This window comes from Muntiacus reevesi, chromosome 3 (genome assembly GCF_963930625.1).
Source record: "Muntiacus reevesi chromosome 3, mMunRee1.1, whole genome shotgun sequence".
NCBI lineage: Eukaryota > Metazoa > Chordata > Mammalia > Artiodactyla > Cervidae > Muntiacus > Muntiacus reevesi.
Window position 1 is genome coordinate 243,674,122 of NC_089251.1, and position 277,502 is coordinate 243,951,623.

General features: G+C 36.7%; 3 protein-coding genes, 1 long non-coding RNA gene and 1 other non-coding gene across 14 annotated transcripts; 2 read left to right on the top strand and 3 right to left on the bottom strand.

Annotated features, from left to right (window-relative positions):
* Nucleotides 1-6,644: 6,644 nt before the first annotated feature.
* Nucleotides 6,645-11,648, bottom strand: LOC136165369 (uncharacterized). Its single transcript, XR_010662497.1, has 3 exons — nucleotides 11,611-11,648; nucleotides 10,142-10,201; nucleotides 6,645-6,752 (listed from the first exon to the last, which is right to left on the bottom strand). It is a non-coding gene; the product is annotated as an uncharacterized lncRNA (long non-coding RNA).
* Nucleotides 11,649-11,716: 68 nt separating this feature from the next.
* SSB (small RNA binding exonuclease protection factor La) lies at nucleotides 11,717-21,907 on the top strand. 2 transcript variants are annotated; one of them, XM_065931726.1, is made up of 13 exons: nucleotides 11,717-11,834; nucleotides 12,535-12,768; nucleotides 13,896-13,970; nucleotides 16,469-16,572; nucleotides 16,656-16,830; nucleotides 17,483-17,590; nucleotides 17,678-17,778; nucleotides 18,567-18,638; nucleotides 19,045-19,087; nucleotides 19,449-19,589; nucleotides 19,840-20,026; nucleotides 20,153-20,284; nucleotides 20,577-21,907. In XM_065931726.1, the coding sequence occupies exons 3-13, from the start codon at nucleotides 13,905-13,907 to the stop codon at nucleotides 20,663-20,665; spliced, it is 1,218 nt and encodes a 405-aa protein (XP_065787798.1). In that variant the 5' UTR covers nucleotides 11,717-11,834; nucleotides 12,535-12,768; nucleotides 13,896-13,904; the 3' UTR covers nucleotides 20,666-21,907. The 2 variants fall into 2 exon arrangements, with proteins under 2 accessions (XP_065787798.1, XP_065787797.1); XM_065931725.1 differs by lacking the exon at nucleotides 12,535-12,768 and having other exon boundaries at nucleotides 11,721-11,834.
* Nucleotides 20,666-29,644, bottom strand: METTL5 (methyltransferase 5, N6-adenosine). 4 transcript variants are annotated; one of them, XM_065931728.1, is made up of 7 exons: nucleotides 29,236-29,644; nucleotides 27,572-27,686; nucleotides 27,019-27,200; nucleotides 26,191-26,273; nucleotides 22,228-22,279; nucleotides 21,181-21,230; nucleotides 20,666-20,768 (listed from the first exon to the last, which is right to left on the bottom strand). In XM_065931728.1, the coding sequence occupies exons 1-7, from the start codon at nucleotides 29,342-29,344 to the stop codon at nucleotides 20,730-20,732; spliced, it is 630 nt and encodes a 209-aa protein (XP_065787800.1). In that variant the 5' UTR covers nucleotides 29,345-29,644; the 3' UTR covers nucleotides 20,666-20,729. The 4 variants fall into 4 exon arrangements, with proteins under 4 accessions (XP_065787800.1, XP_065787801.1, XP_065787799.1 ...); XM_065931729.1 differs by lacking the exon at nucleotides 21,181-21,230; XM_065931727.1 differs by having other exon boundaries at nucleotides 20,666-21,230.
* A 14,951-nt stretch (nucleotides 29,645-44,595) lies between these two features.
* Nucleotides 44,596-234,729, top strand: UBR3 (ubiquitin protein ligase E3 component n-recognin 3). 6 transcript variants are annotated; one of them, XM_065931732.1, is made up of 40 exons: nucleotides 44,596-45,174; nucleotides 80,723-80,862; nucleotides 83,823-83,981; nucleotides 88,239-88,382; nucleotides 88,928-88,977; nucleotides 101,346-101,412; nucleotides 106,846-106,976; nucleotides 108,098-108,326; nucleotides 114,537-114,716; nucleotides 115,298-115,431; nucleotides 121,596-121,682; nucleotides 126,211-126,276; nucleotides 126,369-126,458; nucleotides 126,801-126,929; nucleotides 127,677-127,729; nucleotides 127,832-127,965; nucleotides 128,297-128,382; nucleotides 132,872-133,013; nucleotides 134,961-135,057; nucleotides 142,003-142,144; nucleotides 145,447-145,551; nucleotides 146,952-147,125; nucleotides 147,510-147,542; nucleotides 149,364-149,824; nucleotides 158,444-158,532; nucleotides 171,780-171,929; nucleotides 179,061-179,194; nucleotides 184,074-184,184; nucleotides 188,405-188,617; nucleotides 190,492-190,628; nucleotides 196,971-197,056; nucleotides 208,585-208,690; nucleotides 210,696-210,799; nucleotides 219,309-219,433; nucleotides 225,735-225,842; nucleotides 225,973-226,098; nucleotides 228,918-229,097; nucleotides 231,053-231,262; nucleotides 231,876-232,015; nucleotides 232,327-234,729. In XM_065931732.1, the coding sequence occupies exons 1-40, from the start codon at nucleotides 44,630-44,632 to the stop codon at nucleotides 232,442-232,444; spliced, it is 5,715 nt and encodes a 1,904-aa protein (XP_065787804.1). In that variant the 5' UTR covers nucleotides 44,596-44,629; the 3' UTR covers nucleotides 232,445-234,729. The 6 variants fall into 6 exon arrangements, with proteins under 6 accessions (XP_065787804.1, XP_065787806.1, XP_065787805.1 ...); XM_065931734.1 differs by having other exon boundaries at nucleotides 188,405-188,605; XM_065931733.1 differs by having other exon boundaries at nucleotides 83,826-83,981.
* Nucleotides 234,730-267,373: 32,644 nt separating this feature from the next.
* On the bottom strand, nucleotides 267,374-267,481 carry LOC136165747 (U6 spliceosomal RNA). Its single transcript, XR_010662733.1, has one exon. It is a non-coding gene; the product is annotated as a U6 spliceosomal RNA (small nuclear RNA).
* Between the last annotated feature and the right edge of the window lie 10,021 nt (nucleotides 267,482-277,502).

Consider the following 277,502-nt stretch of genomic DNA (forward strand, 5'->3'; position numbering starts at 1 on the left):
CACTGCAGTGACTTCTCTTGTTGCAGAGCATCGGCTCTCGGCGCATGGGCTTCAGCAGTTGCAGCACAAGGGCTTAGTTGCTCTGTGGCATGTGGAATCTTCCTGGACCAGGGATCAAACCTGTGTCCCCTGAACTGGCAGGCAGATTCTCATCCACTGAGCCACCAGGGAAGTCCTCCAGCACCACTTATTGAAGAGACTGTCTTTTCTTTTTTGTATATTCTTCCCTTCTTTGTCATAGATTAATTGAGCTTAAGTGTGTGGGTTTATTTCTGGGTTTTCTATCCTGTTTCACTGATCTATAACATACATGCAAATCCTTTTGAATCAGAAGAGTTCTTTGTTAGGGTGGGAACACTTCTTCCCCCTCTCCTGATGGCCCTTCGATGTGGAAGTAGCTCTACTAGTTTAACACCCCCACCTTGCTGCTTCCTACAGAAGGAGGAATGACTATCATTTTGCTGTTGTTCGTTTTTTAATTCCTGTTTTTTTTGAGATATGTGACATGGGACATACAGCACTGTGTAACATTAAGATCTACATCACAGAATGATCATGACAATAAGTTTAGTGACCATCCATCATCTCATACAGACAAAAATTTAGAGAAATATATAAAACCTTTTCTTTGTGATGAGAACTCTTAGAATTACTCTCCTAAAAACTCTCATATCTAACATACAGCAGTGTTAATTATATTTATCATGTTGCACATTGCACATTACATTCCTAATACTTATTTACCTTGTAAATTGAAGTTTGTATCTTTTAACTGTCTTCATCCAATTCCCCCACCCAACCCCCTCTCTCTAGTAATTACAAATTTGACCTCTTTTTCTATGAGTTTGTTTTTGAAGTAAATTGACACACAACACTTTTTTACTTCCTGATAGACAACATAGTGATTCCATATTTCAAAATAATCACCACAATAAGTCTAGTTATGATATATCGCCATACAAAGTATTACATTTATTGACTATATTCCCTACACTGTATTTCTTATATCTGTGACTCATTTATTTTGCAACTGGAAGTTTGTACCTCTTAATATCCTTCATCTATTTCTTTCCTCCCCTCACTTCCCCACCCTCTGGCAACCACCTGTTTGTTCTCTATATTTACAACCATGTCTGTTTTGTTACATTTATTCATTTGTTTCTTAGATTCCACATATAAGTGAAATCATACAGTATTTGTCTTTCCATGACATTTCACTTAGCATAACACCCTCAAGGTCCATTCATGTTGTCACAAATGGCAAGATTTCATTCTTTTGGCTGAGTAATATTCCATTATATTAATATATACAAAATCTTCTTTATCCATTCATCTATTGATTGGCATTTAGATTGCTTCCATATCTTGGCTGTTGTAAATAATGCTTGTGTCCTTTCTAATTGATGTTTTCATTTTCTTCAGATGAATACCTGCAAGTGAAATTTCTAGGTCTTATGATGGTCATTCTGTTTTTAATTTCTTGAGGTATCTCCATACTGTTTCCATAATGACTGCACCAGGGATGACTTTTCTATTATAATTATTATATTTGTAAAGAATAAACAGGGAAGGGTCCACTCAGCCCTTTCTCTCTCCAAAACCTGTTCTGAGAGGCCTGTAGGTGACCAACATTACCTATGATTAAATGGAGAGATTCAGAATTAGGAAGCCCTCTTATGTAAGTAAATATAAGTCACATTCTTTAGCATCGGATCTTATCAGTAATAAAGGTCATACTTTTGATCACCTATCTGCCTAATGCTTTTGATTTGTGTCTCAATTGGCTCAGAAACCTGGATGAAGATGAAGAGTGTTATTTTTCACTCTAATATCTAAAGGCATATCTAGGGATTTATCTTACAGATGTATTTACATATGTATGAAATAACACGTATACAAGTTTATCCATTGCAAGATTATTTGGAGCAGGAAAAGACTGAGAACAATCTACATATCTATGTAAAATTATTTAAATTAAGACACTACTGCACAATGGAATATTATACAGCCATAATACTTGAGTAAGCTCCAAGATAAAGTTAAAAAAGTGTATTGTGGTAATCATTTCATGATATAGGTAAGTCAAATCATTATGCTGTATATCTTAAACTTATACAGTGCTGTATGTCAATTATATCTCAGTAAAACTGAAAAAGAAGTTGGTGATAAATGTTATGAAAAAATTAAAACTGGGTGAAGAAGATGGAATGGCAAAATTGTGAGAGAGATTCTATTTATATATGGTGGTCAGCAAAGTTCTCTCTGATATGACATCTGTGCTCAGGTCTAAAGGAAGAAAGACTAGAATTTTAAAAACAAATAGTTCAAAGGCCCTGAGGTATGTATACTCTGAGATCTTTTGTATACTTACTATGTAAAAGGATTTTCCCTAGGCTTAGTTAATTCTTTTAGAATATTTTGCATCTACAAAATCCAGGAACAATTATAGAAAGAAGTATATGTACTCATTAAGCAATAAATTCATAAGAAATACAAAGGGTGAATTTTCATGAAAACAAGTTCATTTTCTTCAGATTAACCTGGAATTTGAGATTGTACAAAGACTACTCCTGGCTGACTCACATGTCCACATTTGATCTTCCACAATGCACTAATGATGAAGTTCTGTCTGTCTCTGTCAGTGGTCCTTTCTAGCACTCTAAGAACTAGAATAAATCTCTGCATATTCTTGTGAGTCTCCCAGAGGTTGCTTTAGCCAGACACAAAAGAGGAAGAACCTTTCAAGTTGATAACCCTCAGCTCTGTTTTCAGGACTTCCCAGGTGGTTTAGTGGTAAAGAATCTGCCTGCCAGTGCAGGAGCCTCAGGTTTGATCCCTGGGTCAGGAAGATCTCCTGGAGAAGAAAACAGCAACACACTCCAATATTCTTGCTTGGGAATTCCATGGACAGAGGAGCCCTGCAAGCTATAGTCCACTGGGTCTCAAAGAGTTGGACTCGACTTAGCGACTGAACATGCACACAGCTTTGTTTTCAGAGTAAACATATCCAGTTAATGAAAACAGACACTGAGTATTATTTTAGGGGAAGTAGCAGAGGACAGAGGGATAGGGGAAATCCAAAAGAGATCAAAAGGTTATTAAACAACCTGGTATTAATGATAATAAACTTAAAAAAAAAAGTTTCAAACCAGTGTATCCTGTTTTTTTCCTGTCCACCCTCAGTAAAGTAAGGGGCTTAGAGAAAGGCACAATGAATTTAACAAGACTCCAAGCTTTCCTAATACAGGAGGCAGGGGCTGTTTCATTTACTTTTGTATCTTCAAACACATGGTAGGCAGGCCATGTATATTTGTGGAATTAACAATTCATGTTAAAACTAAGCAATAGCGAGCATAATTGTCTATATATTAATACATTGCTTGATGATGAAAGTGAAAGTGAAGTCGCTCAGTCATGTCTGACTCTTTGCGACCCCACGGACTGTAGCCTACTGGGCTCCTCCCTCCATGGGATTTTCGAGGCAAGAGTACTAGAGTGGGCTGCTGTTTCCTTCTCCAGGGGATCGTCCCAACCCAGGGATTGAACTTGGGTCTCCTGCACTGCAGACAGATGAGTTACCATCTGAGTCATCAGGGAAGCCCTTGCTTGATGATACTTGGGTTCAATTTCATGTATGGGTTTCCTATTGTTTTTCAAAAGGCCTGCCCACGAAAAACCCAAAAAGATGCAATGGCGCACTCCCACATCCTCCCTTGTACTCAGAGGAAACGGGAGACTGCCTGACTGTGGGCATAAGAATTTCAAGGTCCAGAATGTGGCAGTTAGGCCTGGCCACATGGCTCGCTGAGTCTCAAGGTAATCACCTTCTATGATAGTCTAAGTTGTTTCTGAGGCTTTGACTTGAGGGGTATCCCACCTGCAGAATTGCTAAGAAATGCAAACTTTGGGTGCCTTCTGAAAGACACAAGAAAGGCTATGGGAAGACACATTCACTCTCTGGCATGTACATGTTGTTTGTATCTTTCACTCTGCTTGTTAGCTTATTCAGAACAAAATCAGAGTAACAGCAACTTGAGTGGAGGCCAAGTCTTTAGTCTCTATTCCCTGAACCCAGGCCAGATTCAGTGGTCCAGTTTTCAGCTTACTAAATTATATCATCCACCACTGTTTTTACAGTAGACATATTTAATGTGTGTGTGGGGTGTGTGTGTGCTCAGTCATGTCTGACTCTTTGCAATCCCCTGGACTGTAACCCATCAGGCTCCTCCGTCCGTGGGATTTTCTGGGCAAGAATACTGGAAAGTATATTTAATAAAGGAAGAAAATTTATGCACAGTGAGTATTACCTTAATAGAAGATTGAGGAATATGCTCGTGTCCTCAAAGAGCTGACTTTCCAATGAGAAAGACAAAAAGTATAAAAAGCTTTACTACTGAAAGCCGTGTCAAATTTATGGGAACTGAGAACCCATATGATGAATCAGGAGGCATTCACTCCACTGAATGTAATAATATATAAACCTGCCTTTTCAAGTTACTTATTTTTTAATAGAATTTTAAAACATAAAAGATTATCCAGTATAGAATTATTGAATCTATCTGAACCAGACCTTCTGAATAAGTATACCATAGTATGACACCCTTCTGCCTCTGATGCCAATCTTTCTTTGGGGTCAGGACAGAGGGCCACAACTACCCAAGCTTGCCGTGGCACCTGCAGTGGTTCATTTGTCACCTTGTTATGGTGGATTCTTTCTCCGGCAGCAGCCTAAGCTGTCCCCACGGCCTGGATGTGGTAGGAGGGGTCTCATGGAAATAAGCCCTGTGTTAGACCAAACTCAAGGAGATTTATCTTGTTTTTAGCTGCTTATTACCTGGCTTCTTTAAAAATTTATAATGTGGCAATATACATATGACTTTATCATCTTAACCATTTTCTTTACTCTTTAAAATTGAGGTGTACTTGATATGTAACATTGTATTTGTTTCAGGTGTAGAACCTCATGATTTGATACATGTATATATATTGCAAAATGTTTACCACAATAAATCTGGTTATCATTAGTCACCATACATAGTTACAATTTTTCCCTTGTGATAAGGACTTTTAAGATTTGCTTTCTCAGGAACTTTCAACATGCAATACAGTATTAATGCTCTCCAATCAGGTTCATTTGTCAGACTGCAGCAAGCCAAACGTGGGGTTTGCAGCAGAGAAAGGGTTTATTCACAAAGCAGGCAAGCAAGGAAGAGGTAGAAGAACAAACCTAAAATTTGCCTACTCCAAGGCGAGAAACTCGGGATACTTATGGGATAAGGAAGCAGGGTGGTCTGGGGTATGAGAGACCATCAGAGTCAAGAAAGAAGTGAAGTAATCAATGTTCTGTGCAGGTGTATCTGGATGACAAGCTTCTTCAGAGGATGTACACTCAGAAAATAGGAATGTAGCATAATCTGAAGGTGGAGTTTTAACCCTTTGACATCAAAATGTCATTCACTGGCCACTTATGCAGGACTAGTTAAATGGTCAGTGGTCTAAACCGGCTTGAACTGGGCAATATAGGTCCATTTTACCTGAGAAACAACTTATGCAGCCACTACTATAGCAACCTATGCGTCTGGTGGTGGTTTAGTCGCTAAGTTCTGTCTGACTGTCATGATCCTATGGACTGTAGCCCATTAGGCTTCTCTGTCCGTGAGATTCTCTAGGCAAGAATACTGGAGTGGGTTGCCATTTCCTTCTCCACGGGATCTTCCCGACCCAGGGATCAAGCCCAGGTCTCCTGCACTGCAGGCAGATTCTTTAGCAACTGAACCACCAGAGAAACCAATCTATGTCAGAGATGTTAGATAACATAGGGGATGGTTAAAGGAATCTTCAAAAATGTTATATAACCATGTGAGGCTTGGAAAGTACACAATTTGTAGAAAAAATCAAGGCAAGTTTAATCAGTGAAGGCAGGTTACAGGATACTATTTATTAAGTGTAATAGATCTAACTGATGATTCCCCTTGGTTTCATTACTCAGTATAGTCACTATGCTGTATGTTGTCTTCCCGTGATTTATTTATTTTATAATTGAAAATTTGTACCTTTGACTCCGTTCACCCATTTCACCTATCTTGCACCCTGCCTCTGGCAACCTTCAGTCTGTTCTCTGTACCATGAACTGGGTTTTTAAAAAGTTATTTGTTTTGTTTTTTTAGATTCCACATTATTGAGATAATACATATCTGTCTATCTCTATCTGACTTATTTCACTTAGCATAATGTTCTCAAGGTCCATCCATGTTCTCACCAATGTTAAGATTTCTTTTATTGTGTGTGGCTGAGTAATATTCCATCTGTGTGTGTGTGTGTGTGTGTGTGTGTGTGTGTGTGTGTGCGCGTGCGCGCGTGAGTGTGTGTATACAGTTGTTCCTTGGTACCTGCAGGGCAAACTGGTTCCAGGACCCTCTGTGGATGCCAAAATCTATAGATGCTCAAGTCTGTTATAAAACATCATAGTATTTGTATATAATCTACACACATCCTTTTATATACTTTAAGTCATGTCTAGATTACTTATAATACCTAATACAATGTAAATACTATGTAAATAGTTTAATAGTTTAAATACAATGTACTTGCCTATGTGGGGCTTCCCTGGTGGCTCAGTGGTAAAGAATCCACCTGTCAATGCAGGAGCCACGAGTTTGATCCCTGAGTTGGGAAGATCCTCTGGAGAAGGAAATGGTAACCATTCCAGTATTCTTGCCTGGCAAATCCCATGGACAGAGGAGCCTGGCGGGCTACAGTCAGAAATCATCAAGGAAATGCAAATTAAAGGCACAATGAGAAACCACCATCATTAGAATGGCCAAAATTAAAAAGAATGATAGGGTGTTGTCTAGGATACTTAGCAGATATATTGCTGGTACAAGTGGAAAATGATCTGAGCACTTTAGTAAGCCATTTGGCAGTGCATAGTAAAGCTAAACATATGCCTGCCCGGTGACTCAGTAATTTCACTCTTAGCTATAAATCACAGAAATAAGCACACACATCTACCCAAAGACATGCACTGTTCAGACCAGCTTATTTATAACACCCAAATATCCACCAACAGAAGAATAGGTAAATCAATTGTGGTACATTCATATACCACATATATATTTACTACATGATTCCAGTTACATGACTTTCTGGAACAGGGAAAGCTAATCTGTGCTGGTTACTTTTAAGGAGGTATTGACTGGAAAAGAACTTTCTGGAGTGCTGAAAATGTTCTCTTGGTTTGGGTGGTGTTTACAAGGTAGTGTTCATTTGTGAAACTTCATCAAGCTATACCCTTGAAATTCACGCACTTCACTGTTTGTATAATTTTTGTTTTTAAAGTTTAAAAAAAAATTTACAGCTACCTGTCCCCTACCCACAAAAGCTCCTTTTTTTCCCCTTTATGTGTCACAAATATTTTATTTTAAACGAAGTCTTAGTACAGAACCTGTGCTGTTTTATGAATTTCCATATGTTCGATCCCTGGGTCAGGAAGACCCCCTGGAGGAGAGCAGGGCAACCCACTCCAGTATTCTTGCCTGGGAGATCCCACGGATAGAGGAGCCTGGTCGGATATAGTCCGTAGCGTTGCAAAGAGTTGCACAGGCGTAGTGAATTCCTGTGTGTCTCTCTCTGTTGCCTATATAAGGTCTACTTACAATTTACATATATATCAACATGTGCATTGGGTCAAATGTAACAAATGACTCAAGAAAATTTGGTTACTCACAATGAGTAGATAATTGAGGGGATATTAGCGGCCTCCAATTATCAGACATAGGGTCAGGCTCTAAGTCTCCCTCCAAGAATCTCATGCTCAGGTGATCTATTATATATATGTTATATAATGGCAGGTCTCAGACAAGATTCTGTCATATATTAAAAAACTCTATTAGAAGGAAGACAAAAAAACCCCACAGTCCTACAACCTATTCCCAAAGCTCAGAGAGACACTGGATTTCTGGCTTTTAGGCATTCTGACATGCATCTTACACACACACACAAACATAAAGGTCTAGCACAAGGCAAGCAGCCTCAGAGTGGGGCTCTTGGCCTGGAGCTTTGATTTTTTAGCATATTCTGCCACTTAGTGACAGATCTGTTGCCTAACTCAGATCTAAAATCTAGCAATCTACATTTTTGTGTCAATCTAGCAAAGACATATCTGCTTTTTTAAAAAATTTGATTAAATGGTAAATCCATTCTAGGAGGCCACCAGGGTTGATTTGGCACTCTGTGCTCTTAGGGACTTCAATTCAGTTCAGTTCAGTCACTCAGTCATGTTCGACTTTGTGACCCCATGAACCACAGCACGCCAGGCCTCCCTGTCCATCACCAACTCCCAGAGTTCACCCAAACTCATGTCCATTGAGTCGGTGATGCCATCCAACCATCTCATCCTCTGTCGTCCCCTTCTCCTCCCACCCTAAACCTTTCCCAGCATCAGGGTCTTTTCAAATGAGTCAGCTCTTCGCGTCACATGGCCAAAGGATTGGAGTTTCAGCTTCAACATCAGTCCTTCCAGTGAACACCCAGGACTGATCTCCTTTAGGATGGACTGGTTGGATCTCCTTGCATTCCAAGGGACTCTCAAGAGTCTTCTTTCTCCAACATCACAGTTCAAAAGCATCAATTCTTTGGTGCTCAGCTTTCTTTGTAGTCCAACTCTCACATCCATATATGACTACTGGAAAAACCATAGCCTTGACTAGACGGACCTTTTTTTGACAAAGTAATGTCTCTGCTTTTTAATATGCTGTCTAGGTTGGTCATAACTTTCCTTCCAAGGAGTAAGCGTCTTAATTTCATGGCTGCAATAACCCTCTGCAGTAATTTTGGAGCCCCCAAAAATAAAGTCAGCCACTGTTTCCACTGTTTCTGCATCTATTTGCCATGAAGTGATGGGACTGGATGCCTTGATCTTAGTTTTCTGAATGCTGTGCTTATTCTAGTTCCTGTGCATGCTTCTCTTTATCTAATATCCCAAAAGTGGCAATACTAGAAGGTTCAGTCTTGGGCTCTTATGTTCACTGTCTATACTCTCTCTAGGAGAGCTCATCTAATGTCATGACTTTAAATGTTTTCTTTACGTTAATAACTCCAAAATTTGTATCTCCAACCTTGCCTTCTCTCCTAAGTTGCAAACTCATCTATCAGCTGTCCACTTGACACCTCTACCTGGATGGCTAACAAATATTTCAAACTAAATGCCTAACTAAGCAAAAATAATGCCATTATCCTAGACTAATTGTTCTCAGTATTGGAGAAAAGGAAGGGGAAAAGCAATAACCATTTCTTAGTGTTTAGAACAGAGACGGCAATGGCAACCCACTCCAGTACTCTTGCCTGGCAAATCCCATGGATGGAGGAGCCTTGTACGCTGCAGTCCATGGGGTCGCTAAGAGTCGGACACGACTGAGCAATTTCACTTTCTTTTCACTTTCATGCATTGGAGAAGGAAATGGCAACCCACTCCAGTGTTCTTGCCTGGAGAACCCCAGGGACGAGGGAGCCTGGTGGGCTGCCGTCTATGGGGTCGCACAGAGTTGGACACGACTGAAGCGACTTAGCAGCAGCAGCAGCAGTGTTTAGAAATGTAGAGGGATTTTTCATTGCCACAATGGCTAGGGGTGCTACTTAAATTTCTTCTAAAATTTTTTTTCCATTCAGCATCATGTTTGTGAATTTCATCAGTGTTAATGCATGTAGTTTAGTTTATGTCTTTTCATTACTGTGTAGTTTATTAGTTCATTGTTTAATTACACCTCAATTTAGTTGCCCATTCTTTTTTTGGTGGACCTTTAGTATATTTCCAATTCTTTGCATTTATATACCATGCACCTATGAATATTCTTGAACATACCTTCTTAAGCACATATGTAAAAATTTCCCTAGAATACACTTTGGGGGCATCAACTATGCATATCATAAACTTTAGCGCATATTATTACCAAGTAACTGTCTAGAATATTTTTATTAAGTCTACTTAGTAAAACTCAAAAAGATGCTCTTTAATATATTATCCTATACAGTTATGGTATGAGAGAAATGGATATCAGTATGAGAGAAATGGATATCAGCATGAGAGAAATGGATATCAGCATGAGAGAGTCTTTTTGGTGCTTCATCTGAAAAAAGAACTTACCCCATGTGCAGTCAGGAATCCATTTTCCCTGAAGGGTGATAGCTGCATAGAGCTTGGCCCCTAGAAGAAAGAGACAAGGAAGAAGAAAGGGAAGAAGTAAAGGACCAGGGGCCTGATGGGAGCAATAAATATATCTTCTGTAATAAGTGTGGTTTCTGGTAGTAGACTGTATCTGTAGTTTACCCAGACATTGTGGGGGCATAAAGGAGCAGGGACATTTGTTCAGGTGTCACTGTCTCTAGGCAGAGTCTGGGTCTTCTTTTTATTCCCATTGCCAAGCTCCATACCAGGACATTAGTAGGCATGGAGTAAATAATATTCAGAATCACTGAGTGAGGCTACCCTGACATGCATATAATTTGTCCTATTAAATACTAATATTCTCACTAACTTGATCATAAAGTGAATTGTTTTTATTTTGTCTGGCACAAAGTAGAGACTTGATAAATATTTGTTGAGTGGATAAAAGTGAACATGATTAATTTGAATTTAAATTACCTCAGCATAACTCAGTTTTTTCTCATTGGCTTGATGTAATGTCTGGATTCAATCTATAACTGAAATTTTTTTTTTCCCAGATAAATTCATTTGATCTGTTTTGGAACTGCCAAAATACTCTGAACTCACTTAAAAGACTATTTCACCAGATGTTTTAAATTTTCAAGAAAACGCTAGAAAGATTTGCTTCACCAAAAGAAACAACTCCCTTAAGTGACTAAAATTATTGTGCAAAAAGTATACTAATAGAAATGGGCTCTTGGGAATTCCCTGGCAGTCCATTGGTTAGGGTGCCGGACTTTCACCACTGAGGGACGAGTTCAATCCCTGGTGGGGGAACTAAGATCCCACAGTCTTTGCAGCTGGTTCAAAAAAGAGGCGCTCTAATAGAGCAGTAGGTTTCTGCACTATTATGGATGGCATTTCGGTCTCTTTAAACGACGTGTTTTGTTTTAGATTAATACATGCTGCTCCTATTATTATATGCCAGGCACAGTTCCCGACAAAAGGTATATATTGTACCATGTTTTATACTCACGACAGCTATATAAAGTGTAAGATAGTTATCACTGGCCCCATTTTATATATGAAGGATAGAGAGGTTGAGTAACTTTCCTAAAGTCACACAACCTGTAAACTGGAGAGCTGCTATTTGACCGCAGGCAGTCTGATCTCAAGAGTTCCAGCTCCTAAACTCGCTACTGTATTTCTTTTCTCAAATTTAAGATTCCATGAATTTTTCATTTAAAATATGAAATTTTTTACTTGTCATTTTTAAAAAACGGGTTAACTATTACGGATAATCAAAACAATTTTTTTTTAATGTATAGTCAGAAAAAAGTCAACCACTTCATGTGAATAGAGAGCCCAAGGAAGGACTGGAAATACAAATGCTCTCCAGAAATACTTAAAAATAAACATTTAATCCTAACACTTCCAAAGTGCTACTGAACATTGTAACCCAACCTCACCGAAATAAGGCGCAGGACATCTCAGACCTTGAGAGCTTGCAGCCGAGGCGCATGCTCACAGGGCGGAGCCGGCTCTGGTGCGCCGGAAGCCCCGCCCACTTTGACCGCGAGGGTTGCCGGGACGGCCCCCATCTTCTTTACGCGCGGTGGGCAAGCCGGCGACTCAGAGTGTAGACGCTGCTAGGGACCGTGTGGCGCGTCTCTGTGGGGCCAGGAACTGCAAGGTGAGCAACTCTAGGTGGCTAAAGAGAAGAAAGTACAAAAGGGTCTGTTTTGCGTGGTGCGCGACGGCGCGTCCCTTTCATTGCTGCCTCACGCTGGGTGCGTCCGCTCCTCGCCTTCCTCGCATTCCGGGAGAGCGCCGCGTGGGCCGCAGCCGTATGTGGCAAGCTGCGCTGGGGGCTAAGGGGCGCGGGCCGCTGCGAGGTGGGGAGCCGATCCTGCGTTCTTCGGGGGAGTGAGGATTTCCTTGCACGTGGCTGGGGCCCAGGCGACCAATTGGTTGCTTTGGGACGGACTGTGGCGGATTATTTGGACTCAGGCTCTCTGCCATCCTCACTGCGTCTTTAAGGTTTCGTACCGTCACCGTTTTGCAGTGTCGCCGAAAGCGAATGTTTCGGTTGGGCTGTGTAAGATTCTGGGGAGGTTGACGTGGGTTAAACGCAGAAGGGTTTCTTGGATCATACGAGACAGACTGGGGTGAGGGAATCGGGGCCGCAGGTTTTCTCCTGGCGTCACTCTCTTGGGTTTTAACGGTCATTATTCACTCACATCAGGTCTTCTGAGCGAAATTGAAAAACGTGGGTAATATTTCAGTTGTACATTCTAAGAGTGTATCTCATGAAAAGAAGTTCCAGTTTTGAGTAGGCCAAAGAAGTGTTACAGGGACTAAATAGTTCTTTTATTTCACCCTTTTCTTTATAGAAGGCTCTGGAGTACAGTAGGGCTTCCCTGTGTCTCAGTGGTAAAGAACTCGCCTGCCAGTGCAGGAGACGCTGGTTCGATCCCTGAGTCTGGAAGATCCCCTGGACAAGGAAATAGAAACCCACTCCAGTATTCTTGCCTGGGAATTTCCGTGGACAGAGGATCTTAGTAGGCTGCAGTCCGTGGGATCGCAAAAGAGTCGGACAGGACTAAGCGACTAAACAACAGATCACGGTAATAACTTAGGAATCGTGGTGAAAAAACCATTGCGTAAGATTGACCAAATTTTGTTAGTAAGGTGTTGCACCATAGGAGAGCTTCCAGTGTGCATCCATGTTATTGCATAGTAATTACAAGTTATAAAGGGTTGCCTCCAAGAAGTGTATCACTAGAGTCAACTAATGGCAGATAGCCTTGATGAATTCTTATAAATATACAGTGTGTTTTGATGGCTTAATGGAGAACTAGAAGCAAATAATTTGAAGTCAGGAGACTGTTAGTCCTAGCAAACCAACTTCACAGACTTATGATTTTCTTGCAGTGTTACTGTGAGGGATGTGAAACAGGAATGTGGCTGTAAGGTTAACCAGTGTTAGTAGGCATGTGTATGTGCATGCTTAGTAAACTTCAGTCATGTCCGACTTCTGCGACAGAGCCCAGAAAGCTGCTCTGTCCATGGGATTCTCTAGGCAAGAATACTGGAGTGGGTTGCCATGCCCTGCAGGGCTTCTTCCCGACCCAGGGATGGAACCCTTCGCTATGTCTTCTGCATTGGTAGGCGGGTTCTTTACCACTAGCGCCGCCTGAAAAGCCCAAATAGTAGGCATACTCCAGTTTAATGTTGTTTTAGTGTTCTCAGGTTCTCAAATGATCATTTTCATATATTCCTTAATATTAGCATTTATTTATTTAACACTGTGTAATATTTTTAAAACTTTCACACAGAAGTTTTGATAACATAATCTTGTTTTTGGTAAATCAACTGTGGCTGATTTTAAGAAATTCAGTTCACACCAAACAAGACTGAGATCCATGATATTAACAACTGATATGCTTAAATGCATGGAGTTTTTTCCCTCAGAGCTTTCTGGATCAGCTAAATGAAGATGACCCACTCACTTTGTTATAGATTTGGAACAATGATTTACTGAAAGAAGTGAGGATCGTTGATAGTTTTTCATCACTTAGTTCAAAATTTTTCTTTTGTTGAAATTAGAAAATTGAGTAGAGAAATTGAACCTGTGAAATTGTTTTTTATTTAGGAAAATAGTGGGATATTGATAATTAAAACATTCTTTTAAATGTCTTGAGTTCTATGTAAAAGGTAAATAACTTTTATCCCAATTTGGAAAATTTTGCAGATAGCCAGAATGGCTGAAAATGGTGATAATGAAAAAATGGCTGCTCTGGAGGCCAAAATCTGTCATCAAATTGAGGTATGATTCTTGTGGTATTACAGTGTGAAAACAGACTCTTTGAGAGGAGATTTAGGACCTTAAAACAAAGAGCATTTAATTTTGATGTATTGACCTGTCTAACATTTTGGTTTGGTTTTGATTCTTGGAGTTAAGATAGATGTACAGTAGTATACAGTTTTATATTGGTGGAGCCAGTTTCTAAAACCCAAGGACAAAGACATTTCAAAAGGTAACACTATAGACCAGTATAACTTTACTTCTTTACTGCTTTTGTTTCCTGGTCTATAAAATGAGGATAGAATTAGTACCCCACAAGATGGTTGTGAGGTTTACAGTAGTTCATAAAATGTCAAACATTTTGGAATAATGCATAGCACATAGAAGGATAATTTAAAAATTCTTTGTAAAATACCTTCCCTGTTAAATAGAACTTTATTCTTGAAGGTCCTGATAGTTTTTGTACTCAATTAGGTCTTCTCAGTCATCGTAACTTTTAAGTGTCTGTTCTCAAAGTTCTCTTAAACTTTTTTTTAATTTAGGTATTGTAAAAAGTTGCACTTCTCTGTTATTTTAAATTTCCTGTGTTACAACTTTTTTTTTTTTTTTTTTTTACTAATTTCTTTATAATTGTGAAGAAAAATTATAAATTATTCTATGATCAGTATTTGGAATAATACAAAAATATATGTGGAAAAAGTCAATAATGTCCCTTCCACAACCTACCCCTTCTCAAATCTCATGCTCTTGAGGTAGTCAAGGTTAAAAGACTGATGAATATCCTTTCACACATTGATTAGTACTCATGATAACATAATTTTTTTCCCTTTCCCTCCCACCAAAAATAAGATGCATTTTGGGGTAGTAGTTTCATATCACCAATAATTTATACCATTTACTATTTGATATGTAGGGCATTTCCAATTTTTTAACTGTAATAGTTCTGTGATGAGTATCTTTATAACAAATACTACTAAACATGTTTACTGATTTCTGCCTCAAGGGTATGCATGATTTTTCTTAAGAACCTTAGATATTTGATATTTACTGGTGGTTAATATCTCTACCTGCATGACCATTTCTGTGTTCAAGCCAGTACTAGATATTCTTGTTTTTAGAAGTTTTGGCGAACTTGCTAGGTGAAAATGTTTTTCATTGCTTTCAATTATAAGTTTTGATAAACTTTTTATATCCTCTAAATATTGAACACAGAATAATTTGTAATTTTTCTTCACAATTGTAAAGAAATTAGTAAAGTTGTAACATAGGAAATTTAAAATAACACAGGAAATTTAATAAACTTTTAGATTTTTCTTTTTTTTTTTTTCTTTTTAAAAATATTTTATTTATTTTTGGCTGTGCTGGTCTTCATTCCTGCACAGGCTTTTCTCTAGCTGTGGAGAGCAGGAGCTACTCTCTGGTTGTGGTGTGCAGGCTTCTTATTGTGGTGGTTTCTCTTGTTGCAGAACACAGCTCTAGGGTGCTTGGGTTCCAGTAGTTGTGGCACATGGACTCAACAGTTGCAGCTCCCAGGCTCTAGAGCACAAGCTCAATAGTTGGGACTCAATGGGCTCAGTTACCCTGCAGCATGTGGGGTATTCCCGGATTAGGGATCGAACCTGTGTCTCCTGCATTGACAGGTGGATTCTTTACACTGAGCCACCAGGGAAGCCTGCGGTAGAGGCTCTTAATTGCACGTTTCAGAAGATGCACCTGGTTACCTCTTCTGTTTACAGTCTGTTGGCCACACTAGTCACATGTTTCCAACGTATTGTTTGAAAATTGAATTATGTGTAAAATATTTGAACCATTTGTTTCATATATAAGAATACTCTTAATTTATTATACAAGCCTACAGATTTTGTATTTCAGTGTGAATTTTTCCTTTTCACAAGTACAAAAGTGTTTTGAAAGTAAGTTTGATTTTTTTTTTGTAAGATAATTTATTTGATGATTCAAATTCCCTGTTATATAATCATAAGCTTTTCCTTTACATTTTTACACATAAGTTAGTTATTTTTCTTTTGGTTGGCAAAGAAGGTTAAGAAGGTTTCATTAGGTTAAAAAGATGTGCTGGAATATAGTTGCCTTGTCCAGCAACTGAAACAAAATAAAAAGCTAAAGTAATTTTTTTAAAAGCTGTTTCACATGATGTAGAGAACAGTAGATTTTTCTAATTTAAAAAAAATTAAAATTAGAGTGATTAACAAGTTTATTCCAGTTTTTATAATAGTCTCGTCTTTCCACACTGAAATGAGGTTTTTCATCTATTAAATCCTTAAATTTGTTTTAAGGCTTTCTATTATCATGTCTGCTAATTACATTCTTTCAATAGTCGTTTTTAGTTTTATATTAAGTTGCATTATAAGTATTTTATTAAAGTGTATTTAAGTTAACTTTTGACACATATTGCTACTTTTAAAGCCTAGACCTTGGTGATGTAATGGTAATTTTTAAAAACTCCAGGATTAGTGTCGATATTCTACAGTGCTCTGCAGTATATTGTACTTATCTTGCAGTATTATTTTGGAGACTTCAATTTGCCACGGGACAAATTTTTAAAGGAACAGATCAAACTGGATGAAGGCTGGGTTCCTTTGGAGATAATGATAAAGTTTAATAGGTAAAAACATTTTTAAGTTATTAGATTTTCTGTTAACAGCAAGGGCTTTTTCTAAATCTTACAATGCTTTTATATTTTTTTAGGTTAAACCGTTTAACGACAGACTTTAATGTAATAGTAGAGGCCCTGAGCAAATCAAAGGCAGAACTCATGGAAATAAGTGAAGATAAAACTAAAATTAGAAGATCTCCCAGCAAACCCCTCCCTGAAGTGACTGATGAGTATAAAAATGATGTAAAAAACAGATCTGTTTATATTGTAAGTGGGCCTTTAATTGTATCTTAAAAGTTATGTAGAAATAACAGATTCTTATTGGATCAGAATAAGGACTCAGGAATCATAGCTTCACCATTTGCTGTATATTCCTGGGCAATGTTCTTAACCTTTCTAAGCCTTATCTTCCTACGTGGGGATGATATTTTTTACCTTATAGAACTGTTGTTAGAATTAAATGAAAAAAAAACCCATATAACATGGGACAGAATCTTTGACATACTGTAAGCACCAAGTGCATGTCGGCTGTTATTTATCAACAGTTAAACTTGATAGCTATTTTCTTCAACATTAATTTTTTTATGACATTAATTTTTAAGTAGATTTTTTATACTGCAAAAATTCAGACATACAAAAGTAGATTGAATACATAATGTACCATTATGTTCTTCAACAGTTATTAGCATGATTAATATTGCTTTATCTTTGCCCTACCTGGATTATTTTGAAGTGGATCCCAGATAAATGGGTCACTTCTATTGCACTGGTCAACAACAGCTTTTAACTAGAGCTATTAAACATTTAAGAGACAGAAAGATAATATGTATATCCTGGCTTCATTTCAAGACACAGTAAATCAGAATTTCTGAGACATTGTTTACTTGAGATGCCATTTGTGTGTTTCTTCTTTTCATAGAAAGGCTTCCCAACTGATGCAGCTCTTGATGACATAAAAGAATGGTTGGAAGATAAAGGTCAAGTACTAAATATTCAGATGAGAAGAACGTTGCACAAAGCATTTAAGGTATGCTTGTATGTTGTTACTTTTTCTGGTTGAAAATTACCTGGGATGTAACTTAAAAAAAAAGTTTTTTTCTTTCCTTTTTCAAAGGGTTCAATATTTGCTGTATTTGATAGTATTGAATCAGCTAAAAAGTTTGTTGAGACCCCTGGCCAGAAGTACAAAGACACAGACCTGCTAATACTTTTCAAGTAAGTCTGTTTGCTGACTTTTTTGAGAGGCAGGCACTTAGTTATCTAGAATTAAAACGCTGGGGTTAAGTAAGACCAGTATTTTTAGTATTCTTAGGCATTCTTTGAGAAATACTTAAAGCTCTTTTAGTGGTACTATTAGTCCTTTGACTGTAAGGAAGAGTTTATTAGGACCTTTTCACTGCTAGCAATGAATAAAGAAGGTTAAGTTTCACTACTTGTTTTGTATGTGAAACTTATAATTAGGCTTGATGGTAAAATCTGAGCTTTTGGTGTGGTTAGAGAATAGATCACTGTACAATCATTATCTATTTGTATTTCTCATAGTCTATATGCCTGTGTTTTCATATAGTACAGAGGACTAATAAATAGAGATTTGAATCATATTCTTGTGTATCTCCCTTTGTGTCTAAAAACTAGCACAGACTGGACATTTTCATGTTAAAGTGAATTGCAGGTCCATAATCTACTTCGGCATTGTACAGTCTTCTAAATACTAAATACTTAAACCTAGAGATGCCTAGTGATAAATCATGCTATCAGTGTTGTACTGAAAGTCATTGAATTATGTACTTTAAAAGGGTGAATTTTATGGCCTGTGAATTACTTCTTAGTAAAGCTGTTATTTTAAAAATAAGAGTAACTTCCTTAGTGTATTTTGAATTTATAGGTAATTATGTTGATAGAAAATGTAACATTTATTCTTATGTGATATCTTAAATCATTCAATTTAACTTTCAGTCTTCAAAAGTTCTCATGAACTTAGCCTTTACATTTTGTGTCCTTAGGGAAGATTACTTCACCAAAAAAAATGAAGAAAGAAAGCAAAATAAAATGGAAGCTAAATTACGAGCTAAACAGTAAGTACGTTGAGCTAATCACATTCTAGTTCCTTAAAGCTTTGACAGAGGTAAAGTTATTGGTTCTGGGAGGTGAAGCTGATGATGAGCTCTGAAATATGAGTAGCAATAGACCTTTCTTCTGCTTATGAAATATTGAGGTCCTAAGCTGCCTTGATAATCCTAGGGCCACATTCTGTTGCACTCTAGCATCAGAGAGTCAGAAAACGCAAGGACTGGCTTTTGTTTTGTATGTGAAACTTAAAATTAGGCTTGATGGTAAAATCTGAGCTTTTGGTGTGGTTAGAGAATAGATCACTGTACTATTTAGTAGTTTAGTAATCATGATTAAGGTTAACTTTATCAGGGTTTAATTTTCTTATGCATAAAGTAGATGGAAATGTTCTAATGATATTTTTATTTGTAGAGAGCAAGAAGAAAAACAAAAGCTAGCAGAAAATGCTGAAATGGTAAGTATATATTACTAGTCTCTTAAGAAATCTGTAATTCAAAGTTAGAACAAAAAGCTCTGGGGACTTTTTAAAGAAAATATGTAAGCAGGTCTGCAGTTGTCAATGCACTGAAGTACTAGCCAAATATTGCCTAAAATTACTACTTATCCAGAGCAATAAGATTTATATATAACTAATGATTACTTGCTGGAGAAGTTAAGTTAAAATCAGAAGCCATGTAGAATAAAGGATGATATAGGAAAATACACCAACTACTTAAACTACTTCAAAACATTTTAGCTTCTAGTTATACCTTATATATGTAGAGTGGTTTGTGATTGCTTTAAGAAACTTTGTATTGCCTTGTATATTTTTACAGAAATCTCTAGAAGAAAAGATTGGCTGCTTGCTGAAATTTTCAGGAGACTTAGATGATCAGACATGTAGAGAAGATTTGCACACCCTTTTCTCAAATCATGGTGAAATAAAATGGATACACTTTGTCAGAGGAGCCAAAGAGGTTTGGGAATATTCATATGCTTTTTACCAATCAATTAAAAAACCCATAGAAACTTATCTTAAGATGATAATAAAGAAGAAAGCAGTTGTTTTATTACTGTTATAACTAGACATGATGTCTGATTGATATTTTTGAGATTGTGCTGTGAATAACTATTGGAAATTAGTGACTGCAAGCTTTTTAATAACTTCCTTCCTGATGTCTGATGTTCAGTAGAATTCCCTGGTTTTGTTTTCTGTCTTTGGTGTAGGGAATAATTCTATTTAAAGAAAAAGCTAAGGAAGCACTGGATAAAGCAAAAGAGGCCAATAATGGTAACCTACAACTAAGGAACAAAGAAGTCACCTGGGAAGTATTAGAAGGAGATGTGGAAAAAGAAGCACTGAAAAAAATAATAGAAGATCAACAAGAATCTCTAAACAAATGGAAGTCAAAAGGTCATTAGTTCTGATTTTCTTTTACAATTTAACTCATTTACTTGGTTAAAAAAATTTATAATTGGTGTTAAAAGACATCGACAAGAGATTTAAAAGAGTGATGATTTCTTAATTATGTCTCTACAGGTCGCAGATTTAAAGGAAAAGGAAAGGGAAATAAAGCTGCCCAGGCTGGGTCTGCTAAAGGAAGAGTACAGTTTCAGGGCAAGAAAACTAAATTTGATAGTGATGATGAACGTGATGCAAATGGTGCATCTGGTAAGTTTTTCTAAGTCCTTTGGTACTTTGATGAAAAATTATTTGGGCGAGAACAGCAGTGTGGTTTTGTGTAAGTGATATTCTCAGATTGTGATTGACCCTGGTTATGGTGGTATTATATGTGGCAAACAAAAATATTTGGAAGCTAAATTTAGAGAGTAGGTCTGTACTAAAGGAAAAGCCTTTCCTCATTAGGGAAGTTATTGCTAATCTTTTTAAACAAAATTATTTTTGATAATTATGCTCAAGAGTAATGCTTTCAGTGCCCTTAATGAAAGTTCTTATTGTATAGGAGCAGTAAAAAGAGCACGAGAAGAAAGAGACGAAGAAGAACCTCCATCAAAACAACAGAAAACAGAAAATGGTGCCGAAGACCAGTAGTTTAATAAACAAATTTTTTATTCATTTTAATTAGATTTTAAGCTGCTTTTGTCTTTGGAGGCTGTTATAAAGAAAACCGAATTAAATCCACTTCGATGTCTACCTGTAAGAAAGGAAGATTTTTTGTTGTTGTTGTTGAACTTGTCTTCTGTTATCGAAATGAGTTTTTTAATGTGCAGTTCTGTTTGTGTTCTTTCAGATTATTCAAATATCAAAAGAAACATTAAGTTGCCTTTGTAATATGAATGCATTAGTACAAAGTAATAAAATGTATACTGCATAAAAATAAACTTAGTTTATTTTTTTTTAATTTTTGTGCCCAAAGTATTGGAGAAAGAATTCATGTTAAACCAGCATATTGGCTGTTGTGATCATAGACCCATTCTGTAGTTAAATATTTATCTTCTAGGCTGGCTTTCTGTATTTACTCAAGCAATTTGATAACATTAGAAATAATTACTTATTGTGAAGTTTTTCAGTACTGAATGTGGATAAACCAGAATCAAGAGACTTACTGATTTTTTTTTATGAAATTTGTATGATGCTGGCAGGTCGTATCGCAGCTCTATAAAACAAAAGCCACCTAAGCATGAAAATTGTACTTCCAAACATTTACCACCCTTGACTTAAATATGGTAGTACCTTCCTATTTGTAATTTCCTAAATAATCAATTATCTTAAAAATTTCTGGTTTGGATTTTAGTAACAGTAGTAAGTAGCTAATTATTTTCCTACTAAGCATTCTCTCTAAATCACAGCTCTCAAATTTTAATGTGCAAACAAATCACCTTCAAATCAAATCCTGTTTAAATGCAGATTGTAATTCAGTATGTCTGGGTGGAGCCTGAATTCTGCAAGTCTGACAAGCTCCCAAGGGACGTCAATGCTGATGGTCCACACTTGACAACCACACTTGGAGTAGCAAGTCTCTGACTTGGTATACTACTATTGGAACTGTTCTGAGGTCTCCATGTTGCATATTATATCTTTAAGTAAGGAAGGACAGTACTGAATAGGAATACAGACTTGTACACATTACTAATTATTATGAAGGTGACATTTCTAGTTATGTTGTTAAATCCAGTCCAAAAAAAAAACCACAAAAATTCCCCCTCATTGTATACTCTTATTTCAGACTTCTCAAAATTACTTGGGTTATAGTCAGCTTCTAGTTATATGCTTTTCCCATTTTGATGTCTGTGAGTATTATGCAATTTACTAATAAAAATGTATCAAACATGATTTACATAGTGTGGATGATTATATTCTGTCCCCCACTAAAAGAAAGCTTCATGTTATTTGACTTCAGGAACAATTAGAAAATTGAAACGTAATCTAAGCATAGTCTGGTGGTATGTTTCAGGAATGGATTTCAAATGAAGACCTGACAAACTCTTAAGCCCAAGCTCTTAGATCACTTAAAAGTTCTCAGTAAAATGCATAAATTGGGATAATCTTGAGCAAACACTGATACCCTGCCTTTACTCCATTTCCAACCCATTACCAAACATAGATAATTATAGTTGAAATTTGTTTTGTGAGAAACTTAAAAATTGTCTTACCTGCAATAATATCTATCTTGACCTTCCACTCTGCAGCTTTCTTTTGAATATGCTGAACATAAACATGTTAATGTGAGTTGGTCTTAAAACAGTTTTCAAAAAATTGCTTTTTACTACTACTTGATTGTAAGTTTTCAAGCTTTTAAAATTTCATTAGAATTTAGACCTTTAAAATTTTTTTCAACTGGATGGATAATATTTTAGTAAGAAGCCAAGCCATTTAATAATCTGAACTAAACTATATAATTCAAGTAATAAGCTGTTATTTCAGAAGTCGTTTGCTGGACTTTGATGTGCATAAAAATATTAAAGATAAATACACAGCTCTCCCAGAAACCAGCAGAGATCTGTGTCCAAGGGCAATTCAGTGGCAGTATGGTATAGAGGTTAAGGACATAGTTTCTGGAATCAGACACCCTGCATTTGAACTGAAGCTCTATTAGCTATGTAACCCTGAGCAAATTGTGCTTTCTGTGCCTCAGTTCCCTCATCTGTTAAATGAAGATAGTAATGGTATCCCATCAAATTGTTATAGACTGGTGAAAAGTGTTTTGAACTGTGGTGGCACAAAAAACAAGTACCAAATGCTGGTTTTAGCTATTTAAATCTCCCTAAATTTGAGGTTCACATATTTAACTATGAGCCAAGAACTTAAGTTCTCATAATGCCTAATGAAAGAAGATAAGGCAACAACTTTTAGAGTCGTCTAGCTTATTGGAGAATCCCAGGGACAGAGGAGCCTAGTGGGCTGCCGTCTATGGGGTCGCACAGAGTCAGACACGACTGAAGCAACTTGGCAGCAGCAGCATATTGGAGTCACTGTGATGATATGTAAGGTTCTGTCTGAGCCTGCAAAGAACAAATAACACGGGTGCCAGTAGAAGTTTTCAGTAAATTGTATAAGTCTGCCAGGACATGCTTTATATCAAATTTTCTATCAAAAAGTTGTGTCAAATGCACCTATATTATGAATAGAGTGCCGAGTACTTAAAAGAGACAAGGGTCTATAGTTAAGGGGTCTGTCTGAAATAAGTGTCAATGATAATGTTACTAGTTACAATAGAATGCTTAAGCAAAATTATCACAAGGCTTATAGCAGATGTATCTACAGCATAATCTAAGGATTGTTTAATATTAGAAGTTCATCACATCTCCTTCACAATATGCACAACACACACCAGATTAATTTCTCAAACTAGTTACTCTGCTAATGGAAATACTTCTGCATTGCTAAAATAGAAAACTCTATTTAAGGAAATATTTGCTTCAGTTCAGTTCAGTCACTCAGTCATGTCCAACTCTTTGCGGCCTGATGGACTGCATGCAGCACGCCAGGCTTCCCTGTCCATCACCAACTCCAAGAGAGATTTGCTTAAAATTCTATTAGGCCAGCCAAGACAATGCTGATACTGCTGCCTCCTGGTGGTGGGACATGGCAATACCAAACAAAGAAGACAGGCATTCCCTGGTAATGTGACTATAGGAATTGATTCAAGTTATTAGACTTTGCTGCTTAATTGCACTCTATATTGGCATATTTTACTTGGTTTGCATGAACTATGTATGAGTAATATAAGACCTATGCCAGGCTGTGCAGAAGAATTCACAGCAGTCCTGACTGCTTATCCTTGGAAAGATCTACATATTAGTCTGGCCTTTGGCTGGAGTATGGAAAGTTAGATTTTTGAGAGAGTTTTCACTCCCCATTCTTTAATAAGACTGGGTTACTGTACTTAAGACTGTTTATGCTGAATACCTCTTTTGCTGCTGGGAGTCTGGAATTTGGGTATGTGCCAGGCAAGGGGGTGAATATGTGATCAGTCCCCAGTAAAAACCCTTGGCATCAGGTCTCTATTGACCTTCCTTGGTTACCATTTCACATGCCTTGTCACAAAAATTCTTCGCTGGAAAAAATAAGTGCATCCCATATGACTCCACTGTGGGAGAACTCTGGAAGCTTACACCTGGTTTCTCCTGGACTGTGACCTATACACCTTTCCTTTTTGCTGATTTTACTCTGTAACTTTTAGCTGTAGTAAATCACAGTCATGAGTATGACTATATGCTCAGTCCTGTTAGACTTCCCTGTGAATCATCAAACCTGAGGATGGTCTTGGGGACCTCCTCAACACAGGCTTTTTAGATATCAATAATTACTGGTGTTTGGTCTCACTTAAGTGAATGGGGATTTACTTACCAATAAAGTTATATTGTGTTCTGCTGCTTACCTACATGTATCACTACTAATTGTTTAGCAGTATTCAGGCATACCTCAGAGAGATTACAGGCTTGGTAACAGACCAAAATAATAAAGTGAATATCACAAAGAGTAACCTGAATAATTTTTGTTTTCTGTGCATATAAAAGTTCTGTTTCCACTATACTGTAGTCTTTTAAGTGTGCAATAGCATTATGTCTTTAAAAAGTACTTTTTTGGGGGCTGGAACTCACAGCATGTGGGACCTTAGTTACCCGACTATGGATCAAACCATGCCCCCTGAAGTGGAAGCACAGATTCTTAACCACTGGACCACCAGGGAAGTCCCCCGAAAGTATATATTTTAATTAAAAATTACTTTATTGCTAAACAATGCCAAAAACAACTGTAACAGTAATATCAAAGAGCACCAACACCCATAACAAATACAATAAAAAGCTTGAAATATTGCAAGAATTACCAAAATGAGACAGAGACAAAGTGAGTAAATGCTGTTAGGAAAATGGTGCTGACAGACTTGTTTGATGCAAGGTTGTCACAAACCTTAAACTTGCAAAAATGCATTATCTGCACAGTGCAATCCTGTGCTATGCTTAGTGGCTCAGTCATGTCTGACTCTTTGCGACCCCATGGACTGTAGCCCACCAGGCTCCTCTGATGGAGATTCTCCAGGCAAGAATACTGGGCTGGGTTGCCATGCCCTCCTCCAGGGTATCTTCCCCACCCAGGGATCGAACCCAGGTCTCCCGCATTGCAGGTGGATTCTTTACCATCTGAGCCATCAGGGGAAGCCCCACACAATAAAGGGCAAGTATGCCTATATATATTTTTAGCTATGTAGTTTTATATATTTTAAAGGTTATTAGATTACCATATAGTCATAATTTGTTTCCAACCGAATTCCAGTACACTGTATTTATATATTTTCCTACAAAACCTTAAAATCTCTTAATATATATATCACTTAAAAATAACTGCTAACATAGCAATTGCTATACACTATTATAAATGCTTTGTAAACATTAACTAATTTAATCATCACATCAACCCTACAAAGTATAAAGTACTTTTAGTTCCTTATGCTATAAGAGTATAGGTGAGTACAGGGTAAGTGATGAAAGTGAACTTGAATGAACTCAAAATGAACCTTGACCAAGAGAAGACAGCTGTGAAGCAGATTTGAACCTAGGTAGTCTGGCTCTACAGTCTGTTCTTGATCACTATGTTAAACGGACACTAAAAAAATGTGCCACCCCACCCCCAATTTTCTAGAATATGTCTTATGCACCTTCAAGTATCATGTGCTCACAATAAAAAATAATGGAAGAAATAGGTTCTGAACTCAGATTAGTTTAGCTTCCCAGGCTCAGTGTTCTTAAAAACCAGGCTGTCCTTGCCTCTCTCAAGTACACTAGGCCATACAGAGACACTGGGATTACAGGCATCAACCAGGACTTACCCAAGCAAACCAGGACATACTGTAACCACAGTTACACCATGCTTCTCTATTCCTGAATTATATAATCTCTTTCCTGTTAACAATTCCTGCCTGGACAAATCTTTGACAAATAAAGCTACTCATAAATGCTAGTTAGGTAAGGAGAAAATTTAGTTTCTAAGTGCCAGATGTTTAAAAATTTCAGGAGAATTAGATACCTTGGTATTTAGTACTGAGAGTAAATCCTTCAACACTGTCATGAATTTAAAAATAAATAACACAGAATATTATGATGATTTGAACTTACTTCTCTAGTTGAGGATTTGTGTAGAGAATATACTGCTGTTCTTGCCATTTCCAAAGCAGTCTTCAGAAATGCCATATCTGTCCCTGTTAAAAATAGAAAAAACTGTTATCAAAATAGAAGGTTAAAGGAATACTGGGGATTTGGAAACATTTTTTTTCAAACTCCAAAATAGCTGTTTCAAATTCTTTCTGTAACAAGACAGGGTACAAATACCTAAGATGTCTAAATATCTTTTAAGGTTGATGGAATAAAATCAGAATTATACTGTCTCATTTAAATGAGGCTAAAGTAAAAATTTTAATATATTCCAAATTAACAACTTTCAAAGAAGGCAGAAGAGAACAGGTAAAGTAGTAATCAGAATGGTGGGGGCAGGTGGAGGGAGGGCTTTTTAAACTATGCATGTCTTTTCCTCTTGTTACTCACTCCTTACCCTCCTTGCCCACAAAACAGATAAAATAAATAGCCACAGTAAGTCATTGTTACTGAAATCTTTGAATGTTGAGGCATTAAAAAGAGGTTTTAAAGGTATAAAACACTTTATGAGAAATTTTCAAAAGAGGTAAATCATTCTAGGAATCAGATGAAGAATAAATAAGTGAATAAATTTGTTCACTTAGCACAAATTTATGAAAACAAAGATTGAAAAATTCAGTTCTCTAGTCATGCATTAAACAGAGATTGAAACTGTAATAATCACACAGGTAAGAGACTGGTTTATTTAATGAACAGTGATAAAGTCACTTAACCAAACAATCCAATGAAAAAATGGTTTTTAAAACTTGCTTTTTTACAAAGATACCAGCACAGCTGATTCTTATTACTAACCTTTATTATTTTTGGTCCCAAAAGGAGGATTCATAATTACTGTATCAAATGATTTGGGCATTCTGTCAGATAATGAGCATACATCACATTGAACCATATCTACATTTGTTAACTCAAACTCTTCTACATTCCTATTAAATATTTCCAATGCATCTTCATCTATGTCAAATCCAACACATAACCTATAAATATAAAACACAAAGTAAATACTTATAGATCCTAAATCAAAACAACAAAACCAAAACCATGTACCATTTTAACCCAACTGGCCAAGTGACAGTGAGTGATGCCTTTCAACAGCATGATTTCCTAAACTGTCAGGGGTTGGAAACTCAGGTTCATCTAAAACATAGGCTTCTAATTGCTGCTGTTACCGTTTTTTGGGTTTTTTTAAAGTTTGTTTTGATGTTCTGCCCATTCAAAATGTACTCAGTATTGGATTCTTGTTCCTCTCATCATGTACTGTAGAGTCTCATAAATATAATTCAGTTGATTTTATTTACTCTTATTAAAACTACCCCATACTAAAATAGAAATATAGTGGATCACATACCCTGCTCCTAGCATTGCAGTTCCAATGCTAAGCACTCCACAGCCACATCCTAGATCTGCAACCATTTTATTTTCAATGTCATCATATGTATTATGGATTGTATAGAGCATACATGCTGAAAGATCAAAAAATATATTAAGGAGTAAGTAGGCAAGTGGATGACCAAAAATCCAATTTGTGCAAATGACCCTTTATAAAACAATTTCTCCTCTTGCATTATTAAGTTCTCCCCCAAATTCATGTTCCAGGTTTAAAAATAATAACATATAATTAAATTTTCTTTACACAAATCCTCAACTGGAGAAGAAAGTTCAAGTCATCATAATATTCTGTGTTATTAAGCTAGAATAGGAAAGGAAAAGACCTACATCCACAATATAGCCTTTAGACACAAATATTCACACACATATGATCTACAGAAACAATATCTACTAATGAAACTTGGTAAGAGAACTATTGAGGAGCAGAACAGAGGCTGCTGAGATGGGAAAGGGATCTTTTAAATACACGAAGGTGGGGAATATATGGAGGTTAAGCATGAGTAATATCCACTGACACCTCCCTGCCTATCTCTGAATCTACCAAAGGTTGCTGGCCATCACTGATGCCCCAGGATCCAGAGGTTTTATCAAAACACACAATAACCGGGATGTTTCAGACTGACTGTGCTGTTGATTACTGCTGCAGTGTTAATGTCTTTAGAGATAGTATCTCAAAGAACTAGCACAACTATGTGTATGTTTACACAGTGGGTTTCAAACAACTGATTCTTATTTGGGGGGAAAAAACGATTTCACTACAGCCAGAAGACATTAAAGAAATCATTATCTACACTGGGAAAACTGGTCTTACCCCAGATACAATTTTGTGCAACTTTTGATTGGAATTATGACAAATATGTTGGAGTGAAGTGCGGGTACACGCTTTTCCCCCTGACTTTCTTTAGCAGCTTAGAAACAGAACTATGTTGAAGTTAAGGGGATTCCTCCCAGCTGGTGTTCCTGACAACTTAATCTTCCAAAGACTCTCTCAATGACTTTGGTAATATGTTTATTAATATAATGGTTTTTCCTGTGTTCTTTTACTTCCAGTACCAATCTTTATTAAGCAACATTACTGATTCTCAGATCATTTGTTAAAACTTAAATGCATCCTCATTTTTAATATTGCGCCTATTTTGAATTTGTTAAAACTCAAGTCTTTCTATTACCAACTTTAGTATTCATTTCTAGGGCAGAGTATAGCGCGCAGGAATTCTTGCCCTGGCAAATTCGTTGCACTAGGAAACTGATCCTAATTTAGCAAATATTTACTGAGCTCCTAAGTAGTATAAGGAACTCTAAATACTGGGAATTGTGTGAACAAAACCAGCACATTTTTGCCTTCAGGGAGTTAATTGTGAAATGAGATTAATAAACACATTAAAAAGATGTCTAACAGTATTAAGGGGTATGCAGAAAACCAAACAGTAAAACGACAGCGTGTCCTGTGTGTGGGATGTTTTCAGCTGCAGTGTTAAGGAAGTTCTCTCCCACGTACCGTGAAATCTTAGAGCGAAACTACTCTAGACATTCTTGTATCCAAATAATTGTCTTATTTTCGTTATAAGAAAGAGTAGACAGCCCTAACCCACAACACAAGGGCGTGATCAGCAGCCGCCCTACCTGCAATGTGCGGCCTGGTTGGATACTGTTCTAGAAGGAGCTTGGGCTTTTCGAATCCATCCACTTGTTGCAGGCGACTCTCTAGTTCCTTAAGCCTTAATTTCTTCATTTTTAAAAAAGTGTGCGCAGGGTTTAAAGGCGCTGGATCTGTAGAGAAACCTACTTCGCCTGCATCTCCCCACCAACCCCTATCCCCCGTATCTTTTTCAGCGGCGCTGGCTGAGGGCCAAGCTGAGGACACCCAGCCCAGGGGGTTCCCGCTCTCCTCCTAGCGCCAGCGGCGGGTGGAGGCCGAGGCCAGGCTTCAACCCGCCTACAAGGTATCCCGCACGGCTACACGACTGGAGTCGCCGCGGGATCCACACGTCACGTTCCCGCACATCCAGAAGCTGCTTCGCCTCTGCCCGGGCCGGAAGGGCCGCCACGCACGCGCACACGCGTCCGCCCCCCAGCGGCCCCGCGCCGACCTGCAACAGCGGCCTCGCGCACGGGTTCCGCCGACACCCGAGCGCCGCCGCCGCCGCCAACTTGGTGGAGGCCGCGCCACAGGGAGTGCCCACCCTTGTCGAAGCCTCAGGGCCGGCTCCCGCCGTCTCTCGAGTGGCCATTACCCTGTAGTTTTTCCTTGAGTACCATCAGGCCCTTAAAAGAAGAAGGGAGAAAGAGGATGAAGGTGATGGTGAATATCTCACTTTGTTTTAGCGCCCACGGTGGCCCTTTCTGCGTTCTGTGTCCCAAGTCCCCGTTCAGAAATTAGCAACCTCCACTCACCTTTTCTTTCTTTGCTAGTCTCTTGTCCTACTTTGTTTCCCTCTTTTTAGGTCAATTGTGTCACTTACTTCAGCTCTCACAGAGCGGTGATGTCAGAGAAGCCCAAACAAGAAAGGGCTTAGATTAAGGAATGGGAAGTGGTGTCAACTGCTGAAAGAAATTAGGCTTTCATGGGGTGGGAGCAGAAGCCAGTTTGTACGGGATTAGGGACTAAAGTTAAGGAAGTAGGAAGAATAAATAGAAACAGTTTTTACGAAAAGTGGCTGCAAGAAGAGTGAGAATGGTTGATGTTTAGTAAGGTTGCGGGAAGCTTTTTATTTTTAAATTGATGGGAATATTCGTGAACATATCTAAATTCAGACAGAGTAGGAGTAGTTGTAATCCACACAGTCAAAGGCTTTGGCATAGTCAATAAAGCAGAAATAGATGTTTTTCTGGAACTCTCTTGCTTTTTGGATGATCCAACGGATGTTGGCAATTTGATCTCTGGTTCCTCTGCCTTTTCTAAAACCAGCTTGAACATCCGGAAGTTCACGGTTCACATATTGCTGAAGCCAGGTTTGGAGAATTTTGAGCATTACTTTACTAGCGTGTGAGATGAGTCTAATTGTGCAGTAGCTTGAGCATTCTTTGGGAATCTCCTTTCTTTGGGATTGGAATGAAAACTGACCTTTTCCAGTCCTGTGGCCACTGCTGAGGTTTCCAAATTTGCTGGCATATTGAGTGCGGCACTTTCACAGCATCATCTTTCAAGATTTGAAATAGCTCAACTGGAACTCCATAAACTGTGGAAAATTCTGAAAGAGATGGGAATACCAGACCACCTGACCTGCCTCTTTAGAAACCTGTAGGCAGGTCAGGAAGCAACAGTTAGAACTGGACATGGAACAACAGACTGGTTCCAAATAGGAAAAGGAGTATGTCAAGGCTGTATATTGTAACCCTGCTTGTTTAACTTATATGCAGAATAAATCATGAGAAATGCTGGGCTGGAAGAAGCACAAGCTGAATCAAGATTGCCCGGAGAAATATCAATGACCTCAGATATGCAGATGACACCACCTTTATGGCAGAAAGTGAAGAGGAATTAAAAAGCCCCTTGATGAAAGTGAAAGAGAAGAGTGAAAAAGTTGGCTTAAAGCTCAACATTCAGAAAACTAAGATCATGGCATCTGGTCCCATCACTTCATGGGAAATAGATGGGGAAACAGTGGAAACAGTGTCAGACATTATTTTTGGGGGCTCCAAAATCACTGCAGATGGTGATTGCAGCCATGAAATTAAAAGATGCTTACTCCTTGGAAGGAAAGTTATGACCAAGCTAGATAGCATATTAAAAAGCAGAGACATTACTTTGCCAACAAAGGTCTGTTTAGTCAAGGCTATGGTTTTTCCAGTGATCAAGTATGGACATGAGAGTTGGCCTGTGAAGAAAGCTGAGCACCAAAAAATTGATGCTTTTGAACTGTGGTGTTGCAGAAGACTCTTGAGATTCCCTTGGACTGCAAGGAGATCCAACCAGTCCATCCTGAAGGAGATCAGTCCTGGGTGTTCATTAGAAGGACTGATGTTGAAGCTGAAACTCCAGTACTTTGGCCTCCTCATGCGGAGAGTTGACCCATTGGAAAAGACCCTGATGCTGAGAGGGATTGGGGGCAGGAGGAGAAGGGGACGACAGAGGATGAGATGGTTGGATGGCATCACCGACTCAATGGGCATGAGTTTGAGTAAACTCCAGGAGTTGGTGATGGACAGGGAGGCCTGGCGTGCTGCGATTCATGGGGTCGCAAAGAGTTGGACACGACTGAGTGACTGAACTAACTAACTGAACTGACTGAGGAGTAGTTGAAAGGCAGGGGTTCAAAATGCAAAAACAAGGATATTGGATGGAGTCACGATCCTGAGAGGGAAGGATACAGTAATTACGTGAAAAGTTTGCCCTTAGTTTGGGGAGTGAACCCTTCTTTTTATTATCAATGGAAGAGAAAAAAGGTTGTGGAGGCATGCAGATGAAGTAGAGAGGGCAGTGTCTGAGGTTGCTACTTAATATGAAAAATAGAATTCAAAGTTATCTGTTATGAGGATTAAATGAGTAAAGTTCTTAGCAGGTAAAGGTAGTGCATAAAGTTCCTGTCACATAACAAATGCCTAATAAATATTTGTTGATGGTGGTATCTTTTGAGAGAGAGTAGATAGAGTAAGCAATTTGAGCTAAATAGATTACCCAGACTAGCCAGATACCTAGAACAGTCGTGTCTGAATCTTTTACGACCCCATGGACTGTAGCCGGCCAGGTTCCTCTGTCCATGGGATTCTCCAGGCAAGAATACTGGAGTGGGTTGCCATTTCCTTCTCCAGGAGATCTCTGGACCCAGAGATTGAACCAGAGTCTCTTGTTTCCTGCATTGGCAGGTCGGTTTTTTACCTCTAGTGCCAGTTGAGGTACTTTTTGTGTTGTTCTATTTTTAAAAACTGAATTTAAAATTTTATTTTGAGATAATTGTAGATTCATATGTAATCATGAAAAACAGCACATGGAGATACTGTGTATCTTTTACCCAGTTGCCCCTTACAGTAACAGTTTGCACAACTGGAGTACAGTATCACACCCAGGATTGACAGATAGAGTCAAGACAGCATTTCCATGATCTCCAAGGTCCTTCACACGTGTTACTCGTTTTTAGCCATACCTACTTCATTCCAGTCCTCACTAGTTTTTAACCCCTAGCAACTACTAATCTGTTTTCCATTTCTAGAATCTTGTCATTTCAAGAATTTTATGTAAATGGAAGTATAGGTATACAAACTTTTGAGAATGGCTTTTTTAAATTTAACATAATTTTCTGGAGATCTTTCTAAGTTGTTGTGTGTATCAGTAGCTTGTACCTTTTTGCTGCTATGGTATGGATATACCAAATGTTCGTTCACTGGAGAACATCTAGGTTGCTTTAAGTTTTCATTTATTGCAAGTAAAATTGTGGAAACTTGTATACAGAATCTCATGAACAGAGGAGCCTGGTCGCGTTGCAAAGAGTTGGATGTGACTGAAGAGACCGAACGCACACACATCATGTTTAGTTAGAGGCTTTAACCCCCTTCCCTATGACTGTCCATTTGCTTCTGCACCATTTGTTTAAAAGGCTGTAATTTCTCCAATGTTATTTTTGCACCTTTGTGAAAATTCAATGTGTTTGTGTGGGTCAATTTCTGGATTTTCTAATCTGTTCCATTGTTTTATGTGTCCATACATCCTCTAGTACCATGTAGTCCTGATTACTGAAGCTGTACAGTGCATCTTGAAATTGGGTAGGCCGGTTCCTCCCACTTTATTCTTTTTATAAGTTATTTTAGCTATTCCAATTCCTTTGCCATTTCATATAGATTTTAGAGTAATATTGTCTATATTACAGAAAATGTTGGCTATTAAGCATAATATTAGCTATGTATATTCTTTTCCCCATAGATTGTTATGTAATATTGAGTATAATTCCCTGTGCTCCACAGTAGGCCCTTGTTGGTTATTTATTTCGTAAATAGTAGTGTGTATATATATATGTTAATCTCAACCTCCTAGTTTATCCTTCCCCCTGCCCCCCTTCCCGCTTTGGTAACTGTAAGTTTGTTTTCTGTGTCTGGGGGTGTCTTTCTGTTTTGGAAATAAGTTCATTTGTTGTTATGTATAGTTTGCCACAATTTTTTTTTTTTTCAAGTTGCTAGTTTAGCTTACGACATTGCACATATGCTCTTTCCTGGAGACTACAAATATTTCAGTATACAATAAAAATACTTTATGTGAAATCACTGAGTCATTGAGAATTTTAAGGTGTATGCTCATGGATCAAAATGTAATAAAATTAATGCTTTTTGCTGCTTTATTGATGCCATTTTAGAGGGAATTGAGGCTATGGTTTTTCCAGTAGTCATGTATGGATGTGAGAGTTGGGCTATAAAGAATGCTGAGTGCTGAAGAATTGTTGCTTTTAAATTGTAGTGTTGGAGAAGACTCTTGAGAGTCCCTTGGACTGCAAGGAGATCCAACCAGTCCATCCTAAAGGAGATCAGTCCTGGGTGTTCATTGGAAGGACTGATGTTGAAGCTGAAACTCCAATACTTAGGCCACCTGGTAGGGATTAACATATATATACTACTATGTATGAAATAGATAACCAACAAGGACCTACTGTAGAGCTCAGGAAATTATACTCAATATTATATAACAATCTGTAGGTGATGCGAAGAGCTGACTCATTTGAAAAGACCCTGATGCTGGGAGAGATTGAGGGTGGGAGGAGAAGGGAACGACAGAGGATGAGATGGTTGGATGGCATCACCGACTCAATGGACATGGGTTTGGGTAGGCTCCGGGAGTTGATGATGGACAGGGAGGCCTGGCGTGCTGCGGTTCATGGGGTCACAAAGAGTTGAACACAACTGGATAACTGAACTGGAACTCGAGGCTATTTTAGAGGGAAGCTGACTTGTTTTTCTGCAAGTATTTAAGAGAGACAAATACATGTGAACTAGATAGTTCAGTGCTATTTCCTTGATTTATATTAAGTTACAAACAGTTTTATTCATTGTTAGCTTTTGCAACATCAGTGCATATGTCAGTGCAGTTGTTGGAGGGTAAATCATGAGATTCAGGAAAGTTACTCAATACTCTTGAGTGTTTTACATGAAATGTGTTTACTGCCTAACATTCACATTGAAGATCCTGTTTGATGATTATATGGCCGAAATACAAGGAAAACAGCAAGTCTCGCCACTTGTAGATTTCATCTCCCCTCTTTTAAGCCAGAGTCATTCTTAAATGTAAATCTTCTATTTTAGAAAAAAAAAATTATTAACTTCTTAAAAGCAACAGTTCTGCATAAAATTAAAAATTTAGAAATGTTTTCAAATTAAAATTGTTGAAAACTGAGACAGAAAATAGTACTATTTTTTGTTTGCATGGGTATGATAACTTCATAATTTCAAAATAACAATTTTGTCCAGGATAATGAGGTTGCAGAGACCATAGCAGAAATAACTGAATATAGCTAGTGAGAATATGGTAGAAGTACTGAGGAAAAACTTAGTTAATCTCTGAAAATATACATATTTAAATTTTAATCCTACCATTGTACTTCAGAACATTCTAAAAAACATAAGAATACAAAAGGACACATTTCATGGCCAGAATGATGACCTCATCATATATCCTGTAGCATTTGGAAAATTTCACTCTATTCTCCTGAAATAATGAGAATTTGAAAAGCAAATAATGTATTATTATTATTACAAAAATAATCTTGACTTCCTGCAAGGGTCATGGTCCCCTTAAAAGTGTGCAGACTATACTTTGAGAATTGATTACTGACTAAAATTTAAGTGTGAATTATTCTAATATTTCTAATATTAGAAAGTATATTTCCTAGTATTTCAATTTAAGTGAATTCATAATCACATTTAACCTTCAAATCTGGAATGTTTCTTTTTCAGTGCTGAAGATCCATTTACTTATTCATAAATTATTAAGTGCAAAATATATATCTTCCTTCCAAGTGGTACTAATTTTAAAAACTTTGTTGGCATGTAACATATCTAGGCACAAATTATAAATGAATAGCTCACTGAACAAGAGAATACAGTGAACAAATCTGTTTAACCACCATCAAGATTAGAAAGGAAGAGATAGAATACTATTGACACCTGGAAAGCATCCTCCTTAGGCTCCCCTCCAATCACTCCTCTGCTCCCCTCTCCAAAAGTAATAATTCTCCTGACTTTTAAAGCCATAGATTAATTTCACTATTTTTGTTTTACTTTATGCAAGTGTAATCATGTCCGCTATGTCACATTTCTTCTGCTCAACAGCATATATGCAAAATTCATCCATGTCTGCTCATTTTCATTATTGCATGCATGCTGAGGGCTAAGTCCCTTCAGTTGTGTCCGACTCTTTGCGACTCTATGGGTCATAGCCCACGAGGCTCCTCTGTCCGTTGGATTCTCCAGGAAAGAATACTGGCGTGGGTTGCCATGCCCTCCTCCAGGGGATCTTCCCAACCCTGGGATTGAACCCGAGTTTTTTTATGTCTCTTGCGTTGGCAGATGGGTTCTTTACCACTAGCACCATCTGGGAAGCCCTCATTATTGCTTAGTGGTTCATTATATGAATTTTTGTTCTTTAGTTGCTAAGTCCTATTTGACTGTTTTGTGACCTTATGTACTGTAGCCCACCAGGCTCCTCTGTCCATGGGATTTCCCAGGCTAGAATACTGGTATGGGTTGCCATTTCCTTCTCCAGGGAATCTTCCTGATCCAGGCATCCAACGCAAGTCTCCTGCATTGGCAGGCAGATTCTTTACTGCTGAGCCATCTGGGAAGCCATTAGACGAATATACTACATTTATTTTACTTTAAAGAGTATTTAGTTTGTTTCCATTTTTATTTTTTTCCCATTTTTAAAATTAAGATATAGTTTACACAAAATGCACAAATCTTGTTTATAGTTTGATGAAATGTGAATAATATACAACATAAACTACACCCCAATTAAGATATAGTTCCATTCATCCCAGCAATTTCCCTTCTGATCCTATCAGTCAATTACTGCCAGTCCACAGGCAACCACTGTTTTGGTTTTGATCATCATAGTTTACTTTTGCTTGTTGTAAGGCTTCATATAAATCGAATCATGCAAGCATACTTTTTTTATTTCACTTAGCATTAAGTTTTTGAGTTTCATACCTGATGTACATCATTCATTTGTTTTTATCATTGAGTACTATTGTACTGCATGAAATATACCACAATTTGTTTATGCATTTATTTATTTATTTTAGCCACTGTCTGTAGCATACGGATCTTAGTTCCCTGACCAGAGATCAAACCCACATCCCTGAATTGGGAGTGAACCACCAGGGGAGTCCAGTATTTATACATTCATTGTTGATGTACATTTGAATTGTTTCTAGCTTTTGGCTACTATGAATAACATTACTATGAATATTCTTGCATAGGTTTCTTCTGGATGTGTATGTTTTTGTTTCTCTTAACTGTAGTTTTTGGATCATAGAATAGATGTTTGTTCAACTTTATAAGAAACTGTGGAACTTTTTCCCAAAGTCGCTGAACCATTTTGTACTCCTGCTGATGCTAGTTGATAGTTCTAGGTGCTCCACATCCTCACCCTTATTTGATATTATTATTAGTCTTTTAAATTGTAGCCATCCTGTTGAATGTATAGTAGTACACTCAATATGGTTTTAATTAGCAGTTTTCTGATTATTAGTTTCACATGTTTATATGCCATTTGGGTATCTTCCTTTATGAAATGTCTATTGAAGTCTCTTGTTCAGTTTTCTATTGGGATGATTCATTTCCTTTTTAATTGGTAGAAATTCAATATATATTCTAGAGGCACATCCTTTTTGGGTCAGACATGTTGCAAATATTGTCTCTACTCTTTAGTTTGCCTTGTTACTCTTTAGTAGTCTCTTTTTATTAACAGCCTTCTTGAGATGTAATTCACATTCCATATAATTCACCAATTTAAAGTGTACAATTCAGTGGGTTTTGTTATATTATGCTATTACTTTTTAAAAATTATGGTAAGATATACATATAACAATTTGCCATTTTAACCATTTTTTAGGGTAACATTCAGTGGCAATAATTATGTTCATAATGTTGTTTAACCATCCATTTCCTTTTTTTTTTTTTATCATCCCAAACAGAAACTCTAACTCTTAATGGTACCTTTAAAGAACAGAAAGTTAAAATTTTGTAACCCATTTTTTCAGTCTTCTCTTTTGCTGTTAATACTTTCTGTGTCCATTAAAAATGTTTTCTCATGTCAAGATCAGAAATAATAATAATTATAGCAACAGTAATAATGTATTTGTAGATTAGATAACAATACATAATATGCTTCCATCAGTCTGTAAACTCTGTGTCAGGAGTGTTGTATTCTGTGTGAATGGTGCCCCCTGGAATTGTGTCATGCCAGGCCGTGCCATGGACCATGTCTGTTTTGTTCACAGTGCTGTCCTCAACTCTTGCATAGAGCAACTGGTAGTGTCTCAACAGATATGTGTTGAATTATTTTGTTGCATGCATAATGCAATGAATTTGTTGCATGGGTGAAAATCGTACAGTATTTATTAGAGGTGCATGGAAGGAAACTTTCCTTTGTTTAAAAAAAGAGGAGTAGGGAATTAGGACAACTTGTAATGGTACTAAGTGAAGTGAAGTCGCTCAGTCATGTCTGACTCTTTGTGACCCCATGGACTGTAGCCTACCAGGCTTCTCCGTCCATGGGATTTTCCAGGCAAGAGTGCTGGAGTGAGTTGCCATTTCCTTCTCCAGGAGAATTGAACCCAGGTCTGTAATGGTACTAAATGATAATTAAAAAGATCGCAGAGAGTCGATAAGCATTTATAACCTTGGAAAAGACCAGTCTGTAGAGGAGCTAATATAGGTCAAACCCTTTATGTACTGTCATGCTTTTTTCCCCAAAATATTTCTAAAGCATGAGTTGAGAAACTTGTTAAAAATGGCCTTGTTTCAATATTAAGCAAATGAGAGAATCACAGTTACGTACAGTTGCAAAGTCTTCAAGGACTCAGTTTTGAAAGAAGGAAGGGAGGGAGGGAGAGAGGAGGGGAAGGGGGATAGAGTGGGTGAAAGAGGAGGAGGGAGAGGCAGGCACATGTAGGAATGATGAACAGATGCTCTCCCAGGGTTCTTTTTTATGTTTTGAAGGCTATGAAATGAAGGGTATCATTGCTATTGGTAAAATGGGGATAATGATAATTACTTCTCAGGGTTGTCATGAATCTTAAACGTGATCATCTGGCAGAATTCCTGGTATATGGTTGGCTCAGTGTTTCTTATGGTGTGAATTTCAACAATTGCCATTAAAGCTGGTGAACTTGCTGTGCATATAGAGAAGGTTTGGTGTGTATTAGGACGCTAGGCAGAAATTTAGAAGTTAAATTTAGAAGTTTAGAAGTTGTAGGTATCTTGTATGTTTTATGTTCCCAGCAGGTATCTCCTCCCCTTACTTCTGGTGGTAAGGGTGGCTTCGGCCTTGAGTGGGCCATGCATTCTTTCGCAGGGTTTTAAGTGGATCTGGCAAAGAAGAGACCCTTTTCCTCTGTTGTGAGGTTGTGGAGATGTGACCTAGAGCTGGGGACAATGAAGCTAATGATCACTAAAAGCAAATGTGGAGATACATCCAAATTCACTTTTCCCTTCCCTCCATTGTTTATATGATCTAATATGATGCTCTTTTTGGCTTAAGCTAATTCAAGTTTTTGTCTCTTGAAACCAAGAGAGTCTGGATAAATACGAAAATAACTTTGGAGGGCATTCCCTGGCAGTCCTGTGGTTAGGAGCCTGTGCTTCTACTGCAGGCAATATGGGTTCCATCCCTGATCAGGGAACTAAGATCTCACATGTAGTGAGGCCAACAAACAAACAACAACAGCAACAAAAACCAACTTTGGAGCGCTTACATTGATTTATAAATTCTCTTTTAAGGGTCCCTAATTTTGGAAGCAACTATGTTATTTATTATTTATAGCCTTTACCTTATGTGTGTGTGGTTTAATTAGATTTGAAAAGTCAGTTTAGAAATAACATAAGATTCTTATTCGCACAAATAAGATGGGATATATAAATACACATAGTTTTTAAGATATTACTTTGTGGCTTTTTGTGTTGCAGTATGTTGCATTGTTATTTATTCAGTTTCTTCTGTAGAGTAACAGCATGATTCAATGTAATCTCCTAAGGTATAGTCTTTAAATGTATTTAAATGAGCACAGAGTTTTCAGCTGAATTTCAATCTGGCTTTCCCTCAAGGAAATATGATAGTTGTAGGAATTTCTCATGACACAGCCCAGTGACTCAAGAGATAATTTAGAAGAAGAGTTTTTATTTTACAGTAATGAGTTGAAACAGAAAAATGGCAAACTTTCTGGATCCAAACAATCCAAACCCCAGACATCCTAGGAGAAGCAAAGATTTGAGAGCCTGTCACATTGATTTTGAAAGCTAAAGCAGTAATATAGTTTCCACCTGGACAGAAATTTGATTGTATCATTCATCTCAAATAAGAAGTAATATTAATTGTATTATTAACTGTTTTATTGCAGTATGATTTCATACCATAAAATCTACCTACTTTTAGAGTAGAAATAAATGATTTTTAGTTCACATAGCTGTGCAACCATCACCATAATCCATCTTTAAAACAATCCTGTCATCCTAAAAAGGTATCTTGTGTTAACTTGTAATCACTCCCGTTCTTAACTCCCAGCTTAAGACAACTGTTAAGTCTGTCTTGTGTCTCTATAAATGTACCTTTCTGCACAGTTCAAATAAATGGGACGATACAATACATATTTTTTGTGTATCTGATTTCTTTCATCGACATAAGATTTTTGAAATTCATCTGTATTGTAGCATGCACCAGTACTTCATTTCTTTGTATTGTTAAATAGTAACCATTATATGAAAATGTCACATTTGGTTTATCCATTTACAAATTGATAGAGCCTTGGATCTCTTCCAGGTTTTTTTTTTTTCTTTCCAACTGTGAATAATACTGCTGTGGGTATTCATCTGCAAGTTTTTGTTTGGATATATATTTTAAATTCTCTTGGATAGATCCCTAGAAGTGGAATTGTAGAGTTCTGTGGTAAAGTTGTGTTTAACACTGTAAGTACATAACTGCCAAACTGTTTTCCCCAGGAGCTGTACCGTTTACACTCCCATCAGTGTTGTATGAGGAGTCCTATTTTTCTATATCCTTGTCAACATTTGTTATTGTCTCTCTTTCTGATTATTGCCAATTAGTGAGTGTGTGTAGTAATATCTCGTAATTTTGACTTGCATTTTCTTAATGAATAATGATGCTAAGAATCTTTTATATGTCTATTTTTAGTGTCTATATATTTTTACATGTTACATATATTTTTATATATCTGTAATCCCATGACAAATAAATTCAAGGGATTAGATCTGATTGTCCACTTATATATTTTCTTTGGTAAAATGTCTATTCACCTTTTTAGCCCATTTGTCACTTGGGTTATTTCTATTTTTGTTACTATTGGTTATTCTTAATGGTTTTCTGATGTTGAGCATATCTGATATCCTCACAAAGTAGGTGGGAAATCTGGCAAATGTCCAGGTTTCTGTATATGCATGGCAATGTCTATGTAACTAAAATAGGGGGTGATATTTAATGGTTTTTTTGTTTTTTGTTACAGAAAAGAAGGAGGCACTGGTGACAAGTGGTGGAATTTTGTAGAAATTTCACAGAGTGTGTGGAGACCACTGAGACATGCTGAAAAGGCTTCATTTGCCAGCATGCATCATCATGGTCAAGCAGAACAGATGCCCTTGTTATTCTCCACAGGCAAACCATCCTGGAGAGATACCAGCACACTTCCTCTACTGCCGGAAACCAAAGACACTGATTGGTAAATCCACACTAGTTCTACCGTCATTTGAAATGTTCTTGGATTTTATTTGGTTTACAATTTGGTGATTCATAAAGGGCATTATTGAATTATTTGCACTGTTAAATGATTATGAAATGCTTTATTAATGTAGAGTCTGGTCAAGATGTGTGAAATAGTATGTTTTTGTTATGTTAGAAGAACCAGATATGCAGTAGTCTCCCAATTTTGAGACCATAGAGGCTAAGCCTCTGCCACCAGGTACTTCAGCCCAAGTAGCTGAGCTCATAGCCCTGACTTGAGCCTTAGAGCTGGGAAAAAAAAAAAGAATAGCCATTTACACTGACTCCAAATATGCCTTTCTGGTGCTACATGCACATGCAGCTATTTGGAAAGAAAGGGGCCACTTGACCACCCGAGGGTCCCCAATCAAATATGATGATCAAATCCTTAGACTCTTGGAGGCAGTCCATCTGCCCACTGAGGTTTCAGTCTCCCACTGTAAAGGACACCAAAATGGGAGCACAGAGGTGGCACAAGGGAGCCAAGCAGCTGATCAGGCAGCTAAGAGAGCAGCATTACAGAGCAATGACCTAATAGGGATTGCCACCTTAGTTCCACAAACTAATTTGCCAGAAACCCCTTCACATACTGAAGGTGAACGACTCTTAAAGCTAAGAGTGAGGGCTTTCAAGAAGATCATATGGGGTGGTTCCAAAAGGAGGGACTCCTTTTTCTGCCTGGGAACCTCCAATGGAAGTTGGTTAACTCCTTACATGCCACCACTCATTCAGGGGAAAAGGCCCTCCAAAGATTACTAGAAAGTTCCTTCAGAGGAACAGGTTTCCAAACAACTGTAAGACAAGTGGTCTCCTCTTGTCCCACTTGCCAAATTAAACAACCCCCAAGGAGCTCGAAGACCCCAGCTGGCCCAGCCCGTCCAACGACATGGGGCCTATCCACTATCAGATAGACTTCACTCAGAGTCTAAGGATTTGATCACCGTATTTGATTGGGGACCCTCTAGATGTCAGGTGAGTGTATGCACCTCGGTTTTTGTCTTGTCACAACAAGGATTTGGAGTGAAAGACAATAAAGCCCCCCTTGGCGTGTCACAGCTGTTGGGTCTTGGACAGACCATGTTATAGCTCTTAGATAAATCAGTGTTACAGCTCTATTTTATTCAGATAATAGCAGCAGGAAAATCCATCTTCGAGGCATGAGGGCATGTCAACCCAAAGACGCAAAGAGAAGAGTGCCCCATCGCACGGGGTGGGGGAGGGGGGGGAGAGAGAGAGAGAAAGAGAGAGAGCCCTTTGGCTCCTCTTTTTATATGTTCCCCCCCCGCCCGGGCCTGTCCTATATAAATTGGGCCAGCCAGGAGTGCTGTTTGTTTTACCCCTTGGACCTTCCTTTGTTCTATTTTCATGGGCTTTTTCCCTTTCAGGTCTTTTAGCCACCGCCATTCTGGACTTCTTTTCCCTATTCTAACTACCTAACAGTTTACAATTTGATGATTTATAAAGGGAATTGAATTATTTGCACTGTTAAATGATTGTGAAATGCTTTATTAATGTAGAGTCTGGTCAAGATGTGTGAAATAGTATGTTTTGTTATGTTAGATGCATTTATATCACTGTCTATGAATTGGAAATACTCATTCTACTTCTTTGGATTGCTTCTCCTAGAGTTTTTTTCATTCTTGGTTGTTCTTTGTTATATATTCCTAAATTACTTTTAATAATACATCCAGTTCTCTGGAGATGAGCTGTAGACACTTAATAAGCCGTGGTTTTTAGTTCTGGAAGGACTGTTAATGACAATCTCTTTTAAGATTCAGATTTTGCTTGATAGGACAGTGTAACTTTTAGAGATTTTGATATCTTGGGTCTGGGGTAGAGCCTGGGAATATATTTTGTGGGTAAGAACTTCGGTGAGTCTTAGGATCAGGAAAGTTTGGGAAGCATTGATGTGATAGAAAAAGGACTTTGGATTCAGATGAACTTGGTTTCTAGTCGTATTTAATTGCCAGTTGTGTGTTTTTGGGACACATAAACCACCTCTGTAAGTTTAATTTCTTTATAGGATTACTGAGATAGTTAAATAACATACATAAAGAATGGGGCACAATAAATATGCAACAAATTACCTATTCTAATTATATTCCATTTAATGACAATAATCAGCCAAATATTTGAACACTTATGTACAATGATGAAGACTCATTCTTTACCCTCAAAAAACTTACCAATTAATAGTGCAGTGAGGATGAGGTTTTTTACAGTGAAAGGCAATGTTATATCATCAAATAAGTTCAAAACCATTTTCTTTGGAAGAAGGGAAATGAAACAGGCAGACATTGCTAGGAGTGTAGGGTGACTTTATGGGGTGGAGTATGGGTGGCACTAGGAGCAATAAAGACCAGGGGCAGGAAATAAGAAAGCATCTTTCAGAAAACACCGAAGGGTCCCGTTGGTTTCTTTCAAATAGCAAAATTAGAGTAGCACCAGGAGATAATGATAGAAAGACAAGTTGGTGGTGAACTTTAATAGAAGATTCAATTAGTGTTTGACTTTTGCTTCCAATAAAGATTTTGAACAGGAGAGATAGTAAGAATATACTCTAGTCTTCTAAAAAACGTATTAGAAGTTTAAATTGATAATAGTGTGAAGGTAGGAATTGATTCGGGGGGGAGAGGGGAATTAGCTTTTTTTCCCCAGTAATAATAGTAATTCAATAGTAATTAAGGGTTTGATAACAGTGGAAATCTGTATCTCAAAACGAAATGGAGATGCCTAAATACATCGGAAAGATGCTGTCTTTTATAGTTCAGGTAAATAAAGGGAAAAAAGGTCGAAATTAAAGGTTTTCCATACTACCCATATCAAATTTTTTAAAAAGTCGAGTCCCTTCTTTTAGTGACTTTCAACTACAAGAGAGCCAAAAGGTCGAAGAAAGAAACAAGAGAACTGTCCCAGACTAGAGGGTCGGGAAGCCTGCACCCCAGCAGGAGGGGGCGTGTGCATGGGCGGGGACGCAGGCGGAGGTGCGCGGCAGCCCCGGGGTATCGCGAGAGTTGGGCGGGCCGAGCAATCGCAGCAGTCAATTCCCCCACCCTCCCGGGAGGAGCCGCCGGCCCTGGACTCTCCAAATTCTGAGCTCTCATCATGGCGGCGGCGGCCGCTGCGGCCGTCGGGGGGCCGCAGCCACCCCAAGCCGAGGTGCCTGCTCCCGGGCTGGCCCTGGACAAAGCGGCCACCGCCGCGCACCTGAAGGCGGCCCTCAGCCGGCCGGACAACCGGGCAGGTGCTGAGGAGCTGCAGGCGCTGCTGGAGCGGGTGCTGAGCGCCGAGCGGCCGCTGGCAGCGGCTGCGGACGGCGAGGAGGCGGCGGCGGCCGGCGGCGGGGGCGGTCCGGGGGCGGCCGAGGAGGAGGCTCTGGAGTGGTGTAAGTGCCTTCTGGCTGGCGGCGGAGGCTACGACGAGTTCTGCGCGGCGGTGCGGGCCTACGACCCCGCGGCGCTATGCGGCCTGGTCTGGACAGCCAACTTCGTGGCCTACCGCTGCCGGACGTGCGGCATCTCCCCCTGCATGTCGCTTTGCGCCGAGTGCTTCCACCAGGGTGACCACACCGGACACGACTTCAACATGTTCCGCAGCCAGGCCGGGGGTGCCTGCGACTGCGGAGACAGCAACGTGATGCGGGAGAGTGGGTGAGTGGAGCCTTTCCCCGGGGCGGGGGACACCGCGGGATTGCCCAGGCCGAGTCTGGAGAGGCCTCGGGGAGGGGAAGCTCGGAGCCGACCCCGAGCTGTCAAGAGAAAGAAGTGGGGGAAGGTGCAGCCACATGGGGATGGAAGTGACTGAGCTGTCAGCGGTGGAAAGGGGATGGGGAGGAGGGGAGAGCGAAGAGCGTATTTAGAGAACGAAGCTGGGAATTTCGGAGAAGCCGGGGCGAACGAGTGATTGCGAGAAAAGAGCCAGTGCCTAGTGTAGGAGCGGAGAGGAGAGGAAAGGATACTTGGGGAATCTGGTGTCGAGCTGTCAATTGTGTACTTGCTGGGGAAGGCTTTAAAGCCGTCCGTTTCTTGGGAAGAAACTGATGATGTGATTTGGATTATTTGGGAGAGCAATGATACTGGGGACTAAATTGGGTCGCGGGATGATGGGAGTCGGGGAAGTGGTCTTGCAGCTGCAGAGGAGGACGGCTTGTGGAAGGGGACTTCTGAACTGTCAGTGTGAGGGAAGGAGCTCCTGAGCCGATGGGGGTTGAGGGAGGAGGGAAGGGGAGGGGCCTGAATGAAAAGTGACTGTTGAGCTGTCAGTGGAGTATCTGGTGTGCTGGAATGACAGCTAGAATTGAGCTACTGAGCGAGCAGTCAGTTATGGAATACCCTCCATACCAGAACAGACAAAACACTGAGCGAATTAGGAATCAAGTGCTAGGTCTTCTCCAGTTAAAAGGGCACTTTATTCACGGACTAACACGCGAACCTCTATCTAAAAGGAAACGCTCAACAGATGCTGTTTTCGATAGGAGTGTTGTACCAGGATGTCGGGATTTGCCAAAAGACATTTCAGAGATTGCAGGGAGTTAAAGAGTTAGTACATGTTGTGTCTTGGCTTGGGACATGATGTCTGAGGAAGTCCTGTGAGAAGAAAAAAGCTTAGTCAAAGAGAGCTTTTTGGTTGGGTAGTATCTGAAAGAATGTTAGCAAATCCAGTTATTCAGGTTTTTCGATTTTCAAGTCTTATAATTAATGATAGAGTATAATCCCTTTAGAAATGGTCTCTATTTTCCTTGGAGTAGGGTACTGTTACTGCAAAATGTTTGTATCTATTAGGTAGATACATGACCTGTGTCTTAAGCAGCTTATGCAAGAGTAGAAAATGATAAGTTCCTTAAATAGTCTGGGAGTTAGAGGAGGCTTCTGTGCAGAGGGAGTAAGAAAAAGCATCAGAAAGGAGCTTTTTTGAACTTGCTAATAATGATAATACTTGTAATTCTGCTGCTGCTGACAAGGACAATAGTAATAATTGCAGCTAACATTTGCTAACTTTAGAGTGTATGCCTGACACTTAAAAAATACTTTCAAAATTGATAATTGAATAGGTAAGATTTTTTTAGCTAAAACAAAAAAATAAAAATAGACACAGTTTAAAGTTTCCCTCCCATCCTATCTCCTGTCTGTCCAGTTTCTTTCCACCGTTTTTAGTTTCTCTTAGTGTGAAAACAAGCAAGGGTGAATATGTATTTTGATTTTTCAGTCTCTTTATACCATATACATTATTCTATGCATCTTGCATTTTTCACTTAAGAGGTCTATGTCAGTAAATCAGTGTACTCTGTTAAAAAAAATCTGCATAGTGTTTCATGTCATAAGTTTGCCATTCTTAGTCATCACTTTTGATGGGCGTTTTGGTTCCAGTATGAAATTACAAACTGATATACCTTCTTTCCACACCTGTGCAAGAATATCAGTGGGATAAATAAAGTGAAATTTCCAGATTGCCCCCCATAAAGTTTAGTAGTAAGCAGAGCACGTGAGTGTTTCACAACAGCCTCGTCAACAGAGTGCTATTAAAATTTTGTATTTTTATCCATCTGTTTGGAAAATAATGATCAAATATTAAAACCCGCTTTACATGATTAGCTCATTTAATCAGTAACTCCAAGACTGTTACTCATCATCCCATTGTACAGAAGAGGAAAGTAGGACTCAGGGTTTAAGACACTTGCTCAGGATCACCCAAGTAGTTGGCTATGCATCTTGAGGCCAGAACCTGACAGCTTCACCATTCTCTCTATTGCCTTTACAAAATAGCATTCTCATTGGTACTTCCATTCGTTCCTGTGTCCTTGTTTTTTTAATATGCCATTCTTATTTAGGCCTTTTTATTTTCTTTTTAAAATCTTACCTGTTAAAAACATTTAAGAGGGATTTCAAAACGGAGGAATTGGAACCGTACTTTATTGATACTTAGACATTTTTACTTCTTAGTCAAGGTTAACATTTAAGAAACCGGCAAAGTACATGAAAGTAGGAGATAATATTGATTCTTTCCTGAATTTTAGAACCAAGTGGTATAATTAATTATCAGGTTCATTTGGATGAGATGCATATCTGATCTCTCATTGTGATGCTTCATTGTGGGAGCAGAAATATCTCAGTGACTTTCTTTCAAGGTGCTTGTACAGTTTTAGGGCATCTGGGCTCTAGCCGGTCCACATCTTAATCTGTAGCATTTGCCTTTACTGACATCTTGTAGATTCTTATTTTTCCCCTAATCAGGCAAGCCTCTCTTTATGAGATGATATATGTGCGTGCTCAGTTGCTTCAGACTCTTTGTGACCCTGTGGACTGTAGCCCACCAGGCTCCTCTGTCCATGGGGTTCTCCAGCCAAGAATATTGGATTGGGTTGTCCTATCCTTCTCCAGGGGATCTATAATACTTAAATAATTATTGTCTATCTAAAATGCATAGCTATTGTCTGTACATGCCAGCATTTGCCATGCCGTTTCATGACGGGCAAGAGTGAACAATAAACAATATTATGGCCATGTGATTATTCTGAAATTTTTACAACTCTTTGGGTTGGAAAGGACAAATCTTCTGGGCTACACACCTGGTTACTGCCTTGAGAGACACAGGATGTTGCCAGTGTTGCAGGTTGAAAGGCTGCCTCAGGGAACTTTTTAGAACTGGTAATCATTAAAAATTTCCTGGTGGGCAAAGCTGGAGTACCCTCACATGGATGGAATGTAACTTTTCTCAGTTTTTGATATTTCTTAAAATTTTTTTGGTTGCTAAAGATCGAAGATGTGTTGATTTTGGTGGTGTTTGTTATTTTAATTGTCATAGAAGTTTGTATATCCTATTCAGTAAATTTTTAAGGAAGGATTCTATTGTTCTCTGTATCTTGTTCTTAGTAAAAGAGAAGAAGCCCTGCTGTGCCTTAATCCTTTCCCCAAGTGTCTGACTATTTTGGGTAGGATGTTGTATGATTGGAGATGAGAAGAATATTTGGTCCATCAAATATTTGGTCCATCACAACCTATTTAATTACTATTTAATTTTCAGATTGATAATTACAGAAATATGCAAAGAGGATTCCTTTTTCTTTGATTAGTAGTAATAAATGTGGCATATTAACAGGTATACAAATCAAACAAAGAAAACAGCTGAGAATTCATTTGTGGGAAGAGATTACAAAGCCTATAGAAACTGTGTGTTAGTAATTGTGTGTTAGGACTTCCCTGGTGGTCCAGTGGTTAAGACTCAATGCTTCCAATGCTAGGGGTGTGAGTTTGATCCCTGGTCAGGTAACTGAGATTCCGAGCTTTGCAGCATGTCCAAAAAATAAGTAAATAAAAATAAATTTAAGTAAAAATTTAAAAGATAAATAAATTTTAAGAATAGTAATGGAAAATATAAAATAATATTTGACTGATTTGGGGTTCTGATGTTACAAACCGGAAATTGGAATTTTAAACATTTAGTTTTCAAATTTTGATGCAGAGGATGACCGTTTTCATATTCTATTCTGCAGATTTTTTTTGCCACCTTCCTTATTCTTCCTCACAGATTCTAAACTCCTTAAAAATTAGAAAGTTCATCTTGCTGTTATTAATCAAAGGCTCTTGGGCTTGCTTACTAGGTAGATAGCATGTGTTGAATTAAATTGGATAAACTAGTAACTGTTTTACCTTAAAGTTTGCCCTGAGGTCACTTTGCTTTAGTTATTCAGGAAGTGGCATAGATTATTAAATCCACAGCATCTTTTTTTTTTTTTTAGGAGAAGAAATTTTATTTTCAAGGATTTGTGCAGACAGTGCTGAATAAAAAATTTTATTTCCACTATAAAAAGCTGACTTCATTCCACCCTGGCATACAGGTTTTATGGTGTGCCAGTTTGAATCTGAGGCAGTACTGCTATCCCCATTCTTCTACTCCTAAGACTCTCTTAAAGGAACAACTTCCTACGATTTTCAGTCAAAAATGTGACATACCAACCAAAGCATCTTTTTTCAGTGTACTTCAGGAATTGTTATTATTTTTTAATTTCAAAAGTAATAGTGGTTATAACAAAAATAGGTGGATAAAGTAAAAATTAGTTTCCTTTTTCCTCCTTCCCTTTCTCAGTGAGAGATTTCCCTTTCTTTTGAGCTTAATTACACATTTAAAAGATTTTAGGTATAATTTATTCAGCATTTCTAGATGTTTTGTTGTGGGAAGTTTTTAGGTTCTTTGGTGTGTGGCAGTGCTAGAAATACTTTGGCCACCCGATGCAAAGAGCTGACTCATTTGAAAAGACCCTGATGCTGGGAAAGATTGAGGGCAGGAGGAGAAGGGGACGACAGAGGATAAGATGGTTGGATGGCATCACCGACTCAATGGACATGGGTTTGGGTGGACTCCGGCAGTTGGTGATGGACAGGAAGGCCTGGCATGCAGTTCATGGGGTCGCAAAGAGTCGGACACGACTGAGCGACTGAACTGAACTGAACGGAACTGAGTGCTAGAAATTGAAGCTGTGGATGTCTGGTTGAATAGTGTTAAACTCTCTGTACCTTGCTTTTTCCCCTGAACATACTTATTGAACACTGTCTCTTATTAGTACATGGAGAACAATTTGATTTTCTTCTTAAATTGTCTTCTATTGCATTTTGATATTTTTGTATTTTACTGTGATTTATTCAGTCAGTTCACTACTGATAGACATATAAATTAAGTCTTGGGCTTAATATAAGCATAACTGTAGTCAGTATCTTGTATACACTTCTTTGTGTATGTGTGTGAGTATATGTGTGAAGATAAACTCCCTGAAATAATATCTTGGTTAATGGAAATGTGCATTTTAAACTTTGATAGTGCCATCCAAAGAAATTAATTTACACTCTCACCAATAATGTATGAAAGAGCATGTTTCTCAACTACTTGGCCAGTTTATATGGTGTTACCAGTTTTTCTGATCTTAGTTAATCTGATAAGTGAGAAATGATATCTTTTTCATCTGTTCTCCCTTCCCCCACTCCGCTTTCCTCCCAGACTGGAGTATTTTGAAGCAAATCTCAGGTATCTTACAATTCAACTTATAAATATTTATGTATTTCAGTAAAGAGATATGATCCCTTAAAAATAAAATAGAACCCAAATGTCCATTGATAGATGAATGGATAAACAAAATGTGGTATAGTCATAAGATGGAATATCATTCAGCCTTTACAAGGAATGACATTCAGATACGTGCTACAATATGGATGAACCTTGAAAATCTTATGGTAAATGAATAAAGCTGACATAAAAAGACAAATATTGTATGATCCTGTTTATATGAAGTACTTGCAATCGTTTAATTACCAAGAGAGAAAGTAGAATGGTGGTTGCCACACTACAATATTGTAAAGTAATTAGCCTCCAACTAATAAAAATAAATGAAAAAAAAAAAAAAAGAATGGTGGTTGCCAGGGGCTTGGCAAGATGGAAGTGAGGAGTTGTTTAATGGGTTGAGTTTCAGTTTGGGAAGATAAAAATGTTCTTAAGTTGTATGGTGGTGATAGTTGCATAACAATGTGAATATCCTTAATATAACCACTTAAAATGGTTAAAATGGTAAATTTTTTGTGGATTTTATCACAGAGGATTATAGTACTGTTACCACAATTGTAGTACCTAAAATATTCATAGTTATTTTTTAATATCTTCAACTATCCAGTGAGTGTTCAGATTTTTCCACTTGTCTCATAAATGATTTCTTAGGGTTGACTTAGGATTAGGATGCAGAGTTCTACTATTGTACTTGGTTTTTATTTCTCTGAAGAATCTTTTTTATAGTTTTCTCCACCCCTCCTCTTTTTCCTTCTTTCAGTTTATTAGTTGAAAAAATCAACGTTCTGGGATTTAATGATTGCAGTTCTGTGATATTTAACTTGTTCCTCTGCCCATTATTTCCTGTAAACTGGTGGTTGGATCTAGAGTCTTGATCAAATTTAAGTTCTGTTTTTGGGGAGGTGGTGCAAGAAAACTTTATAATGGTGTCTTATATTTCCTGTTGAATTGTAGCAGGAGTCATAGAATATCTCCTTGTCCCTTCTTTAGTATATGTTAGGTTGATCAGTGTGTTCAGGTTTGTCAGCCTAATCCATACGTCATAAAGTTCCATATCATGTCAGAGATTTTTGCAGCTATTGATTATCACTGTCTAGATCCATTATTTCGTTAGGGGCTACAAAATGGTGATACTCTTAATTGTAGTATCCTTTCATATATCTTTCTAGAATACTCAAAGTTTCAAGGATCAGTTATACTTACTTATATCTATATCTCTAGACATGTTTTACAGAGATTACTGAGCAGTGTACTATGGTCAAACAAACTTGGGAAATACTACATGTTGTATATTCTTGGCTATCTGCAATGTATAACATTTTTAAGAAATCCTGTAGTAAAAAAATCTGTAAATTTGAACAATCTAAGTTTCATTGATTAAATCTAGGAAGCTATTATTTTTGAGTCATACCAGTTTGGAAAATTTTGTCCACTTGACTACCCCTCCATTACGTTAATGTCAGCATGTCTAAAACTGAATCAGCTATCTCTCTCTCCAAAAAAGATTTTCCTTTTCTTTCTTTCTGTTTAAATTAGTTTAATTTCCCCTCCTCATCAGAAATCCCAGCTATTAGCGGCTTCAACTTTGAAGCATTTACTGTTTTGCATCTCAGGACTTGTTCAGCAGCCTGTTAGTGTTACAGAGACACAGGCTTTTTATAAACTTTTGTTTCATCACTCAAGTTTGTTTATATTTTGTCTTTGTTGTCTTGTGGCTGGGGAAAAACAGAGGAATGGATTTTGGGTAGGTGTCTAACAGTGTCTGCTTGTATCATTATTGATTCTTTCCTTTTCCTCTCCTCACATGCTTGATACTAAGACCTGTTCTTTTGTTTTCTCTTAGATTTGTTCTTTTCGTTCTCTGCTGTTTCCTTAGGCCAAGCTTTCATGACATAATAATCTATTCCATGATAATTACCATTTTCCTGCCTGTAATAATTTAACAGTTCAGTCTGACCTTCACTCATATAAAATTCTGCTTCACATATGTCACAGCTTTGCTTAAAATAGCGTCTCATATTTTATAGGCTAATGTCTGAAGCCTTTAGCCTGGTGTCAGTGTTTGCCACAACACGGCCTCTACGTACGTTGCCAACTTTATTGTCTCCATTGCAGTAGGATCCTCTCTGTTACTTTTTTAAAAATTTTAGTTCACTGTTTATATCCCTGTCCTTGAAGTCTCAGTTGTATCCTGTGCTGCAGAGTCCGGTTGCAAGTTTTATTTTTACTGTCAAGCTCATGTGTAAGGGCAGCACTCCTATAGCATATGTACAGTGTGAAACCATACTGCAGGATTTGATTTTCTGAATTAACCATTTTTTTTTTTCATTTTTAGTTTCTATCCCTACAAATAGCAAACTTTCAATAAAGATTTTATAATGAGGACCTTGCCATATATATCTCTTTTATTTATGTTTTGTTTGCTTATATTCAGAGTTTTATTTATGTATTTACATGGATTTCTTGTGAAATTTTCTTCTCTGTGAATCTGGAATTTTCTCCATAGCAGTATCCATCTAACTCAAGTTACAAATTCAAACAAAGGAGCACAACACTGCTCCTGTACTGAGAGCTTGGAGGAAGAAGAGTTAAAGAAATCTTTGTTCTCTGTTCTGTGTTCATTGTACTTTTTGTCATTGCTAGTTTACTAGAAATATGTAGACAGATTCTGCTTAGGGGAGAAGATTCTACTTGAGCTGAGTGTAATTTCTAGTCATCTTTATTGTTATGAGGTTTAACTACAACAGCAGTGTTAAAGTCTGGTTAAATTGTAATTTTTTTTCTAATTTTTATTTCATATTAAAGTCTAAAACTATTTTCAACTATGAAACATTTTCAATATACATAAAAAGTATAAAAATATAACAAAACTTTTGTATTCACCATTAAGATTAATAGAGATCAGCTTTGTTATATTTGCCTTAGAGCTTTTTTCAGTCAAAAAACTAAAGGTCATCCTCTTCTCCTTATATCTTTTCCTCCCTAAGAATTACCATTATCCTGAAATTCCTGTTATATGCCTGCATGTTTTACTTTTATATTTATTCAATATGTTTTACATTTGCTTAAATGTACTACATTTAAACTATATATGTGTGTATAGTTCTTTTAGTATGGTAAATTTACATAAATTATTTTATGTTATATTAATCCTTCTGCATCTTGCCTTTTTAATTTACCATGTTGCTAAAATAGACTAGTTTATTAATTTCTAATTACTGTTAAACATTCTATAGTATGATTAAACCATAGCTTGTTTATCTGTTTCTTTGCCGAGGGGACAGTTAGGTGCTTTACGTTTTTCATTGTTTCCAAAAGGGCTTCAGTGAACATCTTTGTATGTGTCTCCTTGTGTAGATATACCAGAGTTTTTAGGCTAGATTCTGAGGAGAGGGATTGCTGGATCATAGGGTGTGCATTCTTCAGCTCACCTTACTAGATAGCTGAAAATTGATTTCCATTGTTTTATCCAGTTTACTTCCAATTACTCTTCCATCAGGAATTTGAGTTCCTGTTTTTCTATTTATCAAGAGTTGCTGATACATTAAAAAAATAAAGAATATATTTGAAAAATTTTGCCAATCTGTTGGATATAAACAAGCATGTTTTCACATGTTTTTAGATCATTTAATTTCTTCTGTAAACTGCAGGCTTTTCTCTAGCTGTGGAGAGCGGGGACCACTCTAGTTACAGTGTGTGAGCTTCTCGTTGTGGTGGCTTCTCTTGCTGTTGAGCATGGATGGGTCCACACAGCGGCAAGGACCCAGCACAGCCAAAAATAAATAAATAAGATAAAGTAAAATACAGTTACCCTCAATTAGATTAAAAAAAAAAGAAAATCTATAAGCATTTTTTAAAAGAAAGGTAGAGAGGATTGCTTTAGAAAGACACAAATAATACAGACTAGAGTGAACATTTGTGTGGTTTTCTATTTTAAATATGACAATGTGTTCCTGTCCCAAACTCCCAAAATGTCCCTCTGCACCCACCCCCGCCCTGCCCCCCAGTCTGGTAACCACAAGTTCATTCTCTAAGTCTATGAATTTATTTTTCTTTTGTTAATAAGTTCATCTGTATTATTTTTTGTTTTTAGTTTCCACAAATAAGTGATATCATATGATATTTGTTTTTCCTTGTCTGACTGACTTCACTTAGTGTGATAATGTCCAGGTCCATCTGTGTTGCTGCTAATGGCATTATTTCCCTGGTTTTAGTGGCCGAGTAATACTTCATTGTGTGTACCACATCTTTTCTATCTGTTCATTTGTCAGTGGACATTTAGGTTACTTTCATTTCTTGACCACTGTAAATATCTGGCACCATTTATTAAACAATCACTTTTTTCTTCATTGATCTTACTGACTCTATAATGACAGATCTCGTATCAATTTTCTGTATATGTCTTAAATTCTTGTATTGCTATCTATGTCTTGTAACAGTATCATACTGCTTTAATTATTATAACATCAGAATATGTTATATATTATATACATATTAGAATATATATAACATCTCAATATATATGTTATGTATTTTTATATATATATATATATATATATATATATATATATATATAAGAATATATATAACATCTCAATATGGCAAGATTTCCCTTACTGTTTTTCAAAAGAACAGACTATACTTGGTCCCAACTTTTTCATTTCAATTTCAGGGTCATCTTGTCAAGTTCTGTGGAAAATTCTGTTAGTTATTTATTGGAATCACATTACATTTTAGGGCACTGCAGAAGGAGGCTCTACAAGGATATACATTATACTATTTCTAATAGGAAAAAAAATAGAAGCAATGAGATTAGTAAACTGTGGTTTAATCATGCAGTGGAATTCTTTTCAGTAGAAAACACACTTTGTTAAGAGTAGTATTAAATCTGCCTAACCATGAGAGTAATCCAAATTGTTTTTTCTGTCAATAAAGTAATTTCCTCCATAAATTGTGTAGCTTTTGTTATATTTATTCCTGGATAATTTATTTTTGTTTCTACTATGGATGATATCATTTTAAAAATTGCTTTTTCTAATTTCTTTTTTATTGCTTTTTCCTAATATTTTGTATTACAAAAGTATTCAAATGCTATTAATTTTTTAATATTGATCAAGCAATCTTTGAAGTCTCTTCTAATGGCTAATCTGTGTATTTTCTTATTAATGCCTTCTATTGTATGTCAGAAATTTACATATGTCTAATTCAGCATTCTTAACAAGCCTTAGGGGTTGATATTATCATCTACATAAATAAAACATAGTCTCAGGGAAGCAATAGGACCAAAGTCACACAACTGTTATTCAAACTTATTTCTGCCGTTTCTGAATCCTGTGTTCTTAGGCTCTGTGCCTCAGTTGATCCTGCATACTAGGTAGGTAGGTAGGTTTAGTGGCTCAGTTGCATCTGACTCTTGCTACCCCATGGACTGTATGTAGCCCACCAGGCTCCTCTGTGCATGAGATTCCCCAGGCAAGAGTGGAAGTTAAAGGAAACTTTGCAAAGAATTTGTAATTCTTTGATCTGGAAGGGTATTGGGAGTTGAAGGAGGATGTTGTGGATAGAGGGAACAAAAAAACATAAAGCTTCATAGGCTTGAAAGAACATTATATAATCAGGTACTAGAGTAGGTTTCACCCTCACTCTTGAATTATATATATGTATATTATATGTATATATACTATATATAAATATATTTAAGATTTATTTATTTTTTGGGTGTGGCGGGTCTTCATTGCTGCACTAGGCTTTCTCCGGTTGCAGTGAGTGGGGGCCACTCTTCTTTGCAGCGCGTGGGCTTCTGACTGCAGTGGCTTCTCTTGTGGAGCACGGGCTCTAGGTGTGCGCGGGTTTCAGTACTTGCAGCTCCTGGACTCTAGAGTGTGGGGTCAGTAGATGTGGCACACAGGCTTAGTTGCTCCGTGGCACGTGGGATCTTCCTAGACCAGGGATTGAACAGGTGTCTTTGCATTGTGAAATGGATTCTTAACCACTGGACCACTAGGAAAACCCCTCGAGTAATATTTTAACGGGGTTGAAATAGTTGACCTTTGTTTTCCCGTACACTTTGAATATACTTTTCTGTTGTCTTCTGGTCTCTGTTGCTGAGAGGTTATATTCCGTCCAATTGTTCTTTTGTAATTAATCTGCCTTTTTAATTGGTTGCTTTTAAGATTTAGTTTTTCGTAATCTGTAGTTTCACTGTGATGTGTCTATTTGTTGGGCTGATTCTAGATGTGGATTTGTGTATCTCATCAGTTCTGAAAATTCTCAGCCATCATCTCCTTGAATTTTGAGTCTCAACTATCTTTATTTTCCGTTTTGGATACCATGTTATTATATTTGTTGGATCTTCTCATTCTGTCTCCTAAAGAGAGCTCACTCACTTTCTATCCATTTATCTTTCTTTTTTTTCCTGAATTGAGGGTAATTTCCTCAAATCTATCTTCTTGGTAATTCCTTCTTCAGTTCTATCTGATTTGCTGTCCAGTGTGTCTATTAAGTTTTTAATTTGAATGAATGTAAATTTCATTTCTAGAAAAATCTTTAAGGAAAATTTTACAAAGAATTTGAGTTTTATCATTGGTCCAGTGTAAATTTTAAATATTAATTTTTAGTTTGGGGTTCCAAAGTCACAAAAATAATATAAATCCAGATTTGCATGAAGCCTAAATTTGTGGTTTTGACTTCTTAAGGGAATTTTAAATCTTACCCATTGCTCAGGTAGAGATAATTCTGCTTGTAGGTGATTTTATTGGGAGAGTGGGGACAATTTTATGTATTCTTTAAAGAATCTCAGGAAATCTAACCTGTAATAATGGAAAGAATTCCTGGAATGCTGGTTGGCATGAATATATTATTATAGTTCTGATTTATTCACTATGATATTTTCATTATCACAAAACTCCAGTTAGCTTAGTGATCTCTGAAGAACCCTCATATTTTGACAGGGGACCTTTGATGTTGGTCTTGCTAATTTTCACTGTAGAATTTGTGAGAACATATCTGTCTGTAAGGACATGTTTCGGTTGCACTTCCCAACATTTGTTGTCTTTTTCTCCTTTGGTAAATCACTTAATTTTCGTAGGCTGTAGTTTTTCTCACATGTAAAATAGGGATGGTAGGCAGATCAAAATCTGCCTACATCAATTTTTTTCTTTTAAGCTAAATGTGACACTAAACACATAAAATAGAATGGTATTATTCCAACTGATTGCCCAGGACTATGAAACAGTGGCATGCTGTAATAATATTCTATTATGCTAGTGCTCTTATAGATAGAACTGAAGAGTGTTGGATTGGAATGCTTGACCAGGCAATTGCATATGATTTTGAAGGCATGTTTTTGGAATAGCTTGAATAAGAAAGAATTAGCTCCGTGGTAAAGAATCTGCCTACCAGTGCAGGAGACTCAAAAATCATGGATGGGTTCTATCCCTGCGTTGGTAAGAGTCCCTGGAGAATGAAATGGCAATCCACTCCAGTATTCTTGCCTGGGAATTCCCGTGGACAGAGAGGAGCTTGGTGGGCTACAGTCCATGGGGTCCCGAAAAGTCAGACACGACTTAATGACTAAACAACAACAATAGCAATAAGTTGCACAATTGAAAGTACAATAAGTTTTCACATGTGTGTGTATATATATATACACACACACACACCTGTAAAACTGTGACCTCAATCAGGATAGTAAACATAATAACTACCTGCATGGTAATACTTACCTTCTGCCTTTTTCTGTGCCCCTTCCCTCAGCAACCATTGATCTACATTCTGTTGCTATAGATTAATTTCCTTTTCTAGAGCTTTATATAAGCAGAATGTGTGTGTCTGTGTGTGTGTGTATATCTTGTGATGTTAAACCACATTTATAGGTATTAAAAATCATTTACCAGTAACACTCATATGGTGGCTTTAAAAATTTTTTTCACAAAACCTAATTCAGGGCACCATTTTTATTTAAAAATTTTAAAAAAGTTATTTCATTTCATTTTTTTGACACCATCAAATAGCTTTATTCATACAAACATCATTTAATTCACAAAGCCTCAGCACGGCACCATTTCTAGATAGTCATTAAGAAAACAGCAATGCATAGAAATTGTAGCCTTTCTCAATGATAACTTCACCTTTTTATTTTTACCTTTTAACCTTGAATTATTCAAAAATTGATACATTATTGCTTCAGTTATAGGAGAAAAACAGCTATTCTTTCCCCATTTTCATTTTTTTCTTACTTTGATTTCATGTTTATCAGAGCATCCAAAACACTCATTTTCTCTATTGTTAATTCAACTTCTTATAAGGCATCCATAAAGACAGGACAGATTAAGTCATCCTGGCATGGAAATATATATGTGTGTGTGTGTGTGTGTGTGTGTGTGTGTGTGTGTGTATATATATATATATATATATATTTGATCTGGTGTTCTTCACTCAGCATAATCATTTCAGGTTCATTCATGTTGTTGTATGTCAATAGTTCATTCCTTTATTGCTCAGTATTATTTGACCATCAGGGTATAACACAGTTTGTCTATCTGTTAATCTGTCAATGAACATTTGAGTAGTTTCCAGTTTTTCACTGTTACAAATATAGCTGTTATGAAATACTCATATTCAAGTCTTTATGTGGATATTAACCAGTTTTTATATGGATACTTTACTTTAGTAAATACCTAGGTGTGTAATGAGTGGATCATATGATAGATGTGTGTTTAACTTAAAAAAAATTTTTTAACATGGTTTTTATTGTGGTTTTATATATATATATGTGTGTCATAAACTTTGACATCTCAGTTATTTAAAGCGTGTAACTCAGTGCATTAATTACATGATGTGTAGCTTTTAAAGAAACTTTCAAAATGTTTTCCTATGTGGGTATTCCATTCTGCATTCCCACCAGCAGTGTGCAAGTTCCAAATCTTCTGCATCCTTGCAAATGATTGCTGTGGTCAGTCTTTTTAATTTTAGCTGTTCTAATAGGTGTGCATCACTATGAACAAAGCTAGTGGAGGTGATGGAATTCCAGTTGAGCTATTTTAAATCCTAAAAGATGATGCTGTGAAAGTGCTGCACTCAATATGTTAGCAAATTTGGAAAACTCAGCAGTGGCCACAGGACTGGAAAAGGTCAGTTTTCTTTCCAATCCCTAAGAAAGGCAATGCCAAAGAATGCTCAAACTACCACACAGTTGCACTCATCTCACCTGTCAACCCACTCCAGTATCCTTGCCTGGAGAATTCCATGGACGGAGGAGCCTGATAGGCTATAGTCCATGGGGTGTCAAAGAGTTGGACACGACTGAGTGACTTCTCTCACTTACTCACTCACACGCTAGTAAAGTAACGCTCTTCTTCAAACCAGGCTTCAGCAATATGTGAACCGTGAACTTCCAGATGTTCAAACTGGTTTTAGAAAAGGCAGAGGAGCCAGAGATCAAATTGCCAACATCTGCTGGATCATCAAAAAAGCAAGAGAGTTCCAGAAAAACATCTATTTCTGCTTTATTGACTATGCCAAAGCCTTTGCCTGTGTGGATCACAGTAAACTGTGGAAAATTCTGAAGGTAATGGGAATACCAGACCACCTGACCTGCCTCTTGAGAAACCTGTATGCAGGTCAGGAAGCAACAGTTAGAATCGGACATGGAACAACAGACTGGTTCCATATCGGGAAAGGAGTACGTCAGGCTGTATATTGTCACCCTGCTTATTTAACTTATATGCAGAGTACATCATGAGAAATGCTGGGCTGGAGGAATCACAAGCTGGAATCAAGATTGCTGGGAGAAATATCACTAACCTCAGATATGCAGATGACACCACCCTTATGGCAGAAAGTGAAGAAGAACTAAAGAGCCTCTTGATAAAAGTGGAAAAGGAGAGTGAAAAGTTGGCTTAAAACTCAACGTTCAGAAAACTAAGATCATGGCATCTGGTCCTATCACTTCATGGCAAATAGATGGGGAAACAGTGGAAACAGTGGCTGACTTTATTTTTGGGGGCTCCAAAATCACTTCAGGTGGTGATTGCAGCCATGAAATTAAAAGACGCTCTCTCCTTGGAAGGAAAGTTATGACCAACCTCGACAGCATATTAAAAAGCAGAGACATTACTTCGCCAACAAAGGTCCATCTAGTCAAGGCTATGGTTTTTCCAGTGCTCACATGTACGGATGTGAGAGTTGGACTGTGAAGAAAACTGAGCGCCGAAGAATTAATGCTTTTGAACTGTGGTGTTGGAGAAGACTCTTGAGAGTCCCTTGGACTGCAAGGAGATCCAACCAGTCCATCCTAAAGGAGATCAGTCCTAGGTGTTCGCTGGAAGGGCTGATGCTGAAGCTGAAACTCCAATACTTTGGCCACCTGATGCGAAGAGCTGACTCATTTGAAAAGACCCTGATGCTGGGAAAGATTGAGGGCAGGAGGAGAAGGGAACGACGGAAGATGAGATGGCTGGATGGCATCACCAACTCAATGGACATGAATTTGGGTGGACTCCGGGAGTTGGTGATGGACAGGGAGGCCTGGCGTGCTGCGGTTCATGGAGTCACTAAGAGACACGACTGAGCGATTGAACTGTACTGAATAGGTGTGCAGTGGGATCTCATTATAGCATTAATTTGCATTTCCTTCATGGCGGATGATATTGAACATATTTTCTTGTGCTTATTTGCCATTCATTTCTCTTCTTTGGTAAAGTATTGATTCAAATATGTTGACTATTTTTTCCTTGTTAGTTTTCTTTGTTTGTTTCTAATTACTAAGTTTTGGTAGTTCCTTATCTATTGTGGATATAAGCCCTTTATCAGATATATGATTTAAAAATATTTTCTCCTGGTTTGTGGTTTTGTTGTTTAGTCACTAAGTCATGTCTTACTCTTATATCTATATTTATTTATGAGTCTCCTAAGTGGACTTTCCCCCCCTTTATAAAGGGACTTAGTTTCTTTGAAATCTGCATGAATTTATGTGTTGTTTGTGTATATATATGTATATATACACAGATATATGTGTGTGTGTGTGTGTGTGGAGGAGAGTGTAAGGAAGAAAGAGAAAGAGAAATCTATTAAATAATTCTGGTCAGAAGATCCCCTGAGATATAGTTTATTTTTTAAACAATAATAGAAAACCTATAAGATAGGTGTTCTTTATCTCTGAAGTTATTAACTTAATGTGTTATAGTTTTGTTAATTATATTTCTCATCAGGTACTCAATTTGCAATTTGGTACTCTAAGAGAAAAGAAGTTTATTTTGATTTCTATAAAACTGAAATTTAACATTGGCAATTAAGGTTAACTCTTGTCATTGAGAAAGAAGGAAGTGATGCCCTGGCTTAGATTTATTTGAAGTAATACTGAGTATTACTCACTATTATGAGTATCTGTATCAGTAAGTCTTAGATTTTTTTATGTTATCAAATTTACATACATAGGAACTTATGTATAAAGTGTATATATACAATATAAATAATTTTAATGGGAGCATTCATGTGCCACTGTCTACATTAAGTCATAGATCTTTAAGTATTGATAAATATTTTATATTACTTTAATTTTAATAGAAAATGAATTCAAGTTAATATGAAACTTAAAGCTGATGAATTTTTTTTTTAAAGACTAAAACAGGCTATAGAGGGTTATTAGAGGATTAGGCATTGAGATTAGGAAGAGGTTAGAGAGGATTAGCCTTAATGCTGATATTAAAATGCTACATATAATTGATTCTTAAATCAATATAATTTCTTATTGTTATTTGATTAGAAGGACCATGAAGCCTAGTTTTTCCTGTATAACTTTACTGAGGTATAATTGACAAATAAAATTATATAAATTTAAAGTATATAATATGACAATTTGATATATATATATATTACAAAATGATTATCACAATAAGGTTAGTTAACACATTCGTCACCTCATATCCTTTTTTTGTGTGTTAAGAACTTTTAAGATCTACTTTCTTAACACATTTCAAATATATAGTACAGTATTGTTAACTGTAGTCACCATGCTATACATTAGATCCCCAGAACTTATTTATCTTATAAGTGGAAGTTTGTACTCCATGACCAACAATCCATTTCCCCCATACCAAACCCCTGACAACTACCATTCTACTGTCTGTTTCTCTGAGTTCAGCTTTTTTAGATTCTACTTATAAGTGAGATCATAAAGTATTTGTCTTTTTCTGACTTATCTCCCTTAGCATAAAGTCCTCTAAGTTCATCCATATTTTCACAAATGGCAGGACTTCCCTCTTTTTATGGCAGAATAACTTTTCCCATTATATATGTATGTATCTATCTGTTTATCTCACATTGTCTTTGTCCATCATCTGTTGGCTGACACTTGTTTCCATGTCTTTGCTATTGTGATAATGCTAACATTATCACATGGGGTAATAAACATGGGGTAGGTAAACATGGGGGTGCAGATATCTCTTTGAGATAGTGACTTAATCTCCTTCAGATATATCCAGAAGTGAGGATTGCTGGATCATATGCTAGTTCTATTTTTAATTTTTTGAGAAACCTCATACTGTTTTCCATAATGCTGTACCAGTTTACATTCCCGCCAGTGAAGGAGTCCTCTTTTCTTACCACATCTTTTTTAACACTAGTTCTCTCTTGTCTTTTTGATAAAGTCATCCTATCAGATGTGAGGTGATAACCTCATTTTGGTTTTGATTTACAGTTCCCTCATGATTAGTGTCAAACCAATTAATCCTAAGGGAAATCAGTCCTGAATATTCATTGGAAGGACTGATGCTGAAGCCGAAGCTCCAATACTTTGGACCCCTGATGCGAAGAGCTGATTTATTGGAAAAGATCCTGATGCTGGGAAAGATTGAGGGCAGGAGAAGGGGACAACAGAGGATGAGATGGTTGGATGGCATCACTGACTCAATGGACATGAGTTTGAGCAAGTTCCGGGCATTGGTGATAGAAAGGGAAGCCTGGTGTGCTGCAGTCCATGGGGTTGCAGAGTTGGACAGGACTGAGCAACTGAACTGAACTGAATAATTAATGATGTTTAGCACCTTTTAATGTACCTGTTAGTTTGTGTGCCATCTTTGGAAAAACATGTATTCAAGTCTTCTGCTCATTTTAAAGTCAGAATTTTTTTTTTTTGCTATTTAGTTGTATGAGTTCTTTATATATTTTGAATATTTTAATTTGGTTTGCAAGTGTTTTCTTCCGTTCCTTATGTTGCCTTTTCGTTTTGTTGATTACTTTCTTTGCTGTGCAGAAGAAACTTTTTCCTTTGAGATAGTTCCACTTGTTTGTTTTTGTTGCTTATATTTTTGGTTTCATATATAAAACTATCATTTCCAAAGCCAGTGTCAAGAAGTTTTTTCTTTTTTTTCCCCTCAAAGTTTATGATGGCTTACATTTAAGAGTAAATAATCCCTCTTGAATTACTTTTTGTGAGTATCTGAGATAGGCATCCAGTTTTATTCCTTTGCATGTGAATATCCAGTTTTCCCAACACCATTTATTGAAGAGATTATCCTTTACCCCTGTGTGTTCTTGGCTCCTGTGTCAAACTTTAGTTGGCCAATATGCATGAGTTTATTTCTGGAGTTTCTATTCTGTTTTATTGATCCATGTGTCTGTTTCTTTGTCAGTATCATTCTGTTTTGATTACTATAACTGTATAGCACAGTTTGAAATCAGGAAGTGTGATGCCTCCACCTGCCTTTTTTTCTCAAGGTTACTTTGGCTCTTTGGAATCTTTTGTTGTTCCAAATGAATTTTAGGATTGTATTTCTGTGAAAAATACCTTTGGAATTTTGATGGGGATTGCATTGAATCTATAGATTGCTTTGGGTAGTATGGCTGTTTTACTATTAATTTTCATCCATGAACGTGGAATATCTTTCTATTTATTTGAATTTTCTTCAGTTTCTTTCATTAGTATTTTGTAGTTTTTAGCACACAGCTCTTTCATGTCCTTTGTTAAATTTATTCCTATGTATTTTTTAAATTGTTTTTGGTGCTATTGTAAATGGGATTTCTTTCTTCATTTCTCTTTCAGGTAGTTTACTGTTAGTGGATAAAAATGCAGTTGATTTTTGTATGTCGATTTGTATCCAGTAACTAATAGTATTAGTTTTAACAGTTTTTTTTGGTGTAGTCTTTAGAGTTTTCTATATATAATGGCGTATCATCTGGGTACAGAGTTTATTTTATATCTTTCTTAATGATTTAGACACCTTTCATTTCTTTCTGTTGTGCAGTTGCTCTAGCTAAGACTTCCAGTGCTATGTTGAATAGAAGTAATGAGACTGAATATTCTTGTTTTTGGTCTCAGAGGAGAAACTTTCAGCTTTTCACTATTCAATATTATGTTTCTGGACTTGTCATTTATGGCCTTATTTATGTTGAGGTGCATTCTAACTGTACCCAGTTTGTTGAGAATTTTTATCAATGTTTGTTGAATTTCGTCAGATGCTGTTTTTAAATCTGTTGAGATTATCATGAATTTAATCCTTCATTTGTTAATGTGGTATATCACATTGACTGTTTTGTGTATATTGAATCATCCTTACATCCCAAGGATAAATCTCACTTGATTCTGGTGTCTAATTTTGTGGTGTACTGTTGAATTTGGTTTGCTAGCATTTTTTTTGAGAATTTTTACATTGCTGTTAGGGTAATGCTGCCTCATAAAATGAATTTGGAAGTGTTCTTTCCTTAAATACTTAGAAGAATTTGAGAAGGATTGGTATTAATTCTTCTTGAACTGGTTGGTAGAATTTGGTAAGAGAATCTTAATTTCTTCTGCTTTTGTTAGGTCCTTGCCATTTCTGTCCTTTATTGTGCCCATCTTTGCTTGAAATGTTCCTTGGTATCTCCAGTTTTCTTGAAGAGATCTCATCTTTCTCATTTTATTGTTTTCCTCTATTTCTTTGCTCTGTTCACTTAATGCTTTCTTATCTCTCCTTTCTATTCTCTGGAACTCTATATTCAGTTGGGCATATCTTTCTCTTTCTCCCTTGCCTTTTGCTTCTCTTCTATTCTCAGCTATGTGTAAAGCCTCCTGAGACAACCATTTTGCCTTCTTGCATTTCTTTTTCTTTGGGATGGTTTTGGTCACTGCCTCCTGTACAGTGTTACAAACCTCCATCCATAGTTATTCAGGCACTCTGTTTACCAGATCCAATCCCTTGAATCTGTTCATCTCCTCCTCTGTATAATCATAAGGGATTCAATTTAGATCATACCTGAATGGTCTAGTGGTTTTCCCTACTTTGTTCAATTTAAGCCTGAAGTTTGTAATAAGGAGCTGATGATCTGAGCCATAGTCAGCTCCAGGTCTTGTTTTTGCTGACTATATAGATCTTCCCCATCTTTGGCTGCAAAGAATATAATCAATCTGATTTTGATATTTTCCATCTGGTTAACAGTTACTAAAATTATGGTTATTTTTAATACACTCATTTTTTTAACCTTCATATGAGTTGAAAGTGATTTACACACCACTTTTGCAATGTTAGAGAATATGACTTTGACTATATATTTACCTTAACTGGTGAATTTTACACATTTATATGTTTTTTAGGTTATTAATTAGCATCTTTTCATTCCAGTTTAAGAATTCCTCTTAGCATTTTTTTGTAAGTTACATCTACTGATGATCTCCTTCAGGTTTTGTCTATTTGTTTGGGAATATCTTTATCTCTCTTTCAGTTCTGAAGGCAGTTTTGCTGGGCATAGTTTCTTGGTTGGCAGTTTTTTCTCTCAGTATTTTGAGTATCTCACTCTACTTTTTCCTGGCTTGTGAGATTTCTGTTGAGAAAGCCCCTTGCAGATATGGGGGCTCCCTTATGTGATGATTCACTTTTCTATTTCAGATTTCAATTTTCTCTCTTCATCTTTGAGTAACTTAATTATAATGTGTCTCAGTGTAGCCCTTTTTGGGCTTAACCTATTTAGGAGCTTTAGGGTTTCATGAATGTGAATGCCCATCTATTTCCCTAACTTGGAAAGTTTTCAGCCATTATATCTTTAAGTAAACTTTTGATCCCCTTCTCTCTCTTCTCTTTTTGTGATTCCCATAATCCATATATTTGTTCTTTGAATGTTGTCCAATTAGTCCTTTCTACTTTCTTCATTAGTTTTCATTTCTTTTTGCACCTCTGGGTAATTTCAGGTGACTTTTCTTCAAGTTTACTGATTCTTTCTGCTTCATTGAAGTCTTCTGTTGAAATTTTGTCTTAATTTTTTTTAGTGCAGTTATATTGTTTAGCTCTAGGATTTCTGTTTATTTTAAAAAGTGGTTTCCACGTGTTTATTTATTTGATTGTGTCAGGTATTAGTTGCAGCACATGGGATCTGCATTGCATCATGCAGGATCTTTCATTGCAGCACACAGACTCTCTAGTGGCACATGGGTGTAGTAAGTGTCGCCTGTCTGGGCTCTGTTTGTGGTGCATGGGCACTGGAGCGTGTGGGTTTAGTAGTTACAGCACACAGGCTTAGTTGCTCTGTGGCCTGTGGGATCTTGGTTTCTGGACCAGGGATCACACTTACGTTCTCTGCATTGCAAGGAAGATTCTTCACCATTGGACCATCAGTTATGGTTTCCATATCTTTTTTTTTTTTTTTTTTAAGACTTCTTTATTTCTTTATTTTTATTTTTGGTTGTACTGAGTTTGCTGTGCATAGACTTTCTGTAGTTGTAGTGAGTGGGGGCTACTCTTTCTTGGGGTGCACCGGCTCCTCATTGCTATGACTTCTCTTGTGGCAGAACATGGGCTCTAGGCATGTGGGCTTCAGTAGTTGTGGCTCATGGGCTCCTGAGTGCTGGCTCAGTAGTTGTACACAGACTTAGTTGTCCTGTGGCATGTGGGGTCTTCCTGGACCAGAGATTGAACCCATGACCCCTGCGTTGGCAGGTAGATTCTTTACCTTTGGTCTACAGGGATGCTTTCCATGTCTTTTTGAACTCATTTTATTCATGTATTTCTCCCCTGTTTTCACTTACTTGTTTATTTGTATTTTCTATAGTTCACAGAACTTCTTTAAGAGCATTATTTTGAATTTTTTATCATTCAGTTCATAGATCTCCATTTCTTCAGGGTCCATTATTAGAGCTTTATTAATTTCCTTCAGTGGTATCAGATTTATTTGATTTCTTTGTGATCCTTATGTCCTTGCGTTGGCATCTGTGTATTTGAGGAGGTGGTCTTCCTTAGGTTCACTTTCACAAGAACAGACCTCTAGTCAACCCAGTTTGGGATTCTGGATGGGCCAATTGGTAGTGTATACTATCATGCAGCATTTGCTTTCAGCATGTCTAGTGAGGTACCACTAGTAAGGACCACTGTCCTTACTTTGAGGTTGGAAGGGGCCTGCTGGCTAGGTCCTGTGGTTGGATGAATCTACTAGCTAGGCTCGCTGGGTGGGTGGGGCTGCTGGCTGGGATTCATGGTCAAGCAGGACCACTGTCTGGGCTCCATAATTGCTTCTGGTTGGGCAGGGTCACAGACTGTGTTCCCTGGCTGGATGGGGCACCTGTTTGGTTACTGATTAGGTAGGGTCACAGGCTGGATTCTTAATCACCCCTGATTAAGTGGGTCCCAAGGCTGTGCTTCCTGGCCAGTTGCCAGTATAGACCTTTTGAATTGGCCCTGATTTTGATAGTCTCTTGGTTTCTTAAAACCATTGAAAGCTAAGGGAATTACAGTATTTTATTATTTTGGCTGGCCTACATCTTCCAGTTTATCTCTTTTACTTGGACAGCATATGAGAATTCTTTCTTATAACTGTGGTTTGAGAAAATGTCTTCACAGGTATGGTGGATAAGAGCTCCAGCTTAGAAATTAGACTGTCCTGACTCTAACCTGTGGATTACTGGGTCAAATGGTTGTGTGTTTATAGCTTTAATAGTCCTCATATATGGTGTGTTAATTTACACCTTTCCCAGCAGTACAATGAGGATGTCTGTCACTTTACTACCTGACCAGGGCAGTATATCATCAAATTTTTGGTCTTCGCAAATGCTGTAGGTTTGAAAAAATTGTCCCAGTGTAGTTTTATTTCTTTTTTGGTCCATGTGTTATTTAATTTCCAAATTTGGGGGATTTTTTAGATATGTCTGTTACTGATTTCTAGTTTAACATGTGGCCCAAGAGCATACTTTATGTGATGTAAGTTTAAAATGCTTCAATTCCACAAAGTTGATAAGACCCATATATCCTTTTTTGATATTTTCTGCTTGTCAGTATTGGCATGAGTCTTTGGTCTGGACTAATAGCAGCGCTGGCAATAACCCTGGCTCCATCGTGTGTTTAGGGAGTCATGTCTTACTGAGGGTGTATAGTAGTCTCACTTCTGTAACATGTTACCACAGACTAGGGGGCTTAAATAACAGAAATTGATTTCTTGAGACTGGATCAAGATGCTGGCAAGTTTGGGTTTGATTTCACCTGAAGCCTCTCTCTTAGGCTTGCAGATGCCCGCTTTCCCTCTGTGTCTTCATGTGGTCTTTCTTCTGTGTACCTGTATTTCTGTATATGTGCTGCCGAAGCGAGCACTTGTGTACCTGTATTTCTGGTGTCTCTTTTTCTTCTTATAAGTACAATAAGTCTTATTGGACTAGGGCCCCACCCTATGACTTCATTTAACTTTAATTACCTAGTCAAATGTCCTATTTCTAAGTACAGTCACAGTGGAAATTAAGCCTTCAATGTGTGAATGTTAGGTGGCCTCATTTCAGTTCATAACAGAATGGGCATGAAGAGTGGGTATATGCATTAGAAATATATTCCTTGTGCCAATTCTGTGCAATGTAGTCAATGTATATGTTGATAAATGTACACGATGATTATGTAAAAATACTATCTGATGTTTAAGTTGGTTTCTATGATCTATTGGATCATAGGAAAAACAAGAGAGTTCCAGAAAAACATCTATTTCTGCTTTATTGACTACGCCAAAGCCTTTGACTGTGTGGATCACAACAAACTGTGGAAAATTCTTAAAGAGATGGGAATACCAGACCACCTTACCTTCCTCCTGAGAAATCTGTATGCAGGTCAAGAAGCAACAGTTAGAACCGGACATGGAACAACAAACTGGTTCCAAATTGGGAAAGGGGTATGTCAGGGCTGTCTGTTGTCACCCTGCTTATTTAACTTTTATGCAGAGAGCATCATGTGAAATGCCTGGCTGGATGAAGCATAAGCTGGAATCAAGATTGCCGGGAGAAATATCAATAACCTTAGATATGCAGATGACACCACCCTTGTGGCAGAAAGCAAAGAAGAACTAAAGAGCATCTTGATGAAAGTGAAAGAGGAGAGTGAAAAAACTGGCTTAAAAGTCAACATTCAGAAAACTAAGATCACAGCATCCGGTCCCATCACTTCATGGCAAATAGATGGGGAGGCAATGGAAAACAGTGAGAGACTATTTCCTTGGTCTCCAAAATCATTGTGGACGGTGACTGAAGGAATGAAATTAAAAAATGCTTGCTTCTTGGGAGAAAAGTTAGGACCAACTTAGACAGCATATTAAAAAGCAGGGACATTACTTTGCCAAGAAAGGTCCGTCTAGTCAAAGCTATGGTTTTTCCAGGAGTTATTCATGTATAAATGTGAGAATTGAACCTCAAAGAAGACTGAGTGCTGAAGAATGGATGCTTTTGAACTGTGGTGTTGGAGAAGACTCTTGAGAGTCCCTTGGACAGCAAGGAGATCAAGTCAGTTCATCCTAAAGGAAATCAGTCCTGAATATTCATTGGAAGGACTGATGCTGAAGCTGAAACTCCAATACTTGGGCCACCTGATGCAAGCAGCTGACTCACTGGAAAAGACCCTGATGCTGGGAAAGATTGAAGGCAGGAGGAAAAGGGGACAACAGAGGACGAAATGGTTGGATGGCATCACTGACTTGGTGGACATGAGTTGAGCAAGCTCCGGGAGTTGGTGAAGGACAGGGAAGCCTGGCATGCTGCAGTCTATGGGGTCGCAAAGAGTTGGACACGGCTGAGTGACTGAACTGAACTGAAGTTGGTTATATAATTCTGTGAGTTAATAATATCCCTTTGCTTCTTAAAAATCTAAAAAGAAATTGAGACATATTTTATGAGCAGTGAAATGAGTGTCCAGCTGCTGTAGGGTATAGTGTTCTGTTAGGTGTAATTGATTGATAGTATTTTAGTAGTTATCTATTACTGTGTAACACATCACTTCTAAACTGAGCAACTTAAAATGACAGACATTTATTATCTTATACTTTTTGTATACCAAGGATTCTGAAGTGGCTTAGGTGTGTGGTTATGGCATTGTACACATAGTATCTCTCAAGAGGTTTTTGTGGCTGGGGTTATTATAGGTTTCTGAAGGCTTCTTGGGACTGAAGGGTCTATTTCCAAGATGAGTCACTCACATACCTGTTAATGGGAGGGTAAGTTTTTCAAAATGTGGGCTTATTATAGGGCTGTTTGTAAAATTTATTTTAATATTTTTTATAATGACAATGAATTCTCCTAGACTTTGTCTGAAAAATTTTATTTCTCAGTTTTGAAAGTTATTTTATGTTAAGAATTCTGGATTTGCAGGGCTATTTTGTTTTAGCATTTTAAATATGTCTCTCCATTGTGTTCTGGATTCTGTGATTTCCGATGAGAAATCTGCTTTTATACATTGGTTGCTTTGTGAGTTCTTAGATCTGTAATTTTATGATCTTCAATACATTTGGAGAAAATATGACCATACTTCACATATTTGTTCTGTTTCTCTCCTCTTTTTGGGATTCCAGCGTAAGGCAGTATTGCTTGTTTTTACCCCACTCCTCATTGAGACGCTCTTTCTTCTCAGTCTTCATGCATTATTTTGCATAGTTGCTTATTGCTTAGTCAGTAAATTACTAATCTTCTCTTTCTAGTGTCTAATATACTGTTATCCCATCAGGTGTATTTTTTTGTTTCTAGCGTATTTTTCATCTATAGAAGTTTGATATGGGTCTTATTTATTATCATGGTGTAAAATGTGAGGAGATTCTCTTTCCTGCCCCTAAAACTGTTTGGTTATTCAATTATCTCAATACCATTTCTCTGAATGAGCCAAGTTTATCTCATAGATTTGAATCTACCTATGTCATGGATTAAATTCCACATATATTTGATTCTATTTTGGGATTCACAGTAATTAACATGCCCGTTGATAATATCTTTTCACGTACCAGTGCCACATTGTTTTCTTTCTGCATTCAATTTATAATTTATTTGCTATCTTAAAAGTTAAATGTGTGTACATCTTTAATTTTACCTTCAAATCTTCTAATCTTATATGCCTTCTTTAAGTAAATTTAGAACTTTTTTTTTGCTTAGCCACTCAGTCGTGTCCGATTCTGTGACCCCATGGAATGCAGCATGCCAGGCTTCCCTGTCCTTCACTATCTCCTGGAGCTTGTTCAAACTCATGTCCATTGAGTCGGTGATGCCATCCAACCATCTCATCCTCTGTCATCCCCTTCTCCTCCTGCCTTCAATCTTTCCCAGCCTCAGGGTCTTTTCCACTGAGTCAGCTTTTTGAATCAGGTGGCCAGAGTATTGGAGCTTCAGCTTGCATCAGTCCTTCCAATGAATATTTAGGGTTGATTTCCTTTAGGATTGACTGATTTGATCTCCTTTCAGTACAAGGGGCTGTCAAGAGTCTTCTCTAGCACCACAGGACAAAGGCATCAGTTCTTTGGTGCTCAGCGTTTTTTATTGTCCAGCTCTCACATCTGTACATGACTACCGGAAAAACCATAGCTTTCACTAGACGGACCTTTCTCGGCAAAGTAATATCTCTGCTTTTTAATATGCTGTCTTGGTTGGTCATAACTTTTTTTCCAAGGAGCAAGTGTCTTTTAATTTCATGCCTTCAGTCACTGTCCACAGTGATTTTGGAGTCCAAGGAAATAAAGTGTCTCGCTGTTTTCCATTGTTTCCCCATCTATTTCCCATGAAGTAACCTAGCACCACAGGACAGGGACTGGATGCCATAATGTTAGTTTTTTGAATGTTGAGTTTTAAGTCAGCTTTTTCACTCTCCTCTTTACCTTTTTTAAAGGACTCTTTAGTTCTTTGCTTTCTGCCATCAGGGTGGTGTCATCAGCATATCTGAGGTTGTTGATATTTCTCCCAGTAATTTTTTTTTAATTTAATTTTTAATTTTTTAAAAATTATTTTTTATTGAAGGATAATTGCTTTACTGATACCAGTAATCTTGATTCCGGCTTATACTTCATCCAACCAAGCATTTCACATGATGTACTCTGCTTTTTTATAAATTAAATAAGCAGGGTGACAATATACAACCTTGATGTACTCCTTTCCCAAGTAGAACTTTTAATTTTCATTAATCTTTTGCTTTTCTAGTACTTTAGGTCCCAGTAAATAATATTAAACCTATCTCAATGGAATTTAAAGTGTTTCCTTTTATTTCTTAACTATTCATGTAATATAACAGTTTTAGACATGAGGTTAATCTGTCCTTTACTCAAGCCATGCATGTGAAAGATGTAAAAATATAGAGATACAAGGTAAGAACACATATAGGTGAGTTTCTGTCCAAACTTCCTCTTTGTTTATTTTATAGTTTACTTAATTGCATTTATCATTAATGTCTAATCTCTAGAATGTAAACTCCCTAAAGGCTGGATAGCAACACTGTTTTGATTATTCTAACCTTAAAATAAATTAGTACCTGATAAAACTACTCCCATTACATTTATTTTACAGAAGATTCTTAGCTTTTAATTTTCCATTGGAACTTTAGAATCACCTTGTTTATTCTTTATTGATATTTTTACTGAGGTCAAATTATGTACATAGATTTGTTGCATACCATATATATCTTTATGATATGCCTTTTGTGATCTTCAGGAATCTTTTAGCAGTTTTATTAGATAGGTCGATTAGTGTTTCTGATATTTCCCTATCTGTAAAATGAAGAGATTATTTCAGGGGCTTTTAATTTGGGATGCATGATTTTCTAGGGATCTCTATAAATTGTCATTGTTGTTGAGTTGCTTAGTTTAGTTGTTAAGTTGTGTCTGACTCTTTTGTGACCCCATTTATTGTAGCCCGCCAGGCTACTCTGTCCATGTGATTTTCCAGGCAAGAATACTGGAGTGGGTTCCCATTTCCTTCTCCAGGACATCTTCCCGGTCCAGGAATTGAACCCGGCATCTCCTCCATTGTCAGGCGGATTCTTTACCATTGAGCTAACAAGAAAGCCCTCTCTATGAATTACCTTAGATTGTATGTGAAATTATTCTTTGCATGTAATTTGTGCTAAATTAGGAATGTAATGTACATGCCACAGTCTCATTTTTAGGGGAGCTTATCTCAGATGCTTTTCTGATTTTTGAAATATGTGGTTGAGTTATTTGAGCTGGCTTCTCCTTGCCCTTCTTCCCCGCAGCCTAGTCTTAGTGATTTGCAAATGGATGATCAGAATTCTTTGGTTCTTTTTCTTTCTTGCCATCCTATCCCTTTCCCTCCTGTCCTGTTCTGCCCTCTCTCTTTTTTTCAGCATATAGGAACTCTGTTTTTAGTCATTTAAATTTAGTATTAGTGGAATCACATGGAGGGTTTGTGGGATGCTGATAATATTTTGTTGCTTGACCTGATTGCTGCTAGTATGGATGTGTTCAGTTTGTGATACTTCATTGAGCTGAACACTTTGCTTTTGGGCAATTTTCTTTCAGTTCAGTGAAGATTTTTTTAAAAGTTGAGGTAAAATAAAATTTGGAGATGCTGTTTTATCAACTGTTTCTATAGTTCTATTTGACCATCCTATTTATTGCCATAACATCCTGCTTCACTAAGAAATATTTAACCTTCTTACTCATTCAGAACTGATGGGTTCCTTGAAGAAAAATTCTGTGACCTGTGAATTGCAAATGCAAACGCATTACTTCCTACCATTTTTCCTTTGGAGCCATACCTGTCTAAAAGCCCTGTCTCTATTCACCTGGGGAGAGATCTTTAGAACCTGATTGTATGTAGTCGCATTTGTCATACCTCTTGATAATATGCTCAATCCACAGAGCTTTGCATGCGTAGCCTAGCTCCTTCATTTCATTTGGTCTGTAGCCCAGATGTCAAGTCTTCAGAAAGGCCTTCCCTGACAAACCCAATTTAAAGGTGCCTGTTGACCCGTTCTCTAAATCAGGCTGTGGTATTATTTTGTAGAGCTTATTTTTCGTATTAATTTGTTTCTCTGTCCTCTGCCTCAGCCCACCTCTCCCCTCGATACGAAGTCAGCTGCATGAGAGCAAGGCCTAAGTGCCAGGCATATAGTGGTTCTTAAAAACATTTGAAAATTGGGATTATTAAATGAGTTCTGTTTTTTCTTTAATTGGATGCCCGTGAAATCATTTTTGGAATTCTACTATCAGATTAAGTCTTTGTTTCACCAAACCTTTATTGAGCACTTGCTGTGTAATAAGATGCTTTAGTTACCTGTATTATTTCTCAGACTAAAATGCAAAAACCAATTTTGTTTGTCAGTCTCATAGTGTCTTATTGGAGAAGGAAATGGAAGCCCACTCCAGTATTCTTGCCTGGAGAATTCCATGGACAGAGGGGCCTGGAGGGCTATACAGTCCATGGGGTCGCAAAGAGTCGGACACTACTGAAGTGACCTAGCACACACGCATAGTATCTTATAGTTATTTTGTAACCTCAGTTTCTTTTTTTTTTCTTTTTTTATTTTTCAGTGGGTTTTGTCATACATTGATGTGAATCAGCCATAGAGTTACACGAATTCCCCATCCCGGTCCCCCATCCCACCTCCCTCTCCACCCGATTCCTCTGGGTCTTCCCAGCCCAACAGGCCCGAGCACTTGACTCATGCCTCCCACCTGGGCTGGTGGTCTGTTTCACCACAGAAAATATACATGCTGTTCTTTCGAAACATCCCACCCTCCCCTTCTCCCACAGAGTTCAAAAGTCTGTTCTGTACTTCTGCGTCTCTTCTTCTGCCCTGCGTATAGGGCCATCGTTACCATCTTTCTAAATTCCATATATATGGGTTAGTATACTGTAATGTTCTTTATCTTTCTGGCTCACCTCACTCTGTATAATGGGCTCCAGTTTCATCCATCTCATTAGAACTGATTCAAATGAATTCTTTTTAACGGCTGAGTAATATTCCATGGTGTATATGTACCACAGCTTCCTTATCCATTCATCTGCTGATGGGCATCTAGGTTGCTTCCATGTCCTGGCTATTATAAACAGTGCTGCGATGAAGCAATAAATGCTGGAGAGGGTGTGGAGAAAAGGGAACCCTCTTACACTGTTGGTGGGAATGCAAACTAGTACAGCCATTATGGAAAACAGTGTGGAGATTTCTTAAAAAACTGGAAATAGAACTACCATATGACCCAGCAATACCACTTCTGGGCATACACACTGAGGAATCCAGATCTGAAAGAGACACGTAACCTCAGTTTCTAAGTTGCTTAGACCATTCTTGCTGTTCTTTCACCTTTGTTCCAGGTTGAAATGTTATTCCTCAAAGCCATTTGACACTGTTCAAATGTTCTTCACTGTCCGTTCAGTAGCTGTTTTGAATTCATTTCTTTCGTACACAGAAAGCGTCTAAGAAAGTTTTCTGTTTCTATATTCATGTTTATAAGCACTTCAGTTATATTAGATTTAGAGGAGAATTTTAAAAGTTTCTTTGACTTTACTTAGATTTTGTGTACCCCATCTGAAAGAAGTTCTTAAGTTCCTATTTTCCTTTAAATAAAGATTTGGACTTCTAGGTGTAATGAAAAGTGAAAGTTGCTCAGTTCTGTCTGACTCTGCGACCCCATGGACTATCTGGTCCGTGAAATTCTTCAGGCCAGAATACTGGACCGAGTAACCATTCCCTTCTCCAGGGGATCTTCCCAACCCAGAGATTGAACCCAGGTCTCCCACATTACAGGTGGATTCTTTACCAGCCGAGCCACCAGTGAAGACCTTAGGGTGTGACTTTTTTTTTCCCTAACTTTTTCCATTCTGTGATAAATATGGAAATGATATTTGGATGGGACACAGAAGCAGCTGCGGAGGCTGCTCAGACCCCTGCCCGTCTATCTGTGTGAGGACTGAGGCAGTCTACCTGTTTCTACACTATAATATGTTGACCTGATGTTTGGAAGCTCTGCTTTAAGGGTAGATAGGCTTAAGTAGTATGTGAACATTCTGTTTTATTTTTTTGTGTTTGTGTATATTTTTCTTAAGAAAGAGTTATAACTTTCATTAGATTCCGAAAAGGATCTATTAGCCAAAAAAGGTTAAGAATGAACATTCAAATTGTCAAACTAAAGCCAAATGAATGGCATAACTTACTGTTCATTTTGGGGGTAGGTTTTTTTCCTTTTGATTACACAGTTATACATATATTTATCTTACAAAATTTAAACATTGTAGGCACAATTAATGTAGACAGTAAAAGTATGCTGTATCCCATTTTCAGTTAATTTCTACAAAATTTGGTGTACATTTCTCTAAATATTTTTATTCTTACAGATGTTATTTTTTCTATTCTTTGTCCAAAATTTTATTTATAAAAGATTATTTTATATATATGTACATTTATATGTATGGTATGCAATTCTTTTCTCATTTATTTTAGATATAATTCCACTTCAGTACTTGTGAATCTACCTCATTCTTTATAACAAATTCAGTGTTTTTTACTGATCTACAAAATTTTGGTTAATCTTTTTTACTGAACACATGAGTAATTCCTAACTTTCTTGCATTGCAAACTGTGGTACAGGGACTATATCTGTAGATATATTCTTGCAAATTTAGAATTATTTCTGTCTAATTACAAGAAATAGAAATGCTCAGGTAAGGTTATGAATACCTAAAGTGTTAATGCTGTTCTGTGCTTAGTTGCTCATTTGTGTCTGACTCTTTGCCACCCACAGAATGTAGCCCTCCAGGCTCCTCTGTCCATGGGATTCTCCAGGCAAGAATACTGGAGTGGGTTGTCATGCCCTCCTCCAGGGGATCATCCCAACCCAGGGCTTGAACCCAGGTCTTCCACATTGCAGGCAGATTCTTTACCGTCTGAGCCACCAGGGAAGCCCAAAGTATTAATAGATATTGTTAGAATGTCATCCAGAACTCGATCTATTTATCCTTCCATGTGTATGATAACAAATTTCTGAACATGCTTTCCAGCAAGTTAATAAAGTGAATTTTCCCTAATCTGCAAGATGAAAAAAACATTTTTATGTTATCAGAAATTTCAACCATACACAAAGGTAAAGATTGAACCTCCATACACCTATCATCGAACTCAATATTTATCAAGATTTTTGACATGTTTCCCTCATTTGCTTCTTTTTTCTCTTTTGCCAAAATGTTTTGAAATAAATCCCAAACATGTTTGATCACCGCCTTATATGTTTCAGTATATTTTCTTTCTTTAAAAAAATTTTTAGCCTTTTAGTGGAGAAAATTTCATACAGGTATAAAAGCAATGAGTGTAACTTAATTGATACAACATTTTATTAGGAAAAAACTCCTTTGGTGATGTTTTGTTAAGGACCAATTAAAACTGCATTCTTTTGTCTTGATGTCTTAAAAATCTGAAAGTGGTGGTACTTTATTGGCTTTGACGTTGGTCCACACTCTGCTTAATGAGTGTAAAAAAAACCCCTTATCAGTCTCCCAGTTTCTACAGTTATCAACTCAAGCTGGGCTTGGTATACTTCTACTTATTTTCCTTTACACAACCAAATTATTTTGAAGCTAGTCTCATACATTGTAGCATTTTATTCATAAACATTTATATAGAGATATCTAAAAGACAAGACTGTCCTATTCAGTGATAAGCACAATGCTGTTGTCATACCTCAACAAAGTTAATTCTTTATTACTGTTAAATATCCATGAACATTTTCTTACATAACCACAATGCCATTATCTTACCTAGTAAAATTATTTAACAAACTAGTACTCAGTTCTTATTTGGACTTGTGTTTTCTAAAGAATGCCTTTTCCAAGTTGGTTTAGGTTAGAATCCGTTCACATGTTATGTTTGGCTACTGGGTGTCTCAGGCCCTTTAACCCGTTCTCCTTCTGCCTTCTTTTTCTGTCGGCCACTGGCAGGTTGCAGTGATCAGTTGCAGTGATCAGTGGAGTCAGTTGTCCTAAATAATGTTCTACTTTGGTGATTTTTCTATTTGCTTTCTTATGGTGTCATTTAACTTGTTTCTTTATCTCTTAGCTCTAGAGACTTCACTACTTAGCTCTAGTGTCATTTCGGTTCAACTTGTTTGGTAAAAGCTCTTTGTAAATGGCACTGTGTACTTCAGAAGCATCGTAGCATCTGATTTTTTTTCCCCCTCTTCTGGTGATACTAAGATTGATATGGATGTCACAGTCTGCTCTCTAAGTGGAAAATTTCTCTTTAAGCCTTTCTTTAATGACTCCATTGCATGGGACAGTTATTTTATAGGTGTCACAAAATGGTGATTTTCTGATTGCTCATTTTTTATTTTAATAGCTTCATTCATTTGATTATTGCGGAACTTGAACATCTTTTCATATGTTTGCTGGTCATTCACTTCTTTTGTGAATTGCCCATGACCTTGGCTGTTTTTTTAATGAATTATTTTCTTTTTAACCCTTTTTTCGAGAGTTTAAAGATCATAGATATTAATATTTTATATGTTATAAATGTTTTTTTCCAGTTTGTAGTTGTTTTCTGCATAGAAACTTTTAATTTGTGTAGCCAATTTTTATCTTTCTTCTATGACTTTTGGTTTTAAATCTTACTTTGACTTATGTTCTTTGAGATAATATGAGTAATAGTTTATTTTCTTCCTGGTAAATTTTTTCCTGCTTGATTTTTCATCTGTGTGGAATATAGTTTGTATATGGTATAAGATAAGGATCAAATTTATTTCCTGCATGTAACCAATTCGTCCTTTAGCAATTTATTTAAAATTTTCTACCCACTCCCCCCACACATTAATTGACTTAGGTATTACATAGTCTGTTTCTAGAATCCATTGTGGTTTATTGATATCATATTATCACAGATTTTATTTTGTTTTTATTAAAAAATTTTTTTATTGGCATATAGTTTACAGCAAAGTGAATCAGTTATATATATATGCATATATCCACTCTTTTTTTGATTCTTTTCCCATATGGGTCATTATGGAGACATTACTGCATATTTTAAATTATATTGGATTTGTCTTATGTTTTAAAGTGTAGATCACTATCATTAATAATTTTGTAAGACGTTTTACTTATTTTCTTTCACACATATGATTTTTCATTTGAACTTTAGAATTAGTTTGTGACTAGTCCCATTGAAATTTAAATCTAATGTTACTGCATTTGGTGGAAGAGACTTTTTTTTTTTAAGTTTTTTTTCCATTTGGGAATGTGGTTTTTCTCTATTCAGATTTTTTATGTTTTTCAGCTAAAATAGTTTCTCCATCTGTTGTAATAAGTTTCTTTCTAGGTCTGTTTTATGTTTAGTGTGTTTATTTTGTGTTTGGTCACAAAATACCTTATTTATGACCATTCAGATTATAAATATAAAATAGTTTACTTCTATTTTGCTCAAATATACCAGTCATACTTTAAAATTAGTATAAATAAGATCAGAAGAAATGTGCATACTTAAGTGTATATACTTTTCAAATAAACTCTTAAGTATTTATATCACTTATCTATTCATTAATGCAATAAGTTTAAAATAGTTAAGGAATGGAAAATGCAAGTTTTTGAAATAATCCCAGTTTATAATTCCCAAGTTTGGGAAATAATCAGTTTTTGCTTAATGATTTATAAAGAGTAAAAGTAATAAATTAATCCTTGAAACTAATAAATTGCAGTTAAAAAGTAAAGTTGGTAACGAGATTTCTTTTTGTATTCTAGTTGAAATGTAACTGGTATGATGTTTTATTAGGAGGAAATCTTCCTCAGTGCCAATTTTTATTTAAAGACCAGTTAAAACTACATACTTTTAACTTGGTGCCTTAAAATCATAAAAAGAGTAAGACATTCCTTTTGATATTGGCCCACATTCTGTTTATGGATATTGTAAATAGAAATAATATATTCTTAGCAGATTTGACAGCACCATTAATTTTTTTTTCTTTTTCCTATTACAGGTTTTGCAAAAGGCATCAAATTAAATCAAGTTCAAATATTCCCTGTGTCCCCAAAGACTTACTGATGATGTCTGAATTTGTTCTTCCAAGATTTATTTTTTGTCTTATTCAGTATTTAAGAGAAGGCTATAATGAACCAGGTATGTTTAATCCATTTTTTGTTAGTACTGTTTTTAAGTTCTCAATTAACAAAGTTTAGCACTAACAATGAGGTGAATTTTTTCAGATACCTTTTTTTTTTTTTTTGGCTTAACGTTTTTTATGTGATGACTATGATTTACTAAATAAAAGCACACTAAATATCAATTATATAACCTCATGGATACCTTGTAGTAGGCACAGTGTGGCAGTCTCTTTTGCTGGGTCGTAAATGCCTCTGATCAAACTTATTTGGCCTTCTGCAGAAGAGGAAACAATTATTTTGTGGGGTTGAAGTGATCTGATTTGTGATTGTATTGTGATAGAGCAGAATTAAGAAGTCCTGAAAGTGTTTGACTTTAACTTAGATCTTTAGGAGATAATCTATTTCACCAATCTCTCTCCCTCCTCCTTTTTTGTAGAGGTCTATATATATTTATTCCTCTCTTTATATAACAACTTAGGTAACAAATTGCTTATTCCCGTATTGTTGGTAGAATGTATCTCTGTGAGCATCCTGATTGTATTGAAAAGAGAAAAGAAACATGCAAATTATCATTATTATTCTTACTTTTTAAGATTTAGTCACAATCTTGATTAATATGCTTTAGTTAAATGTCTTGATTTAGATATCATTTATTAAAGTTCTCAGTCTCACGTTGTGACTTACAGATATCAATTAGTGGTATGAACCAAACATTAACTTTTTGTGATGTCTTTTGCCTTTCTAGAGATACTTGCATTTTTATCATTTAAGGGCCTACATTTGCATTACTTTTAGAGCTTTTAAGTTATTTAATACTGTAAGTAATCTTAAATCCAATTTGAAGCTATGGCACACATGTTTATCTTCTCACTTGCATCGAGAAGTGTGAAGAATTATAGTATCGTCATCATTTCTAAAACTATTATGTTATTTGCATAGTAAACAAATACTTATAGTTTCTCACTTCTACATTTTAAGCAGAATATAGTCTTTTGTATTTGACAAATACTTCTGGTATGCATTAAAATAGAGAAAGGAATATTATTTTGATTTAGTCCCAAACTGCTTTCTCTTTGGCATGAAGGAACTGGAGACCAGCAGGGTTATTGAAATTTCCTTACATTTTATTTCGTGTATGTTAGTTAACAGATTTTTTGGATATTCACATTTTATGCTACAAGTGTCCTATTTTAGAAAAATAATAGGTAGAAATCACTTATTATGCAAATCTTAAAGCTTACCATTAGTTAATCAAAGAGTAATTAATATAAGAGTATATTTTATATTTATATTTTCCTTGGTGACACTTAACAGTTATAAGAGGTGGATGACATAGGTACATAGTTTTGATAATTATGTTACCATTATCCAAAAACATAAAGGAATGAATGGAAGCACTTTTTTTGTTTTAAGATAAATTTTGTGAACTTAGGTTCATGAACTTTTTCTCTCTGTATTACTGCTTGTACTCAGCATTAATTTCTTATGTCTATGCAAAAGTAAACTACTACATTCATTTGTGCATAGATCACTGTTTGAAATTAAAGAGAAAAAAAAAGATTAGAATGTTTGAAATCATCTAATCTGAGATAATGGAAGCTGAGGTAACCTTAATGGTTTGACAGTTACCTGGAATTCTATTTTCCATTTTACCCTACCATCCTTTCTGTCAGAGCTTGTGTTAGAGCTCCTAGAAATCAAAAACAAATGTTAATTAAATTTCTACTATGTTGTGACATAAGTCACTGGGGAGAATAGAAAGAAGAAGAATACACAGTATTGGTTTTCCAATGAGAAAGTAAGATTTTTGGCTTGGATTCCATGACTCAGGGTTATCTGTAATTTTATTCACAGATTATCTTTGAACTAGATTGGGGGTTCCTTGGGGATAGGAACTATGTCTTACTTAGTTTTGCTTCTCAGTGCTTGTCATATAGTAGATACTCAATGAATGTTTAAAGAACTTGATGTCTCCTTTTTTGGGCACACAGGCCCCCTGTTAGCTCCCTTATATGCATTGTTCTTTTAACCAGTTATAATTAAGCTGTAAATCTCTCTCTTCACTTCTTTCTTTTAGACCTCAGTTTTTCTAAAACATCTTTTTTTCTTCTCCTCTTATTAAATTGCTGTCCAGATTTCTAGATTTCTTCTCTTCCCCTCTACCAGCATATCTTGCCTGGTATTTTAAAATTGTTTTAGTAAAAACATCCATATTTTTCTAATTAGTTGCTTTGACTTTTAGCTAATAGAGTCTGTATTTTTGGAATATGATAAAGGATGGGTTATTTGCTACACAAATTTTAATTTAGAACTGATATAATTTTGTCCTAATATTCTTATACTATCTGAATATATTTGATTTCTGTCTTGTTTTGTTTTAGAGAGTAATCTTAACTTTTTCTTAAACTCTGTTCATCTAATTTTGAGATGATCTTTTGATTACATGTATATATCTGTAAGCATAGAACCCTAAGTTGAATGCATTTTACACATATTAAGTGATTAATACTTTACGAGTGAGTGAGTGAATGAGTGAGTGAAAGTCGCTCAGTCATTTCTAACTCTTTGAGACCCCATATACTGTGGTCCAGCAGACTCCTGTCTCCATGGAGTTCTTTAGGCAAGAATACTGGAGTAGGTTGTCATTTCCTTCTCCAGGGGATCTTCCTGACCCAGGGATTGAACCCAGGTCTCCTGCATTGTAGACAGATTCTCTACTGTCTGAGCCACTTGGGACACCCAGTACCTTATGAAGTCATCTCTTTTCTCCATCAGTCTTTTCTCAGAGGACTGAATTCCTAAACAACTCTACACTAGCTGGGTGCTGAGTAGGTGCCTGCTTTCTGGAAAGAGTTCTTATATTAACTTTTTGATTATAAAATGCTGTCATCTAAGTTACTGTGTTTTTAAGGGAATAAAACATTATTCTTAGCAAAATATTTTAAAGAAAATTGATTTTATTTTATTTGTTTTTAGCAGCTGATGTTCCATCAGAGAAAGACCTTAATAAAGTCCTTCAGCTTTTGGAACCTCAAATTTCCTTTTTAGAAGATCTAACTAAAATGGGAGGAGCAATGCGGTCTGTTCTTACTCAGGTTTTAACAAACCAACAAAACTACAAAGATCTGACTTCTGGTGAGTAAAATTTCAAAGAGAAGAAAGTTAAAATTTACTTATATTACTAACTAATGAAAAATAAAACTTAAAAGTAAAATGTAGGTTTTTTAGTAGAATGCTAAAGCTAAAAGTTATTAAGAATACTTCCTATATAATGGATAAAGAAACTGAACCCCAGAAATTAAATGACCAGTTCAAGACATCACAATTAACTGATTTTGGAGTTGGGGTTAGAACCCAGACTTACCAAGTTTGGTGTGACATATTTGTAATTATACTCTGCCTCCCTTTTTCCAAACACTAACAGCCATTATTCTTGTGTCTTCATGTTTGGTATCCTAAACTTTTATGTGTATGACCTCAGATTTTATACTGATGTAGAATTTAAGTTATGAAACTTAAAGTTGTTAAATATGTTTGTACTGTAATATAAAATAGTTTTTACACCTTTCAGTCAGTTCAGTTCAGTTGCTCAGTCGTGTCCGACTCTTTGCGACCCCATGAATCACAGTGCGCCAGGCCTCCCTGTCCATCACCAACTCCCGGAGTCCACTCAAACTCATGCCCATCGAGTTGGTGATGCCATCCAGCCATCTCATCCTCTGTCGTCCCCTTCTCCTCCTGCCCCCAGTCCCTCCCAGAATCAGGGTCTTTTCCAGTGAGTCAACTCTTTTCGTGAGGTGGCCAAAGTATTGGAGTTTCAGCTTCAGCATCAGTGCTTCCAATAAATATTCAGGACTGATTTCCATTAGGATGGGCGGATTGGATCTCCTTGCAGTCCAAGGGACTTTCAAGAGTCTTCTCCAACACCACAGTTCAAAAGCATCAATTCCTCGGTGCTCAGTATTCTTTATAGTCCAACTCTCATATCCATACATGACTACTGGAAAAATCATAGGTTTGACTAGATGGACCTTTGTTGGTAAAGTAATGTCTCTGCTTTTTAATATGCTGTCCAGGTTGGTCATAGCTTTTCTTCCAAGGAGCAAAGCATCTTTTAAATTCATGGCTATGGTCACCATCTACAGTGATTTTGGAGCCCCCCAAAATAAAGTCTGTCACTGTTTCCATTGTTTCTCCATCTATTTGCCATGAATTGATGGGACTGGATGCCATGATCTTAGTTTTCTGAACATTGAGTTTTAAGCCAACTTTTTCACTCTCTTCTCTTTCACTTTCATCAAGAGGCTCTTTAGTTCTTTGCTTTCTGCCATAAGGGTGGTGTCATCTGCATATCTGAGGTTATTGATATTTCTCATTGCAATCTTGATTCCAGCTTGTGCTTCATCCAGGCTGGCATCTTGCATGATATACTCAGCACATAAGTTAAATAAGTAGGATGACAATATACAGCCTTGATGTATTCCTTTCCCGATTTGAAACCAATCTGTTGTTCTGTGTCCAGTTCTAACTATTGGCTTCTTGATCTGCATACAGATTTCTCAGGAGGCAGGTCAGGTGGTCTGGTATTCCCATCTCTTTAAGAATTTTCCACAGTTTATTGTGATCCACACAGTCAAAGGCATTGGCGTAATCAATAAAGCAAGAGTAGATGTTTTTTTGGAACTCTCTTGCTTTTTCGATGATCCAGTGGATGTTGGCAATTTGATCTCTGGTTCCTCTGCCTTTTCTAAAACCAGCTTGAACATCTGGAAGTTCTCGGTTCATGTACTGTTGAAGCCTGACATGGAGGATTTTGAGTATTACTTTGCTAGCGTGTGAGATGAGTGTGATTGTGTGGTAGTTTGAGCATTCTTTGGCATTGCCTTTCTTAGGGATTGGAATGAAAACTGACCATTTTCAGTCCTGTGGCCACTGCTGAGTCTTCCATATTTGCTGGCATATTGAGTGCAGCACTTTCACAGCATCATCTTTTAGGATTTGAAATAGCTTAGCTGTAATTCCATCACCTCCACTAGCTTTGTTTGTAGTGATGCTTCCTAAGGCCCACTTGACTTCACATTACATGATGTCTGACTCTGTGGGAGTGATCACACCATTGTGGTTATCTGGGTCATGAACATCTTTTTTGTATAGTTCTTCTGTATATTCTTGCCACCTCTTAATCTCTTCTGCTTCTATTAGGTCCATACCATTTCTGTCCTTTATTGTGCTCTTCTTTGCATGAAATTTCCCCTTGGTATTTCTAATTTTCTTGAAGAGATCTCTAGTTTTTTCCATTCTATTGTTTTCCTCTATTTCTTTGCATTGATCACTGAGGAAGGCTTTCTTATTTCTCCTTGCTATTGTTTGGAACTCTGCATTCAAATGCGTATATCTTTCCTTTTTTACTTTGCCTTTCTCTTGTCTTCTTTTATCAGCTCTTTGTAAAGCCTTGTCAGACAGCCATTTTGCCTTTTTGCCTTTCTTTTTTTGGGGATGGTCTTGACTGCTGCCTCCTGTACAATGTCATGAACCTCCGTCCATAGTTCTTCAGGCACTCTGTCTCTCAGATCTAATGTGTTGAATCTGTTTGTCACTTTCACTGTATAATAGTAAGGGATTTGTCTCTTACAAACTATAAAACCGAGTCTTGAGAAATTCTATGTGATCAGGCTGTAAGTCTTGCAGAATTAAAATTTACACTCTTCAAAGGAAGATAGCAGAATCCAGATTCTAAGATAATGTGTCATCAGAATATCCAGTATATAATAAATACTGCCAGACATACATAAAAATAAGAAATTGTGCAGTGTAACCGAGAAAAAGGACACCAATAGAAATTGACCTTGAAATGGCCTAGATGTTAGATTTAGCAGATAAAGAGATTAAAAAACTATTATAGATATGTTCAAGAAGTTAAAGGAAGGTATGTTCAACTAAATTAAGAAATAATTATAGGAAAGTTTTGTGTTCTTTTGGTCACACTGCCTGGGATGCCGGATCTCAGTTCCATGACCAGAGAGTGAACCTGCACCCCTTGCAGTGGAAGCAGGGATTCTTAACCACTGGACCACCAGGGAAGTCCCTGAAATATATTTTGTTAATTAAAAGTATTGCAAAAATTTCATTTATTGTTACTAAGATAAACACATGATTTTTATTATTCAGAAGATATTTAGTCATTTCTTACATAGGACCCTTGAAGTCCTTTATTTTTTATAAACTGTGGTTGTTTAATTTTGGACTTGAATTGAAGGATAGATGTATTCCTGTTTAATATGTGCTGAAGGTTTTCTTTTCTTTTTTTTTTTTTAATTAGCCCAGAGATTGGACAGAGATTTAAAAAAACAAAGCTATTCTATTCTAATTATTGAGACTAGCAAAGAGAGGAAATTGAGGAAAGCTCAGCAACTATTAAAGAAACTCATTTACTATGTACTTTTATAATCAGAGAGATTGAAACCTTAATTAAAGATGTATAGTCTCCTTGTGTGTGTGTGTCTGTTTGCTTAGTCACTCAATTGCGTCTTGACTCTTTGTGACCCCATAGACAGTAGGCTGCCAGGCTTCTCATCTTAAGAGGTGGCAAATGACATGGTAACTTGGCTTTCAGAGAATAATTTTTCTTTTAAAGAACTTTCAAATGTCAGTATTTTCTTTTATTATTATTCTATTCTCCATAATATACTAGAAACCAAAATAGAAGACAAACTTCACATTAATATGATCAAATACTAAGTGAAATGTCTAGGATTGTTTAATTCTAGAACCTAAACTTCTCAAAATTTTGGAATAAATTTGTTTTAAGTGATACTTCTGTACAAGTTATGCTTTTAATTACCTCAGTGTCATTATAAAAACATTTTATGCTTGGCAAAACAGAAATTAAGAATAGTCTCAGTTATAATATTTGAAAATTCCACTCAAGTATTATCTTCCTTAGGAACCCTTTCCAAAAACTTTGCTTTGGGTAAGTCTGGTTGCATGGTATTATAAGAGCACAGATTGTGAATCCAAATGGTGAAGTCTGCTGCAGGTTTGTCACTTACCATATTATCTGCCTTTCTTTACAATAAAAGTTCCTTGAAGATAGGAATCGTGTTTTATTAATCTTTGAACCCCCTGTGTTTTGTATGTAATCTCTAGCATCTTTAAGATGACCAGTTACTTGTTGAATTTCATTATTTACTATAAACATGCTGTACATTACTAATGCCAAACATGAGCACAGAAATGTCTGATAGCTATTTTATATTATTCATTCTAGGGTTTCCCCTCCAATTAGAATAGTCATCTATTTTATATGTGTATACATTATTTATTGAGGTGGCGGTACTTATGTTTTGAATGGAAAATTTTTTTTCTGATTTTTAAATGTACTTTAAATATTAGGTCTTGGAGAAAATGCTTGTGCAAGGAAAAGTCATGAAAAATACCTTATAGCTTTGAAGAGCTCTGGACTTACATATCCTGAGGATAAACTTGTATACGGTATACAAGAGCCATCTGCTGGCGCTAGCACTCTGGCAGTTCAAGGTTTGTTTAAATATTTAATTTGAACAATGGTAACTTTTCTGTATTTAAACAAGAAACCCCTCAAGCTTTACTCATTATTGAAGAAATTTAAGTGCTGTGTCATTCTTTGTAAGGAAAGTAATAAAAATAGTAAAAATTTGTAAGCAAGAAAGGATAGATTAGTCAAAGAAGATACTCTGTTTTTCTTCAAAGGGATTCAGTTAGTTTATCAAAGGTTCTAGTTTGAACTCATGAAAAATGTAGCAGTTGCTATTTAATAGTAGCCCAAAGCTTTAGTAGTTCAATATTTTAGTAAACCAAGCAATCCTTCTGAAACATTATTTGTGATGATTAAATCTGGGTTTTCACTGGAGGTTTCCTATTGAAGTATAAACTGATTGGGCCCAGATTTATTAAAGATAACTGTTGAATTCTGCCAAGATAACTGTTAGAATGAGTTATCTTAACAAAACTTTAGCTTTTGATATTGTTATGTTTTAAAATAATTTTAAGTTTAAAGCAATATATAACAGTTATGAAGGGCAACGTTTTTCTCCTTTCCAAAGGTTTTGCAAGTGCAGCAGGAACATTGGGACAACTAGATTCTTCAGATGAGGTGAGTTAACATTTGAAACATTTAAAAAGTAGAATTTAAAAGTTTTAGAAATAACATACAAATCTGTGGATGTTTTGTAGTTGAAATTCTTCATTTTGTAGACATGAATACTGAAGCCCAGAGTGGAATAACTTAGTCAAGGTCACAGAATTACTTAGTGACAGGACGAGGACTGCAACTAGATTTTTACTTCTTATTTGTAAATTCATTTCTCTTTTCATAGTTTAGAAACAAGAGCTAGGAAGTCATAGATATTTCTCCTGTGAAAATATCCCCAAATTTATCCAAGTGGTGGTCATATGTACAATGAAATTATTTTTTAAAAAATTAGCTAAGTCTAGAATAATTTGCTAGAAGAATATGAAATGTGCTTCTTTTCTAATCTCATAATAAAGTTATATCTTATATCTCAAGAGTTATTAAAAGCAAAGTACTGAGAAAGAGGCTGTCAGGTTGAAATGTCAGTTTTTATAGTTTATTAATAATATTTCTAATAAATTACATATAACGTTCCTATAGCTTGTTAGTATACAATTTATAAGGAAAAATTTCTTTTTGATCTCTATTTGTTTATAATCTTGGTTTTTATAAAACTTAAATTCCATATTTTTATTGATTTAGACATTTAATGTTGGACATTCTAAAAACTAAATTGTTTTTAAGCATTTACATTTTTTTCCTTTGAAAAAACCCATTTTGATGTGATAATGTCATATGAACTAAGCCAAATAGCCTTCTTTTGAAAGCATGATTTCTTTTATGGATATGTTACAATTGATCTCATGCCTTATAATTTAAAGTTTGTAGTAGCATGTTTCCCCTGTAAGAAGGCTCATTTAATTAACGATTAACAGGAACTTGTTAATTTTCAACAAATTGAATAGTCAGTTTAGTATACTACTTTTGAATAGCCAGTGGTGACTTTAATTGTACGTAAGTACATTGTAGCGACACCGTATTTTATGGTAGGGTACTGGAAGGAGGTCCTTCTGTGTGAGTGCACGCCCAGGGTGGGGGTGTAGTGCTTCTGAATTTCTTCTAGAAGTAACTTTGTGAGGGATATCAGAGGATTTGAAATAGGGCCTTTCTTTGTTCATTACCATTGCTCTTACTCTGTTCTTCTTTAGGTCCTCTCTGTGTTCCTTCTGTTCATTTCTCTTGGACTCTTTGTTTCAGCAACTTCTATGTGTAATATAATTTATATAATCATTTGCTCCTTAATTATGATTATGTTTCAGTAAATACTTGTTGATGGTGACTTCAAAATACTTAATTTCAATTTGCATCCTCATAAAATGCTATTTTTGTGATAGTAGCTGAGACCACCTAGAGTTTGTGAAGCATACTTAATATTTATATTTAAAGACAGTAAGATTTTTTTGATCTTTAAATTGTTTTTTATAACTAAACTTTTAGTTTATTTAAAAGTGCTTTTTAACTAACAATAAAACCTATGAGCCAGCAGTCCCACTACTGGGCATATATCCTGAGAAAACCATAATTCAGAAAGACACATGCACCTCAATATTCATAGCAGCACTATTTACAATTGCCAGTACATGGAAATGACCTAAATGCTCATCGATTGATCAATGGATAAAGAAGTCGTGGTACATGTATACAGTGGAATATTACTTAGCCATAAAAAGGGATGAATGTGAGTCAGTTGAACTGAGGGGTATGAACATGGAGCCTGTTATACAAAGTGAAGTAAGTCAGAAAGAGAAAAACAAATATAGTATATTAATACATATACATGGAATTTAGATGCTTTTGAACTGTGGTGTTGGAGAAGACTCTTGAGAGTCCCTTGGACTGCAAGGAGATCCAACCAGTCCATCCTAAAGGAGATCAGTCCATCCTAAAGGAGATCAGTTCATTGAAAGGATTGATGCTGAAGCTGCAACTCCAGTACTTTGGCCACCTCATGCGAAGAGTTGACTAATTGGAAAAGACCCTGGTTTGGGGAGGGATTGGGAGCAGGAGGAGAAGGGGACGACAGAGGATGAGATGGCTGGATGGCATCACCGACTCAATGGGCATGAGTTTGAGTGGACTCCGGGAGTTGGTGATGGACAGGGATGCCTGGCGTGCTGCAATTCATGGGGTCGCAAAGAGTTGGACACAACTGAGCGACTGAACAGTCTGACTGACTGCCTGATGAAATTTAGAAAAATGGTACTGATGATCCTGTTTGCAGGACAGGAATAGAGATGCAGACATAGAGAGTGGACTTGTGGACCCAGCAGGGGAAGGAGAGGGTGGGATGAATTGAGAGAGTAGCATTGACATATATACACTACCACGTAGTAAAACAGATAACTAGTGGGAGGCGGCTCTATAACACAGGGAGCCCAGCCTGGTCTCTGTGATGCCCTAGAGGGGTGGCATGGCAGTGGGGTGGGAGGGAAGCTCAAGAGGAAGGGCATATGTGTATATACACTTACGGCTGATTCACTTTGTATGGCAGAGACCAACGCAACATTGTAAAGCAGTTATCCTCGAATTTAAAAAAAGTACTTTTTATACTTTATGTATTTATCGTATTCTTTAATTGGGATGAAAATAGGGTCATTCAAGCATCTGAAAACTTAAGAATTTGAAGTAGAGTTGTTCAGCTGGATGTAAATTGAAGGGATACCCACTTTGGTTTTTCTTTAAAAGGAACTTGAGCTTTTGTTAGGCAGATCTGAGTTTGAATATTGCCTCATAGTATCGCAATGCTTTCTGCCAGGTGTTAAGTTTCTTAATATGACTTTTCTCATGAAAAAATGGTGATTATTATAGTGTTAGGATTAAAGGGAATAATGTATGTATTACCTCTCATGAACCAGATACAAATTAGACTCTTGATAAATGTTTTTTGTCCTAGTGCTTTGTATGTAGAAGGGATTCAAATACTGAAATTTTCAGCTACCATGGTTCATATGATAGACATTTTTGCTTGTCTTTCCAGAGAAAATAAGTTTATTAAAGCATGGATTAAGAGTAATGAAGTTTATTTTTAAAATTTTAAATTGAAAGTTTACTCAAATTTTATACATTGTAGTTGTTTTACCAGTATTCTGAAATATGAATAAGCTACAGTTTATCCAGTCTTTTTATAATTTCCAATTTTTTATTATAAGATACAGTGCTTGTATTTCTTTTCAAGCAGATAACTCTCTAAGGTATGGAATTGCTTGACTACAGGGTGAAAAGTGAAAGTGTTAGTTGTTCAGTTGTGTCTGACTCTTTGGAACTCCATGGAGTGTAGCCCGCCAGGTTTCTCTGTTCATGGGATTTTCCAGGCAAGAATACTGGAGTCGGTAGCCATTCCTTTCTCCAGGGATCTTCCTGACCCGGGGATCAAACCGGGGTCTCTTCTGTCTCCTGCATTGGGAGGCATGTTCTTTACCACTAGTGGCATCTAGAAAGCCCCAAACTAAAGGGTAGGCATATCTTAAATTTTATTAGATTGTATGTTTCTGTTTAAAAAAGGCACACACACATATTTAAGATGACAAGTATGGAAAAGTACAAAGACCAGACCATTACCCAGGGCCAGTCATAGAAGGATTTTAGTGATAGGAAAATTTCTATTTTAAGATTGCAGTCATAATTTTTTTAATCAAAAATTTCATATATGTTTTATTGACCTACATACTAACAAAGTCAAATCTTGAGCTAGAAATAGAAAAGTTGTGTAATATAGCAAAACAAAAATGAAGATCAGAAGGAGGCAATTTGAAGGTTTAAAAAATTATGAATTCTAGAGCATTCCTCTTGCCTAACTTGCTTGTAGATGAGGAAGCTGAATTTCAAATAATTAACTGATCCACTCGACAAGTGAATTCCATCTCGTTAGTAGTAGAGTTGCAAATGGATGCTAGGTCTCCTCTCTGCTGGTCTAGAGTTTTTAATGTAAGTTAGTTAAACCCAACCGTTCTTATTATTTCTGTGCAGCAAATTTGTCCTAAACTTTGTTGCTTACAATTAGCATTTTTTGTTTTGTTAACAATTTTATGACTCAGAAATTTGGGAATGGCAGCTGGGCAGTTCTCACTTAGGTTATCTCATGAGACTCCTGTGATTTGTTGGCTGAGAAACTGCAGTCATCTGACGGGTCAGCTGAACTGGAGATATAAGATGCTTGGACAGGGCTACCTCTTGGTGCTGGTTGTGCCCAGGGAGCTCCGCCTGCATGGGGCTTCTCCAACATGAGGTCTCAAGTTGTTGGACTTCTCATGTAGTTGTGGCTTTTCCTAATGTGAGTAACTCAAGAGCAGCAGCTGTGGAGCCTTTTCTGTGTTAGCCTTGGAATTTTACATGCTATCACTGCCACTGCATTCTGTTCCTTATGAGTTGGCTAAGATGGGTTCAATGCAGAAGGAGGCAAATTCCAACTCTCAGAAGATAGGAATGTCAAAGAGTTTGTAAACATGTTTCAAAATTTCCACAACCAGGATGTGAAATTTGCCATTCTTTTTCCTGGATTCTCTTGGTAGCCTAGAAATGACTGGTGATTATAGCTAAATACAATACCAGTAGTTTATTATGTATTTTCCTGTCTATTTAAGTGATACTTGTCTGTTTGGGAAAACTATAAGATGATAATGAAATACCACTTTAGCCATAAATGGCAACTATAGGGTTTTAAAGAAGATCAAAGTTTTTCTTAGTAGAATAGTTATATTATTATATCTCAAGAGAATGAAAGCTTATATTTAAAGTTAAAAGAGAGTTTTTAAAAAATTGATCTTTGCCTTTGTAGAATGAAAAGGGACATATTAAAATTTTACTAGGATTCATTGCAGCTTAAGGAACAGAATATAGTTTTGAATTTGATTAAAACGGAAACTAAAATTATCATAACTTTTCTGCTAATCTTGGAGTCTCTTGTGCTTTTATTTCTTAATGAGAAACTTTATTTTATTAGGACCAGTGATTTGGATGGAAAAAGCTTCCTTTTGTGCCTAGGTAATCATAAATAGAAGTTAATTGAGCTTTAATGTGATATATTTAGAGGGAAAATATAAGAATTTCCATCCTCTTAAAAGCTTTATTGTGGTATATCGCTTTACAACTTTATGTTATTTTCTGCTGTACAGCGAGGTGAGCCAGCCACGTGTATATGTGTGCCCTCCTGTGGGGAGTTACTACCACCTCAGGCATCACGGGGCAACAGGCAGAGTTCCCTGTGCTGACAGCGTGTGCTCAGTTGCCCAGTCATCTCTGACTCTTTGCACCCCCATGGAATGCAGCTTTCCAGGCTTTTGGAAATTTCCAGGCCATGAAATTCTCCAGGCAAGAATCCTGGAGTGGGTTGCCATTTCCTACTCCAGGGGATCTTCCCAACCTAGGGATCAAATCCATGTCTCTTGCATTGTAGGCAGATTCTTTTCCTATTGTGCCACCTGCAGAGCCTAATGATGTTTGAAAAAACTGATGACTTCAGTATTTTAAATTTGTATTATAGTTCTTTTTGAAGCATTTTTGCATATACAAATGATGAAAATGCAAGCAGTAATTTAATAAAGAATGGAATAATTAAAGGAGAAAGTAGATGAAAGGATAAGGAGATGGAAAATGTTAATAGAAAATGTACCAGAATTGATGCTTTTTAACTGTGGTGTTGGACAAGACTCTTGAGAGTCCCTTGAACTGCAAGGAGATCCAACCAGTCAAAGGAAATCAATCCTGAATATTCTTTGGAAGAACTGATGCTGAAGCTGAAGCTCCAGTACTTTGGCCACCTGATGTGAAGAACTGACTCATTAGAAAAGACCCTGATGCTGGGGAAAATTGAAGGCAAACGGAAAAGGGGACGATGGAGGATAAAGATGTTTGGATGGCATCACCAAATCAATGGACATGAGTTTGAGCAAGTTCTGGGAGTTGGTGATGGACAGGGAAGCCTGATGTGCTTCAGTCCGTGGAATCACAGAGTCAGACATGACTGAGTGACTGAAGTGAACTGAGATACAGATGTTCTTGAACAAATATCTATTTTATGCCATTAAAAAAATTCATTAAAGCTTTTAAAGCCATATTGCATTTTATTTTGCAACTGTGGTCACAAATTATATGTTTGCTCTTAGCATTTATATTTGATATTTAGTGAAGAGCTGAATATGGCTTAAGGATTGGAATTTCTACACGCTTACTCTACAGACCCTTAGGGTTATTGAACAAACCCCTTTTGTGATTTCATTCTTATAGTTTAGCAAAGTATATGAAAAGGGAGACAGGATGAGAAGAGGGCAATGACATCTCAAAAACTGCTGTAGAGAGGGAGTTATAACAATTAGAAAATGTTGTAAGTTAGAATTGGAAGAGATCCTAGGCATAGTCTAATTCTGCCAATTTGAAAAATGAAGAAACAGGTTTGAAACTCTTAACAGCAGCAAGATTTCTCCTGTTTAAAGTTTTACTTGAATGAGCATACTGCTGTCTACTTAATTTTATTCTTACAAGTTGTGTCAGATATTTGTCCCTGCTGTCCCTAGAGTAACAGAACATTATGTACTCAGTAGGGCTATTTATACACATGACACTCTTTATACTACTACTTCTTACTGTTTTTTTTTTGTGTGTGTGTGTGTATAGCTAATGTGTAATAAGAGTTGAAAATGTTCTTTGTGTTGAATGAAGCTGAAATAAAACAGAAACACATTTTAACTTTATGAAGTATTTTAAAATGTGAATTTATGTTTATTCATTTTTTGTTTAGATTTGTTCAGTCATCAGATAATTCAGTTCAAAAGAAAATTATCTCCAATATTATATGTACGTGGGTGTAATAGAGAGTTTCTTAGAGAAAATAGAACCGTTTAAATCAAGATAACTTTTCAAGGAAAGATTATTTTCACTGTGGCTATTACCATAAGCAGTGTATGTCTATTTATCTATGTGTATTGACCAGATCATTAATCTTTGTGACTTTGATACATTTAGCTGTTAATACAAATTAAATAAATAAATAAACACAGGTTTTTTTCCCCCAGTGTAACCATAAAATTTGAATGTCCATTGTGGAAAAATTGACAAATAGAAAAAAGAAAACATTTACCTCCAGCTGTGCTCTCCAGAGATTATCACTGTTTATTAATTTGCTTTTTTGCCTGTAGTCTTCTGTATTTCATGCTCTTACATAAGAGAAATAATCACTTAACAAAATAAGTTACTATGTAAATGTGCTCTCAATATTCTTGCTTTTATTCAAGAAAGAATCCAGTGAAGAGTTAAAACTAATTTGATCAGAACTTGTAGCAAAAGCAGGATTATTGCAATTGAAAGCTAAAGTAACTTTTCATAAATGAATCAGTTCAGTTCAGTTCAGTCGCTCAGTTGTGTCTGACTCTTTGCGACCCCATGAATCGCAGCACACGAGGCCTCCCTGTCCATCACCAACTCCTGGAGTTTACTCACACTCATGTCCATTGAGTCGGTGATGCGATCCAGCCATCTCATCCTCTGTCGTCTCCTTCTCCTCCTGCCCCCAATCCCTCCCAGCATCACGGTCTTTTCCAGTGAGTCAGCTCTTCACATTAGGTGGCCAAGTATTGGAGTTTCAGCTTCAGCATCAGTCCTTCTCCTTTAGGATGGACTGGCTGGATCTCCTTGCAGTCCAAGGGAATCTCAAGAGTCTTCACCAACACCACAGTTCAAAAGCATCAATTCTTTGTCGATCAGCTTTCTTCGCAGTCCAACTCTCATATCTATACATGACCACTGGAAAAATCATAGCCTTGACTAGATGGACCTTTGTTGGCAAAATAATGTCTCTGCTTTTTAATATGCTATCTAGGTTGGTCATAACTTTCCTTCCAAGGAGTAAGCGTCTTTCAATTTCATGGCTGCAATCACCATCTGCAGTGATTTTGGAGTCCAAAAAATAAAAAAGAAAAATATGACTTTACTTTTAGAGGTACAAGGTTTGAATTTTAATTAGTTATAAATTACATTAATGGTAAAAGATAAGAGTGGGGAATCACAGAAATTTTGGTGAGGAGGCCTTGGAAATAGTTAAGACATTTCTTTGCCAGTTTAGCGTTTGATTTTATGACATTCCTCACAAATGATCAGCCTCTCCATAAACACTTCCAGTGGTTGAGAGCTGACCTAGCTTATGAGGCAACCCGTTCCTTTGTTTGATAGCTCTAATTATTAGGAATCTCTTCTCAATACTGTTAAATATTATAATTTTCCCACCTTTCTTCTTGTTTTCCCCTATAGAAACATTTTAATTTTACTTCCCTTAGACACCCCTTTAACTTTTTAGCTTTAGTTATACAGTATTCTCTGCTGTTGTTCATAGCTCTTTCACCTCTTCATTCCCTTTTAAAATTATGATCTGATTTGGTATAGAGTCACAAGGATAGCTTATCATGAAGCATGTTGTGGCTTCCTTTAGCCTAAGGTTTTTTGTTAGCATTTTAGCAGCAGTACTAAACTGTGGCAGAAGCTCCAATGAAATACTCAGGTCCCTCACTCACTCACCCCTTCAGATTTACAGCTGACAAGTTTGAGAGCTCCCTCTCTGCTTTGTTTTGTAAAATTGATTTAAAGCAAACAATCTCGTGTTTCAGTGGCTTACATAAATGTTTTCATTTTATTCTAGTTTCTCAAGATCTCCTTTGGATTTTATTTTTATAATCTGCTATGTTAAATGTTCATTTAAGCCTTGTGTATTTTGTATTAACATTCTTTGAGTATTGTTTTAACCAACTGTGAACTTGACTTCTTTTTATGGAGCTCATATTTTTTCATCTGTCCAGTAAATCCATCAAAGAAAGAAAGGTTAATTTGGGTTGAAAAACCACCTGTAAATTTTTCAGTCTAGGAGTTTGAATCTGTTTTCTGGGGGAATGGGGGGCAAGGTAGGGGTAAGGGTCTTCTCTGATATTGGACATAGATATCAAACTCAGCTAGGAAGGGAGTCTACCTGTGCCTGAAACACACATAGCAGTGTTGTCTACTTCTCTACTCAGGAACCTAGGTAACATTTTGAGTGTTTCTGAGAGCTGTATGAATGCTGTCTCAGTTGAGGTTGTTTATTTCCTCTTGTTCATGGGACCCGTTATTTTCCCCCAGGGTTCTATACTGTTTTCTCGTGGATAAAAGGGGAAGAACTCTTAACTCTCCATCTTGAGTTTGGGGTGGGGTCTTGTTGTCATGATAACTAAATTGTTTTCATCTTCCTTAATGCCTGAATATCCCACCACTGGAAGTTATTCCTGTTCGTTGAAACTGTTGTTTTTTCTTGGTATTTGCCTAGTGGCCCAGTAGTTAAGACTGCATGCTTCCACCGCAGGGGCGGGTATTACATCGCTGGTTGGCGAACTAAGATCCTACATGCTGCGAGGTGCGGCCAAAAAAAATAGAACTTGAAATAGATAATACACTAATCCACTATCTTGAGTAGATTGTTGTATTTAGGATTGGAAATCATAATTAGTATTAAAAACATTCATTAGCTTAAAGCTATAATTCATTGTTATTGAATTAGTAGAAAATTAATATTAACAAAAAGATGATGAAATTACCTATTACTCTATCACTTAGAGGTGACTTACTCTAATCATATATATTCTAACAGATTTTATATATGGTATATTTTAGAGGCTCCATGCTATATATGCTATTCTGTAACCTGCTTTTCTTACTAATGATAGTTTTAAACACCTGTAACAGAGAGTATATTTTAACAGATTTTATTTGTGTGTGGTATCACTACTTAAATGGTTTCATACTCCATATGCTATCTTTCATGGTATGCTTTTTTTTTTTTCTATTTATAGTAATAGTTCTGAACATTTACCTGGTCATAATGAATATGGAACTCTAGTGTTGTTTTTCTTTAAAGAGTATATTTGTGCTATAATTTACTTCCCTAATTCTCTGCTTTGCTGTTGGAAACCAAAGTTGTTTTTTTTTTTGCCATTGTAAATAATATTGTGATGAGTGTTATGCAGATAGTTCCTATTCACTTGTCTGATTATTTCTTTAAGATAAATTCTTAGAACTGGAATTTCTGTTCCAGTGATAGATATAGTTTAACAACTTTTCATATGTGTATTGACAAATTGCCATTCAGGAAAATTGTTCTGTTATATACTCTCTCAAGTGTAGTATAAGACTACCCATTATCCCACCTTTTTAAATGGAGGTAGACTCCCTTCCTAGCTGAGTTCGATATCTCTGATGATGTCAGGCTAATCTTTGTTTCTAGACTTTTGTCTTTGTGCCTTCTTGGAATGACTTTCCTCTCCCTAGCTGGACTAATTTTACTTGTCCTTTAAAGCATGAGTTTGGGAAATTTTTAAAACTTTGTATTGTCATGGCCATTGCTTGACCAAAGATGCACTTTTCACAGGAAGTTTTTATTTGAAATTATGAAATAATCCTAACCTGGAATATAATATTGAAAGTTTTTTTTTTCTTTTTCTCTGGTCAGGAGAACAGTTTAATAAATGATTATTAGCTAAAATCTCAAATTTTAAAATCTTCGGGGTCTTGTGGCATGGTTTACATTCGTGTATCTGTCTTTTATGGCTCAAAATTTCATACTGACTGAGTTTCTCTTTGCACAAGGTGAGGGTGGCAAAAGAAGAGGGAGTGGAGTTTGACTGTCATTATTGCTGCCAAGTAGATGACCATAGAGGCCTGGCTTTGGTGGGGGTTAACAGAGGGCATATGGAAGTGCTTAGTAAATGCTGGATGACTGAGCTGTGAGGTATCTTTGGGAACCCCCAGACTGGTCCTGAGGGCTGATGCTGGACTTGTCAGAAACTTGCAGTTAAGTCTTGGTATGTAGGCCAAGAATACTACACCAGTGGGTTGAACCACAGCATAAAGCTGAGGCTTTTCTGCTTTGGAGGTTTGATTTAATTGAGAAAGTGTCTGGGAATTTGTACCATGGTTCTATCCTGCCATCAGCATAATTGGTTAGCACAACAGACAGTATGCCAAAATACTACCACACATGTCTTTATAATACCAGTTGGCTCATATATGTTTGGAAAATAGGAAAAGGATGTCAGTATAACATGGGAGTTTTGGATTCCTATGCAATCTTTCCTGAACTGTTCAATAGTTCAGGAGATCTGGGATAATGGGGTACAGTCATATCCTTTATCTGGAGAGAAACAGACCCTCATCTGCGAAGGGAGCAGGAACCTTTTCAGCAACATTTGAAGAAAATAGAACTGAGCACCTGCACCCATGGCTTCCTGCTTTAGAGGCACATTCCTGGCTTCACTGTTGGTTTTACTACTGGCAGGCTACTTCCTTTGGTCCTCTTCCGTTTATGTTGTCTCAGCCAGCTAGCTTCCCACTCTGTTGTGGTGGTATGTTGTTAACATCCCGTGAGACACACTCAAACCACTCCAAGATGTTTGCCTGGGCATTCAAATGATCTCCCCAGGTACCAATTATTGCTTTTGTTATTTATTTGGTTATACACTTTCTTGGTTACAGAATAGGTTGTGAATGGTCTGTCCCTCACTCTTCTTTTGTTTTTTTTGTCCCTTACTCTTCTATTCCCCATAAGCCTTGTTATTTTTAATGTGAGGTATTTTTTCAGGAATGGATATATCACATGTGAGCAGAAATACATATATTTTCTTCTTGGATTTCTTTCCTAGTGAAAGTGAAGTTGCTCAGTCATGTCCAACTCTTTGCGACCCCATGGACTGTAGCCTACCAGGCTCCTCAGTCCATGGAATTTTCCAGGCAGGAGTACTGGAGTGGGTTGCCATTGTCTTCTCCAGGGATCTTCCCGGCCCAGGGATCGAACCTGGGTCTCCTGCATTGCGGGCAGATGTTTTACCATCTGAGCCACATAATAATTTGTTTTTATTAATATGTTTTTTGACCATCAACTCCAGCTTCTAACATACTGTGTTTATTTTTCAGAACTTGATCTCTTGAACTCATTTGTTTGTATTAGACTCTTCAAAACTTTTCCTCTATTCATTGTTTTAATCTCCTTCTTCTTCTCTTCCCTCCTATGCTAATCTTTTCCCTCCTCCCCTTTAGCTTCTTTGTGCATTTAATATTTTGTTTATAAGCTTAGGAAGATTTTTATTTGGGGATTTTGGGGCATTTGAGAGTCTTTCATTAGAGACACAGATTAAGTTTAAGAACTCTTGCATTTTAATCCTAAGAATTTTCATGATATATTTAATTATAATGCTAATTTTAAATTAAAAGTTATCAGTATTAAAATATATTTTATTATAGCAGATACATAAGAGTAAAATTGATAATATGTAAACACACCTATATTTTATATTTAATATAATTTTTAAGCATACTTAAATATACATAAAATATATAAATTCATGACTAGGACTACAAATAACACTAATTTTGTTTTTCTCCAGGAGGATCAAGATGGGAGTCAAGGTCTGGGCAAGAGAAAGAGGGTCAAACTAAGCAGTAACACCAAAGGTATTTTTTGTTTTTTTTCTTGTGTTAAAAAATGCTTAATCACTAAGAGCACTTGGTTGGCTGGCCATCAAAGCTGTTTGAAGAGAGAGTTATGTTATTAGATGTGTTCAATTTGGAGAAAGTGTTGTTAGGGGATGATTGTGGGGGACCTCAAAAGCAAGTGAAACCCTTACTGTTGGGACTTTTGTTCATTGTTTTCTTCATAAAATGAGCAATATTATATTTCAGCCAGAAAAATAGTCTTTTCATTGAATCTTTTGATTTGGATCTAGAGTTTTTGCTATAAAGCTTTAATTCGATTTGTATCTTTTTTTAATTCAGGGTATGCAATTTCTAGAATGAAAAAGGATGAGCAGCAGGGAAGTAGTGTGGGTATGTGTCAGAAGAAGTAACAAGAGTGAAAGAAAATGAGAATGAATGGCACTTAACACATATTAAGGGCTCAGTAAGGACTCAATATATATTGATGCAAAGGAGAAAGTAAATATGCCTATAGTGAGGGAATAGGTTGGTAGTAAGTAATATGTATTAAACTTTTGTATATGCTAGACATAGTGCTAATCCCAGCATGTGCATTCTGTCATTTAATTCTCACAGTAGTCATATAAATAGGTTTTATTGTTACTACTGTTTTATGAATGAGGAATGAAGGCGTGGTAGGCATAACAGCTAATGAGAGGTAGGTCCTTAATTCAAATCCCAGAGTTTAAATGCTTTATCAGTATTTTTTCTTACCCTCCCTAAAAGCTTTTTGAGAGTACTTGTTATTGGTTGGTAGCCTGTGCTCCATTTTTGAAATGGATTTCTGAATCTTGGCGTAGTCTTATTTTCTGGGTTGTCTGTTAGAAAGTCTCCAGAGGTTAAAATGTTTTCATGAAATGATTATGTTTTCTACTGCCAAGTGTGTCTTTTGGAACGTTTAAGACTGCTTGGAAAGGTGGAGCAAGCAGACAGTTTCAGTTGAGGCTCATTTTGTACGTCTGTTCTTAGTTTCTCATGTTGCTGCATTCAACTGATGGACTGTTAGCAGAGGGCATGAAATTTGATTTGCTGTCCAGGACGCACGCCTGCAACGTGTTCCCCTTTTTCTTGGCACTGCAGAAAACCTATAATGCCTGAAAGAAATTAGAAACCCATTTGGTTACCTGGCTCTTTGACTTAACCAGAATTATGCATGTGCTTACCTGAGTCCTTGAGACACATTTGAGTTGGAGGAGATTGTTAGGCATATACTTGAGTTTAAGCTTCAAGGATATTCAGAAAATACCTCTTGTGGTGTTAAGAGGTCATTGTTTTCCTTCAGCCTGGTCAAACTCTGGCTTAAGATACATTTTATGCAGACTTGATGTTGAAATTTGTTTTCTTTATATCTGGATTTTTTGCATTTGAGATGGACTGTTGTCCCTTCCTTCCTTTACTGATAAGAAGGAGTAAAGATGTAAAACTTGATTAGCTATGTTTGGTTTGAGTATGTACATTGAAGAAATGGCTTTTTCAGTCAGTAGAAACTCTTTCCAAGAAGTGATTGTTGCTTTTGAAAATGTCTGAAGTCCAGAGTGGTTTAGTTTTTGTAAGAATTTGATTCAACAGTTTGAAAGCGAGCTGAAAATAAAATATGTAATGATGGACAAGAGGAGAGGCACTGTGCTAACAAACACATCACTGCCTATTTTCAAAAGTTCAATTTTAAGGATGAAAAACTTAGCCCTAGAGGACTTCAGCTAATATGGCCAAGATGAGCTGGTGAGTTGCAGAGCCTGGACTCTATTGTCTAAATTAAAAGCTTTCATTCATTTACACCACATATTGATTCTTCAGAAATTTCATTTTACAATTTCGCTTGAAGTGGTTTTAGGTGTTGTGAAGGTCATGACAGTTTAATCAAGATTTTAAAGGTAATAATCATACATAAGTAATGAAAGCATTTCTAACCAGATTTCTATAACATAACGTATAAAACACATAACACATGCTTTAAATATCTTGGGAAACTGGTATCTTTTAAGAATGACAGTGAAGACATTGTGGTTCACCGCCCCCCCCTTTTATGTCTGAAGATAGAAAAATTGGATTGTACATAACAGCAGCTATTTTCAATATAATAGAAGGCGCAGCTTTTCTGGTGTATTCGATTATTTATTTAAAACAAAGTTAAAATTTTTAATGCTTGATACACAATTATAGTAGCTTCAGGCTTTTCTTTGGCTAATACAAACTTGCAGAGAGTTATAACTATGAATTTAAGAAAAATTACTACTAGTTTAAAAAAAAAGAATAAATACTACTAGTTTTGTTCAGGTTTGTAATTATTTTCAGAAGCACTTATCTGGCAGGGATTTTTTTTTTGTTAGTCAGTGAAATTCTCAATCATGTTAGTACCAAGTGAATTTTGAGAATTAAATTGACTTCAACAATGTGTGCTGTAGGTTATATTCTTTTTTTTTATTTTTCAGTGGGTTTTGTCATACATTGATATGAATCAGCCATATGTAGGTTATATTCTAATTTTTAATTATAATCTTTTTATTCCTGTCACCTAATTCATTTGACCCCTAATTTTATTACTTTTTGACTTTGAATCTTGTCAGTGTGACCTTTGAGTATATTTTACCTCATTTCTTGTAAAACTGGTCATTTCTCTTTTAAATCATTGCCATGTCCTGCAAGTGGCAGGAGGAAGAGATTTCTGTTTTACAAGTAGAAAATTGTGAGATTTGAAAAATAAATAATTTTTATTTCCAAGTAAGAGCTGTGTAGTATAATTGTATTTCTATTTTTAGTCCTGCATATGGCTTATTTTGAAGGCTCCATTGAAAGGGAGTTAGATGGGGGATTAGCAGATATTTTTGTCTCTGTGTAGTTTAAATCATAGTGTTTCTAAATTAATGAATTTGTTATTCTGAAAATAGTGGCTGTTAATTATTAATGGGAAATTGGGTTAAAGTTGTATCTGATTTAAGTCTTATTAAGCTTAGTGTTTTACGAAAAAATCAAGAGAGTGATTAAATACTGAGTTGTTACTCTTTTAGACTCATTACCTGAGGAGATCATGATGTTATTGTTTAGTCACTAAGTTGTGTCTGGCTCTTTTGCCAGCCCATGGACTGTAGCCCGTCAGGCTCCTCTGTCCATGGGGTTTTCCAGGTAAGAATCCTGGAGTGGGTTGCCATTTCCTCCTCCAGGGGATCTTCCTGACCCAGGGATCAAACTTGCCTCTCTTGAGTCTGCTGTATTGGCAGGCAGATTCTTTACCACTGAGCCACCTATGATATGGACACATTACTCAATAATAGAAGAACTGTAACATGGGGATAGGATTGGGGTAGGGTTAATTAAAAAATTCTGCAAGGTTACCCTGGAAGACTACTTGACATGTAATTAGTTAGGACTGTACCTGAGTATTTTGATTCATGTGATACTGGTTTTTCAGATCTCTTATCTGACTCTAGTTCTTGCTTAAGCACTGAACCAGTCCATAGTTGACACTTGATGCCCTTATATAGAGTTGATGATTCAGAGCAGTATCCCAAGATAGTTTGCTTTAGTAAAGGTTAATAGAATTTTCTAGTTAATTTTGAAGGGTAAAAGAGAACTGAAGTATTAAAAACATTCAATTCACACTTTGCTGTACACCTTGAAACTAACACAGCATTGGTAATCAAATATATTCCAGTGTAAAATTTAAAAAAATTCAGTTCCTCATGTACCAGTTGAGACCTTTCTGTTGATTCAGCAAGGTAAGGAGTCAGAGATAAGCAGGAGAGAGCCTAAGGTGTGTACTCCTTAAGGAGTGGCACTTGGCTTTAGAAATAGGCTTTCCAGGAGTTAATTTATTCCCCCTTCGAATACCTTTTAATTCAAAAGGGACATCCATTTCCTGTTTGCTCTATGTATGAAGAGGGCGTCTTGAGTCCAGTGCAAGTAAACATAGCTAACATTCTTTGTGTTTCCTGGTATGTTCCTACCAGAAGAGAGTAAATGCCTTTGTGTATTAGAGTAAGCAGTGCAATAATGATTATTTTCTCTAGTGAAGTTAGCATTTCATTTATGAAGGATAATTTTAAAGAAATAGATAAGTTATCCTATAAAGATTTTTCAGAACAAAATTGGAGTTTGTCCTTAATAGTATGTTTTTAGTTTAAAATTATTACTATTTAAATTATGTGCCATGAATATTGTTCTTGTAAGATAATTGTTTTAAATCATAGTAGAAATTTTAGATAAAGGGCTTATGCTTTAGTTCAGTCACTCAGTTGTCACTCTTTGTGATCCCATGGACTGCAGCACTCCAGGCTTCCCTGTCCATCACCAACTCCCGGACCTTGTTCAAACTCATGTCCATTGAGTCGGTGATGCCATCCAACCATCTCATCCTCTGTCATCCCCTTCTCCTCGTGTCTTCAATCTTTCCCAGCATCAGGGTCTTTTCAAATGAGTCATCTCTTCGCATCAGGTGGCCAAAGTATTGAAGTTTCAGCATCATTTCTTCCAATGCATATTCTAAAGGACTGATCTCCTTTAGGATGGACTGGTTGGATCTCCTTGCAGTCCAAGGAACTCTCAAGAGTTTTTTCCAACACCACAGATCAAAAGCATCAGTTCTTCAGCGCTCAGCTTTCTTTATGGTCCAACTCTCATATCCATCCGTGACCACTGGAAAAACCATAGCTTTGACTAGACAAACCTTTGTTGGCAAAGTAATGTCTCTGCTTTTTAATATGCTGTCTAGGTTGGTCATAGCTTTTCTTCCAAGGAGTAAGTGTCTTTTAATTTTATGGCTGCAGTCACCATCTGCAGTCATTTTGGAGCCCAAGGGAAAAAAGTCTGTCACTGTTTTCCATTGTTTCCCCATCTATTTGCCATGACGTAATGGGGCTTGATGCCATGATCTTAGTTTTTGGAATGTTGATTTTTAAGCCAGCTTTTTCTCTCTCTTCTCTTTCACTTTCATCAAGAGGCTCTTGTTCCTGTCTGTTTTCTGCCATAAGGGTGGTGTCATCTGTGTATCTGAGGTTATTGATATTTCTCCCAGCAGTCTTTGGTTCCAGCTTGTGCTTCATCCAGCCTGGCATTTTGCATGATGTACTCTGCATATAAGTAAAATAGCGGGGTGACAATATGCAGCCTTGACATACTCCTTTCCCAATTTGGAACCACTTCATTGTTTCAGGTCTGGTTCTTACGTTTAAGGACAAGTAATTATTTTTCTAGTAACTACTTTATATTGAATTATAAGGACTAAGTATTTTATTGTACTGTGGACATTATAGAAACAACTTGATATTGTTAGTATTATTATTTGAATTATTGAAAGGATAGCCTTGATTTTTAGGCATAGTCAGATGTTTGAGGTTGCTGGGTTGTTATAATAAGGTTTAAATGAGATGAGCAACTTAAATCATCAGGGTGATAAATATTATTTTTCTTATGTAGATCAATCCATAATGGATGTTTTGAAACATAAAAGTTTCTTAGAAGAGCTGTTGTTTTGGACAATAAAGTATGAATTTCCCCAGAAGATGGTGACTTTCTTACTCAACATGCTTCCAGATCAAGAGTATAAGGTATCTACATTTTTTCCTTCTTTTCTGAACTTTGGTCACCTTTCTTTGCCTTTTCAATTTTAAATCTTTTTGATATATTTCTCAGCTCGGTTGCCAAAAGAGGGCCTACACAAAAAGCACAGTATTTTAGATCTGAGTCAAAGCATTTTTACAGAGCAGGATTCTTAGGGTTACCTTTCTGCGTGAGTCTTGGTCCAGAGAAGTTGCTGGGGGACAAACAAAAGCACAATTACCCAAATAAATATGTAGTTAAAAATTGTAGTAAATTCTCTAAAGGAGAAAGATGCAACATGCTTTGAGAAAATGTTTAATGGGGACAACTGAATTTAGATTGTGAGATCCAGCATGGGAAAAGCACAGAGTTAGTAGCTTCTGGCCATAACTGTTAAAGACACAGTGGTATTGACTCATGTACACATGTAGATGAGTGAAGTCTCTAGTCTCAGAGGGTGTGGACCCACCAGTTACTCTTGTATGGTTATGGCAAAGTTATACAGCCTCGTGTCTGAAAAGACAGTGAATCATGGTTTAGCTCTTCTTATGGTTTAAGAAGCAAAGCCTCTTTAGGAGTGACATTTTAATAATGCTGTTTTTTGTGTTTATGTCTACTTAAGAAAACAATAGACGAAATGTATATGGTACACAAAAAAGAAAACTTAAATATTGGTTGGCTTGCAGATCAAATAGAAAAAATATCATTTCTTTTGGAGTAGTCACATTGACTCACTTATTGTTCAGTTGTGTAAACAGCTTAATGATTTTCAAATGAGACTTTAGATTTTATTGCTAAAGTAGTTAGCACAGGACGAAGACATACTTTGACATTAGTGAATTGATACCTTTGTGCATAGTGAAGATTTGTGTTTTTAAACCATCTTTGTAATTGCTTTACAACTTTAATAATGTAAAATGCATATTGAATATTTTTTTAACTATCAAACTATTTTGCTAATTTTCAAAAAAGGGACAAATGTAAGACTACCATCATTGAAAATACTTTTACAATTGTCTTGGACATTGTCATAAGCTAATCATAGCTTTAAAATGCTGGTATAATATGTTGAAAATGTGTTATCTAACTTAAACTTTGTTTTTTTCTTTCTGTTTAAAACATTTTACAGGTTGCTTTTACAAAAACTTTTGTTCAGCATTATGCTTTCATTATGAAGACACTGAAGAAAAGTCATGAATCAGATACTATGTCTAACAGAATTGTGCATATTAGTGTTCAGTTGTTCAGCAATGAAGAGCTAGCCAGACAGGTAACAGAAGAATGTCAGCTGCTGGATATTATGGTCACTGTGCTGTTATACATGATGGAAAGTTGCCTTATTAAAAGTGAGCTACAAGGTAAACTCAGAATTACTTTCACTGGTATTATAAGTACACTTTGCATAACTAGCCTTAAAAATTCTTTTTAATGCTTAAAAGTAGCTTTTAAAAATATTACAAAATAATACATGTTTGTTAAAGCTTGAAAAATTTTAGCAAAATTTAAAGAAAAAACTTTAAATACGGTTTTGTTATTCACAAACAGCTTGTTAACATCTTGGGATGTTTCATTTCTTTTTGTGAGCTGAGTATTTTTGTAGATAAGAATATGTACTTTAAAATATTCTGTCAAGTATACACATTAAGAACATGTTTTTAATGATTGCAAATAGTAATATCATATGACTTTACTGTAACTTATTTAACCATTTTCTTATTAGATATATTTCTATTTCTGCAGTCATGAATTTGTTATTGTCAGCTTTAGACATTTTATATGTGTATACTTTTATAATTTAAAAGTTGAAATAAATCTTGCCTTTTATATGTTCCTTTAATGTGATCTTTAATTTTCTTCTTTAATGCCTTTTCATATTGTCGTAACATTTCTAGGAATTCCTCTCATTCTTATTTCTTTGTGGTCTTTCTTTCATCTTGACTTTACCTCCTCATAATAATTTATAATATTTGAGTATTTGCTATGTACTAGGCACTGTGTTAATATTATCTATACATTGTTTCAATTAAACTTCTGAACAACTCTCTGTGTATGCTCAGTCGTTCAGTCGTGTCCGACTCTGCAACCCCATGGGCTGCATTCTGCCAGGCTCCTTTGTCCATGGGATTTTTCAGGCAACATACTGGAGTGGGATGCCATTTCCTACTCCAGGAACAGCTCTCTAGATTGGTGTTATTATTATTTCCACTTTAAAGATGAGTAAATTGAGGCTTAGAGAAATTGAGTCATTTGCTGTAGAGTATATAAGTTAGTAGATGACAGAACCAAAAAGGACTTTGTATCTCCTGATGTCAGAATCTTTGTTCTTAACCACAATACAGCCAGGTCAATTTTAATAGGACTTTGTCTTCACTTGTTGGCACTTGGAGCTAAATATAAAAAATAATAACAAACAATGCCTCAAGTTTAATCTTAGGACCTTTCCATTCTCTGTGAATGGGAGACCTTATGCTTGAGACGTGCCTTCTGCTGTTGTCTCCTTTTGCATACGAGCTCCTGTTTTCTCTTTATACTGATAGTCTGCCTATTCTCAGGTGCAGTACCATGGCCTGAAAATTTATATAGGGGTCAGTGCAGGCATGATGCCTTCTATGTAATAATAGCTCACTAATAATGATGAGAGCTGCCATCTTCTGAGCACTCACTGTATACCATGGTTTCTTTCCCAGTGCTTTAATATGTTTTATCTAATGTAACCATCAGTAATTCTGGGGAGTAGATGCTGTTTTTTCCATTTTATAGGTGAGGCAACTGTGGCTCAGGGAGTTGAGAAGTCAGTGATCTATGGTTTTATAGCTGTGAGTGTAAGTCTAGGTGTCTGACTTCAAAACTCATACTCTGCCTCACTATGTACAATAACTCTGACTTCCCATTGTAAGTATAGTGGGAGAATATATTATTTACATAAAGCAGTATACTTCTTTACCTTTTAAATGGAAATATTAAAAACTGCTTTGCATTATTTTTCTATCTTTGTGTAGGATGCCCTTTTCTTTATTAGATACTTGGCTGTGTATATTCAGTTCTGTTCAGTCACTCAGTCGTGTCCAACTCTTTGCAACCCCATGGACTGCAGCACGCCAGCTCCCTGTCCATCAGCTGTGTATATTACTCTTTTTCTTTTTTGAAATAGTATCTGTCATTGTTGAACTGTATCAATGATAAACTGGCAAACTTGAAAAAATGAAAAGTATCTACTCTTCTCAAAAGAGCTGAATCTTTTTTCTTGACTAGGTGGTTTAGCTGTGCTTATTATGTATGGCTTGTGTTTTAGAGAATGTTTGGGAAGAAGATGTATATGAGTCTGCCTCCCATTTTTTTTTCCTAGCCAGCTTTCCTGCGAGAGTTTTTGTGTTTGCTTCCTTAACTTCCAGTCACTCACTAACCCACCTCCATCTAGTGTTTGTTGCCATCGTTCTGTTGCTTCTCCAGAATTGTCCAGGACTCTCCATTAGCCACATGTCCTACTTTTCCTAGAACTGCTCCAGGTTATGCCTATTATTTTGACATCAATTTTAATACAGTCTGTTTTACTCTCAAAAGTGTTCCAGTTTATGTGATTAATTATATGGTCACCCTTTCTATGACTACATGATAAGGCAGCTGATGATAAAACTTTGGACCTTATCTTGCTTGATTTTCATTAGCATTTCACACTGTTGATTCTCTGTTCTTTGTGTGGTGTGAAATTATTTTCTGCTTTTTCTGTCAGTGTTGGTGTTTCTTGGCACTTGGCCTTGCTATCTCTGCCTTTCTTACTTTTCCAGTGTTTTCTGAAATTGTATTACATAGTCTTCATTGCTTTCTACATATGCTTTCTTCTAATGCAGTTAGTCTGTCCTGGAAATTCTTACACAGATTGAATATTCCAAAAGCTAAATAGCTATAAGTAGCATTGCTAAGATCTTAAAATATAAATGTATTTTTTCTAGCGATAAATTACATTATTTCTAACAGGTCTAACACTATCTTTAGCTCCAGTGCTGTTTTTGTTTCCTCTTTCAAAAGTATGTAACATTTCATGGTACATATTTACTGGTTTTCTAAAAACACCATGTGTTTTCCTTGTTTTTACATGAAGAGTATTGGAATGAGCTTCAAATATATTGAATTAGCTACAGATATTACCCAGGTTTTCTATGCTTTTTAGTTTGTAACAGCCTCTGTCTAGCCTTTGTATGCATTGTCATTAGTGTTTGAAAATTTTGTCTATACTGTTAGTAAATATAGGAGCTGATATAAGGAGTATTCACATGGCCACAGCAATAACTGAAAATTAAAAGGAAAAAGCCTCTAGTAGTACGTGACCCCTTCCTTATACTTTTTCTTTCTTATACTTTTCCATATCCCTGAAATTTTATAGTTCTGTGAAATTTTCTGTGTAGAATGGAACTTTAAACCATGTGTTGCATAACTATAGGAATGTCTGTAGTTGCTTATAATGCCAGATTGATCATCTGTCCTGAATATCATATTATTTATTGAATTATATTCTTTGGATGTCTGCAAGCACCTCACACACACAATGTCAACACCAAAAATGAAGTTCTGCTTCTTTCCTATTACATGTATGTGTGTGTCTATAAGTTTGTGTGTGTTAGTGCTCAAGTTGGTGTTTTCCCACCACCCTAACCATCTACAGAGCTGCCCAACCTAAAACCTAGGAGTCAGTTTTGACTTCTTACCCTTTGTAGATATAGTGACCATCACCAGGTCTGTCATTTAAATCCTTCTAAATATATTAGAATAACCAGTTCTTTTCATCTTTGCTCTTTATGCCAGCACTGTAGTTCAAGCCATTGCCATCTCTAGGCCTTCTGTTACTAGTCATCAGCACTCTTCTATAATCACTTTCCACACTAAGCATCTATTCATGTCCTCTCTTGCTTAAAACCCCCTCTGTGGCTTGCCATTCTCGTCTCATGAACTGCAAACTCCTAAAGCTGACTTATAAGGCCATCTAGACTCACTGGTGCCACTTAACCTTTGCATTCTTTGTCCAGTAGTTCCAATATTTTTTATACCGCTTCCTCTACCTAGAATACCATTTGCTCCTCATGTCTAGTTTATTTGGCTAATCCCAATTTCTACATCATTCTATAAATAACAGTATAAACATCACTTCCTCAGGAAACTCTTTTTCCTTAATTGTAGACCAGCTTTATTTGTTCTTATGATTTCTTGTACTCTTTCTATTACAGCCCTACCATGCTGTGTCTTCTTATATTAATCTCAGCAGAGAAAGAGACTGTATAAAATCTTGACTTACTTTCCACTTTATTTTCAGAGCTTACTAGAATGCTGGACTCTCCGTAGGAGCTCAGTAAATATTTGTTGCTGAGTGAATATCATCTAACACTGAATCACTGCTCTCTCTGTATCTATATTTGGAAAAGTATCAGTTGGATAAAAATAGAAGTTCTAGTCATTTTGTTTCATTATAGATTCCAAAGTATTTTTCACAAGAACAGTAGTATTTAAAGCAGTGTCAGGAAAATAGTGATTTTGATTAATTGTATTCCACTTATTCATCCTCTGATTTCAATTAAACAGTGATTCTCAGTGTTTATAAAAGTTAAAAAAAATCTCAGCATCCCTAAGCACTGTCCCATCAAAATCAACTGCTCACTGACTCATAATGGCTGTAGTTGTCAGAGAACATTTCCAAATCTTCAGTTCAGTTCAGTCACTCAGTCGTGTCTGACTCTTTGCGACCCCATGAACCGCAGTGCGCCAGGCCTCCCTGTCCATCACCAGCTCCCAGCGTTTACTCAAACTCATGTCCATTGAGTCGGTGATGCCATCCAACCATCTCATCCTTCTGCCCTCAGTCTTTCCCAGCATCAGGGTCTTTTCTAATGAGTCAGCTTTTCGCATGAGGTGGCCGAAGTATTGGAGTTTCAGCTTCAGCATCAATACTTCCAGTGGACACCCAGGACTGATCTCCTTTAGGATGGACTGGTTGGATCTCCTTGCAGTCCAACGGACTCTCAAGAGTCTTCTCCAACACCACAGATCAAAAGCATCAATTCTTCAGTGCTCAGCTTTCTTTACAGTCCAACTCTCACATCCATACATGACCACTGGAAAAACCATAGCCTTGACTAGACAGACCTTTGTTGGCAAAGTAATGTCTCTGCTTTTTAATATGCTGTCTAGGTTGGTCATAACTTTCCTTCCAAGGAGTAAGTGTCTTTTAATTTCATTGCTGCAGTCACCATCTGCAGTGATTTTGGAGCCCAGAAAAATAAAGTCTGTCACTCTTTCCAAATCTTAGGTGTGGGTAATTTGTAAAAGTTCCCTTATCTCCATTTCCTCATTCAGCTGTACCCTTTCTCATTCTGTTGTGGGTCCTGTTTCATATGTTGTTAAGTTTGAATTGGGTGAAATAATTTCATGAACTGAAACCTAAATTTAATTTATGGAAATATGAAGTACAGTAGAAGCCCTCTTCACCGATGAGTTTGACAATAAGGTGGTTAGTTAGAAAGTTGATTAGAGTGAGGAATTGTTAAAAAATGATACATAGATATCTTAAACAGAGGATTTTAACTTACATCACAGGGATGCTTGTTTGTTCTCCAGTCTTTTCATTTTGGGCAAAGCATTTGTAAGTTATTGTATTCTTTACTGGAATTCTCTCTTATCCTTCTTGTATATACTACATTTGTTTTTCTTTTTTTTTTTTTATTAGTTTGAGGCTAATTACCTCACATATATACTACATTTGTAAAGCAGCACCTGTGATTTCCATTTTCAGTTTCTTTAAAGTAGAATCAGAACATAAGAATTTTTATGAAACAGTCTGAGTTTTGAAAATCTTCTGTACTCTTACGATTTTTTTCCTCCAATATTTTCTTAGGCACTTTTATTGTCTTTCAAAAGCTTATGATCCCGTTTTTATAATAGCTCTATTTATGCATTCATGTTTTATCAGATTATATACTTGTGATTTAAATTTTATAATACAAGGAGCAATTAGTATGAACAGAAACAAAAACAGACTCTGGATAAGCATATACCTTGGGGCTTGTGTAGTCTGGAATAGGCTTGATTTTGAGCATTCTGTGTATTATGGGTATTAATGTGTTTTACAGTGGGAATGGGGGACTTGTTTGTCCAGTGAATCAGTTAAGCTGGAATAGGGAAATAAGTCAAGAGAGCTAATACATACATGTTATAACTTCTAATAGTAAAGATTTTCTACAAGTCTAATCCTCCCCGTCTCTTTCTTCCAATGACGTGTTTAAACTTTGAGGCTTTTTTTTTTTAAGGCTTAAGAAGTTTATGTATTTTTTTATAGTTTCATAACTCAATATCATGTAATATGTTTTACAGGTAGTAATAATAATTATAATGATGTGCTAAGTGTTATGTTAACATTTAATTCCCAGAGCTATGTAATATACCTGAAGCCATATAGGTATTAAATGTCAGGTTCGGTTTGAATTTAGGTGACTCTGATTCTAAAATATATAATCTTTATCATTGGTAAGGCTATTTTTTTTAAGCTAATTTTTTCTGGGTGTATGTGTCTGTGTTTGTTTTAGATGAAGAAAATAGTTTACATGTTGTAGTGAATTGTGGAGAAGCATTGCTGAAGAATAACACTTATTGGCCTCTTGTCAGTGATTTTATTAATATCCTTTCTCATCAAAGTGTGGCTAAGAGATTTTTGGAGGACCATGGTTTGTTAGTGACATGGATGAACTTTGTCTCTTTCTTTCAAGGTATGAATTTCAGTTTTTTTCTTTTTTATTTAGTTTTAGTTTGCAAAATTACTAATAGTAAACTATCAGACACTAATTAAAAGATAATAGCACATCATTCATTTATATGACAAATGTCTCATTTTAATTGATATTTGTAAGTATTTAATAAAGTGCTCATGAAACATATCAGAGTTATGAAAAAAGTCAAACTATTATATAGGAAATAGGAGTGTAATTTTAAAAAGCATTTTAAAGCATTAATCTAGAAATTTTCTTGTAAGAAAGATTGTTAACATTTCCATAAAAATTTCAACCAGTGCCAATTAAAATAGTTTTGAGTTTATTTAGTATATTCATTTATGTTATATAAGAAAGAGATAATTCACAAAATGTTTTTAAGAAAGTCTAGTTTATAAAGAATTCTGAAAGGACCAGACTATTTTATTTTTAATAATTTATTAATTTCTAAACATATTTTGTCATTTATGCCATTTGTGAACATTAAAATCTGTTTGGTATGAGGAAGTATTTTATTTGATTTTGAGTATGGGTGTTTGTTTCCATTTGGCATGGTTTATACCTGTTTTAATTTTTGTAAGGTATGAATTTAAATAAGCGAGAACTAAATGAGCATGTGGAGTTTGAATCTCAAACCTACTACGCTGCCTTTGCTGCTGAACTTGAAGCCTGTGCACAGCCAATGTGGGGACTCTTATCACACTGTAAAGTTAGGGTATGTTGAAAATATTTTTGTTAACTTCTGTATTTACCTTTAAAATAATTTAAAGAAAAATATTTGTGGAAACATTGACTTCTTTACTTGTATGTAATAATATGCAGTGTTTAATTTTGAATTTAGCTCTGTGAAAGTTGACCTAAGACAATAATTATTATTCTTAGGTAGATTGGACTTGATTTATGTAAATGAATTATCAGATCTTTCTAGCCTTCCCTTATTGTAAATAGTCTTTGTAGCTTCACATTCATCTTTATTATTTCATTTTATTCATTATCAGTTAGTTACCTAATGTTTCTTATCTTTCAGGGGATGAGGATAAACTTCAATAAAGTTTACACTTTTAGGATTCCAAGAACAAAATCAATATACATTTCATATAATTCCCGTTTGTTTGTGAAAAGAACCTAAGAGTATATAGTAACAACATAAATTCTTATAATTGGTTAAGAATGTGAAGTTTCTCAATCGTGCCCGACTCTTTGCAACCCCATGGACTGTAGCCTACCAGACTCCTCAGTCCGTGGAATATTCCAGGCAAGAGTACTGGAGTGGGTTGCCATTTCCTTCTCCAGGGGGTCTTCCCGACCCAGGGATCGAGCCTGGGTCTCCCGCACTGTAGGCAGACGCTTTACCGTCTGCGCCACCAGGGAAGCCCAGCTCACTTAAAATTGCATATGTTTTTGTCTTTCTAAAAAAATACATATATTTACCTATGCATTTTAAAGTATTGGTTTGATGGGTCTCCAGAATCCTTGGATAGTTCAGAAAAATGTTATCTCCTGACCCTACAAAACTAAGGACTTAATTTTTTGTTGTATGGATCCCATGAAGTCCTACCTGTTAGCCTGTACCAGTAAGCATACTGCAAAAGATTGTATAGTGCTTTTGGTTCTGCCTCTTTCAACTTAGGTGACTTGGTCAACTCATGTAAAACTATTTGAACTTCTCAGACTTTTTCTTTTAAAAACCTAAAAGGAACAAAACAGAAATGGGACAGTAAAGCCTGCTGTTACAGAGTTATTATGAGACTCTTCTACATATATTCTTTAAATGTATGTGTTTCTTTAAGTGGCTTTCTATTTTCTCTTATGACTCCAGCTTTCTCTTAATGCAGATGACTCACGACTTTGTTACAGGCTAGCCAGGTTCAAATTTCCAACAGCTCTGGTTATTCAGTGTAGAATGTCAGAATATTCTGGTATTCTCCTGAGAGGTACATGAGTTTTCTCAGGTTCCTAACTAGCTTTTTAAAAACATGTGTCTATAGTGTGTCCTTTATGTCATTTTATGTATGGTGTTATAAATGATGCAGTTTTCCAATATAGAAACCTCCCCAGCTGTGTTCAGACTATAATCAGATACCGTGAATTCTCTCTTTTGTCCAGAAATGTCTCTCTACCACTTCTTTTCTCTGTTTTACTTCTTTATCTCAGTATTTTTAAAAATCTGCATTGTTAGGTAACTTCTTAACTGATTTTTCTGCCTCTAGATTCTTCCTACTCTAGTCTCTCCTAATATCTAAATTACTTCTGAGCTCTGTGCTTATTCCTCCTTTGCTTAAAAATCATTCACATTCCTTTCTGTCCACAGGATAATGTCCATATTTCCTGTAGAGGCATTTAAGAACTTCCACAATCTGTCTTCAATGTATTTGTCATAATTTGCCTTCATGTACCCCACTACCTCCATGCCTTCGTTGGTTTAATTACTATTCCTCAGCTTGCAGTTCCTTTCTTAATTTCAGTTCTTTTGTTCAAATTAGTCCTTTTTTTTTTTGTTTTGACATATGTGCTCATTCTTTCTGCTTAGTTCAGTGCTTCTCTTACAAGAGAATCATCTGGGAAGCTTAAAAAATATATGTGCTTAAGTGTCACTGTTAGAGCTTTTGATTTGTGTGGTGTACAGTAGGATCTTGGCAGCAGTTCTAACTGGAATGAAAAGCCATTAGTATTAGCTTTTCAAAGGTTGTATTCAGAGACTCAGCTGACATGTAATCTGCTCATTTTCACTTCTTTCAGATTTATGATTCTAGTCTCTGTTTATATAGTACCTCCTTTAATCTCCATTGTAGCATTTATTTTAAAAAAAACCTGTCATCTAGTATGAGATTTGTTTGTTCATTTATTAAGAAAAAAGTCTATTGAATGCTGTTCTACGCTAGATGCTATCTAGATGTTTGGGTTTTGGGTGTCAGACAAATCAAATAGATGTGGTTCTTGCTCTATGGAGCAGTCTAATAGTGGAGATAGACATTAAGTAAGTAAGCACGTAGACTTGTTTTGTAAGTGTTTGTAAATATTCTACAGGAAAATATCAGGTTTCTATGAGAATGATGAGTGGGGAAACTGATGGATTTGAGGATCAGGGAAGGCCTTTTTGAAGAAAGAATATGAAGATGCCAGCTATATGAAGAATAAAAGTGGGATTAGGGCTGGTAGTAGGGCAGATGGTATGGAATAACGTACCCCCAATAAGAAATGATTGGTCTTTTTAAGGAGTTTGTGGCTGGAGCCAGAGAATGAGATGGAATTGGAGAGATAGGCAGAGAGTAGATTATTAATGCAGGTTCTTATAGACCATGTTAATGAGCCTTGGATTTAATTTTAAGGAGAAGCCAGTGAATATTTTAAAGTAGGGGTTTGATGTGATCAGACTTACATTTAAAAGTTCCTTCTGTTTGTTTGGAAAGACTGGATTGAGGAGAATATGGGGAGCATCAGTACTAGTAGCAAATAGACCAGTTAAGATGCTGTGGTAATATTCTAGGAATTTCAGGTTTGAAATTCAAGATGTATTAAAGGTGCATTTTTAATGTTAAAAACGTATTTTGAAGGTAGAACCAAAAGGGTTGGTGATGGATTATATGTTATTGATGAGTTAGATAAATTTTTGAGTAGCTATATATGGAGATAATTTTACAGAGGTGAAAAAGATAATAGAAAAGCAGGTTTAAAGTTTTCAGAGTTAGATATGTTAAGTTTGAGATGCCTCTGAAACATCCAAGTGGAAATAGTGAATAAGTAGTTGGATATATGAGTTTTGTACTTAAAGAAGTCTGGGCTAGGGTGTAAATTTTAGACCCTTGGGAATAAAAATAGCATTTATTGCCAGGGGATGGAATGCAGTCAAGTTGGGAGAAAAGAGAAATGGACTTTGAAGAAAAAGTTAACATTTAAATATCAGAAAGGGAGAGGAGAGAAAAACAGAGGAATGCAGCATCATATAAGCCAACAGAAAAGATGCTGCCTTTGGAGAGAGGATTGATCTGATGTTGATATGAAAAGATCAGTATTTTAGGAGGATTATTCTGATGACTGTTTAGGATGAATTTGGATTATAAGACTGAAGCTTTATTTCTCTCTGTGATGAAGAGAAATCATTGTTTTCAGGCAGTAGTTATTTTTCATTTTTGAAGGCCAGGATTTCATTGTATTTGGGGTCCCTTAATCTAAGAAGTGAAGATGACAGACAGAAAAATGAGCTTATGTTATCTTGTAATACTTAAGAGAGGAGTTTGTCAGCTAAAGGGACATCTGGTTCCTAGATAAGATGTTCTCTTGTTGAGAGCCTAGACTATGCCAGACTTTGTTCTTATGCTATATTCCTTATGTCATGTTCTTATCTAATCTTCATACCATCTCTTATAAAGTAGATAGTATCATCCCTTTTTTTCCAGAGGTTGAACAACTCGCCCACATTTACACAACTACAAGTAGAAGCTTGAGTTTGAAAACAAATCCATCTGATTTCAGAACCAGTGCTTTTTATCACTTTGCTGTAATTGTCTCTTAAAGAGGAATGTCTAGAGTTTTTTAACAGCAGTGTTGTAAGGTTTTAGAAATGTAAACTAGAAAAAAAGAATATTATTTTTAAAAAGCTGTTTCTTTATGTTTTTTAATTATAAAATGTAAAACTAAAGGATTAGCAATAAAAAAGGGAACTTCACCTGATAGCTTACTTACTTTGTATGATTGCCTTATATGCTATTTGGTTCTTAAAAATGCTAAGGGATCATTGAACAAGTTATACTTGATTAATAATGGATAGCTTGGATAAAGGGATGGCACATTTCTAGAGTGTCACTAATTTTTGCTTTCTAAATGGGAACAAATAAGCTGTGAAATTTCCTTCTAGTGGCAAGCTTTAGAGTACTGCAAGCTAGACACAAGTTGAGTCTGGCCATGACTCTTTGGCGCACTTAACTAGCACTTGTCAGATATAGTGCTAGAGTGTGACAGAGAGCTTTGTATGTGCATTGTTTTCATTTGCTTCTTCATAACAGTAACCTGTTTGACAGTGATCTTACCTTTTGTTGACATTGATGCCCCAAAATGTTTTTCTAAAAAACTTTTTATTGAGATAAAATTCACATAACATTTATTGAGATAAAATTCACATAAAATGAAATTCACCATTTTAACCTTTTTAAACTATACAATTAAGGAGTTTATAGTATATTCACAAAGTTCTGCTGCTATCACCACTGATTCCAGAACATTTTTAACACTGTGCCCGTACCCCCTGCCAAAAAAGAAAACTCAGCCTCTCAGTTCCAACCTCGTCTCATTCCCTGGAAGCCACTAATTTCCTAAATAATATTCCATAGCATAGGTATATCACACTTATTTGTCTGTTCATGGGTTGACTTCAGTTTTTGACTGCTGTGGGTTGTGCTACTGTGAACACTTGTGTAGGCTTTTGTGTGAGTATATGTTTTCAGCTCTCTTGGGTCCATGAGAGTAGAATTGCTTGGTCATGTGTGAGTCTGTGGCCTTCCCTGGTGGCTCAGCTGGTAAAGAATCCACCTGCAGTGTGAGAGACCTGGGTTCTGTCCCTGGGTTGGGAAGATGCGCTGGAGAAGGGAACAGCTCCCTACTCCAGTATTCTGACCTGGAGAATTCCATGGACCATATAGTCCATGGGGTCTCAAAGAGTTGGACACGACTGAGCACCTTTCATTTTCACTTTCATGGTAACTCTGTGTTTAAGTTAAAAACGGCTGCACCATTTTATATTTCTACCAGCTATGTATGAGAGTTTGTTTCTCTATATTCTTGCCAACACTTATTTTACATTTAAAAAATTACAACCATCCAAGTATGTATAAAGTGGTATCTCATTGTGACTTTGATTTGCATTTTCCTAATGACTGATAATGTTGGCATCTTTTCTTGTGCTTATTCGTCATTTGTAGATCCTCTTTGGAGAAATGTCTTTTCAAATCCTTTGCCTAATTTTTTAAAGAGAGGCTATCATGATTTATTTTTCCATGTAACTTAATACTTTCCCATTTCACTGAATCAGTTTCTCCATAAAACATTACAACATACTTTCATGTGTGTGTGCTAAGTTAACTTCAGTCGTGTCCGACTCTTTGCGACCCTAAGAACTGTAGCCTGCCAGCCTCCTTTGTCCAAGGGATTCTCTAGGGAAGAATACTGGAGTGGGTTGCCATGACCTCCCCCAAGGGATTTTCCCAACCCAGGGTCTAACTTGAGTCTCTTTACATTTCCTGCACTGGCAGGCAGGTTCTTTATCACTAGCGCCACCCGGGAAGCCCACAATACTCTTTCACAGTACCCTTATTTCAAGGGGAACATAGTCATTTGCAAGCTAAGATATTCACAGGCTGTTTATAGTACTCATACGTTCTGCCCTCTTTTTTTTATTGTGGCAAAATATGCATAACATAATTTTTCTTTTTTTACTGCTGTAACCCATTTTTAGGTATGCAATTCAGTGACATTAAATACATACATTCTCAATGTTGTGCAACCATCCATTTCTGGAACTTTTATTTTTATCATTCCAAAAGAAAGTCTACCCAATAATAACAGTAGGGAACTTACATTTTTAGAATCTCTTGAAATGGAATCCAATTTACATCACTTAAATTTACTTCAGCTTTGGTTCATTTTCAGGAATATATTATATAAAGGGTGATATATTGTATTCTTTAATTTTTATGACTATCACTAATTGTTACTATTTGTGAAATGATTTCTTGAAATGGCAAATGTGGTTATTTTGAAAATGTGTATATTTATTATTTTACATATATATATAATACACATAACTATGTTTATACATTGCATATACTTTGAAGTTGAGCATATATATATTTATATACTATAAATTTATAAAGCTTATTATTTTAGGAAACTCAAGAATATACCCGAAATGTTGTTAGATATTGCCTTGAAGCTCTTCAAGACTGGTTTGATGCCATTAACTTCGTAGATGAGGTATGTATATTTTTGATATATGTAGAAGCATTTAAGAAAAGAAGTGTTAGATCTCATTTAACCTTGAAAAGAATGAATGTCTTTTCATGGGATAAGGGAAAGATTTCAGAATAAGCATAAAATCACTAGGTTTTAAAAAAGGAGGAAGTAAGAGACCAATTGTTTGTTATTTAGGAGATTCTACAGTACATTAACTGTATTTGCTTATCTCCTAGAGAAGGATATATTTTTTATGTTATTAAATGTATATTTCTCAGGAGTGAATATCAGTTTCTTTCAGGGAGGAAAAAGTGACAGTGCAAATTTGAATAGAATAGAGGAGATTGATGGAAAAGGTACCACAACTTTATTAATTGGTCAGTGTTCTGTGGGCATGAATAAAAGTAATTGTTATTGATAATAAACTGAGAAGAATTAAATAAAGAATTAAAGAAAAAATAATAAAAGATTAAATAGAATTTGACAGTCAAACAATATATCTTTTATGATGTTTAAAAGTTTCTTGTTTCTTAAAGTGCTTTGACATATTTGTTTCTGAAAACAACCCTGGTTAAGTAGGGAAGATTACTATTATCCTTTCCTTTTTTATAGATGTAAAATGGAGATACAGAGATATTAAATGACTTGCCTGTAGTTCTATGGCAAACTACTAATTCTGGGTCCAGAGCCTGCATCTCTCAACTGCTTGTCTGGTAGTATTCCAACCATACTAGCTGTTGGCAATGGAAAGAGCTTTAGAGTTAGGCATACCTGAGGAAAAATTGTTGCTCTGCCACAAATCAAGTAGCTGTAGACACAGTGTTGTCTTGACAGTGTTTTTGTTTGTTTTAAAGCATTACCAAGTCTCTTTAAGATAATACTATTAGCCAATGAGGATTGAGTAAGAGGCATGTATTTCATATGTGATAAATATTTGTTCTGTCAGCCTGAGAATGGAGGTCAGAAGCTATTGCAGTAATCCAGCATAGATGAAGTAAATAATAATTTTTGAACTGAATTAAGACAATCAATCACTTAGAACACAGGATGGAATAAATTTTTCCAAAAGTGTAGGCCATTTAAGAATCCTGAAATTCTAAGTATCATTTCTGAGTGTATAGCAGAGCAACATTTATGAGTATATAGCAGAGTAGTTAGAGTCTTCTCTCCTAAGAGGAAAGTAGAACATGTGTTCACCCAGCAAATATTTATTGAATGTTTACTGTGTTCTAAACACTGCAGATACAGTGATGAAATGGTTCCTAATTTGAGGAAATGGAAGACAAGTAAATGGCTAATTTGATCAGAATGCTTCTGTATAAAATTGTGACCAGGGTGCTATAGGGAAGAAGAGAGTGGAGCATCTGATTTACCCTGAGGGACTCCGGAAAAACTTCCTAGTAGAAATGTCGTTTCAGCAAAGTCTTATGGTGTGTTAATCCAGTGGGAGCAAGTATATATAGCATTTGAGTCAAAGGAAAAAGCATATACAAAGGCACTACTTATAGTGTATGAGTTTATATGACAATAGATGAGGCCGGAGAGTCCTCTCTCTCAAGAGTTGGACAGTTAAAGGAGGTTAAAACTATAGTGGGCCATTAAAAGATGATAAATGGAGAAGTACAGGGTTAAAGTAATGTTTCAGTAAGACTGCCACCTGGCAGTATGAAGATTTAATATGCATTTAAAAACAGATTTAAGTAGATGTATTAATTAAGCTTCTTTTTAAAACACTTTTGAGGCAGCCTGATTTAAAGGAGGGATACTTTATTATGAGTGCAGAAAGATCGTTCAGGAATCTTATGGCATTCTGGACTTCAGGAACGGAGTGGAAAACTGAACAGGAGCTCTTGTCTCTTGCTTTTCCTTGCTCTTTCTGCCTCATTCTTTTCTTCCCTTTCTGTAAATTGGTTTTTCTGTGCTTTTTTTTTTTCCTTTTTTAAACATTATCTTCCTATAATTGCCTTATATTGGAGTTTCAGCCATACTCCAAGAATCTCCACAGTCTTTAAATCGCAGTTCAGTTTTCAAGTGAGAGAGAACCTCATTGCCCATGATAGGAAAGGGATTCCCTGCCCTGATCTAATCAGATGTGACTACTCTAAACTTGACTGGCAGGCTCCAATTCCTGTGTTTATGTATTTGGAAAGTGGGGAGGAAGGGACATTCTGAGAAGAAAAGGGAGGGTTGTGAGCTAGGCGAATACCACAAAAAGTTTCTTATAGAGGGTAAGAATAGAAGCAAAGGCTGGCACTGAAATCTGGGCACTAAATGTTGAGAGCCTGAGCTAAGGTTGGTTAGAGGCAATATGGAAAGAGAGGAAAAAGTAGAGTTAAGAGGTACTTAGAAAATCAAACACACTTTGACACCTTATCAAGTGGAGGAGATTTGAGAGAAGGAAAGAGGCTACATTTCAGATTTGTATTACTGGGAATTCGCAGAAGAAACATTGAGAAAGATTGAGTTTTAGGGCAAAGATGCTGAGTTTTGTCTGAACACAGTGTATTTGTGGTTCCCATGGGATGTTAATTAAGTGTTGATGTTCAGTAGATACTTGAATGTAGGTTTTGGAGTTCAGGAGTGAGATTTCTGCTGAGATTTAGTAGTCATCTTGTGTTGGCAGCTGAAGCTATCAACTGAATAAAGTGTCTCAAATGAGAAGAGTAGAAAGCTGAGAATGGAATCTGAGGAACACCTCAGTATATTTGGAAGAAGGGATAAAAGAGTTTTTCAAGTAGCTTATTTGTGGCATTGGACAAACGGAGATTATGGAATGTAAAACTGCAGAACAATGCATGTTTAGCATATGCTCAAGGCTTAAAAGACAAGATAGAGCCTGTGGCTTAGCAGTTAATAGAAATGTGTGTTGGGTACTGTGTTCTTTTACTTGATCCTCACAGTTGTCCATCTTCACTTTATTATCTTCACTTCATGGATGAGGCAGCTTAGGCGCAGAGAAGTAACTTACTCTGTTTTATAGCTATAGGTGGTAGAGTCAGGATTTGAATGCATGCAAACCCAGCTTTTAAGAGCCTGCTCTTCACCACTGTTCTTGATGCCTTCAAAGGAAATTGAAGAAGATTCTGATTTAGCTAGTTAGTATATGTTATGTTACTCAAATGATGATAGTAACATAGGGCAAACTTGTTTGATTTTTATTTTCGATTATGGTGAAATGCACATAAAATTTACCACCTTTTAAACCTTTTTTAAAGTATGCAGTTATTCACATTGTTGGTGCAACCAACCTCTAGAACTTTGTTTAGTAAAACTGAAACTCTGTTCCCAAAAAAACCAGTAATCTCATTTTCCCTTATGCCTAGGCTCTGGCAGCCATCATTATACTTTGCGTCTCTATGATATTGATTGCTTGGCATACCTAAGTGAAATCATACAGTATATGTATTTTTGTGGCTGGTTTGTTTCACTTAGCATAATGTCTTGAAGGTTCATCCACATGCAGCATGTGTCAGGAATTCCTTCCTTTTTCTGGAAGCCAAACATTTATCAGAACAACTTTCTATAGATGTTTATTCACATGTTAAGGAGGATCTTATTCTCATACTGGTTTTGGAAAAAACTCTTTCAGGGATGGTGACATATTTCAAATTTTTATAACTCAATATGATACTATATTAGCATAATTATGAGAATGTTTTGGCTAGATTTTTTTCAACAGGAGAAAACTTTACTAATAATTTATAGAAGCATTAAAAACAAGTGATACCTTTTAATGTTTCATTTTTCTTGTTTGTTTAAGAAAGACAACTATTTGTGTTTGCCCTTTAGCAATAGTGTGACCCATGGGAGTCACAGATTTAAAATACACTTTTTGTAATATCCACAAGGATATCAAAGATCTTTGACATGTACTGTACTAAGCTTTCCTATAGAGACTGTGTGTTCACCACTGATACGGGGAGCATCTCATCCAGCTAGGTAAGCCCATTAACTGCACTTCAGAATAGGGCTGTAGTCAGACCCTCAGATCATTCTGAATATAGCAGACTAGCTTCTCAGTTCACTACCTTTTAGCTTTAGGAAGTTACTTAAGTTTTTTAAAATTGAATTTCCTTATTCATAAAATTGGAACATTGAGTTTCTACCCCAAAGGGTTCTCCTAGGATTAAATTAAATAGGAATAAAGTGCTTATCAGCACAGTGACCGGCACATAGTAAGTGCTCAGTGAATGTTAGCTGTGATTATTGTTTTTGTTATTATCATCACATTTGTTGTGCATGCATTTGAAGATTCTGAAATGACTGACTGTAAAGGGAAACGTCTTCCATCCCTTGTTCTGTACGAGATGTGTCAGAGGATTAAAAGTTGAGTATATAGTCTGTGCCTTTAAGCAACTTGCATCTCTGTCTTTAAATTGGAATAATTTTTTCTACAGTGGGTTTTTAAACTATAACTTCTAAAATCTTACTTTTTGATAAAAAAAAGTATAGGCCAGTAAATCAAGGTGGAAGTGTTGTTTTAGCATTTTAAAACCTTCTTTGAATTCGGTAAAGTATTATTTGACTTCTGGATTTTCTTCCTTTCCAGCCAGCACCTAACCAAGTCACTTTTCATCTGCCACTACATCGTTATTATGCTATGTTTTTGAGTAAGGTAAAAGTTTTCATTAAATACTCTGTTCATCTGTTTTACGAACATTGGGAAATATGTATTGAGTTAGTAACTTTTTTTATAACAATTTTTAGGCTGTGAAATGTCAAGAACTAGATTTGGATTCTGTTTTGCCAGATCAGGAAATGTTAATGAAACTAATGATTCACCCACTCCAAATCCAGGTATGTATTTAGGCTTTGGGCTGGCTGGAGTCCCTGGGGGCTCAGATGGTAAAGAATCTGTCTGCAATGCAGGAGACCTCATTTACGGTTTCAGTGAATATTACTATAAATGTGCCCAGTAGTCATCATAGAAACTTAACTTCCAAAAGAAGGAGTATATAAAATATAGTGATTATTTTAAAATCATATATTTGAAATGAATATCCTAAGTACTGGACAGAATATCAGGCTTATGCTATGATTAAGCTGTAAAATATTTTGAAATGATTGTTTATCATAACATGATTTTATAAAGGTTGACTTTAGATGACTTCTTTGTTCAATTAATTTTTGTTTTACTAGGCAAGTCTTGCTGAAATACACAGCAATATGTGGGTAAGAAATGGTCTGCAGATCAAAGGACAAGCCATGACCTATGTCCAGTCTCATTTCTGTAATTCCATGATTGATCCTGACATTTACCTGTTACAGGTAAGCTAACTTAGTGATGCAGATGTTGAACTTCAGAAGTATCTGATTTGTACCTGTGGGATTTTAATTTATAGAGGTGACTAAATGAGGACACAGAGAGGTCAGTGCTATTGAAAGAAGAATTTTATTACTTAAACATTTTCCAAAGGAAAAGGGGCATGCCATGCCATGCAGGACCAAAGGGGAAGCATTAGATTATTGTCAGGAGGCAGAAGGAATGAGGGGAAATCCTAGATCAGAAGCTTTATTGGGGTTTCCATAGGAAAGGCAAGGCAGGGCTGGGGAAGTAGTTTAGCACTGGCTAGTTTGAATCATCTTGGTGAGCTTTGGGGCATAAAGGCTATCCCCAGCTATCTGGTACCTGCCCTGGCTAAAGGGCCTGGGGGTTTATTAGCTTGGTCTGTGAGTTAAATAAAGGACAAGAGTGACTGGCATATAAAAAACTTACTTCCAGGTAAGCTGTTTGAACAAATATGATGCAGAAAATATGAGGAATGATAAACACAAGAAATAAAACTGGGGAATTCCCTCGTGGTCCAGTACTTAGGACTCAGTGCTTTCACTGTCAGGGCCCCAGGTTCAGTCCCTAGTTGGGGAACTAAGATCCTGCAAGCCATGTGGCATACCCAGAGGGGGAAAAAAGGAAAAAAGAAAAAGAAAAAGAATACTGAATAAATAAATACTGATTACTGAGAAATAAACTTTGTGGGTTTTATTTTTATTTATTTATTTATTGATCTTTTAAAGGTTTGTGCATCTAGACTTGATCCAGATTATTTTATTTCATCTGTCTTTGAAAGGTAAGCATAGTTTTATTTATACAGGTATTAGGAAGTATTTGGAATTTAAGTTAATTTTGTCTTAACTTTAAAAAAAATCTGTCTCAAATATTTTTTTAATAGATTTAAGGTAGTGGATTTGTTGACAATGGCTTCACAACATCAAAACACAGTACTTGATGCAGAGCATGAGAGATCCATGTTAGAAGGCGCTCTTACATTTCTTGTGATTCTTTTGAGTCTTCGTTTACATTTAGGTAAAAAGCACTAATACAAATACTTGGGTACCTCCCTTTCCTCCCCTTACCCTGTGGTAGTAGCTGGTTTATAAAAAAAAAAGGAAAGGATGCATTTCAAACTCTTGACATGATATGTTTTACCATTAGTACTCCTTTTAGAATATTATTTGAACCCTTACTTAAGGGACTGAAAATAGCAGGGTAAACTGCAGTTATATTGGGGCATTGTTTTCTTTGTCCTATGATTTTTGAAGCATCTCATTTTTGGTAAAATAACTTAATTGTGTGGTAAGTTGTTTCTTTATAATATATAAATATTCAGATATATTAATTCTATTTTTAATTTTAGGAATGTCTGATGATGAGATTCTCAGAGCAGAGATGGTAGCCCAGCTGTGTATGAATGACAGAACACATAGTTCATTGCTGGACCTCATATCCTTTTAAGAGTTTAATTTTCTTTTAGTTGTAGGATCTAAATTGCAAGTAATATTTGTGGATTAAAGATATATCACTTTCTGATTAAAACTTTTTTTTTGAGATTGGAAAGTAATATGGAAAAAAACTCCCAATTTTTTGATCAATTCTGTGTTCAAGACCAGTGGCAGATTTGCCTCTAATCGTCACCTCCCAGAGTGCTCTTGTTAGACCTTGTTTAAGCATCAGAACTGTTTGCTCTGGGCATCCCGGAATCTGACCTTTTAGGACAGCAGTAGTAAAAGGGAGCTGGACATTTGGTGAAAGGCAGCTAGGTCTACTGTATTTGTATAACCAGGCTGGAATTCATCATTAAAATTTAGAGTTATGTCTTATAATTATCAGTTTTAAACGTTCTGAGTATTTTTTTCTGAGAATTCAGTGTTAAACCAAGAGACTTTGAAGGGCAAAGACTATTGTCTACAAACTTTATTGTCTACAAACTCTGTATAGTACTGAGGATTCAGTGGACACTTTATTATTTTTTTTAGGTATTGTTAATAAAATTTTAGACAAAGATTATCATGTTATTTAGTGGTAATATTTGCTTTGTGAATTTTTGACTAAATTTATTTTGTACATTATGATTTGTTTGAAATAATTGACTAAAGTTTTATGAACTGGCTCCTATTAGAAAGTCTATTTGATAACCTTGAAGATTTTCTTAAGCAGACAACAACTTGATACTGTTTGATGATTTCATTCAGCCTTTATGTACTGTGTATCAGTGCTGTAAAAGAGCAGAAGAATTATCCGTAACTTTGAATTTAGAAAAAATTATATAGCTTTAATGTGAAACCAATAGGAAAGAATCTAGGGTTTTCTGGTTTTCTTCTTTTTGAAAAATTTGCTTAGTATCTTTTCATTATTTTGAGGAGGATATTTTGTGTCTTTTTTGTGTCTTTGCTCATAAAAATCTGGGCTGAAAAAAAAATCTGGGCTGATATTTAGTATACTGTCTTTGATTTTCTAAGACAAAGTATATAACATTGTTTGCAAGCTGATGAAAATGGAGATTAATTTTAAAAGGTTTTTTTTTCATTTCCTGAAACTATTCATTTGTTTTGGGGGAAATATACATCAAAACTACTTCAGCATATAATTTATTAGTAGGATATTAATTAAGCTGTCTTAGAAATAAGCTGTTTTTTTTTTTTTTTTGAAATAAGCTGTTTTAAAAGTTAATCTGCATTAAGCTATTTTAAAAATTCACAATTAATAAAAAGTTATTATTGAACTGTTGTATTATGTAGCCCTCTTGTGGCCAGCTTTATATATTACAGCTGATTCAATTCAGTTCAGTTCAGTCTCAAGTCATGTCAGACTCTTTGCGACCCTATGGACTGCAGCACACTAGTCTTCTCTGTCCATCACCAACTCACAGAGCTTGCTCAAAGCTCATGTCCATTGAGTTGGTGATGCCATCCAACCATCTCATCCTCTGTCATCCCCTTCTCCTCCTGCCTTCCATCTTTCCTGGCATCAGGGTCTTTTCCAGTGAGTCAGTTCTTCGCATCAGGTGGCCAAAGTATTGGAGCTTCAGCTTCAGCATCAGTTCTTCTAGTGAATATTCAGGACTAATTTTCTTTAGGATTGACTTTTTTGATCTCCTTGCAGTCCAAGGGACTCTCAAGAGTCTTCTCCAACACCACAGTTCAAAAGCATCAATTTTTTGGTGCTCAGCTTTCTTTATGGTCCAACTCTCATATCCATACATGACTATTGGGAAAACCATATTTTTGACTAGATGGACCTTTGTTGGCAAAGTAATGTCTCTGTTTTTTAATATGCTGTCTAGGTTGGTCATAGCTTTCCTTCCAAGGAGTAAGCATCTTTTAATTTCATGGCTGCAGTCACCATCTGCAGTCCTTTCAGAGCCCCCAAAAATAAAGTCTGTCACGGTTTCCTTTATTTTCCTATCTGTTTGCCATGAAGAGATGGGATCAGATGCCATGATCTTAGTTTTCTGAATGTTGAATTTTAAGCCAACTTTTTCACTCTCCTGTTTCACTTTCATCAAGAGGCTCTTCAGTTCTTCTTTGCTTTCTGCCATAAGGATGGTGTCATCTGCATATCTGAGGTTATTGAAATTTCTCCCAGCAATCTTGATTCCAGCTTATGCTTCATCCAGCCTGACATTTCGCATGAGGTACTCTGCATATAAGTTAAATAAGCAGGGTGATAATATACAGCCTCGACATACTCCTTTCCCTATTTGGAAACAGTCTGTTGTTCCATGTACTGTTCTGACTGTTGCTTCTTTACCTGCATACAGATTTTTCAGGAGGCAGGTAATGTGGTCTGGTATTCCCATCTCTTTAAGAACTTTCCACAGTTTATTGTGATCCACACAGTCAAAAGCTTTGGTGTAGTCAGTAAAACAGAAGTAGATGTTTTTCTGGAGCTCTCTTGCTTTTCTGATGATCCAAAGGATGTTGGCAATTTGATCTGTGGTTCCTCTGCCTTTTCTAAATCCGGCTTGACCATCTGGAAGTTCATTGTTCACATACTGTTGAAGCCTGGCTTGGAGAATTTTGAGCATTACTTGGCTAGCATGTGAGATGAATGCAATTGTGTGGTAGTTTGAACATTCTTTGGCATTGTCTTTCTTTGGGGTTGGTTGGAAAGAAAACTGACCTGTTCCAGTCCTGTGGCCACTGCTGAGTTTTCCAAATTTGCTGGCATATTGAGTGCAACACTTTCACAGCATCATCATTTAGGATTTAGGATTTGAAATAGCTCAACTGGAATTCCGTCACCTCCACTAGCTTTGTTCATAGTGATGCTTCCTAAGGCCCACTTGACTTTGCTTTCCAGGGTGTCTGGTCCTAGTCCAGTGATCATACCATCGTGGTTATCTGGGTCATGAACATCTCTTTTGTATAGTTCTGTATATTCTTGCCACCTCTTAATATCTTCTGCTCCTGTTAGGTCCATACCATTTCTGTACTTTATTGATCCCATCTTTGCATGAAATGTTCCCTTGGTATCTCTAAGGTTCTTGAAGAGATCTCTAGTCTTTCCCATTCTGTTGTTTTCCTCTATATCTTTGCACCTCTATATCTTTGCATTGATCAATGAGGAAGGCTTTGTTATCTCTCCTTGCTATTCTTTGGAACTCTGCATTCTAATGGATATATCTTTCCTTTTCTCCTTTGCCTTTAGCTTCTCTTCTTTTCTCAGCTATTGGTAATGCCTCGTCAGACCACCATTTTGCCTTTTTTTATTTCTTTTTCTTGGGGATGGACTTGATCACTGCCTCCTGTACAGTGTCACGAGCCTCCATCCATAGGTCTTCAGGTCTTCATAGACTTTATCAGGTCTAATTCCTTGAATCTGTTTGTCACTTTCACTGTATAATCATAAGGGATTTGATTTAGGTCATACCTGATTGCTCTAGTGGTTTCCCCCTCTTTCTTCAGTTTAAGTCTGAATTTGGCAATAAGGAGTTCATGATCTGAGCCACAGTCAGCTCCAGGTCTTGTTTTTGCTGGCTTTATAGAACTTCTCCATCTTTGACTGCAAAGAATATAGTCAGTCTGATTTTGGTATTGACCATCTGGTGATGTCCTTGTGTAGAGTCTTCTCTTGTGTTGTAGGAAGAGGGTGTTTGCTGTGACCAGTGCGTTCTCTTGGCAAAACTCTATTAGCCTTTGCCCTGCTTCATTTTTTACTCCAAGGCCAAACTTGCGTGTTACTCCAGCTATCTCTTGACTTCCTACTTTTGGATTCCAAGTCCCCTGTGATGAAAAGGACATCTTTTTTGGGTGTTAGTTCTAGAAGGCCTTGTAGGTCTTTTTAGAACTGTTCAACTTCAGCTTCTTCAGCATTACTGGTTGGGGCATAGACTTGGATTACCGCCATATTGAATGGTTTGCCTTGGAGATGAACAGAGGTCATTCTGTCATTTTTGAGATTGCACCCAAGTACTTCATTACAGACTCTTTTGTTGACTATGAGGGCTACTACATTTCTTCTCAGGGATTCTTACAATGGTCATTTGAGTTAAATTCGCCCATTCCAGTCCTTTTAAGTTCATTGATTCCTGAGATGTTGATGTTCAGTCTTGCCATGTCCTGTTTCACCACTTGCAATTTACCTTGATTCATGGGCCTAACATTTCAGGTTCCTAGGCATTACTGTTCTTTACAACATCAGACTTTACTGCCATCCCCAGTCACATCCACAGTTGAGCGTTGTTTTTGCTCTGGCTCCGTCTCTTCATTCTCTCTGGAGTTATTTCCCCACTGACCTCCAGTAGCATGTTCGGCACCTACTGACCTGGGGTGTTCATCTTTCAGTGTGCTATCTTTTTGCCTTTTCATAGTGTTCATGGGGTTCTCGAGACAAGAATATTTTAGCAAAGAAATTTGGAAACTAGAATACCTTATTAAGATTATAAGTCTGACTTTTAGTTATTAATTTTTTTTCTTGACACATGCATCATATTCCAGAAAATCCAAATCCTAAAAGTGGTATTATTCCAGGAAGTTATAGCTTTGAATCAGTTTTATCAGCGGTAGCTGATTTTAAGGCTCCTGTTTTTGAACCTGGAGGTTCTATGCAACAAGGCATGTATACTCCTAAAGGTACGTTTATATCTATGAATGTATTTTGTCAAATATCAGGTTTCTTTGAAGGTTTGTTGTATATACCGAAACAAAATGTTTGCCTTTTATTTCCTTAGCTTTGGTTTTCCCCCCTCAACTTTCTTATACATGTATGTTTGTCTTTTTCAGTATACCATGATATTGGTTCCTTTTATTTAAAAATCTATGGTTTATGTCATAGTAAGACTTCTGAGATGAGTCTAAATTATAAAAGGAACTTTATATATGAAGACCAGTGTATGTTTGTAAGTGAATGAACTTGAAATTATGACTTAAAATATATACTTAAAAACACTCTGAGTGTATTTGCCCTTTAAATTTGATTTTGAAATAGTTGTCACTATCCTAAGTTTAACTTGAAACAGTTAAAAATCTATATGGAATACTGATAGTGTTCTCAGATGTTTTGAACCTTTGTAAATACATAGAAACCTTTTCCTTAAATGATTGGTTTTCTAAGGTTTACCCCCTGGATTTGTAGAGACATGCTTGACAAAAGCCAGAAGTAGGTGAAATTTTGATCCATGATCTTTTCTTCTTCACTTTCACATATTCATTAAATTAAAATTTTGAAGAAAGTAGAGGTTATACATTTCTTGCACCTCTGACCTGTGACACTTGTTGTATAAGTGAAAAAATGATGCCCAGTTTGAAGTTGTAAATAACATGTACTGTGTTTGATAAAAGGCACCAGAATAAGCCGTATCATGTGGGAATTTTCAGAGTTCGCAAAGGTAGCAAGAACAATCCAGAGTCTCTGGTTGGAATGTATTCCATTAAAGGAAAAGCACAGTATTTCTTCATTGTAGAGAATGCTTTGTAAGATGAACTTAGAAGAAGAATGATGTTCTTGTATAGTGCTATGCTTATTAACAACGTGTGATGTGAGCATTACCTTTGTCAGACTTATTCGTGTTGGTGTCCTTATTAAAATATAATTTTCTATGCCTAAACCCCAATCTGCTCTCATCTAGATTTCTGGGGATAGATTCTGGAAATCTGCTTTTTTTAAACCAATCTCTATAGGATGATTGACACACAGAGTAAATTTTGAGACACCGAGGCAGAGCACTGGATATTTGAAGATTAGAATCAAGAAATTGAGTGTCATATTCACATATAGGACTGAATTATATCAGCTAGTAGTGCGATGTTGAGAAAGTCAGTTTTTTATCTTTGCATTTGACTTCTTTGTAAAATAAGAGTTGGAATGGATGAGTTGTTTTTAACCTTTTCTTTAAAGAGTGTTTAAATTTGTAGTTTTGGGGAATTAAGCCTTAAATGAATTTATTATACAAAAGCAATAAAAGCAGACCTACTCTTGTTAAAATGAGTATGGGTAGTGGACATAGCTTCTCATCTGTTTTACCTTTTCCTTGCTCCTAAAGTTGTTGTTTGGTTGCTAAATTGTGTCCTACTCCATTGTGATCCCATGAACTGTAACCTGCCAAACTCCTCTGTTCATGGAATTTCCAAGGCAAGAATACTGGAGTGGGTTACAGTTTCCTTCTATAAGAGCTCTTCTCAACCCAGGGATTGAACCTGCGTCTCCTGCGTTGTCAGGCAGAGACACCAGGGAAGTCCAGTCAAATTAAACTTTACCATCTTTTAAATTTAAGATATACTGAAGTGTAATTAGTCATTAGAGTCAAAGTGGTAAAGAAGCACCTGCCAGTGCAGGAGACGCAGGAGACCTGGGTTCGATCTCTGGGAAGATCCCCTGGAGGAGGAAATGGCAACCCACTCCAGTATTCTTGCCTGGACAATTCCATGGACAAAGGAGCCTGGTGGGCTACAGTCCATGGGGCTGCAGAAAAGTCAGATACGACTGAGCGACTGAACATGCACGCACAGTTAGTCATTGGCGATTGACTTGATTCCTAAGAAATCATCAGTGTTTTGTTTCTACTCTCTTTTGAATGATAGCTGAAGTCTGGGATCACGAATTTGACCCCGTCATGGTCATTCTTCGAACAGTTTACCGTAGAGACGTGCAGTCTGCAATGGACAGATACACAGCATTGTAAGTCTGTTATATTGATTAGTATAATAATGGATATCTTCTGTTTATTAAAAAAAAAATTCAGTTATAACGCAAATGTGATAATGCTCTCATTAAAGTATACTTAAGATCTTTAGAGGAAAGAAATATTTTAAGATTAAAAAAGAATGTGGCTGAGATTTATGTTCTCTAGAATCCAAAATCTGACATTAATCTGATAAAAATAAATTATAGAAAACACTAATAAGCATAAAAAATAACAAACTTATTTAGTTGCTATTTGACCAGTGGAATTCAAAGCTTGATTTTGTGGTGTTCTACTTTTAAACCAGTAGAGGAGGCACAAGTTAAAAGAATAAAATGGTCTCCTATCAGAGATGATGGGTAACTACAAAAAATGTGGTAATATTGCTGTGTTCTTAACGACTGGGAAAATAGACAAAATAAAATTAGTTTTCTATGTAAATATTTACCAAAATAGTTAAAATGTTGACAATTGCAGAAAAGTTTTGAAGATATCTTTTTAATGGAGAATTCAGTTTTATATATTATTGTTGTAGATTGCTTTTTAATGTATTATTGTATTGGCCAAAAAGTTCATACGGGGCTTTGCCGCTGGCTTGCTAGTTGAGAATCTGTCTCCAGTGCAGGAGATGTGGAGACGTGGGTTCGATCCCTAGGTCAGGAAGATCCCCTGGAGGAGGAAATGGCATCCCCCTATAGTATTCTTGCTTGGGTAATCCCATGGACAGAGGAGCCTGGTAGGCTACAGTCCGTGGGTTGGCACAGAGTTGGACACGACTGAGCAACTGAACAACAACAACAAAAAGCTTGTAAGGTTCTTCCATAAGAGTTTACAGAAAGACCCAAAGCAGTGTTTTGGCCAGCCCAATATTTTCTCCTGTTTTTAAACATTAAATGGTTAGTGTATTGCTGAGCATTATAGAATATCATCTTTCATGTGTGCTCAGTTTATTTGTGCTCAAACATTTTGAAAACAAGTTTAAAATGATTTAAATGTATTTGATCTTGAGAAGATATTTGTTCATATAACTATCAAAGTGTAAATACAGATATTGGGTATAATTGAAACTTCTCTTTGCCAAGACTTTGCAGTAATAGATATATGTTGAATTTAAGAACCACCATCATAGATACATCTGAAGAAAGTTTATAGTGTAGAATTTTAGCATGCTCTCCACTCCCCTACCCCCACCCCAAGAAAGACAAAAACAGAAAACAAAACTTAGTTCGGCATTTCTCTCTACTTTTCTCTAGAACTCTTGGGGAGATAGCCTTAGATTCTCCTTTCTTAGCAACCTCTTTATATAGTTTTTGTATAGTTGTGTAACTGTTTGTTTGCTTTTTACAACTATTTTTTTTACTTTTTTTGTTATTACTTGAAGGAAGTTATTTTTGTCTTTCTCTCTCTTTTATACCTTCAGAATCTATCTCAGTGCTGGCACATAATAGACATTCACAATATTGTTCATTGAGTAAATAAATTTGAAATTGTTCATGCTGAAAATGAAAGATGGATGGGAGGAAGCATTTCCATGGAAAACCTAGTCTGGCCTTCATAAATACTATTTGTTGTCTTAAGTGGCTCTGCCTTTTTTAAGGGGGAGTGCGTGGTAGCTTGTCATTGAATATATAAGAATTAAATATTTAGTTAATTTTATTATTCTGCTTTACTTTGTAATACATAGCAGTTTGGACTAGGATTGGCCTGAAGCTTTCCAGGCCTTGAAAGAGTCGTTAAATACTTTATGTAATCAGTTTTAAAAGTGAAATTCAATTTGACAATGTACATTTATTGAGTAAAGGCTTCCCAGGTGGCTCTGTGGTAAGGAATACATATGCCAGTGCAGGAGACGCAGGGCATGTGGGTTTGATCCTGGGGTTGGGACGATCCTGTGAAGGAAGAAATGGCTACCCATTCTAGTACTCTTGCCTAGAAAATTCCATGGACACCGGAGCCTGGCAAACTACAGCCATGGGGTCTCAAAGAGTCAGACACGACTGAGCACACACACATGCATTTACTGAGTGCATTATTATATACCAGGCACTCTGTAAAGCAAAGAGAACTGTGGTCTTTATTTTTCAAATAGAAGATTTTTACTTGAGCTTTGAGAAATTAATTTCCTTCATTTAGACCAGTGGTTCCCAATCAGGATGAATTTTGTCCTCCAGGGGACATTTGCTATTGTCTACAGACTTCAGAGGGCTAAAACTGACATGTAGCATAGGCTAAGTCTGGTCCCCACAACTAAGAATTTCTGGCCTCGAATGTCATTAGTGTCAAGGTTGAGAAAGCTGGTTTAAACCTATACTGACATATAGGTAACCTTTTCTGTTTGTAGGTACCTTGTATTTTCTGACTTATTTTGTGTTATTAGTTGTTTAGAACCTTGTCATATTTTGACTTGCAACTGCTTTGCATAAAGAAAACCATATTTTTAGAACTGTTTTTGTTAAATTTCCTCTCTCCTATTTTGCTTTATATTTTTTTCCCATTCTCTCATTCTCCTCATTTTGCTTTTGAATTCCTGTCCAATAGCTTTATAGTTTTTTAGAAATATTTCTGAAATGTGTGATGTTTCTTGGCAGTTTGAAAATCTTTGTTTTAAAGAAGTGTGTATTTAAAATGAAAAAATAATAACATAAACATACATTAGCTTCATATTAAAATTATTTTCATGTAAATCTGTGAAATTTTATGCACAAACTATAGTAACCCAATAATATTTTGTATATTTAAAATAAGTATGGATATGAAGAATATGTTTGTTTCTATGTAAAACTTAATTGCTTTGAAATTTATTTTGTATATGAAATATAACATCTCTTTCTTTTGTTGATATGTCTTGTATGATGGCATAATTGACTGGTTCAGTTCTTATTATAACACAGCTGGGAAATAACCCTAAAGTGTGGGGCTTATTGGCTGTTGGTCATTTTCATCTTCTTTTAGTTTTAAGGAACAAAAGTGGTGAAACTGATTTTACTTAGTGTGATCTTTTTTCTTTTAAGAAGGTGATAGAAAGGTGTTTTGAAGAATTATAGAGAAAATGAATAGGTAAATTAAAGCTGTTTTGTCTCCAGAATCTACCTGGATACTAGGCACTTTGTAGATAATCAGTAATTGCTAAATGAATGAAAAGTGAGTTTCTTAAATTTTTTTTGTGCTGAGAGTTTAAGTGAAAATAAGTCATTTTCTTTGTGTGATGCTTAGATCTTTGCTGGAAAATTGCTGGAAAAAGCCCTTCAAGATCTTCTCTCCAGCTTCTGTAGACATGTCTTGGGGGCCGTCACTGAAAGAAGGAGCCGGGCAATAGCGAGAGGAGGTCTAAAACAGTGACGGTGGCTCCTCTCACCTTCCTTACTCCCTTCCAAAATACCCTTTAATGGACAATTCAGCGTTTAAAGTGAAGGATAAAACAAAACCCAACAAGAACAAAGCAAATCAACACTTGGAAAACCATGTATTCAATTTAGTATTATATTTTATATACAAGGACATTGTTATCCAGAGAAGTTCAGTGAGATATGTTTGTTAATGGCAGTGTTGGAACTATTATCTAGGCCATTTCCGAAAGACAGATGTGGTTTTTTTATAGTGGTTATTTTAAATTCAGCTGGAAAGCAAATTTTTTTGAACTCTAATTTCTGATACTTCTGTTGCTTCCCATCTTAAAGGTTAATGGTTGTTGGCCCATGTTTTAAAGTATATCGTATGAGTTTATATGTGTCACTTTTGTCTCAAACTAGTCAGTAATTAGGTGTTGGTTTGAGCACTTAAATTTTTTTTTTCTGTCATGTAGCTTTTTGTTTACACATTATTCCATTAATGATTTTGAAAAGAGCAGTCAAATGATGTTACCTGCTGCCTTGGAGAAATATATAACCTTTATGTCAGAACACTTTATTAATCTAGGTATTGCATATTTAGGGGCCTAGTGCTTAAATCAAATGAAATAAAAGCTAAAAGTTGCTTTTCTATGCTAAATGAAATATAATAATTAAAACATTTTATTATACACTATTGGAATTGTTTTAAAAATTATGCTTATATGTAGCCACTATAGTATTATATAGAAACCAATTTTTTTCTTTTTTTTTTAAAGAGTGTAATGACACCCTCTTCTTGACTCATAGATGCAACTTATTTCTCTGGTATGTTAATGGTATTTTTTTTTAAGCAGAGAAGGGATTATTGCAGGACCAAGCAAAAAGAACAAGAGGCTTGTGCTCTAGAAAACCCCAAATTCTCCCATTGTTTTTAGGGAGAAGTTTTTATACGCAAAATTTAGGGGGAGGGCTACAGGGTATGTGACTTTTTTCTGATTGGTTGGTGGTGAAGTAATAGGGTGGTGCCCCAGAAATCTTGAGCTCATCCTGAAGTCACCATTCTCCACTTGGGTGGCGGCCTCAGTTCCTGGATGTATGGCTGTTGTCTCCATTTCCTCCACGTCCCAGGGGTCCTTCTCTTGCTCCATAAAGGTAACCACGTCCGTCTTACAGACAGGACTCAGGGAGACCAAGTATAGTTCCCATTGAGTGATGTCCATAAATTCCCACTCTTCCTGAGTGAATTCTATGGCTACATCTTGGAATATCAGCAGTTTCCTGAGAAGCTGCCATTTCCTCTTCTTTCTCTTGTCTGTATTGTTTTTTCGCATCAATATGACGTTGAGGAATCACATCAGCATCTTAAGAGTGTGCCTTTGCTCTCAACATACCCACGGACAGAAGGCTCTTGAAATGCCTAAAAAGCCAGCTTAGCCTATCCTTGTCTCAGAAGATATTCAGGAAAAATCAACTCCTGTATGGAGACCAGACTATGAATTAGTTCTTTCCTTTTTATAGATCTTCTTGCCTCATACAGATGTCAGGAAATTCTGCTGATATGGGTATGTGGGCTGCACCAATTTCCCCCTTCCAAACCTATGTTATATATATAGGTTTATCAGGAAACCGTTTTGCCTCTTCTTGTAATTTTTTTTTCAAAGATTTTCTTTCCCCTACTTACATAATATCATTTTCCCTTTAGTTGATCTTCTACTCTTGTGTCTAGCTTTCATGTTAGAGGCATTCTTAGAATATCTGATAATTCTGGCTGCTTGTGATGAAGAGCTAGCTCTCAGGGCCTTGATGGATCTTGTGGATCCTGAGCTTTACCCTGGGGTGATTCAAGCAGGCAGGTTTGTTGAGAAGCCCCTATGTTAGTCTCTTTGAAACTTTCTTTTTGGTTTTGTAAGATTTCTCAAAGAAGTATTTTCAGATATTGCCCAGAATGTAGTGGTCTAACTGCCATTTTTCTGTAAATGAGATGGAGTCAAAGCCTAAGTATTCTGAATCAAAATGCATTTGATGACTTTAACCGCATATCCTCCTACCCTAAACTGTGCTTGTGTTTTACCTTCTTCAGAGACGAATTCTCCAGCCAGAATTCTGTTAGGATGGGGTGAAGCAGTTTTCATCCAGTCCTCATTTTAGCCTCCTATCTCCTCAACTCTAGCTTCCCAGGTGACTCAGTGGTAAAGAATCTGCCTGCCAAGAGCAGGAGACACAGGAGATGCGGGTTAGATCCCTGTGTTGGGAAGATACCCTGGAGGAGGAAACGGCAACCCCCTCCAGTATTCTTGCTGGGATGATCCCATGGACAGAAAGCCTGGCGGGCTACGTACAATCCATGGGGTCACAAAGAGTCAGACATGACTGAGCACGCAAGCCACACGCTCAACTTCCAATTACTGAAGTACCAGATGCTTCCAGTTTCTGAGCCTTTTAAGGATTCTGCAGAGTGATTGGGGTTGATTTTCAGCCCTCCCCCTTGCCTTCTTGTGATTTGACTTTCTTAGGTTTACTAGAGTCATCCACATAGCCATTTGCTTTCTGATTAACAAAATTTTCGTTTTCTTTTCCTTTTTGGATTTTCCTTATCCTGTGCTTTTCATCTTAAAAAAAAACTGTTACTATATTTTCATTGGAGTTTTGAGTGAAAGTAAAATTAAATATTTATGTTCATTATGTCATTTTTAACTTTGAATGCTGAATGTATGACTTGCATTCTCTGGATTACTGGGTGAAATTGAGCCTTTAAAAAAAACTTCTTAGTTTCCCTTCATGATTCTTGCATTGAAAGTAGTGTATGGATTATCTTTGATGGTTTTCTGGTTAGATTGTCTAAATTTTATTAGTTCTCAAGTTTTCTTTTTTTATATTTGGATCTTTAATCCACCTGGAGTTGATTTTTATGTATAGAGTGAAGTAGTGATTTATTTTTTTCCCCCTACAGAAAACCAGTTCCAGGACTATTTACTGAAGAATCCATGCTTTTCTCACTGATTTGTAATGTTAATTCTGTCATATACAATTGATCCTCTTTATTTTCGAATACTTTATTTGCTAATTTGACTTCTTGGTAAATTTATTTGTAAACCTTAAATCAATACTCAGAGCACAGTACTGGTTATTTACAGATTTGAGTGGATGTGAAGAGGGCACCTAGATTCAAGTGGGAAAAAGCAAAACTCCGCCCTCTTGTTTCAGCTCATACTGTAGACAAGTGTCCTTTTCATGGTCAGTTCAGTGCTATGTTTTTGAATTTTTGTCCTTTGGTGATTTTGTTGTTTAGAATGTCTCCCTCATGGAGTACCAGAGTACCGTGTAGTGTTGCTGAGGGCAAGAAGGCTTTGATGTGCCTTACAGAGATTTGTTGTTAGATAAGCTTTGTTCAGGCTGTTACAATGCTCTTGGCTGTGAGTTCAATAGTAATGAATCAATGGTATGATATATCCAGAAAAAGATAGAGGAAATTTACTGGTCTGTACATAAAGTTATTACAAAAAGTGCTAAAGTAGCATGTATGGTATGTGATTGAAGCTATGGAATCACCATTTAAATCACAGTTTAATCTTGAGTCTATCATCTAATTTTGGTTTTATTTTATTTTTGTAGTTTAAAACAGAGTGGAAAATTCCCTGGAAATCCTTGGCCACCCTATAAGAAAAGGACACCACTCCATCCCAGCTATAAAGGTCTCATGAGACTTTTGCACTGTAAAACTTTACACATTGTGCTATTCACTCTGCTTTACAAGGTACAGTAGTAATTTGACTAAGAAGACTAGATTAGAGTTTATTACCATAATTCTTAAATAAAAATGCCAAAAGAGAATATTAACATAAAAGTGCCATTTATAAAACAAAGTGTATTTATATATTTAAGATGTATGAGGATATGTCATAATCACATGTATGTGAATTGTATTCTTGTAATTTCAAATCTAAGTTGGAAAATAACAGAGCTACACCATTTGTTATGGGAAACTATTCATTTTATCAGTTTCAGACAGGAATTATTATACAATTAGATATAAAGAGAAAAAAACTATTGTTTCTTCTAATTAGAATTTGAAAAATTAAAAATTAACTTAAAAGTAAAAAGTATGCCTATTTGTTAACAAATTTTCAGTCACTACATATATATTATTTAAATTACTTAAGAAAATTAATATATTAAATTCAGTTAGCAAACATTTTGGTTTTTTTCTTAATGTTTGAGTTATAAACAAATATAACTTTTAGATTTCTGTACCTCCTGTTCTTTTTAACTCTACCCCATGATTAGTTTTTCGTTTTAGTTGCAAAAATTATTCCTGTTAAAATTTGAGACATGGGCCTCAAAAAAACCAGTTGAATGGTTTATTTTCATTAATTTCTAAGAAAATTATTCAGCAAAGTAATTTAAAATGTTCTTTTTTCATTAAAATAGAATATTTTTCTTATTAAAAGGATATTTATAATTTTGATCTTTTATAGACATTTTTCAATGTTTACTTATGCCAGATTCTGTTTCAAATGCTTTGTATAAACGTATACACATTATTTTAATTCTAGTGGAAATCCTTATGACAGTTCTGTTTTTATTCTCATCTTTCAGATATGTCTTTTTAAACATTGTATTCTGTATTTTTGGTTGCCCTGGGTCTTCACTGCTGCATGTGGGCTTTCTCTAGTTGGGGCACGTGGGGACTCCTCTTCATGGCGGTGTGGGGGCTTCTCTTTGTGGGGGCTTCCCTTGTTGCAGAGCACAGGCTCAGTAGCTGTGGCTCATGCGCCTGGCTGCTCCACAGCGTGTGGAGTCCTCCTGGACCAGGGGGTGAACCTGTGCCCCCTGCGTTGGCAGACGGATTCCCATCCACTGTACTACCAGGGAAGACCTCAGAAATGTTTTTTGAGTTTTAGAGATTAAATAGCTGAGTAAGGTTAAATAAGTGAATAAGTCAGTAAATTTTGATTTAAAAATTAAAGAAAACTACTGCAAATGATTTGTGTCCTTTCAAGTTATATTTTTTCAACATTTTCATTTGCTTACTATAAGAATAATATTTCCTCAAAAACAGAAAGGCAGTATTTAGTTGTTATAAGATTACTATGAACAAGTTTTTAAAAATCTCAGTTTTGTAATATCATTCCTGACTTTATGATAATGGAAGAACCTTTAATTGACATTGCATTGGCAGGTCAACTTTCTAAAAATCAATGTCAGTAAACCATTTCGTCCCCTGCCATTTTTAATATTAAAAAACATTAATATAGAACATGTTAATAAAACTCCCCAGAAACCATCCTCTTTTATTGTAGTACCTAAAAAAGTATTTTTGCTTCCTTAACCTTAAAGTTACACATTTGAAGCTGTAAGATGTAATGCCACAGGATTTCAAGTCAAAATTTATTTGATTTTAGCTAATGATGCTTTATTTATTAAAAGGAGGCAGAGTAGTAATGGTATGCAGTCATTGGAAGTCTGGAATCTGTGTTCTAGTGTTGCTTACGCTAGCTGGGTGTGTGGCTGAACCTTGGTTTCCTCCTGTGAAGTCTTGGGTTAGAAAGGATTACCTCTATTGCCTCTCAGCCTTCAGTCCCCTCTTACTGCTCTCCTGTTCTTCCCACCATCTGTCTACACCACCTCCCTACTATTTGTTGAATACCAGTTGCTAGATACTGTATGAAGCAAATTACAGATGTTAATTATATAATCCTCACAATAATTCTGGGCTATTATTCCAGTTTTAAAGATGAGGAAACTTAAGACCAGATGTTGTTCAAGATCAAATAGCTTAAGTATATACAAAATTTGTATAAAAAAATCAGGTTTTTAAAAGGTTTTGAAAGTCTGTTCTCCTCACCATTGTGCCACACAAAATTTGAATGGAAAAGTCTTCTCAGTAGTCAGATTGAATATTAGAAACCCAGTGAACTGAAAGTCTTAATTTTTTAGTCACAGTAGATTAGCTCCTAAGTGACTGAGGCCTTTCCAAGCCCTCTCTGCTGTTTGGGCAGTTTCTAGGAGGCTCAGCCTAGACTGGCCTCTAGTTTGTTCTCCCTGCTCTCACCTGCAGCTGACAGTGCCACTCCCCAGAGAATCTCTAGTTTGACTGGCTGGCCTTTTTTTTAAAATAATGAAGACAACAAGATGGCTACCAGGTTATTTTTTCCTTATGGTATTTTATGTGTCTTCTGGTTAATAGTTTGGTGCATCATACTGAATGAGTGACTGGTATAGGTTAGCCCACCGAGTCCTGCATAAAATGTGTAAGGCTTGCATAATCTATTTATAAGGTCAGATTTGTCAGTATTTCCTCAGAGAAACCTCTCTCCTAACCACCTTATTCCTTTTTCCTTTCTTGTATAAACCACACATTGCATACGCGTGTACACAGTGTATACACATAACTGAACACTGAGGTTCTGAGCTCAGAACACTCAAGCTCAGGACTGTAGTTTTAGAGATAGATTTAAGAATATTAATGTTCCATAAACAGTTATTTTGTTCCCAATTATATACCAGGTGCTATGCTAAACACATTTGCATGAACTATCCTATTTAACAAACATTTATCTGATATCCTTGTAATCAGGAGAAAAGTGTCAATAACTTAGGATGTAAAATATTCTTGTTAAATTACTTTATTAGATACTGGTATTTTTATAATAATTGTTTTAGTGGATTATTTAATGTGTTAAACTTTAGGTGATCAGTGAACTAATGATTATGGATATTGCCTAAAATACTGGGAAGGAATCCTGTTTTTTTGGCTTTAGTTTGTCTTTTCACCAAGGTGTATATTTACTTACTTACATATCTAATTATGATATGTATAACACACATATGTATATATGATATGTATAACATATGTATATATTACATGTATAACACACATATGTATATATGATATGTATAACATATGTATATATTATATGTATAACACACATATGTATATATAACACATATATATTATGTTACATTGGTCTATAAGGTTAAAATACTTTTTGATATTTTAGTGAAATATGTTTCATGGAAAAAAGTAATATGGGGCATTTTTTTCCCTTTTTAAAGATTTTGATGGATCATCAAAATCTTTCAGAACATGTACTCTGTATGGTTTTATATCTGATTGAATTAGGACTTGAAAATTCAGCTGAAGAGGAATCAGATGAGGAGGTAAGTAATTTCTTATATTTTTAAATGTTAAAGTTGTGATATGCCTTAATAACAGATTGCATGTCATCTTGAAGGTATTTATTTTGTCTGAGTATCATACTTAGAAAAAAATCTTAGCAACTTGGAAAAGACCCTTTTAAATCTTCAACTACGTATGTTCTTTTAGAGATTTCACTAATATATAAAACTCCCATTTATAGAATTATTGAATTTGAAATTTGTAATTCATAATATGTAGATCTAAGAAAAGTTGTTAGTGTATTTTTGTGCTGTGCTCAGATGCCCAGTTATGTCCAACTCTTTGTGACCCTATGGGCTATCGTGTGCCAGGCTCCTCTGTCCTAGGGATTCTCCCAGCAAGAATACTGGCATAGGGTGCCATTTCCTCCTCTAGGTGATCTTCCCAACCCAGAGATTGAACCTGCCTATCATAAACTGTGTTGGCAGGTGGGTTCTTTACCACTAGTGTCATTTTTGTAGTTACTGGTCAGGAAGATGCCCTGAAGAAGGAAATGGAAACCCACTCCAGTATTCTTGCCTGGAAAAATCACATGAACAGAGGAATCTGGCAGACTACAGTCCATGAGGTCAGAAAGAGTTGTACATGACTGAGCAATTGAACTGCACACACACACACACACACACACACACACCAACACACACAGAGAGGTAAATAATTATGTTAGGACTTCAGTCTGGAAATTCTAATAATTTGATTAGGGATTTTATTTTTGAATAGCAAATTCTTTCTGTAAAGATTTTAAGTTAATAGAGTAAGTATTGTTGTAAGGGAGAACGTTTACTTGAGAATATAAGTTGTTAATGTGTTTCAGGACTTTTATAAGTGTCATTTCCATGAATGTAATTGTTAGTTACTACAAATTGATTTTACAGTTAATTGATATTTTTCTCGTTGCCTCCCTACAAAAAGACAACAGCAACAGACAGACAAGTGAAAAGGCTAGGCAGTACTTAGTAGTCTTAAGCTGAGTCAACATATATTCTTTCATAGATATTAAAAAGATCATTAATATTCCTCTAAGAGTAAGTCAGACTTTTGATAGATTTTTCAGACTTCCAGTTAGTCCAAATTAGCATTATTTGACTGTATTATGAGTTATTTTTAATGAGTGGTGAAAAGTATCCTGTACTGTGTATTTCCAAATTGAAAAATGGATTTTCTTCTGGAGAAGTTTAGCTGACTTCCATATTAGCATCGAGCAATTTGTTTTTAAATTTTATGTTCACATTTGGTTTTATTAGCACTTCATAGTCTGTAAATGTGACTTAAAGGGATTAAAGGATATAACAGGCAGTGAACTATTATTTGGGCTTGTTACATCTCCACTGTACCTTGGACCCGACTGACAAGATTGGTATTCATTGTGTTTATGTTTCAGGCATCAGCATGTGGACCTGAACGTTGTCATGACAGTTGGTTTCCTGGTAGTAACTTAGTATCGAATATGCGACACTTTATAAATTATGTTAGAGTGAGAGTTCCAGAGACTGCTCCAGAAGTGAAGAGAGACTCACTTGCAAGTACCAGCTCTGATAGCTTGGGATCTTTACAAGTAAGTGTAAAAGTGAGGACAAAAAAGGGAAAGACTTCATTCTATTAGGACGTGTCGTTTAGATCATCTTACCACATCCTAGGGCTTCCCTGGTGGCTCGGTGGTAAAGAGTCCGCCCGCAATGCAGGAGACGCGGGTTTAACCCCTGGGTTGGGAAGCTCCCCTGAAGAAGGAAATGGCAACCACTCCAGTATTCTTGCCTGGGAAATCCCACGGACAGAGAAGCCTGGCAGGCTGTGGTCTATAGGGTTGAAAAGAGTTGAACATATCCAAAAGAAAAATAATTGTGGTTATAGATAACTTTAAATTATCCTTTATATGTAAGCAACTCTGATATATCTAAGCAACATCTGCCTCACCCATCTTTTTCCTTTAATCTGCCAGAGTTCACGTCGGCCTAAAGTTCTTCAAAGAGAGGTAGATGTGTATGATACTTGCATTAACTAGCAATGTGGCTTTAACTGGAAATGGGGACAAATGCTGAAGTATTTGTGTGTATATGTGTGTGTTTAATTAATATGGTTAGAATAAAGAAACATTTAATGTATGTGTGCATTCTTTTTAAAATGCAGTAATTTAGGCTTAATTTTTAAAGAAAATCCATGTTATTGAACTTAAAAAATAATACTGCATATTTAATAGTGAGCTTTTCTTAGTAGTGTTGGTATTTTGGGCCAATTATAAGCAGCACATTTTGTTCTGTTTACATTTAGCATTGTTACTAACATCTTAAAAATGAATGTTTCCGAAATCAAAATAAATTTTATCTTTAGTTGCTGGTGGCATGCCATTCACAACATCCCCCCCTTTTTTTTTTGCTTATATGATAGTTAATTAACTGATAAAATAAGCCCACAAAAAGCTTAAACTTTTTATGTTGTGTATTTGGACTCATTTAAAAAATAAGCTCTCTTATTGCATGTAGCTTAATTAATTTATAAAAAGCAGAAATGAAAAATCTTGAAATGACATGGCAAGTAACTTAACTTTAATACCTCTGATTCCTACAATCTAGATTTTTGCAAGTAAAGAACATTGAATCGTACATTTCTTATTGAAGAGTTCATTTGTAGGAACTTTGTCTTTGACAGTATGCTTTTTCTGTGAACACCATAAATAATTTTGATTAAAATATTGCAGTCTTGTATGACAAAACCCACTGAAATGTTGTGAAGTGATTGGCCTCCAACTAATAAAATAATATTTAAAAAATAAAATAAAATAAAATATTGCAGTCTGTAAGAGGCAGATTTTGCCTCTAATGCTGGTAGAGGGAACTTTGACAAACAGCTTGGACATTAAAAAAAAATAATGTATATTAAGCTCATAAGCTCAACTGATTGAAGCGTTGTTTCTATGCTTGCTTAAAAAATTTAGTGAAATCTATTAAACTGACTTGTATCTTTTTTTTTCATTTATTTTTATTAGTTGGAGGCTAATTACTTTACAATATTGTACCCTATATGCAAGACAAAGAGACACAGATGTATAGAACAGACTTTTTTTTTTTAGAACAGACTTTTAAACTGACTTGTATCTTAATTAAAAGATGATTTCTAAGAGCCCTAATGTAGTTTGACTGCTTTAGCAAAAAGGCTATTTTGAAGATAAATTATTGAGAAAAATAGTTAAAAAAAATCTGTTCAAATAAATAATTATAGTTATATTAAATATGAAACAGATTAATTTTTCATCTTTTTATTTCACTTTAGTAACTTAAAGCATTTATGTTAGAAGTAATTTTCAAACTTTTAAAGTTCTTTAAAAATGAAATTAATTAGCAGTTGAGATTCATTAACTTGGAAAAAGTTAATTTATAATTTTCTTAAGTGGAAGATATCTTGGTCTTCTAGAAGTTAGTCAGGAGTGTAGTATTCTTGATGTATATTGGATAGCTTTGATTCCTTTAAACTGATGAAAGACTTAGTTTATGATTCCTTTTGAATATGGCTGTAGATACTACTGAAGCTTTGTCTATTTTCTCTGATAGGCTTTGGGGGTTGCAAAAGAAGTGTTACTATGGATAATCTCCTTTTTCCTCATTGTTGTTTCCAGGTTGAGTGGGACTAAGTATATTTGAGAGAAGTCAAAGGACAAATTTACTTAAAGAACAAATCTATAAAATAAACCTTTGGATGAAACTTTGAACATACCCTTTGTAAAATGTAATGCTAATGTATTTTAAAACTGAATGTGAATAACCTCTTGATTTTTATTTCTTTCTCATTTGAATGGTAGAATTCTGGTACAGCTCAAGTTTTCAGCTTAGTAGCAGAGCGCAGAAAGAAGTTTCAGGAGATCATCAATCGCAATAGCAGTGAAGCAAATCAGGTGGTTCGTCCTAAAACTTCAAGTAAATGGTCTGCACCTGGTTCAGCTCCACAATTAACTACAGCCATTTTGGAAATTAAAGAAAGTATATTGTCTTTGTTAATTAAACTTCACCACAAACTCTCAGGAAAACAAAATTCCTACTATCCTCCTTGGCTTGATGACATAGAAATTTTAATCCAACCAGAGATTCCTAAATATAGTCATGGAGATGGTATAACTGCAGTAGAAAGAATTTTACTAAAAGCTGCATTGCAAAGCAGAATGAACAAACGCATCATTGAAGAGATATGTAGAAAAGTGACCCCTCCTGTACCACCCAAAAAGATTACTGCAGCAGAGAAGAAAACACTGGACAAAGAAGAAAGGTAATGTTATTTTTAGTGATTTAAACTAATGCATGATGCAGCTGAAGATTTTATATTACCACCTCCACCCCAACTTTTGGTCTTCTGAAGCTAGCTATAATCATACCTGATTAGTTTGTAAGAAGAGGGGAATCAAAGATAGTCATTGCTTCTGTGTTTGGCGTGCTTGAGTTGGTTGAGTTTCCATTCAGTGGCTCAGTTGTGTCCGACTCTTTGCGACCCCATGGACTGCAGCATGCCAGGCTTCCCTATCCATTGCCAACTCCCGGAGCTTGCTCAAACTCATGTCCCTTGAGTCGGTGATGCCATACAACCATCTCATCCTCTGTTGTCCTCTTCTCCTCCTGCCCTCAATCTTTCCCAGCATCAGGGTCTTTTCCAATGAGTCAGTTCTTTGCATCAGGTGCCCAAAGTATTAAAGTTTCAGCTTCAGCATCAGCCCTTCCAATGAATATTTCCTTTAAGAAATATTTAGGAAATAAAAAAATTTAGGAAAGGACTGATTTCCTTTAGGATTGACTTTTTTGATCTCCTTTCAGTCCAAGGGAATCTCAGGAGTCTTCTCCAACTTCACCGTTCAAAAGCATCAATTCTTCGGCCCTCAGCTTTCTTTATAGTCCAACTCTCACATCCATACGTGACCACTAGAAAAACCATGGCTTTGACTAGACGGAGCTTTGTCAGCAATGTGTCTGCTTTTTAATATGCTGTCTAGGTTGGTCATAACTTTTCTTCCAAGGAGCAAGCGTCTTTTTATTTCAAGGCTGCAGTCACCATCTGCAGTCATTTTGGAGTCCCCCAAAATAACATCTCTCATTGTTTCTGTTGTTTCCCCATCTATTTGCCATGAAGTGATGGAACTGGATGCCATGATCTTAGTTTTCTGAATGTTGAGCTTTAAGCCAACTTTTTCACTCTCCTCTTTCACTTTCATCAAGAGGCTGTTTAGTTCTTCATTTTCTGCCATAAGGGTGGTGACATCTGTGTATCTGAGGTTATTGATATTTCTCCTGGCAGTCTTGATTCCAGCTTGTGGTCCATCCAGCCTGCCACTGACCCTGACATTAAATTACAACTCTAAACTTGTAGACCCCTTTGGAAAAGTTGCTTTTATTTCTGTGGGGAACCTAATAATTCTGCTATTTTTTTTTTTTTTTTAAGTATTAATTCAACTTTAAGGTCTTCCCTGGTATCTCAGGCAGTAAAGAATCTGCCTGCAATGCAGGAGACCCAGGTTCAATCTCTGGGTTGGGAAGATCCTCTGGAGAAGGGAATGGCAACCCACTCCAGTATTCTTGCTTGGAGAATCCCATGGACAGAGGAGCCTGGTGGGCTATAGTTCTTGGGGTCATGAAAAGTCAGATACAACTGAGCAACTAAGCATGCATGCACAAACCTATATACCCCTTTGGAAAAGTTGCTGTCTGTTGCTACTGTGGGAAATCTAATAATTCTCTTGCTATTTAAAAAAATTATTAATTCAACTTTAAATGATGGTAGAAAATAAAAGAAAAATTTTAATAGTCTTTAAAAATTTGTTTTAGTTTCTTTTAGTGTTTTCCAGTCTTTCCTGTATATGATCACAAATTGTTAAACAAGCTGTGTTTTAAAACTTTGATGGTTTTAGCTTTTGAAACTTTAGGTTGCTTTTAATTTGTTGTTAAATCATAATATTTGTAAAATCTCTCCCTTTTTCTTTGGACAGTGTTCTGTTTACCAAGATAAAGGAGGATAGATGGCTCGGGATTAGCAGTAAAATTGACTTGCTCAGTTTTGTATGTTACTGAGTTTAAGGAAGGGATCCGGGTGAAGATGTCCAGTTAGATATAAGGTTAGAGACTTAGGTGAGAATTCTGAGTGAGAGCTACAGATTTAGGCATATAGGTAATAGATAGAGCCTTGTGTGTGGAAGAGCATGGACAATAAAAAAATGAGCACACTTAGTATATATAAAACTCAAGGGAAAAACAAAGGGGAATAACTGAGGAAGGAGTGCCTACAAAGGTGACTCAAAATGGGATGGTTAGAGTGAAATAAGAGGAAAACTGCAGAGAATGGCATTAGAGAGGCATAAGAGGAGGAAGTTCAGAAAGGAAGAAAGATTGTTAAATGCTACAAAAGTTTAGTTAAGATTTGCAGTCCCATTTGGTTAGTTAGGAGGTCATCCTTTGGTAACTGTATCAGAAGCAGATTTAATCACACATAGCTGTTCTTCATTTTTGGCATAATTTTGTTACAGATAATTTATAATAAAACTATACACAAAACTTTTAGTACATTAAAAATTTAGGAGAGTTCTTATTTCTCACAGTACTTTATAAATAGAAGGTGTTATATAATAACATAATTTAGGTGAAAGTTCATTAACTTTGAATTGGTAGCTACCTAGAATTTAATAGATAATATTGGAAAGTTAAAAATGAGGTAAATTTTTTTTGTTGTTAACTAAAATTGGTCATCTTTTGTTTTGGTTATAGAATAATGTCTTTATTTTTTAAGGAAGATAAAAACATTCAGTGAATCAAAATTTATTCTATTTGGTTAAAGGCATTTTGTCATTATTATTCATAACAGATACAGATACTAGAGGACATAGTTCAGATGCTATTTTCTTCAGTTCAGTTCAGTCGCTCAGTCGTATCTGACTCTTTGCGACCCCCATGAATTGCAGTACACCAGGCCTCTCTGTCCATCACCAACTCTTGGAGTTCACCCAGACCCATGTCCATCGAGTTGGTGATGCCATCCAGTCATCCCATCCTCTGTCGTCCCCTTCTCCTCCTGCCTCCAATCCCTTCCAGCATCAGGGTCTTTTCTAATGAGTCAATTCTTTGCATGAGGTAGCCGAAGTATTGGAGTTTCAGCTTTAGCATCAGTCCTTCCAGTCCTGATCTCCTTTAGGATGAACTGGTTGGATCTCCTTGCAGTCCAAGGGACTCTCAAGAGTCTTCTCCAATACCACAGTTCAAAAGCATCAATTTTTCGGCACTCAGGTTTCTTCACGCTTCACGGTCCAACTCTCACATCCGTACATGACCACTGGAAAAACCGTAGCATTGACTAGACGGACCTTTGTTGGCAAAGTAGTCTCTGCTTTTCAATATGCTGTGTAGGTTGGTCATAACTTTCCTTCCAAGGAGTAAGCATCTTTTAATTTCATGGCTGCAGTCACCATCTGCAGTGATTTTGGAGCCCAAAAATATAAAGTCTGACACTGTTTCCATTGTTTCCCCATCTATTTGCCATGAAGTGATGGGACCAGATGCCATGATCTTAGTTTTCTGAATATTGAGCTTTAAGCCAACTTTTTCACTCTCCTCTTTTACTTTCACCAAGAGGCTTTTTAGTTTCTCTTCACTTTCTGCCATAAAGGTGGTGTTATCTGCGTATCTGAGGTTATTAATATTTCTCCTGGCAGTCTTGATTCCAGCTTGTGCTTCTTCCAGCCCAGCATTTCTCATGATGTACTCTGCATATAAGTTAAACAAGCAGGGTGACAATATACAACCTTGACTTACTCCTTTTCCTATTTGGAACCAGTCTGTTGTTCCACGTCCAGTTCTAACTTTTGCTTCCTGACCTGCATATAGGTTTCTCAAGAGGCAGGTCAGGTGGTCTAGTATTCCCATCTCTTTCAAAATTTCCACAGTTTATTGTGATCCACACAGTCAAAGGCTTTAGCATAGTCAATAAAGAAGAAATAGATGTTTTTCTGGAACTTTCTTGCTTTTTTGATGATCCAGTAGATGTTGGCAATTTGATCTCTGGTTCTCTGGTTCATCTTTTTTTTTTTTTTTTTTTTTACAAAGGCTCTAATGCTGTTGTAATAAATAGTATCCTAAAAATTTAAGACTTTTTTTGTTATGGGCTTGTTCCCTTTGAGCGATGATAGTATTGACAAGGACTTGAAACTAATTCTGTAACAGACAGCTAACAATTAAAATGAATCAGTTTGAATCTCGCTATGCTTCTCACATTTTTTTTTCTCAATTTATTTTGGGTTTTGGGTTAAATTTCATAATAAAGACAGAACAGTTTATATACACGTAATGATCTATTCCCAGGTACCGCAGCTGTAGACAAACTTGACATCACTTTCATAATAGATTGATGGTGGTTTAATCCCTAAGTCATGTCCCACTCTTTGAAACCCCATGGACTTATCCCACCAGGCTCCGCTGCCCATGGGATTTCCCAGGCAAGAATACTGGAATGGGTTGACATTTCCTTCTCCAGGGGATCTTCCCAACCCAGGGATCAAACTTGAGTCTCTTCCATCTCTTGCACTGGCAAATGGATTCTTTACCACTGCACCGCCTGGGAAGCCCTCATAATGATTAACTCCATAGAAAACTAGATACAAATAGAAAACTCTATAGGGTTGTAACCAAATGCAACCTAAGTATGTCCACTTCTTTGGTCATAATGGAAAATTGCTGAGTTGTATGAATGTGCTAGAACTTGTGTCTTTTTGTTAATGGTCTTTATGCACTTTTATGTCCAAGTTTAGAAAGGAATAACTTAAATTATGAAAATATTCACAAGGGAAAAATAACACTCCTTTTCTAGAAATCATAGACAACTACTACAGAAATACATTGTTAAAAACACAATTTCAAATGATACCCATATATTTTCTTGTTTCTGTTGAAGTCTCCTGGTGTGACTGAGTCTCTGCTCAGAGTCTCACAGACTAAAGTTGACGGACATAGTTATCTATAATTTATAGCAATTCCAGAATATAAATGAATTTTCTCTAAAAAATTTATTTATTTATTTTTGGCTGTGCTGGGTCTTTCGTTGCTTTTCTAGTCCAGAGAGGAGGGGCTGCTCTCTCGTTGTGGGTCATGGACTTCTCGTGGTGGCATCTCTCCTTGTGGAGCAGAGGCTCCAGGTGCATGAGCTTTAACAGTTGCGACTCGCAGGCCCTAGAGCGAGGGCCCAGTAGTTGTGGCACAGGGGCTTAGTTGCTCTGCGGCATGTGTAATCTTCTGGGACCAGGGATCAGACTCGTGTCACCTGCATTGGCAGGCAGAATCTTACCCTCTGTGCCACCAAGGATGTCCTGGAAATGAATCTTAATACTAGTGCCCATCAATTTTCTTAAGAAAACCTCTAATATAATTGAATGGCACTGGTGTTAAAATTCATTTCTGGGACTTTCATGGTGGCACAGTGGATTAGATTCTGCTTGCCAGTGCAGGCAAAATGAGTTTGGTATTCAGATTTGTTACTTGAAATAGTATTTTGTGAACCTATATGTTCTAAATGTAAATGTACATGTACATATTTAAAGGTCAGCTGTAGAGTGCATAGCTCATTGTTTTAATTAAAGAAACAGTGAAACTTACTAGTTTATGAAGGAGTAGTATAGAAGACCAAACACGTATTCTATCACTGCTATTATTATTGAAATATTTTTGGAGGTCTCATAGTTCTTTGAGCATCTACAGCACATTTTTGTTTGTTTCTGTTTCTTCCTTAGTGACAAATTTTAGTCCTTTGAGGATGGGTTTAATTTTTAAAACCTTTTTATTTTGAAAAAATCTTAAACTTACAGAAGTGTTTCAAGGATAATACAGAGAACTTTCTGGATCATTTCAGAGTAAGTTGTTTTACAGTGGAATACTTGAGTGTATAATTTTTAGAAATAAGGGCATTTTCTTATATAATCACAATATACCTTTCAAAATAAAGGTATTAGCATTTTACTTAGTATGATAAAATCCTTAGATCCCAAGTTTTGACAGTTGTTCCAGTAATGTTGGTTATACCAGAAAGATCCTGTCCAGAATCACTCATTATATTTTGTTGTCGTATCTCTTTGATTTCCTTCAGTATGGAATAGTTGTCCCATTTTCCTTTATTTTCTTGAACTTGGCACTTTTGAAAATTACAGAGCAGTAAGCACTGTAGAATATCTCTCAATTTGGGCTTGTCTACTTTTCCATTATGCTTGGATTTGGATGATACATCTTTGAGAACAATATCAAAAAAGTGTTGCTGGGGCGTTTCCTGGTGGCTTAGTGGTTAGGATTCTCAGCTTTCATTGCTGTGGCCCAGGTTCAGTTCCTGGTTAGGGAACTAAGGTTCCATAGCTCATGTGGCCCAGCCAAAAAAAAAGGCAGAGCGGGAACGTTGCTGTTTTGTTTTGACTGCATCCCATCAGTTGTCACATGATTTTAATTTGTTTCATGACTACTGATTAACTTTGGTCACTTGATTATAGGGGTATCTGTTAGACTCCACTGTCAAGTTACTCTTTGTAAATATCCTCCCCTTCCTCACCTTTGTAGTTAGTATGTGTTAATAATTTGTGGAGAGATACTTTGAGATGCTGCAGTATTCTGTTCTTCATTGTTTCAGTTCATTCATTTATCTGCTTGTATCAGTTTAGAGTTACAGATTGCTGTTTTACTTTATGAGCTATTATCTGCTCATTAATCATTTTGATGCTCAGATTGTTCTAGATTTGACCAGTGGGAGTCCCTTCAAGCTGGTTTCTGTGTTCTTTGTATGTCTCTCCCCACCATTATTTGATTATTTTCTTATTTTCTGGGCCAAGAAGATAGCCCAGGTTCATCTTTTTTTTTATATTAGACATTTGTCCAAATAGTCTTGGTTACTTTTAGTGGAGAATGTTACTTGGAAACCAGTCTATGCACTCATTCTAATGAGCTCATTCACAGACTCTCTTAGTGGTCAAAAAGGGTGTGCACAAGAGGGGGATATAGTGAGGGGAGAGAGAGGTATTAAAAACTATGACTGTGAGTTCAACCTGATAATCCCAATTCTAATCCAGCACCATAGGATTTATTCATCTTTTCTCTCTTTTCATAATTATAGCTGTCTAGTCCCACAGTGAGAAACCTGACCCCTATAATCCTTAATAGTATTAATTTTTTTTAGTTCTCTTGTATGTAACCAATTTCTTACAACTTTTCCCTGCATGAATGCCATCCTGTGCCAGGCTGTTGGGTCTTGACACCCCGTCCTAGGCCACTGTGTCACCTTCCGTATTCAGGAAGGAAGGAGAGGGCAGGAGTGGTTTTTAATATTTTTAAATGGCTAATGTCTTTGGGAGTCAAGTTTGATGAGTAGACTTGAGTGATCACCCTAGATGATAATATTTTGGTTTAAATATAAAAATATAAGAGTTGTATTTGCAAAATAGATAATCAAATGAGTTTTCTTATGTGGACCCTAAATTATATTTAAAGTAAATATTAGTAAAGGAATGTTAAAAATCTTTTGACTGTATTGGCAGGTATATGTCACTTAAATGGCAGCCCAGTCCAGTGTTCTTGCCTGGAGAATCCCAGGGACTGGGGAGCCTGGTGGGCTGCCGTCTATGGGGTCGCACAGAGTCAGACACGACTGAAGTGACTTAGCAGCAGCAGCAGCAGGGTAAACTGATCCATAGTACTTGATTTTATAGATGTTTGTGATTATCTCCACTAAATGGGTGGGAGCAGATGTATGAATAATCTTAAAATTACTATTAGCATTCCATTCTTCTTAAATTCTATCTTCTGTATCCTTGAATCATTTCAGATTAATAACTGAATTCTTTTAGGTTTCCCATAGAAATAACTTCATAGAATCTCAGTTTAATAAAATTCTTTTGCAGTAGATAAATATAATGAATAGTCATTAAAAGAAACTTCTATAGTGTATTACATCCATTATGTTTTCAATGTCCTTTGTATCATGGGCTGTGTTAAATTCCTTTTTGAGTTTTGTTCCAAATGAAAAGTTTGTCTTTCCTGATGGGTTAATATATAACGCACCTTTAAATCTTTTTTATTCTTCCTCTCCCTCCTCTCTTGTGTTGAATTATTTTATTAACCTTAGCTTTCTGGGGGTAGAATTTTATGCTTATTAGTATTGGCTAGCATCTTTAAATCTGGGGAAGCCTATCTCCTGTCTCTATTAGTTTACTTTTATTTTTTATACTTATATTACACTCTTTTTTTTTTTTTTTTTCTGTAGTTAACCTCAGATTAAAATGCTCTTTGGAAGTAGATAAGGGATAATTAATAAATAGAATAAGGTGAATTTATTTTCTTCAAACAGAATAAGCCAAATTTGTACTGTTGCCTAGTAGAAACTAGAAAACTTCCTGGCTTTTTGTTAATCCTCTTTTAGGAGAGACCTTTTCTTAAGGTAACAGTAAATCTGACTATTTTTACCTTTTAGATTCTTTTCATAGCTTAACATAATAGTTTCTTCTAGCAGTGAGCTTGCTATTATTTGTACCTGGGGTTAAATTATGAGTTTTTAGCTAAAGCTTTTCTTGCTCTTACTATGAACTGACATATACTTAGGAAATTGTGTAGTTGGAAAATTTTTTGTCTACTTTAATTATTATTTCACATTTTAAAGTAAATTTTTTCTTTAATTTTTACCTGTTTACACCTAGTGATTTTCAGACCCTTTTAAAGCAGCAGAATCCTTTAAGGACAATAAAACTTTACATGAAATTTAAAACATAGTACAAAAATTTGGTTGTTCTTAACTGTGTGTCAGGGACCCTTTCCTACATTATATACTCCTGAAAGACAGTAGATATGTCTTAAGTGTGTCTGGTACTTAACACTTTATTTCTGTTTAATCTAGGCGACAAAAGGCTAGAGAAAGACAGCAGAAATTGCTTGCAGAGTTTGCATCACGACAGAAAAGCTTCATGGAAACTGCCATGGATGTTGGTAAGTCAAAATTTATTAGATTAGAACACTCATACTTACAGTTATTACCATAGGACTTATCCAGTCCTATCATCCATCAGTTTTTAACATTATAGACAGATGATTTCTGGTCTTTATTGATCAATGGAGTGAGGGAAGATCAGACCTTTATTATAGGTGGTCCATTCTGTTGTTGAATTAGCTGCAGTTGTTAGAAAGTTCTTGATGGTAGTAATACAGTAGTATTCTGCTACTCTCTTCTGTTAAACTGCCCTTTAGATTTATAAGGTTCATCAATATGAACTTACTTACTATGATTTTTTCATGTGAAATTATTCCAAGATCCTTAAAATAGTTTTCAGATACTTTAAGTTTCTCTTGCTGCTCACACGTTCACTGTTCCTTAAAATCGGGTGCACCTCTCATTTCCATTAGGATTAGCATTAGCATTTTACAATGAGAGAGGATGCCATTTTCCTGTGTGACAGACAGTACAATCTTGTGAGTAATCTCTTACAGACATAGGATACCTAGATTAAATCTCGATTAATCTGTCTTCAGTTAATAGGATACTCCTTTCTCTGACTACTTGGATTTCAGTGATTTCCCTCTTTTTTTTACTTTTAGACAAAAATGCTGAAATAAAATACAAGAATGTATGTTCAAACATGCAAATACATTCTCATGCACATAAGCACATGTAACTGATGTTCAGAAGAGGAGGGTCAGTCCAGATTTAGCATAATGTGTTCTAAACCATCAACAGTGGAGTTTATGTTCAGGATATAACTTTGATGTAAAGTATACTAAGTTCTGTTTGTTGGATTAACTTGCTATCGGTTGACTTATCTTATATGAAAGATGACGATTTAGTTCATTGATATTGCTTTTCTGTTTTCTATGTTTTCTCTTCCTCCTTCTTTCCAAAAGTGGATACTTGCAAGTTTTTGGTTTTTACACATTAAAGATAATTCTAATATCTTTTAAATGTTCTATCTATAGCCAGTTTCTTCATATCTATTCATGTAAAATGAACTAGTAAGCACCCCTATCTTTCATTTTTCTTTTCATCATCACTACCTTCTGCTTTTTAGAAGTTACTTGTTTTCTTTTTTAACATATCTTTTTATTTATTATTTTTGGTTGTGCTGGGGCTTTGTTGCTGTGTGCTGGCTTTTCTCTGGTTGCGGTGAATGGGGTCTGCCTCACGGTGCACGGACTTCTCAGTGTGGTGGCTTCTCTTGTGAAGCATGGGCTGTAGGCACACGGACTTCAGCAGGCAGACTCAGTAGTTGCAACCCGGCAGGCTCAGTAGTTCCTGTGCACAGACTTGGTTGCTCTGCGGCGTGTGGAATCTTCCTGGACCAGGGATCAAACCTATGTGCCCTTATTATCCACTCTGCCACCAGGGAAGTCAACTTGTTTTCCTTTTAATTAACGTTGCTAACATTTTATTTTGCAGTTGCAGTCAAGTCTTCCATTCAAAGGTTTATTCTAAATGTTGAAAAACATCAAGATAACTTTTTGAATGCTGTCGACTTCAGGACTAAATAATAGCCTAGTATTCATTTATTTTCTTTCACTCCAGTGACCTGACTCCTAGACTGCAGTAAGCCTCTTTTCTTACAGTCTTGGCATTGCTTAAACTATACCACCCTTTACTCATTTCTATTTGTTATTTTGTCTTTTGTTTTTCCTGAAAGTTCCAACTACCTTTTTTTCTAACTAACATGCCTTTTTGATTTCCCTGTTATTCTGTCCACTCAATCATCCTTTACATAGAATTCTGTTCCAGTCTGGTCCATTTGCTCTGTAGGCATGCTGTACCATCTATTACCTTGGAACTTTCCTCTTACAGGGTTCATCTGGTGTTTCCTGCATCTTATCTCTTTTTGGGGGTCTTGTTTTATTGGAGTGCAAGTATATTCCCAGTAATGCTTGTACTGGAAGTTAGACTTTCTGATTCTTTTTATTTCCAGATGGGACTCTGGTTTGCTCTTGTGCTTGATTATTCATTTGGATGAATGTAAATTCCCTGTTAATACACATTTTTTGTTGCACTTGATAAAGGACTACTCTTTGTCTTTTACCATTAATTTGATGAGAAGTGTGGTGGTAATTTGATTCTTATTCCTTTGCGAGTTAGCATTTTTTTCCCTTTCATGTGACACTTTTATAACTGTTTGATTCTTAGAGATATGAAGTTTTATGATATGTATCTAGGTGAATCTTTTTCATTCTCCTTAGTACTTAATGGACCTTTTCAGGCTGAAAAGTCATATATCAGAAGCTCTGAGAAAAATATTTCTTATCATTTTCTTGATGAACTAGTGTAGCCATCTTCCAAGATGACCCTCCATGATCCATACCACCTAGTTTTTATGCCTTGCGTGCTCTACTCTGATGTTGTGTCAGAATTGGTATTCACTATCACTGGGACATGGCAGAAGTGATGATATGTCATTTCTGAGATTAGGTTATGAAAGATATGGTGACTTCTGTCTTGACTGCTTTTCCCTCTCCCAGATTACTTATTCTGTGGAAAGCCAGCTGCCATGTTGTTAGCAGCCTGATGGAGAAGCATATGTGGTTAGGGACTGAAGCCTCTGGCCAGCAGTCCTGTAAATAAGCCTGAATGTGAATCTGTCAGCCCCTTTCAAATTTTTAGATGATACTATCCAGCTGCTTGTTTAATAGCAATCTCACAAGAGATCCTGAGCCAGACCATCAAGCTAAATTGCTCCCAGATTCCTGACCCTCAGAAAACTATTGTTTTAGGCCTCTGAATTTTGGGTAATTTGTTAAACAGCAGTAGAAAACTATTATAATACTTTTCTCCATATATTTTCTTTATTCTCTTTGGTGGGACTGTGATTATTTGGATATTGGATCTCTTAGATTGATGTTTTAATCTTCTGTCTTTTTAATGTCTTTTTGCTTTACATGCTTAGAGGTTTCTTCTCTTTAATATCTTGGTATTTGTCAGAAGAATTTGTTCTCAAATCTTTCTGAATGTGTTAGTGCACTAACACATTATAAATTATCCTTTATCCTTCTGAATTGCTTAGAAATTTAAGTTACTCTTTCATGTTGTTAGTTTCCCTCGTTTGCCTGATAATTCTTCATTCCTCTGGAGAGATGGCCTGTTACCCTGCTGAGGTCTAAATAGGTTTGATCCTAGTAGTTCTCTTTGGCCTATGTATGGATGAGGCGGGTTGACTGTCAGATCTGAATGGAAGGATTGCCGACTACTCCGTTTGGGCCCTCAGATGTTAACGCTCAGTTAGAAAACCCTCTTACTCTTCAAGCAGCTTGTTCAGTTCCTTTAGAGAAAGACAGTCATTTTTTCCTCCTTAGGGTAAATGCCAAATTATCTGAGTGTTCTGTCAGTCAAAGTTGGGGAGGGAATGGGGTGCTGAGTAGTGAAGTTATGTATATAGACTTCTGATTAATTATTCTGCTTTCAGAATCACTTTTAACTTAAGACCCCTATCCTCTGCCTCACTGACTGATTCTGAGCACAGAATTGACATTCTTCTAACGGACCTATCAGTTCTTCCTTTCTGTAACTTTCTCATAATACATACGTGGTTGTAGCTCTTATGACTTTCTTGCATTGTCAGCATGTCTCCATCTCCTCTAATCTTTTGGAAATTTTACTGACTTCTCTTATTTGTTGGTTGGTGAAACTCTTTTACAACTCCATCATTTTTCTGTATTCTTATGCGAGTATTTCTTTATGTATATCTTTACTTTTATTTCTAAAATGGTTTTTTAAAAGCAGTGGAGATAAAAGTATGTGGTCAGTCTTCAGTCTTGATTAGCCACCCACTAATATTTGCTATTATAATGTATAAAATTAAAATTTCTGTTATTATAAAAGCATTAAATATTTATTATGGAAGCTTAGAAAACACATATAATCAAAAATAAAATAATACTGTATTTTTACTATCAGATTTTCTAATCTAGGCAATATCCTTACAAATCTTTTTCTGAGTATATTTGTGTATAAAGGTGTTTTTTAGCCAAAATGAATTAATTTCATACATGCTGTTTATTCTTATGAAAAATTTCAAATAGAAAAACTGAAGGAATAGTATTACAAATTACCATGTACCTTGTGACCTGGTTAACATTTTTCTTAATTTGTTCTTTCACTCACACTCCTTCTTCCTCTACTAGATGAAGTAAGTTACAGACATCATGATACTTTACTCCAAAATACTTCAACATACATGTCCTAGGATTTAGAATATTCTCCTACTCAAGCACAATACACCATATGTAAGCAAATTGCTTTTTCTTTCCAAGTAAAGAAAATAGCTTCAAAATATCAACCTGGGTATTATGTTAAACAGTGAAATCATTGAATTAAAATTTAAAAAATTTAAAATTGTTTACAGACCATTTTATCCTTTGGTAATTCTACTAAGGGTAATAGTCAAAAGCTCTGTGTTCTGAAGTCACTTGAGAGCAGCATTTTTGGGGGAGTTAATTTAACGGTTTGATAAACAGTTTGGTTTGTTTTTTCGCAACCTTAGGAGCTAAGAAAATAAACTTATTGAATACTGTTTTTAGAAATTGTTTTTATCTGTTGCCTCCCACTCCCAAATGAGATAAAACAAAAACAATTTTCTGAGGAATTGATTAAGCAAAGTATCCAGAAGAGGTTAGGTAGTATTGTCTTGAATAGGAGAATGGCCACCTCATTCCCTGAGCAGATGGGAGAGGAGAGGGAAAGCGTGGATGGAGATAGAGGTAAGTTCCTTTAGGGGTAGGGAAAGTGGGAACTTCAGGTGATCACTCAGTTGCTTCAGCTTACAGGGCTAAGTAAAAGGTGAGTTTTGCTGAGTGAAAAGCATACCATCTGAAGTTTGGAGAAGTTGCTAATGAAAATGGGAGATGTTGCTCATCCAGGCTAAGTATAAAAATTGATAAGCAATGCTTAGGGTCCAGTTATGTTCAAGATCATAAATTTGAATGTCATTAGTCTGCAAAGTTATTGACTTGCTGTCCTAAATCTTACTACTTTTTGGAAGGTTTGATCTTTTTTGGCAGTAGCCAGGGCACAGGAACAACAATTGAGGGATCAGGCAGACATGATTGCTAGCAAACAGAGGCAGTTCACAGAAGCCATCAGGATAAAGGGCTCCGCTCTCTGCTAGTCCCGGTTCTTGCATGCTGCAGTGGTGACAGGTGAGGTAATAGAGATTCATGAGCATTTGGTTTATTTATATTGATTATGGTCATGCCAGTGGGACTCTGGACCATTCAGATTTGTATATTCCTTTTTTTTATAACTCATTCCCTTCCCAGAGAGATCTGTTTGACCCCTAAAACCTGTTTGAGATCTCATTTTCATACTTTGCTCAAGATAAATATTGCAAAGTTATACGTCTCACTGCCTCTGATTACTCTCCCCATTTACATGTGACATATATATTGTTATCAACACATGAAGCAGGGTCCACACCTGAGATAATATTTATCTTTAATATAGACACAATTTAATCTCAGTCCAGTCCTCTGCTTTGTCAGATGCCTTTTGTCTTTTTGCCTTATTTCCCATTTGTGTTATTAATGTAAGCATTCTGTAGTTGTTTCTTTCTTATTTTGGCTTTATTTTTGTGTGTGAGAGATCTTCTAAGATTTCTAGTCTCGTAACTTAGTATTTAGAATATTTCAAATTTTTAACATGCAGTACTTTATAATTCTCAAATCAGTGTTGTATATTAGTAGGTAAAAATTTAAGGACAGACACTTTTCTCTCTGAATGCAACAGATTTCTACTCTGTGATTAGTATTCTTACTTATCTGTTGATAATTCCTTTTTGTAGTTATCAAGTTTCCTATATGAAAAGACTCAACCTCTGCAGTTCCTTCTCTCCTGATCACTAACCCCCTTTGTTTATTTTTACTCGCCATCTAGGTGTAGAAGTCATGGGCTTCCCAGGTGGCACAGTAGTAAAGAATCTGCCTGCCAGTGCAGGAGGTGCAAGAGACATGGGTTTGATCCCTGAGTTGGGAGGATCTGCTGGAGCAGGAAGTGGCAACCCACTCCTGTATTCTTGCCTGGAAAATTCTATGGACAGAGGAGCCTGGGAGTCTATAGTCCATGGGATCACAAAGAGTTGGACATGACCTGAGCACCATTACCACCACAGGGGGTAGAAGTCAGGATGTTAGACCTTGATTCATTAAGGTTTATCAGACAGATATGGCTGAAATCCAACATAGTTGTTCAAGGGAGAGTTTAGATGCTTAATATAAAGTAGCAATTTATTTTGGAAATTACTTTCTGATCTTAAAGTGAAAGTTGCTCAGTCATTTCTGATTCTTTGTGACCCAGTGAACTATACAGTCCATGGAATTCTACAGGCCAGAATATGGGAGTGGGTAGCCTTTCCCTTCTCCAGGAGATCTTCCTGACCCAGGAATCGAACTAGGGTCCCCTGCATAGCAGGCGGTTGCTCTCCCAACTGAGCTGTGAGGAATCTTAAACATACAACATTTAATCATAGAAGTTATATGGTACAGAAAAACATAAAGAAGGATGAATTTTATCCCTAATCTCACCATCTAGAAGACATATGTATTACAGATGATACCGTGTAATACAATTTCTTATCATGTCTTTTTGCTCAACATTTTAGCATAAACATGTCCCTATATTATTATTAAAATTCCTAGTAACTGTGGTTTTACTTCATTGGAGAAGTAGCATGTAGTGGTTATGATCATGGACTCTGGAGCATTACTGCCAAGTTCATATCACAGCCATTCCATTACCTGGAGTAATTTACTCTCTGCATTGGTTTCCACATAGTTAAAAGGAGATCATTATACTACCTGCCTCATAGGGTTGTAGTGAAGATTGAATGTAATGGTACACATTTCAAACATTTAAAACAGAGTGCTTGGTGCATAAGTGTTTTTAAGCATTGGTTATAACTATTATTACTTTTATTCTATAATTTATTTAATCTTTCCATCATAATTGAGCTTTAGTTTTTAAAAAAATTTAATTATTATAAACATCGTGTACACAAAACCTTTTCTGTATTTTGAGTCTGGATCTAATAGTATGAATTTTGGGGGATGATGATGATGATGATGATGATGATGATGATGGTATATATATTTTTGTATGTTAACTATGTAACCAGCACTGTGGTAAACACATTCTGTATATTGACTTATTTGTCTTGATAGACACATGAGATAGATGGCAGTATTCCATACCTAAATTTAAGTTAAGAAATTTGTCTGAGGTTATACAGCAGTAAATGGTGGAGTCTGGGCTATTGATCAACAAGCTTTGCCTAATCTTTACAGTTTCTCATATGTGAAGCAAACTGAGGAGAGTGAAGTCTCTCCCCTGTGTACTCCCCCAAGTTGGTAGCCTGGAGACAGACAAGGACAGTTATGAGAATAGTTGCAAAGTAAGAATTAATAGACTGATGATTGATTGATTGAGGCTTAAGGTATAAGATAGAAGGATAGTCATTGTGTTTGGCAAGTTTTATTTATTTATTTTTAAATTAGAATTAAAAAAATACTTATTTTCAAATAAAGTGAAAGGAAAGTGAAAGTGAAGTCGCTCAGTCGTGTCCCACTCTTTGCAGCCCCATGGACTGTAGCCTACCAGGCTCCTCCATCCATGGGATTTTCCAGGCAAGAGTACTGGAGTGAGTTGCCATTTCCTTCTCCAGGTTATCTTCCTGACCCAGGGATTGAACCCGAGTCTCCCATCTTGCAGGCAGACACTTTACCCTCTGAGCCACCAGGGAAGCCCTATCTTTTCAAATAACTGAAACAAAAATCCTTGATGTGGTTCTATTAGTCTAGCCTGATTATAAGGTTAGATTCACTCCAGTCATAGGAATCAAACGTGGTGATGGTATGATTTTCTAAGCAAAAATTGAGTCCTGCTGTTAACAGGTGAGATAATAAATACCAAGTAGCTAGGCTACTAGTACCATTCTTTACCATCTAGTCAGATGGTAAAGAATCTGCCTGCAGTGCAGGAGACCCAGGTTCTATCCATTCAATCCCTGGGTTGGGAAGATACCCTGGAGAAGAGAAGGGCTACCCACTCCAGTATTCTTGCCTGGGAAATCACACGGACAGAGCAGCCTGGTGGGTTAGAGTCCTTGGGGGGGTCTCAAGGAGTCCCACAAGGCTGAGTGACTGACGCTTTTCACTTCAGATAGAAATAGTAACTGTCTACAGTACCCATCCTTTAAGATTTCATTTGGAAAGTGGCGTAGTCTAAGCTTGAGCTGGCATGTGTCAGGATTTGGTTGACTTTTATTGTTGTTAGTTGTGGAAGGAGCTGTTTGTTTCATTGTTTAATAATACAGTTTAATTTGAGGTTTATCTTTTTTTTTTTTTTTTTAACAATTTACATAAGAAAGAAGATTGGGGATATAAGTATATATATTGAAATATAAAAATATTTACATCCCTAGTGTCCCCTTCTTAGGTAAATGATAGCATACTACGTACACTTCTTCTGCCTTGCTTTCTTCACTCACCGTCACATCTTGGAGAGCCCATCATGCAGCGTATAGAGATATTCTTTATTCTTTTTTCTACCTGTATGGTAGATCCCCACCCCACCCCCATCAATAGTTTATTCAAATGGTCTTCTGTTATTGGACATTTGGATTATTTCCAGTCTTTTGCTATATAAGTTGTATTGCAATAAATATCTTTGTGGCATGTGTCTTTATATATTTTGGTAATATATATGTAAGATTCATTTCTATATGTGGGATTGCTGGGTCAGGGTAAACACATATGTAATTTTGCTACATATTGCAAATTACCTTTTTAAGGGTTGTACCATTTAGTATTCCCATCAACATTGTGTCAGAACAGCAAGTTACCTACATCCTTGTCATTAGAGTATGTTGTCAAACTTTTGTATTTTTGCTAATCTTGTTGGTGAAAAGAAATGGTATCTGGTCTAGTTTTAATTAGCATTTCTCTTGTTATGAAAAAGGATGCTCTTTACATCTTTAACTGCTTCTTTTTCCCTGACACTTTTTTTTTTTTTTTGCTACTTTAGAGTTTGGTTGTATCATAAACTAGCCTCTTTTATATTCTTACATTTCCTTGGAATCAGGCACAGTTGTAGACTTGCTTTCTTTTAGGTAAGACCCATCTGCTTGTGGCATTGGAATGCATATAGTGCACTAGTCCTATGTATCTATTGCTGTTGCATTTATGTTATTATTTTATAAATTACTATAAACTTTGCTGTGTCACCTTGTGAAATTCTTATTCTGTCAACTGAATAGAAACTAATTGAATTTCTTTTCACTTAAATTAGAAAGCAGGTCTCCTGGATAGAATACTTTTCTATGTTGGTTGTTCTGATCATAAATTTGTTCACTTTTGAGGGATAGTGCTGTTATCTGTCATTTTAAGTCAGTCATCAGTGATGTGGTGTATTAAAAAATACAACCCACAAATATAAATTGCATTTTGGTTATTTGTTCCATAAATAAGACACACACTGATATCAAGCAAAAACATTTAGAAATATATATGTTTAACATATACAAAACTGTACGAAAGTAAAGCTGATCATTTCTTCCTACCTTCTCTTTTAAATCTCAACCCTTTGGGAGAAACCATTGTAAATAGGCTTTGTTGTTTCATATGAATACATATAAAAATTTTATAAATGGATTTTGTTTCTATTTGTCTTTCCTGAAATAAAACTTTACTGTATATAATGCTGTGCAGTTTGCTTTCCCTCCCCTTCTGTTTTTTCCAAGAGGCAGGGCATGTGGGATCTTAGTTCCCTGACCACAGATTGAACTGCCACCTGCATTGGAAGCAAGGAGCTTTAACCTCTGGATCACCAAGGAAGTCCATGTTTCCTTTTTAAAATAATTGTAGCATAGGTGGGGTGCAGTATTGTGTTAGTTTCATGTGTGTGTTTGTGTGCAAATGCTCAGTTGCTTAGTCATGTCCAACTCTTTGTGACCCTATGGACTGTAGCCCACCAGCTTCCTTTGTCCATGGGATTTTCCAGATAAGAATACCGGAGTGGGTTGTCATTTCCTCCTCCAGGGGATCTTTCTGTCCCAGAGACTGAACCCACATCTCCTGTGTCTCCTGCATTGGCAGGCAGATTCTTTACCACTGAGCCACCTGGGAAGCTCAGTTTTAGGTGTACTACTTAGTAATTTGGTATTTGCATACGTTATGAAATGATCATAATGCTACCCAAATGAGATGATCAGTGTCCATATAAGCAATAATTGATCATATTGATATTATATACCATTGATACGATGTTGATGAGAATGGTACTTTACCTTAGTGGTCCTCCTCACTTATAACCATAACCTCAGACTAATCTTGACAAAAGTATCAGACAAGTTACAGCTGAGGAATGTTATACAGAATACCTGATGAGTACTCCTCAAAACTTTTAAGGTCATTAAAAACAACAGTTTCTTGAGAAACTGCCACAGCTAAGAGTAGCCTAAGGAGACATAACAACTAAATGTAATATGCTGTTCTGGATGGGATCCTCAAAAAACAAACAAGGACATTAGGTAGAAACTAAGGAAATCTGAAGAAAATATGGACTTTAGTTAATTTATATCAGTATTATATCAATAAAATTGCTCAGTAATGTATCAATATTAGTTCATTGTGGCAGTCATATCATGCTAACGTAAGATTTAAGGGGAAACTGGGTGTGAGGTTTATGAGAACTCTTTGTAGTGACTTCAAAACTTTTCTGCAAAACTAAAATTATATTTAAATAATATATTTTTTAAAAGGAATGAGAAGTCCCTTTCTGTACCAAGTTAAAAAAAAAGCAGAGGAAAGCAAGAATGTTAGTAGTAAAAATGCTGACCAGGTCAGGACAGTACTGTACATCTTTATCAGAATTCATGATATTACACAGCAGGGGTTTTGCAATTGTGGCAGTTGTTACAGGCTTCTTAGCAGAGAAGAGTAAGTTCCAGTAGTGTGTTTACTTTATGAGTAGTAATTCACCTAGTAGGATCCAAGCTAACTCAGTTGTAGTTAAAAATTAAAGTGTATTATATGTTCTTAAAACCAAGGATCAATTTATGCAGTAAAGAAGATTCTCTGTGCCTACCCCTAGGCTGCAGACCACACTTTGCCCTGTGATACTTTTTGTTGTTGTTGTTGTTGTTTATTTTTAATTGGAAGATAATTGCTTTACAATATTGTGTTGGTCTCTACTATACATCATGAATCAGCCATAGGTATACATACGTCCCCCGCCCTCTCGAACCTCCCTCCCACCTCCCATCTCATCCTACCACTCTATGTTGTCACAGAGCACCTGATTTGAGTTCCCTGCATCCTACAGCAAATTTCCACTGGCTAGCTATTTTACATATGGTAATGTGTATGTTTCCATGCTGCTCTCAGTTCACCCCACCCTCTCCTTCCCCCGCTGTGTCCACAAGTCTGTTCCTTATGTCTGCATCTCCATTGCTGTCCTGCAAATAGATTCCGTATATATGTGTTAATGGATGATATTTGTTTTTCCTTTTTGACTTACTTCACTCTGTCTAACAGGCTCTAGGTTCTTCCACTTCGTTAGGCCTGACTCAAATGTGGTCTTTTTATGGCTGAGTAATATTTCATTGTATATATGTACTACAACTTCTTTATGCATGAACATAGATTGTTTCCATGTCCTCACTGCAAGGAACATTGGGGTACATGCATCTCTTTCAGTTATGGTTTTCTCAGTGTATATGCCCAGTAGTTTACATTCTCACCAACAGTACAAGAGGTTTCCCTTTTCTCCAGATACTTGTGTTTTGCAGTCATCTGTTTCCCAGCATAGGCATAATGTTTCCAAGCAAAAACGTATTTCCTATGGTTCTGAGGGCACTAAATATATCATCCCTACATCATTTTCCCATTCTTTTCTCCTTTCATCCACAAAACTCCATAAACACAAAAACAGAGCATGTTCCAAGAATGATCTGATAGTTGGTTAGTTGGGATTGGCCTGAGCTGGTAGGATACCTGGGCTCTGTTCCAGGTGGGCTGTCTCCTTCTCCAGTAGGCAACCCCAGACTCATTCTCAAATAAGTGGTATGATCGAGAAGGAGAGACAGAGAGATACTCAGGGAGAGATATTGAGGGAGGATATACAAGACCACTTTAAGCTTTTGATCTCTTCATTGGCTTATTTAAAATTTCCATTAATTTTGTGCATTATCCAAAGTTCTATTTTAGGTTTTGCCCCTTTTCCTCTCAGTCTTAGTAAATATCTGATGTATGTTTATCTGCATGAAATCTTATTAAAACACATATAAACTTGACATCTTTCTTTTTCTATTTCTGTCCTTTTTTTAACATATTTATTTAGATATGCCTCCATCTTTTAAACATGTCATAAATCATTTCTGCTTCTTTAATCTTCCCAATCCCCTCTATTCCTTTCTTTTGCCACTATGGATGATTCTATGAATTTTTATCTGAAATGGTTATTGACTCAGTATTTTATTTCTTGCTGTTAATGACATATCACCAAAGGATTGCTGTTATTTTATTTTCTATTATAATTTTGCTTTATTATGTATATGGTCATATAGAAATGTTTATCCTACATAAGTACATATTGATAATTATTATCACTAAGATATAATCACTACAATTAAAAGAAAAAAGAAAAAGTTTTTTCCCCTTTTATCTCCTAGTAAATATTGCCATTCCTTTCCAAGAGCTGCCATGTTATTATAAATTTTCCTTCTGAAGTGCTTCAAAGAAGATTAAAGCAAATGACCTCCCCCTTATTTCCTTAAATTATAATATTAAAACAATATTTTTAGATACAAATACCTTTGCATCTGTGTTTTTAGTTTTAATTTTATGTATGATACAACATTAGAAGAATTCTTGTTGTTTTAGTTGCTAAGTCACATCCAGCTCTTTGTGACCCCATGGACTGTAGCACACCATGGGATTTCCCAGTCCAGAATACTGGAGTAGGTTACCATTTCCTCTTCACGGGGATCTTCCCAACCCAGAAATCGGAAGTCTTTCATAGCATCCATTCTTTGTAATTTTGTCTTTTATGAGATAACATTTTATTTTAGCGAGATAATTTTCCCATAGTTTTATTACTATATAATTTATTGATACTGAAGTTCCAAATTATTTGAGCTTGATTTTTTTTTTCCCATAATTTTGTTAAAGAGAGATTTTCTTTTCAGTAATTAAGAGTTGCAGTTTTTTCTCCTCAGATTCTCCAGAGAGTGATATTCCTATGGAGATCACCACAGCAGAACCTCAAGTTTCTGAGGCAGTATATGATTGTGTTATTTGTGGACAGAGTGGGCCCTCCTCTGAAGACAGACCTACAGGATTGGTTGTACTGTTACAAGCATCCTCAGGTAAAAATCAAAGTAATTTTTAGTGGGAACATTTTTAGAGATGAAGTGTTTGCAACAGATTAGTAAATCTCTCAAATAAAAGCTATATTTTTGTTTAGATACAACTGTAGATCTGTATAGCAAGGATCTTTGTAAGTTTTTTTTTTAGCAAAGATTCTTAATCTGGTTTTATCTCACTTTCTTGGTGTTGAAAGAAGCCTTTAAGAGAGATCTCTCTGTATGTTACATAGTCTTTTTCTTTAGAATGTGATGGAATCTTACCAATGCTGGGTGGCCAAAAACTGAGTTCGACTTTCTTGGCAACTTGATTGTTCTAATATCTAGAAACATTTAAGTCCAGAAATAGTCTAAATATTTTAAATAAATAGTTTAAATATTTTAATTATATAAGACACATTCAGGTTACTTTGCCCTTGTTTCCTGCGCGTAGAAGCAGTCACTCTTGTAACAGCCTGCCAATTGACGTTTGCAAATCTTAGAGTTAATGTTTTTAAAAATTTGAAGAATTTGTCTGAATATTCTCTATTCTTTTTATTTTTTATTTTTTTTTATTTTTTATTTTTCAGTGGGTTTTGTCATACATTAATATGTGAATATTCTCTATTTTTTGCCATACTGAAGTATTTTGAGGTAGTGATAAATATTATACTCCAGTTCCAATAAATGTAATCCTTTTTCAATAAGAGTATGTGTGAAGCAAAGTAAATAAAACACATATTTCTCCAGGGCATTTATTTCCTAGGGTGTTTACTCTGAATTAGTAGAGTAGAAAGAATTAGATACAAGAAATTCCTCTGATTTCAGATACAGGACTTCCCTGGTGACTCAGATGGTAAAGCATCTGTCTGCAATGTGGAAGACCTGGGTTCGATCCCTGGGTCGGGAAGATCCCCTGGAGAAGAAAATGGCAACCCACTCCAGTACTCTTGCCTGGAAAATTCAATGGACTGAGGAGCGTGGTAGGCTACAGTCCATGGGGTTGCAAAGAGTCGGACACGACTGAGCAACTTTGCTTCAGTTCATTTCAGTTCAGTTCAATCGCTCAGTCGTGTCCGACTCTTTGCGACCCCATGGACCACAGCATGCCAGACCTCCCTGTCCATCACCAACTGCCAGAGTTAACCAAACACATGTCCATTGAGTCGGTGATGCCATCCAACCGTCTCATCCTCTGTCATCCCCTTCTCCTCCTGCCTTCACCCTTTCACAGCATCAGGGTCTTTTCAAATGAGTCAGCTCTTTGCATCAGGTAGCCAAAGGCGTGGAGTTTCAGCTTCAACATCAGTCCTTCCAATGAACACTCAGGACTGATCTTCTTTAGAATGGACTAATTGGCTCTCCTTGCAGTCCAAGGGACTCTCAAGAGTCTTCTCCAATACCACAGTTCAAAAGCATCAATTATTTGGCACTCAGCTTTCTTTATAGTCCAACTCTCACATCCATACTTGACTACTGGAAAAACCATAGGTTTGACTAGATGGACCTTTTGTTAGCAAAGTAATGTCTCTGCTTTTTAATAAGCTGTCTAGGTTGGTCATAACTTTTCTCTCAAGGAGTAAGCGTCTTTTAATTTCATGGCTGCAGTCACCACCTGCAGTGATTTTGGAGCCCAAAAAAATAAAGTCTGCCACTGTTTCCCCATCTATTTGCCATGAAGTAATGGGACCGGATACCATGATCTTTGTTTTCTGAATGTTGAGCTTTAAGCCAACTTTTTCACTCTCCTCTTACTTGCATCAAGAGGCTTTTTAGTTCTTCTTCACTTTCTGCCAAGGGTGGTGTCATCTGCATATCTGAGGTTATTGATATTTCTCCTGGCAATCTTGATTCCAGCTTGTGCTTCCTCCAGTCCAGCATTTCTCATGATGTCCTCTGCATATAAGTTAAATAAGCAGGGTGACAATATATAGCCTTGACGTACTCCTTTTCCTATTTGGAACCAGTCTGTTGTTCAATTTCCAGTTCTAACTGTTGCTTCCTGACCTGCATACAGATTTCTCAAGAGGCAGGTCAGGTAGTCTGGTATTCCCATCTTTTTCAGAATTTTCCACAGTTTGTTGTAATCCAAACAGTCAAAGTCTTTGGCATAGTCAATAAAGCAGAAATAGAGGTTTTTCTAGACCATTCAGGTGTGACCTAAATCAAATTCCTTACAATTACGCAGTGGAAGTGAGAAATAGGTCTAAAGGACTACATGTGATAGACAGAGTGCCTGATGAACGGTGGACAGAGGTTCGTGACATTGTATAGGAGGCAGAGATCAAGACCATCCCCAAAAAAAGAAATGCAAAAAAGCCAAATGACTGTCTGAGGAAGCCTTACAAATAGCTGTGAAAAGAAGAGAAGCCAAAAGCAAAGGAGAAAAGGAAAGATATACGCATTTGAATGCAGAGTTCCAAAGAATAGCAAGGAGAGTTAAGAAGGCCTTCTTCAGTGATCTGTGCAAAGAAATAAAGGAAAACAATAGAATAGGAAAGACTAGAGATCTCTTCAAGAAAATTAGAGATACCAAGGGAACATTTCATGCAGAGATGGGCTTAATAAAGGACAGAAATGGTATGGACCTAACAGGAGCAGAGGAGATTAAGAAGAGGTGGCAAGAATACGCAGAAGAACTGTACAAAACAGATCTTCACAACCCAGATAATCACAATGGTGTGATCACTCACCTAGAGCCAGACATCATGGAATGTGAAGTCAAGTGGGCCTCACTACAAACAAAACTAGTAAATTCCAGTTGAGCTATTTCAAATCCTAAAAGATGATGCTGTGAAAGTGCTGCATTCAGTATGCCGGCAAATTTGGAAAACTCAGCAGTGGCCACAGGACTGGAAAAGGTCAGTTTTCATTCCAGTCCCAAAGAAAGGCAATGCCAAAGAATGTTCAAACTACTGCACAATTGCACTCGTCTCACATGCTAGCAAAGTAATGCTCAAAATTCTCCAAACCAGGCTTCAGCAATACATGAACTGTGAACTTCCATATGTTCAAGCTGGTTTTAGAAAAGGCAGAGGAACCAGAGATCAAATTGCCAAGATCCGCTGGATCATCAAAAAAGCAAGAGAGTTCTAGAAAAACATCTACTGCTTGACTTAATCTGGCCGAGTTTGTTGCTTTCTTTTAAATACAGAGATAATAGTGATGTTTGAGGATCGTCATGTTGGTTAAGTAATGTAATATAGGTAAAAGGGTCTAATGTGATGCCTGGTAGATTAGTTTTTTTGTCTTATTACTCTTGTTTAAATATGAAATTGATCTTTGAAACCCTCACTGAATAGGACAATAGAGCCGTCTAGATGAGAAATGCCTACTATAATTAAAAGGAAATGTGTTGGAGTACTGACTAATTTCACAGCTGCTTATCTTTTTCTACTGTTTTAAACAATTCAGTTTATTAGATTGTTGCCACTTACTTGTCCCTGTATAACTTCTTCACCGAATACTGTATAATCATCAACTTAATGTTTTCTTTTATTCATTCATTCATGTCACATGTATTTATTGATCATCGCTATTACAATAAGAAGCAAAACAAAATAATATCTCTGCCCCAGTGAAGCTTATGTTATTATTTCAGACTGTTATTTGTTCATTGTTTTATATTTTTAAAGTTGCTTTGACTTGTTACTTCATTTAATTTCCTTTTAGCAACTTTTTACACTAAACTAGTTAATATTAGATAATTCTACTGTTCCACAGCTCTTTTGTCATTTCAAGATATGAGAAAAAATATAAGAAACTAGCATTAAAAGCTATTAAATCTCAAGAGTTATTTTAACTGGGAATTGTAGCAGGGAAAATCTCTGGCTGTTTCCTTTCTTCCTGAGCCTCACCACCCTCTGACATCCTCTCACCTTTTACCCCTCTTTACTTTTTCCTTACTTCTGAATTCTTTATTTATTTTGATTTGTCTCTTCTCTTTTTCTTTTATCTTTGAATATGGAAAATTTCAACTTTGTGGTGATGTAAAGAGACTAGTAAAATGTACCTCCATGTCCCCATCAGTTTCTAATGTCCCCATCAATCTCTAACAGTGATTAACTTGTGATTAATTTTTCCTCCTAGAATTATTTGGAGGCAGATTCCAGACATCATTTTATTTCATCTATGACTATTTCACCATATCTGCTGAATAGAAAAGACTTATTTTTTTAAAGACTTATTTTTTAAAACCACAATCACTCCTGAGTAACTTAGTTCCTCAATATCATCAAATATCTAGTCAGAGTTCAGAATTCCCCAGTTGTTTCTTATTTATTTTATTTGTTAATTTATTTCTAGTTGTAGAGACTCCTTATAGTCTTTTAATTAATAGAATCCCTTCTTATCTTTTCCTGTGCCTATCATCGCCCCCACCCCAAATGCACTTTGCTATTTGAAGAAATTGGGTCACTGAACATTTTTTTGATTAGTATCTGTAATTGAAGGATAGTTGATTTACAATGTTATGTTAATTTCAGCTGTACAGCAAAATGGTTCAGTTATACACACACACATACATATATACACACACACACATTCTTTTTTAAAAAATATTCTTTCTGTTATGATTTATCATGGGATATTGAATATATAGTTCTTTGTGCTAATACAGTAGGACCTTGTTGTTTATCCATTCTATATATAAAAGCTCGTATCTGCTAACCCCAGCCTCCCACTGCAACCCTCCTTCAACTCTCTCTCCCTTGGCAGCCACCAGTCTGTTCTGTTTCTCTTTCATAGATATGTTCATTTGTGTCATATTTTAGATTCCACATATAAGTAATATCATATGGTATTTGTCTTTGTCTTTCTGACGTGCTTTACTTAGTATAATAACCTCTGATTGCATCCATGTTGCTGTAAATGGCATTATTTTGTTCTTTTTTATGACTGAGTAGTGTTCCTTTGTACATATGTACCACATCTTATTATCCATTCATTTGTCGATGAACATGTAGGTTGCTCCTACATCTTGGCTATTGTGAATACTGCTACTATGAACATAGGGGTGCGTAGTATCTTTTTGAATTATAGTTTTGTCTGGATATATGCCCAGGAATGGGATTGCTGGATCATATTGTAATTCTACTTTTAGTTTTCTGAGGACCTTCATAATGTTTTCCACAGTGATTATAACAGTATAACTATACTATATATAGCAGTATACCAGTAACTATATATAGCACTATACCACCAACCTTGTAGGAGAGTTCCCTTTTCTCCACACCCTTTCCAGCATTTGTTATTTGTAGACTTTTTAATGATGGTCATTCTGACTGGTTTGAGATGGTACCTCACTGCAATTTTGATTTGCATTTCTCTAATAGTTAGGGATCTTGAGCATCTTTTCCATGTGCCTGTTGGCCATTTGCATGTCTTTGAATAAATGTCTATTTCTGTCTTCTGCCATTTAAAGAATTAAGACTGCTCCTCCTTAGATTTGTCCAAAAGGAAAAAAAAATGAAAAGAGAGAAGGGAACACTTCTTAACTCATTCTCTGAGGTCAGCACTATGTTGATACCAAAGCCAAAGCCAGATAAGGACATCAAAAGAAAAGAAGATGATAGACAAGTATCACTTACGAATAGAGATGTAAAAGTCCTTAACAAAATCCTAGCTAACCAAGTTCGGCAGTTTATTAAGAGGACTATACATCATGGCTAATTATATTTTAGTTTCTAGCATCTACTTGCTTTTGTCTATTCTTCCTGCTGCTGCTGCTGTTATAAATCTCCCCATAACTTGGGGCTCACAGCTCTGTGCCTGATACTCCCTTCTCTAAGAATGACTTATTGATGAGTCTTAGAGTAGTGTGTGGCACTATATGCTTAAACCCCCACTTCCTTTTTGTGTGGTATGTGTTTTACAATGGTAAAAATGCCTCTTTTCCCAACTTTTCATTTCAGCCAACTTTTACATCTACAGAAAAGTTGAGAACCCTTCACCTATACTCAATGATTGCTAGCATATTTCCATATTTATGTTTTCTTTCCCATACTTATCTATACACAGACACATACACACTTGTCATAGGTAGACATCTTGGACATTTTTATCCCTAAATACTTTAGCATGTATCACCTAAGAATAAAGATACTCTTTTATACAACCTTAGTACCAATCATACTGAATAAATTTAATATGAATAAAATAAAATATTCTGTGTTCAGAGTCTCCCAATAATATTTTATATACCAGATATATATTTTTCTTGTTCCAAGAGCCAAGTAAAGATCATGTGTTGCAGTTAGTTGTCATTTCTTGTTAGTCTCCTTTAATCCAAAACAGCTTCTCCAGGCATTTAAAAAAATTTTGAAAAGTTCAAGTCTGTTCTGTAGACTGTCTCATTTTCTGGATTTATGTGATTGTTTCCCAGGTATTCGGCTTCCCTGGTGGCTTGAATGGTAAAGAATCTGCCTACAATGTGGGAGACCTGGGTTCAATCCCTGGGTTGGGGAGATCCCCTGGAGAAGGGAACAGCTATCATCCACTCCAGTACTCTGGCCTGGAGAATTCCATAGACAGTATCGTCCATGGGGTTGCAAAGAGTCAGACATGACTGAGTGACTTTCACTTTTGCTTTCCCTGTTATTAAAGTTAAACATTTTTGGCAATGGTAGTATTATGATGCTCTTCCTTCCCATTGCATCACATCAAGAGACTCATAGTGATTGTTCCATCATTGGTGATGTTACCAAGTATAATCACTTGGTTGGTTTTCTGTAGGATGATACTTTGAGAGTCTAACGTTATACCCTTTTACTTCATGTTCCCTGCCTGAATCAGTGAACGTGTTATCTGTTATTGTCATTATTCTTGAATTTGACTAGTCAGAATTCCTTTAGGTCTCTGCTCAGAGCTTGAATACCTCTTTACTCTTTATTCCACACAATTCCAGGCTCACTTTGCCCTTCTCGCCTCACTTTGCCCTTCTCGCCAACCCTGATGTTATTTTAAAAAATAAACATTCACATATTAAAAGTTTATTTACTCTGTAGAAGAAAATTAAGATATCACTTTTTTTAAGTCTTTAAAAATATTGTAATAGTGAAAAAATTAAGAAGCTTATGGTAAATAACTTCGCTTTTCTTGGTGAATAAAGTCCACGTTAGTTTTTTTAATGGGCTCTTATCTCTGTTGTTAATATAGTTTTGGGGCAGTGCCGTGACAACGTTGAGCCAAAAAAGCTGCCTATCTCTGAAGAGGAGCAAATATACCCCTGGGATACATGTGCAGCAGTTCATGACGTGAGACTTTCATTATTACAACGTTATTTTAAGGATGTAAGTATTCTTTTTATTAAATGGTATTTTTGTCTATAAAATTGATGGATATTTCTCTCCAAAGTTTTATATTTTTCTTCAACCAAGTATCTTTCTGACTTGGAATTTGGAAGTTTATTAGAAAAAAATTAGTATGTGGATAGTAATAAATAAAAGTCAGTTAACACATAAAAATTTCAGGTTTCAAATATTATGCCTTTGTTTTAAATTTTTATTATAAGATATACAAATTCAATTCAGTGGAATGATAAGTTTATATTATCATTTTATATACTTTTATATATTATCTTATATACTTTATAAAAACTTTTAGATGTGGCACTTAACGTTTTATGAAGATTTTTGCTTCTGTCTTTTTCATTTAAGATACACAATAAAGTTTCATAATGCTTTTGATATGTAAAGTAGGGGCAGATTTATAATGGCTTCTATGATTTCTTGTTGTGAACTTGGTAGATTTTTTTCCCTGACTCTTTGTACTTTGTGGCTCTAGCTCTCAGGTATTCATAAGACTTAGGTCAACTCAGTTTATTTAGTAGCAGCAACATTGTTAACTTCTTTGTAAAATTTGATACTCTTTTTTAAATTTCCTGAGGGGTTATCAAATGGGGATTCCTTTCACCTGTTGTTGTTTGACTCTGCTGTATTTTGAGTTAAGTAACATCTGTTAATAACTTAAAATGCTTAAAATACAAAATGAAGCATTATTTTTAGTTATATATATACATGTATATATAAATGTATATTAGTAGATTTTTAAATATAATTTCTAAATGTACATAATGTATTAAATGGAAGCAGCTAGTAGGATATATGGCAGACAGAATACTTATATAGAATATATATACTGATCTAATATATAATATATACACTGATCTAATGTGATAAGAATCAGAGTAGAGTGTGGTTCAATAGTCTGGATTAAGGATGATTCCACTGGATTCTGGAGGAGATGGTAACTCTAGATAGCGAGGTGCTGTGTAGAGTAGAAAGAGTTTCAGATGAGGAAAACTGGGGTTTCCTTCTGATTCTGCCATTTCTTAGCAATGTGAGCTTGACCGAATGCTCTAAGTCTCAGTTACCTCACCTGTAAAATAGGGCTCATAATGGTCTTTCATGCAGTAACCCAAAAGATCATTTTACATGTTATAAAGGTCAGTATAAATGTAAAGTGGTATTTTTAATTTTCAAGTTACCTCTTTAGGAGGGCTCGTTAGGCCTTATTAAGCAGTTTGGGTTAGGTAATGAGGATAATGCTTCCATATATTTTCTGAGGCTTTAAAATGAAATCATTATTTGAAAATAAGAAGTCTTTATGTTTGTATATATACATGCATACATATGTGTATACGCAGACACATTTTCACTCTTTTTCTTTATTGTTTCTTCAGGTTTTCTGCACTATGTGTGTGTATGTACATAGCTTTACTAATTGGAGACCAATTAATATCTTCATTTTGGAGAAAATTGTGCTGAATTCTACTTTTGCAGAAATTTACTACCAACTTTATTTAGTTTTTTTTTTCCCTGATGTAATCCTGGTTTTAATGTCAGCATTTTGAATCACTTTAGAGTAAATGAGTAAAGATGAATCCTAAGGCCAAATGGAAAATAAAAATAACTTAGTCAGTCAATATATAACTCAGACCTAAGGACATAATAATTTGAGGGAAGGGGAGATCTAATAAAGGAGAGAAAAAGTAGCATATCTCTTCTTGCAGTCAGAATAGCTATTCATTTCTAAGTAAGAAAACAAAAAACTTTTTTTTAAAAAAAAGTTCTGAACTGATACTTGAACTGGACTGAATCTGTTCTGTTTTTGTGAGTTACTATGAGGTTTTACCTCTGCATAAGTACTTTTGTGTACTTCATAATGGCTATTTTACTTATAAATAGTGTGCTCCCTGGACCTCTGGAGGTTTAGGGCTATTTTTTCCTATTGGTTTTCTAGTCCCTTCAAGGCTTCCCAGGTGGTTCAGTGATAAAGAATCCTGTCAATGCAGGAGATGTGGGTTTGATCCCTGGGTCAGAAAGATCCCGTGGAGAATGAAATGGCAACCCACTCCAGTATTCTTGCCTGGGAAATCCCATAGACAGAGGAACCTGGAGGGCTACAGTCCATGGGGTCGCAAGAGAATCATGTGTGATTTAGTGACTAAACAACAACAGGCATGAAGGTGTGGAAGTCGCTCAGTCGTGTCCAACTCTTTGTGACCCCATGGACTGTGTAGCCCGCCAAGCTCCTCTGTCAATGGAATTCTCCAGGCAGGAATAGCTGGAGTGGGTTGCCATTCCCTTCTCCAGGGCATCTGACACAGGCTTGGGTATTGTGGATGCTTACTGGATTTCAGTTTTGTAGCCAGACCACGTAGAGCAGAAGAGTTGTTATCAGTAGACACTGTTACTGATTATAGAATTAAATTGCATAAATTCTGCTCTCTTCATATCAAATGCATGATTTTTATAAGTTGACCTGTAGAATTTCAGTCATATAAGATAGTGTGTTTACTAGTGAAATTGTAAGTGTTATATATGAGAGCTATGACACTCATATATAAATAGGGAAGGATGGAACCTGAGCTTTGGAGTCAGATCTGGGTTGAACTTGGGCTTTACCACTTTTAACTGAGAGCTCTTGGTCAGCTTTCTGTCCCTTTTTATTACAAGAAATAAGACTGCTTACTGCATAAAGTTTTAATAAATATTGAGGTGAAGGTTCAGTGTTAAACAGTACAGAAATGGGCACATTGTTGAATGTAGGTCTTTCTGAAATGTAGGTCTCAGTGAATGATCTCTTGCTTTTTTTGACTCTAGCAAATTAAAAAAAGACATCTAACAGTTACATAGACAAATGACATACTATTTTCATTTTTAAAAGTAATAGCTTATGTATTAAAAGGAAAGATTAATTACATTTTATAGTATATTGTCAAAGAGAATAGCTTATTAGCTGCCTACCAATCATTCTAAAATGATCTAACACCCAAATCTGCTTCTACTTAAAGTGGCTCCAAAACATAAAACAGAGATGAGCAGGTCTCCTGTTGTTTTTCTGATGTGTAGCAGTAGAAACCAGCTCACCTGCTGTGAGAATTTGATTTGTGCTGTTGCACATCTTCGAATCAGCTAGAAAGGCATTTTATACTGTGTAATGCCTTTAACTTTCAGATGCTCACGAAGAGTCTTGATTTAATATTAGAATTTTGTTTACTGTTATTTAAAGATGGTTTGGTCATCTAATAGGCTATTTTCCAACATAAAAGTAAAATTTAATAGTTTGCTCTGTTTGATGGCTCTCAAATTTTTCATTGTGTGCTGTCACTCATGTTAGACCTCGTACCTAATGTTGCCCTGACTTGGCCATCTATTTGCTATAGACTCTAGAGGGCTTCCCTGGTGGCTCAGATGGTAAAAAATCAACCTGCAATCCTTGGGTCAGGAAAATCCCCTGGGAAAGGGAATGGCTACCCACTCTAGTATTCTGGCCTGAAGAATTCCATGGACAGAGGAGCCTGGCAGTCTACAGTCCATGGGGTCGCAGAGTTGGACATGACTGAATGACTTTCACTTTCACTAGAGGGTAAACTCAAGATCAGGCTGAAATGCTGTTTGGCAGAGGCCAAATAAAAATTTAAAGAAACTTATTTTTAGGAGGAAAAGTCTAGACTGTTTATTAGGTTGAAGGGAAGGAATTAACAGAGAAGAAGTTTAAAGAGAAAGAGAAGATAAAAGCAATTAACTTTCAAAACGCATTTCCAAAGAGTATGTAGTTTGCTTATATAATCTGGGTTCCTTTTTGTATTGTTTGTTATATAAGACCCATATAAATGTTTAGGCACTTTTTTAATTCTCATAAGCAGATTTGTACTTTAGAAAGCTGTGTGCAGGATGCATCATGGAGACCAGTTAAGAAAATTTATTTAAGAACTCTTTCCCCCACAACGGGTCACACAGGCTTGACTGTTACAGTGGGAATAAAAATGGAGAGACCAAAATCATGAATTATATAGGAGATAGATTTCATATAGTTTGGGAACTAATTCTGTGGTGTGAAGGAAAGGGTGTGATGTGAATAACTTCTGGCTTTCTGATTTGGTGACTAAACAGATGTAGAGTTTTTAAGCCAAAGAGGAAGAGAAAGATTCATAGAGAAAATGAACATTTTGACACATTGGTTTTATTTTATCTGAGGGACCTCAAATTGAAGATTTCTGGTTGCCAACTGAGTACTTATATCTGGCATGCAGGCAAGAGACCCAACTTGGGAAATAATTGAATATACTGATTAATTTCACTCAGGGAGAATAGTTTTACACTTGATCTTAGCCAAAAGGCCGAGAAGCGGTGGGAGAATAGTTTTAATAAGAGAAAAGCATTAAGAATTGAACCTTGAGGAATTTAAATATTGAAGGGGCAGATGAAGGAAAAAAAGTCTTAAAAGGAGGCTTAGACCAAATGGTTAAAGAGACAGGAGAGAAACCAAAAGAGAGTGGCATTAAGGAAACAAGAGGGAAGTAGGCATTTGAAGAAGGCAGATGTTAAGGTTGGATGTCACAGAGAAATCCAGTACCATGTAGAACAGGTAAAATAATCAGTAGCAGTATATTTTATTATATTTTATGAGGTAGAGAAAGGCTAATTCACAATTTTTCTCTTTTATTACAAGTATAATTATTTGGAAGCTAAAACTTATCTTCCAGATTTAAAGATATTGCCTCAGGATTGACAAGTCAGGTGTTCCTTTATATCACAGAAATACAAAGCCCACATTAGTATAACAATATGAAACAATTGAGAGGTTTATGTAAATTTGTTTAGGTATGTTTCTGCTTCTTTAAAATTAATTATATTTTGTCCTTTTTTTTTTTTTTTTTTTAAGAGTTCTTGTCTCCTGGCAGTATCAATTGGCTGGGAAGGAGGTGTTTATGTACAAACCTGCGGCCACACATTACATATCGATTGCCATAAATCTTATATGGAATCATTACGGGTAAGTTGATTGAAACATGTTAAATAAAGATGTTTGTGTCTTTCAAGGTATTAAATATTTTTTACAGCTAATACATCCTAATTCATCTTGGGTGATTATGATTGCCATTTGAACTATTCAGCTTCACAATTCCTTGACCTCTTCAACTTTAGGGATTTCATTTTTTTACTTCACATTGGCAACTGACTTCCATGACTGTAATTTTAGATTTTGCTACTTTAGCGCTAAAGTAGTAAGCTTTAATATCCTACCATACCATTATGGTAGAGCACTTGTCAAAGTCTCTATCTTTACTCTTATTAGTGTGTTTTGCTTCTGACCTCAACATCTCTAGTCCTTTGTTGTTCAGCTGCTAAGCTGTGTCCAACTCTTTGCGACCCCATGGACAGCAGCCTGCCCAGTCCTTCCCTGTCCTTCACTGTCTCCTGAAGTTTGTCCTTCCCTCCTTCCTTGTCCTTCACCATCTCCCGGAGTTTGCTCAGATTCATGTCCACTGAGTTGGTGATACTATTTAACCACCTCATCCTCTGCTGCTCTCTTCTCCTTATACTTTCAGTCTTTCCCAGCATCAGGGTCTTTTCCAGTGAGGGGGTCTCCTCACATCAGGTGGCCAAAATACTGGAGCTTCAGCTTCAGCATCAGTCCTTCCAATGAATATTCAGAATTGACTTGCTTTAGGATTGACTTGGTTTGATCTCTTTGCAGTCCAAGGGACTTGCAAGAATCTTCTCCAGTACCACAATTTGAAAGCATCTATTCTTTTCGCTCCTTGATTTGCCTAGTACACTAGCATTTTCCTCACCTCATTTTCTTGTACTATTTGCATTGTGCTCTTAACACTAGTCATTTAATCCACCTCCTTTGACTTCATACCCAGGAAGCTGGCACTGTTAGAAAAATTGTAAAACCAAGCAGACTAGCACACATCTGTGATTTCTTAAAATAGAGGCTCAGTTGGGGTCATGGACTGTGGATATTACTTATCAATTCATTTACCTGTCTTTGATCAGTTCCCTCTCCTAGTCTCCTTAACAACTATTCCAAACCCTTGCTTCCTCTGTCCCAGACTCTGCCTAAATCCCAAGATGCCTTTCTCCTCATCAGAGTTTGTTTCTTCCTAACTTGAGAATTTTTAAAATGATAGATCATGGTGTGTGGTAGGATAGGAAAGGCCATATAAACGGAGGGAAAAGGGAGGGACTAAAAGAGATAGGAGTTGACAGTCAAAATGTAAGGTGTTTGAATTTAATATTTTCTAGTATGGACAGTTCTTTGTCCTTACAAGATAAGGGTGTGTCATGGTAACAGGTGCTAGGATAGAGTAGAGGTCACAGCCATTGGAGTTGCTGGCATCAAGTAGCTGATGAGGTCGTGTAACTATGTAAGATTGGTTGTCTACATGCACATTGAAATTGTATAAGAGGACGGCAAACGTTGGAGTAATGAAGAACACGAATCTAGTTACTGAAGTCTTTGGATATTAAGGGCAGTGAATGACAGTAAAAAGGAAGGAAAAGGGGTGATCTCTTTAAATGACCTGAGCCACACAGGGAATGCAAGAATATTGAACTTGAGCTAGCACTGGAGGTGAGAAGGATACTGACGTTTGAGGGGTGTGAGAAAATGAGCAGTGCCTTTTTGAGAGGGCTTCTGGGGGTGCTTTAGGAAGGAACCTAGTTTCAGTCGAGACTAGGATGAAGACCTAGCAGTTTTAAAAATTATAGCTACAGAGAAGCTTATCAAAGAATGTCCTTCAATTAGTAGCTCTCTTGTTCCAAGCCTTTTAGTAACTCTTCTTGTATATCTTTAAAACTTACTTCACAAGTCTCCTCCTCTGGGAAGCCTTGTTTGTTTGATTTGTCACACTGTTGTTTCTATTTGCTTTTAAATTGTCAGTACCTTAAATGAAGATCTCTCTTAACTCTTTCTGCAGTAACATGGCACAGCATTTGACACATGACAGGAGTTTAGTGTGTGTTTCTAGAATTGGATTTAAGAAGACATGGTGTTAGATGTTTAAGGTCTTGAAGAAATGAATGTCACAAAGTAAAAAAGGTGGAATTCAGTTCTTTGGCCAAAGTATTTGAGATCCAAGATACAGTGAGATGAATAATAAGTTAAAGAGTTGGGAAGCCTAAGTTCATTTGGACATTGTCATTAACTATCTTTGTGAAAGTCTTTCAGTCGTGTCCAACTCACTGCGGCCGCCTGGACTATACAGTCGCGGATTCTCCAGGCCGGAATACTAGGGTGGGTAGCCTATCCCTTCTCCAGGTGTTCTTCCCAACCCAGGAATCAAACTGGGGTTTCCTGCATTGCAGGCGGATTCTTTTACCAGCTGAGCTACCAGGGAAGCCCAAGTATCTTTGTAACCGTGGGCAAATAAATTCATTTTTTTCTTTTTTGAGTCCATTTTTCTCATTATTTTTGTCTTGTTAGTAATAATGTTTATATTTTAGCATTCATGTATTTTTTTTTAGTACATTAAGAACATTTTGAGATTAAATCATTAGGTTAGTGGCAAAACAAGAGAGACTACTGGGGAAAAGAGTAAGATAGTGGTTAGAACTACACGATAGCAATGGCCTAAAAGAACAGAACAGATGAGGGTGGTGTCAGGCAAGAGAAGGGAACAAATGTAGCAGCCTCGATTACTTCCTTCAATTCTGGTTGGCTAGCATATGTTGTAATCTCTCATGAGCAAGAGTTTCCTCCTGGGCATATTTGCATTATGTATCCTTGTTTCAACTAGTTTTTCTTCCCCCTCCTATCAGAAACATCTGAAGGGATGCTGAATTAATTCCCCTCCTTATCACTTTTCTGAGTATGCTAACTAAATCTTTTTCTTACCTGTTAAACCTAAATAAACCTAATGCATCAGGTCCAGTCAGTTTTGTTCAACTGTTAGACACATTAGAAGATAAATCACATGTTTTTTTTTAGACTTCAGTCAGTTCAGTCGCTCAGTCGTATCCGACTCTTTGAAACCCCATAGACTGCAGCACACCTGGCTTCCCTGTCCATCACCAACTCCTGAAACCTGCTCAAGCTCATGTCTATCAAGTCGGTGATGCCGTCCAACCATCTCACCCTCTGTTGTCCCCTTCTCCTCCCACCTTCAATCTTTCCCAGCTTCAGGGTCTTTTCAAATGAGTCAGTTCTTTGCATCAGGTGGCCCAAGTACTGGAGCTTCAGCTTCAGCATCAGTCCTACCAATGAATATTCAGGACTGATTTCCTTTAGGATGTGCTGGTTGAATCTCCTTGCAGTTCAAGGGACTCTCAAGAGTCTTCTTCAACACCACAGTTCAAAAGCATCAATTCTTTGGCACTCAGCCTTCCTTATGGTCCAACTCTCACTTCCATACATGACTACTGGGAAAACAATAGGTTTGACTAGATGGCAAAGTAATGTCTCTGCTTTTTAATATGCTGTCTAGGTTGGTCATAGCTTTTCTTCCAAGGAGCAGGCATCTTTTAATTTCATGGCTGCGGTCACCATCTGCAGTCATTTTGGAGTCCAAAAAATAAAGTCTGTCACTGTTTCCATTGTTTCCCCATCTATTTGCCATGAAGTGATGTGATCAGATGCCATGATCTTAGTTTTCTGAATGTTAAGCTTTAAACCAACTTTTTCACTCTCCTCTTGCACTTTCATCAAGAGGCTCTTTAGTTCTTCACTTTCTACCATAAGGGTGGTATCATCTGCATGTCTGAGGTTATTGATATTTCTCCTGACAGTCTTGATTCCAGCTTGTGCTTCATCCAGCCTGGTATTTTTAGACTTAAATACTCTCAAAAGCTTGTCTGTTCTGCCTCCAGTGACTTGAGCACTGGGATAATCTTTCTAATAGTCACTTATAGATGATGAAAACAGGGCATGGTGTGAGTGGAAGGTGATTCACTTTAATGTGACCCGCTTTTGAGTTATTCTTTATCTTAAATTCATGTTTCACATTGATTACATCATCATTTGACTGTTTCCTCCTGAGAGAAAAGTAGGATACTTAAGCAGTTCATTGGTGATGGCAAGTGTTACATGATTGCTGTGATTTTAAGAAAGTGATTTGATAAGCTCAAGAGTTAAGTGACTGTTTTTATGATATGCAATAGAGATCTTTTTTTGTATGGTTTATTTATTTACTCTAAAATGTAGAGATGTTAATTTTGTTTTCTGTAAAAGTATGCATCATATAACTGTATGTTTGTTTCATCTTTTAGAATGACCAGGTTCTTCAGGGCTTCTCAGTGGACAAAGGAGAATTCACATGTCCTCTCTGTAGGCAGTTTGCTAACAGTGTTCTTCCTTGTTATCCTGGAAGCAATGTTGAAAACAACCTTTGGCAGCGTCCTAGTAACAAAAGCATAAAAGATCTCATAAAGGAAGTGGAGGAGCTGCAAGGACGTCCGGGAGCTTTCCCAGTAAGCATCAGTGTAAGGCAGAAATATCCTGCTTAACTTAGCTCTGCTTTTCAGCTTTAATTTCTGTTCCATTTCTAAGTTACTGTGGACCTTTATACATTTAGTAGAAATTGCTTTTAGAGGTTTTTCTTTTCTGTTGGTGGTTATTAAAAACAAAAATGAGAGCAACAGAGCAAATTTATTGCTAAAGGTATACTTTTCCTTAATACCAGTTTAGTTATAATTTTAGTATATGCTTTCCAGATCATGAAATCTATAAGCTTATATATGGTTATGTTGAAATATTTAAAAATGAAGTTAAACCTTATATATATCTTGCAATGTAAAGCACAATCTAATCTTTTAAAAATAAGCCCATTAGGTATATTAGAATTAAGGTGATATACACACACACACACACACACTTTGTGTGTAAGTATAGATTTACACACACACTTGTGTATTAGAGAGGTCAAATATTGTGTATATGATCGAAGCATCTCCCATAAGTCTGTCTGTTTTACTGTGAAATTTGGTATGAGTGAACCCATCTTTTATCTCTTCCAGTAGGATTTATTTTTTTGATTTAAATTCTCAAATATTTCACTTTTATCACAGATCTATGTTGTGATACCTGAGAGAAGTGAGAGCTATGCACAGTAAATGCAGTAAATTTGTGAAACCTATGAATATCTGACTTTTTAAACAAATTCATATTTCAAAGCTACTCAGAAAGATCCATCTCCTTTTCTCAATTGAAGACTTAAGATTTGTGTCTGTGTGGTTTTGTCTTTTTTCTTTTGCAAATCCAAATTTTTATGTGTTTAAAATATGCTTAAAGTAAGGGAGATTAGTGTTAGTCCTGAAAAAAATGTGCTTAAATGAAAGATTTTTTATAAGCATGGAAACTGTTCTATGGTTCAGTTCAGTTCAGTCACTCAGTTGTGTCCGACTCTGCAACCTCATGGACTGCAGCACGCCAGGCCTCCTGTCCTTCACCAACTCCCAGAGCTTATTCAAACTCATGTCCATTGAATCGGTGATGCCATCCAACCATCTCATCCTCTGTCGTCCCCTCCTCCTCCTGCCTTCAATCTTTCCCAGCATCAGGGTCTTTTCAAATGAATCAGTTCGTCGCATCAGGTGGCCAAAGGATTGGAGTTTCAGCATCAGTCCTTCCAATGAATATTCAGGACTGATTTCCTTTAGGATGTGCTGGTTGAATCTCCTGGCAGTCCAAGGGACTCTCAAGAGTCTTCTCCAACACCACAGTTCAAAAGCATCAATTCTTTGGCACTCAGCTTTCTTTATAGTCCAACTCTCACATCCATACATGACTGCTGGAAAAACCATAGGTTTGACTAGATGGACTTTTGTTGACAAAGTAATGTCTCTGCTTTTTAATAAGCTATCTAGGTTGGTCATAACTTCTCTTCCAAGGATCAAGCGTCTTTTAATTTCATGGCTGCAGTCACCATCTGCAGTGATTTTGGAGCCCAAAAAAATAAAGTCAGTCACTGTTTCCACTGTTTCCCCATCTGTTTGCCATGAAGTGATGGGACTGGATGCCATGATCTTAGTTTTCTGGATGTTGAGCTTTAAGCCAACTTTTTCACTTTCCTCTTTCACTTTCATCGAGACTCTTTAGTTCTTTGCTTTCTATTCTGTGGTTGGATAACAATATAAAATTAGGATAAAATGTCTCTAAGATAAGAGAAAATATTTCTTGGTCTGTTTTATTTTGGTATACTAAATATATTTTTAGCTGATAGCTAATGTATATCTGTTTTTATTTTTAAACCTTAATTTCATAGTGTGCTTAAATGATAAACACTATAGTGTTAGACTATTATTAGAGAAAATGAACATGCATAAACTTTTTATATATGTTTGTGTTTTTTTTACAGTCAGAAACCAACTTAAGTAAAGAAATGGAATCTGTAATGAAAGATATAAAAAATACCACTCAGAAGAAATATAGAGATTATAGCAAGACTCCAGGCTCACCAGATAATGATTTTCTTTTTATGTATTCTGTTGCTAGGTAGGTATATCTGGTATATACTTTTATATTTACTTAGTAATAATAGCTGATTTTATTGTTTTGTCATTCATATTTATATGAAGAAAGGTTGCATATTTTTAATGTGGTTGACATTATGGCTAGTTTTAGAACCTCCTAGGAAGTCTATAAAAGTACAGTTTTCATTTCCTTAGGTGTTTTTATTTGAATAAAATATTGGTTTAAGTGTTATTAATCATCATAGGGTATGTGAGGTAAAGTATATTATTCACATTTGAGGACAGATATCTCCCTCAAAGCATGTTAGTATTATATATGAAGTATGTTGTTAAGAAATAACTGTTCAAGTCCTGTCAAAAAGCAATAATACTAATAACTGAAGCATTATAGTATGTTAAGTACTTTTAGTTTCTAAAAAAAGAAGTAAGAACAGTAAGAAGAAATTATTTTGTTTGTTTTAAGCTTGTAAAAGATCTAGTAATGTTCTGGAAGACTATAGGTTGTTTAGAAAGTCAGATAAAGGAGAGGAAACTCTTGTTTCCTGATCTCTTGATCAGACATGTTCTAAATCTCTATGAGTAGCTACCAGAGACTCAAGGAAATGGAGGTAAATACTTCTGATCCTTCAGATTAGGTAGAAATAGTCTAATTGATCTAGTAGGTGTTCAGTACCTAAAAAGTAATTCTAAATAGGAATTTTAGAAAACTTAGTTGAATGAAAATAGAGACACATTAAAAAATAATAGGAGAGAAGCAAATACAGTTAGGAACTTGTAAGCACATTCTTCTGGATCTGATATTGTCGCCCCTTGAATATCTCTAGAGGCATACTTGGTATTTTGGCGAAGTAATATTGTAATAGGTAAGATTTAGTGAAGTAATATGATTTGAAGTCATGCAACAAATTAGTGGTAGAGTAGGACTAGAACTCAGGGATAGTGTTCTTTCAGTTACTGTTCTTTTTACTTTCCTTTGTTCAGCTTCTGTAAGTCATATATACATGCAGTTCATCTTGGCCATTCTCTCTGCTCCATTCCTGAGTAGAGGGTAAGGAAAGAGTGAATGGTTTCTGTACTCTTTTGAACCTAGGAAAAATGGAACCAGATTTAAGAAAATTGCAAGGATACCTTGGTTCTTGGTCTAAGAATGCAAATAATGGACAGGGATTGATATAAAGGGATCTAATGGTTTGGGAAGTAACTTTCTAGTCTGCCATTCTTAAGCTGTTGTTGATATTTATCCAGAATGCTTTCAGGAGAGACATAACAGTTAATCTAACATTTTGTCTCTGAAGGGTTACCAATTGCATACTTGCAATAAAATATACTTTATGGGAAAACTAAATTGAATGTAATTTAATTTTGCTACGTTTCAAGGTTTTATAAAACTCTTCTGTATGATATTGTGGTAATAATGTTGTAGAAGATTGGGATGGATGTAGACTTTATGCTCTCTATATATCTATATGTGTATACATATAAATATACAGAAATATTTATGTTACTTGTGTATTCATGCCTTTGATTTTATTAGGACTGATCTTAAAAGAAAATTGTGGTTCAGCGGGAATGATCTGTATGTGGAATTTTGCCGTATTATGATAAATCAAATAATTTGATTTAAATTAATTTGGTAGAAATTTTGGAATTCCTATTTCTTGGTTTTAAATATATAAAGTATTTATAGAATATATTTATATAATTTTTAAATATTTAGAAAGCTTACTGTGATAATGGGAGACTTTTGGAATCAACATATTTTTGTTTTTCTTTTTTATATAGAAGCAGGGACAGATATCAAATGTTGTTTCCTAAGGCTACATGTAGAGAAATGTAGAAAATATACTCTCCTATCTCCCCTTCCTTCTCTGATCCTTAGTGATAAACTCTAAAGCAACAATATAGTGATTCCAAAAGTGAAAGTATATAACCTTTAAAAACTTTATCCTTTGGTTAAAATTACCCCGGACATTGTAGTGTTCTCACAGTGAGATTGCATGCCTTCTCTAAGTTTTACTTAGTCATTAGAAAGAAACAGACAAAATAAAGTGACTGAAAAATTAACAAAAACATGAACTGAAGGAACAAAGCATGTTGTATTCTATTTGAATAAGATGTAGCTTTTTGAAGGTAGTAAACCAGGTCTTTACAGTTATCTTCTGCCTAGTGTATAATCTTGGTTCATTAAATACTTATGATTATAGATTATGATCATTTTTATGCCTGAAAGGTAAGCATTGAAATATTTAGCAGGTTTAAAATAGTTTAAAAAAATGTTTAGAAATAAAATTAATTACAGTTATTTAACTTTTTAATTAAATGTTGTGATTCTTAAATGTATAGTCATTGTATACGTGTATAGTGTTAAGTGTTAGTCGCTCAGTCATGCCCGACTCTTTGTGACTGCATGGACTGCAACCCACCAGGCTTCTCTGTCCTTGAGATTTTCGAGGCAAGGATACTGCAGTGGGTCGCCATGTCCTTCTCCAGGGGATATTCTAACCCAGGGATCGAACCCGGGTCTCCTGCACTGCAGGCAGATTCTTTACCAACTGAGCTACAAGGGAAGCCCATATAGTGTATAGTGTGAATGTATTTGTTTTTGACATTTGTAGTTTGAATGAGATACTACCCTAGTTTCCCAGAACTCAATTTCTTCTATCTATATAAGTAATTTTGTTTGCTCTTTGTGGAGCTTAAAGTTTTTGATGTTTAGAAACAAAATATTTCTAGTAACTAGCATATAACTAGTTACTAGCAGGTAATTAGCATGTAAAGCCTTTTCTTTTAATAATTGTTTTCAAGCTTTTTTTTGGTAGGATAATATGTTTCTCTTTGTTTTTAATTTTGTTTGCATGGTGAAGCCTTGGAAGATTTTCTGAGGGCAGCAGAGAAGAAATTGTTGGAATGGTCTCTTTTTTGTTGAATTGAAATTAGTCAAAATTACTGTATTCAAATTTTAGTGTATTTCTAAGAGCATTTTGTTGCAGTTATCAGTCATTCAGCTGGATTATGGAAAGTTAATTTTGGGGAAGAAAGCTTTCTCCATTTCTGTGTCAATTTATTATTTCATTATTGAAACAATGAATCACACTAATTTGAGTAATTGATTTTTCTAAAGATTTTGGACCCAAAGTTATACATAGTTTAGAGTTATTAATGAGTAGTACTTAGCCTGTATATAGTGAGAAACATGCAAAGAAGGTGATATATGAGTAACTGCAATGTAGATGCAGAGATATCTTTAAGATTTGAGTGGATAAACTGTTCAGTAGAGTGAATGCACCTTGCTTTACACATTGGTTGCATTGTAAGTTTAAACTTTATAAACTACTTATATTTGAAATAAAAAGAATGATTACTAAAACACCAAATTGTGAATGCTTTTTAATTTATGTTTAATTGGAAGCATTTAAAAAATTTTATTTTTCTTGGAGTATAGTTGCTTTGCATTGTTGTTAGTTTCTGCTGTAGAGCAAAGTGAATCAGCTATATGTTTACATATGTACCCTCTCTTTTGGATTTCCTCCCATGAATCCTTTTAAAACAAAAGGAAGGATCAACAAGATAGAGAATAAATTACGGAGACTAGAGAATCTTATCATTGGTTGCATGTCAAAACAAAGTGAGCGTCAGTTCCTGGGAATTTTCTGAACACTTTCCTAGGTACCCTCAGGGATTTAGGAGCTGAATTTGAAATGGCTCCTGCTCTCCAGGAATTTACAGTTTAGTTGGAGAGACAATTGTTTAAAAATATACATCATATTGAGAAGGTACTGTAGAACTTCAAAAGGGAAGATGAGCTGATTGAAATATAAAGTATGTAGAAATGCTTCCTTCCTATTCCAAGAAAAGGGAGTTAGTTCTCCTTAACGCCTGCATAAGTTAGAGCTTGAGCTGATATTCGATAATATAGGCTGTGCCATGGTATGAATGAAGATGTTTTCTTCTCTGAGAAATTGGATTACTTGATCAGCTAGTAGGAGTAGGCCCAGGCCTTGAACCCACATTATACAAGTATGTATTTCAGTGTCTCTCTGTGTGTATGTGTTTATACACACATTTATTTTTCAAATTACAGCTCCAAAAATATGTTAGTCCCAAAAACGGGGTAAAAGGGAAAGCATGCTTGGAGAAGCAAAAAGAAATGGGAGCATAGTTGGAGGAATTTTTATACAGGTATGTCTAGGTGGCCACCATGATAGGCTTTAAGCAGTCTTTCTCATTTTTCTTTTAAATACAGAGATTTTCTCTTTTTTTTTTCCCTCCCTTCCAAACTAATTTAAATGTGTTTGTGTTAGGAAATATAGAAAGCTGTGTCTGCTTCTCTCCAGGAGCAGAAAGGCTTGGAAAACTTCTGCTTCCAATACATCTTTATTTTTATATCATCCATTCAGGACGGCAGAAACAGAATACTGTTTTGATTTTCAACAGTGAGGGAAGGGCAGACGTGGGCATGTGACACATTTGTGTGTTCTTTTGTCTAGCAAGGCTTAAGGGGCCAATTTTGTTATCAATTAGATGAGGAAAAGCTGATTGCTAGGGCTTCTGACATAGTGATTTTTTAAAAATTCCAGATACTGTACTAACCCTTTGGATAGGTAGTTTTTGTTTTTTTAACTCAGAAGAAATGTTGTACAGGAGATCTTACAACTGTAATCTGAAGTAACTGATTACATTTGGCAGTTTTCTTTCAAGTATCCTTTAAAAATCAAATTTCTGGTAACATGTTTATCATCCTTTAAAATATCTTATTTGATGATAGAATAGACTTGTACTTATTTTTTAATGAATACTTTTGCAAATTATGCTGAAGTAAAAGTTGACATTCTGGTTCTGACTTTCATTTGTAAGAATTAATTGTGTTTCTGGTTAGCTCTGTTAAAAGTACTAACTAGGAAATCTTAGTTTTTATAAGAGAATATAGCCATTAATTTTTTTCTACAGATTAGGCAACTGAAGATTTGTGAAAACAAAATGTATTGATCTCATTTATATTCCCTTGATGAAGGAACACATGCTGGTCTCCGCTCGCTTTCTGTCCACTAATATGAAATCCTTGTCCCTGCTTCCTTGCTGGTAGGTTTTTAGAAGTTCAGTGAGCAATGCAAATCGCCTGAAGGGTGGAAAATTCCCTTGTCACACAGATGCCCTTATCAGCAGCAACCAGATGGAGCTCTGAGCAGGAACATTATCAGTGTTAAATTGCTTTTTCTCCCCCCTGAGTAGAAAGGATTAAAGCATTTCTTTAGAAATGGGTGGCAAATATACAGATTTAGAAATACTAATATTTTTAACAGTTTGCATTTATAAGTAAATACATGAAAATAATGTTTCAAAACATTCTGTGTTCAAGATACAGCCAAAACCATCTCAAAATGTTTTGTTTTAAATAAAACAGGGTACTATTCTTTCCTGAATTCACTTGTAAAGAGTAAGCTTGAAATGTTGCCTTTTTTTTTTTTAAGATAAAGGATATCTCACTATTAGTGTCACTTGGATATAAACTTCGTTTATTCAGTTTTAGTTGTGGCAAGTAAAGGTGTATTTAAGTTTGTTAATAATGTTGAAGTAAAAATATACACAATCACTCAGAATTTTCATTTATTATCAAAACTAATTGGCTATTTTACTGTTACTGCTTTTGAGTAAATCTTTAGATTCTGCATCAGTTTGATTTTTGAAATGTCAATCTACTAATTATTGCTATTCTTTAAGTTAATAATTGCTAAATATATTGTAATTCCAGATCTATATGAACAATACTATTGTTTAGCAGTGTCAATAGTTATTTATTTTAATAAAACTATAATTTTAGAAGTCTATAAAAGAAACTGCTGTTAATTATATGTGTTGTTCATATCCACTTTGATGTTAGTGATTTTGTTTCTTAATATTGGTTTCTATATGCCATCTAAGCTCCAATGAGTGATAACCATTCCTCTGATATAAAAAATTGGTATGCCCTTGTGTTTTATATGCCAGTAACCACCTAATCAGTGGCTGACCGAGTACAGATTCTTTCATCAGATTCATATGCAGGTTTTTGAAATGTGTTGCAGTTTTTTCCTTAAGGCATAGTTTTTAGTATTTGCCAACAAGCTGGGATTTTGCAACAATTGCACTGTGACGTGTGCAGTTTTGTAGGTATAAATATGAACATATGAGTAAGGGCAGATAAACTGTTCCCCTTTTTTATTTCTAAGTATCAGATAAAATATGATTGTTACTGATATTGCATAAACCATAATTTTGCAAATAAAAAAGTTATAGGACTTTATTTAGGTTAATTCAGACATGTCAATTAAACAAAAGTATTGCTTTAACCTAATGACCGAGATGCATTTTAATGCTTTGCTTACAGAACCAACTTGGAACTTGAATTAATTCATCGAGGAGGGAATTTATGTTCAGGTGGTGCAAGTGCAGCTGGTAAAAGGTCCTGTTTAAGTGAGTATTAAGCAGTGCTAACTTTAAAAAAAATTCTAATTATGTCATGAAAGCACAAGTAGGCAAAGTGGTCTTTCAGTGTATTTTCAGATTCTTTTTATGTTCTGTATAATCACTTTTAATAGTGATTCTATGCTTTAAATCATTAATCTTGTACTTAGAAGAATCATGAATATTTAGCTCTTTCTATACTGTGATTACTTAGTAGGTAAATATAATTAATCAGAATTACATTGGTTCAAAATTAAAAGTGTATTATTCTCAACTATAAATTGTCCTCAAACTTAAATTCTTTTAAAGAATTTTTATGTTGTGTGGACTTAAGAAAAACTTTTTATAAAGACAGTTTGTGTCGCCTATGGATTATAGCTGCTATTAATCAGTAAACAGATTTGTACTGTATTTTGATGTATACAAATATATTAAAATGGTAGATGTTTGCTCTTATTATGAATATGTTAAAATACTAGTAATTATTTAAAATCAATTAAGTTTTTAAAAAATATATGTATATTATTTTAGAAAGATATATATGTAATTTGGGAATTATTTCAAAGCAAAGGACTGATCAAAAATACCTTGAAATTTCTAATAAAAAGATACTAACTTATGTAAAACTTAAACCAAGTTAATTTTTAAATTCTTACTAGTTGTATTAGATTTTTGTGTTATCACTTTGTATTTAGAAGTTTAAAGTTTTAAAAATTATTGTTTGCTCAGTATTTAATCTTTATTAACCCCTTGAGGTAGGCACTTAAACCCTGCTTATACCCAGTGATTTAAATATATTTTATAGGGGAAGCTGTTGATAAATTGGAGTACTAGCTTCTAGTCTGTTTGAGTTGGTAGAAACTATAATTTCACTTTTATTCTTTCTTGTTAATTTGTTGTTTGGTATTGGTTGATTTAATAGTTCAGAATCTGTTTTATTAGAAGGTGTTTAGTAAAGGAATTTTAGTTCTATGTTCTAAATCTACTTTTTGCCCCCTGAGGTACTTAAATTTATACAGAGGCTTGTAAATGGTGAATTTATCCAGAATTCTAAAATTAGTAGTTAAAGTCTAACAGCATCCACTTCAATTATCACTGTCAATTTTACTTTGAATTATTAAGTTGATAGTTAATTCCAGGCTTTTGTTCTTTTTATTTTCTAACTTAGTGAATATGAAATTTCAATGTGACAGTATAGCAGCGGTCATGATGAAGCTTATCCTAAATATAAGTTAATACTGTTTTTAGTTTTCTTCTTTTCCTTATCAATTATGTTAGCTTCCCTCTCAGCTTTATTAAGATATGATTGACAAATAAAAAAATTTATGTATTTAGGTTGTACAACATGATGGTTTTGATTTTAGTTTTCATATGATTATTGTTGTGCAGCTACTTATTCATTACTTATCCTATTTATTTGTAAAAGCAGCTCTGTGAATCATGTGTGCAGAAAGTTATATGTTCTATAAAATCCCACTATATTGCAGGTATATAAACTTAATGTATTTGCTATTTACTCAAGCCTAGTTTAACACAAGAACATATTGATGGTGTTTCATAGATTCCTATGAAATATTAGATCAAATATCTCATTTTTTCATCTTCCAGTAGTTCTCTAATGATATTAGTAAATAAAAATTCTCTTTTCTCTGAAGTCTGTTCATAAGTTGATATTTTTCTTTTCCCATTCATTAGTTTCTATCACCTCTTAAATATATTGTTTAAAAAAGTCTTGTCTTTTTTTCATAATATTTTGGTGAAAGAGAAAATGCTCCACTAATTAAGCAAATGGTAATGAAAGCTACACTTTTGGAATAATGTTCCCTCACAAATTCCTGATGAAATTGAAGTTTAGTTTAGTCAAAAAAATATTTAGTAAATTTTATGTGGAATGGTTTGTGAATTGCCTGATAAATAATTGGGCTTCCCTGGTGACTCAGATGGTAAAGAATCTTGCCTGCAGTGTGGGAGACCTGGGTTCAATTTGTGGGTCAGGACAATCCCCTGGAGAAGGGAATGACTACCCACTCCAGTATTCTTGCTGGAGAAACCCATGGACAGAGGAGTCCGGCAGATTACAGTCCATGGGGTTGCAAAGAGTTACACACTGAGAGATAATTATGAATGGACACACACACACACACACACACACCGCACACACAGTGGTGGTAGGTGGAGAGGAAGATTGTTCTATTAACAACAGTGAAAGCAGAAAATATTATCAGGCAAATTTATACTGAAAAATCAAATTGTCTTGGAATAATGCTTTCAGCACTTCCATATTCAAACACGTTTTTTTAGTATTGAGCTAAAATGACCAATACCCAATCAGAGTAAATGTTCCTAACTATGTATGTGGGAAATTTTCCCCAGTAAAAAATAAGCATTATTAATTCACCTAGCAATATACTATGATATTTTAATAATACTTTACATTTGTAGTTTTAAAGTTTATAAAGTACTTTCACATAAATTATTGTCTTTAGAATGATCATGTGAAATAGATGTTATCTCTTTTTCATAGAAAAGGAAACTGACCTTCAGAGTGATTGCATTGCCAAGTCATACAGCGGAAAATGTCAAAGCTTGCAGTTGAACTCAGCTCTCTGACATTAAATTCAATTATGTAAGACATATCTCTTACCCTTAAGTGTCCCAAAGGATGCAGTGCCTTTACAAACACTCATCCATGGGCTCAGTCACTGCACACTGTCACTGCGCACTGTTGCCTTGGGGTCTTTTCAGGCTCTGCCATGCTGTCTGTCCTGTTGTCTTGCTTACCTTTGCCAGCCTTGCACTCTGAATCTTATTTTTGTTTTGGGCCACTCCTTTAGACATTTTCTCAAATCCTTGTTCCTTCTTTGGATACCAGTTGGTTCTCCTTTATTTTTCACCAGTTTGCTGGCTGGTTCCCTCTTACTCCTTCCCTCTTGATCCATCTGGATCAGCTCCCACATACAGCTCTGCTCCTGATTCTTGGGTCAGAAGTCTGGACCTCCCCTTTATTCACTGGAAGCTCAGGCATTAAGGACCTTGTGTTCAGCAGATAAAGGACCTTGTGTTCAGTAGATAAGACTGGTTCTAGATAATGTAAGATATAAAGTGTTAAGTTCTAAAGTAGAGTATGGAAAAAGTTCTAGAAAATTTGGAGGTTTGGGATCATATCTAGCTTGTAAAATCAGTGATGCGTTTGGTGTTTCTGAACAAGATTTTGAAAAATAAGTGAATTTGGAGTTTTTGTTACAAATTAGTGTATATACAGATAAGTACCACCAATTTGGTTAGCAATAGATGTAGGACAAAGCAGATGTAAAACTGAAGACATAACTTTCTTATTAAGATAATGTTTTATTAAATTACTGGGTTAATTTATTCATTCAAGTGATTTGAAAAGAGACATGAAACTCCATAGATTCCAGTGAAGTTCACAGGCTTTCAATACTTTTTTGCCATGGTATTCTTAGTGTATTTCTCAAGTAGAAATTGGAACAGTGACTGGGGTGGAGGGTGGGAGGAAGCGGCATCATTGATAAATTATTAATATTGGATAATTTTTAAAAATTATCTTTAGATCACCATTTTCCATATCTTTGGGTCTTAGCTTTCTGCTTATTACTGTAGTTTAAGCTACAGTTCATATCACAAATGAACTTCATGATTTAATAGAAATAAAAATTAAACTTAAGTCAAGAAAGCTTAAGGCAAACCCTTGCTTTGACATTTTCATTTGAGGAGTTTTAACTTAATTTTGACATAATATATAACCTTTTCAAGGAATGATGCATACAGTGGGGAACTGCCCCCTGTGTTTGTTAGTCCTAGAAAGGAATCCAGCTTAGATGGTGTGCATGCAGCATGCAGCTCAAAATAGTTGCTCAAAGATGAATTTTTGGTGAATTCAGAGTTAAAATTATTTTGATGTTAATTTCACCCTGCAGTAACACTCCATAAGGATATTTTTAAATACTATCACAAAATTGCTATTCAGTAGTCTCATCTTATTTTTTAACAGTGGTAAAATCTTGATATCTATGGTTTAGTAAGGTTTTCAGATTGAAAAACTATGAATTCTACAAATAGGTTGAATCCCAACTTCTGTTCTGTTCTTCTTTGTTACCTTGTAACAAGAAGAAAATTTGGCCACCAGATTATTATAATGGTTAAAATGCATAAATGAATGTAAAAATGTAGAAGTTACCTTCAGACTCCTTTCTTCGTGAGTAGGCAGATAGTTTAATGGCAACCTCATTTAATTTCACGGATTCTGTTCCTCATAGTATCCAACCAGAGAATTATTGTAAGAACCCAGTTTTACCATAGACTGTAAGTCTCAACACTACTGTTTCTATTACTTCAATACTACCATTGGGGATGGGGGTGGTTAAGGAGACCGGAAGCAAGATAAAAGTTAATTTTCAGCCTGGTCTTTTCTTTTTTAAGCACCTAATTTATTCTTTTGGCCTGTTAAAAGGTGGGGTTAGAAGGAGAAAATGGGGTTTATTCCCAAAGATTGATACAACTTCTTTGTTGAAAACTAAATACATTGTTAATGTGGGGAGGCCCAGGTTAGAGATGTGGTTTAAGATTTTGGGCTAAGAGCCTTAGAGTGATTTCAGCTATTCTTTAAAGTCTTTCTGCAGGTCCTGTACTTTGTGGTGCAGGTAGCTAGGCCTTTCTGTGTTAATCGTATCGTTATTTCAGGAACGAAGTACCACAGATAATCATTTCCACTGTCAGGTCATAGGAGTCCTAAGGTTTGCTTGGCTTAGGGCAGGGCAGTTCCTCTTCAGCCATGCAATTAGAACCCTCTCCCCTGTCCCTCAGCTTGAAATGGGGTGCTTAAATTAGACGTGGATTCATGGAGCATGTCTTCTTTGATAAGGAGGAGATTAGGAGTCCTAAGAACTGACCTTTTTCTTTACCCTTCATAGGACTACCTGTGTGTGGAGGCAGAATTGTGCACCTCTTCATATTGTCCTATGCCATGCTATAAAGGTGAAGGGGGAGGCTGGTCACTTAAACCTGAAAGTAGGAGCAGAAAATTCCTTGAAACTAATGCTATGTTGCTTGAGGTAACGGGAGAACATAATGTGCCTGGAAGTGGAGGCATAGGAACTGCAGGAGGAGAACCCGGCATGAAAAGTAGCAAGTACTAAAGACAGCCTTTTCTTCGGGTAGTTTTGAATTTTCACAAGAGATAATTTAAGCAAAGCTCATCTACTTTAACTTGTAGTTGTATATCCCTTTATTAACTAGGAGCAACACAGATAGAAAATAAAGAGGTGGGGTTGGAAAGAAGCAACATAGAATACAGTGTGGAAGGAACACTGGATTGGAATTAGAAGATCTGAATTCTAGTCCTTTTTGTTATATATTGGACTTGAGGAAAGTTGCCTGATTGTTTACCTTGTGGTGGAAATGGGGATTATGATACCTGTGCTGACCATCTACCGTATCTGTCATGATTAATGACAGATGGTATAAAATACCAAGTGAGAGTCCCTCGGACTACAAGGAGATCCAACCAGTTAATCCTAAAGGAAATCAGTCTTAAATATTCATTGGAAGGACTGATGCTGAAGCTGAAACTGCAGTCCTTTGGCCACCTGATACAAAGAGCTAACTCATTTGAAAAGACCCTGATGGTGGGAAAGATTGAGGGCAGGAGGAGAAGGGGATGACAGAGGACGAGATGGTTGGATGGCATCACCAACTCAATGGACATGGGTCTGGGTGAACTCCAGGAGTTGGTGATGGACAGGGAGGCCTGGCGTGCTGCAGTTCATGGGGTCGCAAAGAGTCGAACACAACTGAGAGACTAAACTGAACTGTCTTAATGACTAGTATGAGTTATACTAAAAAATAATTTGCCAGTTTAGAATTCTTAGGTGTTTAGAAATAACTGACAGAGACACAGAATTTCCAGGCTGGTGCTGAGCTCTTTGTGTTCAGTTTCCTTAACTGGATACCTCTCAAGTCATAAAAATTGTTTATGGTGTCTTGTATACATGTATGGTATTCTTAGCCATACATGTGAAGCTATAATTTTGCAATAAAGTTGGAGTTATATTTTTAATTTGTAGATTTTTTTGTATTATAATGTTGCTTTTAATATTGTTAAAGATAGAGCAGATTGCTAAATCTTACCTTTTGTTCCAGCTGAGAGTTCTTATAATTAAATCTTTGGTTTTTTCCAAGGACAAGCTAGTCTTTCAGCGGTGTTTCCTGTTTTAGTAATGATATGTTTCTCTTGTGATTAAATACATTACAATACCTTAGACTTGTCCCAGTTGTAAAGAATTTGATTAGGTGCTGCAGAAAATAGAGTTCATTTTCCCAGGTGAGTTGTCACAGCAACCAGCATTGTGAAGGAAATAGTGGGAGCAAGTGAATCAACCACTGCTTTAGTAGTCAGAGTTGAGAGGTCACTTCTCTGAGGAAGTGAAATTAGGGCTGATAAATTGGCCTCCTTCTTGGTTAGCAAGCCAACGTGTCATTACAGCAGAAAAGAAAGAGCATAAGTCCATCATGAATATTATGCTTATGTTGTGTGATTTTTAAAAACAAAGATTATTGACATATTCGTGAAATATTCAGTGTACTTAAAAAATCCTGTTAAATGCCAAACACTGTGCTAACCTGGAAGTACAAAGAGGAAAAGAGATAGTTGTCTTTTTTAGGGAGATTTCGCTGTCTAATAGGAGAGGAAAATGTGAAAAAATAATTACAAGGCTGTATTAGAAGTGCTAAAATAGAGGTAACTCTAGTGTAGAGAATGCTTAAAGCAAGGGATGATCACATCTGTCTCAGGTATGTGTTAGAGAAAACTTTGCCGAGGAGCACTTGAACTGCCTCTGAAAGGTGAATCAGGTTTGCTTAGAGAACAGGAAGATGCCATTCTAGACTGAGAGGACACCTTGCAAAGACAGAGTGACACGTGGGGGATACTTGCTAAAGGAAGGGAGGAAAGAAGCTTAAGTCATAAACCTGAAAAAGAAATAGGGGTTCTCTGTCTCTCAGTGACTTTTAAGTGCTTTCTATGCCTCTTCTTTCAGTGGTTCACCAACCAATTATGAGACAACATGGATAGATTTATTGTTTACAGGAATTGGCGGTGGTTGAAACAGAAGACTTAAAGCTAATGAGGACTTTGTTATCTGCTTGAGAAATGATGCAGGGGGTAGAGTAGAGTAAAGGAGGATGGGTCATTGGCGGAACCAGTAGGATTAATTGGTTTATTAATTAAACCAATAGGCCGTTTTTCCTTGGATGTTTGCATGGGCAGTGATGTCATTCACTCAGATGGAATTGTAAGAGGAAATGAATATCAGAGCTAGGCTGGGCTATGTAATCAGTTTAGCTTTGGATATATAGATTTCTGTGGTGCCTGTCAAACATCGGAAGTGGTAGAGAAATTTGTGAATTGTAAACTTGCAGGTGGAAGTGGAAGTTGAGCTTAGATGAAGTAGTGTATGCAGGATGAGAGGGAAAGAAGGCCAAGAAGGGGTCCTTTTCCTTCCTTATGGAGAATGCCACCTTTTAGGGCTCAGCCGAGGAAAAGCACTTATAGGTGACTGGGAAGAAGCTGGGGGAGAACCAAGGCAGAGTGGTACCAAAAGTTCAGGAGAGGAGAGAGATGAAGGTTAAAAATATATCTTAATATTTGTGTAGAGTGGTAGTTTTATGTGGAGACCTAATGTTTCTTATGTAGTTATAATCTCTAATTTCGGCTGTACTATCTCAAGTTTATAAATATTACATTTATTATTTGGAATTTATCCATAGAAACCATCTATGTATGTACATGTTTTTAAGCACACTATCTGCACACTGCAGATATGTGTTCCTACTATAACTACTCATCATGTCAAACAGGCCAGAGAGTTGGAATTATCCTCAGTTTACAGATAATAAAACTAGGATAATTTGCCCAAGGACACATGGCCAGTACAGAGCTTGAATTCAAATCTAGGACTTCCTTAGTCCTACTGGACAGTGTTGCCTGTTTATTGAAGTCGCAGCACACCTATAAATGAGTGATTTTCTCATTTCTAAACCCTTTTGTAAATGTAGGTGTAAGTTTACAACCTTAAAATGTGTCATTCCAGAAAAAGTTGTCTATTCCTTTTGCTGTTGTTATTCAAAATTTTAATAATATCCTTTCTTGGTATAATTGCTTTTCAACCTTTAAAATCTCATGAACGTGTGTGTACGTGCTCAGTCACTTCAGTCGTGTCTGACTCTGTGACCCCATGAACTGTACCCCACCAGGCTCCTCTGTCCATGGGATTTTCCAGGCAAGAATACTGGAGTGGTTGTCATGCCCTCCTCCAGGGGATCTTCCTGACTCAGGGATCAGACCCTTGTCTCCTGCATCTCCTGCATCGCAGTGGATTCTTTACCACTTAGCTACCAGGGAAGCCTGTCTTGAACATATTTGGTGTTTATTACATTTTTCCATTATTTTTTGGTTTTTAACTTTTTGACGTGATCAGAGGTTCTCCTCATCCTACATCTTCTGATGTCAATATTTGTTCCCTTGGCAGTGAAGAGCATGGTCTCCTAACCAGTGGACCGCCAGGGAATTCTCTAAAAGATATTTTTGTTGCTAAATAAATTTTAAAGTTTACTCTTATTGATATGTCTCAGATTGAATTTTGCAAACACAGTGAATTAAATAAACATGATGAAAAGTATTGATTGTTATTGGCCTGTTCTGCTTCCTCTTGAAGTTATCTGCAATTTCCAGGATTGTTTCTGAAAGATAGATGCACCTCATTAGATATGTTATCATCCTTTGATTCTAGTTAAAGCTAATACCAAAGACCCTTGTCATATATTATATTAATAGCTTTAGAAGATGCAACAGGGTTACAATCTCAGTTCTTCATAGGAATGGAAAAGGGGTGTGTGTTACAAAAGGAATTTTATACTTTTCTTTTAACCACTAAAAACTCAAGGAGAACTGAAGTGGTAGAAAAAACAAAGAAGTAGGAAATCTTAAAGTCAGATTCCCTGGTGGCTCATATGGTAAAGAATCTGCCAGCAATGTGGGAAACCCAGGTTTGATCCCTGGGTTGGGAAGATCCCCTGAAGAAGGGAATGGCAACCCACTCCAGTATTCTTGCCTGGAGAATCCCATGGAGAGAGGAGCCTGGCGGGCTACTCCATGGGGTGGCAAAGACGTGCGGCAAAGTCACATGACTGAGTGACTGTCACTGTCATCAGGAATCTTGAATTCTGTTCTTAGCTTTGCTAATAAATATTTAGGGTGACCTGGCAAGGTACTTCCTTTCTCTGGGCCTATTTCCTCATTTGTAGAATAAGGGAATATAGGAAAATGAAAAAGTTTTCTTCTAACATTTGTATTTCTTCAATTATGATAAAGTCTAGGAAATTAGGCATTTGCAACATTACTTTTATGTTGATCATGGTTTCAGTGTAAAACAGGTTAGTAAAATTGCCATGTCTATGCTTTTGATTAAATCAAAGCTTCAAGTTAATTGAGTTTTGTCTTGAAAAGAGATAGTAAAAAGAGACCTTTGATTCACTTAAAAACTTATATAAGAATGCAAAACTCCCCACTTGGCAGCTTGAGTTAATATTTCTACTAGAGGATTTTTTTTTTTTAAACACTTCTCGGTTTTAGACACTTTTTAAAAAAAGATGAATTGTATATATACTTCATAAAAATCTTATGTAAAATTGAGTTGAAATAAAATAAGAATAACTTGTATATCTTTATCATATTATTTCACTGCTAAAAATGTCTCTTGTTCTTATTGTTACCAATGGAACCAGGTTACTAGACGAAATGAAAATTTGGGAAACTTGTCTCAAAACAAGATAACTATATTATCTACCTGACACAGTTTTTGTGAAAATAAATTGAGACAAATCTATGTAGGTGATTGAAATAGTGCTTGGCACTAATAAATACTCAGCTAGTCTTAACCATTAATAGGATGAAGAAATTTTAAGAGAAGATTTAGACTATACATTGACTTACAGGCAGAAGATGAATAAGAATAAGGTATTTAAATTCTTCTGTTTGTTATACAGAGATTAGATTGAAACACTTGTAGGTACAGTGTTAGGTTCAGCTCCTCCCCCACCTCCCATTTCTACTACAATGCCCCACAGAGTGGAACGTTTGTTTTGTTCATCTTACAGCTCTCATGTCTCACAGATGATTTCTTCAAACTACTACCACCACTAATATTACTAATACTTACATGGATGGATCTCAAGTTATTCTAAAGTATAGCTAATTTCTAAGTCAGTTGCTCAGAGATACAAAATGTTGTTTAGTTTTGAGTAGTTTAATTTAGAGAGTAAGTGACAACAATATGGTTATGTCATTTGACTTTCTTCTTTCTGGCTTTAGTAATTAATTCTAATCACCTGTCAAAAAGTATTTTCTGACTTTCTAGAAAGGGACTGTTGATTTATTTTAATTCAAGTATTTTGAGTATTTAAGAGAGTAATTTAGTCCAGTCCTTGTAATTTATACCAGAAAAAGGACATGGGATATGAAAGCAAAATTAAAAAAATTTTTTCCAAATAATTAAAAAATTTTAAACAATTCTTTTTCTAAATGTGGTAGCAGAATTTTGTCAAAAGTTGAGACTAGTAGATTATTGTTGTGGTATCTGTCATAGATTATTGTCAGATAGAAGAAATGAAGAAGAAATGAACATAGCAGAATAGTTCTTCTAAATATTATTCTCATTTCCATTATTTTTTCCTTCATGTTGAGTCTAAAGATGAAATCACAATTAAATCTAAAGAATATTCAGGAGAAAAAAATTAGGTAAAGGAAGAACTTCAGATAACAGTGGTTTATGTGGATGTGATTGTCCATGTTACTCAGAGTAGGGTGTTGAAGATAATAGTGAATTTTGGTTAGGAGATCACAACAGTGAAAACTACAGGTTACCAAGATCAAGGCATAAAGTCAAGGAAAGGTAGGTCTCTGACAGAACATGAGGAAAACAAACTATTTCTGTATTAAGATTGAGCATAAAAGAATAGTCCAGGTTCTGAATTTATTTGGATATATATCTCAATGAAAGTGAAAGTTGTGTCCAACTCTTTGCAGCCATATATACTATACAGTCCATGAAATTCTCCAGGCTAGAATACTGGAATGGGTAGCCTTTCCTTTCTCCAGGGGATCTTCCCAACTCAGGGATTGAACCCACGTCCCCTGCATTGCAGGTGGATTCTTTACCAGCTGAGCCACAAGCGAAGCCCAAGAATACTGGAGTGGGTAGCCTATCCCTTCTCCAGGGGATCTTCCTGACCCAGAAATCAAACTGGGGTCTCCTGTGTTGCAGGTGGATTTTTTACCAACTGAACAATCAGGGAAGCCCTCAGAGTTTACCTTAAAAGAGAGCATGAAGTTGTTGGTACTTACACTTGGTGAATTATAAGGAAAGGAAACATTTCTTTAAAAATTACTAGAAATTTTGCCTGAATATTGTTCTGGACAAATTGTGTGAACTTTCTAATTACTTTTCCTTCAATTTATTTAGATCAGCTATTCCATGTATTAGCCTTGCACATGCGACTTTATAGCATTGATTCTGAGTATAACCCTTGGAGAAAGCTCACACAGTTACTAGAAGAGATGAGTTCGCAGTAAGTATTATTGAAAGATTAAATTCAGTTAAAACTTTTTTGAAAATGATTAAGTATAATAAGATTGAAGTTCTTTTTAATATGTGAATTTTCCTTATGAGACATAATACATGATAAAAATTGAAAACAGTTTATTATATTATACTTTTATACCATTTATATACTATTTATTATTGTTACTATTTATGCTATTATATTTTCTGTTAAATTTGCATAAAAATTCCTACTGAGTGAGAAAATCTTTTAAAGAATTTCATTGGTTTTTATATAGACAAAACATTCAGAGGCACATAATGCCCGGTTGTTCTTTTCATGTCATAATTGATCAAAGGGTTCAAGCAACCTTAGACTTATTCCTTCATTGTAAAGTTCCCCACAGCCTTTCACCTGATGATGTTTGAAACCTATGATCATTCTTACCTTCATTAGGTACTACAGAATAGTGGTTTAAAAAAAAAATCACAAAAAACTGCTTTATGATTTATTAACTAGAAACACACTAGTTTTAGAATCTGCTTTTCAAAAATAACACATGACAACCAAATTCCCACATCATTAAAATTTTTGAAATGATACACCTAATTTATTTACTCCTAATTTGTAGAAATACAGAATCTGTACTTTATGCTACCACTTATGTAATCAGTGGTAAACCATTTCTGAGGGAATTTGAATAATAGGTGAGAAAGTGGTGCCCCCTAAATTTTTTTCTTCTTAAAAACTTTGGGCTTGTAAAGAAGAGATGCCAGGGAGACTTAAGAGACAATAATAGGATTCATAGCATTAATGGAAGTTTATCTTTGGAGAGAAAGACAAGTATTAAAGAGATATTTGTAGAGAATGGAGATATTCAAAGAGCTGTCTTCTTTGGCAGTTCCATAAGCATCATAGAAGCAGGGATTGTTTACTCACATGTATCCAATGCCTGGCCAGCAGTTAAGTAATCACTATTTTGCTGAATGACGAAGCCTTATAAAAGATTTCAGCAGTTTTTATTTATCCCAAATCTAAAGTCTCACATGTAACTTCAGAATTTAGCCTATTCTCAATGCTTAAGATTTACTTTTGTTCTCTGACATGAAAAATTAAACCTGTGATCAAAATATTTAAGTTTCTAAAGGAGTTTTAATTCTTTTAGAATGAAAAGAGCTGCTCTATAATAAATTCTGTGTGTTTTATGGTACTATACGTACCTTAGGTTTACTATTTTGTCTTTTAGAGTATATTTTAAGTTCTACTTTGGTTATTATATCTTTTTTTTAAACTTTGAAAATGTTAAAAGATTTTCTTTGAATTTTATGTTAGTCCTAAAGTCGAAACAACTTTTTTGTTTGTTTCCAAGTTTTTATTTTTTATTTATTTATTTTTGTGTGTGTGTGTATTCCTTTTTTTTTTTTTTTTTTTTTTTCCTTATTTTACTTTACAACATTGTGTTGGTTTTGCCGTACATTGACTTGAATCCACCTTGGGTGTACATGTGTTCCCCATCCTGAACCCCCCTCCTACCTCCCTGCCCATCCTGAAACAACTTTGAACAAGAGATATTAACCACGCCTTTTCAATGTAACTTGTTTGTAAATTGATTTTTTTATAACACGAATATTTATTCTTTAATATAAAGTTTGTGATAGCAAGTATCCTGAGTGCCACCCCATTTGTAGTGAAGCTAATTCTCTTAAATTCCATTTAATACTTTGTTTGATTTCTGTAATCTGAGAGATCAGAAAGATTCACAATCAAGTTAATGTGTCCCAGTTGTTTAAGTTAGTAAAACCTAATAAATTTTCTAGGTAGTTTTTTCCTATTAGGCAGAATCAAAGAAATATGTGAGCCTAGAATATTATATTTTTAGGCAAAAATGTGGTCCTAACTTTTTCTTTTGAGATTTCTTAGTTGCTTACGAAAGTTTGGTTTCTGTTCCATACACATATATATATGTGAGATATAAAGTGAATTAGAAAGAAAATAAAATACTGTCTAAAGTGATTATGCATTTTTCTTTTAGACTGGGAAATGAGGAACAACAGCCTGAGGTTCCAATTCTTTATCATGATGTTACATCCCTTTTGCTCATCCAGATCTTAATGATGCCTCAACCCTTACACAAAGGTATGTCTTTACAGTTTAGATTCTTATATTATATTGTATATATAATGAGTATTCTAAAAGTTACAGGCATAAATATAACATTCACTCTGATGGAAATGTTCTGAGATAAATAGCATTGTAATCATTTATTTCTAAAGATGAGAGTGAAATAAAGAATTTTTTTCCTTGTGGGTTTGTTTTTAGCTCTTTAGTCAATATTTAAGTAAAGATATGAGGGAGTCACTGAAAATCTTTAAGAAATTAAAATAGTACAAAAATGTGAAAAATAGAGCAAACTGTCAGCTTTAATGCCTTTACCTATCTATATGCATTTTGATATAGGAGTATCATAGAGTTATTAAAAATGTGATGACCCATTATTTTTAATTAGTGTTAATATCATACTAGTAATTTTTGCATATTAATTTTTACTAGTATGATATTGATAGCATTCATAATTATTGCTCCCTAGTTGTATGAGTTGTAGAGTTTTTAATATATTTTGGATATTAAACCTTTCTGGATATATTATTTGCGAATATCTTCTTTCATTCAGTAGGCTCCCTTTTTTTTTTTTTTTTTTCCTTTTTTGTTTTATTGGTAATTTCTTTGCTGTGCAAAAGCTTTTTAGTTTGATGGAGTCCCATTTATTTTTGCTTTTGTTTTGCTTGCCCAAGGAGATATATCCAAAAATATATCGCCAAGAGTTATATCAAAGAGTATACTTGCCTTTGTTTTCTTCTAGAAGTTTTATGGTTTCAGGTCTTACATTTAAATCTTTGATCCATTTTCAAGTTTTTCTTTGTACATGGTCTGAGAAGATGGTCCACTTTAATACTTTGACATGTAGCTGTTCAGTTTTCCCAGCACTGTTTGTTAAAGAAGCCGTCTTTTCCCTGATCTTATATTCTTGCTTCCTTTGTCATAAGTTAATTGACATGTGGCTTTATTTCTGGGCAGGAAAGTCAGTTTAAATGCTTGATTTGTTTACCAGTTTTCAGAAAAATAAGTAGGTTTTGTTTTTTTTCTCTTAGCATCCTCCAAAAGGTGATTTCTTTTTTGTTTTTTATAATTATTGTGGACTAATGAATTTTAGCAAATGAGATTTCTTTTAGTTCTTGTGTAGAATAATAACTGTTTAAACACTTGTGTTTGATTTTAGTTGGCTTGTGTCCTGATGATATGACCCCAGCAATCTTTGGTAGCTTCTTCAAACCAAGGCATTTTAATCTGTGGTTTAGGTGTTCACTGGAAAAAACAAACATATAAATGAAACACTCACACCATTAGGTGATGTGCACAATTACTGAAAGTATGAAAAAACTCCTTGTAAGTTCAGAATGCTTTTACCCTAGACAAGTAGAGTTGAAAATTAGTTTTTATTAAAATAGGCTAATATTTGATTAAATAGAATCTCTATACTTGATTGAAGACTAATTCTACCTCATATTAGTAAAGTATTTTGAACTCCAGAGTATTGGAGAATGTTTTTTGGAGTGCTGAAATTAGTTGTGTTCCTAGACTTCCTGGAAACCATTCGAGTAAAGATTATTAAGGTAGCCTTTTGTTTTGATCATAGGCTTCCATAGTGACTCAGAATATCACATTCGCATGATTTTTCAACTTCCATTATTCCTTGAACATACCGTACTGAAGAGGCAACTTTATCGTTGCTACAGATACCTTACAGCCTACTTGACATTGTTTTTAAGCAGTTAATCTATAGTTTGCACACAGAAATAAAGATTTCTTTCAGGTAATTTCATTGTTTTTGAAATGTCCCTTTTTCATTTCAAACATATCAAAATAGCTTTGGTGGCCTACAATGTTTAAAAAGTGTTTTTTGAATGGATTCAAGACAAAGACTGTTGGAACTTTTATTCGTTTCTCCACATCCTTCCTTACATTATTAAAAGAACTTAATTTGGAACTCCCTTCTGGCCTAGGGCTTCCCTGGGGGCTCAGATGGTAAAGAATCTGCCTGCGATGTGGGAGACTGGATTTGATCCCTGGGTCAGGAAGATCCCCTGGAGGAGGAAATGGCAACCCACTCCAGTATTCTTGCCTGGAGAATCCCCATGGGCAGAGGAGTCTGGTGGGTTACAGTCCATGGGATTGGAGAGTCAGACACAACTGAGTGACTAAGCACAGCACAGTGGCCTTCAAGGAATCATGAATCTCTTAATGTGAAAAAAAATTTTTATGTATATGTACATTTTTTATGAGAAGTTCCATAGCTCCTACCATATTTTCAAATGAATCTTGACCTCTAAAACTGAGTTATTTATAAATTCTCCTGAGAACTCTTGGTCATAAAGCAAATAAATAGTTCTATAACAAGGAATGGCAGTAAGAAAATTGCTTTTGAGTAGTTGTAGAATCAGATACAGATTTTAATGGGATGAGAAATGAGAGAGAGATGAGAGAACAGACATAGTGAGCAGAGAGTTATCAGGAGTGAATGTGGGGAGAGAATAGAGGCTGTGTGTGGATATAATTCAGAGTTATTTTTCTTTTTTTTTTTTATTGAGCAGGTTTTGAGCACGTTTAAATGTTTGCCATGTCTCCCTTATTCACTTAGTAACCCCTGGTGCTTCTTTACTGGGAAGCCATTTTCTTGGCTGTCCCTTTTTCGCTTTCTCAAAATAGCTTGTTCATAGTTCTATTTCAATACCTGTCTCTTTGTCATAGTAGTAGATTTTCTTCAATATTACTCTCTCGAGACTATCGGTTCCTCCAGGACTTGCACCATTTTGTGTGTCCCTTGTGCCTACCTGGTACATAATGTACTCAATAATGTGGAATGAAGGTGTTAAATATCCGGTTGTCTTATTTTCTGGTAAATTGCTTATGTTCTCTCAAAATTCAAGAAAGCTGTTACTTTAGTTGAAATCTTTGTATCTTAAATTGTGATCACTTCTGTATAATGTTCTTTGGTAATGTTGGCAGTTTATTAAACCTAAACCTCAATTGTCCTGAAGTATACCCAAGGGAACAGCATTAACTACCTTATTCATTGTTAGATGGATGTGGGATCCTTTCCCAGTTCTGTGTTGATTAAGGCAAAGAAAGTCTTATTAAGCTGTTTGTGTTCATTACTCGTCAGAGGGAAAATAGGCTGAAGCTTATCACACGGAAAACCACATCACAAATTCTTTTTTGTTGTAGACTAGACATTTTGAAGAGAATCAGAGCACATTAGTAACTCAGATCATAAAATGGAAGGCTAAGAAGATTTGATATTTTCATGGATATGTGGAAAATGATTTATTGAAGAGTATAATTTTTTTACAAAAAAAATTCATGATAATTTTAGGAAAGGAATAAGTGTCTTCATTACATCATGTTTATTATTTCTATGATTTTTCACATTTGGGTTTTATTATTTTATATATACTCTATCTTGTCCTTAAAGAAACTTGGAGCATTTGGTATCACCTTAACTCTAAAACAGTTTATGGAAAGAAACTTTTGCAAACATCAGAATCCTCTTTGTCTTCTTGTTTATCACCTACCCTAAGCCTGGTACTTGTAGGCAAACCAGTAAATAAATGGGTGTTAGTTGAATAACTGTACCTTTCCAGGAGAGTATAGATTCCCTGGATTACTTTTGCAAAACACAGCACACATACCGTTGGATAGAGTGCATACTCACTAAATATTTAGTTGTCAGATTTTTTAAAATTTCTTGTGTATTTTTGCCTTACCCACTGAAGAAAATCTGATGTACTCATTCCAGAGTCAAGCTGTCATTTCAGCTTAATGTCAGTATTCTTTGAACTATATTACTGTTTCAGGATCTTTATCTTGATGAAAAAATCAAATATGGATAAAGACTTACATGTGATGTCCATTTAAAAAGCTGGTTTATTGCCTTCCCAGGCGGCACAATGGTTAGGAAACTCGTGCTGCCACTGCAGGAGGCATGGGTTTGATTCCTGGTCGGGACACTAGGATCCCACTTGCCATGCGGTATAGCCAAAAGAAAAAAATTAAATTGTATGTTTCAGTTTTTTCTTTAACTGATGAATTGCATGCTGATAACAAAATGATGACTTCATCTTCTGTAATAGTGTGATGAGATAGATGTGGCATCTACTTAGTAGTTCAATTCTCACACCAATTTAAGTAAAGAATTAATTTTCATTTGTGATTCTAAGGAAAAATTTACTTTTTAAAGAGCTTCAGGCTTACATTTCTGCCTTACCACATTTATCTTAATGTGATCAGTAGGGGCAGCTTTAATTATTGACCCCTTGACAGTGCCTTGTCTCTCCAACCCCTTTCCTTTTTCCTGTCATGCAGTAGCACTATAAAACTTAAAATATGTACCATTGTTTAAAGACTGTTTGCTTCTAACACATTTTAGATTAATATCAGTCTTTCTTTGTTTACCCTTAGGTGGTTTGATAGTGGATTTTTGTTTTTCTAAAAGAAACATTGAGAATAGATGTCCAGTTCTTTTTTCCTCCATTTTAAATTTTGGTTGTTATATTTGAAGGGTTTTGCTCTCTGTCTTAACTTTGGAAGGTAATAGCCTGTTGACTTAATATACACCTAAAACGAGTGTTTCCTTTGTTGTTTCCTTAAGTCTCTAAAAGACGTTAATTTCACACATGGCAAGTATTCAGTAAATAAATATTTCTTAAACGAATGAGTGAACATCAGAACTTAAGTTTAATCTATAACTTTAAACTGCCAGTTTAAATATTTTAGATATGATGATAATCAAGGTAGACAAAATAGCTTAAAAAATGGTACTTTGCTACAATAAGAAGCTAAAATTATGCTGAAAGTAGCAGTTGTTTCTTTAAGTACATCATTTCTTTTAAATTAAAAATTAATTTCTGTAGTTTATAATGAGAAGAAACTATATGTGAGTAGTGTTTCTAAGTAGTATACTTCTTGGTTAAAATCATTTTGTTTGTGCTTAGTAGACAAACTCTGTTATTTTTATCTTTCTATTAAAAGATTTAATCATTATGAATTTTTAAAATTTTGATGATACCTTCCTTTCCTATTCTTTGATGATTCCAAATATTTCCTGCCAGTCTACAGCTCCCTGGTGAGCTGCAGACTTATACACTTGTACACAGAATGTTACATATTCCTCAAACTCACCACATGTGACATTAATCCATCTTCTTCCCATCCAGGCTTGCTCTCTTCCTCGATTTTCTATTTTAGTCAATACTACTACTGTTGATATTTACCCTCTATAGAATGAGAGACTATCATTATTTTCTACCTTGGAAGCTCTACCAAATTCTATAATTTCTGTCATTTAAATATTTCTCTAATTCAGCCCACTCTTTTCATCAGGGCATCTAATTTGACATGTGCTAGAGGCTTTTGCTATCTGCTCGTAGGTAGTCTTGCCTCTGGTCTTGTTTTAGTGCCTTTCTCCTAAGAAGCAGCAGTGAGTATTTTAAAATTCAAATCTAATATTATCATTGTCCTGCTTAAAATTACTTCTCATTGCCCAGTCTAAGTTCTGTAAATCAAAAACTTACAGATACGAAACAAGTAACATAGATAGTAGTAATAATAACAGATATACTGATTGCCATTGCCAATCCACTATTTTAAGCTGAACTATCCATTTCACTTAACCCCTTTAAAGTAGATGTTATTATCCACCTACTTTAACAGATGAAAAAGCAGAGTGTTTAACTAACTTAATCAGAAGAGTCAGAATTTAAACCTAAACAATTTAGGCTTCATAGCCGAAATCCATTGTTAACGATGATGTCTTTCGTTTAATATAATTGAGGACTGGGGACTGTGGCAAGTATGCTTGGCCAGAGGACAGTTACTGTTCAGCTCCAGATAATTGTTGGCATATACGAATGTGGGCCCAATGCTGTCAGATCTTCCTATTTTTCAAGAGTAAGTGGAAATATGGACTTTTACAAGAAGTGTTCAATTTTTAAATGTCAGTAACTAAAACCAAAGCAGGATAAAAGCAAACCAAACATCTCTGCCGGTTGTATTCAGACAGGTAGCCTTCAGTTTACAGCCTTTGGTCTTCAGCATACAGGTTACGTTTCTAGCTTCATCTCTCATGGATCACTACTTCCAGTCTAGTTACACTGGACAGTTTACAGTTCTCTTCCTGTTGCTCACATCACACACTGAACATACATATAGCCGTCTGTCTGTCTCACTATCCACACCCTAAGTCCTTATTGTCTGTAACCTGGCATGTGTTAGGTACCTAGATATTGGGGTGTTTAGAAATCCATTTAGAGCTAGCTTATAAGCACAAAGAGAGCACGAATGGACTCACATAACCCTACTATAGGAATTGGAGTCCTAAGGATGATCAGAACCAGGACTTCTGATGCTGGCAGAGTTCTTGCCATCTTGGATCTATCCTTCTAACTCTGTGGCTCTGCTTCATTCACTTTGGCCTTAGACAGTCTCTGCCATAGACCAGGAACATGATGCCTGATATTTCCAGACTCACATCTTTATACCTTCCCTTTACCTCCAGTTAAAAAATCCCAAATAGGTACTCTGGCTCAGCTTACGTCAAGTTCCCACCCCAACCCATCAGTACTGGTAAGAGACAGCATGTGTGTGTATGCATGCATATGTGTGCAGGCGCGCTGCACACATACACAGAAACACACACACATTTAAAATCGGGCAAGATTCTTCCTTAGGGCATGATCTTAAGGTGTCATCTGACTAACTGAAGAGTTAGCTGGGCTCCAAAGAGGGAATGTTTTCATTTGTACAGAGACCCAGTGGAAGGATGCTGAATACTTCTTTTTAAAAGATCCGTCTTGCTGTAATAAACAAACAAAAAAGGTTGCAGGGGGCAAGTCATGCAGATAAACTACTGTGCAGAAGAGTTCATAAAGAAGGCCTGACTGCTGTCCTTTGAAAGACCTGCTCCCAAGGTCAGCCCTTGACTGGTATCTGGGATCTTTGATTTCAGGAGGGTTTCCATCATCCCACTGATAAAACTGGCTCTCTATGCCCAAACTGTACAGACAGTGTAGTTTATGATGAACGTACTTGTTTTCTTCCTGGGAGGTATGTGCCAGGCCGTAGGTACCTCTGTGTGATCTGCTCCCAATAAAAATCTTGGGCAGAGCCTCTTAATGAATTCGCTGGTTTATATTTCACCCATACTGTCACAGCACATTGATGGACACATCCTGTGTGACTCTGCAGGGAGAGGACTCTTGAAAGTTTCCTCTGAACTTCACTCAATATGCCTTTTTCTTTTCCTTTGAATTTTTTGCTGTGATAAATCATAAGACTATCTGCTGCATCTTGTGAGTCTTCCTAGTGAATCATCAAGCTTGGAAGTGGTCTTAGGAAACCCTGACACAACTGTTCAGGCTGAAATTAATAGGTTTGGACAAGAAATGATGGAAGCATGGTCCACAGTGTTGGAACTCATTTCAAAGATATTTTTTAAAAATTCATGGGATTTGGTGATTGTTTTACTGTGGGGAGAAAGACATAGGAAAAGATGTCTACAGGTTTCTTAATTTAACAACTGATTAAGTGGTAGTAGCCATTTACTAGGGGAGTAGCATAATATAATAGAAGGAAAAACTGAAGGATCTGTATGGATTCAAGTTCAGATGTAAGTGATTATTAGTTTTGTTATTACAAGCACATCTTTTGAAGTTCAGTTGTCCAGCTGAGACTGTTACAAAGATTGAAAGGAGACATTTGAAGAAATTTTGTGGGTTATTTGGTGTATATTAATGTTAATTATGATGGTTATGCTATCATTTTTTTTTTTTAATATTATTTTATTAGTTGGAGGCCAATCACTTTACAACATTTCAGTGGGTTTTGTCATACATTGACATGAATCAGCCATATAGTTACACGTATTCCCCATCCCGATCCCCCCTCCCACCTCCCTCCCCACCCGACTCCTCAGGGTCCTCCCAGTGCACCAGGCAAGAGCACCTGACTCATGCATCCCACCTGGGCTGTTGGTCCGTTTCACCATAGATAGTATACATGCTGTTCTTTCAAAACATCCCACCCTCACGTTCTCCCCCAGACCAGGCATTTTACATATTGTTACTACTATTTTTGCATTAATAACAGTTTTCATTATTTTAAAATTCAGAGTACTTAAAATATTGGGATTTTTTTCTTTTCTTTTTTACTTTAGAAGTTCTGTATTGTACTATTCTTCATAAGATATTGGAAGCCGGTAAATTGTTGGTTTTAGACACTCAGACTCCCAGACCTGGTTATTAAGCACACGGTGTGCAGTGAGGAGATTGGCCAAGATTACAGCATTATTCTGAGGTTGAAACAGAGCATACTTCCCACTGTGCTAAAAGCCTCTTATTTGTATATTATGTAGATGAATAAAGGAAATTTGATTCCATAATTTCAGATCTATTGGGTCACAAATTTAATACCACATTTTATTGTTGAACAACAGCCAGTTACACATGCAAGGAAAGGCATGTATTTGTGAGGTTATCTTGAGTATAAGATGTCTAGATTTCAAAGAAATAATGATCTTCTCTTTCTCTCATAGACCACTTCACCTGCATTGTGAAGGTGCTTTTTACCCTACTGTATACACAAGGTCTTGTGGCACTTTCAGTTAAATGCAATGAGGAAGATAGGTCAGCCTGGAAACACACAGGAGCCCTCAAAAAGGTTAGTGTCTTGTCTGAATTTATCATTTAGTAGTTTGGTGAGCTCATTTAAATTGGTGGTATGAGTGAATGAGATTAGGTGTTTGAAAGGCAAAGTGAGTTATTAACAGTATTTTAATTGGAAATGGAGCACCATCAGGCTAAAAATGTTAAAAATGTTTTCCTTGCACAGTGAGGTCTTTTTTATCTGTCTGTAAACCTTGGCCTTTCCCTTTTTGTATCTGGACAGTTTTGTTTTGCTTTTGCTGCCAGTGTTAAACTTACAGAAGTTTTAAAACTTACATCATCACAGTTGGCAAGTATTAAAATGTATGTAGGCTTACCTGTTTTACTTATCTGTCATCTATTCTTCTCCTTGCCTCATCCCCAGTCACAATCCAAAGATCACTTTTGACTCACTACTTCTAGATTTAAAAATCTTTCCCTTTTCTTGGGGCTTCCCCTCTGGCTCAGAGGGTAAAGAATCCACCTGCACTGCAGGAGACACAGTAGATGCAAGTTCTATCCTTGGATTGGGAAGATCTCCTGGAGTTCAGTTAAGTTCAGTCGCTCAGTCGTGTCCCACTCTTTGCAACCCCATGGATTGCAGCACACCAAGCCTCCCTGTCTATCTCCAACTCCCCGAGTTTGTTACTCAAACTCATGTTCTTTAAGTTGGTGATGCCATCCAACCATCTCATCCTCTGGCATCCCCTTCTCCTCCCGGCTTCAATCTTTCCCAGCATCAGGGTCTTTTCCAATGAGTCAGTTCTTCGCATCAGGTAGCCAAAATATTGGAGTTTCAGTTTCAGCTTCAGCATCAGTCCTTCCAATGAATATTCAGGACTGATTTCCTTTAGGATGGACTGGTTGGATTTCCTTGCAGTCCAAGGACTCTCAAGAGTCTTCTCCAACACCATAGTTCAAAAGCATCAATTCTTTGGCAGTCAGCTTTCTTTATAGTTCAACTCTCACATACATACATGACTACTAGAATAACCATAGCTTTGACTAGACAGACCTTTGTTGGCAAAGTGATGTCTCTGCTTTTTAATATGCTGTCTAGGTTGGTCATAACTTTTATTCCAAGGAGCAGGCGTCTTTTAATTTCTTGGCTGCAGTCAGCATCTGCAATCATTTTGGAGCCCCCCTACAAGTCTCTTACTGTTTCCATTGTTTCCCCATCTATTTGCCATGAAGTGATGTGACCAGATGCCATGATCTTAATTTTCTGAGTGTTGAGCTTTAAGCCAACTTTTTCATTCCCCTCTTTCACTTTCATCAAGAAGCTTTTTAGTTCTTCTTTGCTTTCTGCCATAAGGGTGTTGTCATCTGCATATCTGAGGTTATTGATATTTCTCTTGGCAATCTTGATTCTAGCTTGTGCTACATCCAACCCAGCATTTCTCATGATGTACTCTGCATATAAGTTAAATAAACAGGGTGACAATATAAAGCCTTGATGTACTCCTTTCCCAATTTGGAACCAGTCTGTTGTTTCATGTCCAGTTCTAACCATTGCTTCTTGACCTGCATACAGATTTCTCAGGAGGCAGGGCAGGTGATCTGGTATTCCCATCTCTAAGAATTTCCACAGTTTGTTGTGATCCACATAGTCAGAGGCTTTGGCATAGTCAATAAAACAGAAGTAGATGTTTTTCTGGAACTCTCGCTTTTTCAGTGATCCAACGGATGTTGGCAATTTGATCTCTGGCTCCTTTGCCTCTTCTAAATCCAGCTTGAATATCTGGAGGTTCATGGTTCACGTACTGTTGAAGCCTGGCTTGAGGAATTTTGAGCATTAGTTTACTAGTGTGTGAGATGGATACAGTTGTGCAGTAGTTTGAGCATTCTTTGACATTGCCTTTCTTTGGGATCCCTCCCCTGGAGTTATACCTTTTTAAAAACTACTTTTTCCCCATGTTTAAGAATTATGTGAACAATTTAGAAAAATTGTGCAATTTAGTTAAATGTAAGTATTTTCAATGGCTTGAAGACAAATGAGATGTGTCCTGTTGAACCAAAAAACTGAGTGAGTAGTTTGACTTAAACACAGGTGAAATAAGAAGAATGCATGCTCAGTTGCTAAGCTGTGTCTCACTCTTGTGACCTACTTCCTTGTTTATTTGGGAAAGTTGGCAGAAAAAAATAATAAGTGTAGTGAAAATTGAAACTTTTCTTTGGTCTGTAGACTTTTTTTTTTAAGTATTTTTAATTGGTTTATAGACTCTGAGAGAAGTTTTTAATCTCATTGAAAAGTTTCTGTTAAAATCATATCTACTTGTATTAAAGAAGAGAAAACCAGTTATAGATACATGAAATGTATTCAGTATAACCTTGTCTTTTATCACTAGTCTTCCCAAATCATGATGATGTGTCCAGAAATTTACTGTAGTATCATCACGAAGTTTGTTATTTCTTAACTTAGAAATACTGTTTGTTGGACATTGAACCTGAGTACTAGGCTAAGCTTCTGCCACTGAATAGAGATACTACTTTTTTGTTCAAGACATAAAAACTCTCAGAACCTCAACTTTCTCATAGGTAAAGAAGTTTATACTTTATGATATATAAGGGTCCCTCTATTTCTAAAATTCTTTTTAAAATCCCTAAATAACAAAATGAGTTTTTGTCTTGCCCTTCCGTGGTTTTTCCTTCTTGCTTCTAGTTGATTCTTGGTTAATTTTGCCTCCTGCAATTCTTTCTTTCTTCTAAATATTTTTGTTTCCCTAAATGTACTCTAATCTGATATTTTGGACTATTTATATTCAAATCAGATATAACAGGTTTCTATGCTGTGCCATTGTTTAAATTTTTTTCAGTAAGTTTTCTAATCATGAAAAAGTATAAATTTAAACATTTTCTGATATAATTTGGTTCTAAATCTGTTCATCTGACTTTTCTCTAAAATGAGACCTGATGCTGCTGCTAAGTCTCTTCAGTTGTGTCCGACTCTATGTGACCCCATAGATGACAGCCCACCAGGCTCCCCCGTCCCTGGGATTCTCCAGGCAAGAACACTGGAGTGGGTTGCCATTTCCTTCTCCAATGCATGAAAATGAAAAGTGAATGAAGTTGCTCAGTTGTGTCTGACTCTTAGCGACCCTGTGGACTGCAGCCTACCAGGCTCCTCTGTCCATGGGATTTTCCAGGCAAGAGTACTGGAGTGGGGTGCCATTGCCTTCTCTGAAAATGAGACCTACTGACAGAAAATTAGACAGTTGTAAATCTATGATGGAAGGAACATGAAGTAATTTAGGTAACTGTTCTGTCAGTTCTCTTTCTCAATTTGATCATTGTTAGCTGTTTTTAAAAATGCTTAATAAAACATTTAATATGGAGCAGATTCTTCTCAGAACATAAATTAGAAATTTATAGCCATATAAATTTCTTTAGTGAATGAAAACAAAAAATTGCAATATTCCATAGGTTGGTTTGCCACATTACTGGCTTTTTCTATTATAGCTCTAAGCATTTAGATATACAGGATTGTAAATTATAGTAGCAATAATATTTATGAATAATGAGATATCACTGTGATTTCTGTAATTATTTTGTATTGTTCATTCCTCCTTTAAAAAATTTCCTTTTTTCCTTAGCTCTTCTTTCCTCTTTTAGTCTCTTCCTTCTTTTCTTTCTTCATTGAATCTCATTTATTCATTTCATCCTTGTAATTTCTTATCTTCAGGTTTGATAATTCCAATGAAAAACAGACCTAACATGGTAAATAAAATATATAGCTGCTGTGTGTTTTTCAAAGAGATTTTAGAGTTAATTTGATAATGAGGTTTAGTTGGGGAAAAAAATCATTATTACAATCAGTATAAATTGTATTGTTTTGGTTAGTGGAATTTCTGTTAAGAGTATTTATACCAGAATTTCTTAGTCTGGGCTTCTTTCCCTTTGATTTGCTTTTAGGTTTAAGACCATAGCATCTAGCATATTTTCAAAGGGCCTGTCACCCCCCAAAGTGAAGAAGCACTATAATTTAGACAATGCATCTACCCAGCAAAGCATCTGTTGCATCTCTCAGCCCTTAAATTCTTTTCTTTGTTTAATTCACATACGTTTGCTACTTCTCCCACAGGATTCTTCTGATTGGGATTCTTCTGATCATGATCCTAGGTCTTTCATCCATGGTCTCAGAAATCCACTTCTTAAGCTTTACTTCTTCTTAAAAAAAATTAAAGCTTTACTTCTTAAAGCTTATCTTCCTAGCTTTACCAAAGAACCTACCCTTTGCTTTATTCAGATATTGCTGATGTAAAATATGATTTCTTAAGACTTCTTATGCATGAAATAAAGTTATTTTCTTACCTAATACTCCTCTGGTGAGAGAGTTCTCAATACAAAACCGTGACTACTATATTATATTTGACTTTCTGATCTGATATAGTATTTCTTATTTGTAAAAAAAAATACTTAAAATGATTTTGATAATAATTTAAAAGCTAGTTATTGCTCAATAACTTGCATGGGTGATATGAGTATCATTGGGGGGAATATTTTCCCCGAAGTAGGAAAGTGTTTTACTTGAAATATGTTTCTGTTGTTAGGCTCTATAAATCTTTTACTCAAAGGAGTGTGTTTTGAATTAGACTTTTAGGCTGTCTTGTATATATTTACAACTTTAAATATGTCACATTGATTAACAAAATGCAAAATTGTGGTAATATTTTCTTTTGAGTTGCTTATTCAAGAGCTACTCTTATTAAATTAATTCTGAAAACATAATATAATATGTTGCTGTTTTGATATCCAGTGGGATATGGATTCTTGCAAATTATATGTAAACTACAAATCACATATTTGGTAAGTGATCAATAATCCTGTTGATCGATTAGGCAAGGGTGAAGTGGGTCACATGATATCAAGATAACAGTTGCTGCGTCAGAGACTTTTTTTTTTTTTAAATCACATTTCTTTCTTTTTTTTTTTAAATTTTATTTTATTAGTTGGAGGCCAATTACTTCACAACATTTCAGTGGGTTTTGTCATACATTGACATGAATCAGCCATAGAGAGACTTTTATAGTTTATCAAGATGTGATAATACTACATGGCTGCAATATGGCAGAAAGCAGAGGGGTAATTAAAGATAACGCAAATAATTGATTATAAAAAGAGAGACATCCAGTCAAGTTGCAAGGTCAAAACCTCCACTACCAAAATAAATCCTGTCACTTAGCCAGCAAGTGTTTATTACTCAGATTTTTGTTATGTAAAAGGAGACATAGAAGATATAAAGCATAGTTTCTGACATTTTGGAATTTACAGTATAGTTGAAGAGAGCACAGTAACATGTAAGAAAGGATGTATCGTCAAATGATAAATTCTGTGGTCCTATCAGCGCCTTAAAAATCCAGGATAAACTTATATCCCACAGTGCTTGCTTAGTTTTTGTTTTTTACTATCTTAAAAATGTAGTTAATGAACAGAATAAACATCACAACCAAATTATTACTTTTATTGTACTTTATACTTTACAGTAATTTGCAACAACTTTTAATACTTCAGTGAATGTAAAAAGTACATTTCTTTATGTGAAAAGCATTATTGAAATAAACTTAAATTTATTAATAGCCATTATTTTTCCTTTCTTATAAAAAGTATAGCCGTTAAGCTTATTGAATTTGTAGACTGTTATTTAATGTTATCTGTAATTTTGTAATAAACATATGGTCCTGTTTATTTTTATATTAAATTGTTTTAACAAGTTCTATTCGAGGAATTTGAGAGAACTTGTAAAAGAAAAATATTTGCAGTCCATATTCTATTTCGTGCATATATGATTTGTATCATTATAATGATTGTATATATACTTTTGTTAGCTTTTTTCATATCACACCATAAGCACTTTTTTATGTAGCTCAAATTTGTTGTATTTGCTGCCTGTAAAATAGTCTGATATGTCATCATTTAGGTAACTGCTTCCTTTTGTTGGTCATTTCTAATTTTCCACTGTTACAATGCTTTGGTGATTGTCATGGGCATAAAGTTATTGTTTTCTTTTGAGATTATTTCCTTAGGAAAGAATTTCCAGGAGTGAGAATTACTGGGACAAAAGATATGACTTAGATATGTTCATTTACACATATACTATGCAACTTGTATTCCAAGGAAGTATTGGAATAGCTTTAATCCCCTACCTGATTTCATTGTGAGTCCAGAGGTGTGCTGTTTTACACAGATTTTGAGAAAGTGAACTTTACATGCTTGAAAAGTAATATAGTCATGATTATAGTCATTAAGAAGTATTCTTTCCAGTGTAAATGTTTTTGTAATTTTCAGTGACTAATGAAATTACTTTTTAATTTTTCCAGAATACTTGTGATGCAGAAAAGTCTTATGAAGTGTTATTGAGCTTTGTGATAAGTGAACTGTCTAAAGGAAAGTTATACCATGAAGAAGGAACTCAGGAATGTGCAACGGTACGCTCTAAGACCAGATGTAGTGGTTATTTAAAAATTTAGATTTTGTTGACATTATGAACATGACTTTTTAAGCTATGTCTATTACATTAATAGAATGAATTGTTCTGATTTTCTTTTTTAACTTTAGATTATCCCTGTTGCTTGGTCTCCTGAATCCATGGAAAAATACTTACAGGAATTCTGCTTACCTTTTCTCAGAATCACCAGCCTTCTTCAGCACCACCTTTTTGGGGAAGATTTACCTAGCTGCCAGGTATTAGTTTGGGTAGAGCGTAGGGAACCTTTTTTATAAACAATTAACTAATTTTTAAAAATATACAGTATTATGCTTATATCAATATCCAGAACTGCCATACAAAGATGAAGGTGAAAGCATTAGGTTGTTCAGTCGTATCTGACTCTTTGTGACCCCATGAACTGTAGTCTGCCAGGCTCCTCTGTCCATGGAATTCTCCAGTCAAGGATACTATAGTGGGTAACCATTCCCTTTTCCAGGGGATCTTCCCCACTCAGGGATCAAACCCGGGTCTCTTGCATTGCAGGCAGATTCTGTACTATCTAAGCTACCAAAGAAATCCCCCATACAAGAATATGTTACTCCAACGCAAAGAAGTAATTATTTAGAATATTTACTATTATCATTACTTGATTATTTGTTAATATCCACCCATTTTTATGGTAATGTTACTAAGATTTTATGTTAGAGGAGTTTATTATTAGATCTGTGATAATAAATCCCTAGTATGTGAACAAAAGATAGTATTCATATTGATATATTTTTCATATTGATATATTTATCACTAATCATCACTTGCTTTTAGTATCCTTTTTAAAGGGTATTATGTTGACCAACAAGCTGGTTGTGTTAAGATCTGATGGCATTTATGTAATTTTAGAATTTAAAAATACTCAGTTTGTAGCCAGTTAAAACTTGAATGAATGATCACTGATTTAATTTATTTTATAAAACTGTGGGTCAGTGTGAGCAGGCAAGAAAGTGCAAAAGAAAATAGAAAACCAGAAGGTAAGTAAATCAAGCTGCGTTTATAGGATTATGACCCTGTCATTATTTGTCATTCATTTTCAGGGAATTTTCTGTGAGAGTTAAGTCACTTACCATATTTATGGTCTTTGAAGCCTGCATGCAGTATATCAGAATTAAGCCGTTGATTATTCCTTCTCTCTTAAATAATTGACCATTCCATTAAATAGTTTGAATTCATTGTTTTTTTTTAATCAATAGGGCAGGAAGATATAACGGTTATAAATATATATGCATGAAACAACAGAACCCCAAATTACATAAAAATTGACAGAATTGAAAGAAGAAATAGACAATCCACAATTATAGCTGCAAACTTCAGTGTTCTTTCTTAGTAATCAGTAACAAATAGACAAAATCAACTGGTATAAATGAGACTTGAACCATACTATTATTCAACTTGATATAACTGACATCTATAGGATACTTCACCAGACAGTAATAACAGAATGCATATTTTTAAAAATGCATGTGGCCCATTCAGTAGAATATACCATATGCCAAGCCATAAAGCAAGTAACAATAAATTTAAAAGAATTGAAATCACAAAACAATTTTCTTACTACACAGAATTAAATTAGAAAATCAGTAACAGAAAGAAATATACAAATCTCCAAGTATGTGAAAATTAAGTAGTATACTTCTAAATAACTTAAGTATCAAAGTAGAAATCACATGGAAACCAGAGAACATTTAAACTGAGTGAAAATGAAAACACAGCGTAGCAAAAATGTGAAATGCCACTAAAATATTTCTTGGAGAGATACAGCTTCAAATGCTTATATTTGAAAAGAAGAAAGGTCTAAAATCATTTATCTAAATTTTTACTTTATGAAAAAAGAAATAGAGCAAATTAAACCCAAAGCAAGTTTTAAAAAATTACAAAAATCAGAGCAGAAATCAATGTCATAGTAGTGAAACAGTAGAGAAAATCAATGAGTTCAGACAAGATGGGGTACATTCAGGGTGATAATGGCTGTAGACCATCAATGAGTTCAAAATCTGGTTCTTTGCAAAGATCAATAAGATGGATACATGTAAATGTTAGGAGCTCAGCTAAGCTGGGAGAGAGAGAACTGAGTTGCTAGGTACTGGGCCAGTTATTAAAGCTGCAAGCCACAGATGAAAGAGTTAAGCCTTTAAATCACTTACCATGATAGTATAAGCAAGAGGCTAAAACCAGGGGAAATGCTGATTCCTCATTTCATCACCTCATAGAATGAAGTGGTGTACCAGTTGAGGGTCACATGGATCAGCACAGATGTTAAGGGAGTCTCAAACAGAAGGCTGTTTCAGTATTATGAATTCTGAGGTGGAGAGGGGGTGAAGGGGGTCGGGACAGGAGTGGAAAAGTGCTGGGTACTGAGTCAGAATGGCAAAACGTTTCTTCAGGGTTTCACCTTTTTCCCTTCATAAGGTGGCCTTGGCAGAAATGTCAAAGTGTCCCCTGCCCAAGGCCTCAGATAAAGAAGCCTAGGAATAAAGGCACCAGGGCTAGGAATACAACTATGTGAAAGAGCATGACTGACCAGGGGGCCTGAGACCATGACTGCAAATCCCTTCAGAGACTGCAGCTTACTGCAGTTTACACTATTTACTATTGTGAATTCCATGTTTTCACTATTCTTCTTTATCCACACTGACAGTCTATGTCTTTTTAACCAAAAGTCACTGTCCTTTCGCTCCATATTAACATTTGACTTCTAGTGTAGCTAGATTCTATAGACTATCACATAGTCTATGATAACTGACAGTGCTATTTTTAAAATATGTAAATGTATAAATGAAGCAGATGCTATGGTACTTAGGAGTTAAATTTCAAAGAGAAATATTATGGGAATATTGGATATAACATCTTGGAACCTTTTTCTTTCTTTGCTCCTCTTACTCCCTTTACTTTATTTAGTTGAATCAGTTAAGAAAGTTTTCATACTATCCAAAAGTAATTGATGAGAATGACACTTAAAGTATCTCTAGTGGGAAATGTTCATGAGAAATGTCTTGAGAATTTTCTGTTTTATATCTAAAAGGAAGAAGAAGAATTTTCAGTTCTTTCCAGCTGCCTGGGACTTCTGCCAACATTCTACCAAACAGAACATCCATTCATCAGTGCCTCCTGTCTGGATTGGCCAGTTCCAGCATTTGATATTATATCTCAATGGTGTTTTGAGATAAATTCATTTACTGAAAGACATGCTGAACAAGGAAAGGTATGTAAAAAGAGTTAACACTTACTTGCTCTAGTGGTGACATGCTAATAGGTAAGAGAATACTTAATTCATACTTCCTAATAGTCTAGGGAACCTAGAATGATCAAAGACATTTAGTTCTTAATTCAGTAGAACTGTTAAGATGTCCCTTGATGGAGGATAGTACACGGCTTCCTTATGATAGTACTAAAACCACAGAAGAATCAAGAATATCAGGGAAACAGAACTTAAGCAGCAAAATCTTAGGTCTAATTATGAGAGATGTCACCCCCTGGTTCCCAGATTTGTGCGTTCCATCCATAAGGGAGCAATCACCCTGTGTACTGGTGCTTGTTCAGCTCATATACCTCATTCTTTAGGACCATATACCTCATTCTACAGGTGTTTTCTTTTAGTTGGTACCATCTAAAAATTCATCAGCAAAGTAGTTGATTATTTAAAAGACCAATGAGTTTTTCAGATGATTGACTACCAGTTAAGATCAATTAATTCATAGACATCTACTTCTTGCCTTACTCTTTCTGTATGAAGAAAATTCTTTGACTAGACTAGACCATGTGGTGTATGCTCCTGGGCGATTTACAACCTAATCTAGGTAAGTGTCAGGGTCAGTGAGGACAAATTGCTGTTCTTTCCACAGATGGAAGGGTTCCATATTTAATCAACTCATTACAGAATATGCAGTCTTTGGAGTCAAGAGTTGGGCACTGTGTATGGCAAATAGCATATTGTAAGCACATATATTGTCCTTATCCTTGCTTCCATGGCCACTTTATCCATGAACTTACTGATAAACACCAAGCTGGATATTTGGTTATTACATTGATCAAGATGTATTATGGCTGTCAGTACCGCGAGAAGATCACCAGGTGAATTGCCAACCTCTATACAGTTTCTTAAAATATAGATTCATACTACATTGTATCTGTTTTAAGTGTTAAGGAAGTAGCATTTAGAAAAAACATAAATGCTATTTCCAGTATTTTTATATAACTACAAAAAAAATGAACAAAATACCCTTTAGGGAAATTTAACTGATTTGTTATTTTTTTTCATACTTCCCGACAAAATTTATGAAAAGAATTGTAGCCCTAGCACTGACAGATATAAAAGCTCTTAACAGCTTGAGGTGTAAGATTTTTCCTCTTCTAGAAAGGAAACTCCAGATTATAAAGTACTGAAATAGAAATGTAAATTATAACCATGATCTTCCCCAAAAGAAAAAGCCAATGAATTGTTTGATCACACTCGGGTCTCCTGCATTGCAGGCAGATTCTTTACCATTTGAGCCACCAAGTGTCCTTTTGTGTATCTAAGAAAGGTCCAAAACTTAGTTTTGAAAGATGTGTAACTGTTTAAAATTACACATCAAGAATATTTAAAAACAAATACATCTGCATATATTTCCTTGCATCCTTCGTTATATTTCATATTTTTCTTTTAAAATAATAAGAAATTTAAATGTTCTAGGGTGCTTAATCTAAAATTTACATCATGTAATAATTGAAAAAGCGTGAAAGTGTTAGTTGTTCAGTTGTGTCTGAGTCTTTGCGACCCATGGACTGTAGCCTGCCAGGTTCCTCTATCCATGGGATTCTCCAGGCAAGAATACTGGAGTAGGTAGCCATTCACTTCTCTTCTCCAGGGGATCTTTCCAACCCAGGGGTCAAACCCGAGTCTCTTTATGTCTCCTGCATTGGCAGGCGGGTTCTTTACCTCTGGTGCCACAAAGGGATTTAAATTAAAATAGAATATATTAAAATAGAGAATGGTAATTGTTGAAGGACTATTTTAGTCTTCTGTAAAATGGAATTGGCAAGAGTGTTAATTAAAAAAAAGCCACATTCTTGGAGACAGATTTTCTTTAAAAAAGAACACAGCCTTTAAAAAACAAATATTTTGTATAAGCAACTTAAATACATAGGACTAATGAATATTTTTGAATAATGTTTTAGGCATTGCTTATCCAAGAGTCAAAATGGAAATTGCCACACCTTCTACAGTTGCCTGAAAATTATAACACCATTTTCCAGTACTACCACAGAAAAACCTGTAGTGTCTGCACCAAGGTTCCTAAAGACCCTGCCGTCTGCCTTGTTTGTGGTACTTTTGTTTGCCTGAAAGGACTTTGCTGCAAGCAACAAAGTTACTGTGAATGTGTATTGGTAAGCAAGAGTAAATAGTGTAAAATTTATGGAAGCTCAGATCTCATATCACATGGAAATGTGGTGTGTATTGCATACAATGCAGTGTGTATTACATACAAAAATATGGTCAAACTAACTTCAAATTTGACTATTATTTGAGTTAAATACATGATGCATATAAGGATCTTGATTTTGTTGTTGTTTTACCCTGTAGAAGGGTAAAAACAAAACAGCAACAATAACACCCTCCTAAGGTTTTTTGTGAGTAAAGCCTTTCATAAGTGCAACTTCAGTTCCTCTCCCTACTCCCCTCTCCTGCCCTTTAATGGAATATATGTTTAGGTGTCATGCAGTGGAACAACCATTAGATATGCTGTTATAGACACTAGCCTCTGAATTAGTTTTAGGTTAGCTCTTAATTGGGTTCCTAGATAATCCTTATCCAAATTCTTCCTAATGTATTGTTAATAAAGGATTAAGAATGAGACTATAAGTTTAACTTAGATGAAATCTTATTTTAAAAAATTTAAATGTTTCTGTTATTTAAGAAGACAATTAAGGCATTATTCATTTTCTTTTCTTGTGAAGTCCATTTGCTTATGAAGTTCATTCACATTTTTTTGTTTTTTAGCATTCTCAGAACTGTGGTGCTGGAACAGGGATTTTCCTTTTGATCAATGCATCAGTGATTATCATCATTCGAGGCCACCGCTTCTGCCTCTGGGGTTCTGTGTATTTGGATGCTCATGGAGAGGAAGACCGAGATCTTAGGTTAGATGTTCATGGATATATCCTTGTGTTTTATTCAACTTTGGCCAGTAAGAATAATGTGCCATCCCTGGCTTTGTAATTGTGATGATAATAATAATTACTCTTTATATTAAGAAATTCTGGCAGTCATTAATTTAGAGTTGTTTCTATGTGGGGGGATATTTTCCCCATTATGATGTTAAGGAAATATGAAATAAACGAATTTCCTAGGTGAGATTTTTGCCATAGAGAATCTATTTTTTAAAACGTGTGTGAATCAAGCTTCATTGTATTATATTATTTTAATGCTTTTTTTTTTCTTTTCATTCTAGGCGAGGCAAGCCTCTCTACATTTGTAAAGAAAGATACAAAGTTCTTGAACAACAGTGGATTTCTCATACTTTTGATCACATCAATAAAAGATGGGGTCCACATTACAATGGGCTGTGACTTACCACCTTGGCATTTCATTATATCATTTTCATTAAGAATTTATCAACAATAAGCTTTAACTTAATTTGGGGGATTAACGCTTTTGCTGAGGGAAAAAAAGAAAACATACATTTTAAAGCCTTTCCAAAATTAGGTGCTTGGTAATCACATTAATGGTATAATAATTTTTTTTTTAAGTATCTGGAGAGCATAACAAGTTAAACCATTCTTTAGTGGTCCTTTTTTGTTTAAGTCCACAATTAATAAGAAGCACAACTTGTTGACAAAATCATTTTAAAATGATTCTCCCAACAGTGCATATCTGCTTTTCATTGATATTTAGAGTGGATGTGATTTATTTAAAGTTTTACTGCTTCTTTATATCTGTGTTTTAATTTGCATCTGCTAAACATAATGCATCCTTTCCCTCTGCCATTCTTGTGTTGATTTGAGATTTTTGCTGTATGTAATTAGAAAAAAATGTAAAACATGATTTATGTGAAATATTGTATAGTAAAAGTTGGTCTAATAGTAGAACTTTACAATTTTTTCTTATTGTGAGGAACCTGTTAAAAGTTTAAGGCTTTGCTGAAAACTTAATTCATTCTCAGGAATTTCATAAATATTCTCCCCAGGTAAATAATTGAAATAGTTGTAAAATAAGTAGATAGCTGCTGTTAATATAATACAGTACTTTTAGGGGGGCATTTGTGTGGTTGGGGGAGTCCCTAAAAATCAAAATTTGCCATTTCACTTGGATAAATTACTTGAGATAATAGCAAATAGATTTTATTATAAAATCAGAAGTTTTAAGAACATACACATGGCAGATTTTGATTCTGTGCATGTCCACCTTTTATTACCAACCAAGTTTTTGTTTAAATGATTGGATTGGAAAAAAGCTCTGACTTCCCCACAAATGGAGCATAGTTTTGGAACTTTCCTTATCAGCTCAAGAGGTTCATCTGTATTGTATTTGTGCAGTGTAATCATTGTTATTTCTGCTTGGATTCCTAAAAGGGAAAAAAAACCGGCTCAGTGGTGATGATCCTCATGAGTGAACTGTACACCTGCATTCTTGTTTGAAGCTGCTGTGAAAAGCAGTTTATGTTTGTAGGATTTTTAAGTCAGTAAGAATGGAAATGATTGAGTTAAAACCCACTCTGTACTTACAGAAGGAAGATTACAGAAAAGCATGTTATATATTGCTGCCACAATTTTTCTTCCAAATGATTCAATAATTTGATGATTATTTAATATATATAGTGCTATCAAGCAATTCCTGGTACTTTGGACTTCCATGGCTTGTTATATAAAATTACATTTTTATGTGTAAAAATAAACTAAAAAACATCTAATGGTAAAATAAAATCACAGATCTGTGTTCTAAAAATTGTTGAATGACATAATACTACAGGATATAAAAATGGACTTTAAATGATGGCCTTGCATTAAAATAGAACAGTAAATATTCAAATATGTTCAAAAAATCAAAAGATTACCTATGGACCTACAATAAAACACATGGAAATAGCTTGCTATTTTTATATACATTTCCAAAATATTAAGGTAACTTTCTGAAAGACTAGAATGATTCTGTTTAATTAAGTAGCTGTCCTTTCCAACACATTGCTACTTTTTAAAATACTGTATCATAAGTTCAGCCTGTCTTATTTTTTGCATTGGTCATTATGGATACCAGACCATTTGTAAGTGTGGTTGAAGAACAAAATGCTAATTTACATCTCTAGTAAATACTGTTACAGGATTCATGAACTTGGATAATTCTACAGTTTGAAACTCTGATGCTATATATACATGGTATAATGTATTCAGACTTTGATTACTACATATTTAAAATGGAATGTTTTATGGTTGTGCATATGGATGTGAAGTGAAAATATTAGCCTTAACATTAAAATTTGGGTATTTGATAGTGTTTATTTTGATATTGGTGAATTAGTCACCAGTAAAATTTTAAAAAGCACTTGGTTGAAAATTGTACTTGAATTACATACATGCATGCTGCTAAACTAGAACTTTAATTTTTCCCCCATAACTTTTATAAGTCCCATTTATAAACCCACTTTTAAAAATAACAGGTCCAAGTTAGAGTGATGTGTGTATATTATTCAAGAAAATGTCCTGGTGTGATATCTTGTATGAATCATCATTTAAATACAGTACATTACTGTAGAAGCTAAATCAATCTTTATAATTAAGCAGAAATTACAAAACTAGGAATAATCAACATTGTAAGATATGTTAATAAAAGCCTACTGTCACTTGGTTTGTGAAAGGTCCTTAACATGCTTATTCTTACATGTTTTTATTTTTTCAAAGATATTGACCGTAATATATGTGAGTGAGCATAAATGAAAAGATCAAAGCATAACATAGCTAATAGTTGCGGTAAGGTGGAGTTACTATAAAGGGTTTGCTTTTCCATTAACCTTTTACTGACAGGTTTACTTACCTTTTACTCCTTCTTTGTCTCATAGCTAACATAAAGCCTTTGCTAAGTGCTGTATGTTTTTTTAGAAGCAGGAAATGGGTGAAAGGAGAGGAAATGGATTTTTGGAGAGGCAAATGGATAGGCAGATCTGAAGAACACTGCTGTGGTCCCTGTTGCTCCCTGAAAATCCCCAACTAGACTTTAGGAATCTAAAGTGCTTTAGTTCAGTTTAGTCGCTCACTCATGTCCGACATTTGTGATCCCATTGACTGCAACATGCCAGGCCTCCCTGTCCATCACCAACTCCTGGAGATTACTCAAACTCATGTCCTTGAGTCAGTGATGCCATCCAACCATCTCTTCCTCTGTCATCCCCTTCTCCTCCTGCCTTCAGTCTTTCCCAACATCAGGGTCTTTTCCAATGAGTCAGTTCTTTGCATCAGATAGCCAAAATATTGGAGTTTCAGCTTCAACGTCAGTCCTTCCAATGAATACTTAGGACTGATCTCCTTTAGGATGGACTGGTTGGATCTGCTTGCAGTCCAAGGGACTTTCAAGAGTCCTCTCCAACACCACAGTTCAAAAGCATCAATTCTTTGGTGCTCAGCTTTCTTTATAGTCCAACTCTCACATCCATACATGACCACTGGAAAAACCATAGCTTTGACTAGATGGACCTTTTGTTGGCAAAGTAATGTCTCTGCTTTTTAATATACTTTCCAGGTTGGTCATAGCATTTCTTTCAAGGAGTAAACATCTTTTAATTTCATGGCTGCAGTCACCATCTGCAGTGATTTTAGAACCCAGAAAAATAAAGTCTGACACTGTTTGCTCTGTTTCCCCATCTATTTCCCATGAAGTGATCGGACCAGATGCCATGATCTTAGCTTTCTGAATGTTGAGCTTTAACCCAACTTTTTCACTCTCCTCTTTCACTTTCATCAAGAGGCATTTTAGTTCTTCTCTTTCTCCCATAAAGGTGGTGTCATTTGCATACCTGAGGTTACTGATATTTCTCTCAGCAATCTTGATTCCAGCTTGTGCTTCAGCATTCACAGCTTAAGCGTTTCTTACGATACACTCTGCAGATAAGTTAAATAAGCAGGGTGACAATAGACAGCCTTGATGTACTCCTTTCCCTATTTGGAACCAGTCTGTTGTTCCATGTCCAGTTCTAACTGTTGTTTTTTGACCTGCATACAGATTTCTCAGGAGGCAGGTCAGGTGGTCTGGTATTCCCATCTCTTTAAGAATTAATTTTCCACAGTTTGTTGTGATCTACACAGTCAAAGGCTTTGGCATAGTCAGTAAAGCAGAAGTAGATGTTTTACTGGAACACTTGCTTTTTTGATGATCTAACATGTTGGCAATGTGATCTCTGGTTCCTCTGCCTTTTCTAAAACCAGCTTGAACATCTGGAAATTCACGGTTCATGTCTTGCTGAAGCCTGGCTTAAAGAAGAGCATTTCTTTACTAGCGTGTGAGATGAGTGCAATTGTGCGGTAGTTTGAGCATTCTTTGAGATTGCCTTTCTTAGGGATTGGAGTGAAAACTGACCTTTTCCAGTCCTGTGGCCACTGCTGCATTTTCCAAATTTGCTGGCATATTGAGTACAGCACTTTCACAGCATCATTTTTTAGGATTTGAAATAGCTCAGCTGGAATTTCATCACATCCACTAGCTTTGTTTGTAGTGATGCTTCCTAAGGCCCACTTGAGTTCTCATTCCAGGAAGTCTGGCTCTAGGTGAGTGATCACACCATCGTGATTATCTGGGTTATGAAGATCTTTTTTGTATAGTTCTTCTGTGTACTTTTTTATGTAGTTCTTCTTTCTTGCCACCTCTTCTTAATGTCTTCTGCTTCTGTTAGGTCCGTACTGTTTCTCTCCTTTATTGTGCCCATCTTTGCATGAAATGTTCTTTGGTATCTCTAAGGTTCTTGAAGAGATCTCTAGTCTTTCCAAATCTGCTGTTTTCCTCTATTTCTTACATTGATCACTGAGGAAGGCTTTTTTTTTTTTTTTTTAACTTATTTATTTTAGTTGGAGTTTATTTACTTTACAGTATTATAAATACTAATGTATGGTTTTTGCCATACATTAATATGAATCAGCCATGGGTTTACATGTGTTCCCCATCCTGAACCCCCCTCCCACCTCCCTCCCCATCCCATCCTTTAGGGTCACCCCACTGCACCAGCCCTGAGCACCCTGTCTCATGTATCAAACCTGGATGGGTGATCTGTTTCATATATGATAACATACATGTTTCAATGCTATTCTCTCAGATCATCCCACCCTCGCCTTCTCCCACAGAGTCCAAAAGACTGTTCTATACATCTGTGTCTCTTTTGCTGTCTCACATACAGGGTTATCGTTACCATCTTTCTAAATTCCATATGTATGTGTTAGTATACTGTGTTGGTGTTTTTCTTTCTGGCTTACTTCAGTCTGTATAATAGGTTTCAGTTTTCATCCACCTCAATAGAACTGATTGAAATGTATTCTTTTTAATGGCTGAGTAATATTCCATGGTGTATATATACCACAGCTTCTTTATCCATTCGTCTGCTGATGTACATCTAGGTTGCTTCCATGTCCTGGCTATCATAAACTGGAGCAATGAATACTGGGGTACTTGTGTCTCTTTCAGATCTGGTTTTGAGGAAGGCTTTCTTACCTCTCCTGGCTATTCTTTGGAACTCTGCATTCAAATGGGTATATCTTTCCTTTTCTCCTTTGCTTTTCGCTTCTGTTCTTTTCTCAGCTATTTGTAAGCCCTCCTCAGACAACCATTTTGCCTTTTTGCATTTTTTTTTTCTTGGGGATGGTCTTGATACCTGCCTGCTGTACAGGATCATGAACCTCCATCCATAGTTCTTCAGGCACTTTATCAGATCTAATCCCTTGAATTTATTTGTCACTTCCACTATATAATTGTAAGGGATTTGATTTAGGTCATACCTGAATGGTCTAGTGGTTTTCCCCACTTTCTTCAATTTACGTCTGAATTTGGCAATAAGGAGTTCATGATCTGAGCCACAGTCAGCTCCCGGTCTTGTTTTTGCTGACTGTATAGAGCTTCTCCATCTTTGGCTGCAAAGAATATAATCAGTCTGATTTCGGTGTCGACCACCTGGTGATGTCCATGTGTAGAGTCTTCTGTTGTGTTGTTGGAAGAGGGTGTTTGCTATGATCAGTGTGTTCTCTTGGCAGAACTCTATTAGCCTTTGTCCTGCTTCATTCTGTACTCCAAGGCCAAATTTTCCTGTTACTCCAGCTATTTCTTGACTTCCTACTTTTGCATTCCAGTCCCCTATAATGAAAAGGACACCTTTTTGGGGTGTTAGTTCTAAAAGGTCTTTTAGGTCTTCATAGAACCGTTCAACCTCAGCTTCTTCAGCATTGCTGGTCAGGGCATAGACTTGGATTACTGTGACATTGAATGGTTTGCCTTGGAGGCAGAGATCATTCTTTCGTTTTTGAGATTGCATCCAAGTACTGCATTTCAGACTGTTCTGTTGACTATGATGGATACTCCATTTCTTCTAAGGGATTCTTGCCTGCAATAGTAGATATAATGGTCATCTGAGTTAAATTCACCTATTCTAGTCCATTTTAGTTTGCTGATTCCTAAAATATCAATGTTCACTCTTGCTATCTCTTGTTTGACCACTTCCAATTTGCCTCGGTTCACGGACCTGAGATTCCAGGTTCCTATGCAGTATTGCTCTTTACAGCATCAGACTTTACTTCCATCACCTGTCATGTCCACAACTGGATGTTGTGGTTTGGCTCTGTCTCTTCATTATTTGTGGAGTCCACTGATCTCCAGTAACATATTGGTCACCTAATGACCTGGGGGCTTCATCTTTTAGTGTTCTATCTTTTTGCCTTTTCATATTGTTCATGGGGTTCTCAAGGAAAGAATACTGAAGTGGTTTGCCATTCCCTTCTCCAGTGGACCACATTTTGTCAGAACTCTCCACCATGACCTGTCTATCTTGGATGGCCCTACACATCATGGCTCTTGAGTTAGACAAGGCTGTGGTCCATGTTATCCAATTGGTTAGTTTTCTGTGATTGTGGTTTTCAGTCTGTCTGCCCTCTAATAGAGGATAAGAGGCTTATGGAAGCTTCCTGATGGAAGAGACAGACTGAGTGGGAAACTGGGTCTTGTTCTGATGGGTGGGGTCATGCTAAGTAAATCTTTAATACAGTTTTCTATTGAAGGGCGGGGTTGTATTTCCTCCCTGTTATTCGACCTGAGGCTAAACTATGGTGGAGGTAATGAAGATAATGGTGACGAAGTGCTTTAGGATAATGTTTATTTTGATTAAGCTATCAGTTCAGTCTCTCAGCCCGACCAACTCTTTGTGACCCCATGAACTGCAGCACGCCAGGCCTCCCTGTCCATCACCAACTCCTGGAGTTTACCCAAACTCATGTCCATTGAGTTGGTGATGCTATCCAACCACCTCATTCTCTGTTGTCCTCTTCCCCTCCTGCCTTCAATCTTTCCCAACATCAGGGTCTTTTCACATGAGTAAGCTCTTCGCATCAGGTGGCCAAAATATTGGAGTTTCAGCTTCAACATCAGTCCTTCCAATGAACACCCAGGACTGAGTTCCTTTAGGATGGACTGGTTGGATCTCCTTGCAGTCCACGGGACTCTCAAGAGTCTTCTCCAACACCACAGTTCAAAAGCATCAATTCTTTGGCACTCAGCTTTCTTCATAGTCCAAATCTCACATCCATACATTACTACTGGAAAAAGCATAGCCTTGACTAGATGGAGCTTTGTTGACAAAGTAATGTCTCTGCTTTTTTAATATGCTGTCTAGGTTGGTCATAACTATCCTTCCAAGGAATAAGCAAGCATCTTTTAATTTCATGGCTGCAGTCACCATCTGCAGTGATTTTGGAGCCCCCCAAAATGAAGTCAGCCACTGTTTCCACTATTTCCCCATCTATTTGCCATGAAATGATGGGACTGGATGCCATGATCTTAGCTTTCTCAATGTTGAGCTTTAAGCCAACTTTTTCACTCCCCTCTTTCACTTTCGTCAAGAAGCTCTTTAGTTCTTCTTCACTTTCTGCCACAAGGGTGCTGTCATCTGCATATCTGAGATTATTGATATTTCTCCCAGCAATCTTGATTCCAGCTTGTGCTTCATCCAGCCCAGTGTTTCTCATGATGTACTCTGCATATAAGTGAAATAAACGGTGACAATATACAGCCTTGACGTACTCCTTTTCCTATTTGGAACCAGTCTGTTGTTCCCTGTCCAGTTCTAACTGTTGCTTCCTGACCTGCATATAGGTTTCTCAAGAGGCAGGTCAGGTGGTCTGGTATTCCCATCTCTTTCAGAATTTTCCACAGTTTATTTTGAGCCACACAGTCAAAGACTTTGGCATAATCAATAAAGCAGAAATAGATGTTTTTCTGGAACTCTCTTGCTTTTTCGATGATCCAGCAGATGCTGGCAATTTGATCGCTGGTTCCTCTGCCTTTTCTAAAACCAGCTTGAACATCTGGAAGTTCACGGTTCACATATTGCTGAAGCCTGGCTTGGAGAATTTTAAGTATTACTTTCCTAGCGTGTGAAATGAGTGCAGTTGTGCAGTAGTTTGAGCATTCTTTGAGATTGCCTTTCTTAGGGACTGAAATAAAAACTGACATTTTCCAGTCCTGTGGCCACTGGTGCATTTTCCGAATTTGCCGGCATACTGAGTGCAGCACTTTCACAGCATCATCTTTTAGGATTTGAAATAGCTCAACTGGAATTCCATCACCTCCACTAGCTTTGTTTGTAGTGATGCTTCCTAAGGCCCACTTGACTTCCCATTCCAGGATGTCTGGCTCTAGGTGAGTAATCACACCATCGTGATTATCTGGGTCATGAAGATCTTTTTTGTATAGTTCTTCTGTGTATTCTTGCCACCTCTTCTTAATATCTTGACCTTCTGTTAGGTCCCTACCATTTCTGTCCTTTATTGAGCCCATCTTTGCATGAAATGTTCCGTTGATATCTCTAATTTTCTTGAAGAGATCTCAGTCTTTCCTATTCTGTTGTTTTCCTCTATTTCTTTGCATTGATCGCTGAAGAAAGCTTTCTTATATCTCCTTGCTATTCTTTGGAACTCTGCATTCATATGGGTATGTCTTTCTTTTTCTCCTTGGCTTTTGGCTTCTTGTCTTCTCACAGCTATTTGTAAGCCTCCTTAGACAGCCATTTTGCTTTTTAGCGTTTTGTGGCCCATTGGAGAAGGGAATGGCAAACCACTTCAATATTCTTGCCTTGAGAACCCCATGAACAGTATGGAAAGGCAAAAAGATAGGACACTGAAAGATGAACTCCCCAGGTCAGTAGGTGCCCAATACGCTACTGGAGATCAGTGGAGAAATAACTCCAGAAAGGATGAAGGGATGGAGCCAAAGCAAAAACAATACCCAGTAGTGGATGTGATTGGTGGTAGAAGCAAGGTCTGATGCTGTAAAGAGCAATATTGCATAGGAACCTGGAATGTTAGGTCCATGAATCAAGGCAAATTGGAAGTGGTCAAACAGGAGATGGCAAGAGTGAATGTTGACATTCTAGGAATCAATGAACCAAGATGGACTGGAATGGGTGAATTTAACTCAAATGACCATTACATCTACTACTGTGGGCAGGAATCCCTTAGAAGAAATGGAGTATCCATCATAGTCAACAAGAGTCCGAAAGGCAGTACTTGGATGCAATCTCCAAAATGACAGAATGATTTGTTTCTTTCCAAGTCAAACCATTCAATATTACAGTAATTCAAGTCTATGCCCTGAACAGTAACACTGAAGAAGCTGAAGTTGAACGGTTCTATGAAGACCTAAAAGACCTTTTAGAACTAACACCCCAAAAAGGTGTCCTTTTCATTATAGGGGACTGGAATGCAAAAGTAGGAAGTCAAGAAATAGCTGGAGTAACAGGAAAATTTGGCCTTGGAGTACAGAATGAAGCAGGACAAAGGCTAATAGAGTTCTGCCAAGAGAACGCACTGGTCATAGCAAACACCCTCTTCCAACAACACAAGAGAAGACTCTACACATGAACATCACTGGATGGTCAACACCGAAATCAGATTGATTATATTCTTTGCAGCCGAAGATGAAGAAGCTCTATACAGTCAGCAAAAACAAGACCGGGAGCTGACTGTGGCTCAGATCATGAACTCCTTATTGCCAAATTCAGACGTAAATTGAAGAAAGTGGGGGAAACCACTAGACCATTCAGGTATGACCTAAATGAAATCCCTTATGATTATACAGTGGAAGTGAGAAATAGATTTAAGGGACTAGATCTGATAGAGTGCCTGATGAACTATGGATGGAGGTTTGTGACATTGAGCTGTACCTTGTTTGAATTGATAGTCCTTGCCCCTGCTCCTCCATCCTGTAACTCACCCATCAGTTATCTGCTAGGAATCCATTTGTGTTCACAAACCTTTTTTCTGTTTTATGTATTTTGATATTTATTGATTTCTGTGACTTAGATACTGACTGAAAGCACCAAAGTCTTGGAGGTTACAATAGTTTTCAAGGAGATGTGCCCGAAGGGCTTCTGTAACAGCTCCAGGATTGTAACTGCTGTCAAATTCCTGTTGTTGGCTTGTAGTTGAGGTCATGTTAACAACAACAAATAAAACAAAATATAGTATTAACCACTAGAATCAAAACACAAAGGTATTCACTGGTGGTTGTGCCCGACACTTGATGGTTAGTGGGAGTCATCACTAGACTTCTGACTGCCTCAGCCCCATTTACAGCACATAATTCTTTCCTTTAACTTTGTGATCTGGCTGGATGATACCAAGCATTACTTAGTTCCTCAGGGGTGAGCTGATTGGCAACATGATCACTTCTCTATTCATGGCACTTCAAGCTCTTAATAGTAAGGCAGATTAACTGTGGAAGAACTGTGTTTACCATCCTAGTTTACAGTGCTCAACTAGCAATGGAATGAAAGTGACTTCAATTGGTGCAACACAATGAGAAGGCATAATCGGACATTATATGGAGCTGCCTTTGTGTGAGTTAAATCAATGTAAGATGCAGCCATACCAAAATTGATGCAGCTGAGCCCAAGATCAGGCTAGAGAAGTGGAGTCAAGAGCACAAATAAAAGCTCGAGGGGAAGGAAAAAGGACAAGAGAAATGAAAAAGTCTAGAGCAAAGAGGAGTCTGATCGGATTAAGGAGAAGCAGAATAAGACTTGGTAGTGAACAGGTCTAGTGTATCTGGGGGCTTGGGGTAAATGATAAATGTTTAGATATAAGGCAGGGGAGAATGGGCTAGAGATAGAGGCGCCACAGAAATCATACTGAAAGCTCAGTCAGTTAGAAGCCATGACATTCAAATGGAGGCAGTTAGAAAGGTTCTTTGACTTTATAGAGGCCCCTGAGATAAACAGGGCTTTTCTCTCATATGATCTGTTTATATTTATGTAATACATTTTAATGCAACAGCTACATTGGTCAGACATACTAGAAACCATAAAAAAGCATCAAGAACTAAAATGTACATCATACACTTGTATATGTCTGTGTGTGTGTATTTTACAAAGAGGTGCAAAAATAAAAGTCATGTCCAACTCTTTGTGAACCTATGGAGTGTAGCCCGCCAGGCTCCTCCATCCATGGGATTCTCCAGGCAAGAATACTGGAGTGGGTTGCCATTCCCTTCTCCAGGGAATCGTCCCAACCCAGGGATCCAACCCAGTTCTCTTGTATCACAGAGTTAAAAAGTCCTCTTTTAAAAAAAAAATCAATACAATGGGGTTTTTAGTATACATGTGAAGAATGAATTATCATCTGCGAGATGATAGGACCAGATTGAAAAGGAGAAAAGAGGCCAATTGGGAGGAAGGAAAAAAAGTGAAATCCTAGAAGAAAGGATATTTTAAGAGAAACCAGTAAACATCAAATGCTGTGGAGAGATTAAGTGACATATAAGCTACAAACGAACTTGTATTTTCTACTAACTGATATCTTTGATAAGTATAGCTTTGATGAACTGGTAGCTGTAGAAGTCAAGGTGTGGCTTCTGGAGGTGAAGAAATAGAAAACTGACAATGAAGTGAAGGAGTAGGACATCATTTTCTGACTCCCCAGCATGTCTAAGGACTTACCTGTGTCTGCAGGATACCTGGTCGTGTTTGCATCAAAATTTACTTCCAGTTGGTTTTTGTTTTTATTCAGATGGTGTGTTACTATCTGAGCTTTAAAGCATAAAATCAGCAGACCTGGGTTTGAATTACCTCTCTTTATCTCAATATATTAGGAGGAATGTGCCCTTTTTCTAACAAAAAAAACCCTGGCAAAGCCATGGCTTGAAGAAGGAAAAGGTTTATTAGTTTCAAGTAAAAGGAACTCTGAAGGTGGCAGACCAGGAAGGGGCATCTGCACAAGGAAATCACTGTGAATCTAGGCCCCTCCTGTTTTTCTTTTCTACACTGTTGGAGTGTGTCATTCAACCTCATGGCTACTGTGAGGTTGAAAGCAAGATGACCGCTAACTTTGTTTTCCTTGCAGGAAAAAAGGCTGAAAGCTTCTCCTAAACCTTTGTCCTTTGTTTAGCAAGAAAAGTCCTCTCCCAACACACTTTACATATATCTCATTAGTCTGTACTGTCAGATGGCCACAACCAAGTGCAAAGAAATCTGTGAAGGGAAATGTTTTAGCTTTTGATCCTCTATGCTAGAGTAATAACCCTAACCCTAACCCTAACCCTAACCCAAGGGAGAAAAACAGATTGTGCGTGGCTTTTTGATAGCTAGCTGAGCACCTGCCACATTGGTTTTTCATCTGTGCAAGGAAGACAGTACTAATACTATGATTAAATGAACACAGACACTTAATAGATTCTAGTAGTGGCAGGTTAAATGATTCAGACTATATTAGTTGTCTATTGCTGTGTAACAAATTACCCAAAAGATAAATGCAGTAAAACAGTATTCATTACATCACAGTTCTGTGAATCGGAAACTCAGGAGAAGCTTCGCTGAGTAGTTCTGGCTCAGAGTGTCTTAGGGGCTGCAGTTCAGGTGTCAGCCAGGAAAGTAGTACATCCGAGGCTTGCATCATACGGATACTCCAAAGGAATCAAAATTATGTAACCTTCTCTCCAAGCTTCTCTTCTATGATATTTTGGTTTTTTAAGTTTATATATTTTTTGAATGACCTTTGCATTTCTTCAGATCAATGCCCTTTAGTTTTAGTTTTTCTAAAGGGGATATCCATGGTGAATGACTACATAGAGATAATGCCATCACCTTGGAGACGCAGATCTATACATATTTGTTGCTTGCCTAAAATGGATGTTATAGGTAAGCAATTTCTCCTAAATGTTCTTGTTTATTTAAAGGAATAGTTGCTTCAAAGAAGTTACTTTCTAATTTTCCACCATTAATCCAATCAAGCTCTGTAAAGATGCAAACCTATAATTCTCATCTATGATATTATTAACATACAATAACTCTGCTGTTAAAAAAATTTATCACACATAATTTATTTCTTTGTAATATGATGTAATATTCTTTGTAAGATGATTAAACAGTAGGGTTCTCTCAGATTTGTGGGGAAATTAAAACTCTTGGCTCAATGTCTTTTCTCCTACTTGTTGCTTGGTATACTGATCTTATTTTTTCTGTGTATGGTGTTAGGAAGTGTTCTAGTTTCATTCTTTTACAAGTGGTTGACCAGTTTTCCCAGCACCACTTGTTAAAGAGATTGTCTTTTTTCCATTGTATATCCTTGCCTCCTTTGTCAAAGATAAGGTGTCCATAGGTACGTGGATTTATCTCTGGGCTTTCTATTCTGTTCCATTGATCTATATTTCTGTCTTTACTGATCTTATTTTATAGAGGAAAATAAGCAAGACTGCATGGTAACTAGCAGGTCTGTCTCCTGTTACACATATTTATGGGCATTTTCCCAACCCTCTTTTGTAAGCTCACTGATATTTAGTCTGGGAGGTTGGGGGAATTTTTACAGTACAAAGATACTTTATCACTGGAGTTTCAACAATCCCATGGTTCTTTTTACCAGCTCCACTAGAGGGCACAGGAGAGTGAGCGCTAGATCAAAACCCTGAGTTGCTGGAAAAGGAAAGCAAAGCCTGTGAACCAATTATCCTTGTGATGGAGAAAAGCATCTGTGAAAAGTATTTGCTCCTGTTGCATATAATCTGAAATGGATGAATAGAGTTGAGTGGGAGTGTCCCCACTGGTCAGCATTTTGACAAAATAGATGGGAGAACATTTGAAAATGTGAGCGCAATTTGAACAAATGTCTCTAAGGTGAAGTTGATTGTGTTACTACTGTTTGTGTTCATTAGCAAGTTACACACACACACACACACACACACACACACACACCCCTCCTCCCCTAACAGGAATCCTTGTTGATCATTCTACTTCCTTTTTTTCTCTCTCTCTCTGAAAATACTTTCTTAGTGATGTCAGTTTTCAGCTAGTTTGTGGCTCTAGTTATAATCCCCTGGGTTCTTCTGATATACTTTTCTCCAATCAATATTATCCATTTTATCCAAGAAACATTTTAACAGCCTGTTGTTCATAAAGCTTCACCTTAGACATTAGGTATGATATAGAGTGGTGAATTGAGTGACTGTGAGGGACATTGTGCTTGGCATTTTGTCTACATTATATTAGTTCTTACAGCAACCCTTTGGGACAGACATTATATCCCCATTTAACTGATGAAGAAATCAGGCCGAAAGGCTGATTGATGCAATATCTTACAGTCAGTAAAGGGACTGGAATTCAAATGCTAGTTTAAAACTGTCTTTAGTATTTTGCAATATCAAAAATGACTAAGGTGGCCACTGGCCACAATGTTAGAAATGTGCATGAACCATATTTCTAGGCAGATTTAAATAATTGTTAAAATGAAGTGACATGGGAATGCCAAGAAGGATTCATTCCATCTAAGAGATCAAAGAAGCCTTGACTAAGAAGATGGCTTTAAAAGTGACCTTGAAGGATGCATAGGATTTTATTAAACAGGTAAAAGGGATTGGGGCCTTCCAGGCTGATAGCACAGCAGAAGTGAAGGCAGGTTAGCTGTAGGGCACACGCTGTACCTGGGGAGTGAAGTCCTTTAAACGCCAAAAGGAGTTTCCCATTAGAAGTGGAGTCGGTGTCTGATTAGGGGAGTGATTTGTTCCATTTGGAGGTTTGAGGGAAAGAGTGCTGTGTGGCACTGTGGAGGAGGGATAAAATCATTGATTTAGTGGTCCATCTGAGAAATAATCAGGATCTGAGGGAAATGGAAAGAAAACTAAGGAACTGCCAAAAGGTGCTCAAAAGCCCAATCTATTGGATACTGGAATGAAGGACGTGGGAATTGAGTTACTGAGGCTTCTAAACTTTTACATTTTAAAATTTTCTTTAAATTACTTATTTTTTAAAGTTATTAAATTACTGAGTGGGTAATGATTCTAGTCACAACAATAGGGAGCATGGTGGGGGACACTTTTTGTTGGCATGTAGAGTTGAGTTCAGGCCAGTTCTGGGGTACCATGGAGTTATTGTACGGTAACTTGTCTGGAGCTTGTGATGCAAACCTGGAATGATTTCTGTGAGGCCATGAGGAGAAGACACAGTGAATGAGGGCTGAGTAGTGGGAACACTTCCATTTACAGGGAAATGTGGGGTCTGGTGACTGTGGGGTACGTGGTGATACTTGTTAGATTAGGCAAGTCATTGTCACTGACTGAGGGAGGGACTAAAGAGCTTGAGGACTGCAACTTGTCTCTTAGTGAATAGGAGGCCAGAGGGAAGTGTCTGGGCTGGAGTGGGGGAGACGCAGAGTAGAAGATGGGGAAGACTGTGCAGGAGATCTGAGGGCAATGGTGCAGGAAATTAAAACCTCTTTCTGCTTAAGAGCTCTACCTCTCACGGGAGCCACCAGCAGATGGGGGAGGTCCCCAGCCAAGATTCCCTGACACTGGAAATTTTGGTTTATTGACAATTAAGTCTTCTTTCACCTTCTTCACACCCACCTCCCTGCGTGTGCTCCCAGACAAGGCTTTTAATTCACTCTTTATTTACCGTTGTCTTTCTTTAAAGCAATCTCTGACTACAAAGGATAGCAAGAGGGAGATCTTCGTGGTGATGGAATAGTTCTGTATTTGTAGTGCAGTTACATAAATCCACATTAGGTAAAGTGACACCCACACGTTTACCAGTTTGTTTCCTAGTATTGATATCATACTATTGTTCGGGGTGAAGGATATTGGGTTATCTCTGTACTAGCTTTGCAACTTCTTGTAAATCTCTATTTTTTAAAGCAAGTGATTCTGTTCAGTCCATCTCTCTTTGATATCTTTGTTTTAGACCTATTGACAACAAATTTGAGGCCCTTCTCAATACCCCTTGTGTTTAAGCATCAACCTTAAAGGTTTTTTTTTTAATGCCTTGGATTTAGTTCTGTTTGCTTCCAGATCTGACTGGCTAGCCTCCAACTCTAATAATAGTCTATCTCCCACCATTATACTTATTTTACTATTTTGATAAAGAAAAATATATGATCAAAAAGGTATACTTGCATATGTCCACATATATAAGTTTATAGGACAATGGTTCATCAGTTAACGGGTTTAACAATGACTAGATGGGCTTTTTTTTTTTTCACTCACCCATCCACCATGCTTATGTAGGTTCTATGTTCTTGTTATTCTGCCCAAAAGATCCTTACTCAGACAATCTTCCACCTTTTACTGTAAGAAAAGTAAAACAGTAACAGAAATAACTGCCCCGAGATGATTCAACCAGTGAATTGTTAGGCCAAAGGTGAAATTAAATCTTTCAGATCCTTCAACTGTAACTGTTTACTAAATTAGTCACTTAAAAAAAAGAGCTCACTAATACTTATGATAGGGACCAAATGAAAACCAGACAGTGTCTGAAAGAAGTATCAGACATTTCTATATTCTCTGTGGGTATTGATGATAGGAAGTAGGATACAGTATTACAGAGGTGTTTCATGTATTTATTTACATTAAAGCAACATGTATTTATTGAGGGCCTTAAATGCAAGACCTCGTGTTAGCTGTTCCTGGGAAAACAAAGACGTAAAATGTCCATGTTCTCAAGGAGGTTATGCTGTGGTTGGTGAAACAGTAATTTTCCTATAAACAGTAATTAGCAATGCAATTACAGTATGAATTACAAATGGCTAGTATAGTAAAAAACAGACAACTATAAATGTAGCATAGTAAAAAATAATCTTTAAAAACTTCCTAGGATTGGAGACACTGATATTGAGGAATACAGACCTTGAAGGAAGAGAAAGGGAACAAGAGATATTTAATACAAGAGAGGATAGGTAAGTGGAAGACTAATGTTCTCAGTCTCCTAGGAGGAAAAAGAAAGTAACTGTTAAAAGCACAGATGTTTCTTCTGCTTGCTTTGGAGTTAATTTACTCTTCTTTTTCTAGTTTCCTAGGAAGGAAACTTAAATTATCAATTTTAGATCTTTCTTCTTTTCTAATAAACAGTCAATGCTATAAATTCTCTCTAAGCACTGCTTTTGCTGTGTCCCAGAAGTTTTGATAAGTTGTGCTTCCATTTTCTTTAGTTCAAAATACTTTAAAATTTCTCTTGAGACTTCTCTGAATAACGTGTTACTTAGAAATGTGTTGTTTAATTTCCACATATTTTGGGATTTTCTGATTGTCTTTCTGTTACTGCTTTCTAGTTTAATTCCCTGGGATCTGAGGGAAACCTTGTATGATTTCTGGTCTTTTACAATTGTTGAAGTGTGTTCTATGGCCCAGAATGTGGTCTGTCTTCCATAGGAGCTTGAGAAGAGTGTGTCTTCTGCTGTGGTTGGATGTAGCAGTTTGAGATATCAGTTATAGCCAGTTGATCAGGTGTTGAGTTCAGCTGTGTCCTGACTCTCTGCTGGCTGGTCCTGTCTGTATCTGAGAGAGGGGAGTTGAAGTTTCCAACTGAGATAGTGTGTTCGACCATTTCTCCTTGCAATTCTACTAGTTTTTTTGTTTATCTACTATTAGGCCCGATACATTAAAAATTGTTACATCTTCTTAAAGCTTTAACCCCTTTACCATCACATAATGCTCTTCTTTATCCCTGATCTCTTTCCTTAGTTTGAAAACTAAGTCTGAAATTAGTATAGCTACTCCAGCTTTCTTTTCATTAGTGTTAGCATGGCATCTTCTCCTCCATTTACTTTTAATCTACACATCCTTGTATTTAAGGTGAGTATCTGATAGACAATTTATTAGGTAGATAGGTTGTGTTTTCTGATCCAGTCTGACAGTCCCTTTAAATTGGTTCATTTAGACCATTGGCATTCAAAGTGATCATTGATATAACTGGATTAATATCTACCATATTTGTTACTATTTCTATTTGTCGACCTTGTTCTTTATTACTATGTTTGTCTTCCATCCTTCCTGTTTTTTGTGGTTTTAATTGAGCATTTGCTATGACTCTTTTTTTTCCTTTCTTAGTGTATCAGTTATCCTTCTTCTTTTTTTTTTTTTTAAATATTATTTTATTAGTTGGAGGCCAATCACTTTACAACATTTCAGTGGGTTTTGTCATACATTGACATGAATCAGCCATATAGTTACATGTATTCCCCATCCCGATCCCCCCTTCCACCTCCCTCCCCACCTGACTCCTCAGGGTCCTCCCAGTGCACCAGGCCCGAGCACCTGACTCATGCATCCCACCTGGGCTGTTGGTCCGTTTCACCATAGATAATATACATGCTGTTCTTTCAAAACATCCCACCCTCACGTTCTCCCCCAGAGTTCAAAAGTCTGTTCTGTACTTCTGTGTCTCTTTTTCTGTTTTGCATATAGGGTTATCGCCACCATCTATCTAAATTCCGTATATATGTGTTAGTATACTGTAATGTTCTTTATCTTTCTGGCTTACTTCACTCTGTATAATGGGCTCCAGTTTCATCCATCTCATTAGAGCTGATTCAAATGAATTCTTTTTAACGGCTGAGTAATATTCCATGGTGTATATGTACCACAGCTTCCTTATCCATTCATCTGCTGATGGGCATCTAGGTTGCTTCCACGTCCTGGCTATTATAAACAGTGCTGCGATGAACATTGGGGTGCATGTGTCTCTTTCAGATCTGGATTCCTCAGTGTGTATGCCCAGAAGTGGGATTGCTGGGTCATATGGCAGTTCTATTTCCAGTTTTTTAAGAAATCTCCACACTGTTTTCCATAGTGGCTGTACTAGTTTGCATTCCCACCAACAGTGTAAGAGGGTTCCCTTTTCTCCACACCCTCTCCAGCATTTATTGCTTGTAGACTTTTGGATAGCAGCCATCCTGACTGGCGTGTAATGGTACCTCATTGTGGTTTTGATTTGCATTTCTCTGATGATGAGTGATGTTGAGAATCTTTTCATGTGTTTGTTAGCCATCTGTACGTCTTCTTTGGAGAAATGTCTGTTTAGTTCTTTGGCCCATTTTTTGATTGGGTCGTTTATTTTTCTGGAATTGAGCTTCAGGAGTTGCTTGTATATTTTTGAGATTAATCCTTTGTCTGTTTCCTCATTTGTTATTATTTTCTCCCAATTTGAGGGCTGTCTTTTCACCTTACTTATAGTTTCCTTTGTTGTGCTAAAGCTTTTAATTTTCATTAGGTCCCATTTGTTTATTTTTGCTTTTATTTCCAATATTCTGGGAGGTGGGTCATAGAAGATCTTGCTGAGATTTATGTCGGAGAGTGTTTTGCCTATGTTCTCCTCTAGGAGTTTTATAGTTTCTGGTCTTACATTTAGATCTTTAATCCATTTTGAGTTTATTTTTGTGTATGGTGTTAGGAAGTGTTCGAGTTTCATTCTTTTACAAGTGGTTGACCAGTTTTCCCAGCACCACTTGTTAAAGAGATTGTCTTTTTTCCATTGTATATCCTTGCCTCCTTTGTCAAAGATGAGGTGTCCATAGGTACGTGGATTTATCTCTGGGCTTTCTATTCTGTTCCATTGATCTATATTTCTGTCTTTGTGCCAGTACCATACTGTCTTGATGACTGTGGCTTTGTAGTAGAGTCTGAAGTCAGGCAGGTTGATTCCTCCAGTTCCATTCTTCTTTCTCAAGATTACTTTGGCTATTCGAGGTTTTTTGTATTTCCATACAAACTGTGAAATTATTTGTTCTAGTTCTGTGAAAAATACTTGGTAGCTTGATAGGGATTGCATTGAATCTATAGATTGCTTTGGGTAGAATAGCCATTTTGACAATATTGATTCTTCCAATCCATGAACACGGTATGTTTCTCCAACTGTTTGTGTCCTCTTTGATTTCTTTCATCAGTGTTTTATAGTTTTCTATGTATAGGTCTTTCGTTTCTTTAGGTAGATATACTCCTAAGTATTTTATTCTTTTTGTTGCAATGGTGAATGGTATTGTTTCCTTAATTTCTCTTTCTGTTTTTTCATTGTTAGTATATAGGAATGCAAGGGATTTCTGTGTGTTAATTTTATATCCTGCAACTTTACTATATTCATTAATTAGCTCTAGTAATTTTCTGGAAGAGTCTTTAGGGTTTTCTATGTAGAGGATCATGTCATCTGCAAACAGCGAGAGTTTCACTTCTTCTTTTCCTATCTGGATTCCTTTTATGTCTTTTTCTGCTCTGATTGCTGTGGCCAAAACTTCCAACACTATGTTGAATAGTAGTGGTGAGAGTGGGCATCCTTGTCTTGTTCCTGATTTCAGAGGAAATGCTTTCAATTTTTCACCATTGAGGGTGATGCTTGCTGTGGGTTTGTCATATATAGCTTTTATTATGTTGAGGTATGTTCCTTCTATTCCTGCTTTCTGGAGAGTTTTAATCATAAATGAGTGTTGAATTTTGTCAAAGGCTTTCTCTGCATCTATTGAGATAATCATATGGTTTTTATCTTTCAATTTGTTAATGTGGTGTATTATGTTGATTGATTTGTGGATATTAAAGAATCCTTGCATTCCTGGGATAAAGCCCACTTGGTCATGGTGTATGATTTTTTTAATATGTTGTTGGATTCTGTTTGCTAGAATTTTGTTAAGGATTTTTGCATCTATGTTCATCAGTGATATTGGCCTGTAGTTTTCTTTTTTTGTGGCATCTTTGTCTGGTTTTGGAATTAGGGTGATGGTGGCCTCATAGAATGAGTTTGGAAGTTTACCTTCTTCTGCAATTTTCTGGAAGAGTTTGAGTAAGATAGGTGTTAGCTCTTCTCTAAATTTTTGGTAGAATTCAGCTGTGAAGCCATCTGGTCCTGGGCTTTTGTTTGCTGGAAGATTTCTGATTATAGTTTCGATTTCCTTGCTTGTGATGGCTCTGTTAAGATCTTCTATTTCTTCCTGGTTCAGTTTTGGAAAGTTATACTTTTCTAAGAATTTGTCCATTTCATCCAAGTTGTCCATTTTATTGGCATAGAGCTGCTGGTAGTAGTCTCTTATGATCCTTTGTATTTCAGTGTTGTCTGTTGTGATTTCACCCTTTTCATTTCTTATTTTGTTAATTTGGTTCTTCTCTCTTTGTTTCTTAATGATTTATCCTTCTTTTTAAAAAAAATTCTTTAAAAAACGATTGCCCTAGAGTTTGCAATATACATTTACAATAAATGCAAGTCCATTCTCAAATAACACTTACCACTTTATGGGTGGTATGGGTACCTTATATTAACAAAATCATCCTAATTCCTTCCTCCCACCCCGTGTACCATTGCTGTCATTCTTCACTTATATGTAAGTATACAAAAGCCTGTGTGTGTATAAAATCTAATACACATTGTTGCTATTATTGTTTTGAACACTGTTCTGTTAGCTCAATTAAGAAGAAGCACAAAAATTTTAATTTTATCTTCACTTATCCCTTCTTTGAAGTTCATCCTTTCTTTATATAGATCTAAGTTTCTGACCTGTGTTATTTTTCTAAAGAACTTCTTTTAACATTTCGGGCAAGGCAGGTTTACTAGACAACAAATTTCTTTTTGTTTGTTTGACAAAGTATTTCTCCTTCACTTTTGAAAAACAATTTGATAAGATACAGAGTTCTAGGCTGATGGTTTGTTTTTGTGTCTTCCTTTCAACACTAAACATTTCACTCCATTCTCTTCTTGCTTGAATAGTTTCTGAGGAGGAGTTAGAGGTTAATTCTTACCTTTGCTCCTCTATAGGTAAAGGTTTTTTCCCTTCTGGCTTCTTTCAGGATTTTTCCTTTATGTTTAATTTTCTGTAATTTCTAAAGACGATATGCCTTGGTGTAGTTTCTTTGTTTGTTGGCATTTGGCATTTATCATGCTTGGTGTTCTTAGGCTTATTGGATCTGTGGTTTGGAGTCTGATACTAATTTGAAGAAATTCTCAGTCATTATTGTTTGAGATATTCCCTCTCTTCCTTTCTCTTCTCCTCCCTCTTGCACCCCATTTGTGCATGTTTCACCTTTTGTAAATTGTCCCACCGTCCTGGATGGTCCTGTCTTTTCCCTCAGTCATTATTCTCTTTGCTTTCTGGCTTTTGAGGATTCTATTGCTATATCCTCTAGCTCAGAGTTTCTTTCCAACTGTATCCAGTCTACTAAATGCCTATCATTGCTGGTTGTTTTTTTTTTTTTTTTTTTCCCAATCTCTAGCATTTCTTTTTGGTGTTTTCATATTGTGTGTGTGTTTTCATCTTTTATATCATTTTTTTTCTTGATAGCCAGACATAATGTATTTGGTTAAAAGAAGTAATGTAAACAGGTGTAAGTAATGTGGTGGTGAGATATTGGGGGAGGGGAAGCACTCTAGTCCTGTGATTGGGTTTCAGTCTTTCAGCAAGCCTGTGCCTTTCAGCTATGGACTTCACAAGTATTTCTTTAGTTTTTTTTTTTTTTTCCTCCGCGGTGAGGTAGGACAGGATGGCATAGAGCTGGCTGGAGCTGGGTATTTCCCTTCCCCTGGTCTTAGACTCTGAAAATACCCCAGCAGATGAGGTTCTGGTAACTAGTCTCACTTGTTGGGGCTTTCCCAATGGTTCGGCAGGTAAAGAACCGCCTGCAATGCAGGAGACACAGGAGACGCGGGTTCGATCCCCGAGTGGGGAAGATCCATTGGAGGAGGAAATGACAACCTACTCCAGTATTTTTGCCTGGAGAATGCCATGGACTGAGGACCCTAGCGGGCTACAACTCAAAGAGTCACAAAGATTCGGAGAGGACTGAACACCTAAGCAGCACGCAAAGGACTTGTTAAAAGAGGATAGAGTACTCTGGCACATTTCAAAATAGTTCCTCTTCCTCTCCCCCTGCCAACCGTATGAGGGATTTTTCTCCGGTAGTTCCGGTGGGAACCAGGTCAAACTCCTGGAGTTAAGTCTCACAGTACTGTGGGCCCCCCATAACCAGGTCCCATTGGAGTTTCAACTCAGCGTTGTGGTCCACGCTGAGCTTCTAGCAGTTGTCGATTGCATTCAGGTTTTCCTACTCCTGCTCTGGCGCCCGCAGATGTTTCCACTGGTGCGTCTCAGTTTGCAGCTCTCCGTCTTTGCTCCTCTCTTTGGTCTTGAAGACAGCAGTTTGCCGTATGTCCTCCCCTGTCTTATGGATCCAAGAAAGTTGGTTTTTCAGTCTGTTAGCGTTTTACTTCTTAGGACTGAGTGGCTACTTCAAACTCCTTAATTGTGGAAACGGAAACCAGAAGTCCCAGAGGATAGCTTTTTGAATGGAAGCATCTTCTAATTAGCTATTTCATCATGGGTGAGTTATACAGTTTCTGGTCTCAGTTTTCTAGTCTATAAAATGAATGTTTTAAGGGCACGGACTTCTGGGCTCATTGGGAGGATTAAATAAGTTAGAATGGAGACACTTGATGTTTTAGATGCTGCAATTATTTTCCTATATTTGGTTATCTGTTCATTTCTTTTGAATTTTGCCCATAGTGTTATTCATGGGAGAGAAATGCTTAATTTTAATGTCCAGATTATCAACTGTTTACTTTGTGCTTTGGGGAGGACGTATTTAAATCAGTTGAAGGTACTTAGAAGCCTAATATGAAAAAGGGGAAAAGATATGAATAGGCAATTCACAAAACCAATTGGCCTAGATGAGTAATACCTCTATGAAAGAAATAACCTCACTGACAATCAAGTATCTACAAAGTAAAAGCATGATGAGATACTTTTTCTAAACTGGTGTTCTGGCAGTACCTTGTTATTTAGTCAATAAGTTGTATCCTTCGCTTTTGTGACTAGATGGACTGTAGCCCATCAGGTCCTCTGTCCATGGGAGTTCCCAGGCAAGGATAGTGGACCGGGTTGCCGTTTCCTTCTTCAGGGGATCTTCCCAAACCAGGAATGGAACCTGCATCTCCTGCACTTGCAGGCAGATTCTTTACCACAGAGCCATCAGGGAAGCCTAGCAAAGAGCAGTATGCATAATTTATAACCCAGCTATACCCACTCTGGATGATTATTATGGAGAATCATTTTGCATAGGACATAGGTATAAGGTTTTCAGTGTGATTTTTATTGTTATCCATCACAGAAGTAGTAGATAAAAATTGAGAAAGTTCTGTAGCACCCAGAAATAATTATAAGTGTACACCATTAGGGAGAGAATTGTTTAAAACCATGGTGTTGGGTAAAAAAATAATATTTGTGATACAATCATTTGTATAATTTAAAAATGTATACACTCAAAAATATACAACTTTTCCAGCTTTATTCAGCATGATTGACATATAGTAAAAATTATATATTTATGGTGTACAATGTGATGTTTTGATATAGGTATACATTGTGAAATAATTAGTGATAGTTGATGTCATTGGTGGGTAATAAGGTGAGGGAAATATGGGTGAGGGTGAGGAAAATTTCATGAAGCTAAAAGATTTTATGGAGATATAGTGATCTTTGTAAATTAGGTAAGGTTAAATTAAATCAGCATATTTCTCAGATCATTCTGGTTAATGCCAGATGCAAACTGTAGTTTCAAAATGCAGTTTTACAAATGTCTCAACAAATTATAGTCCTCTGTATTTTCTCTTAATGTTTATCATTACTATTAAAAATTGAAGTTGAGTGTACATTCAGAAAAGTACACAATTTGTAGTTGTTTATTTTAGTGAATTATCACAAAGTAGGTATATCATCATTTAAGTCAAGAAATGGAATAATACCTTAGAAACCAAAAATCCTCCTGGGTCCTGCCCCAGATGTTACATCCTTTCTCCCCCCAGACCTGTTGTCTTCTAACACCATGGCTTAGTTTTGTCTGTTTTTGAATTTTAAAACTTTTAGATGTCTTTGTATAGTAGAAGTTTGAAAAACAACCTAAGACTGGATATTATATTTGTACATGAAATTTTATTTTGTAAATAGTATTTTTAAAAAAATTAGTTTCCAGTTGTTCTTTGCTAATATATAGAAGTTTAATTGTTTTGTGTGTGTTGGTCTTGTGACCTGTTAGACTCATTTCAGTTCTAGGAGCTTTTTGTAGCTTTCTCGGATTCTTCCATAAGGACAAATGTACTGTCTGTGAATGGGGACATTTTCTTCCTTTCTAACTTGTCAGCCTTTTATTACTTTTTATAGCCTCATTGCAGTAGCTACAATGTCAAGTGTGATATTGAGTAGGAATGGTAAGAGCAGACATCCTTAACCTTCCCTTGTTCTTGATCTAAGGAGAGAGAATTCAGCCTTCACCACTAGGTATGATGTTAGGCAGAGGTCTTTATTGTAGAGATCCTTTAGTAGTTCCTTTCTCTTTCTAGTCCGCTAAAACTTTTAATCGTGAATAGATGTAAAATTTTGTTACATTCCTTTTCTGCCTCTATTGGTACTGCCTTTATGAATGTTGATAGAGTGGATTAGAGTGATTGATTTTTGATTATTAAAGCCAGTCTTGTATTTCTAGGATAAATCCCATTTGGTGATGGTGTATTAACATTATTTTTTTATATTGCTGAATTTGATTATCTAATATTTCACTGAAGATTTTGCGTGTATGTTTACGAGATGTGTTAGTCTATACTCTTGTACTGGTGTCGGGTTTTGGTATCAGTAGTTCTAGTGTGGTAAAGTAAGTTGTAAAGTATTCCTTCCTCTTCTGTTTTCTGGAACAACATTGTGTAGAGTTTGTACTATTTATTCCTTAAGTATTTGGTGGAATTTACCAGTGAAACAGTCTGGGCCTGGGAATTTCTTTTTCAAAATATTTTAACTGTGGATTGAATTTGTTTTAAGATTACATAGGTTATTTATTTCATTTGGGGTGAGTTTTGATAGTTTTTTTTAAGTTGGTTCATTTTATCTAATTTTTAAAATTTTTGAGCACTGAGATTTTCATAGTATTCACTCATTATCCTATCCATGCATAATGGACTCTATAGTGCTATACCCTCATTCTTGATATTGGAAATTTGTGTCTTTTATCTTTTTTTAGTCTTTCAAGATGTGCAGAAATTTTATTGTTATTTTCAAAGAACTAGCTTTTGGTTTTGTGATTTTTTTCCCTATTCTTTTCCTGCTTTCCATTTTATTAATTTCTATTTTTTATTATTTTCTTCCTTCTGTTTCTTTTGGTTTATTTTCTCCTCTTTTTCTAGTTTATTAAAGTGGAAGCTTAGATTATTGACTTGAGATTTTTTTCTAATGTAAACATTTAATATTTGGAGATTTTCCTGGTTTTTCTTTCTGTTATTGACTTCTAGTTTAATGACATTATTGTCAAACAGCATATATTGTATCAATTCTTTTAAATTTGTTAAGATTTCTTTTATGACCCAGTGTATGGTCTATCAGATAAATGGTCTGTATGCACTTGAAAAAACTACACATTCTGCTGTTGTTGTGGGAGAATTCTATGAATGTCAGTTAGATGCCAGTGGCCAGTGGTGCTGCTCAATCACCAATGGTGATTGTTCAAACCAGCAATTCCATAATCTTGTTGATTTTCTGTGTACTCTTTCAATCAATAACTGAGGATGGTCAAGTCTCCAGCTACAATTGTGGATTCATACATTTCTTTGTTCAGTTCTTTAGGTTTTGCTTCATGTTTGAAGCTCTGTTGCTTGGTGCATACATGCTTAGAATTGTCTTTTGGTGAAATGATCGTTGTGTCACTACACAATGTACCTCTTTGTGCCTGGTCATTTTATTTGTTCTGAAGTTTACCTTGTCTACAATTAATATAACCAGTTTTTTTTTTTTTTTCTTTTTTGAAAATGTGTGCATGGTAGATCTTGTTTCATCCTTTTACTTTGAAGTTATGTTCTTGGGTATAGCATATAGTTGGGGCATTTAAAAAATTCATTTGGATAGCATATCTTTTAACTGGCATATTTAGACCATTTACATTTAATTATTATGTTTAGATTTATGTCTGTAATTTTAGAATTTGTTTTCTCTTTGTGCATATATGTTTCTGTTTTCAACCTTGTGAGACTCTAAGACTTATAAAACTGTCAGATAACAGATTTGTGTGTTTTGAAGCTGCTACTTTTGTGGTAATCTGTTATGCAGCAATAGAAAACAAATATACGTCTCTTCCTATGTTGAATCAGTTTTGACCTATGTGACCAATAGAATACGAAGGAAGAGTGTGACAGCCTCACACAGCCACCATAGTAAACCTGTGAAGAGGCTGGCATGGATAGGAATTGAACCCTCCTGCCAAGAGCCAGCATGGTCTTCCAGCTACAGGATTGAGCCACATTGGCAGTGGACTAGCGAGCCCCAGACAAGTCTTCAGATGTCTTTAGCTTTAGCCAACATCTGATCATAACTTCATGAGAGACTCTTGGCCAGAACCACTTAGCCAAGCAACTCCCGAGTTCCTGACTGCAGGAACAGTAAGAGATAATAAATGTTATTGTTTAAACCAGTAAACTTTGGGGCACTTTTAAATACAGCTTTAAATACCTAATATATAGACCTATTGTGTGTGAGGCACTGTTCTACCTGTTAAGAGTATGTGTGTGTGTATTAGTCACTCAACTGTGACTCTTTACGACCCCATGGACTGTGGCGTGACAGGCTCCTCTCCCCATAGAGTTCTCCAGCCAAGAACCCTCGAGTGGGTAGCCATTCCCTTCTTCAGGGGACTTCCTGACCCAAGGATCAAACCCAGGTCTCGTGCACTGCAAGCAGATTCTTTACTGTCTGAGCCACCAGGGAAACCTGTTAAGGGTATGCTAAGTCACCTCAGTCGTGTCCGACTCTGTGCGACCCCATAGACGGCAGCCCACCAGGCTCCCCCGTCCCTGGGATTCTCCAGGCAGGAACACTGGAGTGGGTTGCCATTTCCTTCTCCATAGCAGTGAATAAAACCAAGTGCCTGCTGTCATGGAGTTCACATTCTACTTTAAGGGAGAAGATGAAAACTATACAAGTAGATGTATTTAACAAAGTATAAGCATAAACTTTGTCAGGGGATGAAAGTCAGTCAGAAGAAGGTTGAAAAGTGATGCTGAGGTTTCTGTAAGATGGCCAGATAACACACTTCTTTTATAAGTAGAAATTTGAACAGTGTTCTGAAGTGGGGGATCAAACCACACAGATATTTGGAAAAGAACACTCTAGCAGGCTGGAGAAGGAAATGGCAACCCACTCTAGTATTCTTGCCTGGAGAATCCCATAGACAGAGGAGTCTGGCAGGCTACACAGTCCATGGGGTCACAGAAATTGGATACAACTTAGGACTACACCATCACCACCACTCTAGCAGGGGGAACTTCAAATGGAAACTCTAGGAGATGGGAGTGTCCTTAGTGACTATGGTGAATTACTAAAGATAGGAAGATTTCTGTGTCTGGTTTTAATTAATATATGTCTAGGATATTTGAATGAGAGTTGCCAGATACTGGAATCTCTGTAAAAACTGAATTTTAGATAAACAACCTCTTTAGTGTAAACATATCTCAAGTTGTGCATGGGGTATGTTTACTAAAAATTATTAGTTGTTTAGAGCTCAAGTGATTTTAAGCTGGGAAAGATTGAAGGCAGGAGGAGAAGGGGATGACAGAGGACAAGATGGTTGGATGGCATCACTGACTCGATGGACATGAGTTTGAGCAAACTCCGGAAGATGGTGAGGGACAGGGAAGTCTGGTGTGCTGCTGGCCATGGGGTCGCAGAGTCAGACATGATTGAGTGATTGAACAACAACAATTAGTTGTTTATCTGAAATTCAAATTAAACTAGTTATCCTGTTTTGTTTGCTATATCGGGTAACCCTACTTGCAACAAAGAAAAATCTGAAGACAAATGGCTAAAATGATCACAAGAATGGAAAATACATTTTTTTTGAGAAATAATGAAGGAATTTATCTGCATTCAGAAACAGAAAAGGCAAAGAGGATGCTTCTATCCCCAAATTAAGGCAATACAATAGGATAGAAAATGCAGAGTATTGGGGGCTAGTAAAGCTATCTACTTCCTTTCAATGTTTGAGGGACTGGAAACTAAAATCCATTGAATATATGCATGTTTTTGAGTAAGCATTCTCATAGGTAGCATAAAAGGGTGGTGACACATAATATCTGCAGTCTCTTTGGCTTCAAATCTCTGTGATTCAATGAAGGGTTGGAAGTTGTACACTAGCTTGTTCTCCGCAGAGGGTAGAGCAAGAGTTGGTGACTCTTGCAATGAAAGAATTGATTAAATGTAAATAACTGAACTGAAGGGCGATCAAACACTGGAATGTCTTTGCCTGGGAGGCTGTGGAATCTTGCTCTTTTGTGATCCTTAAAGGGAGACAACAGCTGTTGTGGGTAATAGAGGTCACAGAGTGCCGTCTTGGAGAGGGAGGATTGGACCAGCTGGACTCTTGAGGGTCTAGATCCTGGGAATTACTGCTTTTTGGTCTAGAGAAGTGGAGGGAAATGATCCTTTACTTCTCTTAGTAGTTGGTACGTGTTCTTTAAGTTCACTGACATTATGCTGACATAGCCTTAAAACAGGCTTTCAAACATGTCTTCTTTATACCTGAATCAGAATTATCCAGAGTGATTTAATACTAGAATTTAAAAAATACATATTCCTGAGACCCACCCAAGACCTACTGAACCTGAAAGAAAGGCCTTGGAAGATGCGTTTTTAACAAGTTCCCAAGTGGTCCATATGCATACCATCATCATTGAGGAATGAGAGTCTTCCTTGCTCTGTCTAGAGGCAGACCTTTAGTGACTTATATAGTCTTATGCTGGTGACTGAGGTCCTTGTCCAAGCTTATTTCCTGGAGGGGAGATAACATGAGGAAGAGTGAAACTGGAGAATGGAGATGCTAAATAATTTAAAGATGATTTTGGTCAGGTTATTCTAGACCAAGGTTATTGGTCTATCTAGAATAAGTTATTCTAGAAGGAGTAGAGGAGAGAGAGGGAAAGAAACTGGGATTTACTGGACCCGTTTGCCAAACACTTGCATTACAGTGAAAACCTATATCTTGAAACCATTCTGTCCCTCTTTGTTTTATCTTCCTGAAATCTACCAATTTTTTTTCTTTTTTTAAAAAAATGGGATGATACCTTTATTAAACCAAAAAGAAGGATGTTTTCCATCCCAGTGGATAGATTGAGCATCCAGAATATCCTAAGCATCTATGGGTGGACAACCATCCTACTTGAAGTTTCTGAAAAGAACCAATGAAGCTGGTAAAAATGTAACAGAGGAAGAGCTTGGGGTATTCTAAGTAATTTAATATTATAAAAGGCATCTGAAGCTGCCCAGAATTCCCAAGTTCCACTCTGACCTCGTATTTCAAGAGTTGTTGTGTGAGAGTCCTTGACAGGGAAGAACTATGAAGGGTGGACCCAGAGGATAGCAGACTCCACTATCTCTGTCAAGGTCCCTGGAGATTCTCCTGAAGCGGGGCCCTCCAGCCAGTTGTGTAGGTCACATATTAGCTCTGGGGCACTTTTGGAGTCCTCTCCAGACTTCTGCCAAGCTCTGACTTGCATCTCCCTCTCCCCCTCAGCATTTCTATATATCTCTATGTCAAGTTCTTCTGTCTTCAGATCACCTCCAGCTGGTTGATGACCCTGTTATTGCTAAGATGCCCCACACTTCCAACTCCTCTACCTTCTGAGGCTCTTTGGCCTCCTTTCTAGGTTGATGAACCTGGAGAAGGAAATGGCACCCCATTCCAGTACTCTTGCCTAGAAAATTCCATGGATGGAGGAGCCTGGTGGGCTACAGCCTTTGTGACCATGGGGTCACAAAGAGTTGGACATGACTGAGGGATTCACTTTCACTTTCTAGGTTGATGCAGAGCAGGTAACTGACTTTCATAGACTTTGTCTCCTCTGCCTTAGACACAGAACCCTGAACCTGTCTTTGTGTGATGATCGACTTGGGACCAGGGGGATAGCCAGCTTCTTGCACACTGTGGGCCTGAAACATGTCAGTGTTTACTGTTTGAACATCTCAGCAAGCCATTTCAGCCTAAATGGAGTAAACTCACTTCTTAGCCCTGTCCAGAAAACTTGCCTCAGACTGCCTGTGGTGATTCCAAACTGATAGTAGACATTTCTTCTAGTAGATTCACACAAAATAAATTATTCCCCTGGCAGAGCAGCTTGGTTTGATTTGGGTTATTTGATTATAAAAGCCCAGAGGCCAAGTATTTATTTAGAAATGTTAGGAATCAGCAGCACAAATGAGATTGAGTTTTTGTGAAAAGTTAAAGGTTTCTCATTTAGGGAAGGAGCTCATGAAAGATCCCATTAGGCAAGCCTCACCAGTAATTATTTTGATTTCTCAGGCAAGAGGCAGGCTAATTGTCTGCCATCCATTCCAGAAGGCCTAGAGTCACTTTAAAACCTACCACCCATTGAAAAATATCTTTGGAGGATTTCCCGCTGTGTCTTTTCTATTAACTAAATGTTCAAACTGAGATCAATATATGAAAATATGAACAAAGTGACTGATTATAAATGTGTCCTTTCAAATGGCAAATCATGGGTCTATTACTGATGACACAACTCTGGAGAAGTGGAAAGGGGCTGAAACTGATTAAGCAACACTATGATACACATGTTGTTATCCAAGTTTGATAGAAGCAGCAGCTGAAGCTCAAAGAAGGTAAGTAACTTTCCCAAAGTCACACAGTGAGTTGGTGGCAGAGCTGGGATTCCATGGATTAAATGAATGTGGTTTCCATAAGCCAATGAAGAGGTTAGAAAAAAAAGAAAAGCAGCATTGAATTGGGATTGTTGGAGGTTGGCTGTCAAGAGCAGGATGATGTAGTTGTAACCATGTGATATCTTAGGGATAGAATCCTTTAATCAAGTGTATACTGTGAGGCCAATGTTGAAGCTGGCATAGACGGCTTGGCTTGAGTCTAATATGGACTCACCTAAGCAATGGACTTGTCTCACTAGTGTTGCTTCTGAGATCCATATATAGAAGCACACAGCATGTGACCCTGTAACGGAGTCCTTGGGGGAAGAGGCCACAATCAAACTCCAGGTCAGGAAGCCTGCAGCAGCCTTGGTGCCTAACACTTCAGAAATGCCCAGAAAGATTCCTCTCTGTGAGAGGAGACAACTCGCAGAGACATTGGCAGCTCCGATGCAGACAGCTCACCTGACTCCCCACTCCTTGCAGTTTCCTTCAGATGTGTTCAGAGGGCTCCAGCTCCAATACTGTCATGCCAGACACAAAGCACTGACCTAGGCTGCTTCTTCCTCTCTTGATGCTGGAGGGTGGTACCACTGGCCCCAGATTGCCCACTGACTTCTGCTCCTGCACCTCCATTCCTGTGTGTGATGCCCTCTGTCACTTCCACCTAGGGGTCTCCTAACAGTCACAGTGCTGGAGTGGGGTGAATCCCCCTCACCTTCTCCTATGTTCCCAGATCTCCATACTGCCTGTTTCTTAAAGAACTTTCAGAGGTTGTGCTAGTTTATTGATCCTCCTTCAGTCCTGTGGGCTTCTTTTTGGAACCCCGCACAGATAGATCCCCAATGGGCCTGTGCCTTTCATCAACCCTTCAGAACTGGAGTGTCTAATATTCCATTATTAAAGTGCTGGTTTCAAGGCCTTACCCTGGAGACTGATTTGGTAGGTCTGGAGTTTGGGGCCTGGATGCTGTGTCTTCAATCTACTACTCACAGATTCTGCACTGGAGTGGGGTTGAGAAAAAGTGGTGTTGGAACCATGGCGCTCCCCTGCCTCAGCCATCATGTTCACCTGAGTGGCTGGATGCCAAGCTCTGCTGGGCAGGGATGCTGGCTCATTTACATCCCCACTGTAGTGTTGAATCCAGAACCTGGCACCCAGTACAGTGTCAGTAGATGGCTGGGGCATGAAAGAGTTGGAGGTGCTGTGCGAGCGGACTTCCTTTATCAAGTTTAAGAACCGGCTGAAAGGGCTTCCTGTCCTTGATGCTATGTGTCGACAGTGCGCTATCCCAGGGTCCCACGTGCTGAGAGCAGAATTTAGACAGAAGGCATTGGGCAAAGAATTTTAGCCACAGAGAGAACCATCTCCCAACAGGCAAACAATAGTCAGGCACCAAGAATTTAGGGCCCAGATCAGAATCTACGTGTGGTTCAGGTAAATGTCTCTGAGATGGTAACAGAGGCTAACAGTCACCTCCAGAAAGGTGGGTGACAGAGCCAGGCTGGGTGATGACCAGGATGCAAGAACAGAGGTGTTGCCCTCTCTCCCACCCCGACTCTACTTTCTTCATACCTTCCAGATTTCTTAGAGGGAAGTCAACTCCTTAAAGGCAATTTTTACCTTTTGAAGGATTTTTGGAGGCCAAAAAGTTTGACCTAAATGGAGGAATTGGTAATTTCTCTGAGATTAGGCTTTGATGGTAAAATCGTCTACCCCGCACAGCACTTTGATCAAATAAAGCACGTGTGGGTCATGTCCTCATCAAACAACGGACAAAGCCCTGAGTAGACCGTGGCTTTAGTCCTGGAAGCCCCTCGGAGTAAATGCCATGTGGTTTAGGAGCTCTCTTGATGACCTTTCTCCCGCTGAGGGACCCTTCCCACCCTGCAGAACCCAGGTCTCTAGGACCACAGAGACACCCCCACCCCGGCCCTGTGCCCTGACTCAGTGGAGCCTTTGTATTAATAACCGCAGCTGACAGTGTTACAGAGTCGGGGAGGAAACCGTCCTCATGATAATCCTGACTCATGGCTGCTGCTCCCTGACTGCACTTGAGCTTCTACATGCCTAGCATTTGGCCTGTACTGCCTCGCTTGCACCATGTAACAAGCCTTTGAGGACTCTTCCTCTCCAGACAAGAAAAGAGCGTGGGAGGTGGGGTGGGGGGCGCGGGGCAGAGGAACCTCAGGAACCACAGCTGCTAGTCCCCTGGGTGCCCAGGTCACACTCAGTCTCCGTGCTATGCTCATCTCTACTTTCTGGCTTCCCAAATGGAATTTAAAATTAATCTGTGTTTTCGTTGATCATGACAGCAGGGCATTGTTTATTTTCTGAACTGGCCTTGGGATGAGGTTGTGTCTTCCTGTGTTGACTTTGATGCTTTTCCTCACAGTGGTCCCCTGGCCTTCAAAGTGGTAGCCATCGTCATACACTTGCTTCAGAATTATAGGTAAATTCAAATGCTTCCCAGCTCAGGAGCCTCTATAAGCCTAAATGGCTTCACACAGACTTACCTCATGTCCTATTTTTTCTCAATCAGAAGGTTCAGACCCTAAGAGTATTAAGAATCAGAAGTACAGCAGCTGTATTTTTGAGCTTTTTATTTGGGAATAATTTAAAACTTACAAAAAAGATGCAAAAATAAAAAAATAATACAAGAGCACCTGTATTGTCATCATTTTACTCCACTTGCTTTATTATTTGCATGTTTCTCCCCAATCCATATATATATATGTATATGAGAGAAAGTGAAAGTCGCTCAGTCATGTCTGACTCTCTGCGACTCCATGGACTATACAGTCTGTGGAATTCTCCAGGTGAGAATACTGGAGTGGGTAGTCTTTCCTTTCTCCAAGGGAATCTTCCCAACCCAGGGATCAAACCCAGGGCTCCTACATTGTAGGTGAATCCTTTACCAGCTGAGCCACAAGGGAAGCCCATATATATGTACACAAACACATATATGCACACACACACATATATGCATGTATAATGGTTAAGAAAAAAATTATGTATAACTTGTAGATAATATACATCTCTATATCTATTATAATAAGTATATTTTTTTCTGAACAGTTTGAAAATAAGTTACCAGCTTCATGGCCCTTTACCCCTGAGTGTGAATTTCCTAAGAATGACAGTGTTCTACAACATAACAATAATACTTGGCAAAGTACATTATCTAATTTTCCTTCCATATATCAGTTTTGTTAGGTGACTTATCAGTGTCTTTCCAAGCATCCCCCCTTCCAATACAGGATCCAGTGCAGAGTCAGGTCTTGGATTTTGTTGTCCTGCCTTTTACCTCCTTTAACCGGGCTTTCATGATGTCAATCCCTACCTTCCTGTCACATGCACATTTTTTTCCTTCAGGTATCTTTGTGTCATCTTTGTGCAGGGTCAGTGTTGATCTTTTTCATATCGTTTCAGTTTTAGTGTATTTGCTGCCAAAGTGAGCACCCCACACCGTTTTGTTTCGATAGCGTGTTTCTCATTGTATGCATGCTTGTAGGTGTCTCATGCTGGTTAGATTGAGGTTATGCCATCTCAGCCCAATTACTGCCCAGTGATGTGAGTCCTGTCCAGGTATTTGGAGCCGCATGATGATGTGATCTGCCCCACACAGATGATATTAATTTGGACCTGGTCAAGGAGTTGTACAGTTTCTTCATCCTGGCTGCTTTTTGGGTCTTTTTTCTCTTGCCACTAATAAGGAATGTGTGGGGAGTCACTTTAAGACTATGTAATTAATATTCCAACAGCAGTTATTGTGAGGGGACTTCTCTGTGAGTTACAGGCGTGGCCTCTTTTCATCCCAGGGATGTTCCTCCTGCTTCTCGTGACCATGAACCCATCTTCTCTTGGCTCAAAGCCCTCTTGGGTACACTGTATCAGAAGCAGGATCAGATCTGTGGTTTTTAATGCTGTGAGTAGGAAGCTGTGGACAGAACTGGAGCAGAGAAAAAGAGGAAAGAAATGTTAATTAGGGAATCTGTGGAGAGGGAAAAACTGCCTCCAGAATCAGGAAAGGGAAAAATGGACTGGAGGGGCTGGGAGATCAGGGAAGTTACAATTACTGAGCCATAATAATGAAGTTTGGCCTGGTTTTGTAAAACTGAGCCCCTGTCCTCCCCCACTCTGGGGTCAGTAGCCCAGGATCTTGTCTTGTGGAGTTCACAGTTGGGCGTGGCATCCTGGACCATCTGAGGAAAGATGGCTTCTAGAGCAGGCTAACAGCTGCCAAGGCTTCTAAAAAGACCACAAATCCAACAGCCTCATAACAAAGAAGAGCCCTGGAGGAGTCATTTGAACTCCTGTTTGGCTGCCAGCTATGCACAGCCGTTCAGGACCAAGTGGATGCCAAGGTGCTGGAAACATAAAACCGTCTAACCATTCATGGAGAAATTCGACCAGGGCCCAGGGAGGTCAGGTTTTCATTCAGCTCTCTGCTAAACAAAGAAGTAAATAATAGTCTTCATTATTAAATTCTATTGTATGATCTCCAAATAGGCTTAATAGGGGCCTGTTTGATTACTGGGTCCCTGAAAAAGAGCTGCCAGGAAGCAGTGTGAAGGTTCTCCCTCCAGCTGGGGAGGCACCCAGGTGGATGATGATGCAAAGACACTTTTCCATCTATCCATTCATTCATTCTCTTAATGAATAGTTCCTGAGTAACTACCATATACCTAGAGATCCAGGGCACTGAGCTAGAGTTGGAGAGGGGAGAAAACTCCTTAATAATGAAAGGAGAAGTAGCTCTGTCCTGGTTGGGTGAATAGAGGAAATCTTGACTTTTCCTGTCATTAAGAAAATGTTTAACCTCTAATGATATTTATAAATACAGAGTCTACTGAAAGAAATTTTTTCCCTCTTACTCCAGAGAAAGGATAGAAACACAAGCTGATCATTAAATAGAATCAACCATTAAGTCTGTGAGGTGTGGGGCTGCTAAAAGGTGGTAATTTGCTTTGCAGTCAGGTTTTGCAACTGGGAAACAGCACAGCACCTAGAGTGTTTCAATGCCTTTCTATGCCCTCTGTCTTGAGCTTTTGGAAAATAGGTCAAGTGAGCCAGAAGCTGCCCAGAGAGAAAAGCCTGGAAAGAAGCTCATGAGCCAATCTATCTAGGGAGCAGAGAGTGGGAACTTGAGATGCAGGTTCCGGGGACAGGAGTCCCTGCCTCCCTGGGGGATACCCCATGAACTGGGGAGGGTGCTGAGGGATGAGCAGTTATCTTGTGACTGAATATCTGGGGGGGGGGGGGAATGAAAGCAGTAGGGCCCATCTCTGAGCCATTGAACAGACTCCTGGGAACAGTTGAGATTTCTGCTGTTTAAGGAATGAAATGATTGGAAACTCACTCACCCATTGAAAATGCTCCCTAGGATGATACTGAAGGGTTAGGTACAGGTTTCTCTGGGCACAGAGAAATTCTGAGGCTGGATGGTATGCAGCAGGGAGAAGTGCCATGAAAGAAGCCCCCTTGGGATCCATTTCTGCAGGATAACAGTGTGGTGTGTGACAGTTGCATGTTCCCGGTGGGAAATTGGCTCCCTTGAAGACAAACCTAGGAGGACAAAGGCTCTTCTTCCAGTTGAAACCTAAGGCTGGGGCAAGACCACATGCTTTTATAATTCTTTGTAAGGAATGAGGAAATCATTGTGAAATAACCTTTTGACTGTGTCTGGCCTTTCTGACTCTGGTCATAACAACTGACAAGCTTTTCTGGGAGATGTTTCAATTATTTGCTTATCCAAGTGACTGGTTATATTTCTAACCAAGCTGATGCCCATGAGTAGACAGAAGAAAGCATACCTGGAGCCTAGTCTCCATGGTGGAAATCTACCATAGGTCACCCTCACCAGTATAGGACGTGGCCAAGAATCACAAAGTAGGAAGAACAAAGCAAGCCAACAAAACATCTGAGGTTCCAAAGTCAATGTCGCAAGATGTTCCATTGATTTTATTTATTTATACCGTTCCTATTTTCAGAAAGGTATGTCAGAGCAAGTTTAGATTACTCATATGTGAAATCTCTCAGGTCCCCATTCTGAATCCATTTACATGAACTTTATAAAGTAATTCTCACAAGTTGTCTTAGCTGTCAGATATGAAAAGCAACAGATAGTTAAATGTGGAAGAAACTACTTTAGATAGGTAAAATGATAATAACAGGAAATGAGTGTCAACAATAGAGGAGCCAGAAAAACTACTATAAGAATCCAAATAATTCAAAACTATCTATCTAGATCCATTTAGTGTAACGTTAAAGAACCCTTAGAATCCTAAATCTACTCTAGACTGGACCATTTATTGATTTTTTTTTTCATTTAATTTTATTAGTTGGAGGCTAATTATTTTACAATATTGTAGTGGTTTTTGCCATACATTGACATGAATCAGCCATGGATTTACATTTATTGATATTTTTGTGAGTGACCCTAAATCTCCAAGAGAAGGTGAAATTATGTTCATTATGTAACAGAGCTCGGGGAGTGCAGCCCTTAGCACGGAGATACTGCTGTGTGCCATTACGCTGCGCCCTATTATTAGGCCACAGGTCCCACTCTGCCATTGGCTGACAGTGCAGTGGGCCCCTCCCACAAGCTCCCAACTGCCAATGAGTGACATTAGTGCAGGATTCAGCCAATGGTAGGGGGAGTGGTGGTCGTCAGGTGGAGAATGAGTTATGAGGCAGATCCTGGCCTTCTCCCTGGGGCCTCCAGCTCACCTGGCCTTGGGCCAGCAGGCGAGCTTGAGGAGCCCAGGGAACAGGCCTGGGGCTGTGCGCCGCAGGGCTCAGGAGCCCTCCTCAGGGCCACCCACTGCCAGGTCCGGGTGTTGAGTCAGCGGTGAACCTCTTCCCCATCCCTGTCTCTGCAACATATTGGGCCATCTGCCTGGGTCACAGTCTGTGGGACCTGCTACCCACCCCGCACCACCGTGTGGGCGGCCTGAGGAGTCTCAGGGCCAGCTAGGTCCTGGGTGCCTGGCTGCCTCAGCGATGACAGCTGGGCAGGGTCTGGGGTTCTGGCCCTGAGGGAGCTGTCAATTGAGATCTGCCTCCTCTTAGTCAGGACCTGGACTTACAGGGGAAAAGTTGTGCCTTGGGACCTTGCCCTTTCTTGTCAGAGCAGAGAATAGCATTCATTTGGTATAGATTTACAGGAAGATTGTGACCTGACCATGACCTGACACCAAGAAGTTTGCAACAACTAACCATGGCACGACCCTCCCTCACCTTTCCTACGAAAGGTCTTTGCTGACAGCTTTTGGGGAGTTCAGGGTTTTTCAAGTCATAAGCCACCTGTCTCCTTGCATGGCCCTGCAACAAATCTTTCTTTGTCCCATACTCTGATGTTTTGGTATTGTTTGGCCTCACTGTGTCTTGGGCACACAGACTTGCAATTTGGTGACAACTACATCTTCTTTAGGAAGTTGGAGTATATTTCTTAAGAAGATTTTTGTCTCATATTACTAAAATTCTAAAATTTTTTTGATCAAATAATTAAACTTTCAAGTATTGAAGCACTTAGTCATCTTGAATGAGTCATGGTACGAGATTCAGAGAAGCCCAGGTAGCACAGGTGCATCTTTAAACACAGGTGTGTTTAGGGTTTAAATCAGTTGCCTTTTGATACAAGTTATACTTCTCATCTTGAAAGGTGTAATTTGGGACTTCACACAGACCTTTACAAATGGCACTAATGTGACTCATACAGCAGTGAATCAGAACCACAGGACCAATTTTTCACTTGGAATCTGTAAGAGCTTACAAACAAAGGACTGAACAGATGTATTGCCTCCACAAATTAAAAATAAAAGTTTAGAAATGTAATTCAAGATGTTTGATCTGCTGCTGCTGGGGCTAAGTTGCTTCGGTCGTGTCCGACTCTGTGCGACCCCATAGATGGCTCTGCCGTCCCTGGGATTCTCCAGGCAAGAACACTGGAGTGGGTTGCCATTTCCTTCTCCAATGCATGAAAGTGAAAAGTGAAAGTGAGGTTGCTCAGTCGTGTCTGATTCTTAGTGACCCCGTGGACTGCAGCCTACCAGGCTCCTCCATCCATGGGATTTTCCAGGCAAGAGTACTGGAGTGGGGTGCCATTGCCTTCTCCAGTTTGATCTGCTAGAACCATGTAATTTTGTGGCTTGGTGGGTATTTTCTGTACCCCTGGAATTGGCTGGGTATAGGCACTGTGGCCACTGGTCTTTGGATGCTGAGAATCCATTCTCTTTATGTGGAGGAAATCTTGATGGAGAATGAGCTCTACTTCTCATACAAAAAGTCAGAGGGGCCCAAAGTATCTTTTCTAGCTCCAACAGGATGTGGGCATGAGACTCAGGATTGAACCAGAATTGGCCTTGGCTTTTGAATCCAGAGAGTGCTAACCATTGATGACGTTTACATTACTTTAATAAGATAGGGAGAAGTGTCAGAGTAGGGTGAAATGACTGCCCTTGGACAAAAGCAAGGCTTTTTTGTAGGATAGTCTGTGTGTCTGCATGTGTGTGTGTGTGAGAGAGAGAGAGAGAGAAAGAAGTACCCTACTGTCATACTTTGAGGTATGGGTGATAATGAACGAAGGAGAATGGAAACAGAATGTGAAACTGCCCTGACATTTATAAACTAGAGTGAGACATGGCCTGGATCCAGTGATGCAAAAAGTAAACATAATATTGCTAATTATAGTAATAAAATAACTTAAAAAAAAGTATTTCACAGATCAAATCCATGTTGCTCAAGGGTCACCTGTATATAAACACACAGAATTCTGCATTTTGGTTTCCTATAAAAATCTTGCATTTGATTTCTATATCAGTTTATATTTTTAAAAAATTTTTTGTTGTGGTTGTTATACAATGTTGTGTTAAATAACTTGCATTTTTTGAATGCTTAATATATGCTAAGTACTGTGCTAAGGTGTTAGATAAATTCTCATTTAATGCTGATTGTTACCATATATGGCAAAGTGAAAATTGCTCAGTCGTGTCTGACTCTCTGAGACCCCATGGACTAGAGCATACCAAGCTCCTTGTCCATGGAATTCTCTAGCCAAAATATTGGAGTGGGTAGCCATTCCCTTCTCCAGGGGATCTTCCAAACCCAGGGATTGAACCCAGGTCTTCTGCATTGTGGGCAAATTCTTTACCATCTGAGCCACCAGGGAAGCCCGCCATATATGGCGGGTCCCGTTCATATCCTCATTTGCAACATTAGTTATGACTGCTATGTCACCAAACCAGGGGTCATGTTTAAGTCCTTATCTTGATTTCTAGTGGCTTAGACCATATTCACCTCTTCCTCGTTTTGAACTTTGCCCTACTTTTTTCCTAGGACATTACAGTGTATTATTTTGGTTATCCCACACTCTGGTCATTGTGCTATTTCTTTTGTGACCTACTCTTCCTCTGATCTCAAATATTATATTATATTCCAGCCTAAGCCATCACACTCTCTATAGCTATTCCATAAATTATAACACCACCTATATACTGATAATATTAAAATTAAGTGTAATAACTAACATGTGTAGAGTGGCTTTAGTGTTCTAGGTTACTTTCTAAGTGTTGTATGCGATAACTTTTGCAGTACTCAACACTCTGAAGCAGGTCCTGTTAACATCCTGGTCTTACAGATGAAGAAACTTTTTATCATCCTAGTTTTATAGATGACTTTTTATCATCTATAGTTTTATAGATGAAGAAGCTTAAGTACACAGGCTTGTAAAGGTCACAATGGCAGTCAGTGGTGGAGGCAGAATTCCAACCCAGGTGGTGTACCTCAAGAACCTGAGTATGGGGCCCTCTTTAAGAAAAAGAATACAAAATAACAATTAAAAAATAAAGTAGGAAAGTGAATATTTATTGAGAATGAGAAAAGAAATCACAGCAGTTGAAAATCTTAAAGAGATGACAGAAGCTTCCACTTTTGGCTAAGATGGAGTAACAGGGACCATATTTACTGATACAACCAACATCACCAATAAAAAAAGGGAACAAATATATGAAACAATGATTTTCAAGACACTGAATGTCAAGCAGCAAAGGACAATGATTCCTAAGAAATGGGAAACAAATGAAATACACCTTGCAATCTCCCTGACTTACTTCGTTTATAGGCTATAGTGTAAAGAAGGAAATCCACGTGTAACCTGGTGGACTACTTGAATTGGGACGTTAAGCTGAGAGTCTGAGGAAAAGATAGCTAGAGTTCATAAACAGAGTACTAGAGAAGAAAGAGCTGCAGAGAGAGAGAATTCCAGAGATCTGTGGAGGCTTCCATGTAAGTATTTCACAGAGCACTGATCAATGCATGTGCGTGAGGAACAATACCTAGTGTTTATACAAGGTCAAGAATAATGCCGCTTCCCACCTCTCAGACTGGAAACCTTCACAATTCTTGAAACATAGGGTAGAATACTCAGAAGTATATTGCTTCAGTAGTAAGAAATAATTAGCTTTAGACCAAAGACTGGTCTGCTCCCACCAAAAAAAAACAACAAAACCAAAAACCCTTAAAAACAAGGTGAGAAAGAATCAAACTATTTCCTAGTAAATTAACTGATCCCAGGAAAGAAGCCAAAAATATTTACAACACAAAAATACTCAAAAGCCAACAAGAAAAATGCCTAATGACTGGCATCCAATAAGAAAAATCACCAGGTATGCAAATAAGCAGGAAAATATGACCATAATAAGGAGAAGCATCAATCAGAATCCAACTAGAACTCACACAGATGTTAGAATTGGTAGGCAAGGGGCATAAGAACAGCTATTAGAACTGTATTACACATGTTAAAGGTAAATAGGAGCATGTAAGTTATTTTAAAAATACAAATTAAATCTCTACAGATGAAAACTATTGAAGGCTGAGGAATAGAGGAGCTTCTATGGGGGGAAGGTGAGAGCAGTCAGAGTGGAAATAGAGCAGTGGAGCATCCAGGTCGTGTAGGAGTGGAGTTCTCACTCAGGGTAAGATGGGACACTAGAGGATTTGAGCAGAGGGGTGACCAGATCTGATTTGTTTTAATACAGTCAGTGTAATGGGTTGAAGTCTTAACCCCTGTATCAGTGAGTGAGAACATAGTAGGGAATAGAATCTTTGTAAATGTAGTAAATGATCTTGAGGTGACATCAGGCTGGACTTAGGACAGGCCCCAAATCCAGTGCTGATGTCCTTATAAGAGGAGGATTATTATCGCTTCTTGGCCTTTTGGCTAAGATCAAGTGTAGTAAGAGGAGGATTAGACACAGAAGCATCCAGAGACATGGAGAAGGCAGTGAGAAGACAGAAGCAGAGATTGGGGTGATGCGTCTATTAGACGAAAGGATACCGAGGATGGCCAGCAACCCCCAGGATCTAGGAGAGAGGTATGTGGCATCCACATTCTCCCTCAAGAGTCTGCAGAATTAAGGGACCCCACTGACACCTTGATTTCAGAATTCTGGCCTCCCAAACTGTTGAGACAATAAATTTCTATTGTTTCAACACGCCAAGCTTGTAGCAGTTTGTTTCAGCAGCCCTAGTTAACTAATACAACCATGACGGCTTCTGTGTGGAGAACTGACTCTGGAGAAAGTGAAAGAATCCCCTTGGGAGGCTATTGTGATGATCCAGGTGAGACCCAGGGGAGCTCAGACCACAAGAGTGGAAGTGCAGTGAGGAGGCGCTGCGAAGTCATGGAGATTTTTGACAGGTAGAGCTGAGAGCTGGAGGTGGGGTAGGGGAGAAAGAAGTTTTGTGTTCAGGTGATAGAGGCCAAGGAGCCAAAGAGGTGGACTGTGCTGATTCTTAAGTTGGTGTTTCCCTGCAGGCTGCCCTTCAGCTTTGCCAGCGCAGTCCATGCTAAACTCTGCTGGCAGGGAGTGCCAGAGGATGCTGGAAGTCTGGGGCGGGAAGGGAGGAGTCCATTTGCGTCAATGACACCACAGAGGTAGCTGGTTCCAGTTTCTCACTTTTCCTCATGCTCCCAGAGCCAACTTCACTGGGCCCCTCAGAGGTCACTGTGTCTGCTGGCTGTGGCTCCCGCCTCAGAGGCCCAGCTCTCTGTGCCCCTCCTCACAGACTGTGGGGTTCCGATGAGCCCAGCACGTCTCTCTGTGCCCTCAGCTGAGGGTGGGTGCTGCTTCCTACACTGACCTCTTCTACCATCTGCCTTGTCAGTTCCCCAGTACCTGGTTAGCAGTGATTTATGTTAAATTCTGTTAAATAACTGATGGCACTTCCCTGGTGGTCCAGTGGTTAGGATTGTGCTTCCACTGCAGGGGGCGTGGGTTCTATCCCTGGTCTGGGAACTAAGATCCCTCATGCCACGTGGCCCTGCGAAGATAAGAACAAGAACACGGTTCTGATTTTTAGCTCCCAAACAGACTCTAACTGATCCATGCTGAAGGCATGGATGACTCCAAGAAAAATGCAGGTAGCAGAAAGAATGGAGGTGCCTCAGTGGAGATGGACAAGGCTGTGGGAGGAATGGGTTTGAAGTCTGGATCTGGACAAGGTCCAATCAGATGCCTCTTGGATGGCATGAGATTTCTAGGAGAGATGCTAAGTGTGGTCTTGGCTCTGTGAATTCTGAGTTCTGGGGAGAAGTCTGGGCTGGAGATGACTGCGTGGAGCTCACCAGCACACACAAGCATTTAAAACAACAGAACTCAAGCCTGTCCCAAGATGCTCCAGGATTTAGTACAGAGCTTGGCACAGAGAGTTCCTTCATCAGTGTTTGCTGAATGAAGGACACATGGGTAGAAGAATCAGTGAATGGCATTAGTTGGGTAATCACACCTGTAATAGTAAACTGTTTTGAAAAACACAAGGAAGTTTCCTAGGAATAGAACCAATAATGATGGAAGAATGTGTTGATAGGCTCCTCGGAATCAACTGGCCTCTCAAGCCACATGCAAGAACCAGGGTGACCGGGCTCCAGAGGGCCTTTTCTCTGCAAGCATCCCCTGGGAATTTTTGACATCCAAGCCTGGTTTCTTTTCATCCAAAAATCATGAATGGAAACAGAGGCTCTGATTCTCAACAGTTGAACAAAACATCCCATCTCTGAGCTTTCTGATGAATGAAACATGGCCTCTTTGTTCAGTGTTTCTTTCTTTTATTCACTCTGACCTCACACTTACCATCCGCTTCAGGTTCCAGTGAATTATTAATCATTCATCTCATCTAGTTCTATAGCTCAGGAGCAGGACTTCCTCAGGGTTAGTCTCGCCTTTGGTCAGGTCAGATAATGGCAGGTAAGGCCCATTCTCCTCTGGCCAGGAGCTGAGTGAGTGAAAAGTCCTGCCTGGACCCCAGTGTTCCTGCTGGCCACCGAGGGCCGCAGGTGTCAGGTGGCTGTCACGATTCTGCTTTTTTGCTTGTTCGTTACAGCAGCGTCGGAGGTGGGCAGTGAGAGAGCCGAAGGAAACAAATCCCGGTAAGAGAAGGACTTCCAAAGCTGCATCCTTCACTTCAGACTGGTCTGTAGGCT

Coding starts and splice junctions, on each gene's coding strand:
- SSB (XM_065931726.1), top strand. CDS start 13,905: ATGGCTGAAAATGGTGATAATGAAAAAATGGCTGCTCTGGAGGCCAAA. Junction 16,573..16,655: donor ATAATGATAAAGTTTAATAG/GTAAAAACATTT, acceptor ATATTTTTTTAG/GTTAAACCGTTTAACGACAG. Junction 19,088..19,448: donor TAGCAGAAAATGCTGAAATG/GTAAGTATATAT, acceptor ATATTTTTACAG/AAATCTCTAGAAGAAAAGAT.
- METTL5 (XM_065931727.1), bottom strand. CDS start 29,344: ATGAAGAAATTAAGGCTTAAGGAACTAGAGAGTCGCCTGCAACAAGTG. Junction 26,274..27,018: donor TGGGACCAAAAATAATAAAG/GTTAGTAATAAG, acceptor TATTTTTAACAG/GGACAGATATGGCATTTCTG. Junction 22,280..26,190: donor ACAAATCCTCAACTAGAGAA/GTAAGTTCAAAT, acceptor GTTTATGTTCAG/CATATTCAAAAGAAAGCTGC.
- UBR3 (XM_065931732.1), top strand. CDS start 44,630: ATGGCGGCGGCGGCCGCTGCGGCCGTCGGGGGGCCGCAGCCACCCCAA. Junction 225,843..225,972: donor GAACTCAGGAATGTGCAACG/GTACGCTCTAAG, acceptor TTTTAACTTTAG/ATTATCCCTGTTGCTTGGTC. Junction 229,098..231,052: donor GACATGCTGAACAAGGAAAG/GTATGTAAAAAG, acceptor ATAATGTTTTAG/GCATTGCTTATCCAAGAGTC.